The sequence below is a fragment of the Perissodus microlepis genome, chromosome 9 (assembly GCF_051167445.1).
Source record: "Perissodus microlepis isolate ML-2025 ecotype Zambia chromosome 9, ASM5116744v1, whole genome shotgun sequence".
NCBI lineage: Eukaryota > Metazoa > Chordata > Actinopteri > Cichliformes > Cichlidae > Perissodus > Perissodus microlepis.
The window spans coordinates 13,212,558-13,456,350 of NC_140469.1; the positions used below are offsets into that span (position 1 = coordinate 13,212,558).

Here is a 243,793-nt window from a genome sequence, read left to right on the forward strand (position 1 = left end):
TGGGGTACAATGATAGTGGGTCCATTCTTCATCAATGGAAACCTCAAGGCCACTGGATATTTGAAATTGCTACATGATGATGTGTTTCCCTCTTTATGCACTGAAGCTGGCACGTTCCCTGAGTTTTTCCAGCAAGATGGTGCACCACCACATTATGGGTGCATTCCTAGCTGAACAGTTTCCTGGAAAGTGGATTGTTCGTCGTGGGCCAGTTGAATGGCCCCCAAGGTCTCCCGATCTGACCCCCTTAGACTTTTATCTTTGGGGTCATCTGAAGGCAATTGTCTATGGTGTGAAGATACGAGATGTGCAGCACCTGAAACTACGGATACTGGATGCCTGTGCTGGCATTTCTCCTGCGGTGTTGCTATCAGTGTGTGAAGAGTGGGAGAAGAGGGTTGCATTGACAATCCAATGGGCAGCACATTGAACACATTTTATAAGTGGTCAGAAACTTGTAAATAACTCATGAAAGAATAAAGTTACGTTGAAACCAAGCACACCATTGTTTTTCTTGTGACATTACCAATAAGTTTGATGTATCACATGGCCCTCTTCCTATTGAAAAAACAAAAGTTGTATCCAAGATGGCCGATTTCTAAATGGCCCCCATGGTCACCACCCATCTTGAGGAGTTTGCCCCCTCACATATACTAATGTGCCACAAACAGGACTTTAATATCACCAACCATTCCCATGTTATTACGGTGTATCCATATAAATGGCCCACCCTGTAGAACCGGAAGGGTTTTTGCAACCACAGCTATCGCCATCTGGTGGCCTTCAGACACAATGCAGGCTTAAAGCGCTTCCTCATTGGCTTCATTATTCTGACCTGGAATCTACGTCCATGTTTTATACTGTCTGTGGATGTCACTCATTTGTATTCCCTGTAAAGCATTATAGCTGTCACTATTTATTTACCTATCTAGAAGGAAGAAAGTATTCATCATATTTAGATGGAAAGGGTTGAACGGTAAGTTGTAAGCTAAGGTTAGCATGGTTCAGTTGATAGGGACTGACTCACTGATGAACGGCAGTCTTCCAGACATTTAAAGAACATCAGCTGTTTCATATTGAATTTATTTATTTACTGTCTGCATCTGCTGATGAAAAGTCAAACTGAATCATTTTCAGCAATAACATTTATATAATTAACATAATCATCTGGGGCCTGTTTTTGAGGCTTTTAGCATCTTTCCATCAGATTCAGTATCGGTTGTTAAAAAAGTTTTTAAGTATTGTTTTTGAGGTCTTTGTTGTTTTTATTTGGGTTTTTTTTAGTCACGCAATGCTGCAACCTTTACAAATAATTCGTTTACAACAATGTGTGAAAACTATGTGAAATGTGGTGTTTTGCACTTGTCGCATATGTAGTCAGCATTTCTGGAGCGCAGCTGTTGTCAAACAAGGCTCGAGTTGTAAGCAGAATAATGCAGAACTGACATAATTCCGTTTTATTGTGCAAATCTGTCTGCGCATACTTTACCTGGAATAGATTAAAGCTATAAAAAAATTTTTGTGTAAGTAGAAAAAGAACTAAATTCACCATCTGACCTTCACAGACAGCATGATTTTCATTTACACATCCTGTCATGTTTTTTTTTCTCCTTTCTTTCTCACCAAAGGAGAAGCTGCAGTGTACTAATGACAGTATAGCAGAACTGTAATCATGTGTCTGTGCTGATCACTAGATGCCCCTTCTGCTCTGATCTTGATTAGAGATTATACACTTATTAATATCTGCTGTTGCTTGACAAGCCAAGTGTGTATCAACAAAATAAATCACGCAGGGTTTTGAGAGTGAGAAAGAGAGTGGTAGTGTTATAATGAGATAGAAGAGAGGAAATAGAATGAAAAAAAGAGTGGTAGCTAAGGAAAGAAAGAGAAAGACAAAACAAGAGGCAAAAGAAAGAGAGGAGACAGAAAGTAAAGGATAAATTCCCAGGAGACTATGTTAAGTTGTATTGGTGTGTGAGCTTGTCACTAATAGTGTCGCTGCCATGGTTATGAGAGCTGGAAATACTTTGGTGCTAATAGACAGATTATGGAAAGAAACGAAGCATGTCCTGAAATCCTCTTAGCAAGGCTTCACCTTTTTATTTATTTATTTCCTGCCATATTCCTTTCTTTCTTTCTCCCTTTCTCTCTCTACTCTGCTGGCCTTGGCATTGTCTCGCTGAACGTGTTTCATGTTTTGTTGGCGCTTGGCGGGTAGTGTCGTCTCTCTCCCTCATTCTCACTCGATCTTTTTTCTGTCTCGCACATTTTCAAAAGGCACTTTATTTATTGTCCCTGGGGAGCACTACATTATGCATTAACCTGTTCAATTATGCATTCATTTATGCAGCCATTGCCTTATGTAAATGCACTTTATGATTAAACAAATTGTTTCGCTGTTTGGCCGTGTGTTCCCCACGTCGAGTGTTTGCCAGTGACATCATGCAGCAGTAGCAAGAGACTCCATGCTGAAAGTACATATGTGCGAGTCTTGGTCCTTTTTGGCCTGCTATACCGGTGAAGGGGCCTTGGAGATTGCAAAAGCGCCGTATGGGTTTCACAAACTGACACTGAAGTGAAAGTTTCCTCACTGAAGGCCACTAAAAATGCCAATTCCTGCAATAAAGGCATCTGCTGGTCGTGTCGAAACCCGTCTAATCGTAATGTAACACTTGGCCAGACATTCCATATTATATTAAAACCCAAGAAATGAAGTATCGCAATATCTGAAGTTTGCAAGTAGTTACAAAAACGGACCCGCAGCAAGAGCTGTTTAATTTTTTTCTTTGTTTTTTGACTAAGTGAAGAATCTTCCAAATAACTTCATTTGAATTAAAATATTTAACCTTTTAAATATATGCTCACAGAGAGATGAAGAGTCTCTCTGTGAGCAGAGAAACTCTTCTCTGCAGAGGTTTTACCCATATTAGGCTATTTTTCCTTCTCAGTTTACCAAAAAACATCCTGCCTTATTTCCAAAACAAAGATTTAAATGGCATGTACTAATATAAAATGATATAAATGCATTGCTTATCATATTGTTGAAACATTTAGAAAATGTAATGTGAGTGAGTTCTGTGAGAATTCTGTTGCTGCAAGACAAAATAAATAAAGTGTAGGAATTTAATGAAAGCCAACAGAGAAATTCACATTGACCATTGTCGCACAGAATAAGCTTTTAGCGTTCTTTCACACTTGGTACTCACACCATTCTCAAGCACGAACCTTTCACACTATACCAGGACTGATACGGCAGTTTGTGCCATTTCATTAGGCACAAAATTAGTACATCCCCCCGAGTGCAGGATGAGTTATCAACTTTTTAGAAAACAGTTTTTCCGGGAAATGACAGACGCTACTGTCAGATCTGACAAAATGACTTAGTTGGATGGGACATTGGTGTATACAGTAAGCGAAGTATAACATAAGACATAAACCACTTAAGCTTCAAATTACTCTTAATTACTAAAAAACCCATATATCTTCATCTTAAGGTATCAGCGTGTTGTCAGGGTCATCGTAGCTCTGCAAATGCATAAAAACACATCTTGCAGTTCGGTGCCAGAAGTTTTACTTTTCTTGGCTTCATCTTGGTTGAAAAGCAAACAGTGAAATCACCATGCGTACCTCAGCCAGCATAATATTTGTACTTTAACAAGATCAGCTAAGTAGATGTGTGCCATAATGAAAGCGTATACCGCGGCTATATCACTGTGTCAGAAAGCATAGAACCCTGAAACAACAGCTAATTTAAAACAAATACCCTTTCAGTGCTAGCAGAGGCCTTGGAAGTCTCCTGTTGACTAAAGACTACGAGAGTTGCTTCAGACATCTTAATCACTGCTATATATAGCATTACCCCTATCTGACAAGAGAAATGAGCAGCCATTTAAGACAGATGAACTGTGTCTGGATGGTGGGTAGACTTATCTAAGCCACAGCCACACCTTTTGATCTACTCCAGGATCTCCCACTGGTTTCCATCTGATATAGGCTATCTGATTTCCCTCCCGCCATTGAGGAATGAGAAATTTTAGAGGAGAAAAGATGAGTGGAATATGCATTAAGACACCTCGACTATACAGCCGCTCTATTTTTCCGCCTCGCTTTTCCCCTTTTCTCCCCCCCCCTTCATATGCAGCCATTCCTCAATCACGCGGTCGCAACACTGTGACTGTACTCTCTCTATTTCCTCCTTCTCTCCCCCTCTCCCTTCACCTCTATCACTCTCTTACCCTGCCTTCTCCCTCGATGGGTCTCGCTCTCGCTCCTTCTCTCCGTCTCCGCCAGGGTGTGAGTGAGTGATGGAGTTTTAGTGGACCCTGAGAGTGGTCCTGTGGTTTTTCAGTGCCACACATCAGAGGCAGAGCATTAGCCCTCTGCATGCTTCAGGAGTTTAGCTTGGCAGAGAACCAGGCCCTAACTACCTCCTCTGTAGCACTCGCTGCCGCCAGAGCAGTCCAGACAAACTACCTTAACCCCGCTCACAATATACGCGAAATTATGCCAATGTCCCACTGTTTATACTTATATTCATTAACTTTTATAAGGACATATGTGTGTTTTTATTGCATTAATTTTCTGACTATACCCTGACACAGACTGACTTGAAGTAAGTTTTTATTGGCTGTCTTGAAGGGAAAAACGGGTCTCTATCTGCATAATATACAGTAAATCTTCATTATACAAACCTCAGACTGAATGGTTGAAGGAACAAGCGTAATGAAGAGAATATGCACAGCAATGCAAAGTTATAGTCTGGTAATTTTGTGAATTAATAATAAAGCTACCTGGGACTTGTGTCTTAAAGGTAAAAAAAAAAAAGAAAAGAATTATGTGCACTTTATAATAAACTTGGTCCAGGCGGAGATAATCGAGGCAAAGGAAGCATGAGAAGTACAAAGACAGGAAAACGGGTGTATGATTCATATAGCTTTACATATGTATATGCCGGTGTGCAGCATATTATGTGCAAGAGAGTAAAACCTTTTCGAGACGCCTGCAGCCCCCCCTGTGCAGTACTTGAAATTCCACACACAGTAAGCGTAATTAAAAACAGGTGAACATTGGGTAATCTGATTTTAAAACACTGCAGGGTCATGTAGTACATGAGGCTCGGATATGATCAAACATAAACATTCTTTCGTTATTTGCTATATATTACCAAAACTGTTGTATCAAAACTGTGGCTTTGGCACTTTTGGCATTCAGCGGATGTATCTGAAAGCACTCTTGTCATATGGATGATACTGAATCCTATTTAGGGTTTCTCTTCACAGCTTTTGCCTGCGAAGCGAAGAAACATTTATTCCTGCCCTCGGACCCTGGGTCATTAAAACAAACTCTCGGTCGTTACAGAACCAGAAGCAAACAAGTGACTTTTTTTTTTTTTCTTAAATTTTTCTTTTTTTTTTACTACGGCTGATGGTCTGACAGGAATAGAAGGGGCGTCAAGAGTCACCGCAGCAGACAGATCGCTTCAGGCTGTGGCACACACCACCTGAACTGCCTGCGCATGTATGCTTGTGTGTATGTGTATGTGTGTGAGCATGCATGATTTTGTTGTACATGATCTGCAGCCATTAAAGCATACTATCAATCAAAAAACATCATTAAAGTTTGTATTTTAAATAAATGATTTTATTAAAACATAATTACTGAAGCACTGTTGTAATATATGTTATTTCCAGTAAAGGACAGGAGGGTGTGCGCTCGCCACACATCATGGTCCAGCTAATTCTGGGAGATTACATTTGGGTCATTTTGAAACAGCTCTCTTGTGGTAGTTTTGTAGCAGAATAATTTATCAGAACATTTTATGCTGTCCCCCAATTGATTGTGACCAGCACTAAAAGATGCAATACGTAGGCATGCAGTATGCATGAAATTATGCTAATGCATAACACTAGCGTTCATATGCATCTGCATATTGATATATACAGTATCTTTTACCTGATTACATTAAATCTAATAATGTAGGCAAACACCGAGTGATTCAAAATAGACATAAAATACAGAGCACCTGCCTTTTCTTTATTGCACTTTTTAATATAATAAAGTATATATGCGATATATAGTATAAAAGTACCAGACATACACTGGAGCGCTCCAAATTCAATTTCTGCAAATGTCCACATGAGTTAAATGGTTTAAGGTGGAAGTAAATGCAGCCATGTATGCCATATATGCTGAAACACAATATTGTGACTCCTTAAACTTCCAATTGTACTTCACCAAGATTTTGAATATTTCCGCGTGATTCTTTTGTGAATTCTGAATCAAACATGTATCATTACAGGCCATTTTCAAGGGTAGGCTTATAATTTCAGTCGCTTTCAGTATGATTTTTTTTTAATGCTACGAACCCTAATGGTAATTTAAAATTTTGCTTTATACATTGGAGTTAGTCATTTAAACTGATGAATCAGATGTGTTTCGTAATATAACAGAAATTGATTTTTGAATAGTTAGGCCATTTGCCAGAAGAGCGTTGGAGTATCGTATTAAGCTAAAAGCTATAGCTGTAGGTTAATGCTGCTTAACTGGATGTTTAGTTGCACACACAGACATACACATGCACAAGTTGCGAACGTTCAGTTTGCTGGTGACACCTCAGTAGTCACATGCTTGGCCATATATCTATGATAATGGTTGCTATGCTGATGATCAGAGCTATTTACTTTAAATGGGTCATTATCAGTCGAAGACTCTACCGTGTGATGGTGATGATGGCTTTGACAGATATATTGCTAAACGGGAATAGGTGGTGATGATGAGCCACAGAAGTGTGCCACTAGTCTGTGCTTCCATTCGCTCCTTGCGTCTCTCCACTTCATTGTCGCTTCACCTCTTTGTCCTTTAGCTCAATTTTCGAATCACAAGTCAGGAGCAGTCAAGTGCTGCCATTCCGGCGCACAACAGCGTGTCTCGGGACTCTGGAAAAAAAAAAAGATTATAGAAAAGACAATGGAAATGTATTAGTAACACAAAGTCTGCGCTCTGTTTTTATTGAATTATGAAGAATTTATGATAGCAATTTGATCTGGGGTATCACTTTCAGCTAGGCTCTTGTTCTGCATGTTTAAGATATAGTGCAGCGCTTGGATATCTGTCTCTTTGGGGAGTTGGCAAGGAGCAAAGCATGCTGTGTGATGCTCCACTCATCCCAATCACAGTTTTGAGTCTTCAAAGAAAATATGACGACTCAAATTCATATTTGACACGGTAATAATAAAACTACTTAAAACTATAAAGTCTCTCCCAATTCCCCCATTTTCATAAGCCCATGTTTATCTCCCCATTTTAATTAGCAAGTGGCATTAATTTCTGCTTTTGCTTTTATCACCTATAATTTACAAGCACAAGGATGATCGTGTGAAAATTACCGAATTATGGAATACATTCCCTAGGTTAATTAGGTTGTTCTTTTTAATTAGAATGTAATTGTGTGAATTGGTGTCTTTTCAAGGGGAAAGACAGGCCATCAGACAGCACAGGCAGGCCAGACTTTCACCAAGTCTGACACTGTAGGCAACAGTGCCCTCTACGTGTCAACAATGGGACCACATTATTGTGGACTGGCCTTCTCAGTGTTAGAAGGCTGGTTTGTGTGTGAATGTTTGTGTGTCAGGGTGCACATGTGTTTGTGTAACAGGCCTACATGGAAAAAAAATCGTGAAAAATGGTCTGATTCATAATGATTCATGGCTGAGTCATAAATTAAACTGAACACTCATGGAAGAATATCTATTTTCAGGCGTTTATGCTCGGACATACTTGTGATGTTAGGTAACAGATTTTTTTTTCCATCTAAAGCTGATCTTTTGGACTGGCAATCGGTTTTCCATGAAGCATGAATGTGTAGCAGAAGAACCTTTTGAGCTGAGCCACCAGAACTCTCGATTTGGGCGCGTTTCTTTGGGAAAAAATAGGTTGGAATTTAAATATATGAAAGCCACCATAAATGCAACTACTCAAGGGCCTCACGAAAGTGTTTCGTCTGCGCATGTGTGGATGTTATTCTCCTCTTTTGTCTATCTGTACATATACTGCTGTGTATTTGCCTACAGCTTATAAACCAGCGCCTCCAGCTTAATCATTCAGCGCAGTCCCTCGCCCTCCATCACGCCCACAAACAACAAACATAGTGGACCGCAGGTAAACAGCACTATCTCTAGGCCAATCCCTCACATGGGGTAAGGCAATTACAAACTCTGCATGTCACCACACCATGCCACCTACATTGCACACCCACACACACATTTGTGCACGTACCTGAAGACACACCCCCCTGTTTCGAACCACCCTGCACACTTTCTCAGCATTTCATCCCTCTCTCATTCCTTCTCCCGCCCGCTCTGCGTGTCATTCTCTGTCACTCGCCTTGTGCAAAATTGCACCGAGGCGAGCTGCCACAGTATTGAGGAATAGTGTCATATACTGGCAATTTCCTCCCTAGGTGTCAGGCATACTTTACCTTAATATGTCTGCAGCGACTCTTAATAAAACAGTCTTGTCTATATACATATCTCTACCGCAGCCTGGCCTGTGCCACACGGCACACGGCACTCAATAGCATGCTGTTAAATATTTACCTCCGCTGAATGTCAATGGAGGAGGACTAGCTGGAGAGGAGAGGAGACAGAGGAAAGAAATGGAAAAATGTGTCCCCGGTTGGTGTTTTAGCTGTCTGGATCTATTGCATGGAGAAATTCCATATCAGCCAGCAGAATGTTTTAGGATCTTGTGACGCCATATCAGTGTAGTCTGCTTGCTTGAGAAGGGGGGTGGAATAAAAAAATAAAAAATAAAGTAAAAAAAAGGCGACAACTGGAAATTGAAAAATAGTGGGATATTTGCGATTCAGAAAGAAAAGAGGAAGTATTTGGATGCAGAGAAATTTACTGCGCCTATCTGCCTTGCATTCACGATCTTAAAGTCACGCACAACGTGCCAGAACTCTATGTGCTGACAAGCCTTTGACTTAAAAAAAGAACAGTAGGTCCCTTACGGAGAGCCCGGGCAACACTTATCAACGCTAACTAAGACAGCCTATTGTGGTTTTGGATCAAGCCGTGCATTGCGCGATTTCACTGCTAACCCTGCATCTTGCGACAAACTTCATTTTTACACCCCACATATTCACTTCTCACTCATACTCAGTTGCTGAGGGGTAGTTGGGAAAGGGATGGAGAACAAAAACAGACATGTGACATTTGACCTTAATTTTCAAGGTAATGACAGGGATATTGGATGTCACAGAGCGCAGATATGTCTTGGTTTATGGCTTGTCGTAGCTCGACTCTGGCTTCTTTCAAAGTCGTCACATGTGGAGAGCTAAAAATAATGCAATATAGCATGTGCATTGTATTCGGCAAGATAGCACAAGAAGTGCTGGGAATGTGTCCTAGCTTTCAAAGCCAGTGGTAAGCTGAAATAATCCTGCTGCACATGCAGTAGTTGCCCTGAATAATCACTAATACTGTGGCTTATCAATCCACTCAGAGCACGCACCCTCAACGGCTTCACGTGGAAATGAAAAAAAAATGCACTGTCCAACCCCACAAACTTTATCACTTAGCAGTGGCATTCATTTGAGCGAAAGTTAGAAAAGTATCTCCTGGATGTTAACTATGTGGCAGGTGATCCTGATAATAATCATGAGCTTGAAGGAAGGAAAGCTAACATCTCCTTTAAGTGCAGATTTTCCAGCTCAGACTTAGAGTCAGAAATATTCTCTGCGAGGGAAACAGGAAAAAAAAGAGGAAGAAAAACGGCAGCAGGGTTTTTAATGACTTTCTGCACATTAGAATAATCTGTCATTTCAATTAGCGGGATTGTCATCTATGAGATGTCTCCCGCTGCACCCATACATAGACACACCCACGCGCTCACATGCACACACACAGGCATACCACACATACCTATACCTTGAGGTTGTCATCTGTGTACCCCTCATGGGAGAGAAGCAGGGGTGTCAAAGCATCCCCCTCCACTCTGCCGCCACCCATCTCCCTCCCCCAACACCACCACCACCACCGCCGCCGCCATCACCACACACGCAGACACACCACCAACACCGCCACCACCGCAACTACACACACCATCCTTAAAAAACAAAGCAAGGTTTCAAGGGAAATTGCTTGACAGCAGCTTAAAAGCCAGTCAGGAATAACTTATCAGGCAAGGGCTGCCATCGTGCCTCGCGGGGTCATTTCATTACGATTACTTTACCCTCCTTAACTCAAAGAGAGTGAAGAGAGAGAGAATGAGTAAGAGAGAGAAGGGGGGGGTACAGGTGGTAGTGGTGGTGACGGCAGGGAGGGGGTAAACTCTTCAAGAAAGATAGATAGAAAGGAAGCTGAAGTTTCAGGAAGTGCTTAACTTTTACTTTTCTTCTTTTTTTTCTCCACTCTCTGGTTTTAAAACTTGTCTCAGTAATGAGCTTACATCTTTTTCCCCCCCTGCTCCTCAGTATATCATCTGCTGTTTCCTCCCTCCTGCACGTGGGGTGTTTTAAGCCGTAGAAAATGAAAGGTGAACAGTTTAGATATTTCTTTCAGTTGTTTCTGTTTTGGTTTTTTTTTTTTTTTTTTTGAAGGACAACATTTTTGTACAGTGGAACATGTTTCACCCCAGACCTCATTTGCCCAAAGGGCTGTTGCTGCCTTCAATACCGTGTGTGTGTGTGGGGGGGGGGGGTGGGGGGGGGGATTTCAAGCAGAGGAAAATAGCTTGCCCTCATGTCCAGTGGAGTAATTTCATTAAACTTTTTTTGTTTATTCAGGATTACTTGACCCACTTTTAAGCTGTTATTCCTGCTATCTAATTATGTTCTCTAGGTTAAGGAAATAGATATTTCTTTAATTTTTTTTGTTTGTACCTCAAGGCAATTAAGAAGCTTCTAGAGAATAAGACTGCATGGCATGTAGGGATGATGTTATGATTGCTAATTATGCTCTGATGCGGCCCTGAGAAATGCTCTGCATTCTGGCTTTTGTCCGGCCAGCTTTGCCAGGCCCAGATAATATTTATGAAATGTAGACATTCTTGGGGCTAAAGCAGAGTCTTTATAATGGGAGACAGATGGGGTCTGCTTCGGATTAAGAACATCGAGTCCACTATCTGTGGGAACACCTTCTCTCTCCGTATGTGTGCACTTAAATGTGTGTGCATGTTTGCCTCAGTGGGCTTGCATCTGTGCGTATGTGCGCCTAAGTGCTCACTCATGTGTGGATGCGTGCGCGTGTGTAAATGCAATTGTCTTTGACAGCCGCAGCGTAGTTATTTTTTAATGCATTTCTGAGTTATGATAACCATCGTGCATTCTGCCCTTCGAATGGCTTATATATCTGACAGTGGAAATGGGAGTAATTGTACAAAAACGCTTCTCAATAACAACAAAAAATCCCTTACAATTACATAGCTAGAGTTCATTTGGGCCAGAACTTTGTTATTGCCAACAACCAAGGCAATGTTTCGGAGTAAATGTTTCTTCATTCCTGATTCATCAGAAGCAATGAACCTCCAGTACCTCACTGAGAGGAAGAGATATGCAATATGAAGGCAAATTGCAGATAATATTCCCCTGACAAGCAACAATATAGTATATGGTGTATTGTTTACACCACTTGCATGTCATCTTAATGCCATCTGCTGACGCACTACTGATAAATCCAAAGGCACAGAGGTTAGCTCAGCAGGCATGATGTACTGCTGTCTGTTATTTGCACTTATTGAGATTTAACTATGTCAGTGTGACTTCCAGAAAGGGTGAGATCAAGTAATGGCACATTGTTATGTGTGGTGCCATGGCAGAACTATATTATGTTCATTAGATTCCAGAAAACAAGATGAGATTTCAAAATTCACATTAAAGATATGACACCAGGATATAACCTACATGACTGCATATCGCCCATTCTTCATTCCTTCTTTCCTCTTCTTTATCTCCCGTTTTCTGTCCTCCTTTTTTCCTTCTCCCACTCTCTTTCTCGGCTCTCCATCTTATCATTTATCTCTTCTCTCTTTTCTGTTTTCCTCTTCCCCTTCCTCTCTTACTTCTTCTCTATGCTCTCCTTCTTTTAATCTTCCCTCTTTTTATTTCTCCTTCTCAAACATCCTGTGCTGAGAAAAAAAAATGTCATAGTTTTTTGCATATTTGTCACACTTAAATGTTTTGGATCATCAATCAGTTTCTAAAATTAGACAATGATAACCTGAGTAAAATATAGTTACTAAATGATGATTTCATTTATTATGGGGCAAGAAAGAGCTATCCAAACCCTACTGTGGAACAAGTTCTTGATTTCATTTCCACAGCTAGATCCAGGTCTAATTTTTGAATCAGGAAATCACTTCAACAAAACCTGTCTGTCAAAGTGCAGTAGGCTAAACGATCTCAAAAAGCAGCACATCATGCCAAAATTCAAAGAAACAGCTGACAAATAAATTCTTTGACATCTTTGGTATTCCAGCAAAAATGGTGAGAGCCATTATCTACAAATGGAGAAATGTGGCTGGCCTTTGGAAATTACTCCAGGACCACATCAACGACTCATCCAGGAGGTCACAGAACAACATCTAAAGAAGTGCAGGCCTCACCTTACTCAGTTATGGTCAAAGTTCATGATTCAACATTAGAAAAAAGCCTGGCCAAAAATGGCAGCCAACTTGTGACATCCGGCATAAAACGGTATTTCGTAAAAGAACGTCATACCATAAGTCAAACGTGGTGGTGGTGACTGATGGCCTGGGGCTGCTTTGCTGCTTCGGGACCTCGACGACTGATTGATGGAACCATAAATTCTGCTCTCTAACAGAAAATGCTGAAGGAGAACGTCTGGTCATCAGTTTGTGCTCTGAAGCTTAAGATCAAGTGAATTATGCAGCAGGTCAATGATCTAACCACACCAGCAAATCCACCTCTGAAGGGCTCAAAACAACAAAAGGAAGGTTTTGGAGTGGCCTAGTCAAAGTCTGGACTCACATCCTATTGAGATCCTATTACGATGTTTCAGCATGACCAAAACAGGCTGTTCATGTTGGAAAACCAGTGTAGCTGTATTAAAAAACTGTTCTGCAAATAAGAGGGGATCAAAATTCTTCCGCAGTGATGTGAAAGACTCGTCGCCAGTTATTGCAAACACTTCATTGTAGTTCTTGCTGCCAAGACTGGCACAACCAGATATTGGGTTTAGGAAGCGGTTACTTTTTATTTCAAAAATTGGTTTGTATTTGCTCAGGTCGTTTTTGTTTTTTTGATGATAAGAAACAGTTTCTGTCAAAAACTTGTTTAAAACCATGCATGTAAATGATGGTAATTTGGTATCTTATTCAGCAACCACATATATAAGATTCTGTGTTTTTAATCTGTATTTTTTTTCATGCATCTAACGTCTCAGCTGCACACTCTGGTCCTCTGGTCTTTGAGCTAGAAGAGACAGAAAATGGAGTAAAAACTCAGATGATTGCATTACTATTGAACACGGCTCAGATTTAACCAGCAAAACACTGCTTCTATGAAATACATTGGCTGAAATTTATAAAGACACTAAAACTCTACCGAGGCAAAAGAAAGCCGATGTTTTGTTTCAACGGCTTTGAGATTGTTGGGCTTCACTTTTCCTTCTCTACAAGATCCTAAGATATTATGGCATGTTTGGATAAAATACATAAGCTTTTTAAAGTGTCTTCCACTCTGTAAATACTATAATATGTATTTTTGAAGGTGGAAATGTCCCCGCTTTGGTTGCAGAAGAAGCAAGAGAAAGGACGGATGAATCAAGCCCCTTTTGCCACATATTCATACTCATCCTTCACCAAATTGAGCAGATGGAAATTAAGTGAATCTGGTGAGGCCATATTAGTCCCATTTGGGTAAATGTCATTGAAAAGATAGTGAACAGAGCTAAGTCGAATGACGCTTTGAGCCCAGTGAATTAGGCACAGTTAGGGATTAGCCCACAATGGGGGTCAATTGATTAACAGTGTTAAATACAGTGTTAAATGTTGGAGTTTGAATAAAGAGAACAGAGAAGGGAAAAAAGAGGAAGGTTCACATGGAAACTTGGAAGCAGGCTTTTTTTTTTCATTTTTGTTGTTTTTACCTCACAGGTCAGTTTATGCATGATCTTATTTTACCAGTTGATATGGTTTCTTTCCCGTTGAGCTGTGATTCCCTGGAATATCAAACACTTGGATCTCCCTTCTTTTATCCTTTCTTCCCTCTCTCCTCCCAGTCTTTTATTCTTTTCTCCCTCTGCCGTATCTCTTCTGTCATATCCCATCTTTTGTCGTTTGCCTGGTTTCATCCCCCAACAATGGGGGTGAAAATTACATTTCAGCTGGAACGTTTCATGTTGCAAAGCGCCAGCCGGTGTAATCTTTTTTTTGCAGAGGTGAAAACATCAGGCTGCATTTGCTGCACTTCACGTATGTAAATCAGAACGGTGATGCACACCTTCTGAGGCCAGCTAGATGATGCATTTAGACTGCTTAGGGAGACTGATACAATGTAAGCTCTCGGTGTTTGTGTGTGTGAGTATGTGGTTTTGACTGTGCATGAGTGAGTGTGGGTACACGTCTGTGTAGGCCTATGTTTATACCCTTTAGTGACAGCCTCAACATAATCTGAGCTTGCTCTACAGGCATGGTGGGATGATACTTCAAAGTAAGTACCTGCTAACAGACATTAGTCCATGTAAACAGGGCATACTCAACCTAAGCTGGGTGCGCAGTACAACATGCATGTACAAATATTTCTTGTTTGTGCAGTGTCACATTAATGCAATAAGACACTGTTGCGTGGTGTGGGGTTTTTTTTTTCTCTGTGTGTAAAGTTACATTACGCCGTGCTGGACAATTCAGCATGTACACGCGAGTGTGTGAGAGTGAATGTACGGGTGTGCGTGGTATAAACAGGAGCCTGGAATAATTTCTTCTTGAAGCAGAGAAATAAAGAAGGACCGAGCTTTCAGGTGTGTAACAGTTTACCACATTGTACTGCAATGAAAAAAAAACCAAATTTTGTACACCTTTAGATGGGTTCTGCTGGATAATGCAATCTTGTAACTAAAAAGGTCCGGGTAAAAAGACCATATAAAATGAATAAAATTATCAAATTTACACCATGTCTTATCCATCTTGTTTTCAACCATACATACATTTTGTTTCTGGGAGGAAAAATGAAACTACATGAAATATATATACGGGCAGCACCGGGCCACCGTGGCACGGTGGTTAGCTGGTGGTTAACTGTTGCCACAAAGCAAGGTCTTGAGTTCAGTTCCACCATCAGGCCGGGGTCTTTCTGTGTGGAGTTTGCATGTTCTCCCTGTGTTTGTGTGGGTTCTCCCCAGCGTACTCCAGCTTCCTCCCACAGTCCAAAGACATGTAGTCAGTGGGGATAGGTTACTTGATTAATCTAAATTACCCATAGGTGTGAATCTGTGATTGCGAATAGTTGTCTATGTCTCTATGTGTTAGACTGGCGATCTGTCCAGGGTGTACCCTGCCTCTATAACAACTGGGATAGGCTCCAGCAACCCTGGAAAGGATAAGCGGAAGCAAATGGATGGATGAAATATATTACCACTAAATACTCATATTCACTGGGCTCTTTATTAGTTACACTTTGCTAGGTGAGCTCTATTTTCCTTCAGAGCAGCCTTACTTTTTGTGACTTAGATTCAACAAACTGCTGGAAACATTCCTCAGAGATTTTGGTCCATATTGATATCGTAGCATCATTCGGCAGATTTTTCAGCTGTACATCCATGATGCAAATCTCCCATTCAACCACATCCCAAAGGTGCTCTAATGGATTGAGATCTGATGACTTGTTTACACTACATTCTGACCCTACTGTCCAAATGCTGCAGTAGAAATCGGGATTCATCAGACCAGGCAGTCTTCATGGTGTGATCTTCTGCTGCTGGAGCCCATTTGCTTCAAGGTTTAATGTGTTGTGCCTTCAGAAATGCTCTAATGCTAATAGTTTCTATTTTTTGGACCATTCTGTAACTCTTTAGATGGTTGTGTTGGAAAATCCCAGCAGATCAGCAGGTTCTAAAAGACCAGCCCGCCTAGCATCATCAACCACAGCACGTTCAAAGTCACTTAAATCAGATAGGTAGATATAAATAATAAACTGGTGACGCTGGATTAGAAACAAATCAAGACATCTCATCCTTCTGTTATTTATTTGCACTTTTTTGTAAGAGAAAAATTGGATTTAGGGCACAATATGATCCACTGACTTACATTATGTGTTAGGACAGATCACCTCCAAGCCCAGCACCTTTGCCCTGTAGTTCACAATGCTGCTGACAGGATATATATCAAGTGCACTTATCAAACACCATTATCACACCTTCTGATGCATTGATGGTCGTCCAGAACGTGCCCAAACCAGTCAGTCCATCCCTCACAATGTGTTTTTTTCAACTGATAGAAATGAGAGAATAGATGTGAAGAAGGTGTAAAAAAAATCACCCTGGCAGACATCATTGCCACGCCGAGACCTTTTTCTGTGATTTGCCTTTGTGTGACTTCCATCCAACATACTTTTGCACTTTCTCCTTTGAATCCCTCCCCTGTTCTCCTTTTCTGTCACTTCTCGCTTCCTCCCATGTCCCGGCTCGTCCCTTATCACTGCATGTTCAACACAGGCTGAGGGACTCCTCTCCCTTTCTCTGTCCTTGCTCTCTCTTTGCCCTCCTCTTTCCTGCAAAGACAATAAGCAAAGAGGATAACCCCTTACTCTAGAATTAATTATCTGCCCCTTTAATTCTGGGCCACGCTGATTAGCTCTGTATGTAAAATGGAGTCCATATTAACATAATATTTGGCTATCTTCTCTAAGCTGAGGTCCCCTGACCTTTTCCACCTCCTAAGTCTCTCTGTCTCTCTCTCTGTCTCTCTCCCTCATCTTTTACTCTCAGGAGGTCCCTGACAGTCCCAGCCTATGAATGTGATTTGAAGGGGTAAATTAGATTTTGCTTCTCTCTCCCTTTCTCTAACGTTTCCCCTCCCTCCTTCTGTATGTTTATGAAACTAACGACAGTTCATTTCGAGGCCCCCGGTATAATTATGTGTGCTTTTTTTCTCTATCATTGACTGCTCTGATGGCAAGGCTGATATGCTGTGTTAATATAAACGTTTAGCTCAGTTATTATGAGCCCTGAGAGTCATAAAGGACAGCCAACCTGCACGCCGATTGCCTCCCATACAGGATGTCCACCTTCACTCTCTGCTGCTATTCTTCCCTTTATCACTGTCCACTGTCTCTCAGTTTCTATATTTACTGCTATGTTGTGCCTTTTCTAACATTGCCCGTGCCCAGTGTAATGTCTACCTCGCAGAATTGCAGACACCGGAGATTGCTTTCAAATCAACTTTCTTGAATAGCCATGAATGGATGGCACACTTAAGATGGCTGCTGTAAGAATGGTGATAATGTCATTTGTGGAAATGAACATTGGTATGGTGCCTTAGATCAGAAAAGCTGACTTGCCATTGCAATCATGGCAGATTTCTCTTCAAAAAATCCATAACTGGTATTGTTTTCTTTTGCTTCGGTATTATTGGGCTGCAGCCAACAATGTTAATGATAAACTGAAAAATCTGGATGGTTTTTGACTCAAAGTTTGCACCACTTACTCGCAGATTCCAGATTTTTCTTTATTTTTTTTTGCTTCTTTTGGCGTACCAGAAAGATCAGTTTGTTCTGAACTCAAAGTCGGATTTCAAATGTGCAGATTTTTGGTAGTTTTAATCTACATTTCTTTAAGTACACTTTTTGTCAATGGACTAACTGTTTGATTCTTAGTGCTAGCTAAAAACAAAACCTAAACGCCCTTGACAGTTTGGATGGACCGCCCTTTTTTTTGCCACACCTTGTCATGATATTATCTGAAATCCCCAATCAATACAGGGCAACTTAACTAACTAGCCTAGCCAGTATTGCCCATTCCTGGGTCAGTACTTGAATATTGTATACAAGCCTTTTATCAATATGTACAACACCAGCTATATACTAGCCCACTTTTACGATGGCGATTCCAGTTGTTATACCCTAATGTAAAAGTAATTTCACAAAACTTTCTTTGAACAGAACGCTTAAAATGCATTATATCCACTTCCACTAGACTTTATAACCATTTTCAGTGATTTAGAAAAGTTCAGTATAACATTTTAGATGTTTATAATCACACATCTTTAAGAAATATTGCAAGTTCGTGGCAGGAGGGGGTAAGGGAGAGGGAGTAGGTGTCCAAAAGGAACCAGAAATCCAGGGGGACTCATTTATCTCCAGAAACTGAGCAGGTGAGTTCAGAGTAGAGTGTAAGATTTGTGAGACGACATTTACATAAACACTGACTGATTAGAAATACTGGCTGGGTAGAAAACAAGAAAATCCTCATTTTAGACATCTGGTGAATGACAATTAGATGTGAGCGCTTCACAACTGTTGAAAAACTAGTTCCTTATTTCCTTATTTCTATATTTGATCTCACATTCTCCCCATCAGAAACAAGAAAATGTTCATATTCTGTTCCTGAAAATTAAAGAAACGCCTCTAGCAACAAAGATATTTACAGTGGCTTTTCTGATCTGAAGGTCAGGAGTTTGTAAGAATGTTCAACGGGACTTTTTTTGTTGTACTGTACATAGTCACAAATGAGGAGTTCTTAGGCAGCTTACATCAAACTGTGCACATGCAAAAACAAACACACTCGAGGCCTTTCCACCACCACTCAGTCACAGAGAATTAGCAAGCTGTTACAACTTTCACAATCTCGGCTGAGGAAGGTTTTTAATTGCCCAGCAGTGTGTAGGAGAGAATTTGTGTGGCTGCGCTTTCTTCATCCTACTCCTCAGCTCATTAGATATGGTGTGTGTAGTTCCAGCCCTGGGCAGGTAAACAGTCAGAAGGACATTAGCTTCCAATCAGCCTCCACTATATCACCTAGAAGTTTAATTAATTCCAATCCATAGGGCACGCAGTGTATGGAAAGTCTGTAATTCTACGTATGTGTGTGAGCGTGTATGTGCATCTGTGTGTGTCTGTTTCCATTTAGACTTCCTTATAACCCTTTCACGGACACGGTGTCTAAAACTGCTGGAAAGGTCAGCACATAATCACTCTCTTTAGCCTGCCTCACATTTTAATTGACTATCTTTCCCCCTGCTCCCCTTCCCACACACACACACACACACACATACTGTACACACTCCCCTATCATTACAGCCGGTATAGATCCCAGTATGAATTGATGATCTCCTATCTAAAGCCTAATCACTGTGCAGGACCTTAGGGAGACTCAGTGATCCGTTTCCTCTTCTACTACACCACAGGAATCTCACATTCGCATGCTGAGCCTTTTGATGGGTAGAAAATGAGCATTCTACCTGGTTTAATATTGTAGTTCATCACAAGTCCTGTGAAGAATGGAAACGGACATAAAATGGTTCTCTGAGACGGGCATTAACATTGGAGAGATTGGCTGAAGTAAATGATTAACTGTGTAATGCAAGGGGGCAAATTTAGATAGAAAAATCAGGATGATTTGCCTTGTATTGCAGGGTAACCATACGTAATGGTTGCATATAGATGTAAGATGTGTGAGGTAAGATGACAGATCTTGGCTTTGTTAAAGAAGCTGTTTTTTCTTTTTATTAAACACATTGCCACACATGCTGAATGCTCCATGTTTTCTAGAACACCTAGAGGAAGAAAAGCTGTGTCTACTGATGCTAACAGGGATTCTTACTGTACAAGAGCCTATTTAGTACAGCAAGCATCACTGCAGTACAGAACCGAGTGGCTATAGTGTTTAATCATTGGCTTTCATGCTTTAATATTAACAACGGGAAAAAACAATTCGATAAAAAGTAAAGTGGGAAAATAGTCAAAGCAGAAGTCAGTTGAACATTGTGTCATGACTTCTTTTAAAGTTCTGAAAAATCACTTTTAAGACGCACTTAAGCAGAATAGCAGAAATAATTGTGTAATTAGTCTCATTAGGCTAAGACGTCATATTTGTCTCGAGAAAAGAAGGAAAAACCATTCAAATATAAAATACTGCTTTGTAAAGCCGTGTTGCAAAAAGAAAATTTTTTTTCTTTCGTGATCATTTCTACTTTCTTTCTTAAAATAAAGAAAGGCGCAGACAAAATTATGGCGAGCCCCGATAGACCCTGAACAGCAGCTATTCAAGCATCTACATAATGCTCTTTGATGCACCATTTCCTGAAGGAGCAAGAAAGGACCTCTACATACACACACATACACACACACACACACACAAGCTCACGCACACACTCGCAAACAAAGTGGCGATAACACAGGCCTGCTTTTGTCTCAGCCTTTTGGAAGTGGAGAAAAGGGGAGTGTGAAAATGAGTGCGCGAGAGAAAAGAAGCCCAGGATGAGGTGTGTTATTCAGCCTCGCCGCAGGGGGTTAGGACAACTAGGAGACCAGGAGAGTCTGCCCATTGTCTACACATGCCGCACACAAGCACACACACCGGACAGAAAGCAGGCTCTGCCGCAGCAAAACCCAATATGTTGCAACATTTGCCAAAGAAATGTGAAAATGAGTGTAAATTGAGGTTATTTTCTCCACCTCTCCCTCACTACCTCACACTTGTTATCCAGTCACCCTGCAAGAGGGGGGTGGGTCATTCTACACCCCTTTCTATGGCTGAGCGCAGCCACCATATGCAGGTGCTTCCAGAAATGTAAGTAGCAAACAAGGAGCCGAGATTAATTTTTGCTCAACTTCTTCCTAACACAGAGAGTTCTCCATCCGTGTCTAAGATATTGGACGAAACAGCTTGTATGCAGCTCATGATCATCCATGAGGATAATATTGATGGTCACTCTTATCCTCAGTGAGTCTTAACTATATCTACTGAACTCCCAACACCTCCCTTACTTCTTTCTGAGACCCTGCAGCTGCTACTACTAAAGATACACATTATCATGAATCAGAGATCACTGCTCCTTCTTGGAAATTTTAATCATAGGTTAAAATTCAGCTACATTTGCACTGATGATGCAACTTTGAATGTTTGCACATCACGCAATCAAATCTGACTGTGGGAATTCACCTTCAGCACTTGTTCATTTATAAGCATTTGCTGTAGCCCTACATTAAGATCTCCCCCCATGCTGTGGAAGCCAATATATTTCCACTGAATTTGGAAAATGCCTCCAAAGCACTGCTTGTCAGCTCGGTGCTAACTTTAATATGATTATATTAATACGATGTAGTTGGAATAGATTTTTTTAAAAATATTATTGTTTGTGGTAAATCTATTTATTTTTTTCACACTTTTGAATGTTTAACACAAACCTCCCGCAGTGCCATTGTCTCTGCTGTTTAGACACAACACAGCCAAAGTGTTTGTGGCAGCCTTTTATTCCACTATTAACGCAGTCAAGTGAACCCTTTTCTCACAGTAACCTGTCAGATTTTAGACAATGATAGAAATGTTTATTTTGAAAAATTCAAATTGATCTGACCAGGAGTAGGTGCACAATCAATCATGGTTCCCTGCCCTGAACCGCTTTGATATATGACTCGCTTCAGTTTGCTTTTAACTTTTTAGAACAACGTGCAAGACTTGTATCAAGGCTAATAAACATCAACACATATCAGTTAATACAGCATCCCTTCCTGTGCGGGCTGTACAGAAAGAAAAAAATCCCTTTGTGCTCCATCACCACTGAAAATCCTGCTTTGCGCCTCCAAATAGCTTTCTTTTTTGTACATATTGAGTTTGTTTATTGGTCAAAAAGAATATTAAAGTAGCTCATGCGTAGTTGTTTCTGGTACATAAATAGCAGCAGTGTACCTATCTAGGTCTGAGCATACTGAATAATGTATTCGATGTACTGGATTTTTTTTCTGCGTGTCATTAATAGTTATCAGTCTTGATGGTCTTTAAAACATGCCCCGTCAAATTCAACTGTGAAAAACATTGGGAATGTGTACTTTTTTTTGCCAGAGACAGCCTGATCAAGGGAGTCCGCATGAAAGCCTTGATTCTTTATTGATTTCACCTTTTTTTAAGCCTCAGCTCCCCCGAGGGTGAGTTTCAGATTATGAGAGGTTAAAAAAGGCTTCACAAATTGACACACTGATTGCAACCAATCGGATGGAGCTCATTATTAAAATGCCATTCCTAATATTTTGTACACTCCGTGTTTATTAGCACAGCTGAGTTCCTAATTTTAACTGTCTTCACACATACATCATATTAGAAGATGCTCGTTTTTTTTTTTTTTCCTTCACTTGCAATATACCCAGTACAAAGTGGGCACATGCAACACATCTGGTTGCTTTGAAAACAAAAGCTGATAAGGGTTGATAATGATATAGAGAACTACAGTAGAAACTGTCATCATTTGTTCTTTGCATAGCATCTTCCAGTCATGCAAATCAAAACTCCAAACCAGAGGCTCTCCGTTTGTCTCCAACTATTTTTGATCATTCTGCTTTATCAGTTTCAAAGAAAAAATTGCAAAAAAGGAAGAAAAAAATATGTCACAAGAGCTAGACAACTACGACATGTGGGAGAGAAAAGATGGAGCTTCGATAAAGGTATTCATTGTTGTTACGCACCAAACACTCCTGTGTTCTTATTTTGTGCTTTGCTTTTGCTTTTGGCTTCTTTCAGCTGATCCACTGCTTTAAGCAGGTGAATGTGTTTTGTAAATGTTGACTTCTGTCAGGTAAGTTTCTGTCACTCGTGGAGTAAAAGAAAGAACTGTCTTTGAGTTGCAGCTATGCAAGTTCCCTCAAAACAAATCCCTAAATTAATTCATTTTAAATACAGTTATTATCATTATTGTTGAAATGTCTATTATTTTGTGTCTAGTGTCAGCGTTGCTCTCTCAACGCATCAGCGTGGTTAGCTCGTAACGTGTTAGCGCCGTGCATCCCCATGCACGGTGTGATCTGCGTTAACTTGCTAAGGAGATTTGCCATAACCGCTTTAATGCGGTTATTTTTACGAGATTAACACTGACAGCACTAATATTATTATTAAAGTGTACACTTGAACTTAAATACATTTCGCAGTTAAATTACGCTAAAGTATTAGCCGCTAAAGTACTAGCAGCTGCTAGCTAGATTTGCCAGCATAATACTGTTATTTTACAGCGACGTCAGTGTAATGTGTAGACAGAAATATAGCATACAAGCATTGCCATGCAGTACTGTCAGGTTGGAAATTTGGTGTATCTGGCTCTGTTTAGTGTTATTAGTATTATTACAGACAAGAACTCTTGGACAAAACTAGAGGAATGCTGCCGTGTTCAACATTTTATCAATCACCTTGAAGATAAACGATAGCCGACCAGATAAATATCTACAAGAGTCTTGCACATGGTGGCCCTTGTTGGCTAAACTGCTACTGCAAGCCACACAAACACTGGAAATCACATCGCACATTCACAACAATCAAAGGCTAAGCACGCCATACCTAAAAAGTCCATAACAACACACCTAAATTAATCATTTGAACACATTTTCATTCACACATTCCTGTATTTTTTGCACTTGCAGAATTTATAATATTCAGCTGTATTCATAAAGAATGGCATGTAACTGTTTAAAATTGATGCTGATGAGTAGTGAGGACGTGAGGAGAGGAATGTATGTCCAGAGAGAGCTGAGATGGTTAAGAAGAGAAAAAATGAGAAAAAAAAATTTTTTTTTCTTTAATTGTCAGGAATCAAGAGGTGTGTGCGTGCATGTTGATTCATTCACACCTGTGTTGCGTGCTGTATGTTTATGAGCGCTCTGTAATGATAGATTGACAAACTGCTCCCACTGGGCTGCGGCACCTCTGACCCTTGACTTGAAATCTCCAGTCTGGTTTAATGATCCAGTCCTCTCACACCCATCCAGGAATATGTTACCGTGGAAACATAGCCTTTTCCCCCCACTCATAATGCAGGAGAGTTCGCCATCCGTGTCTAATTCAGTCTCAAGCCAAGTCGGTGACCTCTGAAGAGATGTTTGCAGTCTGATCAGTATATCCACAGATGCACTGCTTGTGTCCCAGAAGCTGCTGTCAGGATTTCAGGTTAAATACTACAGTTAATATTGGCGGGAATGATCTATGCAGAGATAATCTCATGCCATCCAGCACAATCCTTCAGAAAACATCTGGATTACATTGTTAAAATAACTCAGATGTACGACATAAATAATTCTCATTACTCCATAAAAGGTTGTTTCCACCTTTCTTGTGAATCAAAGTGGAATTTTCTTTGAATACATCGACTGACTTTGAATATTATGCGATTCTTAAAGTGAGCGTTTCTTTTCTAAGAAGCCTTGCATTCGTATTATTCAAAAATGCTGCTTATGTTTTAGACATTCACATGTAAAACAGTTTTATCATGTTTATCATATAACTATGTGACTTTAAATCTGCACGTTACATGTTGATGGCACCATATAGCAAGCTAATTGTTTGCCAGATAAGGTTTACAGCATATAGTTTATAGATTCTTAATGTCCAGCTATTGGGAAGGAGAAAGAAATGGTTGCTTTTAATCAAGGCAGTATTTGTGTCTGCGAGCTGGGAACCAGCCACATTATCATGTCAAGTTACAAATTAAAATGCCTGGCCGCTAACAGACTGGGGATATAAATGGGCCATCATGGCCATCTAAGTGTTGTAATGACATTTTTTTGCCTGCCAGACAATTAATTCTATCAATCTGCATAACCTTTCCCAAAGCTTGGAAAACAATGGCATTTTTATGGCTTGAAATGAATGGAGTCCAAGTGAAAAGTATGCTTAGGCAATCATTACATTATTTAACAAATGGATTTAATTGGATTTTGATGCCTGGGTGTCTGTTTCTGGAGCGCTGCGGCCAGTGTGCTGACTCCAGCTCTGGCTAATTCAATAGGCTAAATGGAATCAGTGGAAAAACTCTGCAATCATCACTGCATTAGGACACCCATTCCCATCATGTAAACATTGCTTTGAGCTCCTGCCATTTATCTTATGGTCTGTCTGTCTCTGTTTCATCTTTATTTCCACCACTTCTCAAGACATTCTTTCATCCTCCGTTTAATGAAAGTTGAGGTTGAGTTCCGTTTTGGACTCAAGTGAATTCAGAAAAAGCAATTTACCAAAAAGCTGGTACTTCTAGACGCATGAACTGCTTAGCTCCTCACTTTTCATAAATTAGGGGGGGAAGGCTTCCATCAGACAGGGTCTCAGAGGGATTGGGAAGGTGCTAAGCATGTCTGCCTTTAACGGAGGTGAAAAACAGACTAATTCATTAAGCATTGATCACCCCAAATGACAGCAAAGTGCTTCAACATTTAGCGGGCAAATAACTGGCAAATTGGCACACAATTTTTGTACATTTCCAACTCTTTAATGGGTAAAGTATGGAGCAAAAAGGCAATAAAAATGTTAGCAGACAACCCGATGAACCCACACCCAGCCCATTATGTTCACCACTCCTTATGGCTAAATGCCCTTAATGTCTTAAACTGTGGGCAAGGGCTGTCCTAATGATGCATTTTGGTGAGTGTTTCTTACTTTTTGATCAAAATTACATGTTTTATTTGATTCTTTTAAATGCAGTTTGTAACAGGATCCCCATTATGCAGTGGGTGAATGGACCCATTACGAAGGGTTAGGCTTAAAGTACCTGAGTATGTATTTGAGGAAAAGTGCTTAATCTTGGATGGTCTAATATAATTTCTATCAACACTTCACCCTGTTCCGGCCTGTGAGATGAATACTGATATGACCTTATTATTGTATTATCATTGGTTGTGCAGTAGGCCTTTGCAGTCACATACATACTTTAACGTAAAGTCTTATAACAAAAAAATGGAGCATGTAGACGTATCAAATATCAAAATTTGGCAGCGCACACACTGTATCCAGACACGTAAATGGCCACAGATGTAACAAATTCTGCATTTTTAACAGATTCAGCCTTTGGCATGGCTCCATTTGAAAAAACAATTAAAAGAGGCTAGGGCATGTCAGTCAACACAGGAAAGCTGGGAGACGGCACCAAATGTGCGAGAGTGCGCAAGGCTGGAGCAGTGCTGGATGAGCAGAGAGCTGACCTGAGCCCCAGCCAGACTTTATTAATCAAGGCAGGAAACGTGTGCAACCTCTCAAGCTTGACTTTACTCGCTGTCTTCCTGTGCTGTCTGCTTCTCCATCTCAATGCTCTTTTCTGTTTGTGCTGTTGGCCTTTTCCCCCCTCTTCCTCTTTTCTTTCCATACTGGAAATGCCTTCTTTACCATCTGTGTGTCTCTCTATCTCCTGTGCATGTTTTGCAGATAAATTTTGTCTCTTAGAGCATCAGATAGCAGCAAAGGGATTTTGAAACAATACCTCTTCAAGCAGTGACTCCGAAAGGTGGTAATGATTTACAGCATTATACCTGCAGAGACTCAAGAACCCCTGTGTCTCTGTGATTCATCTGTTTCATCTTCTCATTTCATAGCCGCGGATGGATTGATGTCTCGTCCCCATTTCTCCCCTTAAAACTTTGTTGTTTGTGGTGTTGGAGAAGATGCTCTTCTCATTTCCAGTGTTTTGTGGATGTGATTGAATTTTTTTCATTTTCTTTTTGGCTATCTGTGGCTATTTTTTGCGTATAGATGCTGGTTTGTGTAAAGGGCTCATCTGATAGACTTTCAACATAAACCTAGTTCTAGTTACACACAGATTCAGGGTAAAATCCACCAGTGACTGTCATTCCCTGTTCTGTCAATGTGTCAAGCGTACGCGATGGATCTCCTCCGCTGTGTCAAAATGTCAAACCTTTCAAATTAAATTTCAATTTTTTTTTGGAAAGAAGACGAAAGAGGCTGAAGACAAATAAGAGAATGGAATAACAGGGAACCAAATCTAGTGAATAAGGCAACACTTTTGTTGGTGTGGCAAAATAAGTTGCTTGTTTTTAGTGCACCGTTCTCATGTTCTCATATAAACGCCTCGGGATGTAACCGAAGATCTCAGAGTTAAGAGTCGGAGCGGAGTGGAAGGATTCATGGTACAGTAGCTGTAGACCAAACTCTCGTCATCAGTGATGATCATCAAAATTAAGGTTAGGTCATCCTCGGCTTGTTGACAGGCTTCTGCTTCATAGTGCAAATCACAAGTGCTGACTTGGAAGTGATTGTGCAATACACAACACAGGTCTCTATACTGGTTGCATCACATCACACCCTCCAGCACTTGGTTCATGCACAACAGGCAAAGTCTTAGGAACTTTTTCACTCCACCTTGCCAACTAAATTTTAAACACTTTCAAGTGCCAGACCCTTCTCCATCTTTTATTACTTTCATTTCTATTATTCTCCCCTTTGTCTTTGCCTCCTACCTGACAACAGGGTCAGGGGGGAAACAAAAGCACGTCCTTGTTCCCCATTTAACCGAAGCTCATAGAGAACAGCTCCCGATGTATTCTGTAGCCAGTGTACGTTTTACCCTCAAAATTCAAATCAAAATATCAGTTTGTTGTGACTTTAATGTTCAAGATAAATTTAAGTTTCAGCCTTGTTACTTAACACAAGATTCTCAACTATTCCTCAACTTTGTTTAAAAAGAAACCTCATTGTTCACCCAGTGAAAATATACAGAATAAAGGAGAAAATAGTCTTGAAAAGGCGTTTTGTTTGAAATTCTGAGAAATCCAATGCCAGTTGTCAGTGACTATTGCTCTTACCGAATATTGCTGACGTGGTTTGAGGAGTATGCTGTCAAAGGTATATAAAGAAGCAGAAGTAACTGTGAAGTATATTCCACTTGGGGTCTGAACATTCTTATCCAAAATGACGCAAATAAGGCAGAGAAGAATGATTAATGTGATTGCATGAGTGATTGCAGGACTGATTGATGGTTGGCCCCTTTTAATGAAAAAAAAAGTTTGTGACAAATAATGTATTTTTCGTCACAAGGAAAAGAGCAGAACTGTAGCAGAGACTGGGGGGAAAGTACTCAGACAAGTTGGTGCAATATTGACTGTGCCATCTGTGATGTGTGTGACTTCAAAGGTACAATTACTTTGAGCAGTTTTAAGACTGATACCTGCTCATGTTAAGAGGCAGCCTCTCACCTCCGGAGAGCTGCCTGCCAGACGAGAAATAATTCATTTTTAAGAAACTTAGGCAAGGGCAAATTCTGCCGTGCAGCTCTCTTCACATCCATCTTCAAAGAGAACCAAGTTCCTATATGAAACAATAGAATATTTGGCTTCTTATTCATGTCATGGGGCTTTTTTTTTGCCAGTGCAGGGTCCTTTAATTCCTCTATTGTTACTGACAGGCCCTATTGGGAAGGCCTAAGAGGCTTTTTGGACCCCACTGGACACTCTTAAACAGAGACCAATCAGAATGCACAATAACAATTGAACATTCATTCCAGAACTGCAGGGATTTTAGTATCAGGATGATCTCCATCTTTAGAGAGACAATAAAAAGTCCCAAAGACATCCTGGGTGTTTCCACGAGAGGCCATTTTGTTCGCTGCAGCTGTTTCCTCGTTTCTCTTAAATGACAGCTTTGCTGCAGCCATTAACATGCATGCCACTGAAACAAGTATTATAGTTTAATTCCTACCATGAAAAGCTTCCAGAGGCATAAAAATGGAGCGGCGATGCGGAGGATGGTGCAAAGGCAGACAAGCTCCAGAGGCCTCGTTGCTTGTGTGTTGCATTGACTTAATGGCAAATGGATGTCATTGGAATTTCGAGCGAGGCAGCAAGATCTTATCACTCAGATAAATGAATTAATATTTTACACTTCAGCTGAATATTTTTTTCTGTTACAAGAGGGCTAGATTTGGAGGGGGGGGGGGGGGGGGTTCAAGTAAATTAAGAAAAAAAAGAGAGAATGAGACAGAGTAAGAGAGAAATAAGAGCCTGGGATGTGAACTCTCCTAATGTTATTCAGAGGCAGTGAGTCATGTAAGAGAAAAGGATCTTTTCTTGTACCAGTCAAGGACATTATCTTCTCCTGCTAGCAGTTATTAGCATTAGCATTTATATATTCAATGCAATTTTGAGGTCTGGTGATACTCAGAGGGGTCAGGAGAGAAAAACGAAATGAGGGAGGAAGGATAAAAAAGGTCTTTTCTCTGTGCGCAATTGGTGCTAACCAGCACAGAATAACCAATGAGGTAAGACACAAGGACATTTCATGCTGGAATTTAATCTGTGATCAGAACTCAAATTCTCTCCATCAACAGGAGAAAGCCATACCTCGGAACAAAGCAGGAATTATATGGATAATTTCAGTCTGATTGAGAAGTGAATGATTTGATCGCTTAAGATTCTGAGCCAGCGCTTGAATCGCAGACTAGCATATCTATTTGTTGATTTAAACAATGCATTTACATGCATTTATTTTGTAAAAGGTATTAATATTATACATTACATTTAGATGGGTTAAAGCCATCCAAGATCGACTGTCTAGAGATGTGCGATAACATTTGTGGGTCAGATTGCATTCGAAGCAAATGGTTTGAATAATTGAAGATTGGGTGTTAAATTGTGTTTTCTATGAAGGAAAAGTGGGGGAGGAGATCCACTTGATAGACACGCACACACTCACACACACAGCCATGCGTGCACATACACACACAAAGTGGCTCGACGTTCTCATCTAATGGTTTATCCCTGCAGCCCCGGAGGGTCAAAGATCACGAGCTAAAGCACTCAGATGGTTTGACACAGTTAGATGCATCACCTGTTCAGTGTAAAGACAATAAAAGGGATACAAATTGTTTCATACTTTGCTTTTAATAGTGAAAATTGCGCCAAAATTATGGCAAAGCCTAATTCTCAACTCTATAATTGCTTTTAATCATATATAGCTCGAGTTACAATTTCATTATAGATTAGCAAAGAGTGGCGTGTGATTGACAGCTGCAGCCTGTATGTTGCATTTGACAAATAGAAATGCACTTAGTATTCATGTATTCATCAACCAACCACTTTGTTTAATTCTGCAAAAAGCATATATTTGAAGTGTTTTCTTTTTTATTCTAGTTTTTTTGAGAAGGCATCCTATTTCTTAATAAACCTCATGCTGAAAATGTTTTCCACTTGAGCCGTTGTCCAAAGAACCAAGCGTACACTGGATTTTCTTTAACTTGAAAGACAATAGGTGCTCCCACTTCAGCGACACCTCTTCATCTCATGCACCTCTCATCATTTTGAAGGCAGATGGGGCGTAATGCCCATCATTTCCACAGGCGATGTGAATTATAGAATGAAAAGAGGCAGATACAAGCTCCGAAAACAATGTGGGCTTTTTTCCTGCAGAGACAACAGAGCTGAAGAAAGAACGACGGCAGTTCTTCACTTCTGTATGGAGCTGAGATGGAGAGAAAGAGAGCCACGGTCCATGAATCTTTTCTCAACATTCATATTTCATTGTAGCTTTAAATCCCACCTATGAGAAATGTGATCTTTACATAAATTCACCCCCTTTGTGTGTCCACTAAAGTCGTCTAATCTCACATATAATGAGTCTCTTTATACTCGCCATCATTGTGTTTGTTCCAGGAGTAATTTTGGAGGCCCTAAGTGTCACAATTTGCTCCCCCCCCCCCCAATACCACCACCCCCCTCCCCTCCTCACACTAACACACACACACCCACAGCCCACCTTGTCCTAGACAGTCATTGTGCAGTTGTATTAAGTGGTAGGGGGCAGAAGAGGAGGGGATGGGGCACAGTGAGGGGGGTGGTGGTGGTTTGGTGTGTGTGTGGGGGGGGCACATTCTCTTCTGAGGCTGACTTTGAGATTGTTATTATCATTTTCAAAGCATCAAAGCTTTCTCTCTCGCTTTCTCTCACTCTCTCTCCATCCAAGCTTAAAGAGATGAAAGTTTGCCTTTGTTCCATCCCCTGCTACATTACCTCTATGCATTAGGCCTCCTCTTTATCCGTGAAATTACCTTTTAGCTTTCTCATTCAGCGCAGGCAGTCTGCATGCGACGAGATGGCTCGCACTTTTTCACCACATCATATCCCCCCTGCACACCTCTCTCTCTCTCTCTCCTAAAAAGATTGTTGCATTTGCAGTTTGATTTTGTCTACACCTCTCTCTTTCTCTCTCTCCTCCCATTTTGCTGTAGTTCTCTCTGTCTCTCTCCACTTCATATAAGGTCCATCTGTCCCTTCATTATATGGTTAGTGCTGTTCTTTGATCGTTCTATCTCCAAAGCAAACACAGGGGTCTGTGTTGTTCTCCCCATAACGCAGATGGCTGAGAGATGATGGCTGAGATGCTTCTGTTCTCGCTGCTGTTCAGAGAGCCACTTTCCCAGCCTCTTAAAGTGCTCTTTGAAGCTGACAGGGAGCACTCTTAGAGAGAAAAGTTGCTTGATAGTCATGCAAAAACATTTTCATCTCCCCCTTTTTTTGTTATGCATGTTTTTCCCCTTTGATTGAGCTAATCTTTCCATGTCTGCCTGTGTTTTTCTCTATCTATCTATCTATCTATCTATCTATCTATCTATCTATCTATCTATGCAAGATTTTGTTTTACAAAATCTGAAACTCGTCAACCGCATTACAAGCAATGAACGGAAAACCGTGTAAAGCTCAATGTCTGTGCAACCTGTGCCAAGTCAATAGATGTGATAAATGTTCCCCTGTCCATAAAATGCTCATATAGGAGTGGCCGTGTGTTTACTTTGCAAAGCAATACATGAGAGTAAAAGTCCTTTCCACACTCATAAACTCATCTCTGGAGAAGCACTTACCAGCTATTGTTTGGCCGCAAGACAGCATTAATATACAAATGAGCAAAAGTGTATACAGTATAAGGATGAGAGATATACACAGACAGAGATACACACACACACACACACACACATTCTACACAGCTGGAATGACTCTCTGCAGACTAATGTAATTAATAGCTTTTTATCCATGTAGAATTTGAAATGAAGATGTAAATTGTTCGTTTAACATAGCCATAGGACATGGAGGCTTCTGCTGTCAAAGTCAATTACAGACTCAGCATAGTCCCAGACTTTATGAAAACCTAATCAAGATGTGGTCTGTGTGTGTGCATGTGTGCTTGTGTGCATATTAGCATGTCTGGACACAATATGAGACATGGAGCACGAGACTGCACGTGCGTTTGTATGTGTGTACATGTGAGTGTAAGCAGAAAGCCTTATTCTGGGAAATACAGCATCTACAACTCGAATCTGATCAACAGAGGAAAAAGTTCTGTGTTAGTTACTGTATCAAAAGTGGAGTATAGTCTTCATTATTATTATTGTTGTTATTTTACAGATTATTTCAATTGCTTTGGCTCATTTCTCCAATATGTCTTCAGAGTTCTTAGCTCTGAAGGTGCAGTCGTCAAAACAGCTCCTACATTCAGCAAAACACTATGGTTGATGTGCATGGGGCTTTAAAGTTTTTGATCCTCATCTTCTAATTTCCAGTCTTGCCCTACTTTTTTTTCAGCAGCAGTGAATGCCTGCTGTACCAGACTATTATCTTTCTGAGGATAAATAACAGCTATTATGTATGAAAAGTGAAAATTCCTCACATTTTAAGAACGCGAGGTTTTTCCATTCCACTTTGTGAAGCAAAAGCACACTTGTATTTACATTTAATCTGATTTTTTCCCCTATCTCTATATCTAAAGTACAATAAACAGAGAAAGAAAAGTAATGTAAATAGAACGAAACAGAACAAAAGCATGTTGACCATCAATTTAAAGAAGAACATGTCATTTAGAAATAAAGCAGGCCTGCAATGTGCAATATTATACCACAGTGAAAAGGACGAGAAAATATGTTGTGAATGCTTTTGCTGCAGTCCTTGGCCACAGATTCTCATCAGCCTGACATCTAATGCTCTCCCTTGCAATGTATGGGGGGAAAACTGCCCGAGTCATCCTCTCAACTTTTCGGCATCTTCATATATTCTTTTTGTCTGTTCTTGACTACAAAGTGATATATCTGTAGTCTTCTTCCTCTTCTGGCTCTGAACAGGCTCCTGCAGTGTTTCCAAACTGTTGTAACTCTGGTGGTCTTGGCAGATTTTGACATTTAAATTGACTATTTTTCATGCAGCGACTTACACAATGAAACGATTCTAACACACTTTGGAGGATAAAACTATTCAACTGAGACGAGACTATCTGTTTTGATCACAAACACATATAAAACCACAGTATTGCTCAAATTGCAGACAGTTGAGCAGTTTCTCAAATGTGCTGAAGTGTGTGCAAATGCTAACATAACTTTAGCTATCATTAAAAAAAACAGAGCTAAATGGTGTTGCATGGTGTTTTAGCAAAGGGAAGACAAAAAAATTATAGGAAGATTCAGAATGACATGGAGGATGTTTGGGGGAAGCTTATCACCATTCTTTAAATTGCAAATGAGAAAAAATTGCATTTCCACTGCTTTCTTATCAAGAAAACCAACGCAATTGAAAGACTTTTGAAACCTGATCCATCCAAATTCATTTTGGCAGTAAGACCTAAAACATACAGCAAGAGTCATAAACTGCCCTAAACTTTTATAGCCACAATCTCGAGATGATTGTATTTCTTATATTAATGTTATTTATTTTGTCATAAACAGGATATGACAAGTGACAAAAACTACTCTGTGTTTATCAGGGCTGTAATGTGTGTTTTTAACGTGTTTTAATGCTTTGTATCTCGTTCTATTTAATCTGAACAAGCACCTAAAAAAGGCTTTGATCACTGTCGGCCTCTCTCGTTTTTTTTTTTACCACTCTTCATTTTAAAGTTCCGTTTTTAAAACCTTACGATGTAACTACAGCTCAGCCCATGCAGCAGTATATTAATGACTAACCTCGTAATGTGGATGGATTATCTCAGTTGTTCTCCTGACTGAAGTTTGGTCCGTTTACAGCATCCTGCCATGCGATTGCATTTGTCCCAAAACATCGGGAACCCTCACGGTAACTTTTATCGAGTGGAAAAAAAGTTAGCGTTCATCCTCCAGCTTCACTGTGTTTATATTATGCTAACATAGATGTGTAGCTAGCCACCATGTAGCACATCATATATACCGGCTAGCCAAACTTCAGTAACCCTACAAACATCACTGCTGTTTAGTTCCCTGTCTTACTTTATGTCAGAAGTGATAGCAGAGCTATACGTTTTAATTTTTCAGAAATCCCTCAGCCTTAACATGGTATATTATTTAATCTGGAGACTTCCCGCATACCACTAGATGGAGCCCAAGTACCACGAGTGGTACACGTACCACAGTTTGCGAACCAGAACCACTGGTATAAACCACTATGGTACCAGATCTCTAACAGTCGGGACAACCTACCTGTCAAGTCCCTTTTTTATTGTGAAAGTAAAAACTGAAATATAGTTTTTACTCTTTGTGGTATTTTACTTATTATTATTTTTACTTACAAATTATTTAATTTAGATTAATTGATAAGCAGAAAATCTATCATTACAAAACAATTTTTTAAGCAAAAATATCCAAAGCTAGCTTATTAAATATGAATGTTTGCTATTATTATTGTTATTTATTCTTCAACAATAGAAAACTTAATCAATCAACTATTTTGTGATTTTTTTGACCAATGACTGTTTTCCACGGTCATTGTTTTTGACTGTCAAACTAAACCAGCAGTCTGAACATGTAAACTTTGATGGCCGTTTTCTTTTCCAGTCTATACCATCTATGACCACATTTATGACACTGAATCTATAAAAATACGGTAAACTTTAGATGTTTTTATAATCATATTCATTTTTCTGGATGACTATGCAGTGATACTACATTCATTAGTGTATTTCTGTATAATCTACCAAACAGTGCATAACAACAAAACCATTAACATTTCATGTAAGACCTAAGACTCTTTTTAGTTTCTCACCTGCTGATCATCGACTGGAGATCGTTTTTTTTTTATGCACATTTCTGTTTACCCACGCAGTGCTATTTATCACTCAAAAAGTCAAAAACAGTAGTGAAAAATCTTGTCAAACTTTTTAATGCAACTTGTCATGCCAGTGGACGACTGACACAAATTCTGTTGACAGACCTCAAATACCCAAATGAGCAGTCGAGTAAGCCATGTAGGCGGAGGTTTGCTTGTGTGGAAAGTCATTTATAAACGCCAAGGGTAGCCATTCATGCTCAATGATTTAGGACTTTCAAAACACATTTCTAGCTCATTTGAATAATAATGGTCATAAAAAACACTGCCTCGGGCGCAGCAAGCATACATCAAGCAACAACAAATGCCTTCTGAAGTTGTCGAAAGACCCACAAACACGAAAACAATTAGGACACACAACTTAATTCGCAAAGAGTATATTTCCCAGTTACGCCTTGCTCATTTTAATGAGTTTGAAGGCAGGAGTGTCTTGTAGTTCGTGCTGCTGATTAATTTACTGTTGCAGACATACAGTGAAGTCTCAGACAGACCTCCATTAAACTTCAGCATGTTTATGCAGATGTGCACGCTCAGGCCTGCTCGCACAGCACACATACAAAAACATATTGTGCTCTACCTGGTTTCTTAATCGCACTAGGTAGCTGGTGATAAGACACTCAAACACCCACATGCACAGACTCAACACAAAGATGGATCAAACAAACCTACCCACTTCAAACAGATGACCTCGCGATTGCCTTACATCAAAACTGCATGCAATTAAGGCTGAGTAGTGTTCATCAGCCTGGCCTCGCTTTGTCCAGAGGCTTTTCATTGTCCAGCACACTCAGCAGCAAACATCAGCGTGGGGAATCAAAAGATGAGTGCAATTACATTTTACCAGTGTGTGTAAAAAAATAATATATTGACCTTTAACATCTGAATAAAAAGAATTTTTGGATTTCAGAGTACATTCTTGACACGTTAGCAGGCTTACAAAATTTAAATTTGCACTACACAGATTTGAAACATCCTAACAAGATAAGATCAAAGATATAGGTCTATAGGTAAGCATACTAAATAAGTTAAATATTTGTATCTTTTTATTAAATGCCTATAATGCAACCATTACATACAATAATCAAGTATATCTTTGAAGTATTACCACTACTAGAAGGTATGGATTACCTAGACACTGAATTTTTGATAATGCCTTCTCTTGCAGTGCTGCTTATTTTAATGATATAAAAATACACATGATCTTTTTGGACATTTAAGTTTAAAAAACCGATAAAAAAATCGCTAAAGACATGTCAGTGTGTTGTAGGGAAGCGAACCATTATAGCAACAGAAAAAAAGCTCTTCATCTGATCATGTCATGAGGCTTAAAAATGCAGTGGCAACACAGTGGTGCTGAGATTAGCACTGTTGCATAACAGCAAGAAGGTGCAGGGTTTGGCTGGAGCCTGTCTGTGTGGGGTTTGCATGTTCTCTCTTTGCCTGTGTGGGTTCTCTCCAGGTCCTCTGGCTTATTCTCACAGTTCAAAGGGATGCTTGTTAGGTTCTAAATTGGCTGCGATGGGTTTCATGGATGGGCCCTGAATTGGATAAGCAGAAGAAATGTAGGAGCTTAAAACATTTAAGTTACAGCTTTTTTTGCATCTTCGTCTGCAGTAAATGCGATTTAGTCTTCTGTTTGGGAAGTTGTTCAGTTTTTGGTTTGGTACAGTTACACCATCCAATTTCACTTGTTTCACATTTTCTGAGCCCACTTTGTGACATGTAACTATGACACATGAATTTACGCTGGAGATTTTACATGCTGTTCGTCACATGTTTTCCCTAGTCTGGGTCACTCTTTGTTTACCCTTATTGCACTGAGTGATAACCATTGTTAGCCTTGTGATAATGCAATGTAACCGAGAGCATAATATTTACTGATGTAGCCAAGTGAGACTTTTATTGTCAGACAGATACAGAGGTCATGTCTGTTCATTTTAGATGTTTTCAACATTTTTAAGAGAAGTTGTTAACTTATTATCAAAGTTTGGCAAATATGTATATAAGATACATACTATAAATGGAATAATGTATATAAAATAACAATAAAACAGCCTGTCAAACAGTGGTCTAGATACAGTTTCTTTGACAAATGGAAAGCTGCACACTCTGACTGACTTTTCCCTTTCTGCAGCTTGTCATACACAGTCGCCTCACTGATTGGCTTTTATTGTCTTTGTTGAGTGAGAATAGCACATTGTCTGTCTCCACTGGAGACCATATATACGCATCCAGACAGCACATGCTTCCACACATGAAACAACATGCTGAGATACACGTACGCTCTTTAGGCAAAGAGGACAATACCCACTGCAGCCTAGGTGGAAGTGACACAAACAAACGCACACAGCTCACTGACTAAAAAAGTGACTAGCAAACAATGCAAAGTGGAAGCATATTAATATTTAAATAGATCATTTGCAAGATTGGTATAATTAGCAGCTCATATTCATGTATTCACTTCAGGGATATCACATCGAGACATGTCTACTTATTCAAATAAGATGCAACATGTCACAGGGTGCATATATGCAAATGCACATATGCCACTAATTACACATTGCCTGTCACAAAGAGAGAGAGGCTTTCAGCAAAAATGTTCAAAGTTCTCTATGAACTGCTCAACCAGGCTGCTCAGGTCTAATTAAAACATGCATGTCCCCAAGGCCTTATCAAAGCACTGTAGAAATATGTACATCTCAAATAGAGGAGAATTAGCTAAATAAAGGACCTCCCTGGTGCTTTTGTCCTGCTCACATTCCAGGCACTGCGCTAACAAACTTTATTTCTGATTGATACTGATCGTCCACCGCAGGGATTTGAGAATATTTTGACCTGAGGCGGGGGACTTTTATTTTGACATCTTTTCCCCTGGCACCATCCCAGATTTGATACTGTACTTGACACCAGCTGTATTGAAGGCTGTTGTGATGGAGATTGTTATTTTAATGAGGTGGAAATGAGATGTAAACCTTCTAGGAAGTGTTTTCTAATTAACCAAATGATTTGGCCTATGGGGTTGGCTACTGACAAATCATGCATTGTGTACCACACGAGGCTGATAACAGGATTTATTTTAAGGCTTCAAAGAGCCAAAGATTCAAGAAGTGCTTTACTTTTTGCCACAACTTCTGACTGATTCTTGCTATAACGTAATTTTGTGGCTTGATTTGATGAAGAGTAACAGAGAAACATTTATGAAGTAATTAACTGTAAATAATGAAAAACACTGACATTTTCACAGAAAAGCTCTTTTCAACTTTTAGAAAGGTCATGTTATGACATGCAGATTGAAGTGAATAACTTAAAGCTGGCATACTGTAATTCACTGCTGAGCAGGAGAGACAGCCTCATTAATGTTTCCTCTATTGTGCATGCAGTTTGACCAGCAAATGAACATTAATTATTTTTCAAGTTCTGTGCATTAATGTGTATTTCTCCAAAAGAATTTTACGACCAAATAGATAAACAGAATTGCATCTTTCTAAAAAAAATTGATCTGACCACACACAGTACACCTGTGTGTACACACACACACACATATATATACATTCATTCTAACAATGCATCCATTCTGCAGAGCTCAGAGGTGTCCAGAAGCCTGTCTGTGTGAGGAAAATGTATGCAGCTCAAATCAAAGTGATGTTGCGCACAGTAATCTTTCTCTATTAAGGCTGTCACTTTTTGCAATCTTTTTGCAATTGCGGTCTAATATCCTTTACCACTCCACTGCTGGGTTGGTGAGCTTCTGCAAGGCTGCATACACACATGCACTCGCTGTCTCATCACACACTTCCACGGCGTGCGGGTATCCCACTGAAGGAGTCAGTCATGTGTGTCTTTCAGATAGGAGCTGAGAAAGCTCTTGATTAGGACAGGAAGTCATGTGTGTAAAATTTACACTTCTTTACCACCGCCATCTTTCTATACACGGTGAATGTAACGTGTAATGCGAGGCTGTGTGTGTCCGCGTGTGGAGCGCACATCTATAGAAGCCATAATTAACTGACGTAAAAGTAAATAGTAATATAAAATTAATTACACGCTTACAGTGGATTCCTTTGTACCTTTTAAAGCGAGCTCAGTTCTAATTTCGAGGTAAAATAATTAGATCCAGAGCTGTTTGGGAAATGAGACGCCTTGCCTCCTCTATGAAATACAAATTATTTACACTTGGTTTGTTTCTGATGATAAAAATTCAAAATGAAGACTCAACAGTCTTGTGAACTGCCGATAAAGTGACTATTGTCTAATTCCACTGATCTTTCTCAGGTGTGTTTAATTTTTTTCTCTCTCTGTCTCTTTTGATTAAACTCCATTTACTGTGAAAATACTGTAATTTATACTGACAGCTGCACAAAATCCCCTCAATATGCAAGGGTTGACCAGAGTTTACCTCTTTTGAAGCATTCGTGCATTTAAAAAAAATCTATTCATGCATTTTAAACACTAATTTGTAAAAACTGATGTTTTTTTCTTCTTTTTTGGTTTGCGTACCGTTAAAATTGGCTCATCTATGTTTAATTCTGTTGGAAACCTACTACATTTCCCAGAATCCCTCCTGAAAACATCCAGAAAACATACTTAAACTTGTCAGCTGTTTTGGGAGTAGGGAGCAATGAAAATGCCAACCAAGTGAGTAAGCTTTCCCAGGAGAGAGAAAGCGAGGGTCACAATTAATCAAGACACAACTTGTCTTATGACAGCAATATCACATTATGGACTATTGATGCAAGTGTCACAGGAGAAATTGCCATCTCTTGGAATGGAATTTTCCCATACTGCCGAACATAAAATTGGTTAAAATCCTATGCTGCTTGGTTCTCAGAGGCGGAAACAACCATCTAAGAGCCGCAGATATTTTAGATATAGATGCAGTATAGATGAAGTTACCTGACATTTCTTTTTTCTTTCTTTCTTTCTCACTTATTTACTTACTCATTTATTTTAAAGGTTTGCATTTATAGCATGTACCTAACACTGGATTGCTGGGAGGAAACTTTGTGCTGAAGCTCTAACGTAATTAGAAATAAACATGTTAAAAACTTGTTAATTACTACAACTGCTAATGTCAACACTCTGTGTTATATTAAATTCAAATCAATTCAGTTTAATTCAGTTTTAATTCAGCTTTATATTAGAAAGATGCTATAATAATTGAGGGGAAATCTCCAAAAATCACAAGACACCATATAAGCAAGCATTTGGTAACAATAGGAAGGAAAAACTCCCTTTTAACAGGAAGAAACTTGTGGGAAAACCAGGCTCAGGCAGCCATCTGCTGCATCTGGTTGGGGTGAGGGGAGGAAGACATGGCAAAAGAGCCTGTGGAAGAGAGGGGGAGATTAAAAATAACTAATAATTAAATTCAGAGTGGTGTACAAACACATAGTGGGTGAAAAAGGTGGCTGAAGAAGAAACACCCATCCGCCTAGGCCTGTTGCAGGATAACTAAAGGAGGGTTCAGGGTCTGATGTAGCACTAACTATATGCTTCATCAAAAAGGAAAGTTTTAAGCGTAATCTTAAAGGTAAAGATGGTATCTATCTCCTGAACCCAAACTAAGAACTGATTTCATAGAAGAGGGAAAGCTGAAGGCTCTGCCTCACATTCTACTTTTAAATGTCCTACAAACCACAAGTAAACCAGCAGTCTGAGAGCAAAGTGCTCTACTGGGGTGATATAGTACTAGATAAGATGGGGCCTGATTATTCAAGACCTTGAAGACCAAGATTTCTCTAAGCTAATATGTGAGAAACATGGTCTCTTAATATTCAGGCCTGCCACATTAAAACCATTGGTTCTGCAAGGCAGTGCTCTTAGAAGGGCTTCTATTGGTCCCAAAATCATCTCATTTAACTGAAAGCACCTAATGAAAAAGTGGAAAGCAAAATCATATGCTTGTTTTGTCAGAATGAGAATGTGCAGATTCGTTGGCCTGCAAGGTTAAAACATATTTCAGTGATGACATCAAAGAGAGCCATACTCGGCTTTGATTCCATGCCACATTGTGTATAAATAAGGGCAGTATTCCTGCACCTTTATTACTGTTTCATATTACCTCTTATTGTGCAAAACATAGCCCACCTACATGCTACAATTTGCAGTACATTTAGTATTATTGACCAAGGTCCATAGGCCCCTATAATTTAAGATACCAAGCGCAGACTTCTGCTGCGCTTCACTACAGGGTCCCTAATATCCTTTGGATTGAAGGCGCTTTAGTTTCCGCTCCAAGCCCGGGACAACATTAGATGGGTAAAAAGGTAAGAATTTCCTAAATGCATATGGAGTTATCTGAAATCATGGCTCTAGTATTCAGTCCTCTCCCCTCCTCCTCCCTTTTCTCCTCCTTTTTCTCTCTCGCCCCTTCTTTCTCAATTGTGTCCCTTGCCTCTGGCAAATGGGAGTCATTTGTTTGTGTGAACTTCCCATAACCCGCAGTGTGTGAGACACTTATCATTCAGAGTGGGGCTGCTTCGTCCCGAGTTGTAATACCTCTTCTCTTCTCTTCTCTTCTCTTCTCTTCTCTTCTCTTCTCTTCTCTTCTCTTCTCTTCTCTTCTCTTCGCCATGTCTGTCCCATTTGACATTTACCATGGTTCATCATAAACAAGTCTCCATATTTCTCTATTCTTTCATTCCCTTCATAATCCCTGCTGCCTTTTTTCTCCCTCTACAGTACACCCCCTGCACTCTCATTCTCTCTCTCTCTCTCCAATCTCATTTCCTATGTAATCTCAGGCTACAGAGGACCATTTTCATTCCTGCTCTACTCATCTTATCATCCACCCTGTCACCTCCTCTGTCTGCTGTCCTTTTTTATATTCCTTTATTCTAACAAGTCTGCATCTCAGAACCCATCAATAGTCCACCCCTTTTCATTTCCCTAATGTAACCCCACACTTGCACGCACATACACACAGCACTGTGTGGCCCTAACCCTTAATTTCATCACCGTAACCTGTTCCCCCATCATTGCAATGTGGTGGACCCCGCTCCCTACAACTATGTAATTGACTCTGTGTGTGTGTGTGTGTGTGTAGCCAGCAGTGCACTATTTTAAATCTGCGTGTGGATTATCTCTGCAGGTCAAAATGAACAGCAACAAGACAAAGCAGATAACTTAAAGAAGGAAGAAGATGTAAAGGGGTGAACAAAATTGTGAGACAAAACTAAATATGAAGGTGACGAAAGGAGGGTGAGACTGGGAGGGACAGACAAAGAGGAAAAGAGTGATTTTAAGGAGGGAAAGCTGTCACCGAAGGCTAAGGTGAACCCTCACCCTCATGCTTGCTTTAATCCCTCATTTATGTGAACTCAGCTTTGGAAATGAAGCTGTCTCTGTATTTTTCTTCCCTTCACCCATCCTGTGGTATAATCAGAAACCACACATGCATTCAACACATACACACACATATACACAGTTGCAGGACAGAGACACAGAAAATCACTCAGGAGAGGTTTTAAATTCATTCCAGAGTTAGAGGCAGAGATTCATACCACCTCACCTTGTCTCCTAGAGGAGAAATCATCGGATATGTTAGAGACAGAGGGGAATTATGGGTAAATGCACTGGTGAGGAATGATAGTCTGCAATCTCCGGCTGTAATCTCGGATCGCTGACACATACCATTCATTTCAGACTGTACCAATATTCTCCTGCGTGGTCTGGAGCCAAAGTGTGTGACTTTGCAATTTTTTTTAGCCATTTTCCATAAAAAAAAAAAAAATCACAGTTTTAAATCACAAATGCAAAGTTACATTTAAAAAAATAAATAAATAAACGCTGAAAAACACTCTCTTTAAAAATCTTGATTGCTTAACTAATCCTGAAGCTTTGATCTTTAATTAGTTTGGGAAAACCACAGATGAAGAATAAATGGTAAAAAGAAACATGTCAGTGTGTTTCACGCTTTAAAACATTAAATAAAATGACTGATATAGGCACTGTGACATCTTAAATGTTGCAGCTAAATGAAGGTGGCTTGTTGCATTTGTTAATTTGGTTCAGATTTTTTCATTCTTTTATTATTGAAATTATGATTATTTTAATCTTTTATTTGGCTTAGGATGGCAGAAGAAGAAGGAAATATATATACACGCAACCAATAAAATGCAACACGTCCCTGTGGAAACAACAGGACTGTACAGCCATCTAGTGGTCATGACAGAAAAAGGCAGTGTGGATTGTTATTTGATGAACAGATCAGAAAAGGGGGATTAACTTTTTGCAGCCCAGCTCTCAGTACTTATACAACAAATAATAATATTGCAGTTTGAAATCAGTTTTTCTCCAAAGCAAGTTAATTGATGCCCTATCAGCTTAGCCACTCTAGAAGCAATGGCCACTTTAGAACTTCTCAATCTTAAGTGTAAAATTAAAACATGCAAACCTAAGATCCAGCTAAGGAAGACCAAAACATTTCACAGTTGCATCCTTCTTTTGTTCCTCCTTCTGTCTGTCTCCTCATCCCTTTGTTTCACCTTCCTCAGGTGGAGTGAGTATCATACTGGTTTGTAATAGCGTGCTGTCAGTGTGGGCCGCTGTGAGGTGAGGTGTGGGGAGGAGAGCAGTGCGTCTCAGATGAGATATGTGACTGGCATGCTAACACGCAGTTTTATCTGAGCAAAAAGAGAGAGAGACAGGGCCCCCACATCTCCTCACTATAGGCCTTTGATTAAAGCTCCCCAGGTACGCACACATACTCACAATTCCAATAACACACACAGGAGTGTACACACACTCACCCGCTCGGATTCTAAATAAATTGCAGCTGGGAGAACACACACACACACACACCTACTGTATATGCACATACACACGTCTTTCCGTTGCAGGTGGTGTTGTTCTGACCTAAGCCAGGTAGCTTGTCCATTATGGAGTTGATAGGAGGATTTGGCCATGTTGATTCTAGACAACATCATCTCCTGCGCCATAAATAACCTGAATGTTTTCTCTGAGTCACACCACAATATATAGACAATAAGAGCTCTCAGCTTTATCCCTGGGTTGCATCCACTGCACGCAAACAATCGCACATACACATAAACCTCCATAAAATGATTGCATGTGGACGGACGTAAGCAGAATCACAGATTTAAAAGTACAGTTGGCCCCTGCTCAGCTTAGTTTCATTGTAAATTACAGCTTTGCATTCGAGTTTGGCTTCAATGTTTGTCTCAAAAATGTGTTTTCCTCAGATGGACCACGGGGGGAAGCTGGTTTGATTTTAGATGAGCAGCGTCGTCCGGCGCTGTGGTCTCAATAGCTTGCCAATAAAGCTTTGGATACAAACTGTATACCCCTGACCAGTGGAACTATGGGGGAGTGTGATGACTTCCATGAGGGAAGTAATAGACAAGCCACACTCACTATTACTGAATGTGGGTAAACCATATTGAAATATATTTCTGCCAATTTGTCATTATCTGTGTCTATATTGTCTTCCTTTCCAAATATGGAAAAAAAAGTCAATTTTACCTTTTTTCCATTTAGCAAAAAAACCCTATACTGAAATTACTTTTTATGGTTGTGGAAACAGATAAATTGGAAAGGAATCATCTTTTTTTTCCAGACATTTTTTTATTTGTTTTATAAAACACAAAAATGAATGAATGCATAGACATATAATATTTCATATATTACATATACAACAAGTAGTACACCTGGCACGCTGTTGTATTTCACCTCTTGAGAGCTAGAGGGTAGTACTGTGCTACAGCATAATGTACTGAATGGCAAGGTCATTACAGTTAATCCAAATTGACAAATTCATTCACAAGCACTTCTTAAAGATTGTCTTTTAATCAACATATAAATTCAGAAATGTACACATCATCAGTACAAACCAACCAAAATATACAGCTGATTCAAGAAACTGGATGGATTTATATTTTCTGTCATTTTGAATATATACAGCAAGTTAAATATTATCCACATTCCTTTCTGCATTTATCATGAATTTCATTACTGCAACGCTGATCTTTATTATATTAATATATGTATGTATATCAGTCAAATCTCATTGTGTAAGCTATGTGTATTATAACTCAGTATCAAATATTAACCACAAATTTAAATATATATATAATTTTGTTGCATAACTGTCATTTACTTCCTGTGTACATACTGTAGTTTAGAGGTGAGCACAGTTTTAGATGTATTAGGCCCAAAAGAACAGTATTATTTTTGTGATAGACAGCTTTTTTTCCTGAGTATCTTTAATTTTTTTTATATTTATTTTTTTGCAATAGCTTTTTTTCCTATAATGAATAAAAGCAATTTTTGTACATTCACATATTTTCAGATAAGTTATAAACTGTACAGTTTAGTACATTAGGATTGATCTACAGTAGATATATGTTTTATATATATGTATAACCAATCAAGTAAGAAATTTAAGACAAGAAAGAAAGTTAAAAAAAAACAAACATTTTCATTTCACTAAGCAAGGGGGGTGCCTTACTGACTTGAATACCATCAGTCAGTTAATGGTTTTAAGTGACCACATAGATGCACAACTTCCTTCATTAATCCCAGTTTTGCAGCAGAATATTAAACTCTGAGGGCTCAATTTTCTTGAGACTGAACACAGATGGAGGCTCAGACACAAAAGCAGCAACAGGTGAAACAGAAAGCACACAAATTTCAAAATAAAAATCAAGATACATCACCTTAAATAGGCTGTCAGCAGTGCTTATTTAAACAGACCCATTTATGTCTTAAAAGTAAAGTCAGCATTCTAAATATAAAAGAGTCTCTCTGCAAAATACCAGTTTAAAATACTCATCAAACAAAATAAACGGTCTTCAGGTCACTTAGAGATAATTTTGTTAAACAAACGGTCAGACTGAAATTCAGCGAAACCATGAAGAGAGCTCCTGCCGCCACCATCTGGACTTTTTTTTTTCTTCCGGTGTGCTGCAAGCTTTTATCTTCCTTACTCAGCACAGCGAAATTAAAGGCTACTGGACCCCTGCGGGAGTCTATCCCTGATATTTAAAAAAAAATTTGGAAGGCATGCATTTGAGCTTGTTTTAAAATGTTTTCACCAACATGTTTACTTGTTTAACATTCAGGTTGGATGAAAGTCATGTGAGCAAATATTTATGAATATGATTCCAGTGGTCACAATGAAATAATATACAAATGTAATGTGAATATATATAAGTTTAGATAGAGTGTGGACTTTGTATTACACATAATATATATACATATACATATATATATATATATATATATATATATATATATATATATATATATGTGTGTGTGTGTGTGTGTGTGTGTGTGTGTGTGTGCACGTATTTTGATGGAGCTTGGGACTCATCCTGGGGACAGCTGCATTACTCCAGATGATTTCACTGTTAAATCTCTGAGAAATAGCTTTCTAGTGTGATGCTCAGAAAAACAGAGAACATGCCTTTAGTTGACGGATCCTGCTGCCAAGTCTGGAGATTTAAATGAATAATAAAGTTGCTGCTGTGCCATCATCGCAACTTAAATACAATCCCTCTTTCATATCAGTGACTACAGTGGAAGCACACGTATTATTCTTGCTGCGGTGTGATGACTATGGGTAAGACATGGTCTGAGCGTGTTTTAAGGCAAATACAATTTTGTGCTAAAATGAGCACCAATGTTTGACTGTGCCGCCTGATCAGGATACCCAGAGCCTGCGCTGCCAAACACTCTGGTGCCAGGAAATAAGCAAATAAGCATAGACACACACGCAGACACACACAGACAGGGTTGTACCTGAAAAAGACTGCATAAATATTGTGCTTTTCTTTTGTGAGTTTTGCCACTGTAAGAAAATAAAACCTTGAAATGTGGTGCACATAACCGGTTAGGATAGCCAGGAGCTCCAGGAGTCATGGGGTAGGAAAGTCTAACTGTTGACACTGAACAGAGATTTCTGTCATAATTTTCATACCATGCCTGGATAATGAACAGGGGGCAAGGAAACTGATCTGCTCTCAGATTCGTTGACATAATGCAGGAAAGAGTCAGGGGTCTGTCTGTGCAGAAGGTGAAGGGCTCGCTGGAGGACAAACAGGCTGGGGAAAATGTTTGTACATTTCCGGTGCAGGACCCTGCGGGGGCGATGGGATGGGAGTGTCTGGAGAGGCTGCAGGAAAAGAGACAGGGACAAAGCAACATTTGTAGGATTGTGTGATATACATACATATATATTACAGATTTTAATTACTTTGTTGAAGCATAATTTTAAAAAAAAAAATTTGTTTTTGGACACACTCTTTAGATAAGATAAAGTGTGTGTTTGTTTGTGTGTATGTGTGTGTCACGTTTGCTCCAGTGTTACTGAATGCACTTTACATGACTGCATGCATTTTTATTTGTGTGTGTGTTAACTGATAGCATCCAGAAACTTACCTATTTGTGGAGTGTGATTGACAGGCATGGTACTGATGACCAATGTGTGTCCAGTCACAGGGTCCTGGGCCAGCTGGGTGTGTGCTGAATGGTGCAGGTGTGTGGGTTCTGTTGCAAGCCCTTAAAATATAACACAGGTGCAAATAAACTTCAACACACAGTGATGAAGTTGTAACCAGAGTAATTTTGCAGATTTCTTCCTACTTTGTTTCATGCTCTACTTTATGTTCAGGGGTGTGGATAAAGGGGGCACCTGGGGTGCCACTACCTCCCTGAAATTTGATTGCCACTCCTTGTTGCCCCCTTAAAGCTGTGTTGCCATGTCAGATAAATGTATAATTATGTAGTGCTAAATAACATTACATGCAGTGATAAAATTTTGAAAGTTGGACCCCCTCTCATCTACCTCAGTAGTCTGGGCTACTTCCTACCATCCCCTGTAAATGTAGAGACTATGTTATTTATGTATACCACTCAGTAAAAATTAAACATATATACTGTTGTAACCAGACTAACTTTTATTCAGCTTTTACCATATTACAGTTGCAAAGCGGTTAGGTTTTTGAGTGTTTCTACAGGTGAGAGGTCTGTTCACATTAAAATATATTAACTCACTGAATTTTCAGCTAGTTTGTTTGTGTGTGTGTAGATATCCTATTTCCTTTTAAAAAGATGGGCCAACCTGAATGAAACTTTGTACAGACATTGTCACATATACAGTTACTGTGACCAGCGATATGTTTAAAAAATGTTTATAATAAATCCCAGTTCTTTTGATTTTGGTGTATCATGTTCACTTCATCATTCCCCAGAGGATGCCATGTTATGTTCTCCGATATGTGTATGTCGCCCGTACGTGATTTCACGGTCACGAAAATTTGAATCAATGAGAGAGTTCTGTTCGAGTCACCACTGAATACAGATTAAAGAATAAGAAATACGGTCCTTAAATATCACAGCCGTAGAACTTAACAGGTGACATTTCATTCCAGTAAAGCTAAAGAAGCTGTAAGTACTGCAAAAAGTTTTTATGTAAAACTTAATTTTTCATTTTGGTTATGTGGGTGTTATTAATGATTCCTGTATTATATACACAATATTTCTTTAAAATATAAATGAATTACTATGAAGGCAGCAGTTTGAGGTTAAAAGACCAAAGGCAGGATGTGAAACCATGAGGCTACAATTGTGATCTTAAATTATTGTAGAAAAAAATATTTTACACATTTACTATCTCCTAAAGCCCTTTTTTTTTTTTAAATTACAGGTTCCATTTTTGTCTGTTTTTGGTGATTATTACCAGACATACTAACATAACCTGTAAGCCGTCTGTCTTTCTGTTTAAACAAGTTCATATATACATATATGTCTGTGCTATTCATGAGTAAAGCTAAAAAAATTACTTATGATATGAGAAGACACATTGTTTTTTATAGATGTTTATAAGCTATACGGGATCTTTCCTTTTGTCTTTGAGTTTTGCTTGATCATACTCATTGCTAAATATATGTCATCTTAACAGAATTTGAATAGCCTGAGAGTTTTTATTACTGCGTTTTGTGTGTGGTTTCGTTCTACGTTCTGACAAGATGCTGGCAAATGCAACAAATGCAGCTATTTCTGTGCTCTTTCTTTTAAGTCGGGTTGTCATATTATGGAGGGGTTTTTTTAAGCATATATGGTGAAAACTGGAAAACATTTTTGGAGATGACTTTTTAGTTTATGTCTCAAGCTTCAATTGTCTGTCATGGCCCTCCTGAGAATATATTTGATACACTGTAGCTTTAACTTCAGATTTCCCGTATTTATATACATTTAGATGTGTTTGCAGATGTCCCTAGCAGCATCTTATGTACCCGGTTTATTCTATTTCAGCTTAACGTAATATAAATATAAATGCGTATTGTACAAAGTTATTGTGTAAAATCTTTAACTTTTTGCCTCCTGTATATAAACTAGAAAACTTTCGAGCAAGTATTCTTTTCGTTTTCCGCAGTGCTTCATAATTCTGCACTGAGGAATTTCAACAGAGGATTTGGTGGTAGTGCTCAAGGTCAAATGAGTTTTTTCTGCAGATTTACAAGCACAGACATCAGCCAATCTCACCTCCTAGAAGCATTTCATGCAACAGGTTGTCTATCTTGGCCAGGCCGCAAAACTTAATGAACTGGAGCTGTTCGATCATCTGCCAGGTGATGCTCTGCAGGGTGGGCAGCAGGAGTAACAGCTCTCCAAAACGACCCCTGGAGTCATACTGACGATCATTAATGTAGTCTTCCAGACTCATCTGAACCTGTGCGCACGCACAAACACAGAGTCCCTATGTGGTCACATGTTACTGTCATTATAAGCAAAATCCATTTTTCTTTAATTTTGCTGACATATTGAAAGACGATGTGCATAAATTAAAAGAAAAACACATGATGACATTGAGGTTGACATTGACAGGATGGTTGCTTTTGAAATCAAAATCATTTACATGACTGAAAATTAAAAAAAAAAAAAAAGAAGCTAAAAATATCCTAGAAAGACCAGATGTCCCGCAACAATCTAGAAAGGTCAAATGCTTGACCTACCTGCAGTCGCATGGTCTTAATCTTCGAAGGATCCCGCAAAGACTTTGCATCTGCAGAATGGAAGGCAAAGCAAGGAAGGGGGGTTGCGTTAAGGCGGGGAAGGGATATAGGACAGGATTGAGGGACAGGGCAGCACAGGATAAATAAATAAATAAAAATGGAAAGATCATGGATGGAATTGCGGATATGAGTGGAATTGATGGAATGATTATGGTCAAACTTTGGCATGAAGTGCAAAATGAAGGATTTAGTGAAGGGGATAGAAAAGGGAGGGAGTAACAAAACATGGGGGCAGGGATTGTGGTCACACTAGGGTAACGTAAAGAGGCAAGAGAGGGATTGGGACCTAACTTTGAGGGGAAATCTAGCCGGGACATGTTGGGAAAGACGGATATGGGCAGAAAAGGCAATGCAGACAAGATAAAATCGTCTGTTCAAATTGATTGTGATGTCTGTCATCATCTGTGGTTTACTATTTTTACTGGTTCTGGGGTTAAATGCCACTTTTTATTCATTACCTGGGTCAAAAAAGACAATAGCCTTGAGTGCTGCAAACTCGTTGTCATCTATTTGTATTTCCTGGAAGGGCCGCACCAGCTCATCCAGGACTCTGTTGGCTACCCTACAGATCTCTGGTTCAGGACTGTCTCTGTGGATCACACAGCCATTACCTGCAGGCACAGTGAGTAAAGTTAGCGGCAGTGTTGAGATGAAGTAGGTACTGAACATGGGTGTGTATGAGGTGGAGCGCTGTGGTATGTGCTTTTGGAGCCAGGTGGATTTTTGTTTCCTTCAGAGAAACTTGTAGACTCTCTTTTAGGCAGGGCAATGGGCTATATGGGCTGGAAAATAGGTGTGGAGATCTTAAGAAGTATAAAAGTGCCTGATTGTTTGTAGTTGCTTACAGTATGATGTACCGATAATGAATAATGTAATTTACAAGAAAAACTTTTGAAGTCACAGAGAAACAGAAAGCTTTAGTTAATCATTCTAAGTCCACATGACTTCACCACACATAAGGAAGAGACCTTTCTAGTCATTGGTTTCTACCTAAAAGCAGGAAGTCCTTGAATGGCATTGACCTTTTGGCAACCCCAAGCAAGAGGTGTTCACCAGCATGAGCCCGAAGCAAGCTCACCTATGGACAAACACACACAGGTAAACAAAGAACAGAAACAATGAAAAATGCCTCAACAATGCCCTAGTGGTCTGTGTATGCTAATTTAAAATAGCATTTAATCATTACCTTCAAATATTCTGTTTTCAAACCTCGCACACCAACAAGTGCTGAAAATTAGTTTCCAAAACCAGACATGAGATAATAAGTACAGTATTGTACAAATGTCCTGAGTCCACCCTCATTTCTCTATATTTTGGTTCCAAGTGCTTGCTTCTAATTTTTTAAAGTGGTCTTATTCAATAGTTCTCCAGGATGTCTGAAGGGCTTTGTACCTGACTGTTTTCAGAGGAATGTTTATTTGTTTTGTTTCGCTCTGCTTTTTGTTAAGCTATTTCAAACGGACCTATGAATCATTCAAGCATAAAAAAGGATTGTAACTCAAGGGATTAACCAATGTTCTGTCTACACATAACAACTCTGGAAAAGAAACCATTTTAAATTGTATCTTTGAGCACTTTGTTGCTAGCAACCGAAAAAACTCCACAATTTCTTCCCCTTTCCTTAGTTGAATTTATGGCAAATGCCAAAGATAACACAGTTTCACAGGCATAAAATATATATTTTTTTGCACCTGCAAGGGGATTCTCAAAAAGCTGTTACTTGAAAATTTGGCATATCTCAGCAATGTGTGTAAAAACATAGAGAATCTGTACAGGTGGAGGACAAAAGACGATGCGGCAAGCCTAAACAGTATGTGCAGAAGATGAAGAGTAACTGAAGTCACGTTGTTAAGAAATAGGAAAACTCCAGCAAGGACCTCAGCAACTAAAATGTGCATCTGGCTAGGGATGGGTACCGGACCGGAAAGCAGCGCCGAAAAGCAGCGCACATTTCGGTGCTTTATTTCGGTGCTTTTTTTTCCTGAGATGTCATACACTTTGGATTCTAGCCAATCATTTTGCCTTTCCGAGGATAGTAGGCGGGCCCAGGTACGTACGTTCTTTTAGAGCAGAGCTACAGATTAAAAATGCCCAAAGCGAAGCGGTCAAAGTCTGGCTGTACTTCACAGCAAAAGATGCAAACTCAGCAGCCTGCAACATGTGCTTTAAGGTTATATTGTGCAAAGGAGGTAACACCTCGAATCTGATGAAACACCTGGCGACGTATAGCATTTTGTTAAAAGCCGAGAAATGCGCCGTATTTGATAGCTTGCTGAGAGACCTCACACCGTGCACATCTACTGCGGGTGGGTTGCCTGTTATCGGACCCGGATTTAGCAACATCCCCCAAGAACCCGAAGAGTAGAGTCCTGGCCCGTAGCCCTGCCAGTGTAGCAGAAATGATGAGGGATGATGATGGCAGCAGCAGCCGTTCTTCTCTGCGTGAGTAGCTTAATGTTGTTCGTGTGTAAGCTAACCACATTATTGAATTAATGCATGTAAGGTGAACTAGCAAACACCGTGGTAGTTACATGCGGCTGTCTTCTTGTTTGATGGCAGATACTCTCTTCACCCTGGCCAAAAAGGCTAAAATGACCAAAGAAAAAGTGGAAAACAGCTAAACATGAGAGGTTTTTGGACAAAGTTTGTGTTTTTTCCATTGATTAAGCACTGCTTCCAGCCAAGAGTGATACCATAAATCCCCTATAGCTGCAGAAAAGGCTAACATTGTTATCTTTTTACAGCTGAACATGAGAGGTTTTTGGACTAATTTTGTGTTCTCCATTCTTTAAGCACCGGTTCGAGCACCATTTAAGCACCGGCACCGTTTCAAAAGTACCGGTTTGGTACTGGTATTGGATAAAACCTAAACGATACCCATCCCTACATCTGGCCCTTCAGCTGTTCACCAAGCCTTAGTAGAAATAGCCTCAGTGCAAAGGTGGCTGTCAAGAAGCCATGGGCAAGAACTGGACTGTGTCATCAATATATACAAAGGAGATCAGGAGAGAGGCACAGCAGTGAATGTCCACAGAAACCTGTAAATTACGGTGGAGGCTCTCAGCCAGTGGTGCTGTGAATCTTGTCAAACATGGATTGGCCTTGCAAGAGCCTGGACCTTAACATTATTGAAGCAGTGTGACTTAATTGGGACTGAGAACATAACATTCAAAGAATAGCTTTAGAATGGCCTTTAAGACTACCTCAAGAAATGGCAAGAAATTTTAGGTTGAATTGGATATTAAAGGCAGTCATACAAAACTTCAAGTTCCTTAGGATTGTCCAAACTCTGTACAAAGTCTTTCCATGTATGTTTTTAGATGTTACAGTACATTGCTATAGCCATTTGCTATCATATATTAGGAAGTGAGGGGCAGCTCAAGACTTTTGCACAGTACTGTATGCATGACACTCATTACATGCAAAGAAGAAACGTCACAGTCACAGATTGCAAATCAGACAGAACAGCCAGTTACCTGGTCATCCAGTGGAAGTTCTCCAAAAGTAGGAATATATTTGGCCCATTCCACCAACACCAATAACTGCTGTCTCATAGAATCACATATGTCCCCTACAGTGGCTGACTTCTGCTCTGACAAGTCTGCTATTCCAACTGGAGTAGTGCTCTGCCGGAGAAGAGGAATTGAACAGCTTGCAGGTTACAGGTCACTCATGTTACTGATAAAGTTTATCAACTAACATACAAACATAAAAGATATTTAAAATAAGAAATTTATAAAGGGATTATCACCTGGTGGGACAATGATTCTGCTTGGGCCAAAATAGTAATGGTTGGAAGGTCTTGGGAGTCGGAGATACTTCTTCGGGAACTGATCCGATCCCTCTCATTCTGCACAGCTAATATATCACAGCCATAATTATGTTTGTGTGTATGCATGAAAGAGGAAGCAATCTAAAAAAGGGAACAGTGAAGAAGCAACATCTCCAACACTTTACCAGTCAAATAGCCCCCCCCCCCCCCCCTCCCCCCCAAAAAAAGAGTAACAAAGTAACAATAATGAAGCTTTATTCCTGGTTTTCCAGTTTTGAGGCATTAAATTTTAAGTAATTTATGAGTGTTAAGAGATGCCTGCATACACTACGACAGTTAATAATTAGGAAAAATAGCACTACAGACTCTCATCAACAAAAGGAGTCAAACGTTAACCTGATACAATCCAGAACAACATGTTTAAATAACACATGATTAGGGGTTGTAAAACTCTGAGCGAAGGTTATACCCCTCATAAATACAAACACACACTAAGTAAACACCTGTTTTATGGCAGAGCCCATTTCATCCATCTTGAAGCAGTTGTCGGTTTCTCTTACAGAAGTAATTCCTTCTCTCATTTTAATTTTCCACTTTGTCAGTAAACTTCACTAAGAAAGGTACTTCTCCTTCATAGTGTGTATATAATGTACATACAGTGCTGTGAAAAGGGATTGGCCCTCTTCATGATGCCTTATCTTTTTGCATATTTGCCACATTTACATGTTTCAGATGATGGAACCAATTTTAATATTAGACAAAGATAACTCGGGTAAATACTGGTTGACAGTTATCTAAACCCACCTGGCCCTACGTGGAAAAGTAAATGGCCCCTAAACTTAATAACTAGTTGTGCAATGAGTCATTCACATCGCGGTGGAAAAACTTTGGCCCACTTTGGAAAACTATTTTTATTCCATTTCATTTTGAGCATGAACAGCCTCTTTAAGGTCACGCCGAAGCATCTCAGTAGAATTTGAGTCCAGACTTCGACTAGACCACTCCAAACACTTCCGGAGTGTTTTGGATCATTGTTCTGCTGCATAACTTGAGAACACTTAAGCCTGACTGATGACGGATGGTCTTCTTTATGTAAAGAGCAGAATTCATGGTTCCATCAGTTATGGCAAGTCATTCAAGTCCTGAAGTAGCAGAGCAGGACCAGATCGTCATTGCCAAGTCGCTTTCTTATTGTTGAATCATGAACTCTGACCGTAATTAAGGCAAGTGACCTTTCAGCCTACTTCATTTCTCACTTTCTTGATTTATCTGATCTGGCAAATGAATGAAATCATTGTTTAAAAAATGCATTTTGTATTTACTCAGGTTATCTTTGTCTAATATTAAAATTTGTTTGACAATTTTGTGTGACATATATGCAGAAACGTAAAAGCTCAGGAAGACTCTATCTCTATTCTCTGCATGTAGGTGTAACAATTTCACTTCGCGTCTCATTCAAAAGAGGTTTCACTACCTTCTTTTTTCATGCCAGCTCTGAAGCATTTGTTGAGTCTGCAGAAACGACACTGGTTCCTCTTATCTTTATCCACGACGCACTGTCTGCTGAACCTTCAGAACATGCAAAGTTATCAGAGCAAGAAAATTGTGACATATCATTCAACAATAAAGTATGCAACCCTGAAACAAAAAGCAAATTATCACTATTTTTGGCAAATTATCTTAAGGGTGCATGCGTATAAAAGCACATTTGTGATGATATTTATGACAATTGCATGAACTATTTCTTATATTTCCCACATGCATACACACATTATGCATTTCATGCTTGCACAGTGTATCTTTGCAAACTGTACCTGCAGGTATAGACGTGGCTCTTGCGTATCGAGCGTCTGAAGAAGCCTTTGCAGCCATCACAGCTGGAGGCTCCATAGTGTTTCCCTGTGGCTTTATCTCCACAGATTGCACAGTTACTAATGATCCCATCTGGACCAGGCAGGCTTGGCTCTGTCGGCATGCTGTCTGGAGCACCAAAAAAACAAAATAAAACACTCACACAGGTAAATACAAATGCATATGCATCATGCACACGTCATTCTTCCAAAAGTGATTCACTTTGTGCATTTTATGATGATGATGGAGATTTTGACACTTTGGTCCCCAATCTCCAATAACCATGTGGTGATATGAAAGACCATAGCATACAGTTCACATTATTTTCACACATTTCAAGCTATTCAGTGACCCCTAAAGCCCTGTGGGTGGGGGCTTTTTGGATCACGAAAGAGGCCACTCTGATCAGGAAATGATCATAGGATTAAAGGTGATTTTGTAATGACTTTTATCCCCAAAGGAACTCAAAAGTCCCACTCGGTAGGTCAGCAAAATGCCCCTTCACCATTAGACCCACTACATCCTCTGTGGGGTTAGATTTTTTCCTTTAACTTCTCAGTGTAGTGCCTCTGTGGGAGCAATTAAGTTATAAAATGTTTAGTTAATTAGTCACTGTGTGAAGCCTTACTCCAGAAATAAAAAATATCAAAATGTCCCCAAAAAACAAAACAACCCCCCCCCCAATACCTGCTTTTCATTGATGCACGGTGGTCACAGGTGCTCACTGCAAAATCTAGAAAAGGAATTCTTGTGTCCTCAAACCATTTATCACTGAAGGAAACCCATAACACTGCTGATACTTCTCTGGTAAATGTGTTATGCATTGTGTTGGAGGATGTCTGGTATTACCAGACATTGCTGTTAATGACAAAACATGATTGTCATTGTCTTTATTTCTATTTTTATGTCTTTATTGTCATCATCAACATAATCTCTACCATTATCACCAGCATCGTCACTGTAATAGAAACCATCACCGTCATCACTGCCTCCATCTAAGTTGTTCTGTTAAAGTCTACTAAATGGAACCTGCTGTCGATCGAGTAAAAATTCAAGATGCATCGAACACATACATGTTTAAATTTCTACTGCGCACAACTCATTTGGTCTCACACGGACCAGTGCCATTGTAAAATGAGTCAATGAGTGTCTACAGTAAATGTTTGACTAATTTTCCTTCCATGCTGAGGTAACGCCCGTGTATCACAGAGATGTGTGCTTGCTGTCCAGTAAAATATCTTTATGACACATTCCTGCAGTTTCTGCTAAACTGCTTGGTTATCATTCATTTAGTCCCCCTCAAACTTTGACACAGCCCTTTTATTTCCTTCACAGCACACACTTCCATGATGCATACACACATACACACACATACACAGGCAACAACAGGCAAGTGGGATTTACTATACATAATGTTGTCAAGCAAGACACACATACACACTGGCAGTCAGTATTAAAACATCAGTCAGAGTTTCCCAAGCAGTGCACTTGAGCATATCAAACACATCAAACACATTTCCCCTCTTTCTGCAAATAGCAACTCATTTGCGTTCAGCTGCTGTCACTAAACTTCATCAGTGACTGTCTTATTTAACAAACAACCACAACTCCTCATCCAGTACTCTGGCTGATGACCCAATCAGATCATTCTAAAGGCCCTGATAAGTATGTGAGAGAGTGGCCTATCTTTCAATGTATGTCTTTCTGTGTGCTTGACTTGTTTGTGTTTTGGTGTGAATCTGTCTGTATTTGCACACACTTACCTCGTCCTACATAGAGTACCTCTGCATGCTCAAAGCCCAGCGTGTTGTACGAAGGATCCAGGCCTTCACAGTAGTTGGCTATTTCCATATCTAACAGAGTTTTACTCTGAGGAGTAGGAGGATACTTCATTCCTGTTTCAGCCTGGTTTTCTCTCTCTTCTCTTCTCTTCTCTTCTCTTCTCTTCTCTTCTCTTCTCTTCTCTTCTCTTCTCTTCTCTTCTCTTTTCCTACAGTTCTGCCTCTGTTTCATCTATTTCTTTCAGAAATAACAAGGGAGATCCCTGTCATAAAAGACCCATAATCTGATCTGATTGGGTCTTGAACAATAAGGAGGGGAGGAGCTGGGGTTCTTCTCACCTTATTACACTTCACTTATCTACCCTTCTCTCATACACTTATCACAGGGATGAATAGATAGTGATAAAAGAGACATTTCCTTTCCCTCCTCTGTCTTTCATTGCTCTTTTATTTATTTATTTGGAGAACGCTTGCACACTATGTGTACAATTTAGGCGTTTGTTCTTACAGAGAGTAACATGTATGAATGTGCATCTGACGTGTGTGTGTGTGTGTGTGTGTGTGAGTGACTGTGCGTGTCCTTCCCAGGTTTCCTAATCTAATCAATGGTGAAGTAATAGCACCACCACCTCAGCAGATATAATCTATAAGGACACACAGTGAAGTAGAAAACACTGATAACTCCCATTAAGGCATCCACATACATACCATGGGTTCACCCAACCCACTGTTTTTAACTCTTTATTTACTCTTTTTCTACTACAAGTTTCTAAATAATCTGACTGCTACTTTAAACATCACCAACAACACTGCTTTTAATTTCTTCTTCTTTCATAGTGTTTTAGCTCAGTCATCAATGTCTATGGTTTCATATCAGTTAGAATAATTATTTGCAAAAAAACAAAAAAAACAAAACAAAAAAAACAAGATTAGTAAGTACAAATTGACTCTAAAGTGCAAATTGAACAGGTGTTACCCTCCTATTTTGAGTCAGGGATGTTAAAAACATAATATGACCACCTTTGCATGAATCCATCAACATGTGCCTAACCCACCCATTTAAATCAGGGGTTTCATTACACTAACTCTTATTGTGTGGGTTAAAGGTAATCAGCTTGAGGCATTGTGCTGTGAAGGCTGTAAATGATAAGAGGCAGTGTTATAGGAGATTTGATGCCCTAAATCAGCAATGAATGGCCCAGTCAGAGGGGTTCATCATATATGTGCAGGTATGATGTGGTCAGTTTAGGCAACAATATTGCACACATGACAGAAAACGCTATTAGCACTTGGCTGCATGGTAATAACAGATATATTCTATAATATTGGAAGCGTAGGGACTAAGAGACAGAGGCGATAGAGAGAGAGAGCGATGTGATAGAGAGATTATAGAGAGATTACATTTTAACCAGGTAGTAACGTTAGGACTCCTGACTCATCACATTTGTGGAAAGGGAAGATGAAGAATTGCATCCTTGCGGTCACATTTAGTCTGTAGTAGCATTACGGTAGAATCAGAAAGTGTAATATGAGGTTGTAAGTATAAAGGCATGAGGGTAAATGCGGATGCTCCATGTTAGTTTCTAATAAAGGTTCTTGTGTGATTACAGTTTAATAGACAACAAAGAATCGTGCTTTTAGGCTTGTAGATAGAAAGAAAAATCAATGTTCACTCAAAAGTAAAAAAATCTTTAATCCGGAACAGCCTAAACGCTCTAAAAGGCTTTTTTAAAGCTTCACCTTCCACTCTTAAGAGCAAGGACAGAAAGCACAGCAATTGAGGTCTTTATTTCTGTAATGATGAGTGCCTTTGATCTTTCCCCTCTTTTTCATTTTGAATACATAAGAAAGCACTTTCTGATTTGCACTAAGGAAGCTACAACATTTGGAACAGCGAGGGTGATCAGCTGCTCGTGTTGTTTTACAGTAGGTTGTTAATTTTGTTGATCTCTCAGATACATTGAAAGCCTATTCTGCCACCTGGCAAAAAAAGAAAATATAATATAGAAGCAGTTCAGCCTAGACGTAAATTTAAATGTAAAAGATTTTAATGTATGAGAATCACATTCATAGAAACAGTTGTAACACTAAAAAGGTATTGTGGCTTGTTTCAGGACATGTCTGAGAAAGCTTGCATCTGCCTAGCAACCAAAAGCCTTTTGTGGCCATAAAACCCATAGCTAAGAGGCTATATCTGTGTGAACTGGCCATAATACTGTCGCTTCTATTTAGACTAGGTTTTAATAGTCACAGATGACAATCAGCCTCGATTACTGACTCTAGTAAACCCTTACTTCCTGATACTCTGGAAACAGTTAAGTACGCAGTTCAGTAGTATTCACTCCTAAAACTGTACATCTTTAACACAGTATTTGTTTTTTATGTGTTGCAAAAGAGAGGAAGAGAACATACAAGAGACTAGATGCATGAAATAAATAGTTAACTATGGTTTTGCAAATCTCACTCTTCACAGTGAAAAGTTAGTGTTACTGTATATGCAAGCTGAAAAAAAAATGCTAAAAAAATACAAATCAATAATTCAGCTGAAGTGCATCCTGTGGGTTTAGACATTATAGTTAAGTTTAAGTCTAACAGAACAGCAGAACAGTAAAGGGCAGACCGATATGCACAGCCTCAAAAGTCAATCAACAACTCTGGGAATGCCTCAGCAAAACAATCCCATTGCAATCTGGGCTAAAAAATTAACTAAGGGTTGTTTCTTTTTTCTCAATATGTGTATTGCACGTACTTCATGTATTGTCAAGGTTTGTGCAAAAACCAAGTAGTTTTGTTCACACAGGCGTTGCATGTTCTTGTAAATAGTAAAAAAATAAAGAGCAAAACTTCCGCCTCCTTCAGATCAATTCATTATAGAACTGCATTATAGGAATGGAATCGTCCTATTGGACATTAAATGCAGTCGTAGTAGAAGAAAAACACCACATGAACAGATTACCATCTTTCTGCAGATGAAATGGGTTATCGCCCGATCAGCGCAAGCCCATGTTGCAAAGTTAGTATTTCTTATCTGCTTTTTACAAAATGCCTGCAGATACAGAGTACTGGCTACAGGACATAGCAGCAGGTGCCGTTTGTGCGAACAAGGAGTCCAACCATTGCCACCATAATACAGAAACCACGTGATTTAAGGGATCGCATTCACAAACTTCCTTGAAAAACTACCAAAGGTAACCTTCACTCCCGCTACAGCAAAAACAACACTTCTTCTACTCTTCTTAGTCTGATGTGAACCATTTGAATTTCTTAAAAAGTGTACTTAAAAAGAAATGTTTGGCTTACCTGTGTTTCTGTTTCTGTCCGGGATGTGCATTTATCCAGGTGTACCGTTGTTCTCCGACAGCTAGCAGCCCTGAGCCCCTCAGTGTGCCATTGGACTAAGTCACACTGAGCATGGGAAAATGGTAAAGGTGTTCAACCACATTAAAAGGGAAGGTTGGAGAGCTGAGTGGCCTATAATTCAGAAAGCGACACATTGGATGGCGCCACCATAGCCCTGTCATTAGATCGATTTACTAAACAAACTCAAACTAGGGTGGGGATGTTAAACAGTAACCCAGGACCATAAAACTGAAAAGGAAAAGATCACCAGGTGTGAGTCTGTGTGTGTGTGTAGGTGTGTGTGCCCTCTGAGGGCAGAAAGTATGAGATCCAAAAAAGGTTTGAGATAATGTTTCACAAAATAATGGGGGAGACATAACAATTTACAGCATTTATTTCTCTTCTTCACATCAGCTATGTACACAGGATTTAACTGTTAAGTGCAAATACAGTTAAAAAGTATTCACTTCCACTTAGAGTCCTTGTACACAGACTTACAGAAACAATATCCTGGGGTCTCCAATTTCATAGTCTAACATTATAAATTCCAAGTATGAAGCCTGTCTATTATAAGCACAAACCAGCAAATTGCAAGAGCGCCTGCATTAGGAAATAAAATCAAAAGACAGTTTTAAAGTCCTTAAATGTTCTCATGAATAAAAACACGGCTTGCTGTGACACAGTACACATATATAGTAATAACAACAGTAAAAGTTAAAAAAAAAGCACAGCTTGAAAAGTGTGTGTGCGTGTGTGTGTGTGTGTCAGTCAATGGTACAAAAATTGTAAAACTGCAAAAGCATAACTAAGGACATCGTCAGGGGTCTGTCAGTTTTATTTTTTGAAACTCTGTATATATTAAATTATGTTCAAATGTAAAGTAATCTGAAAGACTCTAAGCCAAATAAGCCACTAAGGGAATGTTTTGTCTGACTAAGGTCAATATTTATTGTTAGAAACTGAAAGTTGAACCTAAGCTTATAATCAGAACCAGTGTTTATGTGTCATTCGGAGTTGTCTGCACAGTCTTTTTTTTTTCATGTGCAATTTTTATGATAAAATTTGTTTTTTAATAATTTTTTATGCTATTTCAAACACTTCAAAAGCAATAAGATTAAATTGTTTAAATTTCTGGAACTGTACCAGAACCCTGACAGGCATAAAAAAAAGTGAAGCAAACACAGTACCAGCAGCTTTTAAGCAGCTTTTCCTACAAAGCATATGTTACAGGACCTCCTCCCCAGGAAAGTAAGCATGTCCAAACAGTTAAAAGTGGTTATGCTCAGAAATATTTCATTTGTACCCTCTAATTCTTTTATATTGTTTAAGTAGAACAGTCGAAAAATGTGGTAGGGAATGAAGCAGATGACCATGATTAGCGCAAAGCACAGGCTCTTCAGCTGAGCTCCAAACTCCTGCTGAAAGGTGCATCCCTCCCGATGCTTCTTGTATAAAACCCATAGGACATTGGCCTGGAAGGCTGTCAACACAATGGCAATGACTATAATCAATATGCTTGCCAGGTAGTTCAAAATCAGAACAGATTCTATAGATTTTCCAAACTGGAAGCAACGAGTGCCATTTTTGTTATGGTCTTTGCCATAATTAAAATGGATGATGCAAGGGACAGTGATCAGCACAATAATCCACACCAGAAAACTGATAAGGATCGCATGCATCCTGTGAAAGGACGCCACCTGGCAAGCTTTCTTGTAGAACGTCAACAGACGGGTGATGAGGATAATCACATACAGGACAAAAGACATGTACATGTGGATGTGGATCATGCTGCTGGTTATTTTACACCATTCATAGCCCAACTCCCATTCATGAACTGCGTAATAGTAGATTCTGAAGGGAACCGTTAGCAGGAAGATGAAGTGAGTGAAGATCAGGTTGAGTACGGCAATTGACGTGGTGGAAGTTGTGGTGGATTTCATTATGCGCATCATCAGGGTAAGGCTAATTGTACCACTGATCAGGACCACAGTGTAGATGACCAAGAGGGCTGTGTGGTACTCATCTTTCTCTGAATCTGAGGGTGTGGTCATTGTTGAACTTTGGTTTGGAGATAGTGTGGCCCCATTTAATGTCGAATTCATCCTAAACAGAAGAGGAAATGGAGTAAGAAAGAGTAAGAGACATTAGAACAGGAAGACAGGCAGGTGTGAAGAGTTAGTGGAAATGAAGTGTATCCAAAAATGATTAAAAACGGGTGTTATAAAAAGAGAAAGAAAACACAAGGCTGTATTAAAAAAAAAAAAAAGAATGACTGATTTAAATTATTTTAAGGGCTTGTTTGTCTTCGGGTGATGAAACAAGACTAAAAACATGTGGCTATGTCACACACCAAACATGTTAGTAAGACTAACTAAAAAAGGTATCTCAAGAATTAAGAAATACAGATACTGCGCAACCATTTAACCAATAATGGAACCACTGAAGGACACCATATGGCCCACATTAACCATTAAAGGAGCACCACAACACTGGAAAGAACATGATGAGAAAACACAAAGTCCAAGCCAGAGATACTATCGTTTATCAGTGAACTTACTTGCGCTTCAGTCAGTGAAGAACTGTATGCCGAGTACTCTTCTGTGTGTGCGTGTGTCCTCTGGAGTAGATCACATTATATCCAGCAGCGGTATGTTCACAGTGTCGCGGAGGAAGAGAAAAGCTGAGAAAAAACGGTTTCTGGTTGAGTGCATTTGCGCATATGCCTTTGAATGCGCGCATGTGTGTGAGAGAGAGAGTAAGAGTGGAAGTTTGCCAACGTTCGGTGGAAGTTAAGGTTCTGAAAATGAAGGCTTTGTGAGCCTGCGTGTGAGTGTTGTAAGAAACCACCATCTACTTTGCATACTGTGTCAGAAACAGGAGGTTGCTGTAAACACATGTCAGCACACAGGAACACAGGGCTGCTTACTTCCTCATTTTTCTCTAAATGCACTCTTCACTTTGACATTTAAAGTGAAATATAGACGATAAGAAGTTGCTGTAGCCACTTCGAATAAATTAAGTAATTCAGTAATTTGGGGAATGTAGTGCTTGTGTCCTGTATAAAAAATTGTGTGTGGTTTACCAGATGACCGTAGATAAAGACAGTTAAAAGCACTGTGAAATGATTAGAGTATTTGCAAAAGCAACAGATTAATGCAACATATTAGGCATGCATGTCAAACAAAAAAGTTTATACTTTTTCACTTTAATGTTCTTGCATCTCTTACACCTTAGGAAGATAACAACTTGTTGTCGATTGCAAGAACACAGTTAAGTCCACTAGTATTTGGAGTGTGGCACAGTTTGTTTTTTTTTTCTTTCTAAATTCTGCCTCTGTACACTAACATAGTGGATTTTATATTAAACAATCAAGATGTGATTATAGTGCAGACTTTCAGCTTTTTTCCAGAAAAGTTTAGCCAAAGTATTACATTAATATTTTAGGAATTACAGCCATTTTTATACACAGCGAACCATTTTCAGAAGCTTTAAAAGTATGTGCACACTTGACTGGTAAGTAATTTTGTGGTCAAGTGAGGTCTGCTTTATTCCATCACATGTTAAACAGAAAAATGATCTAGCACTGAAATTTCATTTGGTAGGCATTCACTGGAATTCTTTATATGAGGGTCATCATTAGGATGAAAAAACAAAACAAAAAGATCGGAGAGAAAGTAGAAAAACTTTGGGAGTGGACAAATCAACAGTGCGCTACGTTCTTTAAAATAAGGAATTCTCTGGTGAGCTCAAGATACCAAAAAGGCCTCAAAGATCGAAGACATCGGTTGGAGTGGCTGAGCTGTCTAAGTTAAGAAAAAACTTTCACAAGGGTGAAAACACAAAACAAGCAGAAACTGAAGGTGACTGCAAAATCTCAAGGGAGGGGTGATGGCATGTGGCAATGTCTGGGTGGGGGGGTGGGGGTTCTAGAGTTCAGAACAGTTAATGTTTGTAAAGACTTTATTTTTTTAAACCAGTTATTAAACAAAGCTGAAAGTCTGCACTCACACCCTAACATCACTCTGCTGTAGAGAGGCAGTATTTGGCATCATCCAAATACTTCTGAACCTGGTTACAACTTTGAAACATTTGCTTTTGCACTTGCTAGACAAAGTCATCTACTTGCTTATTCAAAAGAGAAGTTAGTCAGGATGTTGTAATGCTAGCTGTGATGCTGACAGATTTGTTTAGTAACAACAAAGTGCAAAGACAAGTTACAAGTCATATGACATACACAGCACATTGTATATTGTGATTCCAACTAATATCATAGGAATTTATAAGCTTTTGACTTTGCACCACAGTTGCAAAGATGTCAACATAAAAGATCCAATAAACACCACAGTCCACTTTACTAAACAGGAAAACACCTTCGCATCACTCCGACCACAAGCTTAGTGTGCATGCTGCAAACATTTACCTACCAACGCTGCCCAACATCGATGGTTTATTTTATCCTGCGTATAACCGCACTCAGTAAACATAGAATTTGCCCAGTTACACGTTTGCCACAGTTAATACTGGTATATTCTGATTTAGGTTTGCACTTATTTTAAGAACATTTACTTCATCTTTTACTTTTCTAGTTAGCTTTAAGTCCAACTGATGTCTATTTTTGAACAAACGAAGCTCTACTGCACTACTAGTGCATAGAGGGCCAAATATTAAAGTGTTCAATCATTTGTTTTCATTGCAAAAAGAACCCTTGTCCTAAAAACTGTTGCCCCAGCCTTTTTGCACAATCACCCACCAACTTCTGCACCTTCCTGGCCCTGGTTCTGCCAGAGATGTTGACACCACACTCTTCACGGAGAACAGGAAATCCATTAGATGTTAAAGAACCTCTCGTCACTCCTTAAGTAGATTCCCTGTCAGTTTGATTTTTGATTTTGTTTAAATAGGTCATCTTTACTAATATGCACTGTTGCAAAGACAACCAAACGTCTAAAATGATGGAAAAAGTCAACAATTTGCAACTCAAGTTTTCACGCGACAATTAAATTCTCTTAAACACACGTTTGCACTCCAATCCTTCAGTTTTATTGATACACACGTAGTCAAAATAAGTTAAAACATCCCTTTTCACACTAAAGAAACATACATTTTAGGCAGTGTCATGAAGTCTCATGTTACATACTTTCACCAGACCATTTATCGTAGCAGCATGAAATCATGAAAAAGCAGAACAAGCTTTTTGCATGTGTTTCATGAATCAGTTATTATTACTAATGCTTTTCCTCATTTGTTTACATGATTTAACCCTTTCAGAGAAACATGTACAGAGTAAAATATTTAAATGTGACAAGCAACATGTGGCCAAAGTTTTTTCTTACTGAGGTACAGTCCCATTGTATTATGTTGCAAATCAACACCCTCATCGAAAACCCAATTCACAGTCATATTTGCAGCAGCCTATTACAAATTCACAAATGAAACTAAGACTGAGTGCATTTGTACCAAAGAACACAACACAGTACTGTGCAAAGGTCTTAGGCCACTCTGCAAAAAAGGTATCGTATGATTTAGGTTCCTAAGATTATTTTCCATTTTGTCTATAAAAAAATTTAAACAATATCACAAAACATAAAACATATCTGAAATAAGACAGTTAAATAGGTACACTGATAAATATCTTGTTTAAGACACATGGTAACATTTACTAGGGGAAGTGCATCTTGCGTTGCCTCCACAGGACGAGTCTTTGTGAAGTGAGAACATGTGTAACCACACTCAGCAACATGAGAAAGATCGTCATTGACATCACTATCACATAGTGACTAATGCTGCAAAAGACAGAGGAAGCTTAGCATGTTTTCGATGCATTGCAGACACCAAAACAAGAGATTGATAAGACATGGTTTTAAATGCATGTCCAAGTTTCATTACCTTGTGCCAATGTCCAACCAGCTGCCATAGTCCTGCACCATGAAGAAAAAATGCTGAGGAGAGCAAGAGTGAGTTAAAATCTATTTGAGCCTCATGTGCAGTTTGCTTAACAGTGGATGAGAGAAAGTCTTTTATAAAAGATCAACATTAAACCTGCATTACCAGAGCCATCAAGTCAGAGATAACCAGGACGATGAGGAACAAACTGCAAAATAGAAATTAGAGAGATTTAAACATTAAGGAGCACACATTGGTCAGTGCATTTAAACCTTTTCATGCACAATGAAGGAGGAACTAGAAGATACTGGGCCATTTACTATAGTTATTTTAGCTGCCTCAAGGTTTAAGAGTCATGTCTGGCCTGGTCTGTCTAACAAAGCAAACAGAACGTACTTTAACTCTACAGACAGAATCAGATCAGTGATTCAACGTTTCCAACAAATTCAAAGAGTTAATTCAAGAATTAAAAGACTACATTTATAATTTTAGATGAGGAAGCGAAGTGTTACCTCCTTGATGATAGCTGTGTTGCAACTTGGATGGTCTCAAATGTACACATCACTATGATGAATGGAATGATAACCTGGAAGAACAGATGACAATTTAAGGAAATGCAGGATTCTATGAAATGACTCGAAATAAACACATTATTATATAAACTTAGAAGTATGATGCTAAAATTTCTATTACAAATCTGTCTGCCTAAATTCTCCGTACAATAAATGTAAAAAAAGATACAGAAATTAATGGGCTAGGTCTTGGCTGTTAAAACAAATTAACATGAGCGAAAAAAAAAGGCGGGTTAAACCGTATTTAAGCTTACTTCTCAAGCAGAATATGAATAGATCATGACTTGTCATAATGTGCAAGACTGCTTCCCCTTTTGGGGAAGCACAGTACATATCATAAAAAGGAAATGTTTAAGAGTACAGTACCTTCCACATCATCAACCCTCCCATTATGAAAGGGTTGAAAACAGTGAGGAAACAATAAACAGATGCTGGGTCAAAACTAGGCAAAGGGAAACAGAAGTACACAAAGTGACTACAGACCAGACTAGAATCATTAACTTTTCAGAGAAGAAAATGGACCTTGTGTTGTAGAATACACACTAACATACTCTATGTTTGGTGCAAAACATATAGTGCATAGAAAAGAAATTTGTCAGAACTGACTTTTTTTTTCTTATCTCCTTCCTGTATGACACTCTCACACTCACACAAAAATACTATGATGCATATACCTGTTTATGGACGCAATGTTTCCTGTGCCAAAAAATGCTGTTATTATAAAAAATACCTGAAGAAAAGGTGAAGTCAAGGTAATGCCCAATGTGAGAATGAACCAAGTTGACTTTTTTTTTGTCCGATTGTACACTTTAAACATAAAAAACTTTTATATTACATTTTTAATGCTACATCCTATTTGATCAAATCCAGCCTGAACATCACCCACAGACTCTAATGAGCCCAATGCACTTCTGTGCTTCGGCGAACCAACATTGTTGCGACTGCTCTTAACAAGGATACAAAAAAATAGGACCTTCGGATGTCATCCAGCTTCAGCTGTCGAATCTTGGTGATGTCGATGTTTGCAGAGAAATCGATGGTGGATAACTGGAGGAAAAAGAAAAAAACATGCATGTCTGTAAACTAGTGGTGCAACGGATCAAAAATCTCACGGTTCGGATCGGATCACGGTTTTAAGTCAATTTTCGGATCAGCAAAAATAGAAAAAAAAAGACAAAAATTCAACTCGCCATTTACTTATTTAAGTATTTTTTGCCTATTAAAAACATTCAACTGAAGACTTATTCCACACACTTATATAAAAACAAATTAAGGTGCAATATGGACATTATGGACCATGCTGGGCATCCTCTGCACACGGCCATAAACAACCAAGAGGAGTCTGCTCAGTGACAGGTTGCTTCTCCCAAAGTCAAGGACCAGCAGACTTAAAAACTCCTTTGTCCCACACGCCATCAAACTGTTTAACTCCTCGCTGGAGGGGAGAGGGAGGGGAAACGGGGACAAAGGAGGGGCGAACAAGTAAGCTGTAGTGCCTTTTCACTGTGCAATAGTTTTTGTTAATAACCAACGGTGTAATAGACTCACAATACTTGAAATGTGCCGTTCCCTTGTATTCTTATTCCTATTTATTCTATTTATCCCTTTTGTATTCTCTGTGTTTATATATATGGTATATTTCTGCTCACATTCTGCAACTTCTGTGGGTGCTGTGCTACTGGAAACTGAATTTCCCGGAGGAAACCACCCGAGGGATAAATAAAGTTTCATCTAATCTAATGTGATCTATAGGGCAGTGCAGGGCTTTGTATCTACCACTCCGCTGTGATATAACGAGCGGTCACGGTCACGTGGCTTTCCGTTGCCCTGGAGGTCCACCCATTTCTGGTTTGAGCAACAGAAGATGCCTGGGACAGTTCAGCCATAACTTTAAACTTCTCCTGCTCATACATGCTTGGAACGATCTTGTCACACTGAAGTGGACGCGCAACGAGATATCATAGCGTGGCTCAAGCACGTTCATCACAGTTTAAACCTTGTTTCGCACAACGGAATACGGCCTCCCGTCTGCAGCTAAACACCCCATTAGCTTTTGTAATAGCTTTAGCCCAGTCGGATTGGGCAGCAAAGGGCTGCTTAAATGCCGCAAACTCCTCTGCTCCTCCACTTGACAGACTGACCATGCGCACCATACACATACTTTTTTTTTCTTTTTCGAATCTTTGGATCACGTGAGTACCGAACCGTGGAGTGGGATTGGTTCGGATTTCGGATCAACCGTGATCCGTTGCACCTCTACTGTAAACCCAGCCACAATGAGACATGGACTTTAAGACCTGTGTCTTTTCTTTCCTGCAATTTGAATTTTCAGTGTTCTCTCTAAGCTCTGTTCATTCTCATCTCTTTCCCCTCATCCTCAAACTGCTCATAGCAAACAGCCTCTCCCTTAGCCTAGTTCTGCCGGACATCTCTTCCTGTTAAAAGGGGGTTCTTGCTTTCCACGATTACCGAGTGCTTCCTCATGTCAGTTAACTGCTGAGGTTTTCTTTCTGAGATTGTATGGTTTTTACCTTACAATATAAAGCTCTGTGAAGTGGCTGTCGTTGTGAATTGGAGTTATATCAGTAAAACGGAAAATATGACCTTCACAATTAAATACATACATAAATGATAGCTTCCCAAAGCTTTTGGTTTGCAAAAGTTTTCTATTACAAAGGGAAAAACAATGGCTCTACCTCTTGCCTACCAGACATGCCCTGAGCAAGCAAGGCGTCCTGTTCGATGTTAATCCACACAAACATTAACCAGGATAACACAGGGGGGAACAAAGCCTCTGACCTGTGAGGGAGACAAAAATAGAAATATCATTTTACAGCTTTGCTGCGGTGGTGCAACTCTGCACAAGACACAACTAAAGCATCAATGTGTTGTCCTACCCAGTGCTAAGCAGCAGGTAGGTGGAGGTGAGAGACAAGAATATGCTGAGGAGTCGATGAAAAAGTCGTGTTGAGCTCAGCAAAGGAACAAATATAGAAGATGCTGTAGAGAGAAGAGTTGTCAGAGGTTACTTGGGTGTCAGCGATATGATGTTTTAACGTCTTTTGAGGTATAGCTTACGTATGCGATCAATATTTAAAAAGTAAACCATTCTAGATCCTAAGTATCTTGTGGCCACTTGCAACCAACCCACCTAATGTGCTCCAACTTATGATCTGATTAAGAAGGGGTAGGCCCTGTTTCTGTTGCAGGCTGGAGTGTGTGAGGGATGGCACGTATGCACACACAGCAACAAGGAGCATCTGCCGGGTTTGACAGGTAATTAATCAGTATTAGCAAATGCAGTGACACACACAAACACACATATATATGCCCACAGTGACATGTACTGTAGTCACCTGTACGACAAACTGTGGTCTGTCACCGAGGTGCAGCGGTGTCCTCCGTCGAGATGACCAGAGGTAGCAAGCTGAGGTGAAAAGAGCGAGCAGACCTGCACAGGTACTGAGTTGACAAACAGGATGTGTTACTGTACTTTCAAAAACATGGATAGTTTGTACACACAGCTCGTTGTGGAAAGACGGTATTGTGTAGCAGTTTAATCATTCCTCGTTTTCAAATGTACCACTTTCAAATTTCCCGTCTGTTTATATATAGAGAAAGTACCCATTGTGGGACTTTTTAACTTTTAACAGTAAGTCTATTCAGTTTCCTTTAACTGGGGGTGGATGCTCATGGCTCCACAGTTTTTTGGGGTTTTTATATTTGAATATTGTGATGGATATTTGCATCACTAATATGATGCCGATTCCAGTCACATTTTATCTTCCTGATCTGTTCTGCAGATGTTCTAATTTACTGAAACTCACATACCTAACCTGGCATGAATTGGGCTCTCAGTTTTTCCAGTGATAGGATATTGCGGTAAATATTCAGATAAATATATACAAATAAAGGAAGTACTCACACCAGATGTATGTTAGGCTCTCTACCCACAACAGGCATGAGGGGGAAAGCAGCTAGACACAGACAGCCCACAAGCCAGCTCAGTGAGCGTGACTGCACAGAAACAGAGACAAAAAGAAATGCTGCCTACCACTTTGACACATTTACCATTGTGTATCTATATTTAATAATTACCTTTATAATTATCTACTGCTTTAGGCAAGCAGTACCAATAACACTCTAGTTATAGACACATAAGAAGAATTAGAATGGCTAGACTATTATTGGAGAAACAGTGCTTTCCATAACCAAAACAGGGATGGATATTAAAAACAGCTATAACACACATTTTCCTGCTTTTATCCGGCTAATCTGTAAATTACCTTAGCCTTGCCAAAAAGCCCCGACAAGAAGGGCCAGAGAGAGAGAACAGCCAGCCCTACAGTCAGCATGGCGCGATGGAAGAAGCTCACCACCTGGGGGCAGCAAAAATAAACAGCAATGCAGCATCCAGGTTTATTTCTTACAGTTAATGATACACAAGTGAAATTTTGTGCACTTATGCAGAAGGATGCCTTTAACACAGCAGATTTAAAGACACCTACCAGCAGCTCAATCCCAAACGCCACCAGCACAAAATAGCCCAGACATTTCCACAGTGGGAGAGATGGGGCTGTCTGAATCAAATCTCTCAGAGTTCCAGACCTAAAAATAGATCATTGATGGGATTACTTTTTCCTGTCATAAAAGGATGAGATGAAGAATAAAACATCTCTTTATCCCTTTTACATAGGAGAACTATGAATGCATAAAACGCCAGTTCAAAGGATCTAATTAGCACTTCACTCCACCTGAGCCAGATGTGCATACAAGCCTGTGTGAGGCTAATTAGATCCAGTGAAAAGCTGCTGTATTCACTGACTGATGTGATCCTTTTGCGTGTGTTTTAATATCAGGGTTCTGTGACTATAGTAAATATACAAATTATTGTAAATTGACTGAATGCATCTGAACAAACATGTTTTGTACATTTTTTAAATCCAGTTTGCATTATTTTGAATGTGTCTTTTACTTACTCTTTCAGAACAGAATACCACACAGGGATAGGCAGCAGGCAGTAAATATAGTAGGTTATGGGGCTTCTTTGAATAAGCAGGAAGAGTGTGATCACCACTGCCACACACGTGCACAGCCTTGCCAAGTTACGGCCAGGAATCTGGACACAGGAGAAAAATACCAACTTAACAAGACATTCAGGTTGTGCAGACTTGTTTGGGTGGAAGGCATCTTGAGGGATTACAATCTCCTGTATATCCTAACCTGTTTAGTGAGATTAGGATGTCTGTTGAGACTCGCGTGAGTCTTCAGTATGACTAAGACGACATATGAGGTCCAGCCTACAAATCCCAGCACCACACTGCAACCGAGGAAGAATCGGTCGTAGGTGTGGTAGTAAACCAAACCTTCCAGAGAGCGAGATATCAGAGACTGGCACAAAGAGATCTGACAAGAGACAAAACAGGGGGACAAAAACCTAATTTGTTGCTTAAGCGGAAGAAAACATACGATGGAGAAAGTAGCGATAATGTAGAATGCATTTACTGTAGTTCATTTAAATTAGACTTTAGTTTATGAACACAGGTTCAGTAAATGTTTAAATAATTCATCAAAGTATCAAAATAAATCTAGAAATTGGCTTTACATGTATTGTAAAAGTATGATTAGATTTAAAAGCCAAAGACCCCCCCCCCATACTCACAGCATCCTCGTACTTCTCCAGCTGAATGAGTATTCGGGCCTTCTGGGTGAATTCTGCTTGTTTTGACTCAGTCAGGAGTCTGGGAAGAAAGAGGGTGCACGATGGTGCAAAACAGATGAAGTGCGTGAAAGTGTGCAATTTAAATACGGCCATGAATATGTGGTTTGGTTAGTGGACACATTCTTGGCCTTCATGCTGCATAACCTCAGAAGTTAATCTAAATGTCACATTGACTGATTTTTAATGGGTCAGCAAAAGAATTTACTGAGAAAGTGCAAACCCCGTCTCCAGAAACGTTGGGATTTTTTCCAAAATGCAATAAAACCCCCCAAAACTTTATATCTTCAAAGGAACCAGATTAAGCAGGGTAACTGATTGGGTAAAGGTAAATTTAGAAATCACCACAAACTCGGTCTTTGTGGGTTGTGGTTCATCCCTTATTTCCTTAATTCATGAGAGAATTGCTCCAGATTTCTCAGTGCACTATTACAAAAAAATTTCTTCAGACATCTATAGTATGTACCACTATGAAAAGATTAAGAGAATTCAAACCATTTCTCACACTAAGGTCAAGACTGAAACCAGCTTGAGCCCTCAGGCTACACCGCCTTAGAAACAGTCACGCTGCAGTGAAATAAATATATAAATATAAATATAGCCACCGGGGCTCAGAAGTACTTCAGAAAACCACTGTCACTTAACATAGTCCCACATCCACTAATGCAACTTGAAACTGTATTATGATTGAAGGAGGAAGTCATATGTCAGTTGCATAGAGCTCTCTATGTCAGGGTTCACCTCAGAAGGACAGAAAGACTGTGTCATTGTGTGCTATGCACAGATAAATCCACATTTCCGTGTTTTTGGAAAACTGTGCTGAGTTCTCTTTGCCAATGATGAAAACAACTATCCAGATTGCTATCAGCGAAAAATGCAAAAGGATCTGTGATGATACAGAGGAGCATCAGTGACCACAGCAGGGCGAGCTGCATCTGTAGATACCACTGATTGAGGCACAGAGCGCTGCCTGTTAGGATCTATTTCCTACAGACAACATGACCGCAGGTTAAACCAAGTAAAAATGAACAAAATTTCTAACTGGAAAACTACAACACTCAGTTCAAAAAAAATTTTTAAACTGCAATTAAAAGAAACACAACAGTAAATATGTCTCAGTCCCAACTTTTGTTGAGTGTGTTGCACCTGTCAAATTCAAATTTTGGTACATTTACAAAAAACAATTAAGTAGGTCAGGAAAATCTTCCAACATCTTTGTACTTTGGTCACTTGAATATATGTTCACGTGAATTAACATATCACAGATTTGTATTTTTTAACCTCCTAGGACCTGGCATCCACATATGTGGACATCACATTTTGGGTTGTCTAGACAAAAATACTAAATTTTGCTCTACAAGGGCCTGATATCCACTTACGAGGACGTTATACTGCTACTGTTCTATCAAAATTTAAAACAAATGTCTTCATATGTGGATCTAATTTTTCTCAGAAACAAAAATCAGTAAAAAAAAAAAAATAGATTGGTAATTCTTTGTTTTTACATTCATCAGGTCCCAAACAGCCCAAATAGCAAAGAGAAATTAAAAATGCATGCCATGAAAGAGTTTGGAGGTTAAAAACATTTTAGAACATATCCCAACTTTTCTGGAAACGGGATTGATATAAAAACACAGCATTTACGTTACAAATACTTTTGTTTCTGCCAATTAATTCTTTGTAAATGACTCTTTTAATCTATTCTCTTTACACTATCTATGAAGTCACAGTAAACACAACAGGCCACGGTGAAAAGCAAATTCATGTTCTTCTGATTGGATTTTTGTTAGAAAAACACATCAGTTAGTTACTGTACGTACTGGTATGGGGTGAAGAGAAAAGATAAGGTTGTCTCCTTTTTCTGCATCATTTTCATCTACAAATAAACACACACACACACACACACAGTAAAAACACAGCTTTACCATCAGTTTAGATCACAGTGTCATATAGAATAATAAAAGACATGACAGATAGTTGATAAGCATTTTGTTAGCCAAAGCAGATGCTGTTATACCTTGAACTGCTCCAGTACTTGAATAGCATTAGTGTACATGCTCTCAGCCATGAACCGCTCACTGTTGTTGAGGTAGAGAAGAGGTAACACGCCCTGAAAAACAAATACAGACAAAACATGTAACAAAGACTTGAAAAATTATTGAACATTTGCCATTAAATGGCTGATTTTGTCTCTGACTTACAACAGAGTTAACAGGAATAGGCACACCAATGAGGGAAGCCATGAGCGGAGCAATGTCAGCCTGCCAAAAAAACCCCAAACAAACAACGAAGACACACAAATATTACACTTTAATACAACTGATGACAGGAAATTGTTAAAAAGTTTAAATTTCCATGAGCTTTACCTGACTGACGTCGACTCTACGAAGATGCTCCAGTTTCCAGTCTAAAAGAAACAAACCAGGACAATCATTTAGACAAAGTAAAACAGACAAACTGGAGGGTATCGGTTGTAAATTTAAATCTTAAAAAAAAAGTGTTTGAACGTACCTTGTAGGAACCCATCATTGTATGGTTGGGGTTCTGTGACTCCCTTGGCTTTCTGAACCCCAGCTCCCCACGCCACTAAAGGGGTTAGCGTTTCAGAAGGATGGCCCGCACCGTGGGAACCTGGAGACAAACGCACACAAACATGCCAAAATAGAAAACTGTAATAGAAAACTCGCTAGCAGGCAGCAAAACATTTAGATACACAAACAAGTTTACCCCAGTTTGTCATGCCGTGGTCAGAGGTAAACACATAGGCTGTTCTGCCATCATTGTCGAAGAAGTCCTCTATTATAGACACCACTTCAGCTACACCTGCATCTACTAGACCAATATTGTCTAGGTATTCTCTGGAAAAAGACAAAATAGAAGACAAAGATGCAGCTGGATGAGAGAATGCTTATTTGGATGAATTTGTTGACACGACTAAGAACCACTGCACAACTGCCCAAAAGTTAAAAAATAAAAATAAAAAAAAACAGCAGCTGTTAATACAAGGTTAACTACTTACTGCGACATTGGTCTGTGAGCATGTCCATTAGTGTCAATTCCAAGCAGATGCAGGAAGAAGACATTTTTATCCTCCCATAGGCTGGCCTTCAGAGTGGAGTTAGACTGTGCAGACTTAAAGAAGGACTGTTGAAAAATATTAAATAATTTTAGGCATATTCAGGAAATCCATGTGGATCAATTCTGTAAATGAAATTCTGGAATGACTCCAAGTTGGGTTATATTTCACTGCATGACACATGACACACATAATACACATAAAACACAGTCTTTATAAAATGTGTTTTTGTGGGTAAACCTGTAGTTAATATCAATAGATCAATCATAAAATATTTTTTATGCTAATACTTCCACTACATACTTTGACTTGAGTGAACACCCAGCTGTCTAGCTTGGATGCATCTGTGGAGGCAAAGTCCTCCTCCACTGCCGGGTATGTGTGGGTATACACATGGTCCCCACTAGCGCCTGAAATAACCAAAGGAAACATGTTTGCTCAGATATGTGATTTAGTGTTTTTTTCTATTTCTTTTCTATTGTGTAGATTAATGGTTCTGTTTGTGATGCTTGTGTACCTTTGGCAAACATAGGCAGGATATCAGGGCTGCCCCAGCACCAGGTGTGTCTGCTCTCATTAAACACAGAGTCAAATTCTACAGGATTTTCCTTCCAGCCTGAAAACAAGCACATAAATGGTCACAGTAGAATGCCACAGAGAAACACATACAATAGAGAGTAATCTCTCCAAGTCGCTGAGCATTTCTCTTCCTACCATGTAAAAAAAACAAAAAAAAACAAAATCATCATGCACACACCTTTAGCTACTGCACTAACATCCTCATAGAAGCCAGCAATGAGAGCAACGTGACCGGGCCGAGACTCAGTAGGCACACGTGTGTGTGACACACCCCAGGTCCCCTTGTCCTCTATTATACTCCTGAAATATGGAAACAGAAGCACATATGCTTATGCAAACAGGGGGAATGAAAAGACATGCTGTAAAAATGGCATCACCTTACAAGAATAATTAAACAGACCCAAACTCCACATCAAAGTTTATTTCTTTGTATTGGTTTCCTGACCTCAGGTATGGTGTCCTGGATGAGCCATTAGGAAGCAGGGTGAAGAGACTGTCTGCTCTGAGACCATCAGCCACCACTAACACCAGTCTGGAAGCAGGGGGTTCCAGGGGTGTGGAGTGGGGTGTCATGCCATGGACCAGAGGAGAGGTGAAGTAGATATCAAAGATAGAGATGAAGAAGACCACGTGGACTGTCAGCCCAATCACAAAGAAGGTGATCATCCTCATTTTGGGTGCCAAAGCCACACCGAAGAACAACTGAGGGTTTACTTGAGGACAAGCAGGGTAGATTTAATTCGCTTGGAAGTGAAAAGAGGTGACTAGAAGAAGGAAAAATAAAAAAAATTGGAATAGAATGAAGACAACTCACAGCCTGCATTTGCAATCAGGATTAAGAAGTTAAAGCCAATAGAAGGGGCATTAGAAGGTTTCAGAATAATATAGGCTTGTTAAGCCAAAGTATGCGGTCTTAAGAGCAGCTTAATCCTTCGTTCACCATATGCCATTAAGCAACGTTAAAAAAAAAAAGGCTTTAATGTTTATTTCGGAACATTTTAATGGTCCAGCCAACTTACCACTGGTAACAAGAAAGTAACTTAGAAAAACAGGCCATGAAAAGAGTCTTACCTGCATGTAACGTCAGCGGATTTTGATCATAAAAACGGGAATAATGTTCCGTTAAAGAATGAATGAGTGAGTGACCAACCTATCTACTACTACTAGTAGTAGTAGTAGTTCATAGATTCACTTGTTAAACACTGCTTTAGCTTCCATTGTCACTTCGTAGATCGCCAAGAACATGCTCAGAGAACCAGACAGAGCAACCTAAAAAAAGATCAACCTAAAACCAAATGTCTCCCTGTTTAAGAAGATTACTACAAGAAATTCAGGCAGCATGAGCATTCACTTCCTTGTTGTCACTCGTTTTTGACGTTGTGTGTTGACGTAGTGGTTTGTAGCTGCATTGTGGGTAGTGTAGTTTAAATTAAACGATTCACTTCAAGTTTACCTATTACGAAATGTAATAAAAAAATAAACAGCACTTATTTATTTGTTTTGTTTGCAGTGAAGTGCATTTTTAATAGAAATGGTTTGGGCGCGGCTTTTTTTTGACAGCATAGTAGCTAGCAATTGCTATCAGCTGTCAAATGTGCCCTGCCTAGTTTTCCTCTCTACAGCAAATGTACCCAATACTTTTCCAGTATTCCATAAAAGGGGCGGGCTTTGGGAGTAGCGTCTCTTACATTTGACCAATCGTAGCTTCGCATTTCTTCTTCTTCCTCCTCTTCCACCTACCAAACCTTAGCTAACCTAATATCCATTCAGGAAGCAGCGGGTGTGATTAGCTTAGCTAGCTTAGATTGCTAAAAAAAAAAAAAATCTCTTTAGGGCAAAAATGGCGTCGGTGAACCCATTTAATCTCAGTGATTCTGAAGAAGAGGCCGAACGGCGCCCTAACGAAACAGTTGACACAGAGCGGAGTCCGAGTGACGGGGCGCCAGGACCACCGCCAGGCAATCCTTTTTCTCCGCCTGCAGACGCAGAGCCTCCGTCGCTCCTGCTGTCTAGCAACCGGACGAGCCCCAGCGGTGAGGGCATCTCGGCGTCGGCCGCCGCCACCTCCGCTATGGCAGGCAGCGCCGAGACGCGGGTATCTGTAGATGTCATCGCTGCCCAGTTATTGCGGGACCAATACATCCTCACGGCCTTGGAGTTTCACACCGAACTGCTGGAAGCAGGCAGAGAGCTCCCCCGGCTGAGGGATTATTTCTCCAACCCTGGCAACTTCGAACGACAGAGCGGTACTCCACCTGCCAAAGACCAGGTACTCGGACCTGGAGGACCACTGAGTAAGTGTCGTTAGCTGCTCTCTTAGTGCTACATATGTAGCTGTTCGCTAGCTCTGTATTGATGTTGTATAAAACAGTTAGCCCATCAGCTGGCTAACGTTAGCTTTAATCATTGGCTACGAGATCTGTTTGCTGCACCTGCTCTTCAGCTCCAGGGCCGCAGCCAGCTATTGGGTTTTGTGGGTCAGTCGTGAGATGACAGACTAACACAGAGTTGTGACAAGGCATTAAACATTAACTACTCACTGAAAGATAATTACTGGTAGCGTAATAATGCTGGTGACCTGTAGTGATCGCCCAAGTGTAATTTAGCCCTGTAGGAAAACACCCGTCAGAGGTCAATATCGGCTATAGAAAACAAAAGAGAGGAAGGAGAAGAAGCGGGTGCCTGTACGAACAGCTTTTGCCTTTCTCTGAACCACAGCGTTGCTCAAATAGCACATTTGAACGAAGGAGAATTCTACAGTCTTGTAATAATGATAAAACAGGCTTCAGGCTTCCTGAATTAGTTTGAAGCTGTATCATCTGGTCCAGGAGCAAAGTGTCTTGTAAATGCTTGTGTTGCTCTACACAGGTTGCGTCTACCCAGCTAGGGAGATAAAATGCTGTAAATGTTATTATGTAAAATGTGTACATCTGTTGCACCCTAATCCATTTACAAGACTCATTTTCATTAATCACCATGCACCAACACAGCAGTTGAAGAGTCTGGCAGCAAGGACCTTAGGCAGACCTGCTATGCAAATGGTACCCATGGTCACAGCCTCATCCACAAATAAACAGCACCTGCTATAGTAGAAGCAGTAACTAAAGAGTTAAAATCTTGTTAAATAGCAGCAAAAACATTTGTTGTGGCCCCACTTCATACCAGTGAGTCAAGCGAATGTATTTGCACTCAGCATAATGTCTTGACATTAAAGGATTAGCAAATTGGCTACAATGATAGACCATTAGCATTAAAAAATGACCAGATGAAAATATATTGGTCTAACATTTAGAAATGTGTTGACTCAACATTTATTATTGTATTTACTTCATGAATTCATTGTAGACTTCATTAATAGAATTTATAATCTTATAATTCTATAATTTTAGATGTGTGATAGATTAGGAAGCTTATAGGTAGCAAATTGAATTATGTTACACCTACATTCATTGTTCACCACACTAATTTAACAGAAATAAATCTCCCTTCCACTGAAAATGAGGTGTTTTTTTTCTGTTAGTGTGTTTTGGTGAAAACAGATTGTATCTTGAATAGAAAGTGCCATGTCACACCAGTGGGTGTGTTTGTCTACTTGACTATTTGAAATTAGCAGGGGGGGGAGAGAAAAAAGTCTTCTTCCAATATCTATTTGGCAGTGAAACATGCTCTCAAAATCAAGGCTGACTGATTTTATATCACAGTTTTAAGATGTTTTTGTAGGGTGAGTTTGGTCATTCATTCGAGACATTGCCCTCACGAATGAAAGGATTTTTATCAGTGTGCCAGACTGTGAATGGCTATGGCTTTTTGCAGCATGTCATTGAAGCTGCACTGCAAATGTAATTTTGACTTTTTCAAATTATGGAACAAGGCTATTGGCAAGGCATTTGGCAGTTTTCCAGCTGAGGGATTCATATAAATAAATGTTAAAACCAGACACAACTATTTTGTATGCAGTGGCAATGAACATTACCTAAGATCTCAGAAAACTGGAGTATAGTTTTAGGCGTGTGTCTTGGTAGCTGGCCTCAGTCTGGCTTTTCCAGATTGCAAACGGCAGCTAGTCAGATTCCTTGTCTTTTTTTTCAATCTGTTAAACCCAACCTTTATAATTAAATTCTGCCCTTGTATCTATGCCTTAAGGCTACAGCAGTAAACACAAACCACTACAGGGCTCTAGACTAACTTTTTGCCATGGGCGTACCGGTACGCCTAACTTTTTAAAGTTAGGCGTACCGGCACAAAAGTTAGGTGCACACAAATTTTATAATAATTTATATAATATAATGTGTTTTTCTGGATACACTGTGCTTTTTCAGCATTCAAAGATTGATGACACCGTGTCAGAGCACTGGCTATGAATTTCAGAAGGATCAGGCCTTAACTTAACAGAAAAGTTAGCAATAGTTCTTTTCCTATTACAGCTACATCCACTTCTGTCGTGCCTAGGCTGCTCACTAGGGCTGGGTATCATCACTGATTTCTATAATCCATTCGATTCCGGTTTTCAAAGTCCCGATTCGATTCAACTTAGCCTCAGACAGTCAGAAATATTATAATTCTGATCATTTATCAGTACTGACTTCATCAGAATTGTGAACATCACAGCAGATGCCTTTGTGTGAAAGTAACTGAGAATAAAACAGAAAAACATGAAGGAGATTTTCCTGGTCTGGCTTTTTATAGCAGATAACCTTAAAAATATTCTACAATGTTCTGCATATAAAGTTTAAATTTCTTCAGTATTGAACAACAGAAAAAATAGGCTTTCTTGTCCGAGGTCATTTAAGTGAAAAAAAGAAAAGAAAAAGACAGCAGCCGACAGCGCTGTAAACAACTGGTGGGTAATACACGAATGAATAATACAGAAAACAGAGATTGGAGACGGGAAACTGTTCTTGAAGTACAGAGAGAGATAGAGAGAGAGCTAGCTGTGCATGAAGTGTGATTTTAATAGTCGTGGAAGCAAAACAGCAAAATTCATGACGACATTGATCAAATGTGAAGCGCAGTTTGCTGCTTCTTTTGCTGCTGGCTCGGTGAATTTTGGTTGGAGAGAGACAAAACCTGCAGCTCAGAATCAGCGCAAAAAGATGTAATCACAGCGCGGACCGGACGCATCAGAATCGCTAAGCTCCGACAGCGTGTCCGTCTACAGGCCGTCGGGTGAGAAAGCCGAGAAAGACAAAGTTGATTCTGATGCGTCGGTTCCGCTCCGTGTTTACGTCTTTGTGTGGAATCCGTGTACCTGCTCTCATTTGCTGTTTGGTTTTTGTTGAAATGGTTTTGTGAGCTTTGATCTGAGAATCTGGCGTTTCTGGCAAAACACAGTTATATTTAAAAGTCGATTCAGGATTTAATGAATTGATATCGCTTTATTCAAGCTACTCACCTCCCACTTCCACCTGCACTTTCAACTGGACCACGGCCAATCAGAGAGGTCCCGCCCCTTACTATCTCTGATTGGTTTAGTCCACGATAGGGGCATAACGTGTGTCTGTTGTTGACCACAGATTGCAGATTTTTTTTTTTTTTTTTTTTTTTTTTTGCTACCCGAACAGTTGGTCGCACAAGTGCAACCAAATATTTTTTTTTAGTCGCACCACTGAAAAATTTGGTCGCATTTGCGACCAAATTGGTCGCACTCTAGAGCCCTGCACTATAGATGTGTGTCTTTTAGTATCTCCTATTTCCCAAAAGGTTTGGAACACGGTAAGACCGTGAGTTCGAAAGGACCTGACACCTCCCCTGTTGTGCTTGTGACAGGAACATCATAGAGAAGTGGTGTAATCTACAAGCCTGTAGCCTGTAACAATGAGTTGATATGAGGGACAGACTTTGCTGAAGGCCATGTCATTTTTCATCCTAGCATAGCTGATAGTCCAGACCTCATGTGATCTCTGCAATTATCTTTCTTTTCACGTGGGAAGAATTTCTCTGCCACATTGCAACATTAGGATTTACTTAAGTTGCTCTTGTTGCTAAAGAAGGAGGGATACTGTTTGGATGTCTGCTTTCTTTTTCTACATTGACAGAACAGCTTGCTATTTCAACAGCCAATTTCTCGTGTGTGTTTTGTTTGTTTTTGTTTGTTTTGTTGTTGTTTGTTTTTAAACAAATCCCCTTCAGTGGTTTCTGACTTTGTGATCCTTATGATTGTAAACACTATAAATAACATAATGTCTAGTTTATGATGACTTATTGCGTTGAAATAAATTTGGTCCATAGATTCTGATGCCTGTTATCAAGTCTGAAGTTAATGAAAAGATGGATATTGTACCTGCAGCATACAGTCTAGAGAGTGTGATAGTTTCCTTGGATAGGTTTCATCCATATAGTGCTATAAATAATACTTTTTTTTTTTTTTTTTAGATATGTGATACAGGCTAGAATTTAAAACAAAATCTCTCTGATGAAGTAACAAATCTCTCATGAATCTGAAATGTAATTGGTGTGGTGATTGCAAATAAAAAAAAAAACTTGTGACTGTGAATCAGCAGTGAGCATGTGTGTGGATAATGACTGTGTTACAAGCTGCATCTGCAGCTGTTGCTCTAGGGCACATGACACAGCATGCCATCTCCCACCACCTTGCTAATTTGCTGCAATGAATTTTGCAGGATTCTCTCTTCACCTCTTGCTAGACAGGCAACTGTTTATTTGTAATCGTTGAGGAACTTTTGCATTCTTTAAATAGAAGCTTCACATTATCAGTTCTAGATCATTTGTGACCACAATTTATGTGCTGTCCTAGTCTGAAATCTCCAAACTACATTTTCAGTGTGCTGCACTCTAATGTAATCTGTCAATAGGAGTATATTGCTGTACTGTATGAATTCACACAGTAAACATGAACATACATTTGATTTTTGTCTAATACTATGCAAAGCGATTGAAATGATAACATGCTTAGGAATAGAAAATCCTGACTTGACATAGTAATTTTGTACTGGAAACTGTGCCTCAAATGGCTTTATTCTGTTAGTTTGAGTTGACAATATTAAGATACACAGAATCAGTGGTAAAATCTCAATAAGAAATCATCATCATTTATTCACATACATGCATACAGACATACATACACACTGACGTAAATAAAATGATCTACCATCTGCTGCCAGACAAAAAAGGCTTATTTTCTTAAGACCTAAGATATTTGATCTTGTGTAGGTTTGTGTGCTTGTCTGTGATTCACTTATAATTTGTGCTCCACTTTTTCATCCCATATTTATAACCACAGTTTAAATCAGTCTTGCCAAAAACCTTCCCATTAAATTAAAAGTGCCTGTTGGCTTCCTCCTGACCATTCATCAATATCAGCTCCTAGGCCCTGATGTAAACTCGTGTATCTTAGCTTTCAGTTTATATCTTTTAGCGTTTTCTGTTTTGGCAAGTAGAAAGACAATCATCTGTGTGCGCTTATGTGTTGTATAATCAGCTGGAGTTGAATAAAGGGAGGTGGTGACAGACTGAAGTGTCAAATCTGTCAAGGAAATGAAAGGTCAACCAGGCTTGTTTTTTGGGGGGGTTTTTTTTTGCACATCAGACATGTACACAAAGGACATCTGCAAATGCCCCCTCACATTGTCAAATTACTTTTTTGTTTTTTCTTTTGCTCCGTTCATGCACGCACACCTGCAAACTCTATTACTCACTGTTTTGCCAGATGGATTGCAGCTACTAACAACAAATGTCCTCACACATCATCAGGAAGTAAACATGTTTGGAAGCTTTCTATGCAGGAAAATTAGTTTGCCTGACATCAGCTTGGCAGAACAATGACACTTGTGTAGACAGACAATGGAGAAACACTGTCACTATATCATAAAGTTGCATGGTCATGAATTTGAACATGACATAAAATATTGTATACGCTTATATAGACAAACCTTATATGTAACAGAAAAAGAAATATTAGTGAAATACATTACTTGTCTACAAAGGGAAATACGTGCTGTTTTTTTTCCTTTGACATCTAAGTTTTCCTCAGTCTTTTTTTTTTTAAACTCTAGAGGATTTTAACAATCCAAAGTAGTAATATGATCAAAGTGTATAATACAAGTTATAACTTAATGAGTGGAAATGATTTGCTAATTCAGTTAAATTACTCACACGGCTTTTTTTTTTTTTTTTTTAAAACATGTCTTTCAGGCCAACAAGGTCACATATGACTTGACATTGTACTGTATCTTGATATCAGAGAACAAACAGGCCAATCTCACACTTGCATTGCTGTGGAAAGAAAGCCAACACCATTGACTTAGCTATCAGAGCAGCCTAGCCCAGTGAAATATGAGCAAAGAGTGTGCTTATTTATCACCTTTATGTTCCTTCTCTTAGCACCTGCCTACCCTTGTGTATAGTTGGTGGAATTAATAGTTTGGAAGTGGGTTTTACCACACTGAAGCTGACCCTATTATTTCATAGAGAAGAATCTATAGAGCACCATGTTGGCTGCACAGTTAAATTTTTCAACTGTGAGCTCTTGGGGAGTGCAATCATTTAGCTGTATGGTTATGCAGGTGTATACTTGTCTCACTTCTGTCTCTGTGTCTGTGTTTTTGTTCAGATCGAGCAGGCAGCATCAGCACCTTAGACTCTCTGGACTTTGCCCGTTACTCAGATGACGGTAACCGAGAGACAGACGAACGGGTGGCAGGTAAGATGAACCATACGGTCAGGGCTCAAAACAAGAGGCCCAGCTTACACTGGGGATAAAAGATCGGGAGAGTAGACAATGACTGAATGGGAGCGCCGTGGAATATGGCAAAATGAAATCTAAAAGCTGCTTTAATAACAACGATGACCAGTAATAAATAAACTCTGCTTAATAACACAAATGTGTTTCTGTCAGTCCTGCTTTATTAGGGATAAATTAGTCACATTTTTCTCTTTTTAAGTTCATTGATGTCTTTGTGCCTCCTCTCATGAACCGTCACACTGCAAAACCAGTCTGTGGTATTTTTGGTACCAAACATGTATCAGCATTATTTAAAAAGCGCACTCTCCCCTGCCCTCCCCCCTCAATGGCTCATTCGTGACACACAGTCTGATAGTTTTAGCTAAACACATTAACAGCTCCTCCTGACGCCAATGATGTGTCATCACACCATTGGGTTTAAGAACAGGTGTTCATTTACTGGCATATTGCCTTTTTTCAGGTGTTGCGTGGTGAGCATTTTTATGCCGTGGACTAAAGGAAAAAATAAATGAGTAAGCCTTTTATATTTATGTAGAATGCCGAAAGCAAAATGGGATCAGGCAGGCACTATGCATATTAACCAAATCCCCTTCTGGTTTTAATTTTGTAGTTTCACAATCCTCAAGATGAAGACATTAATTTTTAGCCATGAGAAGTCTGCTAGATTATAAGGGTTAAAGCTAGTAACAGTTTTCTGCAGCCATCCACACATTTTAAAAGTAAGTGTGTGTAAGTGTGTGTCCAAAAACTGTGCCTAAGCTGTTAAAGTGGTGGATTATGTTGTGTATTTTTGTTTGTTTGTTTTTTTGTTTTTTTTACATTAAATTTGTTTTCCCTTCCACTGTACATGGATATTAAGGGTGAGAAATAGATTGTAGAGCATGATGGGATGGGGGATGGCATATAGATTGTCCTATGAATATAAATGTCATTTAATTTAAATGTGTATGTTGCATTCTGATGGTAAAGTCTTGGGTAACGCCAGTTAATGCACCAATAATGTAAACACGGGAAACGCTTGCTTCTGGTTTGGGGCTTTTATCAGTTGAGAAAAACGATGACATGAAGTAAGGGCCCAGTTAAAACCATGCAGCAGAGATGTTGGTTCCACCTCACACCTCCAAATTATGCATCATTTTTAAAAATGACTATTCACACACTGCCCTTTCTACCAAATTGCCATGTTTCCCTTCCTCTCTCTTTACTTTTGAAACATCCCCACTCTCATTCTGCTCAACTTGTTCTTCTTGTAAGAGCCCTGCCCCCAGCTGTCTGACTCTGGGTTTTCTGGCTTTCTCCGTTGACGTTGATCAAACCCCAGTAAAATACTGGACAAGTCACTCCATCCAGTCTAGCTTTTTGCTTTTATTTATTTATTTTTCCTTCTCTTCCCGTTATTCAGTTCTTGGTTTTCCATTTTGTTGCGTTTGCATCCTGTGTACTTGATCTGCTAGGAAGGTCTGAATGGTAACTCAGTTTCCTCTGGCAGAAATTTACTATTTTTTAATGCTCAGAAATTGGCTTTGACCTTTATATGGAAATTCAGACTGTTTCCTGAAAATGTTTTTCGGCTTTTTGTTGGTTTTTTTTTTTTAAGCTCTTCTTTATAGCGTGAAACCAACAGCAGGTTTCACGCTATAAAGAAGTGTGAAACCAACAGCAGCCTTAAACCTTAAGTGACACATGTTGGGGAAACAAGAGACAGACCAAATTGCAGATTTTTCAGTGCACAGCTATGCAACATAGTTTTCCTGCTCCATTGCTTATTACTTTTTGCGTGTGTTTTTAATCTAACATGTCTTAAGACCTTGTGTGTTCTTTAAAGAAGAAATCAGTATGAATCTAGCATTTGCCATTTTTACTTATAGATTAAAAATAAACATTTTTCTAAATAATACCTTCTGCTCCTTCTGATAGTATATAAGATGCCAGAAACGGCTTCCTCGTGTTTCTATGATTGGCTTGATCGTGTTATGTTTTTTGTTTTTTGATTTGTTTTGCAAAGTCAAAGTCAAGAAAGACGAGTCTAAATCGGTAACCTAGCAAAGAATGCCAAACTCACGTTTTGTCTGTTAGCTGAAATAGCTTTATGTTGTGGTGTTCATAGTGTGATGGTCTTATCTCTTAAGAACAAAACATTTGAGCATTGGCTGTCCCTTGAGTGGCTTGAATTCAAATGTGTAAATTACTTATTACTTATAAAAACCTGTGTCAGACAGCTCCTAGTTTATCAAGGATACATTTTAGTAGCCTGAATGGATTTGCTTGCCTCAGCTACAATTTAGGTAAATTTGGACTTCCATTTGTTAAGTATTAATGAGAGGAAAACAAGGGCAGGAAATTCTATCATCGAGCTGCGTCTCAATGCAGAAAACACACCTGTCCAAGAAACATCTTGCCAGCTTTACCATAGTCCTCTGCTGCATGCGTTCCTTAGACCCATGATTTGCATGCATCCTTTTTTGTTTTGTTTTTATGACTTTTTAATCTTTTGTGTCATTGTTTGGTTTTTCATACCCATCTGTTTTATTTGTTTGTTCCCTGTCTTTGGTTGGATGCACTTCCTGTGTGTGTTGTCACTTCCTGTCCAGTGCTGGAGTTTGAGCTACGGAAAGCAAAGGAGACCATTCAGGCTCTGCGCGCCAACTTGACTCAGGCAGCAGGTGTGGCGCACTTTTAACTTCTTCTCCACCTGAACCCTTTTTTGTTACAGCTTTCTCTCTTTTTGTCAGAGAATTCCTTTTGGTGAGTGATGCTCAGCATCCTTTCAAATTTATCTCATATATTCTCAATTTCTCAGAGAGCGAAGTGCCCTCTCAGGAGAGAAAAAACTACAAGTCAAGCCCTGAAATTCAGGTGGGGGATTTATAAGCTTTCTAATTTTTCCTTTCTGGTGAAATGAGTGAAGAATGAACGAATGTGTCCCTTTAAACCTTTGTGAGAACATTGCCGTGATCGACCTTGTTCTTCTCTGCCTCAGGAGCCTATCCGCCCACTGGAGAAAAGAGCCTTAAACTTCCTTGTGAATGAGTATTTATTGAAAAATGAATACAAACTCTCATCCATCACCTTCTCTGATGAAAATGATGATCAGGTAAAGGATGGTAAATGCCTAACTGGAGTTAGTCTTTTATTTTTAAAATTAGGTCTGTCTCCTTTTCAACAAAAAAACAAAACATCCTAATTCATAAGAAAGTACTGAAGGTAGTATGAATAATTTAAACTTGTACTTGCACATAATTGTGTAATGCAAAGGAAGAGCCCATGCCTGACACAAATGACAATTACTAAACTGTTTTGTTTTATGTTTCTTCCCAGGACTTTGAGTTGTGGGATGATGTTGGCCTCAACATTCCCAAACCCCCCGACCTGTTGCAGCTCTACAGAAGCTGTGGCACCCCCCTCCCTTCTCCTCGGGACACAGCTGATGTGTCAGTTGGAGTGGATTTTGTCGATCTTCCTGGAAACTGCATTGCCCAAGATCCACTAAAGAAGCCTGACCTTTCACAACAGGTGTGTGTACGCTGAGTTGAACCTGTTTTATTGCTTCGTATTCCTTCTAGTACCAGAGAGATTCATTGAAAAAAGGCTGTGAAACTAAACGCAAAGTGATTTTTCTCTTTCAGTTAAATCTGAAGAAGAAGTTGTGACTTCAGAGCTCTTGCTCTTGAGCTGAATTTGTAATTTGTCTGCATTATGTTTTTTTTCTTCTCTTTAGCAGCAGACAGAAGTCGTGCAAGAGTTGGAGTACCAGATAAGCCTCCTCAATAATGAGAAGCAGAACCTAGCAGAGCAGATAAAGAAACTGCAATGGTGTGTGCTTGAGTGCATGTCTGTGCTCGTATACTATTCTTTTTGAAAAACTCTGAAGTCTTTGATCCTGACAAGGTTTCCAACATTCATAGCTCTTTCACCGCATGTCATTTCAGCAAGAACATTTACCCCTTCTACTGCTGAGCAAAGAGTCAGCAGAAGTATTCATTAAAAAAAAAAAAAAGTCTCAGAAGTTTTCAGTTTCTATAACCGTGACCAAAACTGGCCATGGTGTAAAACCAGATTGGAAATTTCTCCCAAGCACCACAGATGCATGAAATTACAGAGGAAACTTTGGTCCGATGCAAAAGTGGAACTTAATTTTCTTGTCATGTGAAGTCTTTAATTGACACCATCAGGATTCTGACCAATTTTACTGAACAGTTCAAGCACGACTTTGATGGTAGGGGTGAAACAGTCGATTGTCTCGTTCACTTGCTGCTTGATTAAGTATGTAGTATTTTTTGACTTATGTTATGTTACCTCTGCCCCACAGTGAGATTCAAACACTGAAGAGGACCGTTTCCTCCCCGCCTCCGACCACTTTGGACCTGGGCTCTCAGAATACACCTAACACTTCTTCCTCTTCTGCTACCACTGCTTGCTCCGCTGACCCTCTTTCTGTGGTATGTGGTCATTTTGAATATGTAAAGGACAGGCTTATTTAAATGTCTACCAGTCACACAGTTTTCTATAGTAAATTTAAAAAAAAAAAAAGCAAGAAGAAAAGAAAATCATTCAGTCTGTATGACAGTTTCTCTGTAGTTTGTCACAAGCCCAAATATTTGACCCTATAATGCTAACGTCTTGTAGTCTTATCCTCAGCCTCCCATGGATAATGGCAAGTATCTGGACATCCGAGGGGTTTCAGAGCCTGACAATAACGCAGACAACCTCTCTACTCAGAACACATCACAATTCCACCCGCAGACTCACAGCAAGCTGAAGAATAAGCCACCTGTCCAGTTTGATCAGCCAAACAGGTGAGTGAAAATTCAGGCATGAAAAAAACTTGCAAAACAAAGACCCAACTTTCCTAACATTTCCTGTATCAAGGAATGCAAATATGATGCTCAAATGTAAACAAAAAATATAGGGCTTTTTTAATACCTGTGTGACATATGTAAATCCACTAACTGCCTGAGTCTAAAACCTGTAGACATCCCTTGAGATGTCCTGCCAGGCCTTTAGTGCAGCCAAATTCAGTTGCTGATTGTGTATCTTTGTGCTTTCAGTTTTATCTTCAGTAACAGCAGCTTTGCAGCATTTGTCTGAATATGACAGGGTATAGCCCTGTACAGTTCACAATTCATCGTGTTACTGTTATCAACAGTCACATCAATAATTGAAACTACAGGGTGGGCCATTTATATGGATACACAGTAATAACATGGGAATGGTTGGTGATATTAAAGTCCTGTTTGTGGCACATTAGTATACGTGAGGGGGCAAACTCATCAAGATGGGTGGTGACCATGGTGGCCATTTAGAAGTCAGCCATCTTGGATACAACTTTTGTTTTTTCAATAAGAAGAGGGCCATGTGACACATCAAACTTATTGGTAATGTCACAAGAAAAACAATGGTGTGCTTGGTTTCAACGTAACTTTATTCTTTCATGAGTTATTTACAAGTTTCTCACCACTTATAAAATGTGTTCAATGTGCTGCCCATTGTGTGTTGGATTGTCAATGCAACCCTCTTCTCCCACTCTTCACACACTGATAGCAACACCGCAGGAGAAATGCCAGCACAGGCATCCAGTATCCGTAGTTTCAGGTGCTGCACATCTCGTATCTTCACACCATAGACAATTGCCTTCAGATGACCCCAAAGATAAAAGTCTAAGGGGGTCAGATCGGGAGACCTTGGGGGCCATTCAACTGGCCCACGACAACCAATCCACTTTCCAGGAAACTGTTCATCTAGGAATGCTCGGACCTGGCACCCATAATGTGGTGGTGCACCATCTTGCTGGAAAAACTCAGGGAACGTGCCAGCTTCAGTGCATAAAGAGGGAAACACATCATCATGTAGCAATTTCAAATATCCAGTGGCCTTGAGGTTTCCATTGATGAAGAATGGACCCACTATCGTTGTACCCCATATACCACACCAGACCATCACTTTTGTTGTTCCAACAGTCTTGGAGGGATCCATCCAATGTGGGTTAGTGTCAGACCAATAGCGGTGGTTTTGTTTGTTAACTTCACCATTCACATAAAAGTTTGCCTCATCACTGAACAAAATCTTCTGCGTGACCTGAGGGTCCTGTTACAATTTTTGTTTTGCCCATTCTGCAAATTCTGTGCGCCGATCTGGGTCATCCTCGTTGAGATGCTGCAGTAGCTGTAGTTTGTAAGGGAGCCATTTGTGAGTAGCTAATATCCGCTGAATGGATGTTCGACTAGTGCCACTCTCCAGTGACATGCGGCGAGTGCTACGCTGTGGGGTCTTGCTGAATGAAGCTAGGACAGCCACTGATGTTTCTTCATTGGTGACAGTTTTCTTGCGTCCACATTTTGGCAAATCCAACACTGAACCAGTTTCACGAAACTTAGCAAGCAGTTTGCTAACTGTAGCATGGGAGAACGGTGATCTCGTAGGGTGTCTTGCATTGAAATCTGCTGCAATGACCCGGTTACTGCGTTCACCGGATATCAACACATTTTCGATCCGCTCCTCACGTGTTAACCTCTTCGACATGTCAATTGCTGTGAACAAAGAGAAACTTGTAAATAACTCATGAAAGAATAAAGTTACGTTGAAACCAAGCACAAGAGCTGGTCAAACTGGCAGCTATATGTGTTCACGCTGCCTCCGCCATGTTAGACAGATAATGTGGTATGCTTCAGACTGTGAGGTCTCAAAACTTTTCTCACCATTTTGATACAAGATAAACCTGGTTTCATTTGTTCAGATAGGTGCAGGCTCTTTTAGTCTGGCAAAGTCCAATATAGCCATCTGTTCTTCAGAGTGTGCCTTCCTCTAAGCCCTGCATTTGCCTTCATAAAAGGTGTGTCTTGATTGTAGACTTTGACAGTGATAGAACTACTTAAGATTGTTAATTTGGCCACTCCTAAAGTTTTTGCCGTTTGCCTGAGAGGTATGTTTTAGTTTTTCAGCCTAAGGATGGCCTCTTTCATTTACATTGACATCTCTTGGACGTCATTGGAAAGTTCCAGTGAAGTTCCAGCTATCAAATTAGACGCTCAATACTTGGAATCAACTCCAGATATTTTGTCTGCTTAAATTTTAATGGAATAACAAATGAAGAGGCCTCACTGGGCATGAACTGCTCATCAGTCAATTGTCCAGTGACCTGGCGCTTTTGAAAATGGGGGGACTAAACTTAAAAGTGGCTGTAAATTCTAAGCAGTTAATGTAATATCTGTTAAAAGCTGAATAAAAGCTAAAAATTCTGCACTTTTACGGTTAGATTTTTTTGTTTATTTATTTAATTTAAAATGTAAAATTCTCTGTGGGGGTTTGAAGGCCAAAAAGAGAAAAATATATAGTTGTAAAAATTATTAGAACCAACCGTGTCTACTACAGCCACGTTGGCCATTTTTGTGTAGTCACTAAATGTAGCCACTAGATGGAGGTAGTTATTCGTCTTTGTCTAAAACCAGGTATTAGGTTGTGTGGCTGCCCTCTTGAGTAAGAAAGTGTATTGTGCTTTAAACTAGTCATCACTGAAACTGAGCTTTTATTCATTTAATGTTTTTTTTCTTATTTGTGTCCCACCTATGATGTATTATTTTCAATGATATTTTTTGATCTTTCATTATTTTTATCATTTAAATATGTGTTCCCTTAAAAAAACAAAAACAAAATCTGATTTATGTGGTGTTAAAAGAAAAAAGTGAGTGGTGCGTTACTGTTAGTCAGCCACCTTCTATTCTTAGTACTGTGGTAATGTCACGTTACATGGGAGAGTGGCAGCACTAACCTCAGTGGCAGGGTAACCTATTCCAGTCCTCAATCATTCAACGGTCAGGACATTCTCCAGAGCACTTGTGGTGTACAGATTAAGTGTTGCAGACTGTAGTGACTGTTTTTGGTCTTTTGTTTTTTGTGGTGTCTCAGGAAGTTATCTCCGGCCTTCCAGCAAGCCTTGTTGTCCTTCTGCAGAATGTGCTCCGACAGCCGCCTAGGAGCAGAGGTCAGGAGCACACATTTCATATACAGATAAAAAAAAGAAAGAAGTAAATTTAGGAAAAACAGAATATAATGCCCCTCTTGTTCCCAGGTGTCTCGTATAGCAGACAGCGAGGAGAGTGTGATGCTAATGCTGGGTCGCTGTCTCCCTCACATCGTCCCTAATGTTCTTCTTGCTAAACGAGAGGTAAACCTGCTTGTGCTGGTCATCCTGCCCTCTTCTTCTCCTCCCTGTTTCCCCATTCATTGTCACCATCACAGGCTTCTTGTTTTAATAACCAATAGATACACACAGAGCAGCAAGGATGAGAATAGGTTAAAAAAAAAAAGTAGATGGTCATTCACAACTACTAAAGTTTCCTCTAAACTGTGTATTTATAACGTAGAGGGGAAACGACTCTAAACAGCTTAATGTGGTTATTGTCAGTAGTTTTGGTAGTAATGGTGCTAATTTGACACCTTTGCAAACATATTTTTCCATTGGTGATTCATCCACTTCACCATCTGCTGTTATGTGAAACATTTACTGCTTTAAAGGAACATTACCCCTCTTTTTTTCTTTTCTTTTGTGCCTAAGCTGTTCTCACAATATGAATATGAACTGTAGTGTTACACATTGTGCAAAGGCTGTTTTCTTGGCAATAGTGGGATTTGTGTGATTGCTGTTTTTTGAGATAATTAAATCAATGTCTCAAACTTGATGATGCACAAAAGCACCTTTGTCCTTGTGTTGCCTTTTTGTCGTTCCCCAAGAGATACGAATATAGAGTTGGAGACATTTTTACCTGCCAGATCCTGCTGACTTGTGTCTTATCTATTGATTTTTTTAGGGTCACCTTCTTTTGTCATGGCATTTGTTTTTCAGAAGTCCTCATCATTTTTCCTCTGCATTTTTTCCTCTCATATTTGCTGTCCCTTTGCCTTCACGGTTTTTTTCTTCTCTTTTCGTCTCACTCATTCTCTCACTCTCATGCATGCCTCTCTTCTAGAGAATGGTTGCGCATCTTTGCCAGGTGAGTCTTTCACGCACTCATTTGCATGATTCTCACATGTAGATCAGAAAAGTGTAACTAATGCCAATTCCTTCTGCTGCAAAACCGCTGTCACTAAATACATTTTCACACATGCGCTGCAGCCCTGAACTTTTTCTTACCTGAGAGAAATGCATGAGATAACAAATGTCGAACTCAGTTGGATCGGACAATAGCTTCACTTAAGCACAGGTGAAGTGGAATTATTTCCTGTGAGAACAGACAACAGTGGGAAAATATCCTGGCATAACGCTCTTGAAGTTGTTTGAAATCCATGTGTGAAAACAGTATAAGCTCTGATTTTCCATATTTATTATTTTTTGCAAATACAGTCTGCAATCCTGTAACGGTGACAATGAAAAATAGTGTGTACCCAAAAAGTAAGTTGCGTTGCAGTTTTGGGGCCAAATTTATTAACAGAACATGCCAGAGCAAAACACACTCCTTGGGGGTTGCTATCTATTCGTTAAGAGGTATAACGGCAATTTTGTAACTGTAAGGTGTGGCCGTTGTTTAGCTAATATGGCTGTCATTCTCATTAGGAGTGTTCTTTATTTGAAATGCCAGGGGGAGGTTTTTGTCAGAATGAGTGTGTAATTAACACAGGTGAACGGTTTAGAGCTGAGCACAGTGCCATAGCTATGAGTTATAGCTGTTCACGGTGTCCTCGCCCTATATAGAGCAGACCTTAAATGATTTGCACCGTTTCATTTTTATTCATGTTTCTAAACAGAGATTTTTTCATGAAAAAACTAAGAGCACCTGCTCGTCTTTTTCTCAGCAGTGTGCACATCACACAGAGCAATGTAACATTACAAACACTGCTGTGAAAAAGTATTTGCCGCCCTACCTGATTCCTCATTTTTTTTACATATTTGCATCAGTTACACGCAAATGTGGGGGAAAAAAGGCAAAGGTTAAAATATCAATACTACAGTCTAAATATCAGGAGAGCAAATCAACATGCTTTCAGATGTGTGGCTGGTTTGATCATCAAACAAATTTCAATATTAATCAAAGATAACCCAAGTAAATACAAAATGCAGCTTTGTTATTTGTGTGACAAATATGCAAAAATATAAGAAATTAATAAGGGGGCAAATACCTTTTCACTCCACTTTAATTTGGTTTCTTTTATGGTTTTGTTTGATTTTAAATGTGTCCAGTACCGAGTCTGTTACATATCATATTAAAATGTCTCGCTGTCAAAATTACATTTATGTGACTAAGACACATCTGCAGTGTACTAAATTAATGTCTGTCTTTGTGCAAAAGAACAATGACTCCATTTACACACAGCTGGAGTAACTTCAGTAACATGCAAATCTCTCAACGTCTGATCTTATATAACGTTTAGTGTTCTATATGTCCTGCAGGACCCATAAATGTTATGTTTATATAGCAGTCTTGATTAAAGAAGCCCTTCTCTGGATAAATAGGGATAAATAATAGTGTTATTTATCCTGAGAATTGCTGCCTGAACCTCTTAGACCCCACAAAGTCTCAATCAGTATGAGTTGAATTCCCCTTCAGCTGCCTGAGTCTGAATTACCATACTGTTTCTGAAGAGAAAGTACCTAAATCCTGTGTTCATACTGTAATTTCTCTTTTTTTTTTCATTTAGCAGAAAGTAGCAGAATGATCACTCGCTTATCTGATCTGCTTGTTTGTTTGTTTGTTTGTTTGTTTGTTTGTTTGTTTGTTTGTTTGTTTGCTTGTTTTTTGTTTTTGTTTTTCCATTAAATTGGGTTGGTCTCTTATAGAAATGAGCCGCCTACATCTGTTTGTACATCAGCGTGTTGTTAGTAGATCAGCTGCTGTTTCAGCTCCTTACAGCACATTCTTGCAGTTGCAACCTCACACTGATTTGCCCCGTTTAGTAAATCAGGCCCTTAGTCTTAATATGTCATGCTGTACGATATGTCTCTTCAATTCACTGGATCTTGACTCACCTTTGATTTATTAAGCTCATTAGACATGGGCCCAATCAGTCTAATCTCTTTAAGTGTCTAAATGCCAAAGATTTTGAAACTGTTTTGATAATTATCACTTTAGCAACTGTTTGATAAATGGGGTTATGCTCTATTTTTAAATCTGAAAACCCGGAGAAAAAAGGTTTTAAAATCCCAGATCTTGATGATTAGGTGACTTAACGAAATGCAGCCAGCTTTCTTCCTGCAACTGTTTTTGGTTTTAAGTGCTTTTGTTTCCACAAACAAAAGTGTTTTTTTGTTTTGTTTTGTTTTTTGTTTTTTTTACTGAGAAGAGTAGGAAAGGAGATTTGAAAAAACAATAAAACAAAAAATGTTGCATTAAAAGAAATTACTCTTTAAAAGCTGACACCTGCACAGGTGTTCTATAGAATCTGCTTGTGTGCACTTTTTGTCCATGTGTGTCCATGCGTAACATAAGTGCAGCGCATGAAATTTTATACAAGGAACTGAAACTTGATCGGAAACCAAATGGATATACTGAAAGAGGTAAATCTAGTTGGAGTAGTCTTTGGTCGGGCTGCTTTGCATATCACCATGGTTATGAGGTTTTAATCAACCCCCAGGCAGTTATGGAGAACTTAATCTCTTTTAAAAATCAAGATAAACAAACTGAAGGGAGAAAAGGCTGGCAGGAAAAAAAAAATGTAAATGCAGCAGCGCATTAAGACTTCTTGAATAGTTGGACTTTGTACAGTATCCGTTAGATTCACAGACCATGACTGTGTGTGTGTGTGTGTGTGTGTGTGTGTGTGTGTGTGTACACACATACTCACACCCGCACAGATAAAGCTGCCCGTGCTTCCGTATTGCAGGCTTGACCCTTCTAACCACCACGACCCTGGAGACACGCCTTTACTTGTTTGAATGTGAAACCCTCTTAAGAACAAAAGGTGTTTGACTTAAAACGATAGTATGACACACTGAAACACTGCCTGCCACCTGGCTGTATTAGCAGATGCTGTAAATCATTAAACCCTGTGTTTTTCTTAAATTTAAAGGATTGCATTGCAACACTTTTTTTTTTTGTTTTTGTCAAAAACATTATTTTGTAGTAATTTGCTACAGTACTATTTTTATATAGACTTTCCAGGCATCATTAAGGCAAAGACGGTATCTAAAAACTGCAATTATAGACTTCCTGTTTTTAGTGGGTAGATTATCTGTAATCTTTAACGGACCTAGACATGACACAGAAGGTTGATAGTTTTACTGGAACTGTTACTTTGACAGACAATTTCTGGTTACTATTAAATGCAGGTGTTTGAATTCAAAACAGGCCTGTGTCAGTAATTCTGTGTTGGAATATTTCATACCTAAGACATTATGCCTAAACTTTGGCGTGTAATGAAGTCCACTTTTGGCTGATGTAATTTTCAGTAGTTGTGTATCAACCAAAGTTCTGGAATTTTTTTTATTTTGGCCTGATGTTGGTGTTTGGTGATTGTTCGGGGAGCTACTAAAATGATTAGACTTCACATTGTGGTGTGCATGCATACCACGTTAAGGTGCCAAAGAAAAGGTCAGTGCATTTTAAAAAGCCATCTATACCAAGTGATCAGATAATCCAGTTTGTAGATGCTGACAACTTTAAAAACTAGTGGAAAGAGTAATAAGTTACTTTAAATTCTTCTGATGCCTAAACCTAACCACAAAGCGAGAAAAAACAAAACTAAAAAGTCCAGTCATCTTAAAGTATTGAGAAAGCCTTAACATTTAAACCGTGTGTATAATATGTGTAGTTTGTGCAGTAAGGGTATCCTGTGGTGCCTGGCACCAACACGTTGGCACTGGGTCTTCAGTTTCTGTGAATTAGGTGGGGCCTTTTTGGATTGGAATTATTTCAACACGCTGTTCTTCAAACAACTTCTGTGAGGTTTAGAGGCTGGGTCGATGCTTTGATTTGGCCTTGTAGTCCCGGAGACATTCCTGAGCAGTTTATGCAGTTTGGCACACAACTTTATCCTGCTGCCATCAGGAAATGCCTGGAAAAAGAAGTGCAGTGTTGTTCGCGTGTTCACGTCACCTGTTAGTGGTTTAAATGAGTGTGCATCTTCTGGAAACTATGGATGAGTTGGTGTGTAGTATTAAGAGAGATATGTTCATTACTGGTCTTTTTGTTGGAGATAAGATGCATTACAGGTATACCCAATAATGAGTATCTGGGTCAAGAAACTACATAAGGCAGTCTGTCATTGAGAGCTGCTGAGATGTTCCAGCCTGGATGAAAGTTGTAAGCCATCATGTGAGTGGTAAAGCAGACATTGGTCTTTCCATAGCCTCATAGTTAAAATAACCGAAAAGACTGAAAGGAATGGTCACATGGAAGGGAGTTGTTGCTTTCCTTTACTGAATACAGGCTCTTCTACATTGGCCCTTAAATTAAAAGGAGTAGTTGCCCTGAATCTGGCCCCTGGTCCCTGGTCCCTGGCGTCATTCTGTCCACTCTACCTGCCCACAGTGTTTACACAGGACTGGTCAGTTATGAAGGAGATTTCACATCAGAAACATAGGAGTCCAAACTGAAATAGAACAGGGTCAGCGTGGTTTCTGGCTTTTTAGATGTGTGCTGTTTATGAATTCCTCTATTTGCTTTATCAGCCCAGTGCTGTTGACTCTCCAAAATGTGTCCTGTGAAAATGTGTAGCCTTGTAATAGACTGCAGGAGAAGATTATTCAATGTGACTGTTAAAGTTGGCTGAATTTGCTTAATTTGTCATTTTAAGCAGTTTTTTTTTTTTTTTTTTCCTAATGCTGAAATTGACTTCAACTATATTGGACTAGTCATGTAACCACTTAAAATGACCCTTTTGATAGTCAAATGTTATATTTTTGCTTTTCTAAAATATAGCCAACATGGCAGTGACTTCAGAGGGTTGGTCCAGCATTGAACGAGTGACTCATCACAGCCTATCTTTACCCAAGTTTCTCTGTTAGGTCCTTTTGTCCATCCAGCGTTGGGGTTTAGCTTGTTCTTCCAGTACTTGGCAGGAAAACATCATATCTTCCTGGAAAAAAAACAGACTTTGAAAAAAAATATATTTTTAACTTTGTGTGCACTCTCTAATTTTGGTGTGTGTGGCGGGAATGCAGGGCTGACCACAGTTTGGCCATGGAGGCCCTGTATCAAGGGCAGCTGAGTGCTCTCCCCTCTGGCTGGAAGGCCCATGAACTTTGTCTGAACTCTGAAGTAGGAATCATTTATAGGAGGAGAACTAGTGCATTAGGTTTGTGTTTATCTGTCTATATGCCGCCATGTGCATGCACTATTAAGCTTCTACAGTATGTGGCCATAACTTTCTGTGACTCAAAGTCCAAAGAAGAGTAGATATGAAACCAGCAAGGGATTTACCGTAAGCATGTTTGCAGGAGTGTTGAAAAACTGCTGTTGGTTTTTAAGAGTGACCCCCTGTGTATTTTTCTCCTTGTGACTTTCCCATTTTCTGTCTTCATAATAAGACCCCTCTTCCCGGTTGCTGTTCCTGCTACTCCATAGAATTACGGGCCTGCTTGAGTGCTACAAACCATCCTTTCCACCCCTGTGTGTTGTAACCATAACCACACACTTTTTAAAAAATTTATTTGCAGAGTAATCTAAACTGATCCTAGCCTTTTCTGTCTCTGTGTCTTCTTTAATTCAGGAGTTGATTCCACTCATCTTATGTACTGCCTGCCTTCACCCAGAGCCTAAAGAGAGAGACCAGCTTCTCCACATCCTCTTTAACCTAATCAAGCGACCGGATGATGAGCAGAGGTGCTAACACTTTGTGTCAACAGCCTGTGGTTAAAAAAACTCTGCCTGCATCCAGTATTTTCTCAAATGTGTGTTTTTGTCTCCAAAGACAAATGATTTTGACGGGCTGCGTTGCGTTTGCGAGGCATGTGGGGCCCACACGTGTCGAGGCTGAGCTACTCCCTCAGTGCTGGGAACAGGTAGAGTACATGCCTAGAGGGGTTATTAAATATACTCCTACTGAATTTCACAGCTTTGAGATCATATTACTGATTTATAAATGGTCTCTAATTCTGTTTTCTTTTTAAACATCTGAAGTTTATTTGAAATTCATGAATAATGCTAAAGTGATCAGGTGTGTAAATATTTAGATTTAATTAGCATACAGTCTGTTTGCTGAGATTTACTTGGCATTGTGATGTGAACCTTTCTGTAGCACTTGAATTTATAAGACACGTCTCTGTTTTTGTTTTTTAATTTCAGTTCAAAGATGGGAAGTATACGTATTAATGATTTGCGTTTTCTCTGTATTTTTGTTTTGCTTTTTGTTGTTTTCCCACTTTTTCTCTCATAAAAACACTCAAAGGTTAGAAATGCAAACATGTCAGAACTTTCTGATTTGGGAATCTGTTAGCAATACCTCCATAGGCGTCCTTGAGTTAAATGGGTTAGCGGTTTGGTCTTCATTGCCACCTGTGTCACCACATGCAACACATGTGTGATAAACAAAATCTGCTCCCATGACAACGGCCGCTGCCACCAGTTTGGAGTCTGAGAATCTGCGCAGAAAGACAAATAGTGGTTTCCACAGGGTCAGGATGTTGCTGATACTTGAGTTGTTTCCATTCCACGGTGGCTGCACTCCCGTCTGCCTCTCCTTTTCTTTCAATTTCTATTGCTCTTTCTTTAAACACTTCAATTCCTCTAAACTTGTCTTCTCCAGATTAACCACAAATATCCAGAGAGGAGATTGTTGGTGGCAGAGTCCTGTGGAGCCTTAGCACCTTACCTGCCTGTAAGAACACATTATGTATGCAACATATTCAAGTTACAGTATATGATGAATATGGGCCTAAAGTGCAGACTAAGCTTTCATTTGTGAAGCATTAATCTATTGCAATAACTGTTGAGAAATGTTTATACTTTATAGACAAAATCCCGTATTTTCAAGGGCTTAAGTGTAATTGGACACTCCTTATTATTTCTTCATCAATTGAGTGGGCTGTGAGTTAATTCCAGGTATGGCATTTTCATTTGGAAGGGGTTGCGAGGAAAGTAAACTATCAGAAGGGCTCATAATCCAAATGCAACCCACACCCTGGTATAGCTTCCTGCTTCCAGTGGAAGTGGTTTTACTAATTAAATCTGAAGAGCACGGGGATTCACGGTGTGCTCAGACTGAGCCAGGTGCAGCTACGTTGATTGGATGCATGGTGCTTTAAAGAGAAGAAGTATAAGAAGAGGAATGATCCAGAACAAATTTTAAAAGCGACGTGGGAGTTCTTGAAAGCAAAAAATGTCAAATCAGTCGCCTAATGTCAACCCGATCATAAATCTTTTTCCAATTTCCAAACAAGAACAACTGAAAACAGCTGTTTTAAAGACCTGGCAAAGCATCACAATAGAGGAAACCCATTGTTTAGTGATGTTCATCAGTTCCAGACATCAGGCAGTCGTTGCCTACAAAGGATTCTTCTAAATATAGACTGTATAAAAAATGAGTGAAATTTCTTGAGAGTTAATAAATATCTTTGCTCACCCACAATTTGGAAATAATCCATTTAAGCCCATACTCATCATGTACTAAATGTAGAATTATAAAATATGATCTGAATGAATTCTCAGTCTCTTTTTTTCTTTTCTTTTTTTTGCTGTCACTGTTTGTCTCTGTAGAAGGAGATTCGCAGCTCCCTGGTGCTGTCCATGTTGCAACAGATGCTTGCTGAGGATAAGGCGGACATGGTCAGGGAGGCTGTGGTCAAGAGCCTGGGTATAATTATGGGTTACATAGATGACCCAGATAAGTATTCCCAGGTGTGTATCTTTGTAGATGAACATGTATGAGGGTGATTTGTGTTTTAATGATGTCCACAACTGCTATTCTGTATTGTATGTATTACACCAGGATTTTACAACTGCTTTTGTGGGTGAGACTGAGTGTTGCTCTATTGTTTGTCTGTTTTCATTCCAGGGTTTTGAGCTGATGCTGCTGTCTCTTGGAGACCCATCAGAGCGGGTGGTCAATGCGGTCCACCAGGTCTTCATCCCTGCCTTTGCTGCCTGGACCACAGAGCTGGGCACCCTGCACACTGCACTCATTCCTTCTCTACTGGCACGTATAGAGAAACTACATGCAGTAAGTGTCTTTCATTTCAGTCTTGGCATAGTGCAATTTTATATATGCACTGTCTCACTTTCCATAATATGTGCTGCTTCTTTCTCTAGCAAGGAGAACATGGTCTAGATGAACACAAGCTACATGTTTTCCTGTCAGCCCTTCAGTCTCTTATCCCTCCTCTGTTCGCTGTGGTGCTGCAGAATGCACCCTTCACCAGCAGAGTCAAACTCCATGGCGACATACCTGCAATTGAAGGTAGGATGTTTACAAACACACACAGGTCAATTGTAAAAGAAATGCAGAAACCTAAGCAGAAGTAGAGGTTTGTATTTTAGTGTGACTAAAATGCAACTTTCAAACATTTTGTTCATTCATATATATTCTACTGGTGCTAGTGTGGCGTTTAAGCCTTTGACATTTATTATTCAGTTTCTGCCTTGGTCCTCTATCTTTGGATTTGCAGTGACTCGATTTCCCCGGCCAGCTTCTCCCCTCCAAGATGTGGCAACCATCATCGGCAGCAGGGAGATGCTGAGTGCCCTGCTGCAACTCTATGACCACCAGCTGGAGCATGAAGGAACCACTGGATGGGAGAGCCTGCTATGGGTGGTCAACCAGCTGTAAGAAACACACACACACATACACTCAAACCCATGATCACTTCAGTGACTTAAAATAACTCATCATAACCTAAACCAAGGCTTACTATAACCTTAAGCTATCGTGGTAAAATGCAATGACTAATGTTATGAGGATGTGGTTGTTATCCTCAGAGGGAAGAGGGACCTTATAATGTGAGGTTAAACACATTAAAGACATTCTAGATTTCCTCACAACACAAGTGTAATCGGCACATGTCTACTAACATACTTAAAAAAAAAAAAAGATGTATGAAAGAATGCCCATTGTCATTAACAAAGTGGACTCAGACTACTAATTTCTATTTTTTTTTTCCTTTCTTCTGTTTTTTTTAAACAGCCTACCGCAGCTCATAGAGATTGTGGGTCGCATAAATGTGACATCATCAACTTGTGTTCATGAATTTTCTCGCTTTTTCTGGAGATTCTGCCGCACCTTTGGCAAGATCTTCACCAACACTAAGGTAAACCTGTGATAACTGAGTAAACCATGACAGTTTAGTCTTAATAAGCATTCTTAAAGTTTCCTCCAGTTTAGCTCATTTCAACCCACCTTGTTTACCTGAACAGGCACACTTGTTTTTAGAATACTGAATGGTGTTTAGAGTTGAGGCCACTAAAAAATCTATTCTGTCATGTCATATACACAGTGCAACTAGTGTGTACAGTAAATGCCAATATTTATAAGTATTATGCTGGCATTTTATCATTGTGACTTTTGCAGGTTAAACCACAGTTCCAGGAGATTCTCCGACTGTCTGAAGAGAACGTTGGTAAGGGCAGCTTTAGCCTAGACGCAGATGTGCAAGTGTAAGGTTTTCTCAGCTCTCTCAAGAAACTGTTGATAGGTGGAGTTCAGATGCTGACACTGTTGATGTAAACAAGCTATTTGGAGTCTGTTATGGGTGTTTCCATCTCCTTTTTTATAAATTCCAAACATGTTTATATAATTATAAAGAGGTGCTTGGTCTTATGTGGCTGCCAAGTGTTTTAGTTTTGGTATTGTGGCCGCTGATGAAATGTGTTTTGTATTGAGACCCAGGCTGTGTTGAGGTCATCGGGACCTTTTCTGACATTTTTATAAAACCACAACAGTATAACATGCATGGTGAGGCCACAGTGTCACACATATACTCGTGTTAACAAATGCGAAGCCGATACGTTGGGTTGAAAATAACCTCGTCATGTCATATTTGTTTGTGTCTCGGCTCATTTCTAATCTTCTTGATTAACTGAATTTATTGCGTTCATTGTTATGATCGGCTTTTGTTCTCCTGTCAGATGCTTCAGCAGGGAATGGTATTCTCACCAAAGCCACAGTTCCTATTTATGCCACTGGAGTGCTGACATGTTATAACCAGGTAAATTAACAGCTGCTCAGAAGCTAACAATCGTGATCAGACTTTTTGATAGTTTGTAGATTTCTTCAAGATTTAGGTAATCTGAATGATGGAATAAATGATATACTACCATTTTATTAAAAAAAAATAGCTAAGTCTTTATCTTGGTTGGTTTGAGTTTTCCAGGGAGACTATTTTTTGATTAATTAGACAATTTGTGACAGAATCACTTTATTTTACAAATCTGGTCTATGCAATCTAAATATACACGTATTTGCAAGTTGGAACTGGATCCAGCAGCCACAATTTTCAAATACATGTATTTGCAAGTTCAAATACATGTATAAAATTCACTCCTAATGCCTGAGGTTAGCTGTCTGTCTAAGTGCAGTGTTTTGCATCAACTTTTAACACAGTGTCAATGTTCAGAGCGGCCAGACTAAAAAGAGAATAAAATTAACCGCACTCTTATAAATTATATACACGTGTTACAGTGAAATACATGAAATTGTCATAAGTATGCTGTCATCTCTCAAAAGGAGGAGGATCGCAAGCTGTTGGTGGGTTTCCTAGAAGATGTTATGACAACCCTGTCTCTGTCCCATGCACCTCTTGACAGCCTGAAGGCCTCCTTTGTAGAGCTGGGGTAAGCTGAAACACACATGCACATGAATATTTAGTGTGTGCGTGCGTGCGTGCGTGCAAGCACACCCATTTATAAGAATATGGCAGGTTCTTTTTATACAGTTACTCGTTTGTTGTTTTAACTTGACAGTTTGAAAGTTAATGATTACTTAATCGGTTTGTTTTGTGTTTTTTCAGTGCCAACCCAGTGTACCATGAACTGCTGCTAACTGTTCTGTGGTATGGGGTGGTCCACACGTCTGCTCTTGTCCGGTGTACGGCAGCACGGATGTTTGAGGTACAAACACACAAGCACAAAAGGTTTTTTTGGAAAAAAAAACTGTACCACAGTTGAAACATTGCACTAAAACGTATTTTAGTAAAATATAGACCAATGAAGCTGCACAATTATGGATAAAATCCTAATAATTTTTAATGTATTGTAGACATTTTTATTGTGTAGTTATTGTTGTTGTATTGTGTTAAAGAATCTAAGTTAGTAGATAATGATTATCAATACATGTATAGTTTCACTGAGCTAAAAATGGTCAGTTGTGCAGTTATAAACAATATAGACTCAATTTTCACATTTCCATATTTGCTATACATGTGCTAGCTTTGCTTGCTGTTGCTGCTGTTGAACATTTGTTATTAAGCTGTTCTGCCCTTTAAATGTGAGTAAAGACTGTAGCATTTAGCTTATCAGTGCTCTGGTTCCAACCTTATGACTAGACCCTCAGACCTTTGACTGCACACTCATCCCAGTAGTGACAACATAAATATCTGCTACTACCCTGAAAGTACGGCATAGTTGAAGGAGCTGAAGGCCTGTTCCCTTTCAGTGTTGTTGGAAAATATAATTTAATCAGAAATGTTTTTTTGTGAATTTTTTTTTTTTTAAATGTTTTCAGAATTTCAGATCCTGTGGAAACCTAATACTGCTGTTATTTTGTAAAGGGAGACAATACCTTCTCTGTTTTCTTCAGCTGATTGGATCCATATTAAACCAGCCTCCCAAGGCAAAAGTCCTGGCCAAAGCCGTAAGAGACATGAGATCTCGTTTGTCCACACTTTAGGTCAAATACTGGGATGAAAATCTAGGCATAGCATTGGAACCTGGCCTTTGTTGATCTGAACTGGGGGAGGAGGAGTGGTAGGCCGTATTCATTCCCCCCTGTTTTGTGAACGACTCGTTCTTTCCCAGAACACCTCACTGTCACCATTTCATAGTGTGTAGCTGTCCACCATTACCAAAACTGTGGATCAAAAAGTGGCCCTTTACCACAGATGCCAGATCAAATTACTCTCAGCTATTTTATAATCTGGCGTGTGTGGAAAGAGCCCGCTGTTTTATGCTCACTGTATTGTAACAATACTTGTGCAATTTTAGCTATGTTGGCTTTGCCATGTGTGCATACCTGAGATTGCATGTGTGTGCGTGCGTGTGTGAACGAGTGTGTGTGTGTGTACACACTTGCTTGAAACATACAGTGCTGTTCCGTGCCTTGCAGCTATTGTTCTTGTCATTGTATATCACTTTCTTCCTATCTTTTTGTGTTTGTTTTCTTTTCCCTTCCTTCTTTATTTTGCTTTTTTCCCTTTTTTTTTTTTTTTTTTCTCTATTTATTGCCGGTGTTGCTCGCTCTTGTCCCAAATGCCCCGCCCACCTCTGTGACATCACGGCTGGCTCTGTCCAATCCGATCAGCTGCTGGTGAAGGGGGTGAATGAGACGCTGGTAGCTCAGAGAGTGGTGCCGGCTCTCATCACACTGTCTTCTGACCCTGAAATGTAAGTGAAACAACAACAGCAAACTGCGCCGCGTCTCTCTCCCCCTTCTCTTTGCTGCCTGAGAACTATCACATTTGGACCAGTCTTTACCTGCCAGGAGCAAATTCAGCAGAAAATAAGACAGTATGAACATTGAAATAACCTATTTGTCCAATACATTTTCATTCATTCTTCAAATATAATTCACTCATGTGCATTAGTTTAGAGCGGCTCCTGTTTAGGTTTAGGCTGTGCCATGGGGTAATTCTTCAGCATAACCACGGTGAACCCTTTTATGCATGTACACATCATCAGTCTGCATCACTAACTCATGCCAGCTCTCATTGCCTCATCAGTCTACAACTAATAAGTCCTTTGCCAGAAATGTGGTTGCATATTTCCCATGTGTCAACAGCACAATCCCTGCATGCCTGCGTGTAACCTGCCCCACCTCCTCCTCTTCCTCTCTATCCCACTCTGTGAGAGCAGGGCCCCTTCTGATTGACTCCAAATAGTGGTTGGCAATCCTTTTTTTTTTTTTTTTTCTTTTCTTTCTTTCTCTTCCATTTTATATATTCTACCTTTACCTCTTTCTTTCACCTCGCTTTCTTCTTTATACATTTCCCTCCTTCCTGCTGTCTCTGTCCCCTCCCATGGCACCCCTCCCTCTCTCTCATCCTGCTGTGTGGTGGGTTTGCAGTTGATTCTCCGAGGCATGAGTGAAGCATTAGTAGATCGCCGGGCAGCTCCAGCCCTTATAACTCTGTGCAGTGGGCCTGAATTGTGAGTCAATCAACACAGAAAAATCTCTCTGTAAACACTGTCCTTTTGTGGGCTGCATCCTTGCAGTGGTGCGTGTTCATATAAAAAGAAGAAGAAATTTCTTGAATCTGTCTTGCTGAGCTGGCATCAATATGATGCCAGAAGTCTAAGTCTTATTTCGCTAACACAGCAGTTTTTCTAACCACAACAAAATCCATTGAACGAGGAAGTAAGAGCCTGAGTTCGCTGGCCTCTCTTTCTTACCTCCCGTATTCAATAACCACTGATGTCAACCCAGTGACTCACACTGACTAACAACATCTGTGCTTGGATAAATAGTTAAGTCTCCACTCTCTAGTCCAACAGGAAAATGTTTATGCATATTCATTCTGGTAATCTTTAGATTAATTAGCAAACAAATTTGATTCAGCCCTGTGTCACGCTATAAGCTGGTAAACACATAGCACGCTATAAACAACAGCCTGTCTTCTGAGCCATGTCGTGACAATAATTCAAAGGGATTTTTTTGCCATGGATCTATCAAACTCAACACTAATGAAATTTGTGGCATCACTGCTGGAATGCAGCCCCATTCATCTCATGGTTCTCTGTAATGAAATACATTTTTGGGTGCATATGCTTGTCCCCAAATTGTACTGTAAACACAAATTGATTTAACCTTTAATGCATGTTTTTCTTTTTCTTTTTTCTTTGTAGCCTTAAAAAATTGGCTTTGCGTATTTTGCCGTATCTACAATTAGCAGTTTATAAATTAAAAATTAATGTTAAGAGAAATGATGAGAAACGTTCTTTTTTCCTCCAATGATCTCTCAGATGACCTCTGGCTTTTCTAGTCCTACTGACTGTGAAATGATTATTTAACATCACTCTAACGCCCCCCTCCCCATTAACCTTGCTTACTTCCATTCATCACAGTCAGTAATTGAAGTGATTAATGTCAGATATTCTTATTATTGTTTTGTATTTTTGCAGGTAGATATAAATATATATAACTGTACCTTATCTTATAGTCCACTGATTTCTAAATATAGATGTGGGTCAAATAATATTCACAAAGATTTAGCATTTTGGTGCTCTGTAAAGTCAGATGAGCTCCCAGATCTTGGCTAAATTGATCATTACTGCTCAGATGATCACCATTTCAGATGCTCAGTCCAAACACAAACTCTCTATATAGCAGGTCTGTCATTCAAATACTCAAAGCACTGATGGGTCATGCACTTGACACTTTACTTGACACATGTAAATTTCACTGTTTATGGACATGTAATAACTTGAGCATAATGTAGAGCCTGCTCTGGCACTACAGTAACCATCTCAGTCATCATTGTGGTTACCAGTGTGTCATTACACTGTAATCACTATATTTATGCAAAACCTAGAACATGTGTTAGCCACAGTAGTCCTAATTCTTTGACTCGTTGTGGGTTTTAGGGTAAATGCTTGCTTGACACTGGATGTGGCACTGTAATAAAAAAAATGTCCACAAATGAAAATTTTTAAGTCAATTCTGGAATCCGTTAGCTGCACTGTTTAAAAATCCCTTACGTGCCTTTCATCTTATGACATACCCTGAACACACCTCACTTCTTTTAATGTGGTTAACCCAATAATCTGGTGTTTCCCACATTATGAAATGAATCCAAAAACCTTTTTCCAGATAATGCTTGACTCATTCTAATTCTGCCATAATGGCACGCTAATAGAGAGTTAGAATGCCTGAAATAGTGATTAACTGACTATCTATGGTCAAAGCATTTTCTTGCATTCTTGCTGTTTGTAGCTCAGTGAGGATCTCTACTATTCCTGCCTTTGGTACCATAATGGAGACTGTCACTCAAAAAGAGGTGGGGAACTGTCAAAATACACAGTGATGAAATTAATTGTAAGCATTTTTAAAATCATCATCATTCTAAAATGTATAAAAATACTTTTGCTTGCGTGTGTTTAGCTGCTGGAGCGTGTAAAGATGCAGCTGGCGTCATTCCTGGAAGACCCTCAGTACCAAGACCAGCACTCTTTGCACATGGAGATCATCAGGACATTCGGAAGGGTTGGGCCCAACGCAGAGCCACGCTTCAGAGACGAGTGTATGAAAATGACTAACTGTTTAAAAGGGGACTTCATGCTCAAATTTCCAGCTCAATGTGTTTGTTCTTGGACTCGAATTGAGGAGCTTTGCAGGATTTACAGCTTAAGAAAATTCCTGTTTACCTTAAACTGGGCTTGAGTGCAGACTCTCAGCTCATGCTCTGTAACGAGGCATTTTAAGTTTCTTTCCCTTAAAGGCCACACTTCCTTTGAGCCAACTTTTTTCTGGTTGGCTTCCCCTCACAATCAAAATATTTGAACAACTGGTGGATTGAACTTTGTTGTCTGGGATTACCATATAGTGGGTATCCGCTCCTACTGTCATCATTGAGAGCTACGCGTAGGAAAAAGCTTCTGAAACTGACCACTTTGTTCATTTTGCTATCTCACCTATGCCAAACCTTGGCCATGTTTGATATGAGCATGCTCCAAAAAATACCAAAAAATAAGGACATCTCATATTTTTTTAAATATGCTTTTTAATCTCTTCATTGTTTTGTTTAATCCTGCTTTTTCTGTGCTCTAACCATTTGCCCCTTTCTTTGCTATTCTTCTAGTTGTGCTGCCACACCTTCACAAGCTTGCTCTAGCTAACAACAGCCAGAGCGTTGAAAACAAGAGGATTGACATTGCCACTCAGCTGTTTGAGGCCTACAGCGCCCTCTCCTGCTGCTGTATCCTTTTAAAGGTTGTGGTTCACAGTCCATGTAAGCTGGTTAGAAATGGATTTCCATTCTTAAATGAAAAAGCAATTTAACTGTCACGCTTCGTGATAAGACCTAATAGCTTAAAACTAACTTACTCCAAGAGGAAATATGAGTCCACTCGTCCTTTTAATACTCCTGTACTTGTGTGTTTCCAAATGATTTACCAGAAGTCAGTGTCAAGTTTGGTTAGGGTTCAGGGTTAGATGTTGTAACTGTAAGTCAGTAAGAAGACCCTAAGCGTTACCAGTTATTTCCTAGCTATCCTTGTGAGATGTGCTGGTATGTATCAGTGTGGTCTCGGTGCCTCTGTGTATGGTTCACTGTGTGCATTGGCAGGATTTAACTATCATTTGGCAGAAGGAGAAAGGAAAAATAAGCTGCCTCCATTTTGGGGCCAGATGTAATTACAGGGTTGGTTAAGCAGAGGAAAGGATGAGAGAGGGAGAAAGTGCGTGAGTGGAGGGAAAGGACTGAACATCAGCTCCAATCCTTAGGAACAGTTCCCAGGACAGAACTCACGTTTATATCATCTCTGCCGTTTCTGTCATCCCTCTTTTCTCTGATTCTTTTTCCTCTATTTCTCTTTTACTCTTTTTCATCTTTACTGACAACCCAACCCCACCCAGGTCCAACACACACGCACACACACACACACACACACACACACAGATAGACGGCAGCTGTTGAGGTTCATTCCTGTGGATTTTTGTCAGGCTGTGATTTTATAGTGCAGTAGTGTCCAGGAGGTATAGCCCTGACCTCAGAGCCTCTACCTCCCACTGCACTTCTTTCTCCTGTAATCAGTGCGACAAGCTCTGAAAGTGTACATTTCCATCCCTAAAAATAAAGACGTGCTCACCGCTGGTCCCATATAGTTTCACTGGGTTTGATGGGTGGCAGAACACGTGCAGTCCAGGATGAAGGAACATGGAGTAAAGTTTGTGTGAACCTATTTTCATTCTCAGATGGGTGGAGTGTGCCCTGTAGCTATAAAGTAATGAAGTGACTTTCTCATGAATTTTTAATTGTAATTACCATTTATTTCATCAGCAGCAAAATATTTTAAATTGTCCTGAAGTAAACCCCTCCCATCTGGTGATTCCCGGAAACACTGTTATTGCTCAGTAGTATTACTAACTGTCTGACCTTGGAATCACCAGTTCTTTAGTTTACATGTCTATACAAGTAGCAACAAAAACAAGATAGTCTGGGAGGATGAATATTGGGATATAATAACATAGGAGGATTTTTACAATTTACTAAGTGCGTTTTGCAACTTTTTTTTTTTTTTTTTTTTTTTTTTTAAAAAAAAGCAAAAATCTTTCAAATTTGTTTACTGTATTAAGTTTAGAAGTTCAAATTGCATGTATTGTTTTAAGAAATAGATTGCATTTATTGTCTTTTTTTTCCTTTCTTTTCTGTTTACTGTATTTGATCTAATTTAGTAGTTGTGATTTGTGGAGAACCAAGTAGTTTTGAAAGGACTTTAAACTGAACACTTGCATTTGAGTTTCTGATAGCTGCATTACTTCAGTTAAGCCCTTAACTTTCAGTCCAGTCATTTCCGAGGAGGTGATGGTCAACCATTTCCTGCCTGGTCTCAGGTGTCTGCGTGTTGACATGGAGCAACTCTCTCCAGAGCATGAGGTCAGGAGAAAACACAAAGACATGCTTGCACATTCATATAAGCCTGACTTATATATTGATATTGGCATTCATAACAACCAATAAATTAAAATGAAAAAATTAAAGAAGACAGCCTTGAACCATGAATGTAGATGTAGCATAGCTTAGCCATCAGAGGAGTATACAGTGGTCCCTCGCTATAACGCGGTTCACCTTTTGAGGTGTCGCTGTTTCACGGATTTTTTTTTTTTTTTTTTTTTGGTGCAATTTTGCATGCTTTTTTTTTTTAAAGTGTGCATTGTGTTCTGCTTTCTGATTGGCTGTAGGCCATTGTCAATCAATCTTGTGCCGTGTCTCCTGTCCAGTACAGAATGCGTTCAGCTTGTCAAATTTGCATAAATCTTCGATTGCTAGCAGTGTGACTCTGAAGTGCTGTACTATGTTTGTAAGTTTTGTCCAACAAACACAAAAATGCCAATGAAACATTTTGCACCGCCAGAGGCAAGAGAGAAAAGTGTGGAAATGTTCGAGCCTGTCGGAGAAAAGTGTATAAAGTGTGTAATGAGGGGTTTTACAGCCATAAAACATCTATAACAATAAAAATCAAGTTAGCTACTCTGCGAATTTCACCTATCACCTGTTATTTTTAGAATGTAACTACCGCGATAAACGAGGGACCACTGTACTATGAAGGAATTGTAACACCAGCAGGATTTCTTTACATTTGCTTGCTTGTAAAAATCTAAAATCCCAGTGAGAGAGGGTGTATCATGGGGATGGTTATCGACTGTTATGCCGGGCTTTCTGCTTCAGGCTCTGTGTGTGATCACATAAAATTGAGTGCTCCTGTAAGTGCAGCCTAGTCCAGTCAGACAAGTCATCAGATGATGATGATTAAAAAAAAAAAAATTCAAGATTGTTGCATTTTGATTAGATTAGTGGTTCAGAAAGTCCAGTAATCGGGTGGTCTGGCAAAGAGATCGGTAAAATAAACATTTTAATTTGAGTTCTCAGTGCTGCTGTTTATTTTAAATAAGACAGCAGCACATTAGCTCTGAAATTTTAAGTTCATTCATTTAAACATTAAAGGTAAATGTTCTGCAGTTTAACTGCAGTTTAACTCTAGTCCTGTGTTCTAGTAGCTGCAGTTCCAGTAAATTATAAAAACACGTATACATTTTCTTCATTATCAAACATACACATTCCAGCAACAATGTGATGCACAGTTTGTGCTGCTATAATTTGTACGGTGGCAGGGATTAACAGCTTGCACATAGAAAACATATACCCCAGCAGAGAATCTTTCCTACACTCCATGGTCTGTAATGCATGCTGTATATACAAGAATCATTGAAAACATGGTCAACATAAACTCCTGACCAGGTTATGTGTTCAGCAATAGTTACCATGGTGATTTAGCCAGTTAAATAGAGAGCAGCTTTCGTGTTACAGAAAACTTTGACTTCAAGCTCAGCGTTGCTTGGTAAACTATTAATCTTGCTTTTTTGTGATGATCAAACAAGATTGTTTTTAAGATGCATTGTGATGCTGTCTTAGTAAGGACTCGTAATTAACTACATGTAATAAATTTTAAGGAGATCTGAAGCCTGAAAGGAAAGACATATTAGCCTATGTGAAAGATTTACATAAACAAATATTGGTGTCAGTCTTTAAAATTCTATATTGTTTGGGCTCTAAACTCTACACATCATATTCGTGCATGCATACACATGTGTTTGCATGCTTTTATATTCCTTTGGGGTTGCTAATTCAAACATGTGGACCTATCCGATGTGCTGACTGCTTGGGAATAAGTGAACAGCTGAAAGCTGTTTTTATTGATGAGCCACATCCTTTAATATAATCCACATACCTTTGTTGGGTTTTTTTTTTTTTTTTTTGCTACTGATCTGTGATCTTGCACAAATAAGACAAAAAAAGACAGTCTTTCTCAGACACACTCATACACACACCTCTCATATATATTTGTGTCTTGGAATCTCACGCGATCCGTTTCATGTGAACATTTAGCCAAGGTGACTAATGATCAGCTGACTCTTTCATTCATAAGACATCGACTCTTGACTGTAAGCTGTGCATACCAGACTCTAACAGATAAAAAAGGTTTCACGCTGTGAAACATATGAACTCTAAAGGCCTTTATAGGACTAACCCTGCCCAAATAAATACACGAAAATAACAGGAACTAGTTTCAAAAATTTGACAAAATAATTTCTTTTTATTTGCGTCTGTGTTAATTTACTTCACTATTAAATAATTATGTTTCCATTTTGCAAGTTCCTCTGTTTTCTATCAATCTGTTGAATAGAGGCAGTCGTTTCTGTTGTTAGCCTGGCTTTGATTAAGCAAAAGACATGAAAGTTAATCCCATAACACAGCCAGTGAATGACAGCCAAGTCCTTTCAACACTCAAGACACACATAGAGAAATTGAGAAGAAAAGACGCAATAAAAACCAGCATGCCAAAATAAATTGGTTGGGATTGGTTGGGTAAAACACAGTAATGTGAATTAATGTAAAGGTAAAAATCACCTGAACAAAACCAAAACATGGAGAAACGTTTGGGGTTCTTTTTTTTTTTTTTTTTTTTTTAGCTGAATCTGTTTCTTTCATTCGCAGGTGATTCTTAGCTCAATGATCAAAGAGTGTGAAATCAAGGTGGAAAACAGAGCGATGTCAGACCCACAAGGGTAAGGCTCAACACACCCCCATTCACACCGTTACTTTGTTCTGAAAGGAATGTCAAAATATGGGCTTTTATTGCATAAGACTCTGACAAATGAAGACAGAATGAAGTAGCGAAGGATCCTTACCACGTGGCGAGCGTGAAAGACAGAGCCCATATAGTGGGAGTTTTGGGTTTTTCTGTATCCCCCGTTAGGAGTATTTGTAAGTGTCAAAGCCACACGAAAGGAAGATTTTTGATCATGTATATTTGGAGCTCATTAAAAAGAGGGGCGATAAAAAGTGTATGTTTGTGAGCATGTAGATGCAGGAAGTGTGTATAAGTCTGTGCGAGTAGATTGTGTAAAAGTGTGTTCCCCCGAGGTTACAGCCGTTAAAGTCTCTGCGCTCACGCTGAGAGATTTTTCTTACCTTTTCATTTTGTTCTGCCAAGTCTGGCTTCAACTTCTCTCCCCATAACTGGTAACACGGATTGTTACTTTTTAAGGAGATCTGACCTCTGAGAAAAGAGGTTTGGAAAGTTTTGTACATTTTTAAGCCCCATTTAATTTAATTTTACTGTAAAAACCATGTGATTCTGCGCTCAGTGAATTCTTTACCAAAATAATTGTTGAAGTAGGATCGCCTAACATGGATCCAATTCCTTACCACTGAGATTACATATTAGAGTTTCTAACTCAAGTCTATGAAGTTTGATGTGATATTAAATGCTCATGAACTACAGGTGGTACACAAAAGCATGGACTAAAATGGTTCGCAGGTCATAAAGTGCTTTGAGTTGGTGTTATGTTTGTGCTGGTATTGAGCAATGCAGCTCTTTGGCACCAACTTGTTCTCTGTATCATTCTGAGTCCGAACAAACTCAAAAGAGGAACTTGAGGAGCCGTTAGACTGTAAAAAATCAGGAGGGGCTGAATTGGCAAACAGTATTTCCTTTCTAAAGAAGTGGAGTAGAGGGTGATGTGAGCTCAGACAGATTGCAGAGGGATTTTTGGCATAGTTTTGATTTGATTTCGATTTTAATACATTCATATCGAAAATGGCTAAAGTTCACTGATGCGTCATGTCCACGTCCTAACGTTGTCTTTTTTTTCTTTTTTTTTTTTTTTTTTTGCATAGCTCCATGTCAATTGCATCCAGTTTGGTGGGTGAGGATGCCAAGACCAAGTTTCTAAGTAAGATGGGTCAGCTGACTACCTCTGGCGCCATGCTGGCCAACGTCTTCCAGAGAAAAAAGTAATCCCAACACTGACCGATTCATCATCTCGAATAACTGACCAAACGCTGCACTCATTGGGAGCATTTCGTTTTACTGGGAGTAAACAAAAAAAAAAAAGCATATGTTCAGCTTCGAGCAGACGGAAGTCAAGTGTATAGTTGAGTTGATTTCGAGAAATTTTGCTTGAAGTTGTATTGATTTTAAAATCTGTGCAGCAGGACTACTTGTTAAACAGGGATGGTTGATGGTTTTCGCAGTGAAAGCTTCTGAGGTTTTCCTCTGCTCGTATTTTCCTCTCCTCAACTATTAATCACGACAGATGCATCATCAAGGACTAGGATTTGCTTTCATTAGTCAGTGTTAGAATTGTCATGTCACAACAGAAAGAGAGGAGAGACGAGAAGAAACTCTACAGTATCGAGACTAACCCACAGCGATAACGAGGAACTCGTTACCTGGACATTTCCGGACTTGAAAGGTATCACTGAGTTTGTTTTAAGTTTTAGTGCAGTACTTCTTGTATCAGAAGAGCCTCACTCGTTTTTGAGAAGCAGAACTCTGAGCGCAGCCTGCGGGGGTTTCATTTACGATGTTAATGGGCGCCATTTTGGATCAAAAGGTTCGAAAGCAGTCGCATTAATTACACTGAAGGTCTGAACCACCAAAAGGCTGCGCGGATTATTTAGAATGCCTTGTACAGTGTCTCTGTACGGCTCTGAAGTATCGCCTACTTGAAACTATTAAAAAGAAAAGTGTCTTGCCTTTATTTCTTCAGTCTCTGGTTTTTGTTTTGATAGCTTCTATTTTATAACTTATTTATGTCTTAATGAAGAAAAACATACTTTATTCCAACTTCCAAAGAAATTTGCACTCACTTTACTATTACGTTCTTTATTATCTATATTTCTTTTGTTTAATTCAGTCTTACACATGGAGATTATCACTATTGTTAATGATCTTTTTTTTTTATCCATTATGGCAATGTGAAGTTGAAGAGAACACTGATCATAATTATTCCTTCTCTGTCTGTTGCATCTTGTCTCTCAGTGTTGCAGTGTCTCTGATAATTGTACTTTGTTTTTTTCTAACGTGGGGATTTGGTTCTTTTTTTTCTTTGTCGTTCGTTCAATTTGGACATGCTCTAAGAGAAACCGTAAATAAATGTATCATACACTGAACTGAAGAACACGGTACTCATTGTGTATATTTGAAATTCGTGTCTTGGTGTAATAAAAGATGGAGATCAGTTGTGTACTTAAATTTACTTCCGGAAGGTTCATTGAATGCCTGCATGTACCGGGACTTTTTTTTTTGTCCGTCGCAGTGATTAAGGAGCTCAAAGTGTCGGCAGGTGTTAGAAGGCTGTAAAACAAAGTCATTTAACAGGAGAAACGCACACCGCTCCTGCCCGTGTGCTTCAACTTCAAACGTTTCAAGTCTCCTATTGTCTCCTTAGTACAACAAACCAAAGTCCATCTTATGGGACATTCCCAACAACTTAACACCCCCCAAAAAACAGTAATAAAAGCCCAGATCTGCCATCTAGATTACACTATCTCTCAATCCCTGCATGTTTTGGAAAAATGACTTTGTAATGATATGGTCAACTTTGGCCTTAATCTATAAAAGAACACGATTGAACTCAAAGAAGTGTGGACTCTAACTTTCAAATGGGTTTTTGACAGCCCTGACTGGCCTGTAGTGGAGTCCAGTACATTGATTTGTGATTGCAAGATCTTATTTAGCGGTTGAACATAAAGCGAGTTGGCCAACACTCTGATAAAGAGCATTTGCATATTCAAGCTAATATTCAACCACCATCACTGATAACTCGCCAGGTGGATAAATAATTGTTACACACTGTTAAGGCATGGCATCGTGGCTTTGTGGGCGTGCCTGTTGTTCTACGTGTGTGGGTAAGTGCATGCTGTGGTATTTATGATTTGCATTCATAGTGAATAGTGTTGCCCAAACAACTCCTGTATCCAGACAGGTGTAGTCTTACACACAGCCGAGTATTTTCTGTTCATGAAAAATCTCCTGGTATTTGTAGAAATTGTGTCTGAGAGGAGCTCTTACTCACATTAGTGGTGACTCACGGATCACATCTGTTTCCAAAGGCAGATGAAGCGATGTAGATCCAGTCCTAAAACCACTGGAACACGATGGCTTTAGTTTTTAAAACTGACTTCCTTTTTTGCCCGTTGCACTTTTCACCGTTTTCGTGAGACCATGCCTAACCCATGAAGATTCCTCCAAAATCCTGGTTTCAAAACAAGACTGGCTGTTTTGTTCTGTGGAACAAGTATGTGTTACATTAAAGAAAACCTTTCAGTGACTTATGTGAGTTTAAGGATGCATTTTTATTTTTTGTGCCGTCTAAAATAGTTCTGCTCGGTGAACTTTGACTTGTTATAAGTGATGCTAAGCAACGCAGCCCACATGCTTGCAGAACAGTCTGTGCTCTGACCCAGGTCATTAGAAGTATAATGCTTGTAAACCAGCATGGTGTTTGCCTGCAAGCAGAGCTCCATTTTTATACATCAAAACAAGCCACAATGCAAGTGTTTTTGAAGTGGGGGGACTAACAAGGACTTCTGTGATAATAATGTAGTTTTGTTGTCGGGGTCAACTTAATGTGGATGTTTGATGCTTTAAAAGTCAAGTTTAGGCCTTTGATTGCTAAGAGCCCAATCTTAATTGCTACTGTAACAGCTGCAGAGGCCCCACCACAAAACAGCTTCTCTCAGCATGTTTCTTTCTCCATTTTTTTTTTTTTTTTTTTTTTGTTTGTTTGTTTGTAGACAATATGTGCTGTACATTCACATAGATAAATGAGTAATTTATGTTTCTTTTTAAAATTTTCTCAGTCATTTTCCCTCTTCTGGGTATTCTCTCTTTTTCTGTTTACTTCTCTTCTCTCCAGCCTTTGCCCTATTCATCCAAGGCATAAACATTTGATTTAATATTTGCATAACTGTCGTTGTGAGAACACGTTCTTTTTTTTTCTCCAAAACATTTCCTTGCTAGACCTTCCAATGTAGGCTTGAGCTGATCTGCCATGCAAATTCCCAGGAAAATAACAACTCCAGCTTTTTCTCATTCTTTCCTGGGCAAAGACAACTGCTGCAGTGTTTCCTGGAAGCAATCGCTACACTTTTGTTTTTGTAGAGAAGACACCATCATGATTGTTCCAGGACCCACGCTCCAGGAACTATGTTGAGCGCAGCCTACTCATGTGTAGTGATGAATGGCTCCTGCAGGAAGCAAAGTGTACAGAAGTGACCACATGCTTTGACTCCTGCTCCAGTGTATGATATATGAATTCATCTCTGCCATGAGGTCATAGCTCATCCTGTCTGACCAATGATGTGGGAAGTGTCATCTGACAACCTACAGTACTGTGCAAAACTAGATTTTATTTCCAAGGAGACAGACTTTTGTTTAAAGTGGCATTGAGCAATAGTTCTTCTGGCTTTAGAATTCTCTGCTTTTTATTTTTTATTTATTTATTTATTTTTTTCCGCATTTTCAGTCGAGTCTTTTTATCTGACCATTTCAGAGGAATGTTTTTCTTTTCTCAACTTTGTTAAGCTACTTGAGACTGACCTATGAATCATTTGAGCCTAAAAAAGTGCTAACTCTAGATATAACAAAAAACTTAGCAAAGATCCAATTTTAAGATGCATCTTTAGGCACTTTGTTACTAGCAGTCTGTCACAAAAAACACACTATTTGTGTTCTTTAGACAGAAAGACGCAGCTTGACAACCACAAAACAATATTTTTGCACCAATAAGGTGTTTTTCCCCAAACATGATTCCCCAAAATGATGAAACTGGAGAAGTGGAGATCATAAGAAGTAGTAGCAGGGCAGCAGATGAACAGTATCTGAAAATCATTTTATTAAGAAATAGGAAAAATATCCTGCGAAAACCAAATACAGGACCTGAGAGATGCATCTGGCCCAAAATTGAATCAGTCATGGTCTTAGTGAAAGGGTAAATGACAATAAGCGTTTTTTTCATGAAGAGAAAAAGTGGGGGGGAAAAGGCTGAAATGTGACAAAATATAAAAGAACTGGACTGGAAAGCTAAAGCAGATCTTATGGAGTGATGAACTCAAACTTTAAACATCTGGTTGAAATAAAGTGTCTTCAGCCATCTGTAAAGCACGGTGGAGGCTCTGTTATGATTTTGGGCTGCCTTTCATTTGGTGCTGTTAGGGATCTTGTCAAAACTGATGGACTTGAGTACAGAAAAGTACTGTCACATTTTTATCCACCATGCTAAACCATGTGGAAGACATCCATTTGGCAATAGCTTCATATTTCTGCATGATGGTGGTCACAGACATCCTGCCAATGCAGTTAAAGTGCAGTTAAAGCATACCTCAGAGAAAAACACACAATAGTGTCATGGATCATTGAAGCAGCAGAAAAAGAAACAAAAGGCAGCCAACATACAAAGAAGAGCTCTGAATGTCCTTCATGAAGCCTGGAGAACTAATCCTGAAGATTGCCTAAAGACGTCAGAAGAAGGCTTGTCTATGAGAGTTCAGGCTGTGTTGAAGAATAAAGCTGGTCATACCAAATATTGACTTTCGAGCTCGTTAGACTTCTACAAACTCTGTTTTTGCCGACACTGAATGTAGATTTAGGTTTGCACATGTTTAAATCTATCCACCTGAGAAATAAGGGGTGGTTCATAGTCGGGCGCACTAAATGTCACACACATAATTTCTCCGGCTTGATCGGGAGGGCTGCGATGGAGGCGTGGAACCGTTCTTTGCGTATGGACGTGGGAGGAGTCCACTCTCGGTAAGTCACTCATTTTTTACAAGCTGTTGCATTGCAGCTCCCTTCACTACGCGTGGGTGAAAAGCAGAAGGAAGATGAGAGGAGAGGGCATATGGGAACTGAAGCTGTCTAATCGGGAATGAAGGCGCGATGTCCTGTGAGATGTTTGGAGGTTCAACCACATTTACGCACTCAAGAAGAATTGATTTGCAGTGAGGACCTTTAAAGAGTCCGCGGATCGGATCTTTGTTTATTGGCTAATAAAGAAAAGTTTGCCTCAGAAGTCGTCTTTGTAAATCAGTAGAGATGAGATTAAACTTTTCTACAAGCTGGATTTTCCGCGGCTGGATTACGTGTGTCCTTGTCACCTTTTACGCACAGGTAAAACGCGTTTTCCCCACTATTAATGATAAACATTTACCCCATTAATTAGCTAAGAGGTTGATATCAAATGAGTTGACGGTCACCTTTGAAGCCTGTAGGTCTCTTGTTTACTGCTTCCCTTGGGTTATCGGGTCCCTTTAAATGAGAAAGTTAATGCAAAAGTGCTGAGATTAACAGTTGTTCAGTTATTTTAGGCAAAAGATTTGTAACAGTAAACCCGAGTATGTGTCAACACACCAGGATTTGCATGAGCTGGTCAGATGAGGGACGAGGGAAATTTGGGGAACAGTGTTTTTTTTACGCACAGACACTGACTAGAAACAGCTGTATTTGGGCCGAAGCCACTTCTCCCCTGCTCTGACCACAGAAAAGCCGCTGGCAACTGGACGTTCTTCTCCCTCCACCAAGTATTCTTTCCACGTCCAAGTTGCTTATCAGGAACCTCATTGGGTCAGCCAGAGGCGAGGTTTAAAAAGGTGGTGCAGGGGCCACAGCAGGATCTCTATTTTGCATATCGCGACCAACTTTTACAAACATTTTTTTTTTTGTGGTTTCCTTTTTTATCGTAGTTCGTAATATACCTAAGAAGCACATACTAAGAAAAACCCTATTAAGTAGATTTACAGAGATGAAAAATGACCTAATGTCGCAGCTGATGCACTGCCACAGTTAATTTGAAGGGGAGAGTGAATATAGTCGATGGCATGTTGTTGTCCACGCCGTTGTTTAGTCCAACCAGCTAACGCTGTCCAGGTGGAGAAGTTTATGAGATGTGGTTGAAGTGGTGGGACTGTTGGGCACCAGTGATCTATCATTGCTTGTGTGCCTGCATTACCGTAAGCCAGCATTGGCATAACTTTGACTGGAACGCACGCTCTTCTTTCCTGAGGTGTGTTGCAAGCGAAAATGCTTGTGGGGGGCATTTTACTTGTCGATGCAGTGATCCAGGGAGGCAATTGCGCAAAAGAAATATATAGTTGTTCCTTTCCCCCAAAAAGTCTATGAAATAAGTCAAAGTTTTACCAGCAGCAGTGGCAATAGAAAGCAAACACGTGATACAGACAGTTGTCTGGATAGGAGGGATGGAATATTTTTCAACTACGTTTTAAGGTGACATTGCAAACCCTTGGCTTTGGTTTGTTCTCACCATGGTCTTGCCATTACTGACTCACACTATTCCCAAAGAATTCCCCTTCTTTTTCTTGGTTTGCAACCACTTCATCCAATACATTCCGAGTTCATTTCAAACTGTCTTTGTGACATTGAGCAATGCACAATTGCTTCAAGATGTTCCGAGCTTAAAAGTCAATATATCATGAAGAACTGTGCTTTGTTGGGTTTATTGCTCGCCTGCCCACAAACAAGGCTCCTGAACTTTTTATTTGCCAGATTTTCAAGTCAGTCATGCATTCATCCCTACTTGTATGCACTCGTGTTGTCCTGTTATCTATTAGCAACATCTTGCTGCCTCTTCCCTGACTTTTTTCATTTAATATTTGACCAATAATTAGTTACCTCTTCAAGTTCCATCCATCCATCAAGTACCAGATCAGATTTATGACTACCTCCGGTTTAAAAAGCAGTGCACTGCCTATGAGCTCTGGATCAGGTTTCATTAAAGCAATTAGCACATATTCTTTTAACTTTTTGCAGCACCTGCTCTTCCTTGATTTTTGGGTTGTGTTTCTATCATATGCATTTTTTTTTTCTATTCACACATCATTGACTGTCACCAATTTCCACCAATTTAACAGCCGTTCTTTGTGGGGGGGGTTTCTTCTGTTACTTGTAAATGAATTTTTAAGACAACTTAGTCCCTTCTTTTTTCTGTTCTGAAGAGTTATAATCAAAGGTATGAGATATCAGGTCTTGATTTATGCAGGTGGCATTTAGGGGATTTGCTTTTATGGCTGTTAAGAAAAAAACTAATCACAGGTGCAAACATTATACAAAGATCCAGTTGTTGTGCAATATGCTTTTACAGCATCTTATCGTGAACCAGTAAAACCCCTAGAGGCCTATGAGGTGCAGTGTGCTTCTCTTGGCTTTGAGCCTGTTGCTGCTGTGGCCGTTATGCAAATTCGCTTGTCCGCTGAAAGCTTATGGAATGCGCTCTGCATTTGATAAGGTCACACACGGCGGTGAATGTTTCTGTAAGTTAAACAAAACAGCTCGGAAACCAGTTAGGGGGCAGTTGTGACATGTCGCTGAAGGCCTGGAACTCTTAACACCTCTTTGTTCTTAAGCTTCACCAAGTCCTGCCCGCTCTGTCCATCCATATGCTTTCCACTTCCCTACATCTTCTTTTTCAAGCAATTCTATATTTATACTTCATATCTGAGTACATGCAGCACATCAAGTTAGCTCTGAGGTCGGATGTGCTATGTTTACCATTATGTTAACCTATAATCATATAGGGTGGGTCACTTGTTTTTCTTTTGCATCCATTATATATTTAGTGAATCAAAACACATTGTTTCACGTAACTCAGACCCAATGTTTAGATGTGGCGGTAACAAAAACACAATTCCCGGCATTCCTTTGGCTTCCTGTGCGCTCTGGTCCCACTGTGCATATTAAAAGCCATATCTACCTATCTATCTATACAAAGACTCAAGCCTTTTAATAGCATGGGAATCTTTCCTACTTCTGTCACTTCTGTCTCCTGCAGCATATGGTGTCCATTAGTGCTGCGGTCTGAGCTATGAGCACTGTGTATGATTATCCCTCTGGTTAGATTATATAACAAAGATTGGCTGATGTGTGAGTCTTGAGTGGAGGTAATTAAAAGCTTGAGAGTGTTCATGCAGCGCTGTCGTGGTCTGAAGTTGGAAAGACTGACACAGTCTAATCAGAGGTGTGAGAAAGAAGACAGGGGAGGATGAGAAGGGTGTGAAAACAGTGTAGAGTCCAGTATTGTATATTTGAACTGCTGGGGTAAGCTCAGGGATTTTTCCATTAAAAATCAAATGAACAAAAAGAAATTGTGAATATGCTTCCCAAAGGAAAACTTCGGGGAAGCTTTTCTGAACCTCTGCAACACCAGCAATTCAATTACAGTACAAATTACAGTATTTAGTAGTAAGGAAGATGAAGCTTAGACTGAATGACAAAATGATGGCGGTCAATTCAAGGTCGGAGTCAAGGCAGGCCTATAGGTTGTATTTTTCTACATTTATATATAGACACTGTGGTTTTGGCATCATTTCTGTTATAACAGCCAAACTGTCTAATTCAGCAGTGTGGCCAGGACTTCTCCGGCCCTTAATTTAGAGCGGCTGGAAGGTCAGTACAGTAAGTAACCTTTTCAATAAAGCGTTTATTGTTTGTGAAGAGATGCAAAGATGTTTCATAGTTTGTTTCCATGCTTTCAGGAACGAGAGCTGTGTTTAGCTGCGTGACAGCAGGTAACTTTGCATAGTGGTTTTTTAGAACAGAAGGCCTTTAGAAATCTAGTGTAACAACTGCACAAGATTTGTTATTTTTTTATTTTACAGCACAGCACTGATGGCTGGGAGAATATTTGCAAGTGATTAATTATTCAAAGTCAGCCAGAATGGATATTATATAATTCCTGTTACTTCCCTGTTGTGTACTTGTGGACTTTGTTTTTTCTGGTCTGGAGGCTTCAGTGCTGCGCTCAGGTGTTCTGAGAGCATGGAAAGAATTTCTGGGCACGTCTTGAAAATGTTTTTACCATCCTGGTCCTGACTCAAACATTATACCTCTTACTAACTGTTACAAACTTATCTTTTGTCTTCATTAATTACAGAACGCAGATTCCAGATCTCAATGTAAAGAAACACAATACCTAAAAGACTCCAAATGCTGCAACAAGTGTCAACCAGGTAACGCACACACACACACACACACAGATAGTGGATGCATATCTGGTTTCCTCTGTGGAGTCAGCATAAAGTAAAAATAGCTTTCCATTCACAAATATTCTAAAGTAAAAGAGGAAGGATGTTTAAAAGCAGATATTTTTTGGCTTAAAGTGGCACAGACATGTGCATGTGTTTCCACAAATGCGTGGATACACACACACACACAGACACACACACACACACACACACTTAAACTTCTAAATATATCAACTGCTTAAAAAGAAGAACAGAGCTCCAGTTTTATCAGTTTCTCTTTTGTTTTCTTCTATTTAATTAGGCTTTTCTGTGTTATTGTAATTATGTATGCTGGGTTCTTAAATCCTCTGCCTAACACCCATTGTCTTTTCTTTTTGCCACTAGGCTATTATGTGTTTAAAGACTGCACTGATACCGCTCAGACTATATGTCGTAAATGCAGTCACGGAGAATATCAACCCAGCTTGAATAATGCCTATCGCTGTCTTAAGCAGAAGTTTTGTGATCCGAGTGAGTACCTTCATTTATTTATCAATTCCATACATTTAAATCCATTTTTCACTTCTTACTTGTGACAAATACCATTCATTTCAATTCTAAAAAATTAATTCATTAATTATAAAACGTTTTGCTTATTAATTTGGCAATCTCTGGTTACTTGAATGACAAAGATCAAACAACCTTTCCAAACATACTCTACAGTCACAGCTACACCATAAAAGAATACTCTCCAGTCAACAGTATTTAATTTTATACTCATGTTTTTAATGTTTTAGTTTCTCTTTTGCAACCCCTTTCCCAAAAAATCATGAAGCTGTGTAAACATTAACGAAGTGCAGACCATTTGCCACCATCCCATTTCTAAAAAGTTGAGATTGAAACTGTTTACTGCCACGTTGGATCGCCTCGTCTTTCTAAAACTCCCCATATGTCTTTGGGGACTCGGGGAACATATTGGTGAAAAAAATCTGAACGTTTTTGCTAAATTCATTCTCAATAAAGTTTTAAGCTGTTCAGCAGTTAAGGTCTTTGTTTGCCTCATTTAATAATGGGTCAGATATTTTCAGTAGGTCAGATTTTTTCCCCCCATGTCGTTTGGTATTGTCCTGCTGAAATAATGAAGGCCTTCCTCCAAAAAGGGCTAAAACTTTTATCATTCAACTTTAATATGGCCTTTGTAGATATCACCCTCTCCTGTGTTTACTGACAGTGATGTTTGGAAGTGCTTCTGAGCCCATCCACTGACTCCTTTGTTTGTTTTTTTACAAGCTTGTGTACAGACATCTCCTTGCCCTCCTCTCCAAATGTTTTTTGAAACACAATAAATACATTTTCCACATTATCCATACTTTATTTGTGTGCTATTTTCAATCAAATAAATGATTTTCACTTCAGTTTTTTGTTTACTCTTTACACAACACCTCCATATTCATACAAAAGGGGTTGTGGTAGCCAAGAATGCTCGGATCTTCTTAACATGGAATTATTTTTCCTTTGTATTGAACTGTGGAGTGGGAATTTGCATTTAACACACTTACTCATTCACTTCATTTGTACCTTTGTCTTTTTCTTTTAAATCTACAGGTTTGGGTTTTATGAGAAATAATGAAAACTCGATAGAAGAGGAGCCATGTCGCTGTGTTGAAGGCTTCCAGTGTTACCCCATCAACTGTGAGTACTGTGAGAAGATACCCACCTGCCGACCCGGACAGGGACTTGAGACAAAGCATGGTGAGAAAGTCCACAACACAGAACATCCCCCATTTATAACAAGTCCCTAGAAACAAGTTGTAAATCCGAGATTATGATTTGTGTTGTTAATTATAGATCAGAGGAAGGTGTGTGAGCCGTGTCCAAAAGGATTCTTCTCTGATAAGGACGATGACGAACCGTGCAAACCGTGGACAAAGTAAGCGCTTACACGCACGTGCACACACATGTTTTTAGCCTGGAATCTTTTGACATATTGTGAAGGGAAACTGCAGTTGGGCAGCCGTACCTACCGGCAGCCAACAGTGGTTGTGAGTAATATATTCACCACTTCCTCTGGAACCCTGGCTGGAGCAGACATCAGCTTCCACTGCCAGCCAGACCTGACAGATCATCGGCGATGATGATGACGGTGGAGAGAGAAAGAATTTTGTTTTCCTGTCTATCCATCTGCCTTTCTGGTGTTATCTTTGCAGAACTGCGAGTTGAGCACGTTGGTAGGAAAATGTGGAGTAGAAGGGAGAACTAAAAAAACAAAAAAACTAACTACATTCTCATTGTCTAAATATTCCTCTTCTTCTTCCTCTTTCCCAGTTGCAAGGCTGATGGCAGCAAGGAGATCAAGCAAGGCAGTGCTGAAGCCGATGCAGGGTGTGGACCACGTGAGTTTGGAAAGACACGGACATATACAATGTCATATTTTTCCATATGACAAAATCGTTTCTGTTAATTAGAGGCTTAAATGTGACTCTAAATGTGGAGAGGGAAAAAACTGTAGACTAAAAGCAAGCTCAATAATTTTCTGTCTTACAGGTGACCCGGTCATTCCTATGTCCTTCTGGGTGATGGTTTCAGTCCTGTCAATCATTATCATTCTGTGTCCCCTCATTCTGCTTCTCTTCTGCTACAAGGACAAAATGAAGTTACTCTCTGGTAGGTCGAAATCCTCTATGAAACTTTCTCTTCTGCCTGTACGACTGCTTTAACATACATGTAGACGTTGGCACAAAAACGTGAACTTTCATAAATACTGTCATTTTTTTCCTGCATTTTTTTTCAGTACTTACATCTTGTTGTTTCATTTCTCAGTAAATCTGCGATCCTGTGTCCAGAATCTGAAGAGGACCCGGATACAACAGGTAAGGTGGAATTTCTGTTAGAATAAAAAACCTCAAATAAAACTGAATACATATAGAAACTAAACTTGTTGCAAGCTGTTTCATCTACTTTTTCTATTGTTTGTGACAATTTTTTTTCCATTGAAGCAAAGAGCCTGTATATATCTAACATCATCTTACGTGAATACTTGCAATAATTTACAACTCTTCTTTTATCGTTTTCTTCACTCTAGGAGACACTGGCTCCTCTTTACCACAGCGGAGCAGGAGGAGGAATAGGAGGAGGTTCTGGTGCCTCAAAATGCACGCCATGTGAGGTGACCAAACTTATCGACCAAGCACCCTCCAGCCCCACTGACAACCCCTCGTGCACCTTGCCCATCTCTGTTCCTGATGTAAAGGTCTCTCTGCCCTTCATAAAAGAGATGACAGAGGAAGGAGGGACTGAGAGGAAAACGCCAACGGAGGATCAGAGCAAAAGATCTGGAGAACCAGAAGAGGTGTCAGAAGAAGAAGAGGTCGTAAGCGTGTCCCGGCTTTTGACAGGTTCTTGCGTGTGTGTCATTCCTGTCCACGAGCCCTTGGAAGTAGGGGAGAATGAGGACTGTAGCCAGGCTGTCAGCCCTGGAACACCGGGATCGTGCTCATGTGGAGGGCTAGATGGAGAGAGGGATGGAGGTGGAAGTGGGAAAGAGGCTAAAGATGGAAATCTCAAGAAAGTGTCCACGAGTCAGTCAGGTGTCGCACCGCTTGTTTCTCTTTCTCCTCCTCTCCTCCACACCTCCACCACCGTCCAGTCAACCAGTCCGCTTCCTGAACTCTACCTGCCATTGTCCCAGATGTCGCCGGAGTTCAAATTTCACCTGAAAGAGAGATCGCCAACAAAATGGGAGGGGTTGTACAGACTGATGAGCACAGACTCCACATCAACAGAACACAGTACAACCTCTGCGATGACCTCGGTCACCCCCTTGTTGCCATCCCCATCTGTTGGAGAGCTCTACATGGACAAGCCCCCTGAGGCCACAGCCCCAGAGCAAGACCAGGGAGTTCCCTGTGGGGACAGCAGAGACAACAAGCTCTCATCACAGGAGTCAGAATTGGAGTGCTCACCGGAGAGCCTTCAGAGTCAGCTGGCTGATCCAAATCTTACCTCAGGTACATGAAATGTCAAAAACTGATCATATAAGAAGCCCCAAAAAATGTTAATGATAAGGAAAAAAAGAAGTGATAAGGTACTAGCTCCAAACTAGTGGGGGAGGTAAAATATTAAGTAATAATAGTAACTTAATAGTAATCAAGTGTTGACAGGACAGAATTATGGCTTTTAAAATTAATGTACACTTTTGTCTATTATATTATATTATATTATATTTTAATTATATTATATTATATTATATACTTTTTTTTCCTAAGCAGTGAGTCGCACAGTCACAAGTCTATTTTTACTCCTCTTGGGGTAATGAAAAGCTGATTTGGAGCTGGCTATTTCCTGGCTATTTTTTGCTGTGACCGCTCAGCAGCGTCAATAAAAACTAAAAGCACAGTGGTTGTGCGTTATGGGGATAATGGCTCATTACAAAGGTTGCAGGACCACAGTTGTGTTTGCCAGGTGGATTTCTGTGTTCGCTGTTTGTGTAGGCAGTCGCCATTGTGTTGACACAGGGTCATACCCATACATGATTGGATACACCACATAGCAGTGTTCTCTTTCCACAGCATAGGTGGGACTAGCCACCAAGAATAACAGAATGAAATTTAGATTGGTTTTAATGGAAAGTTTTACAGTCACGGGGTTGAGCATGCATTGTTCTCACACAGACCTTATGGTCGTGCCAAAGAGAAAAATCTACGGGAAACATTTATTCTCTGTGCCTCGAGCTCCTAGTGGTTATGGTTAGATTATAAAAGCAGTAATATCTGAGCAGTCTGATAGAGACGGTGGTCAGCTCGAGCTCAAACGTTAATAGACAGAGGATTGGTCTCAGCGTAAAATTATGGCGTTTGTGTGATTGTTTCCAAGAAATAGCTTTTATTAAAGCCAGTATTGATAATCTGAGCCTGGATTTTGGCGGGGCCACACAGGGAGCAGGAAAAAGATATGTGTGTGTGTGTGTGTGTGTGTGTTTGATGTGCTAGTGAGCCACCAGAACCGCACTCGAAACAAACACTGCTCTTTGTGTATGTGTGCACCAGTGTCGAGTATGCCATCTACAGTACAAAACTCCTGTTTACCCAGAGTTCCATAGGGTTGCGCAAAGTGACCGCAGCTTTAATTGAACCAAGATGTGCTCAGCTTGAGTAATGCTTTTATAACCTCGCAAACCCAACAAAAACACACACACACCAACTTGTGAAGCCTTTTTTTTTTACTCTCACTGATGACTGGTTACTTTAATTACACATTTGCTGGCTTGAAGTGAACACAGTTTCCCATCATGCAGTAATGAAAATTGTTACAAGGACTTCCCGCCTATACTATTTAAAGGTTAGGCAAGGTTCAGAGGTTTCCCTTGTCTCACCCACAGTAGCCGTCCCAGTGCACATTAGTTTTATTTATTAGCTACTGACCGGCTCAGGGCAATTTTGGGGCTGCCTTTGTTGAGCGTCAGCTCAATAGGGCTAATGACCCACATTTAGTCTGACAATCAAAGACTTAATCTGGCACCTATCCATGAAAAATTGGCAGATTCTGATAGAGAATATGCACAAGTCAGTTTTACCCCTGTCAGAGCAGTTTTTGGGTATCCAAAAAGATCAACGTGGAACTGAGAGAGGATAAACAGAAGACCCAAGCAGATTCCTCAGAGCATTGTTTTCAGAGCTGTGGTGAAATGGCATATTTTCAAGCTTGCCTTCTCAGACTGGTATTCCGGGAAATGCCATTGGATACGGAAACAGAGACACACACGTTTTGAGAGTCTGTGGTAGCATTTGCCTTTGGCTGCATGTGCTTTTGAGCGCATACGTGTATGTGTAGGTGTGAAAATGCCTGTTAGTGCATTTTCTTACATTTACTGTATGTGTGTGTGCGTGTGCATATGTGTGAACAGATGGAACATAAGCTGTGAGTCATGGAGGTTTGGCCTCTTCTGTCGCCTGGAAAGTCAGACAGGAGGCTGGAGAAAATAGGAACCAGAGGTTTGATGCGGTGTAATGCGATTTACAAAACAAAACTGTTTATTTCCTATTTCACCTGCTGGTTTAACTCTGTAGGTGAACAATATACAGGCACTGGCACAAAGGGTATTGATGCAAGTTTGTGTTTGGCAGGAAAGCAACTGTAGGATGGAGATTAGACACTGAGATGTTCGTGGATGGAGCGGCACATTTAAAAAAAAAAAAAAAATTGTTCAGTTGAATCCTTAAAACCCCAAAACCTGTGACAAATTGCTTCTCTTTAGTGGTCTTGAGTTTCACTTAGTTAGAAGTGCTGGATACTGACGGAGCTATGTCGAGAAGGATATGATATGGCGGTCTCTGTAGCCATTGCCTTTTTGTGGTCATCCTGCAAAGTCATTACACCCACTGTCCATTTGTCACATGAGGTTAGCCAACAGTTAGTCCCTTCTTCACTTGTGTCATGAAATAGGGCTCTGGAAGCCTGTTTGTACAGGAAAAATGAAAGTCCTACACAACCCTACAATTATAGCAACACATCTTGTTGAATTTCACAATAGGCTGTTATTGCATCGGCATTTTCTATACCAGTTTGGGGATACAGTGTTTATGATTTTCACGTGAAACTAAAGATTTTCTCAGACATCGTCTATAAATAGCCTCCTAACCATTTACGCCTCCTCTGTGTTACTTTTCTATTTAGGTCAGGTGTCTGGGAACCACAACACCACCTTCATCTCCAGCGGTCAAGTGATGAACTTTAGCGGTGACGTCATTGTTGTCTGCGTCAGCCAGACGTCTCACGGCAGCGACGAGGTGGAGCGGGATGATGGCTTCGGCAACCCTGTCCAGGAAGAAGCCACTGAGACTGCTCCATTTTTTCAGAGCAGCTTGAGATCACAAGGGGACTACATTTCCCACTGTACTTTGCAAGATGAGACACTGCCAGTCCAGGAAGCGATGGAGGAGCAATCACTGGGAAAGTGAAAAGCGGCCAGTGGCTTTGCTTTATGTTTTATGTCACTTCAGAGATCATCGCCATAGTCCGGGTGCCTATGTTATGTTTTGATTACACCAATCAGCCACAACATTAAAACTGCTGTCAGCTGAAATGAATCATGTTGATTATATTGTTACAATGCAATGTTCTGCTGGGAAATCTTGGGTCCTCTTCCATTGACTCATACCACCCACCTAAACATCGTTAAAGATCAGTCACATCCCTCCATGGCAACAGCATCCCCTGGCAACAGAATTCTCTCCAACAGGACAGAGTGTCCTGTCACAACAGAAAAACTGCTTGACAACTTGGCATAACACATGGCAGTCCAATCAAACATCTGCTGAGTTAGCAAGAACAAGCCTGATCTGCAGAGGCTTCATTCCACAACGCACAGGACCCAAAGGACCCACTGGCCAGACACCACAGGACACCCTCAGTGGGCTCATGTGCATGCACAGCAGAGGTTTTTTTTTTTTTTTTGGCAGAATGGTGGGTTTAGTGTTATGGCTAAGAGGTGTACATCAAATAAGTTATTGTAATAATGAAAAACAAATGTGTCTTGTCATGTCTGTTTTCGAGATTAAAAACAAGGAAAGGATAGTGTAAAGTCATTTTAAAGTGATCAGTCAGATAACTGGGAAATCAGTCTTTTGGGAATCTGACTCTGTGTCTCCACAGTTGTCTTACTAATGAACCATCTATAACCTGGCCTATTTCAGACATTAGTCACTGAATCTTGCCACGGGAATCTATTCCCAGAAAAAAAAAAGAAGAAAAGCTGCAGGCCTTTTCAGATGGAAACTCCCTCCATTCCAAACAGTGATGGGGAATTTTGTTGTGAAATGGATGTGGAAGTAGAGTTCATACTGCAGGTGCATAATATTTTTATCGTTGCATGGAACTTACAGCTTGGTCTCGATACAAAGAAGTTACAAAATATTTAATGTCCCACACATTTCTATTGATTACTTGCTTTAGGTAACATCTGTAAGCTCTTAGTTTTTAACTTTTGTAAGTCTGGATGATTTTGATACTTGCGTAACGGAATATCCACTGTGTGGAACATACGTTTTAGTTGTTGTATCATAGAACTTTGAATATGCAAGCCACAATAAGATCTGGCTGGACAGAATTTTAAACATATCAATGAGTGAATTCTTCTTTCTTGCCTGCAGGATCTGTTTATTTTTTTAAGAGACACGTCCAGTTTTGGTACGATGCTTGTTTAGCTTGTTTGTAGACTTTATTTTCTCCCTACTGCAACACAAGTGCAGTTTTTGTCTTCGAAACAAAATGCTATGCATTTGATAAGCTATTCTATTAGTGATTTCTTTTATTCGATTTTAATGCCCAGGCCTCAATGAAGAAAAGTCAGATGTTTGTTAATAATAATGGTTTTGTTTAAAAAAAAAAAAAAAAAAAAGATTTTACGAGGCAGATTGTTTGTGTGTATTTCAGAAGTTTCAGATGTGATCAGTGCTTGTATATATTTCATCTGTTTCTCAAAGACGAATGAATATGCTGTCAATTGATTTATTGTGTGGATTTTGTGAAGTCGAGTGGTGCCATTAACAGCGAAGCGCACACAGGAGTTTCAATGAACTGTTAATTTATAGCCCTGCCATATGTATGCAGCTTTGCAAAAAACAAACAAACAAAAAATGTACATATAAATCAAATCTATTGCAATGAATTACTGAAAGACTATTTTGATCGAAATTAAATATGTTTTGCATCTAATTTTTTTCACGGATGGCTGCCATCCTGCATTCTGTGGTTACTCTTGGTCAACTTTCCTATTTTAGGGGGGGGGGAAGATTGACAAAACACAACCAAGGCTTCATTTATCTCCACAAGATGATCTATAATCTTTGTGAAGCAATGCTAATTACACATGTGGCAAGGCCTCTGTGCCTTTGTCCCTGTGTTGACAGACAGGCAGCCTTTCATCAGGCCCGGGGATGGCAAGCAGCTGTGAGGAGAAACTAATCTAGCAGTCAGACCAGCTAGCGTCACAGAGAGACCACATGAGAGGAACTGGCAGCACTCATTTGGGCCTGGTTTGGGTCAGCAGGAGTATGTTTATATATGTGTGTATGTGTGTGTGCATGTGTGTAAGAGTGCGTTTTGTCTCAGCTTATTTTATGGTTGTTTGTGAAAACAGGAAGTTATGACTAGCTTTCACATGGTTTACATGAGAACTGGCTGGCTGGCCAACACAGAGCCCGACTGCACATTTAAATGATTTCAGCTTTTTATTTTCTTTTCATGTATGAGAGAACAGCCTTTCATTTGACTTATATGTAGGGTAGCAACCACCTTGTGTTGCTATAGTGTGCCTCCTAGTGGTAAGTGCAGGTTAAGATGATAAACAAGACAACAAATCATGGATAAATGTTCATGTTTACAGTTTCAGCAACACAGGAAACGAGATGCATCTGTTTGTTGCATTTGTATAGGCATTTCTAAACAGACATACAGACATATTATTGTGTACCACCTTTTTTATTTGATTACAATTTTAAAAGAGGAATCGAGATCACTGGAAAAGAGGAAAAAGGCTCTTGAGAAAGGGTTTGTCTTTCATACTGGAGCACTTTCGAGGCCTGAGAAAAAGCCCAATCAGCTGTTGGTTTAATAACCTGACAGTCGGTGTAACCAGGTGACAGCGCAGACCTGCGGAAAGCACCAGAAAATCCACAGTGCTGATGTGCTGAAATTACAGTCATCTCACCTGTGGAAGCAAGTTTTGGATTCCAGCTGCAGACTTGCAAAAGATCATTACAGCACTGACAGCAGATGGAGTTTCTAGTTTCTTCAAAGATAATAATTTTGCTTTTGAGAGGATGTAAATATGATGAACTGCTTTGAATGGAAGCAGCAGATGGTAGCTGATAAATACACAATGAATGAATGAAACTGTGTGGGACTTTTACATTTTTATACATAAGAATCTTTTTAATGAGTGTCTTATAAATTTAATTGAAAAATGTGTTACATCTAAGACACAGTAATAATAGACAGTAATAATAATAATAATTCTAATGCAGAAAATGAAAATTTTCAGAGAAAAGGTAAATACAGCTACATACAGTCATGTGAAAAAATCAGATAAATACAACCGCAAAGAACTACAAATATGAGCATACGCTGTGTCAACAAAAACTAAGGCAAAATGCAGAAATAGTGTGTGAAACGCTAAACACACCCCTTTAATGCTTCCATAGGAATTAAGAGTGTAAGTAGCAGCCAGGTGATGCTGATCAAGTGCTTGTAATTAATACATCAGCATCACACAGTAAGTGCGAGCAACTCTAAAAGCAGGGCTTTTGGCTGTTTGTTTGTGTGGAAGCACAATGCCAAGGCGGAAAGATATTAAGAATGATTAAAAGAGGCTGTCTATCAGTCTGGAAAGGGTTATAAGGCCATCACTGAGCACAGTGAGCTAGATTGGCAACTGCAAAACATTCTAGACAGTTGCTGATCTTGCTGAGAGCAAACGCACTCAGATCGGGCCATTATTGTTCAAAAGGAAAGTATGACTTTTTTGGAAGGGTTGCAGGACAAACGTTCTTTTCTCTAAAAAGAACAAAGCAGAACAGCTTAGGTTGGCACGGCTGCATCTGAACAAACCACAAAACTTCTGAAACAATGTCCTTTGGCCAGATGAAACCAAAGTAGAGTGTTTGGCCTTAATCCACAATGCCACATTTCTTGAAAACTAAACACAGCATATCAGCACAAATGCCTCATACCAAGCGTTAAGCATGGTGGTGGAGGAGCGATTATTTGGCCTTGTTTTGCACCCACAGGACCTCGGCATCCTGCTGGGGTTGTGATGAGTCTGTTTTCTGTGTCTGTCACAGGGATAACACAGAGAGAGGCGGAAAACCGTTCACACTCACAATCCCACCTACGGCCAGTTTAGAATCACCAATTAAACTAACCCCATTCATGTCTTTGGACGGTGAATGCAAACTGCACTGAGTCCTGCCTGGATTCGAACCCCGGATGTTGTTGCTGTGAGGGGATAGTGCTAGTTCTCGTTAAATAGCCTTATATTAAGACATGCTAAGGACCGGGGATTTTTAGAATTCTTAGAATTGACAAGGGTTTAGCCTACTTTCCTTTTACAGTAAATAAAGATTCAGTGTCTTAAATCTAGTTTGCTGAGTCAGTTCAAATACTTAGTTTGGTACGCATTATTGAGCTGAAACCTCTCAAACAAATACTTCTCTGTTTCTTTGATTCTTTCAAATATTGCATCACCAATCATATGACGCTTATCTTGGATACATTTTGAAATTCCACCTTAATTGATTAGCACCAGTGATGAGTTCCAACAGAGGGGTATTTCTTTCTGACAACAGCTTACCATTTAAAAGGCGGTCATGTTTGCTTTCTCTCTCAGTCCTGTGCCTCCACATCTCTGGGACTTTTCAACATCAGCGAAAACTATTTTTGGGTAGGGATATCGCAGTTTTATTTTACTTTGGAAATGCAAGCAATCAGGTAAGATTTTGTACATCATTACCAGAAAGGGGGGAAAAAGTCTGATGGTAGCTTTTCATTCATCCATCTGAGATAAAGGCTTTATGTGTCTCACTCCACAGGTCTCTCTTCATTCCCACATGGTCTTCAGATACACGTCTAGATGGGAAGACAGCTATAGTGACGGGGGGCAACACTGGAATAGGAAAAGAGACAGTTAAAGACCTGGCTAGGAGAGGCAAGCAAACAGCGCTGCACATGTAAAGACAGCAAATGCAATGATGAGTAACAAATTTCTTTACAACTGTTGTCATATTCTTTCTCGTCTGCGTGACTCAGTGTACTTGTGAACTTGTGCACTTGAAGCTTCCCGCTCCCGCAAATATAATAAATACAATCAGGTGACTCAAACATAAAGTGTCGAATTTGATGATAACGCATAATTCTAATGAACTCATGTATCAGTACTGGTTAATCAAAGGCAGGCAGAGGGATTAAGTTCAGAGCATACTGCCTTGACACAAAGACTGCCAAACTGGCCCAGACATATGTGTTGAAATCATGCTATCTTGTTCAAATGTCAAACATGCATGTACACGCAAACAAGAGGAATTAATCTCCCGTAGGCGCCCGGGTGATCTTGGCGTGCAGAGACATGGCGAAGGGAGAGAAAGCTGCTTGCGACATCGTGAGGGAGGTGAAGGGAGCGAAGGTTGTCACCAGGCAACTGGATCTGGCTGACACCAAATCAATATGCCAGTTTGCCGAGAATATCTACAACAGTGGGTGGCACACGCAACACACACGCGGACTTCAGAGTAGTGCGTGCATTCTTTTTTCCTTCTAAATACTGTGATGGTGGTAACAATTATCCTGTTTTCACAGCTGAGAAAGCTCTTCACTATCTGATCAACAATGCAGGCGTGGCTGTGTGTCCTTCTGCCAGGACAGTGGATGGAATTGAGATGCAGTTTGGAGTCAATCACTTGGGTAGGAGGAAAAAACACACAAGGTTTAGTTAATGACAAACATGTTAGATTGAAACAGACTTTAGCAAAAGAGCAGATGAGCTGTCAGTCAGCTCCTGTTGTTACTGCTAAATATGTGATCAGTGATCAGTGGTGGCTTAAAACTCCTCGCTGTTTTCTCTCCTACCACCCATTTAGGTCATTTCTTCTTGACTTTTCTGCTGCTGGACTTGCTGAAGCACTCGGCCCCATCTCGGGTCATCAACCTGTCATCAGCAGCTCACTTCTTTGGCAAGATCCATTTTGATGATCTGAAAGGGGAGAAGGATTACCATCACTTCAGGGCCTACGCACAGAGCAAGCTGGCTAATGTCCTATTCACCAGAGAGCTGGCCAAAAGGACAGAGGGTAGGGACGCAGAGACTGAAATATTATCTAGTCATTATGTGTCGTCTTTTGCCTGTCTGCCTCGCCTTCCTTATGCAAGGAGAAAATGGATCTCATCTCAACAGTGTGAGAGTCCCATGCTTCAACCACAACCGCTCTGGGCGACATCAGAGCACAGGGAAATAAGTTGTGTTAAAGACTTAATTGTTGCCCAGCAAATCACTCCTCATTCACTAATAATGCTGTCATTTCTTCCCAGATATGAGTCAAGGCTTTCTGTAACCTTTTTTTTTCCTAAATCAAGTGAAACTATATATTCTGGATGTTTTACTTTCCTGATGTGTCCACTCATATGTGACTACAAGCTGTTATCAAGGATCTGCTTCATTTCAGGTTGGATAAATAATATTTTATACCAATCCCTCCAGTTCTAGGTATCACGGCCTACTCAGTTGACCCCGGCTTGGTGAACACTGACATCTTAAGGTATATAAGGCGCCCTCTTCTGGATATAGTCAAGAACTTCGGGTTTCTGATCAAGACCCCAGCAGAGGGAGCCTACACCACCATCTACTGTACCGTCACTCCTGAGAATCAGCTGGTCACTGGAGGATACTACAGGTCAGCGTGAAACACAAAAGAAGTTGCCTGTGACGCAACTAAATCTACGACCAGTCTCAGCTTCTATGAAGCTATATGATTTATAAACGATGGAATATAAACTGGAATATTTTCCTTAAAAGACATAAACTTGACCACTGAGCAAACTATTTACAATTACAGACAAAAACTTGCTTAATCGCTATAAAACAGGTGTGATTAAAGAATCATGATATCATTCATCGATATCATCCGAATAATTCTTAATACACGAATTAATGGGTAATTACTAAAGATCTATGAGTCATTCTGTATAAGTGATTCGTTAGATAATAAATATTTTATAATATGCACCTTTCTTAGAAAGAACAGCGTTATCTGTTTTTCAGTCTCCAAATCGCTCAGCACGACCGGAAAATACTGTATCTCCACCCATGGCTATAACTCACATTTGATACATTTTAAACCGAGTCTGTTGATGGTGAAGCAGCCCTGAAGCAATGAGTAACTACCTGAAGTAACAAAAAAGAATAAATTAGAAATGTAATGATCAATGAAGAAAGTGTGGAGTTTGATTAATTTACACGTAATAATGCACCAAATATTACCTTACAGTTATCCAATTGTGTCTCTATTTTATCTACTATCTTCTAACTATCAGCTGGTTACATTTTAATTATCACATGTTTTAGTGCACTTTAAGTTACAGCGATGGAAATGTATAGCTCACTTAAACGATGTAGTTATGTATTGTCCATTCACCCCTTTCTCTACAGTAACTGCTCCAGAGCAGAGAGCTCCAATGCCGGCCAGGATGACGGCACAGCCCTGAAGCTGTGGGCTGTGAGCTGCCACCTGTTGGGCATCCGCTGGAGATAAACTTCACATTTGATGTGAAGGCTAAGACAAATGTAACCGCTTCCAATAAAGAAACATTCCTGATATAGCACTGTGTGTCCTTGTGTGTCAGTTTGTGAGTGAAAAAAACAAAACAGACTTCCCATTTTTACTAGACTATTACATCATTAGGATTTTAGCACCGGCATGCTGCTACATAAAGAAGTGAGGCATGTTTTAACTTTGGCTTTTCCACGTTCTCGGTGGTATCACACACCGCAGTGGTGAATTATCACACTCTCGCCTCAGCTAACCCCATAACTCGAGTCTCTCCGACAGCAGGAGGCGGCAGGAGAGCCGGCTGCTCCCACAGCCTGTAACTTGTGAATCAATTATGCGTCAGCCCGCCCCTGATTGGCCCCGGCACCTATACGCAAAAGAAAACGAGGAGAGGTGGCTGACAGATGAAAAGCACGGAACCCGCTGATAAAGTGTTGTGGCGGAGAAAGGAGCTGTATTGTCGCAGAGGTCCTAAGGTGGAAACCTGTTGCTCTTTGAGGAAGAATGTACTGCAGGTAGGAGAAAAATACATAAAATAGAGCCTGCAGAAACCGTTAAAGGTTAGGTAGCTGGCTCTAATAATACCAGCAGTGTGAGATATTTGAAGATTATCCACTGTGTCACCAGATTTTGCAGAGTGATTTGCGTCGCACCCCGTGGTTTTATTGATGTTTTTATGCTAATTTTGAAAACGGAAAAAAGAGCTTTGAGCATGAATCTGTTTAAACGACTTGCGCAATTATTCTGGAAACCAACTGATGTAATATACTCTGTTACAGATGCAGTATGTGTAACTCTGATGTTGAATAGTTAGTATGAGAGCATGTGCTGATTTATAGACTCTTTTGTGTCCAAATAAAGATCAGATCTGTAAAACTTTGAGAAAAAATATATAATCAATGCTTTTACTTGCCTCTTGTTCAGGGGTGTGTGCTGTAACCACTGGTCTTCTGAGGAGAGGTTAGATGGGAAAACAGTGGTCATCACTGGAGCCAACACTGGTATAGGCAAAGAAACTGCCAAAGACCTGGCAAGAAGAGGTACTGTGCCCAGCTGCGGGTCTTTCTCCATCTGCCTCTATCTATCAGGTTTTCAGACTTGTGCCTGCCTCTTTAATTTACACTAACTGGCAGGCTGTGACTTATAGTGCATATCCCACCCTGTCCTCGTGATTTAAGCACTAAGAACACTTATGTGTTGGGCTAGGTCCAACTTGCTTGGCATACCTAAGTCTATCATGAATCTGAATGAAAATATAGATAAAAATTTGTGGGGTTTTTTGTTTTGTTTTGTTTTGTTTTTTAACATATTTTTTTAAATGAGCATCTTGGTTAATGTTTCAACGATTCCAGACGACTGACAGAAATTGAAGACAGATGAGGCGTCGCAGGGACAGAGGGAGCATTGTGAGGGTCCCCTGCAGGGCCAGACATGAAACAAAGACAGTGCATCTAGCAGTCGTGCACACACATGCACACACACACACATGCACACAGAGTGAGTAATATGAAAGCTGGTTCTGCATACAAGACTCAATTTGTTCAGCCATCTGGATCATGGCGGACACAGCATGCCACATACACCTTCCTCAGTTTAAGAACAACCAACATGTAATTTTTTTTTTAAATTTACACTGGCACCAGTATAAAATAACCCATAGTAATAATAATAAAACTAGATTCCCTGCCTTAAAACAAAGTAGAAGGAGGCACAGCATCATCTTTCAGTAAATTGGATTATGCAACAATGTGATGACAACATGATTGGATTTGAAAAGATTGATAACGAGAAGCGATTCCTTCAGGCACTGCATCTCAACATTGTCAATCGTTTGTTATGATTTTGATCTAAATGTATTTTATTATTATTATTATCATTTACTAATTTATTTTACTTTTTGGTCCACGTAATGAGTTGTCAAAGGAAGCTGTCCATGTGAAATTTAATGTTTGTGAAGTGAAATCAGGAAAGGCTGTTACAATTACATATCATACTGAGTGTGAATAATCAGTCTATGATCAAAACTGACTCAAGCCATTTTTTTCTTTTTATTACATACTCAGATGATTTGCGCATGTGAAAAAAAATCATCTGCTGAAAGATCTTGGACGTGACTCCCACTGTTTGTTTACTATTTTATTTAATTGTGTGAACTCGGCATCCCTGTTGATGTGGGAATAATTTGGTCCTCGGGATGGAAACAAAGAACAGCAATAGGATGGAGACGCTATATTACAACTAGTTAATGGCTTCCATCTTCTGTAATTACTGGGCGCAGCAGCTATTTTGCATATGTGTGAGTGTGTGAAAATGACTGAGTTTGCAGGAGAGCGTGTGTGTATGTGTGTGTGCATATTTGTGCCTGCATATGGGTGAAAGAAAGGGTGGGTGCATGTGTCCTCAAACCCCCCCTTCTGTGCTCATTAAGAAGAATGCATGGTAATTTGTGTCAGAAGCGAATGAGAACGACACAATCGAGAGGGTCTTGTGTTTGTTCAAGTGGAGCAGTTGGCTAAATGAGATGCTGAGTGAGAGCTTAGAACAGCGGTCCCCAACCCCCGGGCCTCGGACCGGTACCGGTCCGTGAGTCGTTTGGTACCGGGCCGCGAGAGTTGAGGCTCAGGTGTGAAATGTATAGTTTTCAGGGGTTTTATCGGGTTTCAGCGTTATTTTGTTATCGTTTTTGTCGTTTACTCCGTTTTCCTTGGTCTTTTCATGTGTGTTATGAATAAATCTTCTTTTTTTCGGTACCGGTACTAGTTTTATTTTGTCGTATTTATCCGCAACACCTTAAAAGCCGGTCCATGAAAATATTGTCGGGCATAAACCGGTCCGTGGCGCAAAAAAGGTTGGAGACCGCTGTATTAGGGTAGTACAATACAACTGCTGTGAAAATGGCTGTTATGGGGTGTATAAAAATCATTTGCTGCCAAAAACAGGATGTGAGCTCAGAGTGAAATTTCACACTTTCAAGAATATTATGGGGGTCAAGTCTTTCCTAATGAAACTTGGGGTGATTTAAGGTCCCTGTACTCACCTAAACTGATACTCTTTGAGGAAATCGATGTGTAGTGAGGGACTGTATTATATTATACTATTTGTCAGTAGCTCGTGCTCTGCGGATCTTACTTTTTAGGTGCACGCATCATCATGGCATGCAGAGACCTCGAGAGGGCGGAGGAGGCACGGACGGACATTTTGGAAGACACAGGAAATGAGAACGTGGTCATCAGGAAACTTGATCTGTCTGACACCAAGTCCATCAGGGCCTTTGCTGAAGTTGTTAACAAAGGTATATGCTTTTTTTTAAATCCACTTTTCCTTTCAAGAGCATACTTGTATGCCTCTTAAGGAGTAATGGACTCTTCAAGCAAACAGGGCTCACTAATTGCAGGGCTGATGTATAAATCCCTGTTTGTTCAGCCCCTCCACCGCCACTGCTGCAGATAATTAGAGGCATACTGTAAAAGCATTTGAATTTAAAACCAGCCGTTTTATCAGATATGAAGTGTATTCGGTACATATGAAATTTTATACCCAATCTTTATCAGTTTGTGTAGTTTTTTTGTTTTTTTCTCCAGAGGAAAAACAAGTGAATATCCTGATAAACAACGCAGGCATTATGATGTGTCCCTATTCCAACACAGTTGATGGGTTTGAAATGCAGCTAGGTGTCAATCACTTGGGTAAGTTACTCTCAGTTTTGTATTGTTCTGTCTGCATTTTTACGCCTCTTTTTTGTTTTGAAATTAAGGCTCGTGTTTCATATTTAGAAGCACTCATTAAATATGTTTACACAGTTTGCTTGGCTACAACTTTTTCTGACTGCTTAGATTTGTCAGTTTACTTTAACGTGAACAGCTGACAGTCATATTGTGCCTCTGACTGATTTTATGCTAAGTTTGCCTGGTGACAGGCGTATTTTCATAGTGAAAAAGGTCATTTTAAATATGGCATTAATAACACATCTCACCAAGCTAGGACAATGAACTAGAGTTGCTGCTGCCGGTGTTTCCCCCTTTATTGGACCATGGATTCTTCCTAGGTGATGTTTTCCTCCATGTTATTTTTGTCTCAGGCTGACTGAGCGGGAACACTCTGTGCTCCAGCATGGTCTCCCACACACATATGCAAACACACAGACATGTACAAATATCCAGAAATAAACCTGTGCACTTTGGCACATTCTTTATGTGTTCACATGCTCTTTTAAACAGTGATATTGTTACGCAAAATGGGAATTAATGAAAAAATAGTAAAGAAAAATGCTCTTATTAAGATCAAGAAGAGTCCCTCAACGTTTTGCAAACAAAAAAAGAAAAAGAAAACTTCTTGGCATGCATTGTATTGGGTGACACACTGTTTACCACATCAGCAGGAATAATATCCTGTGATAATGTAAACTTTCTGACTTCTAACGAAGCAGAAAGCTCACAGCAAGGAAGAAGGAGTAGGAAAAAAGCACGAGATTTGCTTGAGATTGCGACTCCTGCGGTTGTAGAGTGCCATGTAAATTGAAAGCATGAGGGTGTTGGGTTTGGTCGTCTAAATGGAGTCAGATTTTAGATTGTTCTCAGTCAGGTGGCTGGCTTTTTTTTATAAACTCCACAGGAAGAGCTACTTTATGTTGCATATGAGAAACAACCACACAAATTCCAGCAACAGGTATACAAGAAGCACAGCTAGTCACTGATATGATTGGTACAGTTTCCTTATGTGTCTTTTTTGCAAAATAGTAAAATTAATTATATTTATTAAAAGGGTTATTATACATACACTACACATTAATTCCTGGGTTTGCTTTGTTAATAAATTAAGAAGAAAAGGTGTTCTAATTGTTTTCATCAGGTCACGTCCTGCTGACTTACTTACTCTTGGACTTCATCAAGCGTTCTGCTCCGGCCCGTATCGTCGTGGTGGCATCAGTGGCCCATACCTGGACTGGGCTTCGACTGGATGATATCAACAGTGAGAAGAGTTACGATGCCATGAAGGCCTACGGACAGAGCAAACTGGCTAACGTCCTCTTTGCACGCTCACTCGCAAAAAGGTTGCAAGGTGAGCTTTTAGAAAATGAATATCCAAATGTGCATCATGAGGAATGAAGGCTATAACACATGGGTATCTGGCAGCCATGATATGGCCACAGAAATGTGTAAAAGTGGAGCATGTGCAGACATCGTGTAGGCGGGTTTTGCTGAGAGACTCAGAGTCATGGAATCTGACTAATGGGATGAAGTTGTGCTGTTGAGTCAAGGAAGTAGATTTTTTTTTTTTACATTTTTACATAACAACAGTCTGGCAGCAACAAGCTTAAACTTTCTATTAACGTCACCCTGAATAACTTGCAGAAATACTTGCCTATGTCAGTACCTGTCTGCCTTCGTACCTACCCATCTGCCAACAGTTACATTTGAGTCCCACTTCCACTTGAATGCTCTCTTTAATCCTCCAGGAGTAGAGCTCAGTCCATTAACTCAGAAATAAACTGAAGGTGTTTTAACAAAGGCTAACTTGTCTGTTGTTTTTTTCATTAAAAAGAAAAAACTATATTCACTGTAGGGACTGGTTGAAAAAAAAAAGAAATGTTACAAACCTCGCTTAAAATCCCAACATGCACATATAAATAGCAGGTGACAATTGTTAGCACATGTTATTTGGCAGCATTTGTATGTGCTTGCATTTGTGTTGCAGGTACAGGGGTGAGCGTCTTCTCTCTGCACCCAGGGGTGGTTCAGTCTGACCTGTGGAGGCACCAGCACCAATGTATCCAAGTGGCGGTGAAGATCTTCAAGGTTTTCACCAAGACCACAGTGGAGGGAGCGCAGACTACCATTTACTGTGCTGCAGAGCCAGGTCTAGAGAGCCTGAGTGGAGGGTACTTCAGGTACACAGACCCAGTATTTCAGTTAACAGCAAGAGCTTTTAGAGTGCTGGTGTTACCGTGCCCAGTGTTTCTACCTAGTGATAAAGAAAAAGTTACACTTGATGTAATGTTTTTTCCCCATTTTTTATAAGTTACATAAATGCAGTGCAAAAATTCTCATTTTCTGTTTCTTTGTGTGTGCAGTGACTGCGCCCCTGCAAGGTGCTCAAGAACCGCCTCTGATGATGACTTGGCGCAGAAACTGTGGGAAGTCAGCTGTAACATGCTCGGCATCACCTGGCAGTGAATGGGATTAAAACACCTGTGCAGTGAAGACACTGTGTGTGAAAACATCATACTTTAAACAGCACTGCTAAGCACTTTTATACATGTATTGATGTTACTGTTTTAAAAAAAAGTAACAGGATTGCTCCAAAGACCATTTTATTTTGTAAATGATCTAAAAAAGCTGTACATTGTATGTTTTGGTGGGGAAAAGTGTTATTAAAAAGTGCATGATGCTTATTTCTGTGAGGGCATATCTTGTTCATTCCAGTCTTGAACAGCGAGATAGAGCAAAGTGTGGATCTGGTTCTGATCAGTAAAACTCAGATCATTATAAATGCTTGCAGTTCTACCTTTCCTCCTAACAGTAGAAAGAACTATTTACAGCATGGACACATATGGTTGTAAGTGTCAGCATGTAAGAGTAACAACTACATTGCAAAATTTTGCTCGTTTGTAACCTATAGACACGTTATGTGATGTGACGTGTGCTTTGACACTATGACACTGAGATGAGTACACGAAGTATAATGAAGAAAAGAAAGAAAAGTCATTACAAAAGCAAACGCCAGAATGCTGTTTAGAAACCACATCTTAATCTACATCACATGAGGGAGGATTTAGTGCCTAAGGAATGTGGAATAAGATAAGCCCATGACCAGTAATCTGTCTGAACAATGTGTGCATTCTGATTTAGATATACAGTCTCTGAAAAAAAAAAGATCTAGAACCCCTGATTGTAATTTTATGGATTTAAATATATGATAAATTTAGGGGCCCTACATTCCTTTGTAACTATTTAGTTTTCTTATTTATTTTAATTGTGAAAATGACTAAACCATTGCCAGTTTGCTGTCTGCTAGAGTGTTTCATCTTTATTAAAGGGGATAAACTCGTTTTCCTATACCTAATTCTAGTCCTCGACTAAAGACTTGTTTATTATCTTGATTGTTTTTCATTTTTCAGTCTGCTATTAATGCGTTTCTGGGATGATGGCTGCAAATGTTTGCTTGCCCAAATATGTCAATAAAGCACAACTTCGATGGGATATATGATCTTACAGTATCACACCAATCCTCTTCATAGCCAGCTCCATTACATTCATGGATCTTCTTTGAGGTCTTCCTCTCTTCCTTCTGCCTGTCAACTCCAGAAAGTGTAATCGTTAAGAACACCTCCCCGCCTGCAGGGGGCGGTGCAGAGAATGATAACAGCGCATAGAATACAATACGCATGCGCTCCTAAAGTCTACGTCAGCTCTTTCTGTACAAGGGGGTGATCTGTGTCGTAGCTACGTGGCTCTCACTTCTCTGACTTTCTTACTAAACATCACGTAGGAAATAGGTAAGGTAACGGCCGCTTTTAAATACACATGTGTATTTTTCATCAGATAAATGTAGCCAACTATAGTTGGGTTGGAACCTTTTGATTTTATTTTACATGTCGAGGTTTATTGCCAACATAACGCTACGTCGCCATAATAGTTAGCATGTCTTAGGATAACGTTAGCTAAGGTCGAGTTTTAATTAAATTAACGTAACATAACTGACTTAAAATCAGCTTCGTATACTTGTTTTTATCGTACTTTTTGTTTATTTCTTAGAAAATGAGAATATGTACAGTATATTTATAATGACAAAGTTGTTAAAGCTCGGCCAGCTTAAGTCAACGTCAGCACTGAAACCAGTCCCAGCTTTAATGTTGACTTGTGTTGTTTCTATCTTCAGACTAAGCACCATGGATCAGGTTATGCAGTTTGTTGAGCCCGGCCGGCAGTTCGTGAAAGACTCCATCAGGCTCGTTAAGAGGTGCACAAAACCCGACAGAAAAGGTGGGTGTTGTTTCTTTTTATTTATATCGGCTAGCCTTTGTTTGCTGAAAACGAATATATAAATTTGAACCAATTGACTAGCAAATTCCGGATCCAAAGAGCTCAATTATTATGATCTTTTTCTTTAATAGAGACATTGTATTATTTCCAGTATTTTTAACAATGATTATTTTTGCCCTCACCCAGAATTTCAGAAGATTGCAATGGCCACAGCGATTGGGTTTGCCATCATGGGATTCATTGGTTTCTTTGTCAAGCTCATTCACATCCCCATCAACAACATCATTGTGTAAGTAAACAATTTATGATAAACAGCATCAGGCAGACTGTCTTCGAACAACTTTTAGATAACATCGTTTAAAACGTGCTCTAATCTGGCTCACTGATAATGTGGGGGGTTAGGGTGTTCCTCTGTATTCCTCTCAATCTGAGTAGGGCTGGTCATTCAAAATTGAAGTCAGTGATGACTCTACAGACAAAGAGGGTAACTTACTGATCCAGACCCACTTCTCGTTGTTATCTAAGTTCATCCCCAATTTTACTCAGTACAATATATATGTATTTTTATTTAAAAACTCCTGTAATGTCTTAATTTTATATTGAAAAAATACTGCACTTTGATCCAGAATTTCTGCCATCACCCTTGAATCTTGTGAATCACTATGGCTCTACCATTAATTGTTACAGTCATGTTATAGCTGCTACTAATACTATATTTCAACAGACAAATTTAACATGATTGCATCTTTTATTTAAGTCTCTGATCAAGTTTCTCTTGTATATAAATTTCATTAAGTGGATGATAAAATGACACAAACTCTTCCAGTGATTAGTCATTTTTATTACACAAAACACAGGATTTAAAAAGTCACACCGGTACCGTTGGCAATTGTTTGTGTACAGTAGAAGACCGCATAATAATACGGCTTAGGCTGTTATAAAAAGTGAGAATATGTGGAAAAAAAAATGTGCATTCGTGTTGTCCAACTTAACATCCCCTTCTCTGTTTTTCCTTCTAGTGGCGGTTAGGTCCTGATCAATCAGACTTCATCTCGTGGAGACAGGAGATGGTGGTGCAGTGTTAACAGCTGGTGTGATTGGGGGGGGAGGGGGGATTGTCGGGATGGCATTTTTACATTCTGTGCTCAACATTTATATGTCACTGTGTAAATAAAAATAATTGGAAATCTGATATGTCCCGTCTACTCTATCAACACAGCACCTTTTTACAGTAGCTTGGTTTTTACCTTCTGTAAATCTGCCATCAAAAGGCACTTTTAATTAGGCGTTCTCAATTCGATTTAATCAATAGATATTGCTAACAGCCACAGAAGGCAGGCCCATCGTCTTGACCTCAAAGGCACACGCAGGATGCTGCTATGCATAGTGGATATCTGGACACGTAGGCACTAATGTGCAGATATTAAAACAGAATTGTTCATTTTGAATTTAACACTACAGTGTAGAAGCTCAAGGTAGGAATAGAGTTTAACTGTATAGTGCCACTTCACGTTACCATCAGAGTAGTAATTTGGCATTCATGACTATTGTGGTTTGAGTATGTTATTCAAAACACAGTGGTCACCATGGTTACGGCAAAGAAATTAGCTTTTCAGCATTAGATTTTTCATTTATATCTGAGCGAACAAAAATTAAAAAGCCTGTTCAAATGTAAGTGTAAAACCTGAGATTTTTTTCCTGTAGCTGATCTGGAGAAACTAGGTCACAATTCCACATTTTTCACTTCCATTAAGAAGGATTTCTCTTCTTTGTCATTCCCCGTTTTTATCGATGCCCATGCTCCAAAGAAGAGGCTGGTCTGTGGTCACGGTTACGGCCTTCCTGGGCTTTCCGGGGTCAGTGGGCTCATAAGTGTTGGAGGTGCTTACTAGCTTGCCAAACTGCAGGACCTCATTATCTGGACAGAGGAGACAGAAATATAACAATTACACACAATACTAATGGCAGACCAAGTGACACCACACTTAATGCTCTTTGGCTGTTCATTATATTGTTGCATGCCAGAGTGTTTTTTTTTCTTTTTGAGAAGTGGTCTGGATCAACATGGTCTTGGATAACAATTGTGAGGCAGGGTGGTCCACATGACTTTGGATTGTATAAAGCCGTGTGAGGCCACACGTGGTTTTACAGCCAAATCCACAAAGGGTCTTGAATATTCCTACTTTGTGATTACTGAAGTAATCACAGTCATTACAGTTATGTCCTCATTTTAATTGCCAGTAGCAGGGAAGGTAACCACTAGGGTATACAAGTCACATACCACATTTTCTTTTGTTTTGTGATTTTATACACAACAAGCCTTCAGTACTTTCCCAAAAACTACAAATGATTTGACTAAAGCAGTTGTCCAACAGTGTCCTCAAGTGGTCAAACTAGAAAACTCAGTAGTATCCATGCTGAGTATATCCACTGTAAGACAAATTTTGCCATCTGCTGGTCCTTTATTGGGAACTTATTTAGCCTTTTGCTGTAGAGAACTAAATTCATTTTAGCCTCCTTACACCGACTCCCACTAAGCTTTAGACCTGATCTTAAGAACAAAGGAGGGTATGAAGAGGACTGGTGCAAAACCAATCACATTGTTAAGAACATAATACAGCTTTTAACATCTTTATATTTTGCTTTAAAATAATACATACAGTAATTTACTGAAACATGACAAACATAGATGGAAATACAATACATAAGGCAATAACAGAGTGTTTAATTCTGTCAAGCTTCAAAGTCACCATCTGCTAGGACCACCTTTCTTGCTTTGTTTACGTAGTCTTTAGGAATAGTTCTCCAGGCTTCTTAAATGGCATTGGAAGCTCTTCCTTGGATGTTGGCTGACTTTTGTTTATTTTTCTGTGGAGATGATCCCACAGTGCTTCAAACATTTTGCGGCCTGGGCTCTGAGGAGGCCATTTAATCAGTGATAGCGGTCCACTGTGTTTTTCTCTCCAGGTTGGTTCGGGATTGTCATTTTTTCAACATTATTATGCTGAAAAATGAAGCAGATACTTTTCAAATGGTACTGAATGGTGTGTTAACTCCATCAGTTTTAACAAGATCTCCAACACCACTGTATGAAATGCAGCACCAAACCATGACAATGCTGCCTCTGTGTTTTACTGATGGCCGTAAACACTCACTGTTCACCTCTCTCGTGACGACCTCCACATGCTGCCAATGATTTGAGCCAAACAAATCATCAAATTTGGACCTGTTGCCATGATTTTCAGTCCAATTCTTGTGTAATTTGGCATACCTCAGCCTTCTCTCTGTGTTTCAATTAATTAAGAATGGCTTCTTGACAGCCACCCTTCCACTGAGACCATGTCTAATGATGTTTTCGACAAACAGTAGAAGGTCCTGATGGGTCTTTCAGGTCCTGTGTCAGATCTTTGCTGGATAATTTCCTGTGTGAAAAGTATGAAACCACGACAAAAAAAAGTAACATCCAGTGAGCAATAGTTTTGCTGAAGAAAATGTCTTGTTGATGAAAGGTCAAAGGAGAATGGTCAGACTGGTTGGAGCTGACAGATGGGCTGAGGTAACTCAGATAACAAATCTTTATGACTATTGTGAGCACAAAAAGGATCTCAGAGTTCACAAACATCCAACCTCGAAGCGGGTGAGCTGCAACAGCGGGAGCGCACATAAATAGAAATATGGAGCGGCAGCTGGCACAAGCTCACAAGAAACCGAAGAACAGAAAAACACAGCCTGCAGAGTGACGCAGATGGTAGGGTCAGAAATTCACATCAGCACCAAAGTGCCCTGTGTCAACAGTCCAGGCTGGTGGTGGAGCTGTAATGGTGTGGGAATGTTTTCATGGCAACACCAGTCAATCAAGGATTAAATTCCACACCACTGCAGCTGGCTAAGTGCAGTCTATCCCTTTACACCCACAATTTACAACCTATTGTCTAATGGCTACTTTCAGGATGATAATGCTCCGTATCCTAAAGCAAATGGCCACAGAGGCTAACATCTGGATCCAACATCAAACATCTGGAACGTGGAAGAGTGGATGATTTGCACGATTAAAGTGCAGCTACAAAAAAAATAAGAAATAAAACATTCTGCAGACATTAACTGATGCAATAATGTTAACGTTTTGTAGAAGCTGCACAGCAAAGGGCGGTCCTGCTCAGTATGTAGCATGGTGCTCCTAATAAAGTGTTCAAAGAGCACATGCTTCCCCCCAGAGCTTGCAACAGCAAAAAGCTGTTTTGTACACAGGTGGGTAGAGCCGAGTACTACATCTTTATATGTAAAATCTTAACAGAATATAGTTAATAATGTATGAAATCAAGTGTGCAGTCATGCAAAGCAAAGAACAAAAACATCGTACGTCATTAACTTTTAAAAAAAATATGTGCGTGTCGTGTTTCTTACATAAACAGAATATAGTTAGTTTTAATAAACCGAATCATATTTCAAAAGCATAACTTTAGCAAAAGTCTAAATTAATCATTAGGCTGCAAGTCTCTGAATATTTTAAGGGACATTTTTCCTCCAGCCTCGGTAAATTGGGTGCCAGGACAACTACTATGCATCATTAGTGCAAAAATATCTTATATAATCTGGGCTTTTTCTTTTTCTTTTTTTGAGGCTTTTTGCATTTTGATACGTCTTTAATGGTCGACACTTAGACGTGCATATTTGGAATCTTATAAATGTGAAGTAGCTTTATATTTTATGTGTATATATATACACGCACACGCACGCATTAGTCATACTACTATTGCACAGTAGTAACCTCAAAGCACCACCTTGCATTGCCTTGGCACACATGTGAAGATGCAAAATGTGAATAGCATTAGATATTAAGAATTTTATAAATATGCAAAAATGGTTTTGGTGCAATCACATCACACAAGGGTAAAAAAAAAAAGAACACAAAAGAACAAAGCCAGCAGAGAATGAAGCAAATCATTTGTTCACAGGCGCCTGCACGCACATCAAACAGGGACAAAGAAAAATCCTATTCTGCTTCAAAGACTGCCAAACAAGCATGGTATTAGAGCAGCTTGACTCAGAATAAGGGTGGTGGGGAAATGAGTTGTATGTGAAGTTGCGTTACTTAATAATTGAGCGAGCACAGAGTCAGGCTCGCTATACCCTGGGTGTACGAGAACAATGTCTGACTGCGTTTAAGTGCCGGCTTTAAGGTTTCTCTCTGTAGGATAATGTGTTTCCACCATGTTCTTAGCAACTGGGAAAAGAGGGTGAAGTCAAGGCAGATACTATCGGATTATGAGTTCTGGACTCTCTTAAAAACGTGAAATCAAAAGGCTTTAAAAATACTTTTCTCACATTCTTATTAATGCGCATGAGGGGGGTTACTGCCACGGGAGGAACAGTTCTCTTACTTTACATTTCAGATTTCTCTAACTATCTTGTTTATTTATTACATTATGTACAAGAATATGGAATGTTTACATCTAAATGTTTGAGGCCTCAAGGCTTTGAGTAAATTTTGGAGCAGGGTTACAAAAAGTGTGCACTAAATCAGTGAAACAAGATTCATACCAGTGTACCGGTAATGTGATGTGACAATAAAAGTGATTTGATTTGAACTTTGATAAATCGTAATGGCCTGAGGCATTGCTAAAAATAGCCTTAACCCAACAGGGTTCCAAGGCCAATTATCATAATTATCAATCATCATCCAAATGCAATGATCATAAAACACCTACCTCTGCATACTGCCATTAAACTACAGTCACTGTGAAGCCTTTTTCTGTTGTAAATAGAAGTGGGAGCTGTTCTTAAAAGTACCACTAGAGGCAGCAGAGCACCACAAGAATTAGGAGTCATTACCAAACAGGATGTCAGAGTGGCACCTGCATCTACTGACACACATTATCTCTGTTTGTCTCTCCAACACACATCCATTTACAGACCTACACCCACACACACTTACTTACAGACACACTTATGCTCATGTGAACTTCACTGAGCATAAAAGGCATTAACAGCGCTGTGACAGTAAATGAATACGGGGGTTACTCCCCAAGAGGGAACAGTTTTCTTGGGATGTTTTTATAAAATATTTGAAATTTGAATTTGTTTATTACATAATGTAAAAAAAAGGGCAAGTTTTTAGGGGCTCTATGGCTTTCTCTAAAACTTTGGCGTAAGGCTGCAAAAAAATGTGCACTACATCTATGAAATATGCCAACACTTTGATAAATAAAAATGACATGAGGCACTGCTCAAAAACAGGCTTCCAAAGCTTTACAAATATGCAATTATCACAATATTTCTACCTCAGCGCACTGCCATTAGACTACAGTCAATGTGAAGTGTTTTTCTGGGGGAAATAATCGTGGAAGTAATTAAGAAAAGTACCACCAGAGGCACCAGAGCACCACACGAGGAAGAATTAGGAGTTATTACCAACAGGATGTCAGAGTGGCACCTACATCTACTGACACACATTATCTATGTTTGTGTCTCCTACACACATCCATTCACAGACCTACACACATACACACACTTACAGATACTCTTATGCGCGTGCAAACTTTACTGAGCACAAAAAGCTTTCAGATGGCTTCATTAGTAATCCCCTCCTCAAAGCTGATACCGATCAATAACGGCCCCCTTTGCAGAGGGGACCGAAATGAGCGTTGCATCCTCCAGTGATAACAATGGAGATGTTTGCTGCCTGTAATTGCATTTCCAGCGCCACAGCTGAAAGGACCCGTCAGCTGTAAGTAGACCGTATTTACACAACAAATTGCCTTAGAGAGAGGCTGGGCGAGAGGAGAGGAGAGATTCCCAGACGTTTCTGGGGCCATTTTTGTGTTTGGGGGCCATTTTTGAGAGCGATAGAGGGAGTGAGAGGAGAGACTGTTGCTGGTTTATATATTTTTTTCTTCTCTGTAGTCTTTTCTATAAAACAGGCTTATAAATGGTAAAATGTGGAAACGAATTACGTTTGATGCAAACTAACCACAGACAGCGCAGTGGTCAAGGTTACCGCCCTCTATCTAAAGCTGAAATTTATGTAAAAACTAAAAGATTATAGTCAAATTTGAGTCTTTTTACTGCAGGTGCAGCGCTTGTTAGAAATCATTTTTAATTTTCAGTCATTGTGAGCAGGAAAGAAAACACTTCATCATCATTTTGAACAACGGAGATGCTGATCAGTGTGAGGGTGAGTCTTATCATTAATGATTGTGTTTATTCATGATCATTTTGCTAATCGCTCATGATAAAGAGCAGAATTTGTCACTGGCAGAAAAAATGGAACGCATTACGTATAAATGCATTTAGCGATGCACGGGTGTCCCCTTTTTAACATGAAATGTCAGCGTGAGGCAAATTAAAGTCATTCTCTCGGGGGGGTAGATCCTCCACTCCCTCAGAACAGTGTGCTATCAAATTTCATCGCGCTTCACGGCGCGAGAGAAAGTCATTTTGTATAAATTATGTTTACCCGATACTGAGCTGTCCAAATTACTAAAATGAGGACAATGTATGACCGCGTTTCACACAATGCTGCAGCTCACTCACCACACTGAGAACAGCATCATACAATATGTCATTGCATTTGACTGTGAAGATGCTTTACCTGTTTAAGGTGAAACCAAAGAGATAGATACATTAATATAAGCTTTTTAGAAAATATCTGCTATGACCACCTTTATTCTTCAACACAGGTTGAACCGTAGTATTGAAGCTTTCTTGTAGTTTCTTTAATTAGTCCTCAAGAATATTTCTCAAGGCTTCTTAAAGGAAATTCAAAGCTTTTCTTTGGATGTTAGCTGCCTTTTGTTCTGATCTCTGTCAAGATATTGAGGTTCAGGCTCTATGGAAGCAAATCCATGACATGATAATGTTCCCCTGATTTTTTCTATCCAGGTATACTTTTATTTCATTGGTAGTGTGTTTAGGATCATTGCCGTGCTGAAAAATGAAGCTGTTGTCAGTCACTCTTCAGATGGGCCTGCATGGTTGATTAAAAAAATCGGAGGGTACTTTTTTGGGTTCGTGACCCCAGCAATTTGGATTAGATCTCCAACACCACTGGATGAAATTGAGCTGAAAAACCATGACAGAGCCCCCACCATGTTTTAGAAATAGCTGTAGACAAAGTTGTACCTCCTCTCCAGACCTCATAATGGAGGTACACAATTGACGGATGGATTGGATTTACATTTGGATTGATGTGTCTTGAGGTCAAAGTCACTGGAACTCATCTGAGATTTTTAGCAGATGGTAAGAATCTGAAAGTCCTAGGTGACTTCCTTCTTCAGTTATTGCATTACCAAGATTTTCAGAAAATTTGACCTCTGACCTTGACCTTGATTTTGAGGTCACTGAGACTCAAACTCATTTGAGATTTTCAGTAGATACAACCTATGGCATGAATTTCAAAATTCTACACTGCCTCATTCTCGAGTTATCAAGTTCAAATTTGGGTGTCCATCCTGCCAGCCTGCCCGGCAGGGTGATGGCAACACCCCATCAGGCTTTTATGGCTGAGGGGTAAAAATTGCAAGAGGCTCCTTGGAAAAAAAGTTAAATATTTTTGCACAGTAACTAAAGTCTGGAGATCGTTGAGGCAAAGAGAAGAAGAAAGCTGTATCTTACTCAAACAGAATACAAGAAAATCCGGATTTGTATTTTCTCTATTTTATTTTCTCGGAGAGAACAACTTTTCAGGTTTACTGGAAGAAAACCATTCAGATGCAAAACTACACAAGAGCTTCTCAGAGTTTTGTTTGTACAGCTGATTCAAATCCTTTGGAGTGTGAGCAGTGATCACTCTGCATGAAAGAGCGGAAAAAAAAAAAATCAGAAAACTAAAAAAGTGCAAGTCATTTCAGTTTTGCCAGTGGTAGCAAGCTCACGCCATCAATAAGACAGGATTTCAAAAATCACTCACATGAAAAACGTGACTGCATTGGGTTTAGGCACCGCACATTACATCAAGCCTTGATTTCATTGCAGCGCTGCCGTTCGTTCTATCCACCTGAAAATTCTCCTTACATTTAAGGTTATTTATTGGCCGTGACATGAGCAAATATGTGCACTAGCACTCTTAGCACCATCTGCTGTGCAATGATAGCCGCTTCTATTAAATGCTGCTGGGTTTTAAGAGTGTGAGGTGACAAACACTGTTATGGCTTCAGTTGACCTTCAGATAAGAAAACTCATCTCCGCTGAGAATGTATAAGCAATCAGTCGACAGAAAAAAACCCACGGAAAGCAGAGCAAATTATATATTTTGTTATTAGAATGTGATTGTGGGGGATAAGTCACTGGCTATGTGTTTTGCCTGATGGAGAAGTTGAGCAGATGAATTAATAGGGCCGATGCGTTTGTGTAAATTAATATGCTGCCATGAATAGTTGAGCATAAGCATTTCCATATTGCGTATGAGCGTACCTGTGTGTTTGTCTACACAGTGGGGTGTAGCTAATGGATATTTGGTCTAAAATATGTGAAAAGTGAGCCTCTTTACTCCCCTGCCTCCTTTGCTAGTCTGCAGCTCCACTGGGGGTACTAGCAGCAGTTCAGATCGGGCTGCTCTTCATTTCTGCCCCTGTGTGTGATGTGCAGAGCGTCAGAAATCTACAGATCCATAAATAAAACCATAAAACAGCAGTTTTCCCTCCTGCTGCCACACTGTGCTGCTGCTACAGAATACATACACGTTTCATTTCCTCTGTCTAGCGCTGGGTGAGCCGCAGTGGATGAGAGGGGGAAGAAATACAAGGGAAGGGAATAAGTTTGAAGTGGATAGGGAAGTAGAAGGGCAAAGAGAGGAGACGCCATTATGTAGGAAGGTGTAGCACTGTAAGAGAGGAAAGAGAACATGTGTCGGAAATGCATACGAATAAAAAAGAAACACGGAAAGATAAAGGGAGACCAGATGAATTTCTTTAGACTGAATCCCTGAAAGCGAGACAAAAGCACATGGCGAGTACAAGCAGAACAACACAGACAGCGATGGGAGGAAAAAAAAAAGATAAAAGAATAGAAGAAGGTCAGGGTGCATGTTTGCATCTTGAGAAACAAAAGGAAAAGGAACAATGTTACAGTAAAGATGTTTGCCTCTGGTGGGGACACTGGGTTAGACCTTGCTGAACCAAGTTTGTCAGACATATCTATCCGTTCGGCTACAAGATAAAGTACATTGCTTTGCCCTTCTTTGAAAACAATCCTTCCCAGTATTTAGAATGCTTCCTGAATACTGATCTCCGGCTACACAAAATGCCAAAGGCTTAAGCTGCATGACTTCATCTTAGCCAGTCAAGCAAAACTTTAAAGACAGTCCTGTCAACATACTATCCGTAGATTTATTGTTTCTGAATTCATATCAAAATATCCCCCTCCTGCTGTTTCACACATTTTATCAGGGAACCAAATGCCTTCCTGCTTTTTTTATTTTCGTTTAATAACGTTGCTGAATGTTTTTGACGAGTCTGAGCCAGACACCGCATTTCAAATCCTCACTTAAAACCTCGACACAACAAAAATCCCCGCTGCTTTTATCAATGGAGTATTAGTGAAGTCTGTTTTCCTCTCTTCAGGCAAACTGTGCAGCAGGAAGGCTGTGTAAGTCTGTCCTCAACACCAATGTCTCATGTAAATCAAAAGTCATTGTTGAAAAGTCCCCATAAAGTGCTGAAGGTATGATTAATTATGCTCACACGGAACCGAATCCATGGCAGCGGATATTAATTAGTCTACATGCAACTCATTCTGCATGTCTAAATGGTCAAAATACTATTTTTCATGTTCACAGTGTAACAACAAAAAATATGGGGCATGTAGTGAAATCCTTATTAAAACTGTCTCATTTGCATTCCAATGTGTTTTTGAAGGCGTACATTTCATAAACAGCATGCTCTCATTAACAGTGAGGGCAAGCTTTCTAATCTTGCCCAAAGTTTACTTTTAATTAAGTTTTCTCAATTGCTCGAGCTCTCCGAGAGACTTTGCCACTGAACTCCATCTGTGTTCATGTGTTTGTTTTTTATCAAACTCACCACCTGTCTGTCTTGAACGTGTGTTCATGTGTCTCGTGTTATGAGTTTAAGTGTGCGCATACAGGTGCCGGTGCTTTGAAATGTGGGTTTTGTCCCTGTGATTTAAGAAACATGAATTGGCCAGTCATTTGAAGGTTTTTTACCTATTCTGGTGACCTTTTAAATCAAATGTGTTATTGTAAAGGTTTATCTGTGTAATACTTCCTTCAAATCAGGGCTCAGAAACTAGTGGGAGGAAGAGAGAAAGAGATCCACGGCGGTTTTGTTGAGGGGTGAGGTTTGTGTAAACCCATCTCAAATTTACTTTTCTATTTTATGGGAGACAAATTACTGATCAATGCAAATTTTAAATAGCACCATTACCTGCTATGTGCTCGATTAAGATTTCTAATCTAACCATGTTTGGTCTGCTTCCATCATGACTACAGATCGATGTGCTTCAAAAAGGTATGAGAAGTTATTGTTTTCCTTCCCAGAATTTACTGCTACTCCCAGAGCTCACACTGAACTGGGAAACTGGGATATGATGCTCCCTGTTTCTGGAAGAAAATTTACTTGACTATTAAGGACCTGATCTTATTTAATTAATTCAAAGCTATTTTAATAAGTCAACATATTTACACGTTTTAAGTCATTCATGGATTTTTAATGACATGTACACTGGATGTAAATCTCAATAACATCTTGATGCATGCTCAATCTTCCAGGTAAGGCAATCCCAAAAAGTGGATTCTGTTCAACTGGATTTAGAGTTTTCAGTGGGAGAAACGTTTTGTCACTCATCCAAATGACTTTTCTGGATGAGTGACAAAATGTTTCTCCCACTGAAAACACGACATCCATATGAGCAGAATCCCCTTTTAAATCTCAATAAATCTTTTTTTTTTATATCCATAAGAGGTTAAAACATCGAGCACAAGTTGGGTCTCATTAGGTGATCACTGAGTGTAAGTTTCACTAAAATCAGACTGATAATTTCGGAGGAGCAGCTATTCCTGTGAACAGTGGATGGAAGCATGGACAACGCATCCCTCACCATGGCACAAACTCATCAGTCCTTTGACCAGCTGAGCTAACAAGTCACAGTGCATTTAATCATAGCAAATGATAGCTATATACTGTAAATACATCACGCGAAGTCCTATTTACAGTATATACACTGCATGTAATACTATGGTATACAATACACATAGTCATGGTACAATCTCAGATGAACAACACATATTACACTTTTTCATTATTTGTTTACTAAAAATTAGGCTAAAATGGAGAACCAGTATGTGGGGAAAAAAGTACATCCTCACTCCTTTCACTGGAATTAAGAGGATAGGCAGCAGCCAGGAACTGCTAATCAAATGCATTTGACTAAAAGCAGACATTTTGGTAGTTCACATCCTCGTGTTTTAACACTAACGTTGAGAAGCAAAGACATCAGCTTATGAAGAAAAAGAAGGACATCTTATGAATAGAAATATATATAAAAACATCTTATGTCCCGATAGGTAAAAGCTTTAAATTAATAGCAGGTGTATTTTGTTTTTACTATGACTGTAAATAAATACTGTGACATTGAGCATTTTCTGAAATCTAATTTGACAAAAGCTCCTTTAAATAAAATGAATACAGATAAAACTATTTAGCTATGACTGTCATTTAAAAACCAGTACCTGTGCGGAAGATGAGATTATCAATGCTCCTTTACTAATGCGAAGATCATGAGATAAGATAAAAGACCAAAAGAGTCTGTGCAGGGATGCACTTCAAACTTCGTATTTATGGATGTGCCAACATGTGGGTGCTGAACTACTCTACCCCTGGAACCTGAATGGGCTGAACGTGCTATCCTATTATATCGGTAGAGACAGGTACACTAACAAAAAAGGAAAACAAGAGGGGTACCTCTTTTTTTGGTCTGAAATATGTGAAATTTCACCTCTTTTGGTGCTTTCGTTTAAACCAAAACAGGTAAAATTGTTTCAGAATTGCTTATGCACAGAGATGCAAAAGTACTAACTACTGCCCCACCATGCCATTTTAAGAATACAGTATCTTCTTCCCTTTAATACACATAACTACAGTGATAGTGGGTTTGTGTGCCCACAGATGTGACATTTAGAACTTTAAAGACCTTGAAGAACCAGCATAATGTATGAGATAAATCTTATAAAGTATTATACATCTCAATATTATAAGAATCAAATTCAATTCTAGTAAATTTTCTGCCACAACAGAGATTTTATATTGATTTAATACCCAGCTCTGGTATGCTGTGTGTGCATGCATGAGCTGATGAGGAGTTCTAAAGAAGTAGTATGGTGGAGTACGAGGAGCTTATTTGCATATCAACTTGAATGGAAACCTTACAGTAAAAAGCCATCTCAGCCAGTCTGTCATCATTGGGCTGACAGCTATTGTTTATTGTCCATGAAAGTTTCTCTCACTTTCGCTCGCCTGCATAACACAAACACACACACACACACACATATATATATATTTACATACCCAAAGATAAAAAGAAGTCCAGTGTGCAGGGAAACACAACCAGTAGCACAATAAGGTGTGCTCACAAGCACAAGCATGCCTCCTAATACAAAACACAAGCATAGAAAAGACACATTCATATCCACCCACCCACCCACACACTACGCAGGGAAGAGTTGGTTTGTGGATGACAGCTATTCAAATTTGCTGTTCATTATGATCCAAGCTAAGCCAAAAACATCATGACCAAGCAGGTTTTAACACACACAATCACACCGTGCCAAAAGCCATAACTCAGACCGTGTTGCTGCGGCATGAAAGCTTTTTAATATTAAGCTGTCAGATGGGAGAGGGCTGAGTCACAAAGAAATGACTAAGGAGGTTTTCTGCACACCAGTACATAACATGCATATTCAGAAACACGCATACATACAGTATAACAGTAAGTCAGTCATAGATTCAGACCCATTGACCTTCGTAACTATAATTATCTGTGGAGGATTTACTCATTTTTTTGTGTGATTTAAAGGAGGTTAAAAAGTCACCTTTGGTGGAGTTTCATCTACAGGCAGTAACCTTTGACCTCTCGATTTGCTTGTAAAGAAGCATAATAGATGGCAACCAGTGAGAAGCATAATGGGAAATGCTTCAAAACAAAGCATAAACCCAGAGGCACGACTGTATAGAACTTTGTCAAAACCACAGCAGCATTTCTGACAAACTTCTACACTGTATTTCAAAAACTGTGTGCATGTATTTAGACAAAGAGCTTGTTTATTTCCAGTTCTGAACACTACACCGCTCCAAACCAAACCTTAAACTTTTGCTTTAAAATTGTATATAAATGCCATTTCTATTAGAAAGTCTTAAATGATAGAAATCTGTTAGTTCTATTAGATATTTATGGTTTGTATTGATTACTGTCTACATAAAAGAGTAGTAGTAGTACACTCTGTTTGCCAGGTGATCACATGGGTAACACAGAGATGCAGATGAAAGTCAGAATTAAGCTTGATATTGCCATATCCGTAGATAGTTGCCTGACTTAGTATTATTTCGATATAAAACATCATACCTTAACGTCACAAAAAAAACAAACGTGTCCCCTGGTGGCAATCCCCAGGCGAGAGGAGCTTTATTTACTTATATGCCAAAGATCATATGACTGTAGTGACTTCAAAAATCTCATTTTTACTTTAAATATACACAGGCCCAAAAAGCTGTGGAAGACAGCTCTTCTCAAAGACGCAATCTTAAGCTAAAGGCAACAGATTTAATGTGTCACACATTAAAACCGTGTGCGTTATTTAAAGAGACTTGGTCGTCTTCTCACATCTACACAGTTTTTATCCTAAATTTTGTTCACAGTTCATAAGTCTGTTTCGGATGGGTATTTTAGTAAATGAATGCATGAAAATTTAATCATTTTAATGGCCGCCAAGGAAAGGTCAAAGTAGCCTTCATATCTTATGATTAATGTAAATGCACTGAACAAAAGCAATATCCGAAAAGCAAAGGTAAAGTAGAAAATGAAAAATTAAGCCAATACGTAACCTTTTCAGATCTTCTGGGTTTTAAAATATTTAAGAATTTTAGTACATCTCATCAATAAATAGTTATTGTGCAAATTGCGTTCTTATATCCATGCTTTTCAGTCACTGCATTATTAAGGCAAACAACCCTTATATAAAACCCATTATTTCTCCATAAGGTTTTTCACTAAAGTGCAGTCACAGCATGCTAGCTCAGCTTCCCTCATATGGCAGGGTAATGTCAACTTGCAACTTTGAAACACAAATATATATATCTTCCTCTAGTATAGTTTTAAAAACTAACACAGTGCATAAACACACATCAGCTGGCTTTAGCTACATTAAGGTGTTGGTGGGTTAATTACACACAAGTTCATTATGCATTTAAAAATGTTATTTTGCAAGATTTAGCTTTAGTGTTCGACAAAACATTAAAAGCACTGGACTAATATTGTGTTAGGTCTTGTCAGGCCAGTAGAACACTTCTGGAGTAAAGTTGGTGTCTGGCACCAGATGGTTGCTTTGTGTTTTGTGGGTTGTGTTTTTGAGCCACTATAGTACACTCACATCGTATGAGATCTGGGGAAAATGGATGTTGAATCAATGCCTTGGGCTTTGTGTCACTGAGCCATTCCAAACTGTCCTGCTGAGGGAGGCAGCTACCATCAGTGCTCTGTTGTGTTTACAGTGGGGTGACGTAGGTGAGTGCTATTTGTACCAGCCACATGACATGCCATGATCGAAAGTTTCCCAGAAGAACATTTTGTTGTAATGGAACGATCAATCAGTGATACTTGTCAGTGGCATTAATGTTGAGGCTCATCAGTGTATATTTGCATATTTTGACAGGAGGATAATGTGTCATTATTTGAACACAAATGATATTTTCTGCATATTTAAAGCACCTGCACAGCCTGTCGACCAGGTGTCCACATGATGCGCAGGCCGCAAAGAGAACAAAGGAAGCAACAAAAGTACTTGTATTGCCTTGATTTTTGTGTATTTGACAAACTTTTTTCCAATGATAACTAAACAGGGTTGAGAAATGTGGAAAACAAAGCAGGCTATTAACATCCCAACAATAGTACTCAATGACTTCAGTATGCAATATCAGTATGTGTATGAGGCTTGGCAAGCTGAATATGCTTCCAGCTCTGCAAGGTTTAATGCCAAACACTGCTAAAGATTATAATCAGTGTAAATAAATCCACAGAGTGCAAAGCATACACCAAATAACTGTGGGAATTAATATGTTTCAACATTTGTACAAACACACACACACACACACACACACACACACACACGCACAGTGTGATCTCCAGGTTGCTGTGCTTGAGCAGAGGATGGCGGTGGTTTTCGTTCGGTAACTGCTATCCCGCTTTCTTAGCTGTGGAGCCTCAATGACACCCCTCTATGTCAAATAAATGTTACAGCAGTTATTTGCTATGGGCGTTCCAATGCCACTCATTTTCAGTAGGGTAGAGCAAGGGCAAAGGAATGCACTGCAGCAAAGAAAATAAGCAAGAAATGTAGAATGTGCGGCTACTTAATGCAAACAAATTGGTGGGAGCTTAAAGTATTACTGCAGGCAACATCATCAACAATCAGAGGTTGGCCAGCAAGAAGTTGGTCTGTATTTATGTGTCTGGGCATGACCAATAAAGAGTGCAAAGCACTCACCCTTATTTTGCATAATCGCTGGTATCAGCAACCCAGCTTGAGGTTTGCAAAGGATATAAGAAAAAATGGTCTCCACTCTATGTATGCTGTTCCTTATGTGAGAAATATTTAAGCCTGTAACAAAGTGCAACATATTGCAAGACTTAGTAATGCATTATTAACTGAAAATAAATCATCATAAGAAAACTTTAAAAACTGCAACTATTACTCATAGTCACTTATTTTCAGGGGCTCATATGGCATTGGTTCCATTTAAGAAATCATAATCATTTCATTTTTAACACTCTGTTGAGAATCATTTGTCATATAGGCAATAGCCGCCTAAAATCTGGGACCCATGGGTATCACCCTTCTGATACTTTTTAGTTGCAGCTGCTGCTGTCTTCAGTAGATGGATGCTCATAGGTCTGCCTTCAGTTTTCTATTCAGGAAGTGAAATGCTTTCTTAATTAGATTGATACTTGGTCATATTCCACAGCTTGACCAGTGGAAACTCCTGGGCTGTGTTCACACAGTGCTTTGGATCATGTGTACTGTGAAGTGCTGTCCACTCACCATGTACCAAATCTTTGGTCGAACAGATACATTTAGCTCAATAAATATTTGGACAGAGACAACTTTTTTCTAGTTTTGGTTCTGTACGTTACCACAATGAATTTTAAACGAAACAAGTCAGATGTAGTTGAAGTGCAAATTTTAGTTCAATGGGTTGAACAAAAAGACTGCATAAAGATGTGAGGAATGAAAGAATTTTTTTAAACACAATACCTTTATGCTGGCTTTTGTAGCAAAGTCCTAAGCCTTTCTATTCTTGAGGCTTATGAGTGGTTTGCACCTTGCAGTGAACCCTCTGTATTTATTTTCATGCAGTCTTCTCTTTATGGTAGACTTTGATGCGCCTACCTCCTGGAGAGTGTTGTTCACTTGGTTGGTTGCTGTAAAGAGGTTTCTCTTCACCATGGAAATTATTCTGCAATCATGCACCACTGTTGTCTTCCATGGATATCCACGTCTTTTTGCATTCCTGACTTCAACAGTGCTTTCTTTCTTTCTCATGATGTACCAAACTGTAGACTTTGCCACTCCTAATGTCATAGCAATTTCTCGCATGGTTTTTTTCAGTTTTTGCAGCTTAAGGATGGCTTGTTTCACCTGCATGGAGAACTCATTTGACCACATGTTGCCTGTTCACAGCAAAATCATGTGTATGTGTGTGTTTGTGTTCACCAGGAATGATAGTTTTAGCTGATATCTTGATAGTCAACCCTCTCGTTCAAATATAGTGACTGCTGGTGCCAAAAAAATCACGATGGCAATTCCCTCCCAAGAAGCAAACCAGTGGCTGACATCACACTGAATTCAGACACTTTTTATACAAAGTGGAGCAAAATATTTAAAAAGCTTTATGTTTCAGGTTTCACACATTTCAACCTCTCATTAGAGCTAAACAATTCTGTATGTATATATGATGCTGCAAAATGCTGCACTATGCCTTTGAAACAAGCGTAACTTATACTTAGGTTCATTTTTAAGTCTCAACGGCACTGAGCAATGTGTACGTCAAGGGCCCCAATCCACCTCATCTACAGTAATAAATCTTAAGACTGCATTTTGTGCAGGTGGAAAAAAAACATATGACATTAAAAACAAGCATCAGGACAGCTTCCACAGATGGTTGCTAAAGTATTTGGTCCATGAAGGAACAGATGTACTGCTTGACATTTAGAAGTAGGACAATTTGGACAAACAAAATTAGACACGGCGTAAAAGCTTGCAGAACAGCAGCAGATCAGAAGAGTTAAAACGAGCAAGGGGAGTAGAGCACATTCAAAGAAAACCTTCAACTTCCTGTTGGGGTCCAATAATAGCAAAAACACTACAGTGAAGAAGATGAAGAAGTAGAATTAGCATATTCAAACTGCTGGCCTGTCTGAACTATGATTTGCATATTTTCTCAGCAGGAAAGTAGTCATCAGTAGAAGAGAGGAAAATGTCTCACTTCCCACCTCCAGGTTAAAATTATTGCATACTATCAGCAGAAGGCTACAAAGCAGCAAAGCTTTAGCCCTTAAGCGTGTACAGGCATATGAGGAAATGGCTGCCATAGTAAGTGTAGGCAGAAAAGGAAAGCAATCATTTCATTTGTATCAGTTGTTTCAAATGTCTTATTTCCAAGAAGGTGGACACTTGGGACATTCCCAAAAAAAGACTTAAATTATGAACTGAAATTATTGTATCTCATAAAATGTGTTTGTAAAAGAGATTTAGGATTTTCTTTTGATAATTATCACTGCACTGCTGAACACAATCTAAGCGACATCAGGGCTAATATTGTTGTTAATGTTGTTCATAACATAGCTGGAAAAGTCAATACTAGGACATGCCAACAATTACAGTTATCTTGGATGAAGAGTTCTAATTATATTCTCAAATGATCAGGCATCTGCTTTGATTATTTCCTTGCATCTTTATATCCTCTCTGTATCCTTTGTGTTGTTGTCTGGATTGCCTGAAGAATTGTAAGCCCGGGGGCAGATTGCAATAAAGACTGCTGCTGCACATTCTGCACAAAAGGAATCACTTCATGTGACAAACGGGTTGCTTAATTTGGAAAGGTTGCCGTGTGTATGACAAAAATGTCATCCAGGACAACACAAAAGTACAAACGTAAGTTAGGCAGGGGCTGTGACCGTGTAGAGACGTACACATTTGGTGATACAGTTTACTCAGAAGCTTGTCAAAAGTCCAACAAGAAAACTGGTAAATAACAGTTGGTGATTTAACATAAATAACTGGGAGGAATAAATACACAGGCGGGTTATTCACCATATTGCCAAGCATCTGCTGTGATGAAATGTCCTGAAGAAAAGAACACAATTCTGCTGTGCAAGCTTACTCTAGTGCACAATCTGCGATATCTTTTGTAATCTGATATCAAATAACTGAAACAATAAAAGAAGATGCACAAAATGGATCGGAGCAAAAAAATAAGAAAAAATGGCAAGAGCACTTTTTCTTTGCAAATTAACAACAAACAAATTTTAAAACATCGGGATGCTGGGAAAATGTAAATAAATACAAATCTCACAAACCCAGATTTTATTCACAGGAGAACGTCAAAAATGTATCAAATGTTAAAACTGAGACATTTTACTATTCCATAATTTTTTGGCAGCAACACATCTCAAAATTGAGGCAAGGGGAAGAAACGGCTGAAAAGGTAGTGGTAATAAACAGCTGGAGGTAATATTTTGTAATTAATTAGCTTAGCTGGCATCAGGTCAGTAACACGACTGGGTATAAAAAGCTTTTCAGAAGTAAAGATGGGCACAGGTTCACCAATCTGCAAAAAACTGCATCTACAAATTGTGGGACAATTCCAGAGTAACGTTCCTCAATAAAAAATTGCAAGGACTTTAAATATCTCATCCTCTACAGTACATAATATCATCACTCAGGAGATTCTGGAGAAATCTCTGTGTGCAAGGAACAAGACTAAAAATCAGTGTTGGATGTCTCTAATCTTCAGGATGTCTCAATTAAATAGTTCATTATAACATTCATAAATGCAGGTTGAAGCTCTTTTATGCAAAAAAGAAGCCATATGTGAACATGATCCAGAAACACAGCTGTCTTCTCGTGGCCAAAGCTCATTTCAAATGCACCGAGGGAAAGCGGAAAGATGTTGTGTGGTCAGATGAATCAAAGTTTTAAATTCTTTTTGGTAAATGCAGACGTGGAATCGTCTGAACTTTAGAGGAGAGGAAACATCCATCATGTTATCTGCACTCAGTTCAAAAGCCTGCATCTCTGATGGTATGGGGGTTGCATTAGTGCCTGTAGAATTGGCTGAAAAGGCACCATCAATGCTGAAAGCTTTAGAGCAACACATGCTCTCATCCACCTTTTCAGGAAAGTCCTTGCATATTTCAGCGAGGCAATGTTCAACCACATACTGCAGCACTACAAACACGTGGCTTTAAAGCTGAAGAGCCCGGGTGCTGAAATGGCCTGCCTGCAGTTCAGACCTATTCACAACTGTAAACCTTCAATACATCAGGAGACTAAAAACCTTGTTAGAACACCTGGGACTATTGTGAAGCTAGAATCCTAGAAAAGAATTGTACAACATGGCACAACATTCCTCTCCCAAAACTCCCAATATTAATCTCCTCAGTTACAAGAGGAGATGATTTTGGACTGCGATTAAAAGAAGAGGGGCTGCTAGATAAACACTATAATGCACTGCTACCATCAAATTCAAAATGAGCTAATATTTTTGTTAATATGCTGCATTTTCTCAGTTTAATCATTGCAAATCATTGCATTCTGTTTTTAAATTACATTTCACACACCGTCCCAACAGTTTTGGAAGTGGAGTTGAAAATGTGTGTGTGTGTACGTATGAGTGGCTGCACAGTTGCAAGCTCCTGTTAAGCTTCCCTACAGTTTCCATAATCTGACATTTTCTGCTGCATCAGCGTCCTAAAACATCAAACGAATGAGATGTTTGACAGGTCTCCTTCTCTTCCTCTCATATGTCATCTCCTCATTGCCTTTTTTCCATCCTGCCTTTGCTTCTTTCCCAAAATTTCTCTTTCATCTCTTTGCATTTCTTCTGACTCAGCCACTCTTACTCTACCATAACCCTCTTTGTCTCTCTTCCTACCACAGCCTCTTCACATTTCCCCTCAGCAGATCATTCTGATAGCTGCACTTTTATGAATGAAAATAAGCACAGGCATAATCTATGTTAATGGAGCCTTAACTTGATTATTAGACACAATGTGTCATAATCATTTAACATAAATTTAACAGCAAGAGAGTTTTGAGCATGCTCAACTACTGCCATTAGATTCAGGTTGGATGCATTTCAACACCATCAGAAGATTTATAAGAATTCTTTTTGTGCTCGACCTCCATGAGTGTTGGTGCCAGTGCCAGTAAGCTGTTTTAGCAGCACATGGTGGCACAACACCTTACTAAGAGTTTTGCAGTATAATTTTGTTGTTTTTTCACTCATCCCTTGGCTGTATGCAAACCCACCAGACAGAAGTACAGTAAATCCTTATTTCTTTCCCCTCATCTTCAAATATACAATACCATTTCATCTCCTGAGAGGCTTGTAATGTAAAACATATGCAAGGAGTATTTTTCTAAACACTGAACAAATAAAGCAAACAGCCAGAGTCGGACAAATGTAGCAGTGAGAACAGCATTTCTACAGAAGATGAGCAGACAAGCAAGAGTGGAAGAAAGACACAAACCACAACAGGGCTGTTTCTGACCAAATATGTTTATGTTTATATATATTTCTAAAAAAATGTATTTTTAATCTGTGGAAATAGTCAGTGTAAAATACATAACCTTTATTACTGCAATACCTTTACCCATGTAATTTTTCTCAGCACTGTAAACACCTTCCATAAAGAAACTCACTAAGCACCATAAAGTTGGATATATAGGTACATGGACAATTACGCAGTTTTCATAATTTTACCTTGTAAACCACTGCAGCATATTTTAAACCAAAAAATAAAATGTGAATTTGTTGAAGTATTACATTAACTGTTGCAATCACTTTTATGCATTGCAACAGTGATTCAAAAAAAGTTTTGCAACTTATTAAGAAGTCATTTTATTCATTTTTAGTCAAAAATGGTCCTATTTCCTCCTTCAAAGTGCTGAACTTGAATTTGTTCACTGGAACTTTCAATATGAGGTCTGAAGAAAGTGAAGGAGGTCATCATTAGATTGAAAAAACAAAATAAACCTATCAGAGAGAAACGTAGTTAAAGGCAGGGAATGCACTGACCAGCTCAGCAACACCAAAAGGCCTGAAAGACCACAGACAGCAATCAAAGCAGTTAACTACAGAATTCCTTCCTTGATTAAGAAAATCGCTTTTCAAAACTAGCCAGTTACAGAAATTAATTTTAAGATTAAATCAAGACCGGTCAATCATCTGATTTCAACCCAGCCAAACCTTCTTTTAGGTTACTAAAGGTCAAAACTGTGGACAGAGACCAGCAAACAAGCAGCAGCTGGAGGCAGCTGCAGTAAAGGCCTTAGACCTAGTATGAAAAAACCTCTGATATGTTAGTTTGTCTAAATATCTTTGAATCAATAAAAATGGGAGACTTTTAATAAAATTGCTGTAATTCCTAAACAATTACAATGCATATATCAAACCCCTTAAATTCAGGCCAAACCCCCTGGACTTCAATTATATCTCGATGGTGTACAGAGACAATAGTGTGTCAAATATTTGTTGACCTAAGTGTTTATGTATATGTATACATCAATAATAGCTTCCCCTTTATGAGGTGATAAAAATCACATTTAACTAAAAATACATGTCATAATAAAAAGATGTTTTCGTTCCACGTTTTTGCCCGGCTAGATGAACACGCACAGGAATCCTGTCTATCACATCAGACTCTATGGGTGCGTTGTATAACTGTGTCGGTGCATGTGACATATGAACATGAATTTTAAAAATCATTCAGGAGAAACGATATCATTACAGAATATTGCCTCTAGCCATCATCTAAATCCCACAACCCATCTTAATGTACACACATAAGCACGAATACAAGCTCCTATGCGTGATGCACAGACACAGCCAGCAATACGACAGCATATTTGCGCACACACACTGATGGTATTTACTGACAGTTTCCCTGGGGGGATTTTAGAGTTGATGATTGAAAATTAATGTAACATACAGAAGGTGATGAGGAGCTCAGCTGTCAGAGTATCTAGTAATGAGGGGAAATAGATAGTAGGAGTGTGAGAGGGACTGAAAAGAGGAGAATGAGAGCAAGCTGGAAGGTGAAGGGGAAGAAAGTAGCGAATAGGTAAACGAGAGCCAATATGCACTACAACAGCTAAGAATGTTAAGTAGACTATTGTTAGACATACCAGTCATCTCATCTATCTCTCGTTTCCATTCATATTTTATATATTCATGCAAAAGTACACAACATACACAAATTAATTTAATTCATTATAAAATTGTACACTTGGCCCTATATTGTTAGATTTAGTACACTGCAGTCACTTGATTATTTAGCAGCCAAAACCCTCCTTTAGTATCATTCTCTGAGCCACAGAAATCTGAAGGCTTTTTCCTCTGCCTTAGTGATATTGCAGATAGTTGTTTCACCTTTCTCCTTTTCCCCTCCTTGTGCAACAGGCTCAGAGAAACTTTATGGAAAGCTTGTGCATTCAAACTCTTTCTATTGAAATTCTAGTTGATGGGACTAAAAGTTTATATCACAACAGTGGCAAAAGACATTAACTGCCTCAGAGGACACAGTTAATCTTCTGCCATTCCACACTTCAAAAGCTACACTATGAAAAGCTGAATGAATGGACATGTATAAAATTTATACAGTAAGCTCAAACTGAGCATTTTTACTCTTCCGTGCTGACCACAGTCATGGCTGAAATTATTATATTTTCAGGTTCCCTCCATTCCAATCTTGTGAACATGATATCTCAGTAACGGCTGAAAAAATGGGAATTTTATCAAATTTCTCAAAAAAACAAGAGTCCTCTTAAACTCAAGATAGAAATGATGGGAATTTGGTCATAGAGACTGTGATGGCTGCACTTACAGCCACACAGTGGTAATACCCACCATGTTAGTGTAGAGGCTTATAAGTAACATTGCATTCACATTTCTTTCTTTAAATATAGGAATTTATTTACAGGACAATAAATAACTGGTTTTGGTTTAGAGTTAATTCACATATCCACATAAAATAAGTGCGCACATTTTAGTTTACACTGTTATGTATGATTAATTTTTTGTTTTCTGAGTTACCTTAGTTGCAGCTGTTCCAGTCCCTTGATTAAGGAGCCAAGAGGTGGAAAAGGGGCGGAGCGAGCTTTAAAGGAAGACTACAAATTGGTTCATGCCATAACTCAGGACCATGGGGGGGGAATTGGAGTTCATTATGTTTGGTTTAGTTAGGTTTTGTGTGTTTTACCCCTTCTCCTGTTTTTGTGGGCTGATCAGCCACTATTTAAGTTTCCCCTTTGTCTCATTAAGTTAGGTCAGTTTGTTTGAGTTATCAGTTGTGTTGTCAACTTTGAGTAGAGTTTGTTATTTTGACCTCTTTTATGGGCCCAAGATTTTGATTCTTTTTGCACGAGTTAACCAATTATGTTTTTTGGGTTAAATAAAAAATCATTTTTTTGGACTTTAACCTGTGCCTAAGTTTCCTTCACTGCTCGGTCCATCACAAGTGGTGTCAGGAGTGGGATCAGCAGTTGAAGGCACAGGATTTTTTTTTCTCATTTTTTTCCCCTCTTCACTTATCAAGCCATGCACAGAATGGGAAGGAGTGGCAGAGGAGCAAAAGGAGATTGTCAAAACCAGCCAGTTGGAGTGGTAGAGCAAGTAGAAGGAGGAGAGGAAAATGGAGCCTCTGGAGGGGTGGATAGTACTGAGAGCCAAGGTAAGGAGCCGACAATGTCAGAACTGATTTCCATCCTTCATTCTCATATGGGTCAGCAGGAGGCCCAGGAAGCAAGAAGAAGGGAGGAGTTTACCCGCCAGGAACAGCGCTTTAGAGCACTACAACATCATCTTCAGCTGTTGCAGGTAGAAGTGCAAGCTCGTACCTCCCCGGTCCCTGAGCCTCAAATGGAGGAACCTGAGCAACCAGAGGTAGAGTCCTTTGAAGAGGAGGATCCTCCCTGTGCTGGCTCCAGTAATAAGCAAATACATCCTCAATCAGGTCAGTCTCGCTTTTATGAACCCAGGCTGGAAAAATTGACAGAGGAGGATGATATTGAACATTTTTTAACAACATTTGAACGCATGGCCGTAGTTTGCCGGTGGCAAAAAATGGACTGGGTTTTTCATCTGATTCCTTTACTCACTGGCAAAGCAAGAGGTGCGTATGTTCATATGGATATGGATGACTCTCTAGACTATGACAAAGTTAAAGCAGCTATTCTTCAAAAATATGACATTAATCCTGAGACATATAGGGCATACAACTGCAAAGTGGTAATACTAGTTTTAAGTTCTCAGACATCTATATGAAAAGTCTGCCTTATTGATTGATAATACTTTATTCATCCCGAGGGAAATTGGGTTAAGGCTGCTAGCCGTGCCAGCGCCATCTTATCCTTCAGCGTATATATGATATGATCAGTGTAAAAATATTCTATTTTAAATATGCGGAAAATCAATTCAATGTACAAAATAGAGCAGGGCGATATGACCAAAAATATTTATCACGATATACATTTGAAAATTTGCGATAACTATATAACTGACGATATAATTGACACTAGACAAAATACTTCACAACTCCACAACTTTATTAGTGCAAAAAAAATAAAAAAAACATCAATGTATTTTCACTTAAACAAGCAGCTGTGTTTTTTTTTTTTTTTTTTTTATGTGCATTAAAGTTATATAAAAATTTAACAGTACAAATGCAAATTTCTTGCTGACAGTTTAACCAAAAGGCATTTCCAGTGGAAACTGGCCGACATATCCTGAGCACAACCATGTATAATATCCACAAAACTTAAAAAGAGGTTATACACACACAATATGGTAATATTATGTTGAAGCACAGTACGTATCACTCCGCGAGGCTCCTGCCTACGATAGCCGTAATGCTCCAACAATCCATCAAGCGGTGCGGCTTCGTAGCTTAGCAAAGTCGTACTAAAACATTTGACAGATTTTCGAGCGCTGTGTACGACATAAAATCGTTTCGAGGTCAGTAAACACAACCAGAATTCATACATAAGGCACACGGGATCATAAGGGGCACTGTCGATTTTCAGAAAAATCAAAGGATTGATTTAAAGTGTGCTGTATTTTCCAAAAAACACGGTAATAACGACGGCCCGCTAGCATGCGCTACCAAAAGTAGTGCTTTGTTGTGTTTCTGAGGGACGAAAGCTAAACCAGCTCCACACCACTGAAGCTGCAGCATTTTTACAAACCACTTCTGGTTCATCCGTTTCATTCAACGATCCGCTTTCGCTCTTCTCATTCTCCGTCGCCGCCGGCACGCTTTTCCCGCCATGTGCGTATGAAAACAAAGGCACCGCGCATGCGCATTTTAAAATTCTATCGCGATATTTCATTTTCTTGTCGTTGCCCAACATTATACCGGTATTACCGTGAACGGTATGATATGGCCCAGCCCTAGTACAAAATGTCAAATTATAGCAAGAAATTACATAAAATGAAAGTGGGCCACCAGCACTACCCATGCCACGAAGCTCCCTGTGTGCACTTTTCTGCTGATGTTAATGTCAGAGGACGTTTTTATGGAGTATGTGTCTCAACAGTGCCATTGGTATGTAATGTTTCCACTTTGCAATAGTAGATGCTGGATCCTGGAGTACCTGGAGGGAAAAAAATTCCACAAACTGACTTGCTGGAACATGGATCCTATTACAGTAAGACCAATTCTTTTACAAATGTTTGTAAAAGGCAGACTTGCATGGCTAGGTGCAAGATTTTAAATGCTTGCGGCAATGAGACTTTTTGTCCATATAGCGTATGTTTTCTCAATGGAACTTACTCCGTATGATAGTTTGAAGTCTGCAGACAAGCACCTCATCAACATTTACTAACCACTACTTTTTACTTTCCTTTAAAATGCCTAAATAAGTGTGGGTAAGCTGATAAGCTTTAGGTTGATCACTGATTATCTGCAAACTGCCTGCAGAAATCTCAAAACACAATGCTTCTGCATGACCTTCAGAAGCTGACTTTGCTGCCATCAGTATCTCCCTCCTGCTTGTACCATGGGGCACTGACCCATGTGCTCCTAAGTTCCACTGTGGACAGTCTGGTGTCAGCTGACCTTTGTATCTTAAAGGGTCAGCTGAGGAAAACAACAGAAGTACAGCTTCTTTCTTAACCCTGTCTGGTATCTACTCATGTATTTTCTTGGTGTTTCAAGATATCTGCCCCCCAATTATATGAGGTTGCACATGTACTGTGTCTTATCTGACATCAGAACAATACCAATTATTGATAAACTAGCATGCGATCGTATTAATGTGGGCCAAGGGTATTTCGGCTCAATCCGTTCCTTGCCATGGAGTACAATAACCAGAAATATGTTTGCCGAATAATTGGATGGTTATTCAAATGTTTCTCTCTACAACATAACATTAATAACAATTGGATTCTTTAAAGAAACAGAAAAAATAACCCCTGGATGCAAAGGAAAAAAAAGAGTCTCTTTTGGGCCAGCAAAGCTGCAGTGGCTGACAGCCTAAAACTCTGTCTTTATTGAATGATCATATATTTTTCATCATAGAAATGCTTTGAACCAAAGTGTGGAGTATCATTTCAATGGACTTCTAAAGAGTCATAGTATCACCAGAGGCTGGCAATGTGGTGGCTTGGACTTCCCCAAGCAAGTTGCAATGAAAATTGTGCACAAATTTATACAGAAAATACAAACACACAAACTGAAAGAAAAGGGGTAATAAGACTCACTGTTGCCAGTGTTAAGAAGCAGCATTTAGCTATATGTGATAGCTTAGCTGCAATCACATTTCCATACAGCAGTTATTCAAGTAGCACAAGTCCTCTACACTATGAGCTTCATTCACCCATTCAAACATATTCATACGAGCACTCTGCCAAAATGCTTTCTATCTAACATTAACACTCCAATGAACACATCAGGAGCGACTTGGGGTTCAGTATCTTGCCCAAAGATACTTGGGCATGCAGACTGGAGCTGCAAGGGACCGAATCACAAAACTTCCAATCAGTAGATGGCCTGTTCTAGCTTCTGAGCCACAGCCACCCAGAAAAGAACAAGCATACATCCCCAATGTCATCAAAGATCAAGATCCCTGATCTAAGCCTGAAAAAGATATCCACGCTTAATCACATCCACTAAAAAGCACCAACATTTTTACTAACCAAGAGTAAATACAGTCTCTACTGCAAAGAGTGTTTATTTCTTTACAAAACAGTTTGAACTACTTTTTCCAAGTAGCTTTAGATAACCAAAGCAGACATCTCCCTAGAGTAGCTTTGCTGAAGTTCAGCATCTTCAAGTGAAGTAATTGGAAGGTTCCAAAGCTATGATTTCAAAGTAGCTTCCCCAACGCTGACTGTTGCTATATGAAAACTCATACATGCAAAAGGAAAACATGTGAGGACGGGGAAAAAATTCATAATTTTTTGTTTCATATTCAGGTCCTTCCTTCCGACCCCACAGGGAAATCATTACTTCTATCCTTCTAAATATGCATGTTGTTAATTATGCATCTTGTTATCACTGGCTAATCTGCATACTCTCATGTTTAAAGTCCCTCTCATTACCATTCAGAAGGCCATCTCACAGGTGTGCTGAGTAAATATACAACACACAGTAGCTGATTAAAAAAAACCCACACGCACACACATGCACACACGTGCAAACAAACAACAAGTTTACACACGGTCCGCATTCACGCTCGCATATTCAAACACAGGGACATTTTAAAACAAGTGGAGACACATGCGCCTGCTCACTCGAGTGTATAGACTCCCAGAAACATACACATGGACACGGAAACAACGAGAGTGGACATCAACCGAGTTGCAGACATATTACGCAACCCCGCTGACAGAAGGTTCAGGTTTCCCTCCTACGGGTGGCTGTTTGTTCTGTGCCAACTCATTAAGTACACAGCTGGCCAAAAGAGTTGGAGTGGGGTAAGACCACATGGGTCCTCAGATGAGTGTCTGATTGGATTTCAACAAAATATTTAAGAATATAAAAGGCTCTCTGTCACATATTAGAACATATGTGTAACACTTAAAAGTAGTTAAAACTGCAGCTTGATTTGACTGAAGCAAATTAAGCATCTGTACTTCATAGTGTGTATGATGAAAAGTGCCTTATATGGAAGTCATGGGGATGGTTTTGTAGCGAATTGGCTCTATATAAACACAACTGCACTTAACATTTCAAACTTCAAATTAAATTTAAATTCTCTGCAAGCAATAAATAAATTAAGTTTGTATTCTCATTTAATAATAAAACACATTATACAAATATACTGTAGATTGTACAGAGCCCTAAAAGTTTGGCAGCAATTATAATAATAATCATCAAAATAATAATAAAAAAAATAGACAAGGGACTCACTCAGGTTCCATTTGAGCCCAGTGGTGAGTGTCTGGCAGGGTCCACCTACTGGAATCAGGCTGCACCAGTCCCCCTCCAGACCTGTATTCACCTCCAGTCTGTGGCTGCCCTGATGGCACACAGCATTAGTGTGAACATGAATTAGTGTCTATGTGACTCTGTGTGTGTGTGTGTGTGTGTGTGTGTGTGTGTGTGTGTGCGTGTGAAAAATCACTGAGACAAACAAACATGAAAGCGGAAATTACATTTGGAGAAAGACTTCTTAAAGATTTTGAGCCCCAACAGAGAAACTTCTTCACCAAGGCTCATTAAAATAAATTATTGCTCTTGTCAAAGCTGTAACCAATTGTTGGTTCTTACTCTAGAGGAAAGAAAAAAGAGAGACCTAGCCATTTTGAATTATAATCTTCTTTACTTTGCATTGCAGGGGGGCACGACATTTTTGTTAATCACACCTATAACTGTACTCACAAGCAACTTTAAAGTCAAAAATAATTACAGAGTTATAGATACCTCACTTGAAGCAAGAAAAAAAGGTTCTTTCTGCTGTAATGTGTCTTAATGCCTTTGAAAGCAGAGAATCTAATGTACATTTTCTATTTCCTAATTGTGTCTAAAAGATGGATAAAGAAATTTTTCTGAGCCACGGTGACATTTCATGTAGCGCTTTACAAAGCCAACGAACATAAACAAAATTCTGAAATGTCACAGTATCCCTTTGAAAAACTCGGGCTGGGTGACAAAAAAAGCAAGGGAGTCGCACAGTGTAGGTGCAAGCTAGTTTCCAACTTTTCAGGCTAAATAATGACTTTGGTCTCAGTGCACTGGTTATATTAAAGACAAAGACAAAGTTTGTCACATCCACGGTGTACATCAAATATAAAAAGAAATACCCTAGTTTCATTCTAGCACACATATACATATTTGATAAACAATTCTGTGGCTGCAGGAAAGTATAACAAGCCTCAGAGTGAGCAATTACGTGCCAACAACGCGATACGTTTCGGGGCTACCGTTGCCGTGTACGTTGAATTCACCATCCACTCGTAACACTTGAGTTGGTATGTTTAATGCCAACACAAAAAGTGTTGACAGCTACAGCTTGCACCAGTCATCTAAAAGATAGAAGTATCACGCAGGCAAAGACAGCATGATATTCAATTAAGAGTTTGAAATCCTTCTTTTGACGTGTTTCAAGTTTTCTTTGCTTGGCTTCCTGGAGTTGCAGAGCCAGAGGGAAGGAATGATGGGGAAATTCTGAGCTTTGGAGCTTTTGGTGTTTAGGAAACAACCCCGAGGATGTTTTCTATACTTAAACACAGTATCTTTGTGTAAACGTGTCAAAGTGACACAGTAAATAAATCAAAGCAAGGCAAACGCATGTGCACTTGCACATGAACACGCACACACATATAGAGGAGAGGCTTGATGTAGAATAAGAATGTAGCCCTTTCTGTTTGTGAAGATACAAACAGACACCATGGAGTCAAACTCTGTCAGGGGGCAAGCTTAATTTAAGTTAAGTTACTTGTGACTTAACTACTACGTAAGGGCATTCTTATATTGTTCTATATGTCCTTCCTGTGTAATACCACGTTCTTATTCCAATGTATTAAATATATATAATTAACACTCAACAAAAGCATGTAAAACCCATGTAGGTACAACGCTTGTATTGTTTACTCAGTCTGAATTGTGTGGTATTGATTGAGCTTACTTTTTACCAGCCTGGTGTAATTTTCACATAATTCAATAAAGATAAACACAGTGGTCGGCCGTGTATAATGGTACTGTAATTTTGCATGGTGCTTTTTTAAATCAGATGGTGCATATTTTCTGATGCTGCTTGAATTTAATGAAAAGAAAGAGAAGCTTTCCACACAGTACAAAGAAACTGACATTCTGTACAAACTCCAAGATAGATTTTTTGACCAAAATACTTACTAATTTGTTTTCTAATTCCGACCAACATCTCTGCTTCAAATAAAATAATTTTTATTTTTTGGTATAACAACATGGCCTTTTTTTTTTTTTTTTACTTTAGACTTTACTTGCTGGTACCAGGTTGGATCCCCTTACACCTTCAGAACAGCCTTAATTCTTCAAGGAATATATTCAACAACATGCTGGAAACACTAGTCAGAGATTTTGGTCTATATTGACATGACAGCATCACACAGCAGCTTCAGATTTGTGAGCTGCACATCCATATGAATCTGCAATTCCGCCACATCCAAAAGTGACTGCAGAAGCCATTTGAGTGTCATCGTCATGTTCAAGAAACCAGTTTGAGATGATTTGACAATGTGGTCTGTTACCCTGCTGGAAGCAGCCATCAGATCATGGCTATCTTGTGGTCACCAGTGCGAACCTTCAGTAGAAGGTAGGATGGATCCATGCGTCCATGTTCTTTATGCCACATCACAGAAGAAAAAAAAACTTCATTGTAGTCAATGTGTTTCACATCATCTATTGTTCACTTTCGGTGAGTCTACGCCTCAGTTTTCTATTCTTACCTAACAGCAGTGGCACCCGGTATGTTCTTCTGCTGCTGTAGACCATCTGCTTCAATGTTCAACATGCTGCATGTTTAGAAATCATCTTCTGTATTCAGTACTTTGGTTGAAACAAGTGGTTATTTACGATACTGCTGCCTTCCTATCAGCTTAAAGCAGCGTGGCCATTCTGCTCTGACCTCATCAACAAGACATTCATCTAGAGAACTGCTGTTGTGTTGGTTGTGTGGGAAAATCCCAGTAGATCAACAGTCTCTGAAATACTTAAATCACCTTTCTTTCCCTTTCTAATGCTTGGCTTGAATTTCAGCAGGTTGTCCTGACCATGTCTGCATCCTTAAATGCATGGAGTTCCTGCCATGCCATTTGCTAATCAGATATATGCGTTAAATGAGGAGTTGAGCAGGTAGACTTAAGAAAGCGGCTGGTGAGTACATCTAATGACTGGGTAAAGTCATCAATTAAAATAATTTACTATTTTAAGTATTACTCACTTGTGTCTGCACATTAGCTCTGAGATTTAACAGCTGATTGACAGATATTAGATGCCTGTTTTCTTTGCAGTCTCCCACCTCCCACTTGTTAGCTACTCTACAGATGTATAAGGTCAGGAAATTACAAAACTGTTGAAGCAGAAGGAAAATGCTCATGAGGGAAAATTAGTAATAAGAATACTATTAGATTTATTTAAGGACCTTTCTTACCCTCCCTTCATTACTTCAATGAACATTTGAAGCCATTTTCTGTCTCATATTTATTAAACTAAATTATTAATATCTGTACAGAACTTGCTCTGGCACAGAAGGTAGACAAGGTACCTCAGGTATCACACTTTATCATTTAAATCAGCTACTGCACTGACAAGTTTCACTCCTTGAAAGGGCATCAGGTAAACAGGCCTGTAGTTCTGACCTCGAGTGTGTGTGCTAGAAGCTAGAATGATTTATAGCATGAATTTGGCTGACACAGTGTTGTGCATTGAATGTCCCACAACACAGAGAGCCAGATTTCTCAAGCATCTTCATAGGCTGGGATGCTAATTTGAGTAAATGTGGCTCTGGATGGTCCTCCAACTGAGATTCAATAAAGCAGATACTAAGAGAAAAACAAATAAAGCAGACGCAGTCAATGTAACTTTCCTCTTTCTTTTTTTTTAAAGATCGAAACTGAGTAAATTTAGCTCTACATTGGGACCTAGACTGATTAAAACATCCTCTTAGTGTTTAGGGACACAGAATCAAAAGCTTGTAAGCAGCCCTCACAGTGTCCCTATCCATAACTTAATAAAAGACACCATAATTATGCGACACCCTGAGCCAGCTATAGAAACCAGATGACTTGTGCACATTTCCCAAAGACAGCATAATAAAACTTTGACACTTCATTTGGGAGACAAAAAGTAAAACAAACAGACACAACCCTGATTAAATCAGTTCATCCCTGAGTCACAGATATACACTGATTTAATCAAGACGAAGAGGCATGCCTCATACATTTTATACAGTGTGCATGTTTAATGGGATACTGCAGTTATGAGCAGCTTGAATGGTATGTGCTGGCTCTGGTGGCATAATCCCCAAATTTGTGAAACAGAAAAAAATGTAATTTAGTTCTGGTCATCATTTGTTTTTGGTGTGTAGCTTGCATACAAAACGTGAACCCCGTATGTGCTGATTGTGCCAAACGCTGAAACGAAGCACTTAACGAACCTGCGATTGCACGAAATATGTGTGGTGAGGATATTTGGCAAAAGTTGTAAACACTTCAATTACAGATGTAACTTGAACAAATAGCACTGGGCTTTTCGAAGGTTGCGTTCACCTTCATGTACAGGCGTCTGCGTTCATCAGTCGCTGGCGAATTGGAGCTGCGTTGACAAACGAGCTTAATTTACCTTCACTGAAGTAAGATTAATTGGAGGTGTCGAGGTATGAAGCAGCAAATGACAACACGCCTTTGGAATAATGACAAGAAGTAGGGAGAGTGTGTATGAGAGAGAGGTTTACTTAAGGTGTTACAAGGTGTCATCAGGAAGTGAGTGACTGTTAGTTGTTTGTCCCGAGGACCTCTCAAATAAACAACACTGGGGACTACGGAGAGAGTGGGGGAGGGGGTTAACACATGTCCCAAATGGCGGTCATTCAGCCTACTTGTAAACTCAATCATGTGAGAAGAGCATGAGAAAGTGGTTAGCATTGAGGGAAAACAATTTAGGAGCATCAAAAGAGATTCGCTCACTCTCATTCACAACAGCAAATTGGGGCACCATAAGAGCAGAGAAGTGTGTGTGTGTGTGTGTGTGTGTGCGCGCACGTATGTGTGTTCTCTTGAAGTGATTACTTAACAAAGAAACAAAGTGTTCAACACTTCAATCAAGGTGGAAGCAGACCAAGGAAAAGAACATTTTTGAGAAAGAACAGAAAATGAAGGGCTGGGCGAGGGGTGATTAGAAGAACTGGGAGACATTGTGCTCCCCTGCTGGCATAGTGTGGGTAAAATACTAGAGGTCTCCTTGTGTGTGTAGTGTTTAAAATGCAGCTTAAGAAAAGCTAGAGTGAGAAGAAATGCAAAAAAAAGAAATGCAAAAAAAAAAGAAAAACAAAAGAAAAAAATAGAAAAAGTGGAGGGGAAATTTTACATTTTACATTAGCATGTGGATGCTAAGGGCAAGTAGCTGGACCGGTAACTTTATTTACCTACAATACCTAAACGAATTGTGGGTGTTTTGTGTGTTTGTATATACTCACAGGTCTGAGTAGATATGCCAAGCTTTTACCCTGTATGATCAACAGTGGGAGTTGTGTCATTGACAGAGCGTGGTAGAGGGTTTCCACAGATGCCATGGCCTGGTCAAATCTGCCCGCCAGACCACCCAGTGTCACTATTGTATCCACCTGGAAGAGCGACGAGAGGTTAAGAAAACTCTGAAAAATGTTAGTGTTTGATAAAGCAGTCTGTGGCATGATGTTAGTGTTTGCTTTGCTTCAATTAACATGCCATCAGCAAAATGACAGATGTAGCTGTAGAAAACAAAATATGATTAAAAACAACTACAGTGCATGCATTTTGATCAAAATAAATCACACTTCCTGACTGACGCTATGTGATTTGGGGAAAAGATATGAATCATGAAAATATTATGAAATTTAGGGGTTTGTAAATGGAGGACTTGTACAAATGATCATGTTAGTTAGAATGACTGTAATTTGTCTGCTAACCAACACATTTCAAAGAACTTCTTAGTAAAATGAGTAATACCCAGCTATTTTCAAGAATGAACTATGGGAACAAGAAAGAAAACTGGAAGGACTCGTCTTCCCTCTGGTTCTACACCATTTCCCAACAAATGCCATTAAATTTGTCAAGCAGTATACGTTAAGTCAAAGAAACAAAAGAAGGGCATTTGGAGAGCAAAACACTTTAACAAGGCCAGTGCCCTATCTTGGCTTTATATAATTCTACTGATAGACAGACACACAAACAATAAAGAGAACAACAAGGCTTTCACCTTGGCAGAGAAACAAACACCAAGGAAAATAAAATGGAGAACAGATTAAAAAAAACAACTGAGCTGCACTATCTGTGTAGAAATGTGAAGAATTAAACCAAAGGTAGACAAAATTATTATCAAGAACTTGTTCAAAGCAAATAAATTGCTATTTCCTGGAACTTCAAAGTAACTTCAAAAAAGGTTTTTCTTAACTTTGGGGCAGGACTTTGCTATAGAACAATGTATACGGCTCTGAGCAGCTATATCCTCATACAAAGTCTCCAAGCAGTCAAGCACCAGTGCTGCCAGCCTTAACATCAGACAGAGTCTAAGGGGCAAAGGTGCTGTCACATCCTGACTGACCGTCACACCAACATGAAAAATGTTCCAATGAACCATCAATCATACACTCTTTGATGTTTGCACTTCAGCCACATACAGCATAGAAATACTAGGTAATACGAGCTATTACTATTTTCATTTTTCACCACCAGCGGATAGCTTGGGCTGCAGAACATTTGTGACATCCAAAACCAAATAATGTAAAGGCTATTTCTCTGTTTAACAATTTCTGACTTTAAGAATTTACAGTGAAGTGAAAAGAAAACTTTTCAACACCTTCAAACAAGCAAACACTTCGCACCTTTAGCCTTAACAAGGTACATTAAGCACATTTGTTTAACAAGAGAAAAAAAAAAATATATATATATACAGTTGCATAACTGTCCACCAGTGTCAGGCAAAGTCATGTTGAAATATTTGGCCACTTTTCCATACAAAATATGTTCAGCTTCAAGATGATTAATGGTTGCCTTAAATGTAGGGCTGGGTATCGTCACTGATTTCTAGAATCGATTCGATCCACGATTTGATTCAATCCGATTCTATTCAGTCAGAAATATTATAATTCTGATCACGTATCAGTGCATTTCCATATTTTTATTTCTATAAAAAGAAAGCTGAGACTTTCGAGACTTTATCAAAGGTGTAAGCATCACAGCAGATGCCTTTGTGTCAAAGTAACTGAGGATAAAATACAGAAAAACATGAAGGCAACTTTCTTGGCCTGGGATTTTATAAAAAATATTCTGCAGTAGATCAAAAACGAAAGAAAACCATTAATCAACATATGAACATTATGCTGCTGAAGTGAAGCAGAGCAAAGTTACAGCGGTTTTATTAGAGACACAGCTAAGCGTTTTGCAATTTTGCATAATTTTAAAAAGTTTAAATTTGTTCAGTAGCCTATTGAACAGCAGAAATGAGGCTTTCTTTTCGGAAGCAAGTAAAAGGAAAAAACACAGCGGTCGACAGCGCTGTAAACAACTTGTGTGTAATAAGCAAGCGAATAATGCAGAAAACAGATTTTTAGACGGGAAACTGTTCTTGAAGTACAGAGAGAGAGACAGCTAGCTCTGCATGAAATGTGATTTTATCGTGGTGGAAGCAAAACAGCAAAAGTAAGAGGGAATTCATGACGATGTTTATGTGAAGCGAATTTTGGATCTTCTTTTGCTGCTGGTTCAGTCAATATTGTTTGGAGAGAGATAAAACCTGCAGCTTCAGAATAAGCACAAAAAGGGCATAAACACGAAGCGCTGACCCGCTGAAACATTAGAATCAGCGAGCTGTCGGCTTTCAGCTTCAGCTGTCCCTTATATTCCCTGCAATATTTATTTTAAATTCAAATTCGGGCTTTAACTAGGCTGTTCCATAACCCTTCTTTCTTTTTTTCTTTTCAAACTATTCCTTAGCGGATATGAAAGTGTGCTTAGAATCATTATCCTATCCACTTCTTGTTCAACTTCAGCATGGAGACAGATGGCCTATTATCTTCAAGTAGTTTTGGATATGAAGCAGAATTCATAGATGATCAAAGACCAGTCCCTGAGGCGGTGAAACAAGCCCAAACTACAGCATTTCCACCACCATGTGTTCCAACTGCCATGAAATTATCCTAAAAGGCTGCCTTTGGTTTGTGCCCAAGTATCAACTGCCATTATAGCTTGGATTCATCTATCCACAGGTTATTATTTCAAAGGGCCTGCTCTTTGGCTTTGTTTTAATTTCCTAACTATTTTATTTTTTCTAATATAATTTTCATAAATGCAGGTTAATTTTTTTATAGTCTTTTCCCAGTTGCAGAAACACGCACATTTGAGACCAACTTTGCAGGAATTAATGTACCTGCGGATCCTGTGATACATTTTTCATGTTCTTCTTGCATCAGAAAGTTTGCTCCTGGGCTGAAGTTGCTAAAGCAACTAATGCTGCACAAATTGGGACATTTGAAATCTATGCTGCTTTTAGATGATATTCCTCAAAGTGGAATGCTTAATTTCCCAGGCTCCATACATACATAACCATTTTTTCTGAAGGCCTTGTATAAGTGTGCATCTGTGTCAAGCAGTAAAGCTGGGCAGGGAGTGCAGGAGATCTGAGAGAGTGAAGTGGTTACTTAAGTTGAGAAAAACTTGAAACAATTTTGTATATATTCTTATACATTTTTGTACACCACCAAAATGGATTTTAAATTAAACATAACAGGCCAACATGCACACTTTCAGCTTTAGCCTAAAGTGTTTACAAAAGTATAACATTAACTGTTTAAGAATCACAACCATTTTTATACAGTCATAATCACTCATTTTCAGAAGCTCAAAAGTAATCGGACAACTGACTGGCAAACAGTTTCATATACACGTGAGGTCTGTTCCCTTAATAACAAATTAAGCAGATAAAAGATCTGGAGCTGATTCTAAGTGTTGAATATGCATATGGAAGCAGTTTGCTGGAACTTTCAATATGAAGTCCAAAGATATATTGATGTAATTAAAGGTCATCATTAGCTTGAAAAACCTAAATAAACCCATCAGAGATATAGCAAACACATGATTTGGCCACAACAATGGCCAAATCAACAATCTGTTACATTCTTAGGAAAAAAGAAATGCAATGGTCATCTCAGCAGCACCAAGAGGTTTGAAAGACCAAGGGAGACAACTAAAGCAAATGATAACAATTAAACCAGGTCACTTATTTTTCCTGATGATACAACTATTGATAGAACTAGCAGACTTTTGATAGAAATCTCTGATCAGATGGATAATGACCCAAAGCATACTGCAAAAGCAACCCAAGAGTTGCTCAAAGAAAAGAAACTAGATTGACTGACTTAGCCATTGAAGATCTGACAAATGTTCCACCCAATGCAGCATGCTTTTCAATTATAAAATACACAACTGAATGCAACAAAGACACACAAACAAGTAACAAATGAAGGTAGCTGCAGTAAAGGCCAAGCAGAACATACGTCTTTAAAATTGGGGTAGTATGTATAAAATTAAAGCCGAGAGTCATAACTTCCAATGACATCTTTGGTTTTTTTTTTGTTAAATCCACTGTGGTAGCGTACAGAAGCACAGCTACTAAAAATGTGCATTTGTGTAAATACTGTAGATACGATTATAGACTTATTTTTTATATGTGCGCGTAGGGCTGTTCGATATAACGACATATATCGGATGACGATATAAAAACGTCTATCGTTTCATTTTACGCTATCGTTTGTTTCGTGGTGTCGCAAAATAAACTGTTTACGGCAATATTTTTTCATTGTTTTGATGGTCACTGTAGTGGCTATATTAATTTCTTGAAGTTCACTCTTTCTCTTATATTTAATATAACCACACTACGGACGGACAAGCGCCTGTTTTTATGCGTTGTCGTTAGCAACAATGATGGTAAAACCATCGCGTGTCCGCTTGTTTATTTTCCACATAAATCTTTCACAATAAAGCTCAAGATGGATACACACACACACACACACACACACACACACACACACACACACACACACACACACACACACACACTCATCCCCCCTCCCCCTCCAAACGCCTTCGACGCTTATTCCCCTCCGATGGATCAAGGAGACCAGCGCTTATGCTGCAGGGGTGGATGCACTGTCTACACTGGCTGTCTCTCACCCTTTACCCATCTCTGTTGCTTGTCATGTGTTTCTTTGGTGCATTAAGAGTTTTTTCATGTGCTATGTGCAGAGATGTTTTTTTTCTGTTCTCAAACTGATCTGCCTGTTGGAGCTCAGTCTGGGGGGAGTTATTTTTTTCTCCTTATCTTTCCTCATCTTGTGCATTTTCCATGTTATACCCCTCTGACCTGTCTTCCCCATGTGATGTTTGTGTAATGTATGTATGGTTGGAAGGGTAAGATGGCGCTGGCACGGCTGGCAGCCTTAACCCAATTTCCCTTGGGATGAATAAAGTATGATCAATCAATCAACCAATCAATCAATTAATCAATCAATCAAGATCCTGTTGAGACTTTTCAAAATAAACTGAATCACGTGAAAGAGTATGCAGAGTATTTACGGATGAGAAGCAAGAAAGAGCCGTCAGGTGCTAAAAAATAAACCTTATACTCAAACGTTAGAACAGGCTTTTCCCCGCAGCTCGCTGTGTAATAAATACTCACAAAGAAAACGGCGACCGTTACAACTTATGTCTAAAAATGTATAGTTTCATGCATCGGTTAAAACACTCGACTCCAGCTACATGACACGCAGCTGGAAACACTTCACACAAGTCGAGCTGCCCGAGATTCACAGAATTTACAGAAAATGTTACATTTTTGTGATTTATATCGTTATTGGGACGATAGATGTTTTATATCGGGATATGAGATTTTGGTCATATCGCACAGCCCTATGTGCGTGCATGCTTTGCCCATTTGTAATTACACTGCAGAAAACTACTGCAGTGTGCCTTTGTCAGCCAAAAAGCCCTTTTTTATTACCTTGTTTACTTGACAACAGTGCACTATTACTTCAGTGTATTCAATGTTCTTCATCACTTAAAGGAACTAAGCCATAACTTGTGCTTTAGTTCATAACAGGAGCACAAATTGCCAAACCAAATATGTCATAACTGACTTTCTCCCTCAGGAGTTGCAGTTAAAACAAAACAAAGTGCTGAGATTGAGGTTATTTCAACATCTGGCAGACGCCCCCACATGCAGAGACATCACCTAACTGTTAACAACACTTGGTAAACAAACTCCACTCTTAACATGATACAGATATTGTTACTCTGTGATTTTTCTTTGTGTTAACATATCGCAAGAATGAAACTGCTGAGCAAGTTAGCTTTTAGCAACCGTTACTCAAACCAGAGTCAAAAAAGGGCTGTTTTTATCTACATACCAATAGCCTACACATTTAATGTTTTATAGCACTACGCCCGTGTCAACCTGTGTGTCAAAGTGGATCATCTACACTCAATGACCAAGGTATACCTTGCTAGTACCGGGTTAGGCCCGCTTTTGCCTGTAGAACTGCCTTAATTCAGAGTTTTAGAATGGTACCTGCTGTTGTAGCTGATTTCCTTCAAAGTTAGATGTGTTTTGCATGTGTTTCTGCATATCTTTTAGAAAGTGGTTATTTGAGTTACTGTTGCCTTAATATCAACTTCTAGCAGTCTGGATATTCTCTTCTGACCTCTGGCATCAATAAGGCATTTTCACTCAGAGAACTGCTGCTCACTGGATATTTTCTCTCTTTCACACTATTCTCTGCAAAATCCCAGTAGATCAGCAGTTTATATGAAATACGCAGACCAGCCTGTTTCCTCCCCATTCTGATGCTCGGTTTCAACTTCAGCAACTTCAGTCTTTACCTAAATGCATAGAGTTTCTGCAATGTGTAATTAGGTGTATCTGACAAGGTGGCCAAAGAGCACGTGTGTTTTTGAACAACAGTGGAAGTCTGCAGGACAAAGTAAGGGGATTTGGAGATGTGAGACAATCTGTCATTACCACCTGTCACTTTTAGTGCAAATTATTATTCAATAATGAATCCACAGAACACTTATGTATTTTCTTATTTAAGTGTGACCTCTTACCTGCAACAGTAAAGCCCCAAATTCATCTGTGATGTCCTCCATACCCGTGTTATAGCTTAGTAAGAACACATGCCTTTATAATTGTTATGTACAAGAGTGCTCTGACAAAATCAGGGTTAGTTCTAAATTCTTGACACTGTGACAAAAATACAGGACACGAAATCTTAAAAAAATAACAAATACTGAAAAAAGAATGCAGAACAATGAGAAGAGGATGAAAAAAACAAAACATAACACTGTATTGTGTTTCAATGTCCAATGACACACCAGCTTGCTCAATCTTCGCTTTCCATCATCACTTCTGTTGTGGCAGCTACGCATATCAAAGACTACACAACTGTATGAATTTTTATTTGTTCATATTTCATGTTTGTTTACTAAAAACAAACCAGTAAGCGGAGCAAGGAAACTCTCATGGCTCAATGAAGAAAACTTCACAAGCTGATTTTATACATTTGGTCACTTCTCTTTACTGGTTGGCTAGGAGACGAGGAGTAAGCAAAAAAAGAAACAAACACAAAAAAACCCCACTTCCATTTATTAAGGATAACAACCAAAGAAAGACTAAAGAAAGTAAAAATGGGGGATTGAGAAGAAATGAGCTAACTAAACAGAGCTGTGAGAGGATAAACAGACCAGCAGACCTATCAGACTTTGGGACACACATACACATGTGCGCTTCTTAGAGAGGAAAACACATGTAAACAGCAATTGAATTCACACACAGAAGAACTAGCTGCCCACAAACACATTCACAGAGATACACACTTTTCAAAGCACTAACACACAAACATAACTACACATATATAAATATATATATATGTATGTAAACAAACACTAATCTACCCAGCATAATCCCATGGTAACATTTTTTTAGGGAGGATTTCAACCAACACAATATGAGATCAATTGAGTGCTAAGCTGTATGGAGGAAAAACATACGGGGGCTGATAGGGCGACTCTTCAAAGCCCAAACATCACAATGCCCAGTAATCTGCATATGTTATTACTTCATCTACATATATAATTCATTTAAATGAAAATCAGTGAATCTGAAAACAAAAGAATACGTATAAAACTATCATAAAAAAGTATTTTATATAACCCATGCCTATTCTAAGTGCTGAAAAGAACAAAAGGTCAAGTAAGAGTTATAGTGGGTAAAGAAAGATGGAAAAGCCTTGGGAAACAAACAGAAAAAGTCATCACCAGCAACTCTTACAGAGAGCCAAAAACTGATTGCCAGGCTCCTATCTCTTGCAGGCAAACAGACGGACAAACAGTGTGTGCCGGTTCAAAGGCAGATTACATATTAGCTGGGGGAGAAAAAAAAGAGCCCACGGAAAGGAAGGACAAAAGTATAGCTCCTCTTAAAGCCTGGCAGTGAGCAACAGAGTAAAAATGTGGCAACATGTGAATATGAGATGAATGGGTTTCTGTAGCTTAGCAATGTGAAGTGATTGGGATGCTAGTGTGTGATTGGAGCAACACTTATTATGCTGTTAAAAATTCTAGTAAAAGGACAAAAAGAAACAGAGAAAGGTCGAGAGGAAGGCAGAGTCAAAAGATAATGTTCTAGGACAGTGCTCATCTTAACAATCATCATTATTAGCATTTTTAAATTAAAAACTGTGCTGTTTACTAAATTACTAACATTATGGACATTCTGTTGGCATTTTGGGAGTCAGGCTGGAAACTGAATGAATCTCTGGATCGTGTTATTGTCTGCGTGTCTGGCTCTGCAGCAGCAAACTGGGCATGAGGCGCTGAGCAGCCTGTTTAGCTCATTTCAGAGTAGTGCATATCAGCTTGTTGGGAAATCTTTTTACACTTTGAAAAAGATCACAACAAAAGTGAAGTATTTCATATTTTAAGACAGCCAAATCTCACTTTGCATTTTCTGTGTAGGTGTAATGCTATTCCAATGATATTTTTCAGCAGCTATTTCTTCAGGGGACGTTGAGTGAGCATGGATGGTCTTTTCAGGCAAAGAGATTGTTTCATATCCATACACCCACACGCATTCACTACAGGGATTTGCCACAAGAAAACCGACAGTAAAACACTACTGACCTCTGAGCACCTGATCTTAAGTACCTGAAGACTGAATGCCTTACTTAAGGGCACAAAACTGAGGGAGACGTGAGCTTTGCTTATTTCTTTTACCCGGTGCTACATCTGCAGCCAGTTACTGTCATAAAAACTGTGATAAAGTGAAATAAAAAAAACAATTGTTTCTGAAAGTGATATGTAGATGAAATGTGACTTTAGTAAAGCAATATGGACTAAAGCATAGGCATTATGCTCATATGAACATTTTTAGCACAGGGGTACCTATCAAGCCCAATTATCGCCAAATAATCACCAAATAATACTATAGTTTGCTAATCTGATCACTGCAAACAACAGATTAGGATTTTATGCCCGTAATACTGCCCAATACATCTGCCCAACACGGACTTTGACCTTGGCATTAGGGGTATTTAGATAAGCTTTTGCCACCTGCATCCAGGACTTTATGCTGTCTTATAGGACTGGAGTTTAACAGTCATTTTGATAAATTCAGAAGAAAGTGTTTTCCAAAATGTCAAAGAATTCCTTTAAAATATAAACCATAAATATCAGAAGTAAGTCAGAACCATATATGAGCTGTGTGGCATTTACCTGTAGCTGTCGCTTCTGAATCTCCTCCACCATGATTGCAAGACATTTGGTGTAGTCCGTAAGATCCTGGTCAGCTGTTTCTATCAGCTTGCACCCCTACACACACACACAAATATCAATATATTAAAAAAAATCATAAAAAAAACAAGCAGGCAACAAAACACAATCCAACAGATGTACATAAACATAGATAGTGTAACAAATACCTAAGATAAGGGATAGGTGGATAAGAGAAAAACTGAAAGCGATAGGGAGATGGAGAGAGGTATAAATCAGTGTTTTACTGTTGTCTGGCTGTCTTTGGCTTGTGTTGCTGAATAATGTAGAGGTTCCAGTCAGTGGCCCTAAACTACAACAACCATGCTCCGGCTTACTTTCCTTCTGTCTCTTTCTCTCTCTCCACAGTGTCACTTTCCTCCAAAACACAGCGACTTTGCTACTTCACTGACACACACACACACACGCACACACACACGCACACACACGCAGTCATATCACAAACTTGTTCGCTGTGCTCTGTTTGATCCCATCCATCCTCCCTCTCCTCCCCTCCCCTCCTCTTCCACCAACCCCCCACCCCCCATCTCTCCCTCCCTCCCTTGCTGATGCTTTTCTGTTTTCTCCCTTCCATTTATGCAGAATTATTCACCGTTTGCAAGAAATCTCTGAAGGAACGGCTCGCATTTTCTCATATTTCTGCTTCAAAGGCATTACCATAACAGACTGCTTTTCTCTCACCCCCCCTTAAAAAAAAGGCATTTCTCTCTTTATTTTTTCAGACAACCTGTGTGATTTTTGTGAAAAGGGTCTAATATTACAGATAGCTACAGAGAGAGCTGGGGAAATCGTGAGAAGAGAAAAAAGGAGAGAGAAACAGCTGAAGGCATCAAATAATCTGTGATGGGTGCCTAATCATGTGTGTGTTGTGTGTACGTGTGATGATACCGAATCTGCATTTCAAACTGTAAACAGTGTGCATCAGTAGCATCTGATCAAAGTGACACAGCACAAAGATCGCACAGGCACTGTATTTTGTTTTCTCTAAGGTGTGGGTGTGTGTATGCATGTCTGACTTGCCCTGTATTAATTATTTATTGAACAGCGCTTGTGGGTTGACATTTTGCTTGCTATAAACAATGGAAAGTCCCCTTCATGAAATCATTTGCATTTTATTTTTATGACCTTGAATAGTTGAATCTAAATATGCCTACATGTACAAATTTCTTGCACAGTGAGGTACACAGGGAGTAAAGGCTACAACGAAGAATGTCAAAGGGGGACTCTGGAGAAGCACTGTCTTGTACCTGGACCGTGTTATGTTAAATCTGCAAACTTAGTCACCTACAAAAAATGCAGATTGCTTTGTCCATTTCCAATATCCTCATCCAAAGTTTAATCTTTATGTGTAGCTAACCCTTTTCAAATTTTATTTTTGTGCATTTATCCAGTTTCTAGTAGTTTTGTATGGATTTTTTTATCATTAGTATTATAATATTTCATGATCACTGATTAATGAAGACTTTTCAAAATATAGTGTTGATTTTTAGCAATGATTAATTTGAAAAAGTGAAGAAGATGCTCCTCCATCTAAGAATCCATCCTCTTAACTGTTAAGGCCTCAGTTAGGACTGATTGGCTGCCTTGCAATCACCGGTTACTTGAGTGTTCCCCTGAATGGTTGTGAGTGGTTGCTGGTAGTTGCAGTGAAATCACTTGATAAGCCCCACACATCCAGGCTCAAAGGCCAGTCAGTGACCCGGGTAACCACCGGTTGCTAGGGAAAAATGTATATTACCTGACTGGATGGTGAGTAAGTTGTTTGCTGTCACTACGTGGAATTAATAACAAAGAGGTGTACGGTGCAGCACTAAAAACCTCCCTGTGATTGTTTAGGTCTGTAACAGATTGCCACAGCTGCACAGCTGTAGCCTGTTGGAAAGATGCCGATGTGTCTGCAAACATTTGGCAACTATTCGCTAGGTGGTTGTGAAACTGTGAAGACTGCAAACTGGTAGTTTAGATTGTTTTTCTTACTGCTGAAACCAACATGTTTCGAAAGATCTAATATTTACTCTGAAGGTAAACGGGCTCTATTTCACGTTTGTGTTGCATTTCTTCGAGTTTCACTATTGCTCAGTGCTAAGTTTTTAAGTATTTGCAGACAAGTTGGCATTTTCCATGCAGACTATGGCTAACCGTGGCATTGTGCTAGCGACCCAAACAAATACAAGCACCCTATTTGCAACTGATTTCAACTAGCAACAGTCGACAATCTCCAAGAGTCACTTTCCAAGCATTCAGGGAATACACATTTTTCCCATGAGACAGGACATTGCTGAAATCATTCTCCAAGCTTGTGTGACCCAAGCGTTATCAAATTCAGGGTCGTGAAGGGACTGGAGACTATCGCTACTGAGACTGGGCAAGAGGTGTGGAACACCTACTGGTTAATTTTGAAAACATTTGTGTGGGATGTGATGTATGACTCCGAAAAAATTTAGTAAATGCGAGTGTGTGAGATTCAACCCAAAGATAAATTTGTATTTATAAATGCTAAGAGGCAAGTGCTCATAGAAATGATTACATTTTCCTTCAAATATAGGTCACCTGTGTCGTGCACACCTATATCATCACAGAGAGTAGACTTTCAGCTGTGCACTAAGCCAGGAGGTTGATCCTCTCTTTAGCCCAGGGGGCACAAGCAGAATTCTAAATTTTGACTTGCCAGGTGACAGGATGGTTTTCCACTTTGCCTCAGTTTATCTGATGCAGGCACGAACTGTGTTCAGTGAAAATTGGCTTTGAAGCTGTTCCTGAACCCTATCGGATATTTTCACTACAGAATCACGTCTGTCACATCTAATGCCAGGCCCAAAAGCGCAGCCATTCAGTGACCTCGTCTCCTGCATGATCTCAAGATTCTCTGAATCGATTACTATCATGTACTTAAGCTGAGGATCTTCACAGCCTATGTAATTTTGCATTACTCTTGAAAAATGATTTTGTTTCTCTTTTTCTTACTCTTAAGAACATTCGTTTTTTTCACAGAGTGATAAATTTCTTTCTATTTTCACTTCTACAAGCCTGTTTTCAGAAGTGACAGATACAATGCTTAAAATACAGAATAAACTGCTGAATGTCTCTCTGTGTGTTAGTGGCTGGGTGTGGTGATTTGAGTGGTCAGTAAGAAGAAAAATGCATTTAACATTTACCATATACAAATTACCTTACTAGGCTTTTTAGACAAACCAGCTGCTCCAGATGTTGAACTATGCTACCCTTTGTTTCTTGGACTAATCCACTATAATTTCTAAGCAACTACCTTTTTTTGTTTGTACATCCAGATGCTACAGCATGTGTTATGGACTCTCCCTACAATCCTACTGCTTCTGTATGAACACCTGTAGGTATAAGAGTGTGTGCAAGTTTTGTTCCACTTACCTTGTCTGCATAGAAAGCTTTGACCTCTGCTGTAATGGAATCAAAATCCCCACTGATATAGTCGGGGAGAAAGCTGGATATAAGGACAGAAAGATGGGGGTTAGTGAAAAAGACAGCGGGTTAAGATTGCAAGAAAGACAGAGCCAAGAAGTGAGAGTTAGAGATGGAAAAGAGAAAGGACACTGGGGCATGTGTCAGCTCTTTGATCTGTGCAGCGAGGGAGAAGAGTGACGCCGCCGGGACAGACAAAGAGACATGGAAACTGACAGGGTGAATCTCTGTGTCACCGAGCCTGGCCCTGTCACACACACACACGGCTGACAGAAGATATACATAGATTGATGGGAAAGTACACCCAAACAAACGTGGCAGAATACAGAAGCAAAAGTTCATGTTGATACTGTGATAGTTAGGTGCATAAATGCAAACGCATCAACAACAGATTGGATGCAAACTACTCATTAGTCACGTCTAATAAATAGATCACTGAGTTGGTGTCCTTCTCACGCGCGCAAGCAAACAGAGCATCATGTACATGGTGTTCAGATCTTGAAATATTCCAGCACACGGAATGAGTAGATTCTCCATTAGAACTGTGCATCAGTTTTAATAAACAGAGGTCACAGTGTGATTGGATGTTTTGACGCATAGGATCAAGTAAAGACTATGTTGCTCTGAACTGACATCAGTTATATTTTAGAAATGTATGTGGACTAATGATAGGAATCTGACAGAGCACACAAATAAATTGCACGATAGTTGCTTTCAACTAAACTTCCCTTGCAAATCATTTAAGTCTAGTTGAGTTAAATCTTTAAAGGAAAGTATCAACAAAAAAACCACTGAATGAATGAATTGAACCATAAGTTAAGCTTCGTTTTAAAATTTTTCAATTAAGCTTGAAGAATAATCACTTCAACTTCCAACTTGTATTAATGCTGACAGCTTATTATTCTGCATTTATTATGCATGAAACAAATGTAAAATGAATGAAAATAAACCTGAGCTACTTTTGCCAATTTTATTCTTGAAAGTTTATGGTTTGGTTAAAGAAGAGCACTTTCTATATAGCCACTTATAAATGTGGATACATGTCAAAAATGCACAAACAGGCACAATAACTCTAAACTAACAGGATGCAGAAATAGCATGTTGATGCATGCAATTAAAATGATTAGTGCAAATAAAACTGGTCAGGAGTTTTGGGGAAATACGAGTGTGCTCAAAGTAAACTTTTATATGTATTTCATTCATACGAACTGAACTGTTTTCTGTGGCAACCTGCAATCCCCAGAGTGTAGGAATTAACAACCAGCCACTACTGAATAGAAGATTCCTGCCGGAGAGTAACAGATAGCTCTCTGTTTATTCATTTGTGTGTATGTGTGTGTTTATGTGTATCGAGCAAAACCACGCAGGGATGCAGTGGCTGCTATCTAGAGGCATAAACAGGTCTGACATTACGATTTCATGGTTGGTTGGGTAGCGTGTTGGAGCGATGTTCCAGTTGGTTGAAGAAAGAGATACATAAGGATTATTCCCTCCCTCCTCAGGATTCCCATTTGCACCAACAAGATACAGGAAGACAAACACAGGAAATGTTTGCAATCTGCTGCCACATACATGTGCGCGTGCGCACGCGCACACACACACACACACACACACACACACACACAGGTTTAAAGACAAACAAGCACAATTCCAACTGAATAAGACAAAAAAATGTGATCAAGGAACAAATTTTTCATCTTGAGATAAACACACAAAATATGCATAAATAGCAGCAAATATGCAGGTACACACAACCAAAGGCTATTTCGCCTCCTTCTTATTATACAGAACGCCACAATTGCATCTTCATTCAGAAATAACCTTCATGTGACAGATGGAATGAGCTGTGACACTGGGTCTGATCAGAGCTTTACACAAACGCATACACACACACATGCACACACAACCACACGCACATTCCTTTGTGACCTGTGTGCATGACACCACCGGCGGAGAGTAATTGACCAGCCAAGATTCTAAATTCTGTATTTGTGTCCGTGCGCATGAGGGTAAATGCTGTTTGCGTGTTTGTGTGTCTGCATGTTGTGCGCCTGACAGTCTTCACTTCCACATTAATGTTAACTGACACTTTAATTTGGAGGGGAAATAGAGCATTTTACCACCAGTTTGTCTGAGCACCGAGTGGCAGGACTGGCTGTGTGACCTTTGCCTGTGTTTGTGTGCGTGTCTTTGTATGTGTGTGTGTGTGTGTGTATCTCTTTGTCTGTCAGGCAGCTTGTGCGTCCCTCTCTCTCTGCATCATCTGCCTGTTTTTTTTATCAAGTTCTCACATAATGCTCTTCTCTTTTATGGTCTCTTCAAATCATCTCACACTTTTGCACTGCAGTTCTAACTTTTCCACATAATTAAAGCGACTCTTCAATCTAAACACTGTCCTTAGAATCAACATCTAAGGACAGAAGAAACACCTTTTTGGATAGATGTGTTATATTTTCCACCTTTCTGTTTCTGTCTTTGTTTTCTTCAAACTGGGTCTCACTGCTTCCATATGACCACTTAATTACAACCAAATGTTGTATATGTTCTTTTATTTTCTTGTAGCTTTCACCCTCTCGTGAATCACAACATGATAAACACTCTTCTCCCTTTTTCAGGTCCTTTTCATCACTTGAGGAGATGTGGCTCTGATTACTCCTCTCATCCATCGCATCTCCCAATCAGAGTAGAAGAGATGATGAAGAGGTGGAGGAATTGCTTTGGATGACATCATTACATGCCGTATACAAACAACCAAAACGGTATGACATGCATAGCACTAGATAGACTCACAAGAGCTGATGTGAACAGTACACTCTCTTACACACACACACACACACGCATACAAATGTGGACACATGACAAAAAACATTTGACAACAAATCACATGACATTTTTTGGTCAAGTGTTAAAATGGAACATCAAAAATGACTCTTTGCTTAGAAGATGGGAGGGACAGATAGTGGACGATATAGGGACGGTGCTATTAGCTGCTTTTAAATATGACAACAGGTTTTTTTTGTATTGTTTTAATTACCTTAACCGGACTGCTGAAAGGCTATTTTTACTATGATATGGTATAATATTTGTTAAGATGCACTGCCTTATGGTGACAGAAAAGCAACAACCTAGGAAGGCAAGGTATACAGAAGAGCATCTCTGAACACATGTTAAACCTTGAAGCAGATGGGCGATAGCAGCAGAAGACCACACCAGGTGCCACGCCTGTCAGCTAAAAGCTAGCAGGAGGGGCACCTTACAGTTTGCATGAGCTCGAAACTGGAAAATAGAAGATCATAAAAACGTTGCCTGATCTGATTAGACTGTTTCTGTTGCAACATTTGGATTGCTGGGTCAGAATTTGATGTGAACAACATAAAGCATGGATCCATCCTGCCTTGTACCAATGGCTCAGGGTGCTGGTGGTATAATGGCGTGGTGGAAAATTTTCTTGGCACACTTGGGCCCCTTAGTATCAACTGAACATAGCTGAGCATCTTTTAAATACCACAACCTACCTATAAATACATTTGTTACGTCCCCACATATAGGCTAGGCGATGAGGGTGGGGGACAGTAACAGTTGGATCCGGGTGAAATGAAAAGAACGCCAGGCAGAGGTATTTAACACAAAATAAATCTTTATTATAATCAAATACCTCAATAATCATATAGATGGTAACAACAAAAAGAGACAGCACCGCTGCTTTAATGATAAATCAGACAGGTCAACCCAAAGAGATAGTGACCACTTCAACAAAGAAAACAACTATAAGGCTTCAACAGAAAAAGACAGCAGCGCTGCTAGTAACAATACCAAGGCAGGCCAAACAAACTAATGGAGGCCGCCGTCACTTATGGGAAACCACCGCTCAGTTAAGCACTACTCACAAAGAGCCACACACAGTGGGGCTGGTCACACGCAGCAGGCCGTTTCCATACCTAAACCAGTATCACACACTGACCAGCACAGAGGAAATCCACCAGAAGCCTCTCCCACCTCCACACTGCTCTTCTCCAGCTTATATCACCTCTGAGGGTAATTGGTGGTAAACGAGGGCAGATGAGCAGCAGGTGTGTCCTAAAGGAGAAGGCAGGGGCAGAGAGAGACAAGGGGAGGGGCAAGAAAGAAGGAGGAGGAGAGGGAGAAGACAACACCACGCCCACACACTCCCACAGCCTCACAGGATGTAACATTCCCCCCACCCTATATTCACACTATCCAAAACACAGAATAAACTCATCACTATACACTGCGTGAGAGTGCATCAGCCACCAGATTGTCAGCCCCTTTCTTGTGCTGGATAACCAGATCATAATCCTGCACCAGCAATGCCCAGCGCATTAGTCGCTGGTTGTGGTTGTACATGCGTTGGAGGAAAGTAAGGGGATTGTGATCTGTATACACCGTTACTGGAAAGGAGCTAGAGCCCACATACACAGTGAAGTGCTGCAAGGCCATCAGCATCGCTAGAGCTTCTTTCTCTATGGTGGAATAGTTTAGCTGATGGCGCTTGAACTTTACAGAGTAGTAGCAGACTGGGTGACACACACCCTCTGCGTCGTCCTGCAACAGCACTGCACCAGCTCCGGTGGCACTGGCGTCGACTTCCAGTTTGAAAGGCTGAGAGAAGTTGGGGGCGGCCAGAACTGGGGCGCTGCAAAGGAGGGATTTTGCAGACTCGAATGCATGCTGGCATTCCCCTGACCACTCAAAAGGGATTTTGGGGCTACATAGCTTTGTCAAAGGGGCCACAACTACCGCAAAGTTCTTGCAAAAACAGCGATAGTATCCAGTCATGCCCAGGAACCGCTTTAACTCCCGCCTAGTGGCTGGGGCCGGGTAGCTGAGGATAGCCTCGACTTTTGCCTCTACCGGGCGAACCTGCCCGAAACCCACCTGTTTTCCCAGGTACGTGACTGTCGCTTTGGCAAACTCGCACTTAGCGAGATTTAGAGTTAACGAGGCGTCAGCCAACCGCTGAAACACTGATTGTAGGATGGCCACATGCTCTTCCCATGTGGCCGTGTATATCACTACATCATCCAAGTACACATTACACCGAGGTACATCTCCCAACACCAGCTGCATCAAACGCTGAAATGTGGCCGGAGCGTTTTTCATGCCAAACGCCATCACGGTGTACTGCATGAAATGGTCAGGTGTGACAAATGCAGAAATGTCGGAGGCTCTGGGGGTCAAAGGCACCTGCCAATACCCTTTAAGAAGGTCCAGTTTGGAAATAAATGTGGCAGGACCTATATTATCAATGCAATCCTCCATACGAGGAAGTGGAAAAGAATCGGAGACAGTCACTGCATTTACCTTTCGGTAGTCTGTGCAGAAACGTGGGGTGCACACTCCCACAGCCTCACAGGATGTAACAACATTATACTACCTACAATAGTACTGATGCTGACTACGTTCATCCCTTTATGACCACATCTTTTGATGGCTGCTTCCGGCAGGATAATGCACCATGTCACAAAGTTTAAATCATCATAAACTAGTTTCTTGTGTATATACCTAAGTGCATAAACAAAGATGGGTTAATGTGAAGATATAAATTATTAGTTAGTAAAGACCAGTTGCATAATTCATCTTTATGTGGTCGATAACTATCTGGTTTCATAATGGGTAGTTATGCAAGCACAGGCCTTAAAAAAACCCAATCAGTGTTAATAGAGTTCTTATTATCCCACTGCAGCAAAGACTCTAATTATCAAAACCTCAAAGCACATGAGTGTGATCTTACTTGCATGTTGGTGTACATGTGTGTCTAACACGTCTATGCATGTCTATATCGACACACCGCAAACCCTCCTGTCTCGACGTGGCATGATGCTGAAAGCATACATGTGTACATCTGTATAATTAGATTTCTTCATGTGATTCAATTGTGTCCGATCCCAAAGTTAACAAGTTAAATATCTGCAGGCTTCTAATAACCACATACCTGTCATACCCAAACCACATCTTCTAGGTTTATTAACTCTCTGTATTACTCTTAGGGCTACTAGCTGTACTATAAAAAAGGACAGTTGTCATTTTAATTATCCTTAATTGCTACAATTCTAATACAATAAACTTAACAAAATGTAGCACACCGCATTATGTAGAAACAGAAGTGCAAAGCTATCATATTAAAAGGCAAAGCCCAGTTCCCTGTGCTCATCAACTCGACTCAGCATGTCAATTTCCAACACAGAGCAATAAAGACTGGGGAGGATTTTCAATCAGTCTGTAATAGACAAACTCCATCAGGAGTGTAGCAGAATCGCAGGTGAAGACAGAGCCAGCTTTGCGTTACAAGTTATACGTAGTCCTGCTAAATAAATTGCTGGCATTTGACCCTGATTTGGTCACAGAATACCTGAAACTCAACTAAACAGTTTCCAAATGTATGAATACAACCTACATTAAAAAAAACAGAAAAGGGACTATATAATATCAACATATTTGTCTTTTAAATCCTTTCTGATCACATCTGTATTAGAATTCAACCAACATGTGGTTCTGTCTACATCACACATGCAGGTACTTTCCTGTCAGGCACACATAAAGAATAAAAATCGCGAGGCATCAGTGGAATGTAGAATATATGAAAATGAGAGAAATAAAAAGAGAGGCTGTCAAAGATATCTATCCAACACTCAGGCTTATAAAAAAGTACTTCTGCTTTTGACAACTTCATTTGCTGAGGCAGACAGCATTAACTTCAACAAACCAAAATGAATAGACCTTGATATGGTGACATAACTACGCTATAAAATTCACTTTTACATACAGACTAGTCAAACAGAGACACAATAACACAAGCATATGTCCTCATATTTTATTAACATCACATACACCACTAGCTTCAAATGTTATAAACTGCTTGTGTTCAATTACCTCCATCCACATTTAGCCATACTCCTCAAGCTGTTCATCCAGCTCTTGACATCATCCTGTCTCACAGTGTTAGATTTGATGCAGACATTATAAACAAAATCAATTTATTTGAAAGAGGCAATTTATTTATTTATAATTTATTATTATGCAAGAAAACCGAGACGTGTCAGACCTGATGGAAAGGCAAAAAACCCATGAATGCTCTTCTTGTAAAAGTTTATTTATATGAAGTCAGATGCTTAATAGTTATTGTTAGTGCCCAAAGACAATTAACAATATCATTAACAATATTATAGTACACAATATCATAATGCAGGATGATATAACTAAAGCCTCAAATATTATAATTATTGTGATCGATATTTTAATTGCACAATCCCAATTCCAAACTGGAGGGAAAAATATTATCTCATTTTGAATTTGATGGCTGCAGCACATCTGTGGAAGGCTGGAAAAGTAAGTGGTACTAAAAAGAAACGGCTGGAGGGACACTTTGAACATTTAGCATCTAATTAGATTAATTGGCAACAGGTGAGTAACATTACTGGGTATAAAAAGAGCATTTTAGAGAGGCAGAGCTTCTCCGAAAGAAAAATTGCAGGAAAAAATAAAAATTGTTGGTCACTGTAAAATTGTGAAGTGAATATTTCATCTACAGTACAGAATTAAAAGAATCTGGAGAAATCTCTGTGCAGTGGACAAGGCCAATAATCAATAGGATAATAATATAAAAAACAGGCATAGTTATGTCCTGGAAATAACTGCATGGGCTCAGAAGTCATTGTCTGTGAATCACTGTTTGCCATGACATCTACAAGTGTAGCCTAAAGTTCTAGCTTCACTTGGAGAAAGCTCATGTAAAATGGACTGAGGCAAAGCAGAAACTGTTCTGTGATCAGATTAATAAAAATTTGATTTTTTTCTTTTGGAAAACTGCGTCCACCAGATTAAAGAGGAGAGGGACCATCAGGTTTTTTACAATATCAGTCCTCAGTTAAAAAAGCATGCATCTCTGATGGTATCTGGGTGCATTACTGCCTATGAAATTGGCACCATCAATGCTGAAAGGTACATATAGCAACAAATACCAGATGACATGTTTTTTGAGGCAAATTCTTGCCTGACAAAACTTTCAGAATACGCAAATAACCAAACATATGACCACATACATAGATACCTGTGTCTATTACAATAGCATGGCTTCATAGTAGAAAATGACCTTTTTTCCTGTTTTTCCGCCTTTGCTTTACATTGAGTTTTTTCCACTGTACTGTGAATAAAATACAGGTTTATGAGATTTGCAAATCATTGCATTCTGTTTTTATTCACATACACACTGTCCTGACTTTTTGGGAATTGGGATTGTAACTCATTACAGCTGTCTACACAGCACTGCCTTATAACTAAGTGCAGTGTTTCCTTATATATATATGAATATATATTCCTTATACATAGTATGTATATATTTAACTAGCCATAGTTTTCAGGGTTTTCCCTTAGGTAATAGAACCTGGTACCAGGTACTTTTTCAGTACCTACTTGCCCAGTGTTCCAAGCAGGTACTAAAATGTGACGTTGTCAGACTGCACGCCACCAATTGGCTGGTCAGTAGGGTTACTCGATGAGTCATGAGAGCGTCTCGTTTATGAAATTCAGAATTGCCATTTTTCAACCAGAGACATAGCACCAGGTATTGCGTTGCCTTGACATCTACCTTTGTTGTAGGGTTTGTTTTACATACTAATTACATCACGGGACGACAGTAAACCCTGTGAAGTCGTGGTGATCCATGGCGAGTTGATCCAATTAGGTACTAATACAAAAGGTTCTTTTGATTTAAGCAGAGCAGGGCTGAGCGCATAGCAGTAATCCACAACTTGTTGTTACAATAAACAAGATTATTTACATTCTCAGGAGTGGACTCCAACAGACTAAGAGACTTGGAGAGTATAATCCCAACCTAAGGTGGAGCAAGATAGAGGACAACTTAAAAACGTAACATGGACAGAGTAAAAAGCACGTATGCATAAACAACACTATCAGGAATATTTAGGAGATCTAAGCATGCTGCACTTAAATATGTAAAAGGAGAATTGGAGATGCAATACCAAGAAAAGAACAAACAGCTGACCCAAATTTCTAAGAAATTAGCAGTTGGTTAAATAGTATGATTCAGGGCGTGCACATCAGAAAGAAATGTTTTTAGGTTTGAAAACAGAGTTAGAGGAATATATAAACTCAATAATGCATGATATCAGAATATTTCTATGTCTTACATAAGCTCAGAGTGAACACTTTAAAATAAGATTGAAAAAAAAAATATATATATATATATAGATGCATGCTTCATGGAGAAATCAAAAATATGCACCGTTTGCCTTCTCTCACCGAGTAGAATCATTGTCGTTTGACTCATCATGAGAGGCAGAGAGCCTTAGCCTGAAGCACCCCGTCCTCTCTACATCCCTAATGTCTACCATTAAGCCTGTTTTGACAGAAGATTACGTGGCGCCTTTCTTTTAACTGTAGGAGGCCGTCCACCCACTCTGCTCTTGTGGCAGTGCAGAAGAATGTGAAGGTTGACCAGAAACATTATTCTCATTATTCTTTGATGGAAATCATAGTCACAGCCACTTATGTGGAAAAAAACCTGCAAAGTCTCACTTCACTTTTTATGGTTTGACATCGTCCACATTTTGAAGAAGGCATTAATAAAATCGCATTGCTGGAAAATTTCAATTTTGAATGTCTCTTGTCTTCACTGGCAAACAAAGCAGAAAATATGGTCAAACTGAAGAACAAGAAAATCCATGAAAACCCCATTCTGCAACTCAAAGATTTACCCCCAACATCCCACCACCAGACACTAATTATGGCCAAAAGGATACTCACAATTATTTTAATCAATATTGAGATCACTACTATTTCTCACAACCTTACCTTGATTTTAGTGACAAAACTGTTTTTAATGGACTGTCATTTGAACACTGCTTTCACATCCATGTTGTTCTACATTCTTATTACAGCAAAATAAAATTGGTCCTCCAAATTCACCTAAATTCAGTGCATCTCTAAAAAATAAAGAAAAATAAAAATTGCTTGTTCTACATTCCCGTTTATTAAGTCCCTCTCTTAGAAGCAAAATAGAAAGTGTTTCACTTCGTACCTGCATAATGGATGTGAAGAAAAAATCCAGAGAAAAGTATTCAACATGTGTGAGATCCGTTTTTCCTTCCATGTGATGTTTTTGCATACTGTACAGTGGAGGTATTGCCAGTTAGAGTAAATCATTGCGTGAGGGGATAACATATCTTTGGTTGATCACTAAATCGGAAGTATTTGCTTTGAGAAAAAAGCTCTTCACCTTCTGCTGTTACAGACATTTGAATCGATGATTGTTGTATGCCCGACCGTGAAATGCATAAGTGGAAGAGGATGGATTGATGAATGGATGGATTTGTCTTGTGATGTAGTGTTACTCATCCAGGAAACATCAAGCAGCATAGTTACAGTGCACAGTTTTGACTGGCACATGCAGGCACATCATCGGGCATAGTTTTAGGGTTGCTTTTGCTTTGCATTTTAATTGGCTCAGCAGGCATTTTTTAATATTACTTAATAATGTTCATTTAATTGTAGGAAAACAAAATTATGATCAAGATTCAAATTCGACTGTGCAGTCCTACTCCTATCGTTCTTCACTATGGGGGCACGAGTATGAATGTGCCCCCGTAGTGACGCAGTGCAATTTTTCTGGATTACTTGCATGAATTTGAAGGGATTAATCATTTTATGAGTCTGCTGATCTCCAAGTGAGAGTTTATAACACTGAACTAACAGCTTTTTTATTTTTGAGTACAATTTGCTCTGTATGTAAATGAATATTAAAAAAGAAAAGAAATTCTATAACGTGTTTACACATAATTCAGGGAAAGCTCAACGTGCACTCCCACATTACTATAGACGAGCATGCCCACTGTATGTACTACATCTTTATCTTCAACTTCTCTTTGTTTTCAATACATTTCTTCTGCTTTTCTCTTCCTATTTATCTCCCTCATACCTCACACTGCTGAATTATATTTGATTCATGGGAAAGTTGCTGCTCTTGTCTGTGTTCCAACACCGTTATGCTCTCATAAAATTTGGCTTTGATTGATTACCTGCATTTCTCGATCCCTTCCTCCTTTTCTATCCCTCTCTGTAGTCCATTAGTTATGGTAATGTTGGGTTAAATACATCTTAACTTGCTGGTGATTGATTTACACTTCCACACCCATAAGCATCCCCTCCCTTTCTTCCCTCCTTTCCCGCACTCTTCCAGCAGTGTAATGCATAATTTTTGAGGACAGATGCTGTTAGTGTTGGGAGCACTCAGGCTAAAAGGCGGGCATAGCTGACAGCTCCACTGTACAGCCTGCTGACAGAGCTCGAGCTGAGGGGTCAGATGATGAATCTGCTGTGTCACACAACTACATAGAACTAAGTGCAATGCTTCTGCCATCAAGACTCACATGGCGTATGTGACAGACACACAACATAGATCTATATCTATATATCTATATATATAGCTTGCTTTATTTCTAAAGCAGAGCAAAGAACACACAAAAGACAGTCTTACTAGCTTATTAGAAATGATAGTTGCTGTTTGAGCATTGTCATAATATATGGTAAAATGCAATGCAGTCAACCTGCAGCATGCAGGTCTTTACCTCACCATGTTTATAGTATTGATCAGTTGAAATTGTCTTGCTCAAAACACTTTGTTATAACACTGAACTAAAATGGCAGTTTTGTTGTTTCATATTTGCAGCAGTCATTTGTAACTATCATTTTTTAGCTATTACTGTGGCTGGAAAATAACATTTTATTGGTTTTCTGCTTACATTCGTCCTGATCATGCAACAGTGCACTGGCCATAAATCAACATTTTTAATCAATCCAATTATACTTTTACTCTTCTTTTATTTCACTCATATTTTTCTTGTTCTTAGTCTGTTTTGCAGAGTTACAGATAATACAGGTAAGCTGTTATTTTTGAAAAAATTGCTAGAATTTATAACACTACACACAGCCACTTTATTAGGTACACCTGTTCAGTTACTCATTAACGCAAATACGCAAACAACCAAACACATGTCGATATGGTCAAGTGATTCTGAACATGTATTTTAGAAAGTGCTGATTCACACATATTTTACTGCACATATCTCTGGAATGGTCTGAAAAAGAAAAAAATAATAATATAAATATGTTACCTAGATATCAACTTAAAGTAGGGACCACTTGTCACAAGATATGCAGAAGACCATCTATGAATGCACAACACAGCTAACAATGAAGGAGATGGGCTGCAGCAGCAGAAGACCTCACCTGGTATGCTTCCTGTCAGCTAAGAACAGGAAACGGAGGCTAAAACTTGTATGGGTTCACCAAAAAAGATAAACAGAACATTGAAAAAACATCTCCTGGTCTCATGAGTCTCAATTTCTGATGAAACATTCAGTTCTGAAAGCAAAAAGTAATCCAACCTGGTACTAATAACGTGTAACTAATAAGGTGGCTGAAAAGTGTACAATTCATGACCTCATGCTTTAACTCTAACTAGCTTGCTTTTACCAAACTGACATATTTGATCGAACAAAAGTAAATAAAGATAAATAAATAATATGCCCAGCATAACTACATGCTTTCAGGCAATAATATTTTAGCTTGAAAATTAAAAAAAAAAAAATGATTGATGTATTTTCTCTTTTTAAGGACTAATATAAGTTTTTCTTGTGAGGAAGTTAATGGGCCTCAAAGACATTAAAGAGATGTCTACAACTTCAAAGTTTGTTACATTGAAAGAAGAGAAAGAACATGCACGTCGACAGACAAACACACACAACATCCCATTCACACCCTGACAAAACACAGGCTCGTGCTCACATGCTGGGTGTTAATGTGAAAGCCTGAACACTTCAGGGACCCAGTGATCCCCAGATCCATCTCTGACCTGACAGCAGTCCTCCATTAGCCTCACACGCACACAAATGCCGCAACAGAATGCACTCCTAAAATACTCTGTCAGAAACACACATGTGGCAGACATGCAGGATACATCTGAGCAGGAGAGCAGGCGTAGAGTCATGCACAGACGAAACCAGACACACAGCTGCTGAACCCAAAGAATAGCACTTGGAGAAAAATATCTAAACAAGGTGCTATTCCTTTGTGTAATTAAAATTCTCCAAATCATACAAGTAAGCACAAAAACAAAGGCACTTTAGAGAAAGCACATATTAACTAATGCAAATGTGACACGAGGTCGCCTCACCTGTCGCGATCCCCAGCTGTGATGTTATGAAGGTGATTAGCAGCTCCATCAGCACATGCCCTCAAGAGAGCTATAGAAAGAAAGATGCATATTTATCCAGTTTGTTTGAAATAAATGGTGCATATTTCTACAATTTCCTCTAAAGGTGCAACAAGATTCTCTTCAAACCTTTACAAACACACATGTGTTGATCAAGTCTCTTATGGATCAGTAACCTGGATACAGTCACTTCAGGATTTCTTGAGTCAATTTTTATTTTACCATATACCATAACTTTAATTTTTTTCCATATGCCTCATTACCATAATTAAGAAATGTGCCATTATGAGTGCGAAAAATAAAATAATTAAGGAGCTTGTATATTTAGATACGCTATCATTAGGAACCAGCTCACACGTGACATCTTTCCACTGTCACTTCTAATAAATGTAATTCACACTCGCTCTTTTTATCCCCGAAAAGTTTCCTTTCAAAACGTGTCAAGTGTTGTGGGTTTTTTTTCAAAAAACACATTTATACAAAAAGGGACTTATATAACATTAACAATGTGTTATTTTTAACAAAGTACTTTGAACGCCAACATCAGCATTCCCAAGGTTTTTTGATAAATGGATTTACTTCAATCATTGCAGAAATGTACAAAGTTTGAATAAGGTCCAAATTATTTAGAAAGAAACCACTTTCTCCCAATGAAAACATTACAAGCAGCGCGTTCCACAGTGCCAGCAAAGCATTATGGTTAAAGCTATTTGGCCCTTTAAAAGGGAAAGGCAGTGAAAGAGCACTTATCTTTTTAGCTTTAAGTAACACTCAAATGATGGGATTATTTGCCATTCTTAAAATATTATTCAAGTTGCACTAAATTAGATGCAAACCATTTGCAAATGTATGCTCTCTCTCTCTCTCTCTCTGCTTCTATTCTATTCAAATTTAACACGCAACCTATTTTTTAAGAGCCCTTTTCTGTTTAGGGCTGCCGTGTTCACACAAGGGAAAACTTCAAAGGATCAGCCAAAGTTTTACTTTCACCTTGTTTAAAACTAACTAAAGCCTGCACCACAGAGACGGGCAACACTCGTGCATTTTTATGTCTCTAAAGCTTTCTTTTCAAGAACTGTGTCCATTCCCCCAACCCAGTACTTTTCATACGCTTGATATAACTCTGTGTTGTGTTTGGAACACGGAACCCCCCAAAGTTTACTTCAGATTTAATGTGAACTTAGAAAAGAAGACATTAGTCTAAATAAAGTGGTATTTAGCGTTTGAATATTACTTTGCATTCCTAGGTGTTTCATTATTAACTAAATAATGCTGAAAAGATGTTTGGCTGTGGTATAAAAAAAAAGGAAAAAAACTCACACTCCTGGGGAAAGACGAACTGATTTTCACACATCATACATGCACATACTGAGTGAACTGTGACAAGAAATACAACAGATGTGCAACAGTGTCAACTTGAAATAGGTGCTAAAACCGACTTCCATTACTTTTATATACGGCACAACTTTTAACACATCAGCAGCACCGTGGCCTCTAAAAATACGTGAACAATGTAACAATGTACATCACACCTACATACTGTAAATCACATTTAAACGTATGCTAAATTGGACGCAATTAGCGAGATAAAAGGAGAAGAATGATTATTCTCACATTCTGAGTCTAACTCTCCTCACCCTTAGCTCTTTAAAAGCGACAACGCAGATGCATTTGCACTGATGTAAATAAGACGCTTATACAGAAGGTACTGCTTTTATTCATAACCTCCACCACCTGCTGCCGATGTTTCACATCAAGAAATGATTGGAATGTAAATGACTCATTATCTCTGACAGAGAGCAAAGGCTGAGAAACTTTTCAAATGACAACTCCTTGAAAAACAGAAACTTTCCTTTAAGACCGGTGACAGACTGTAAAGCTATCAGTCATTATCTGTGTATAAGTGTCTGCACACACACACAGACACTGAATAATTTTCAGACTTCACACAAATTTGAGAACAGTAACTTCTGTCTGTCAGTTGTTTTTTTTGCAGCTCTGTCTATATTGCGCTCCATTTAAGCGTACAAACACATGTGGTTACAATAAATCTAAAAGCCTTACCAACAAAATGATGTATTGTCATTTGTAGCAATGATTATTACATGCAATAGCATGGCTATATTTATTTTACTTGTAGTGATCTGGTAATCTCGACACATTCTTTCTAAGTTGTAAGAAAAAGAGCTGCCAGTCCGTCACTCAGTAACACTTTAGAGCCGGAGACTTCTCCTAGACAATACTTGTTTAGATGTGCAGTACTTCCAGTACTGTCTAAAAGTCCATTTTAACTTTACATGACTTTAAAATGCAAATAGAAAATTTTATAAAAGATTGTTTTTACAGTACAACCTCCTGCCTGACTTAAAATAAGGACAGTTTACAGCGATGAGTTAAAAAAAAAAGCAATCTCATAAAATAATAATAATTGAGCAGTTGTGTAACAGCACAAAACCAAAAGCTATGTATTTGTTAAGCAAGCAAGAAACTACCTGTTCTTAACAAGTGTTAGCATGACTCTGCTCAATAGGCGACCAATTAATTTGTTATATTTACAGTTTATTTCGAGTAAATGGGTTAAGAAATAACATTTTGCTGCAAATACAATGATTTCTTGGTGAATGATCATCTTGCAAGAGGTGTTTGCAGACACACAGACAGTGATTTGGTGTATTATAGTGAGAATGTTTGCATGTTAAATGTCAACTGATGTAGAGGCCTGAAATATATTCCTCCATAGCTTTGCCAGTGGTCAGAAAATTGCTTGAGGAGCATTTATTTGGTCAGACAGTCAGCTGACATGAGCCTGATAATCCCCATTTAAAGACATTTTATACATGATACGGTGTGGCCATGCTGAAGTAAACTGAATTAGCGTCAGCCCTTAGGACCAGGTTGGACCAAATGCCTGTGACTCACTGGCTAATTTTCTATGGTTGTATTTTTTTCCCTCTAAATTGTCACTGTGAAGGCCTTTGCTTCATTTCTACATGTCAAATACTCAGAAAGTGAGTTCTCCTGTTTTAACATTGCTATTCTTGACACAAATCCTTTAGAGTCAGAAATGTGCATACAACAGATTTCTCAATGTCCCATTTGTCTTCATCACAGTAAATGGCTCAAGTGGGTAAACCGAACTTGAGAAAGATTATCTCTCCATCTGTACTCTATCCGCAGGCAGTAAAATCTAATTACTGTTATTCTGTTGTTTGAAGAAGACCACAAATACAACAATTAACTCATCTTCTCCTTCACATCAGGGCATTTGAGCCTAACAAGCTCATTCACATACATACAAACACAGCGGCATAAAGGTTTTGGGAACCCAGAATTTATGTCACTGTTAAACTGATGTCCAAAAGGCATGATGTTAAATATTAAATATTACTTTTTACATTATTATTTTTATTTTGTATAATTTCAAAGGAAAGAGTGAAGGAGTGCTATGCTAAAGTTCAAGCTTTCATAACTTTTATCAAGGTCTCAGACCTTTATTACTCTGTTAAGGCTATGGCTTAACAGAGTGTCCTTTTACCTTGTTCAAAAGCTAAAAGGACATAGGATGCAAATTTCACAGTTATACATAGTGCTTAGACCTTGTCCTATCAATCAGCAGTCATGGGTTCCTCTAAGCAGCTGCCTAGCATTCTGAAAATAATTGATGCCCATAGAGAACAGACGAAAAATGGTTTTGGGGTAGCCACTTGCTCATTTAATAATACAGTTAAGAAATAGAAATTAACAAGTATGTGGAGGTCATGCTAAGATCTATAAGAGAACTTTCCAAGAAAATTGTTCACAGGATAAGCAGAATGGCAAATCACTTATTTCTCCAAAAGAGGCCTTGAAGAAGATTTTGAAGCCTCTGTAGTGGTGGTGTAACAACCCTAATGTATCTTGGAAACAGGGTCTGTGGACTGATAAAGTTATAACAGTTTTGTTTTTTCTGTATTTTTGAAGCAGAAACACATTTGGATTTTAAGAAAAGGCTAAAGAAGTTTGGTGGAAGCATATGGATAAATTGTCTAATAAGCTTGGAAAGAAAAGCGTCTGGACTTGTTTAAGTTGCTTGAAGACGTTTCACCTCTCATCTGAGAAGCTTCTTCAGTTCTAAGGTCAAATGGTGGAGAGTCCCAGATTTAAACCCAGTGGGAGTTTCCCCCCAAAGAGGGACAAAAGGACCCCCTGATGATCCTCTAATCGCCTGAGCCAAGATGTGAAAATGGGTGTGGGTCCCAATCAGCCAGGGTTTCGGGTGAGCTCATTGTGAAACCTGGCCCCACCTTATCATGCTACATAGGGAATGACAATGACAGACGCAACAACATTGTCATCCCCTATGTAGCCGGTGTATCAGAAAAACTCAGGAGAGTTTTCTCCAAGCACGACATCCCAGTGTACTTCAGACCCAGCAACACACTCAGACAGAAACTGGTTCATCCCAAAGACAAAACTCCAAAACACAAACTTAACAAAGTGGTGTATGCTGTGTAGTGCAGCGAGGAATGCCCAGACCTCTACATTGGAGAGACCAAACAGCCACTTCACAAGCGCATGGCACAACACAGAAGAGCCACCTCCACAGAACAAGACTCAGCTGTCCATCTGCATCTGGAGGACAAAGGTCACTCTTTCGAGGATGCCAATGTTCACATTTTGGACAGAGAGGACAGATGGTTTGAAAGAGGAGTGAAAGAAGCCATTTATGTCCACTGTGAGCGACCATCTTTGAACAGAGGCGGTGGTTTACGACACCAACTTTCTGCCATCTATAATCCAGTTTTGAGTTCCCTCCCCAGACGCCTTAACACCCACTCACATCCTGGGCCATCTAACCTCAGGAAATCACATGATAGGGTGGGGCCAGGTTTCACAATGAGCTCACCCGAAACCCTGGCTGATTGTGACCCACACCCATTTTCATACCTCGGCTCATGTGATTAGGTAGAGGATCATCAGGGGGTCCTTTGTCCCTCTTTGGGGGGAAACTCCCACTGGGTTTAAATCTGGGACTCTCCACCATTTGACCTTAGAACTGAAGCTTCTTGGATGAGAGGTGAAACGTCTTCAAGCAACTTAAACAAGTCCAGACGCTTTTCTTTCCAAGCTCCTTAGACTACGATGACTGAGAACCTTCACAGACATATGGATAAATTAATCATCCCTTGAGCTTGTGTTTAGTCCAGTCAGTGGCACAGGAAAGAGTTCATTGGCAGAGCGAAGAATGGATTCAATCAAAATCAGCAAATTTTGTAATCAAACTTCATATTGTCTAAAAATGCTGAAAGAAGGATGAAGAGGATGGCTTCTATAACAGGAAAATCATCCTCTAAAGCCCACCAATCGACTATCTAAAGTAGGGCGACTCTTTAGGTAAGACATGACTGAAAGTCTGTGGATAGACATCCAAAAAGCAGGGCATCCGGGGAACAAGCATGACACACAACTAGAAGCCTTTTGTAGTGTATAATAATAGAAAATCCTTCAAAAAGGAATCAAAAGACTCTTATCTCTCTACAAAAAGTGCTTACAAGCTTACCAAAAAGGAAGTTATTGTATACTCGCAATGTGCTGTGAAAAAACGTTTGCTTTAAGGTTTTTTTGGGGGGGGGGATTCTTTGTATTTTTTATTATTTCAAACTGTGAAAGCCAGAAATGATAAAAAAAAAAATATGGAGAAAAAAAATAAGAACAATTAAAATATTAAAGAATTCCATTTGGAAATCAGGCCACCTTTGACTCGCTCAGACTCACAGTAAGAAAAATGCTGGGGACCCAAACGTCTGGATGCCACTGTAGATCTCTCATCATTCCTGATGGCAATATGATGTGAGCTGAGTGGGGACAGCAGAAGAAATGAAGAGGAGATGACCTTGTAAATAAACTACTGACTCTAATCCCTCCCTGCAGGCTTCCAAGACATTCTGACTTGTCATTCACTCTGCACTTCCACACACACGTAACTAAACCTGTAATTTTACCAGGTTTTTGACAAACTGTGATGCTGCTTTAGGTATGATGTGGAAACACCCACATACGCTCATGTGTGACTGTGCTATAAATGTATATTTATATATTGTTATATTGTACATACAGCAAGCCTGTATTGATGGGTTTTTGCTAGGAAGATTAATACCTGTCAGGTTGGGGCTTTAGCTCTGTACAGGAGAGGGCAAACGGTCACGACGAGTGGTGAAAAGATTATTATCCTTATTATGATGCCTCGACACCCTCACTTCATCTATCATACCACCTCCCCCCTCCATATTTCACCCTGTCCTCAGATCCACTACGCACCCCACACCTTTCCTCAAATATGATTGATTCCCTGCACAACCATCTCATTTTCTATAACTCAACTCTGATACTTCTTACACTACTCTAGCCTTCCCTTTATTACTCTAGGTGGTAAATCTTTTTATGCCCATCCGTCTTTGAAAGTCTTGTTGGAATATTTGGAGCTCCAACCTTGCTAATGGCTTCTCTCTTTGAATTCTCCACATACCTATTAGCTCCATCTGATGTGTTCAGAAATGCTTCTTACTGGCAAGGCTGATATTCCTGATGGGTGATGTTTGCAACCTTCAACTTTAGCAAGCTGCTCAATGTCATCAAATGATTGATTGATGCACTTGTAGCCAACTCAGGTCAGTTTTGTTTTGCAGACAGGGTCACCTTCACTGAATCACCTTGATTTGCTAAACTGCTTATTTGTGCTGCTGTTCAATGAGCAAGTGAGGGATCTCAAAGCAAGTAAATGCGTGACTGAGTGAATGAGTGAGCGGGTGACTGATGATGAGTGAAAGGTTGGGTTGGTGAGATAAGCAGGTTGATCTCACTTCACAACATTACACTTGGCACCAGTAAATGAGTTTCCCCTTTGATCAGCTTTGCGCTCTTGTAGCCTCCATCGCCGCTGTGCTCCCTGCTGCTCTACCTCTCCCACAGGTAATGAGCGGTGGGGGGGCAGGGGCACCAGATCAGAGGACCTGAAAGTGTGTGCATGTTTGTGAGATACTCCAGATGTTTGTGTATGTAAGGGTGGAGACTTGGCTATGATGCCTCCAGGTGAACAACCATTTGGAGAGTGGCTCACACTCAGACACGCTCATGCACACGCAGGCATCTGCTTAGCCAAAAACAAAATTAAAAATGCATCGCACATCAAGCATGGGATGATAAACTTGCCACAACTGTGTTTAACATCGAACCATGAGAGATCTGAGAAGCGCCACTCACACACAATCATCATCTTGTCAAAACTTCTTGAAGTCCCAGTGTGCACTGCTGCCAAGACCAAAACTGATCAAAACTCTTTTTGTGTTCAAGAGAGCCTCACAATTTGACATCAAAACCACAGCATTGGTTTTGGCACTTCAGAAAGCACCCTAAATCACTTTTTTCATCAAAGTAACACTGTCTTAGCACAACCAAATGCACAAATCATCGCATGACACAATCAAGCCGCATCATGTTTTCAGCTGCTGCCAAATAGTGCATTTGCTCTGTTTGATGATTTTTATGATTCTTGCGTCCGTCATACAGCAGAGAATTGAACGTGATAACTAACAAAATTGTCACCTTGCAGCTGTGTGCCCCACCAGGTGAGGCTGCAGTTTAAACACATGTAAGTCAGTCTAATGACTTACATAGTCAAGACCCTGAACCTACCTATTAGATGGACACCAAAGATTAGTGTCAGCATGCTCTCCTAGGTTACAGGAAAACAGAGTGCAGTGAAGATGCGGTCATTGCTATACTATTTAATCCCTCTATTTGTGTTACATTTTCCAGTAATTAAAAAACTCTGGCCATCAAAATGTAACCAGAAGTGTGAAGAAAATTCTCTCAAGACATTCAACAGATTAATGAAAATTTAATGGGATAGACAGCTTTTTGGGTATATATGCACTCATATGTATATTTTTTCTTTATACAATTATATAGAACTATAGACATATACAAATATTGTTTCTAATGTTGTTTTGTTATGCATTTACCTAATCACCTTATCTTCTCCCTCAAGACCCCCCCCCCCCCAAAAAAAAAGAAACAAAAAGAAAAGAAAAGCAATCTTCATCATGTTGGGTAGCAGGCAGGTTTTGGTGTGAAATCTCATCAGGAAGATTGGTTTGTCTTGTGTTATTAAACACTTCACTGGTTCTCTTATGCAAAAGCAAAAATCAAGCGAACAACATATTTCTTACTATACAGCTGCTGTGCGATGGATAAAGCGGAGGTGCCTCTTTTTTGCTAAGTTGATAAGAATATCAAAGCCGCGTCCATTAAAATTCCACCTGAAGTGGTTTCAATCACACGTTTACCTTCAAAGTTATTTTGTTTACTAACCTTCCTCCATGACTGCGTAAGTTTGCTAATTACATTATTTCATATATTAGCGTACAGTTTTATTGTATTTTCAGGTGATCATCAAAACTGAGGGAAAACCAGTGATCCAGCTCAAATAAATGAGAATTCTAAAGTTATTCTAGTTCAGAGTGGTGCTGTTTTTGATCAGTGATTAAAAAGAAAAATAAATAAACAAAGATATAGGATGTAGGTTATCATGACACTGCCTGGTTTATATATTTAATACATCACAGTCAGCTAGCATAACTCTATGCATCAATGCATCTAATAAACAACACCTTAGGGAGTCTGAAGCTCTACTTTTGTTCAAAAATCTATTTTTAATCTATTTTTAATCTTTTAACAACTAGTCTTACACACACATTTTCTGAGTTTCTTTTTGTTTTATACTCTGATAAAGTGACTCAGACTATTCATGGAGTCCTTGCATGTCCCCTAGTTACCACAAGGAAGTGGCTGGAATCTAAGAGATTTCCTTGGTCCATAAACTACCAGCAAACTTGTGACCAGCAGGTTGCTGATGTGAAAGTGACTGAGCACAATTCTACTCATCTTCAACAACAACGATCAAAATGCCCTCGGCCATAACTGCTTTTCTGAGTGTGCTAAAGTAGAGCCATTCAGTGAGCTTGTACTGTGCAACTACTCTGTGTTTGAATGGGATTGTACAGCCCATTCTGCATTAAATTTTCTGCCCTTTTCACAGAAGTTTGAGTTATTTGCAAACATTATATGTGTGAGCAAGATTTTCACAGGAGTGAGAAAACCTTTAGGGTGATATACAATGGCAGTTCCCTAAATGAATGGCCTTTTAGAATTTCACATTTGACAATGCTCTGTACTCATACTAACATCTTGTCATTGATGAAAAACACCACAGGATTCACATACTCACATTGCAGGCCTAGTGATAGACTGGCGACCAGTCCAGGGTGTACCTGCCTTTCACCCATTTCTTTGTAATTTAGAGTCTGGACTGTACAGACAAATAACCAGACCTTACTTGCCTTTTAATAAGCATATATATCCTACAGGGTAAGGCTCTGACTTTGTGTGTACGCATGCACCAAGCAACGCTTCAGAGTATCTAGCCTACTTGGAATCTCCAAGTGGTGTCCTGGTCTTTGGTTATGAGTATATAATTGAGAAATACTTATTTATTCCTCTGCTGACTTTGCATGTTTGCTCACTTCCAAAGACACAATCTCTAATTTTTATTGTAGTTTAATTTTAATGGAGACATATGGAATATCAATTGAGAATCCAGGGGAAAAAATACATTACATATAAGTTATAAATTGATTTTTTTATGAAAAAAGCATTTTATCCCCAAGAAAAACAAGACTTAGTACTTGGTGGAAAAGCCTTTGTTGGCAAACAGATATGAGATGTTTCTTGCAGTTGGTCACTGTCTCAATCTCACGATGGATTTAGGCCCACTCCTCTTTGCAGAATTTCTCTAAATCTTTTAGGTTTCTTGGCTGCTGCTTGGCAATTTGAAGTTCCTGGTATCTCCACAGGTTTTCTATAGGACTGATGTCTCGAGACTGGCTAGGCCACTCTATGATCTAATTGCACTTCTTCTTTAGTCACTCCTTTGTTGGCTTCGCAACAAAGGAATTGCTTTTGGGTCATTGTTAAGCTTGATTTAGACTTCTAAGGGAAATTTACATCCAGACTTGCATAGTAACGAGAAACTCCTGCCATCCCTACACTGCAATCTTCCACCCCATTCAAGACAAGGTATCCGTTGACCTGACATGTAGTTACATTTTATCGCAGGTGCACTTCAGGTTACGTAGAAGGTTGCAGCATACAGTTAAAATGGGATTCCGGTTATGCTGTAAATTACAACATTCATTTTCTGGCTGAGAAAAAGACGTTTTTATCCATTGGTCACTCGATCCAATTAAGCCAAAAGCCCAAATGCATAGTGTTTCCTCCTCCATGCTTGACTTTGGGGATGGTGCTCTTTGGGTCATGCTTGGCATTTCTAGTGCTCCAAAGGCTTCTTGAGCAGGGGGGACTTGCAGGCACTGTAAGTTTCAATCCATTAGCATAGTGTATCATCAGTAATGTTCTTGGTGACTCTGGTCCCAACTGCTTTCAGGTCATTAACAAGCTTGGCCTATGTAGTTTTGGGCTGATCCACCACTGTTCTGAAGGCAGGACTGTGATGCAGTTTTCTGCCTCGCCACTAGAGGGCGCGGACGTTTTGTGAGTAATGTTTGACTGGGATGAAAAATGGTGTTCATGGAGGCAGTGTTGCCAACTTAGCGACTTTGTCGCTATATTTAGCGAGTTTTCAGAGCCCCTTAGCGACTTTTTTTCTAAAAAGCGACTAGCGACAAATCTGGTGACTTTTTCTGGTGTTACTGGAGACTTATTTATGACGACTTTTTGACGTGAAAGCGCGTATCGCTTTCACTCTCAACAAGCAGCAGTGCTGCCGTCGGCACCTCACCCGTGCCAAAGCACTCACGGGCGGAGGATAGTCCTCCCCCAGCTGCTATCAGGGCAGGAGATGTTCACCCATGCTTCCAAACTGCAAATGAATCAATTATGAGCAAAGCCGCTGCTCCGCACTGACTGTAACGCAGTCAGTTCTTCTTTTACTGTTATGCTGTTTTGTGGATCACAAGGTTTATAACTACTTATAAACACACACACAAATTAACTCCACCAGAGTGCCAATCTCGGGTCACTTTTGCCAGTCCAGGCCCGGATAAATGAGCAGGGTTGGAATTGTGACATTAAAAAATAATAATTGCTAAAAGAAATTTAATTTGTAGTTCTAAATAAATTCTAAATTCGTTTAAGACGTTTTTTACTCACTCTGTCTCTTCCACGATGTTATTTCTCTCTCCAACAATGTAGATTACAATTACATTAGCATGACCAATTATGCAAATTAGGCGATGACGTCATTTAGCGACTTCTAGCGACTTTTAGGACAGCCAATAGCGATTTTCCTTACTGAGGAGTTGGCAACACTGCATGGAGGCGGTGTGAATCACAAGTTATGCTCGGGAGCAGTGGGTTCATTGAGAGTGTGCGTCCATAAGACTGGTGAGTTACAGGATATTTCTTTTGTAAGAAGGATAGCCTGTATGTTTTATTGCTCTGGACATCCTCTGTTTGTACATTTTCTACAAGCTAAGTTATCACTAAGCTAAGCTACGCTAAGTTCGCCTAGGCCAAACTGAGTTCGGTTTGAGTTGGTGATTTGTTATGTGTATTTGCCTTCCTTAGTTGGCATCATAAGTGAGTGGGGCACAAGAGTTAAGTGATGGAAAGATGTTTATTTTCTTTGTTGCCAAATATGGTTCAGACTATAAGTAAAGGCCGCCAGCTTAGTAGTAGGGCCTATAAGACAAGTATGTGGCTGTAATATGTTATATGGTGATTATTGTTGTCTATAATTTGATTGTAATTTGTGTTCTGTTTTTCCATTCTGTTTGTAGAACCACACACACACACACATACCCACACCCACGCTAAATCTGCCATTAAAGAGCTGAACGATCATCCCCTGTCCTCGTTATTTTCTGGAGGGTCATAGTGGCACTTGAACTGTGCACACCCTGCGATCACCACCATAGAACTGAACCTCATATCAGAAATCATCATAACAACCACCTTTCTCTTAAATCAACCTCACTTGATCAACCCTCATGCAAGATCCTGCATGGAGCGCCAGACAAAAATCCATGCCAGAATCCAAGGCATTATCAAGCCAGCCACCAAATGTGAGGGCTCCACCAGACCAAGCTAGACACCTTCACAAGGTTAGGCAGGTGTTGTGGCTGATGTGCATATGTTCTTGTTTGATCACAGGTATTTAAGAAAATGACAGCCATTGTAGTACTTAGCGATAGTGAGCATAATAGTCTTCAGCTCAACTAAGTTTTGCGCTAAAGTCTGTATTGCTTTTCTGCTCTCAAGTTACCCTCTGTGTGTCTGAAGAGCACAGCCCCACTCTCATGCAAACAGACAGTGACAAAGAGAGGAGAGAACAGAACAGAAAAGCAGTCAGACACAAATCAACACTCACAACTGGGTTACAAGTGACATCCCTTGCCTGTATCCGTGCTCCTTACTATCAGACATAATTACTGCCAGAAATTCCATTACTGAAATTAACAATAGTTTAATTTATTTTTGAATAATTTACCGTCCACCAGTTCATTCATAATGGAAATGCCCTTTTTTAAAAAATAAATTTTGTTTTGATTGTAATAACTGTTTAACTAATTCAGCTAAAGAAGTAATCAAAAAAATAAATAAAATGGTACCAATGCAGAAAGCAGAAAGGAAAAGGAAAAGGCAGAGAGTGGGGAAGGAGCACTTTAAGTGACATGGCAGAGTGAAGGTTACACAGACTAGAGAGCACAGTATGACAAAAAACAACTGGGGAATACATGTTCGGTGCAAATCAATGCAAATGTGATATAAGTGCTGTAAAAGGGGCTTGTCTGTTGTCTGATCTATATTTGTGATGTGTGAGAAATGTACCTTTACTCCAGAGGATGTGTAGGTGGTCCTTATCCAGCGGCTGGTTCAGTATGATCAGACAGATCCTCTGTTTGCCTGAAAGGAACAGACACAAGGAAAAGGGGAAATATGTAAATAATAAACAATCAGATAGAAAACACAGACGACTGATGGAGCATAATCAGTAACACGTAGCAAAATGGCAACGCTAGAACATGTCATTACTTGCATGTTCAAATTAATACCTTTAAATCCAGACTGGAGACTGTTTGTGGCATGGAATATATTTAAAAAAAAGAATAAAAAAGAAAGCAGCAATAACAAGGTTATTATAAGGCTCCACACAGGAAAGAAGAAAATAAGAGAGAAGATTAAAAAATGAATTCATTTCAAGCAAGTCTTGGTTTATTGAGAAATCAAAATTAGTTCCCACTCGATCCAATTAAGCTGCAAAGGGTTTGTTTGCAACAGCAGAAGATAACAAAACCTAACACCACTATGGACAGTGTGCATCCAGCTCAGACAGTGATTTCCCTTGATTATACTGCCTTTAATCTCTTTAATCAGGGTCACAATCAATGTCTGGATACCTACCATTTGTTAAAGAAAAATAAAGAAAATCAGTACCCACACTTGCACGCATTTCATTTTTTGCCATTTAAAATCTTTAACCTTAGTTACATATCATACATGAAAACAAAGCTAAACCTTTTCTGTCATCCTCATCTCTCTTTCTTATCAGTGTACCTCTACGTTTCTTTGTCAAAGTCTCTCTCATGGTGCTGCTTTTCATAAACCCATTTCTTCCCTGAAGCTCCCATCAATCTCGCTTTTAGCTTTTCTTTGCTCTGCTGCTAATGCAGATCCCCTGACTAATACTTTAGAATTGTCATTTATCTATCTGCAGGAAATGGGAAAAAATGGAAACATTCATTGACAAAGTAAAAACAGAGCTGCTAGAAAAGCTTTAATGGACCAAAGACTAAAGCACAACCTTTCTTCCCCTCACCATCGCACTTTTCATGCTCATTTATCTTTTGCTCTCATGTCTGCCCTTATAAATGCTTTCCCATCAATGTTTAAGGCTTTCTTTTATAACAAAGCCAAAATGCTATCTGCAACTTGAAACACCACCTTGTGATTACTCTCTCCTAAAGCAAATTTTTGTAAATTCCATAACTGCGAAACAAGAAATATCCAGTAAAGCCTGTATCCCTCCCAGTTTCCCCAGTATGGAGGAAAAAATGCAAAAGCATAGAAAGAAAAAAATATATATACACACTTCAGGTTTCATCATCAATTTCTCACAGCAAAATGTGCATCACCTGGGAAAAAAAGCTCTTTTTTGGGGGGGGATTTTGGACCCTCAGGTGTAAAAAGTGCATTTAGGCTTGGCTGAGAAAGTGTGGAGAAATAAAATGTCCTTTGGGTTTGTGACTTTGTTGCAGCAGTGGGCTTGATGTTGTTAAAAAGTTCACATCACTAGAAGGTCATTTCCAATCCAAAAGCCAAACCCCAGCCGGCTATGGTAAAAAGTCGAGGAAAGGAAGAGAGGATAAAGAGGCGACACAAAGGAGGGGGGAAAGAGAGGACGATGCACGGGCGGGGGTAGGTGAGGTGGAGAAAGAGGAGGAGAAGATTTGTCAGTCTTGTCTCTTAATTGGCTGAAGGTGTACAGAGAACAAAAGGCAAACTCAACCAGCCGTGACTTTTCAGATAACCCTTCGACACACAAACACTCACCTTCCCACCCCACCCCCCACACACAAACAGACACACACAAGAGGAGGCGCGTGGCCTTTCCTGCACTCCGTTTCAAAGAAATGTCACCTTGGGATTCTCTTAAGAGTGCCAGACAGCATAAATACTACAAACACGCGTGCACACGCGCGCACACACGCGCACACACGTACACACACGTACAGAGTATCCAAAACACATAAGCTAGCACAAAGATATTCCAGAAATAAGTATTTATAATTAAAATGATGAACTTTAAAAGGCTAACTGTGCACACTAGGGATTTTAAAATGCAGACATCCAGGGGCTGTTCTTATATCCTCCTCAGAGTCTAGATAAGCATTTCCTCCAAGAGATTAAACTAAGGAAGCCATATAAATATATTCTAAAAGTGTATCGCTATACTGTGCACTTGGGTAAAAAAAACTTTCACCTTTAATAGCAAGTGACAAATTTATCCACAAAATTATAACACCGGGGGTGTATGTGATTTGGTTGCTTCTGCATCATTCTGCGGATTATTTGCACACCCAGAGAAATCTCTAGCCTAAATCTTGGATTTGTACAGTGAGCAAATGCAACATTGCAGCCTGTAACGCTTATCTAACATGCTTGAGTAAACATTTGTTTCAATGAATGCTTCAAAACTGCTGATAGCTTCCTGACATGAGTGAGTGTCTCTTGACTGATGTCGGTCTCCGTGCGTTACTGATTTTCAAGCTGTACACAAATAGAAAATCAACAGTAGTTCCGTCTTCCTGCATTGCACAAATAATGCACGTGTGTGAGAATGTCAAGTATATACAAACATACCCTGTGCACACAAGCATGCAGCAAAAGTACGCCTCTGCAGTTGAACAAGATGATTGTAGTGCTTTAGACAACAATAAATGAGATGTGACTCAAATGTGCTTTAATGTAATAAATATTTTGATCAAATATGCTAGATAATTCATTGGAGACCATCACAAGTTGAAAGAGTGCCTTCAAATTATTTATTTCGTATGTCAATGGCAAAACTACAAACTGGGTCAGTTTAATGGAGAGAAACAGTGAGTACGTGCTGAAAGGCAGAAAGCTGCGAATATGCACTCATTGCCCACTATATTAGCTTCTTAACATGAATATCGAATCAGCTAATCAAGTCAGGCATTCAAGATGACCTGCTGAAGTTCAAACTGAACATCAGAATGAAGAAGAAAGGTGACTGAAGGGAGTTTAGACAGTAGAAGTTCAGAAAAACACTGCCTGGTCTGGGTCTGATGAGACGCCTGATCACTCCTTAGTATCAAGCGAACATTGTTTAAACACCACAGACGCGTATTGTTGCCGACCAAGTCCATCCCTTAATAACCAGTGTATACCGATCTTCTGATGGATGCTTCCAACAGGATAAGACATCCTGTCACAAAACTCAACTCTACTCAAATGGCCTCCACAATCATCAGATCTCAGTCGAATAGAGCACCGAAGGGATGTAGTGGAACGGGAGATTGACATCATGGATGACAAATCTGAAAAATTAAAGCATTTCTGAATCCAAAAGGGGGTCCAATCTGGTACTAGGGAGGTGTACCTAATGAAGTGGCTTGTGAGTGCACAGCTCTTTATCATAAGACACTTTTAAAACAACTTCTGTAAATATCATAATTGTTGTTTTCAGTCATACTCAAGTCAATTAAAGTTAACTTACTAATTACTTTAGCTCAATTGAGTACAAGCTTGAGATTGTGATTATATTTTATGATCTGATTTAAATCCCTATATTTAGCTCACTCTCAATATAACTGAGAGACAAACTATAAGCATGCAGCTTAATCGTAACATTAGCATTAATAAATGCTCAGCCTAGAGCCAACACAGTAACTGATGAACAGAGGCAAGCAAACAAGTTTTTTTGTTGTTGTTGCTGCTTTATTCAATTAATATCGGCCTATTTATAGCAAACTGTAGCTTTGTTAAACTGTAAATTAAGTTCCCATTTTCAGTTAAACCTTCGTTGTCTTCTGTTTCTTACTTTATTGCTAAGAATTTCACGTTTATACAAAATAAAGCCAGTAGCGCTTTTTTGAAAACAGTTCTTGACATCCCAGCTTGTTTTTCTTAGTCCACGTTCTTGTTTGGTGATGCATTTTTTACATTCCACTCTATGAACTGTGAGGCATACACAAGAAGAGAGACCAGCAGTATAGCTATCCAAACAGTAGCAGGTTTAAGTAGTGGTTATAAAAAAATGACAACAAGAATGCAACAAATGCCACAGAGCACCAAGACTGATTAAAAGGATGATTTTTCTAGGACTCAGACCTCAGATTCATCTATATCTTATCAGTAAAACTACACACAGTGTGTACCTGTGATAGTTAGATGCAGAATCCAGAAAGGATGAGAAAAGCCAGACCTCAGACAGTGCTCAGCAAACCGTGGATTTAACATTTTATCATATCTTTCATATCTTTCTGTGGAAGAATAATATTTCTAACCTGGGTCAAAACTCCACCACAATTTTAATTTTCATAAAATGTATTAACTCACCACCAATGACCCGAAATATACTCTTCTACTCCATTATGTTATACATTTCTTTATAAAGTAATCGGTGGTTCACTGAAACAGATGCAGCAAACATTTATTGAAACACAGTATATAAGGTGAATACAACTCAAACTAACTTGAAAGTTGATATTTGGCATGATGACTTTTATTCTTCAAAACAGCCTGAACTCTCTTAGGCAAGCTTTCTTCTTTAAGTAGTCTTCGTGAATCTTTCTCCAGGCTTCTTGAAGGTCGTTTCAAAAGGCTTTTATTCTGCTCTGTCAAGGTGATCCCACACTGCTCCAATAATTTTGAGGTCCCATCTTCTACATAACATATTTTCCATTGGGTATTGTATGTTATCTGACTGTACATCCCTATTTCCATCAGTTTCGACAAGATCTTCAACACTACTGACTGAAATGCAGCTCAAACCATGACAGAGCCATGACAATTCTTAATTTTGGCTTTCAGTTGTTCAGTTTCCTTAAACTTTTTAAGAGCAAACCGCACACCATGCTGTAATATGCCAAGTTTATGTTTAATAGCTTTTTGGAATTCACCTTGTTAAGGCAAAAATATTATTTTATGTCTGTCAAACTGAGTTATCTTTGGCATTTTTCATGGATTGAACTAAACAAATGGAAACAAATGTGTGTGTTATGTGTAGACACAACACTGATTCATCCTTTAGGCAGGTAACAAAAAAAAATGGCTGGCTCCTTGGATGCAAAACATGAAGAAATGAGGGGAACCCTCGAGACTTTTGCACAGTACCGAACTTTTGCAAAGCTTCTTTTCCATTTCTGTTCATGTGGTCAGTAAGGTGGATTATTCTACTTTGTGTTCCTGGTTAGGTCAAAGCACGGTATTAACAGTGGAATTCACAGAAGAGCTGTTGCAGCTGACTGCATTAGATTTTAGCTAATAAAATGAGTACAGTTGTCAGGAATTACATGGAACTAATAAATGTAACTCGAGCCTGAGGAAAGTACAAGTGTCTGCTGTCTGTTCTACAGGCCAAACTGTTGTACGATCCCGTTGACCTTTACAGGTCTGGTAATAACCTGCCCTTCGGCTCACATCAGCTTTCCTTCCTCGAAGCTCATACCACCAGAGAGCTCACATAAACCTTGACCTGAGAGCAGTGGCTAAAGGCAGATATAACCAGCTTCCTTCTCAGGTCTGTAGGGCAGCCAGCCATCTGGAGAGTTTCTTTTTTAGGAGCATCACTGGGTACAGAATATGTCAGATTATCGTTAGGGTAATGAATTCTATTGTAACGTGTTAGCTTGCCTTTGGAAATGAGATAATAAATGTGCTATGTACTGAACTTAGACACATTTAATATGGATCTAAAATGTTTTGTTGGAACAAGGAGAATTTATGTGATGTCAGGCATTTCATTCAGATGCAAGAAAGATTATTAGATTTTAGAAAGATCAAACTTAATTAAACCACCCCTTTAAAGAAAAAACATCAAAAACCCCTTTCAGCAAAAGAGAAGGGAAGGCATGTCTCATACATATGTACACTGTTGTCATGAAGGTGCAAGTGATTTGTTTTTGAGTTCTAATTCCCCAAAGACCGTGTGTCGGAGTGAGTGGGAGAAGCAGAGGGAGGAAGACAAGTGTGACAGTGATGCGAGTAAGCGTGAATTTTGATCAGATGCATTGAGATCGTCTGTGTGTGGGTGGGTGCCCCACACAAGAGTATAGTTTGTGTATGACAAAACAACAACAACAACTGAAAAAAAGAAGACATATGCATCTGTGCATGAACCTTCAGATTTGATTGATTGTGTGCATGTGTTTTTCTGGTGAGGGAATGTGAGTTTGAAAGGCAGTACCTGAGGGCAGCAGGCAGTCCAAAGGTGTCATCTTTTCATCCATGGCTAGGATCCACAGCAGCCTGTCTTCAATCAGTCGACTCACTTAGACTTGAGGAGAACAGGGCATATGTTGCTGCTATTCTTCCTTTTGTCCGTCTGTTTTCTACTTTTATTCTTTGCTTGTAAGCCGACAAAGAAAGAAAGTCATTTAAATGTCTACCTCTGACCGGGCTTGTACTGAACTATTAATTCTCCCTAAAACAAGCAAACTGATTAAAAATACAAACATCCACATGGAAGCTATGCAACTTCAAGGTTTACACGCATGTTTCAAGACACAATACCGACACAACAGGGTTGCAACTAATAATTATTTTTCTTTGCTAATATATCTGTCTTCTTTGACTGATGGGTCATGTGGATTTGGCTGAAAATGTAAAAACCCAATGTCAAAATTTTCAGCAAATTTGCCTCAGTCTTCTTGTTTATGTCAATAATCTTCTGGTTTAACAACAATGACAAACTGATGTGATGATTTTTTTTTTAATTTACTTGCTGATTAAATTAATCAATGAATCAAACACAATACCTGTGAAAAATATAACACCATCTGTATACTAAAGAGGAACTAAAGTTAAAAATGGAGCCCAGGTAGTTAATGATTGACTAATCTGTTAACAGAAATCTTAACACTCAACCTTTTTTCTCAAATGTGTGGCTCTTGCATATCTGATGTGACAGCAAACTGAATATCTTTTGGGCAGGTTGGAATGTTTGAAGGTCATAATATATGACAGATTCATTAAAGGAAAATTAAAAGCTGTGACTCTGTAAACGGTACAACCCTGTAGATAACCAGGGCATATAAAAGCCCAAAAAGGCTAAATATTCCTAAAACCTCACGAACCAGCTGATGACAGCACTAAAACAAATATATACTTCACCTGAATCTGTTCACCTTCCAGCTTTAGCAACCAAAGCAGAGCAAACTACGAAAAAAACCTAAGTGCAGCAGGGTTTAATGATCATTATAGTACTCTGAACTCAGCTGAACCATTAACAGCTAGCCCTCGACAACGATCAGACCTTCCCCTCACGGTGGACTCTCAAAGATATAGTGCAGGCAGTTTTTTATTTTCTCTTTCTAAAATGGATTTGTTGTTTAATAGTGGGCAGTTTTCCTGTCTTTCTCCCTCATTTCTCTCTCTCTTTAATACTCCATACACACTCTGGACTCAATGAAAGTACATTGCATCGTCTCGTTACCTCTTTAATACTAACCGACAAAGAAAATTAGCTCTTGTCACATATTAACACAGCCCTTATCTTAAGTGCTCGACCTAAAGATCGTTCATTCATTTCCACAAGCATTTCTCCCACTTCACGTGCAACACGTGACGAAGAGAAGTCCTCCCGTCACAGACACAACAATCCGACTTCAACAAAAGCGACACATAAACACTCTGACTTCACACTGTGAAGCTATCAGTGCTTTACTTTGAAAGAAATCCTTTATACACTCACAGACTTAAGCCGCTTCCGCCATTGATGGAGTAAACAGTCAACGAGAGGGAAGGATGCGTGCAGAGAGGGGAATGAACAGCGGCTCGTGTTTGTTATGGTGACCCCTAGAGGCCAAGCGTGGAAATGGCGCTTCTTTGTGCTCTCAAATGGGAATTCCCAGGTAGTCCCAGGGTTTCTTAAGGAAACCTGAACAATTATAAATAATTTAACTTGACAGTTTGATTTATATCTTTTTTCATTTTTTTTGACTATATAAGAGGAAATAACTGCTGTTCTCTCTCCTTTAAGTTTACCTGCACTATCCATGCTATAAGGGCAGCGAAAAGATGTCAAATTTAATAACTACGCAACAAAACAGCTGTGTTTTTCATTAAAGATGGCAAAACAAATCACATTCAAAAGCTTGCTGTGCTGTCATATTGTGTTTACATGTGGCGTTATATGTAAAATTTAAAAATGTTAAAATCTCGGGGACCCCTGAAGCAAATCTGCACTATTGTCAACGACCCGTGCTTTAGTTTAATGAAGCATTAATAGTCTGACATTTACATGCTTCATTGATTTAGCAGGTGTGGTCCTGCTTTAAGAAAGTACAGCAAGGTGGTGGTTTAACCCGTATCCCAGTGTCTTTATCATGCTGCCATTCAAAGGTAGACATGAATGATTTTGAAAATTTGAAACATTTACATCAGTTCTCATGTCTTTATGAGATGTATAGCAAGATATGATAAAACATTTCTGTTTTTTCGGTTGTTTTTTTGGCTGTTAAGGTTTCTTAGACATGTAGATTTATTGGTTTAGTGGTGAGGTAGGTCAGGGTAATTGAAATAATGCTTCAACATTAATTTATAGCACCCAGTTACACCCACACCCTATCACTTAGCTTTCCCTCTGCTGTTCTCGTAGACAGGGGCACCAAATCTCACACTTGCTGTACAAAAAAAATGCACAAGCAAAACACAGAAAGGTAAACACACAAAACAAGCACACATACACGCACGAATGCGAGCAATAGACTGATCGTGTATGCCTCAGATATCTCCAGACAGCAGTAGAAGCACTGTAAAGTGAGCAACCGAATCTTTCTCAAGGTGAAGCCACTCCAGAGGCTCGTTAAAACAAACGTTGTCTCATCAATCAGCAGTTGTTCTGTCTCCCTGACACGCCGCACATCCAATGTACACACTCGCAGTTTTGCACAAACATGTATGTGTAAGTCACACGCACGTGCACACATGTGCTACGGGAAGTCATTCATTCTGTGGGCATGCATTATAAATGCATCTATGAATAAATTCCTGGCTCAGTGCATTCTTCATTGGAAAGGATTTCTTTTACAAGCCTACACCCACTGAATGTTTGATCAGATTTCTCTTTCACAGTGCATCCATCCAACCAATCCGCCTCGTTCTTGGACATCAGTCTTTCCAATATTTACTACTATTTCCCTTCCTTTCTCGTTTAGCATTTTTTTTTCCTGTTTAAACTTTTTTTTTGACCCTACACTTCCCCCTCTGAAACACTTTTACTGCTTAGAATTCCCTGATATTTTTTTTTAAGCTTGACTATTTGTAGGTAGTAACAAAAAGTGGGTCAGTGGTGAACTAGATAAAGATGACAATGCGGCCACTTTCTCATGAGCAGTTGAGGTGCGCGGCTATAATGAAACGGGTGATTGATGGACGCTGAATATTTAACAGCTGACGCTACACTGACAACTTTTCTGTCAGTCATTAGAAACTCAGCATGTCACCAACCCGGCACTCTTAGCTCAGGTTGTAAAGAAGGCATGGATTGCATTCTTTAAAGTTTATTTCAAAGTTGACTGCCAATCTCAGGACTTCCAGTGATTGCAAATAAATCTGTTTTTTTCTGGATTTGGAAGAAACGTTTAATGCAATGGCCTCCTTTGTATTGTACATATTGTAAATATTGAGAAGCTCCACCTGCATTGTAAGAAAATTCATGAAACATTTTTAAATGAGCAAACACTCCAGTCAGTGACTACAGTTTAAAATGACATACTTAAACAGCACAAAGAAAATTAGCTCCATCTATAATTTATACAACAGAAATATGAACAGATCTATTCTTCTGAGTACCCTCATCATTTTATCTCTTGGTTTCCTTGTACTTCTTGTTTCATATACAATATTTAATAAGATTTTTAATCTAGACTTCAACCAGTCCATTCTGTAAACCTCAATTTCTTCTTTTTGAAGCATTCCTTGGTAAATGTGCCAGTGCTTGTAGGATCATTATTCTGCTGAAAAGGTCTCCTTCCAGCTCAGCATCAGCTCTTGGACAGATGGCCTCACATTATCTTCAGACACTTTTTGATACAATGAAAAATTCATTATTGAGCCAATGACAGCAAGCTGCCCAGTCCCCGAGGCAGTAATGCAACCCTGAAACATAAAATTTCCACCACCATGCTTAACAGTTGCTGTAAGCTATATTTGGCTTGCAACACACTTTTCTATTGTTAGTGTGGCTAAACACACTGTTTAGAGCACATTATTCCAAAGACCCTGCTTTTGTTCATTAGCAAACTAACTGCATTCCCCAGTAGTTTAATGGCTACAGCTGCACAACTGACCTAAAGATCCTGTAATGAAAATTTGGGTTTCTTGGAGAATTATGTTGCGTCTGACAGGAAGCTCTTTGAGTTAATTTGCTGGGACAGCCATTCTTTGGCTAATTGGCATTTGCTTAAAATTGAGAGCTCTTTTAGATCTTTTTTTTTTATTGTAGAAAAATATCTTTTGAAATCTCTTACTTGTCCCAGAGGGTTATTTAGCTCTTGGCATGATGGCAACCAATTTTCAATACTTAAGAGAATGACTTAAGTAAGACAGATTTCACATGCAGCTCCCGACCGATGTCCCTGCTATTCTGAGATTTTATACATCAAAACATCACTCAAAAATAATAATAACCCAGTCCTTCACAGATCTTGAAGTTAGGTTAATACAATCACAGATTAACTATATTGCTTGTTTGAATGTGTTTAGGAGGAAAGACAGATCTTAGAGAAGCGATTGTTACTCTCCATCAGTCTGGGGAGGGTTATAAGACTATTTCCACACATTTGAAGTTCATCATTCTATAGTAGGAAAGATTATTCGCAAATGGAAAACATTCAAGACAGTTGCTAATCTTCTCAGGAGTGGATGCCCCAGCACATTCACACCAAAGTCAGACTTTTCTCTGAGCAATGCTCAGAGAATTAGTAAAAAAAAAAACCAAGAGCTACATTTCACTCTCTAAAGGCCTCAGTTAGCGTGTTAAATGTTAAAGTTCATGACAGTAAAATTAGGAAAAGACTGAACAAGTATGGTGTTTTTGGGACTGTTGCCAAGAAGCCTCTTCGCTCTAAAGGAAGATGGCAAATTTGCATCTGAACAAACCACAAGACTTGTGGAGCAATGTCTTTTGGACAAATATAGTGGAGATGTTTGGATGTAATGCACAGTCCCACACTTAGAGACCAAAAACTTCATATCAGCATAAACACCATGTGCCAAGTGTCAAGCAGGCTGGTGGAGGGCTGATTATCTGAACATGTTTTGTAGCCACAGGACCTGGGATCTTTATAGTGATTGAGTCAACAATGAACTCCTCTGAGTATCATTATTATCAAATGTGAGGACATCTTATTTATTTACTTAAATTACATGAATGATTTCTGAATGAATTTAGCAAAATGTTACACCATTTCTGGGGAGGGGTAGGAAACAGGAGAAGGATGCAGATTAAGTAATCTGTAGTTTTCTATATGTTGACATGTGACATCACAGAGTCCTTTAGCTGTAGATGAAGATATAACTGATTCATTTACAGCATGAAGCTCACAGCTGGCACATCATGTAACCTCAAAAAAAACACACCTTTTCTAAGAATCCCTGTGATTTTCTTTCTGCTACTTTGCAAGGCAGGCGAATATCAAAATCTTGCGTCACATGCATTTTAATCATCACGTTTTTGTTTTTTTTACAAGATATTGGTTTTCTTCCAACTATCCGGCAAAGAGCGCTGTTGACAGTTTCTCACCTGCAAAACCGAGCGAGGCAACGTTTGGTTGTAAAACGCCCGTGATGGCTGCCGAAGCAGAAACGAGCATGCTCTGTCATTCTTCTCTCAAATTATTACCTGCTTTCAGATATTATGGTGAGGAACTGCTGTGGACTTTCTGATTTCATTTTCTCCTCGAGGTCACATCATGCTGAAGAGACTGTGTTTGTCTTTAGTTCAATTTAATATCTCTTATCAGTGGATATATGGGTCATAATAATGCCCCTTTGCCCCTCGGCAGAAAACACCTGTTATTCTAGCAGATAATAAAACTGAAAAGGAGAGACACTGACTGACATGCAAATCCAGACTCTCTCCCCCTCGCAGGCACTCTCTCTTCCTTTAATATTCTCTATCATTACCTTTACTTCTTTCTGTCATTTTTCTTTCGCTTGTTCTTTTTTCTTCAGTAATATGCTTTCTCTTTGTCTCTCTTTTATTCCTTTTTATCTGTCTTAACCTCATATCCCAGCTGCCTTTTTCCTTTGCCGGCTCTCTTTTGTCTCTTCCTTTGCTTTCAGCTTTACTTCACTTCATTGTGCCTATCTGCTCCTTTTCTGTCTTGCTGTGGGTTTTTGTACTCGTGCAACATTTTACTTCACCTATAATGATTTCTTTTTTATGGCAGATAACAACTCAAACAAGAAAGTTCAGGTTACTCAAGGGATATTACAGCTTTGCTCAGTTTGGGGTCAACTCCTCACATACTGGCTACTGTTGATGAAGTTGTAGGAGAAATGTGCATCTGAATTAGGGCTAAGTAGGCCATATTTCATCTTTATCTGCCAATTATGATGACCCATTTTTTTTGTTAGAAATGAACAAGATAGGAGAGTGATGCAGGACAGACTTTTTTTTTCCACTTGTGCCTATTGTGGAATCTGATGCCATGGTCAACAAAGGTGAAAAAAACAACACAGTTCACTGCATCTCTCTTGGATGATTTACTCTCCTAAAGCTAATAAATATCCCCTAGTGGAAAAAGACTGAGTCTAAATTACTTGAGGTACACCCGAGCTCTGAGGAATGGGTCACTGAGAACAAGGAGGGAATATTACTGGTGACTGGCTGCTCTTACATGGGCTGGGTGGGTATTATCGACTACTTGGCAGCTTCTTCCCTCTGGCATCACCTTGCTGTACTTAATCCCACAGAGGCTTCCTCTCATATATCCAGGGGAGGACTTTTTTCCCCCTTTTTTGTCACAATATCATTGCCTAAGGGCTGGTGTCTCTCACCTGCCTGTTCAGAAGCAGCACGGATAAAGACCAAGCATGAGGTGGCATCATTCCAGCAGCTATAAACTCATATGTTTTGAGCAAGCCAATATGTGTGCTCTTAGTGAGTACTGGGACTGACGTCTGAGTGTGGACATTTTTTTTTTTCCACATGTAAAGCCAAAAATGACCGCCCTGAGTTATTAATAACTCATGCCTCTGATTCTACACATCTGCCCTGAGGGGCTGGTACCCACTGAGGTATACATTAGCTCGTGGTGTAATATGTACAGTGAGGTTTAAAGAGGAAAAGGGCAGTAGAAGTCTATCATCTGAAAAATTTATATTTTCACTTATACAGACTGAGACAGACTTCTGCAAAGGTCGGTATCACAGTCAGAGCACATCATCTGTCGCCTAAGGGTTAGAAAACAAACCAAAAACAGAGATGGTCACGTTAGGACTGACCTCCCAGAAACTTCTGGAGGTGCTCACAGGGGAGCTTCTGAAGGCTTTGCCAGGTGCTGTGAGAAATGATGCAGATGGTGCCTGGCGATGCCACGGGGGAGGAGATTTCTGAACTCCCTGCAGTGCAAATACTAGTTGAAACTGGGGTTTGGCACAGGGTAATGGAGGCAAACTCTGAGTGTATGGGTTATTTTAGACAGATGCAGAGGACAGGGTTTCTCCACAGCATGTGTTAGGGTCGTGAAGGCACATTGGTCTTGATGAAAAGTTCATAGCATAACCTGTATTTGCAACAAACACCTTTTAATACTGTGTCAAAATTGCTACACATACAAAATATCTAATATTGACATTTCTTTATTATTTTCCCTAACTGAAAGTAAAGTTAATGTTTGTCAATATGTCATAAGTTAAACACCTTGCATGGACCACCAGTGGCAGGAGGGCACCAGCTCTCCTTCGGAGGTCAAAAAACCTGCACACGGCTGTAATTTCAGAAAATAGCTGAAAAGTGTTGCACAGTTTAACTGTGTAGCTTGACTGCCTACAGATTACATGTATTTGTACTTGCTCAGTGCTTAGTGTGATAGGCTGGAGGTAAACTTTGTAGGCGTCATCAGGCACATGTACTGTGTTCTCCATGTAAAAAGACCAAAGTCTTCTATTGAATTTTCTGTTGCTAGGCCAAGTTGCCCCCTTGGGTGATGCACACGATAAGGATGAGTGTTTAGGTCTAGGGCTGTGCTCAAAGAGATGGTCTCAGCTTGCCTAAGGGTGAAGATATATTTTTTACACTTAAAATTTTACTGTCACAGGGAGAATACTTTTGCAGGTTGTGAAATGAATTCATGTATAATATATACCGAGACAAGGTCCAACATTTCTACATTTCATTGCCAGTGCTGCTTCCTCTAACATTGTGGATTTGTGGCATTTTCTGTGTGTGTGTTTGCATTTTGGTTGATTAATCTGGTTAAACTGTTTTATCCCTCCTTGTGATTTACATTTGTACAGGCATTTTTGAGTTGATGCAAAGTGTACTCGTTTCATTGTCTTCTTGCTGTATATTTCACCAAAAGCTTCCACCCATATCACTTTCCCTCACACACTCTATTTATCTTATTTCCGTAGTGCTTTCTCTTTTCCCCTTCCTACTTCATTCTTTCTCTAAAGCACAATTGATCTTTCTCTCTCTTGCCTGCCCAGTCTCTTGGGTTCTGTGTTGTCTAAACACACAGACCAACTGAAAATCTGACAATGAATCAATCAGTTTAATGAATGAACTGTCCTCGTCTCTCTGTTGCCATTCTTCTGAAGGACTATTTGCACAACCCTTCTTGCTCTGGCATTGTCCTTCTTAATTTTCAACCCTCTCTTTGAACAGATCCAAAAATACCTCAGACAAATGCAATTTTTAAGGAGAAAAGACCACCTGTCCTTGAGCACATTTCTCACCAACACTAACCTCCACAAGTGGTACGAAAATATTGAAGTAGGTCTACAGTATTTTTTTTTTACTGCTAATGCCCACTTACCTTATGGGTTCAGTAAGTGAAGGTAGAAAATTAGGCCATCAAGAGCAGTCGGCAACCACCGGTCTCTAGGGAAAAAATCGTGCATTTTCTGACTGTTTGCCAAGTGGTTGCTTAAGAATATTGCCAGTGAAACTGGTCACAAAAAGATATACATTTCTGGACTGAAAACCTCGTGATTGCTTTGGTTGCTAGTCGATTGCTACAGCTACTTGTAGTCTGTATGAAAGATGTTTACTTGTTTGCAGTCTTTTGCCAGCTACTCTGCTAGCAGTGGGAAAGGAGATTGTTTTCTTTCAAAGTAAAAGTTACATTCTTCAAAATGTGTGTTGACCAGACACAATTTTACTTTGAACACGGCCATTCTCCACAGTCTTTTCAAAGAAGTCAGCATCTTTCATGCAAATTATGTGTGGCCATGGCAACCTGCTAGTTGCAATCATCAGCAATCATAGGACATGTTTTTTGGTGCACTGGCAAATGGATGAAGTCAGGCAGGAATCTCTATGAACAATATTTGCAGATGACACTGTGATCTGTATTGAGAGTAGGGAGAAGGTAACAGAAACCCTGGAGAGTTGGAGGGAGGAAAGAAGAAAGTCAGTAGAAGCAAGAAAGATTACATGTGAGTGAATTAGAGGGGGCAAGTGGAAAGATGAAGATGCGAGGAGCAGAGGTAATGAAGGTGGATGAGTTCAAAAACCTTGGGCCGCCTATCCAAAGCAATGATCAGTGCACAAATGAGTGGATGGAGACAAGTGTCGGGTGATTTCCAACAGAAGGATAGCAGCAAGAGTGAAAAGGAAGGTATACAGCATGGTCGCAAGACCTGCTGTAATTTATAATTTGAAGACAGTGGTAGTGACAAATTGACAGGAGGCTGAGCTGGAGGTGGCAGAGTTGAAGAATCTAAGGTTTTCTTTGGGAGTGCCGGAAGGGACAGGATTTGAAATGTGTATATTAGACGGACAGGTTGAGCGGTTTGGAGACAAAGTCAGAGAGGCAGGGATGAAACAGTTTGGACATGTGCAGAAAAGGGTTAGCGGATATACTAGAAAAAGGATGCTAAAGATGGAGCTGCCATGCAGGAAGAAAAGAAGAAGACCACATTGTTTGTTTTTCATGTACAAACACTTCCATCCATCTAAGCAGGATCAAATGTATAAAGCTATTTAAAGATTTGTGTGAATTCTGATGATCTATTAGTTATTAGAGGATGTTAAGCAGTTCTTTACTGCATTATACTCGGGAGCTCTAGTATGGTCATGTAAAACAAATGAGAAATACAAAATGCAAACTATAAGCCCAGACTTCAGATGGAGATCATGTCTAAAAGTGTGAGAAAGATCCACTTTAGAAATCCTCAGTGATTTCACTGGAAAGCACTGAGTGTACCACAGCAAGGTATCGAGGAAGACTATGGGAAACTATACAGTTTGTGTCCCCGTAGGAGGGTGCATTTGTGGGATGGTGAACATACACATAAAGGTTATACCCTGACATTAGAGATTGTTGCTGACAGCACAAACTCAGCTGGAGGTTAGATGACAACATTTGAAGTGAATGCCAACGGAGTCAACAAAGTTTGTGAAATTCTGAGGACATTTAACCAACTGATTGATCTCTAGGGACACTAGTTTTCCTTTTTTCATTTACACAGTCACAAAATGCATCTGCAATACAACCTCATGGCAGTTTGTTAAATATTCGTAAAGTTAAATCTAGTTGTGTTCATGGACACGAACTGTAGGGCTTCTAGTTTGAGTCACAGAGTCCACCCTAGGAGGAGGAGGAGGTGGCAGCGATGCAAGCCCGGTTCATTGCTGGACCATTATTTTTACACACTGACTGATGTTTTCTTGTCACTGACTGTCTGGTTAAATTTAGCCATCAACATTATTTGGTTATTAGCAACAATTGACTTCATCAACAACACATGGTTTGGCCCATCTTTGACGGCTCTATTTCCCCGGCGGCCTGGAAAAGGAAAAAAAGTTTTTACTTTCAAAGCCATGAAATTACTCACTGTTGCCTGTCTGCTTATGACTATTGAACTAAATTTGTCATCTTAGTCAAACCTTGAGTGATGGATAATTACCATGGAGTGTATCGCTTTGGCATCTTCATTATCAAGTATTCAAATAATCAAATAAAACTGTGACAACAAACCTCCCGACACCATGCTTCTGTCCTCCAGGGAGGATGAGTTTCTTATTTTTCTTAACTTTTCTGCCCTCTTTCATGGGTGAAGGGAGCATAAAAGATCATTATTTCTTTCCTGTCACACTGAGTGAAGCACTATAATCTCAGGAGAGGCTGCTTTTTTGTTATTTGTATGCGTTTGTATTAATGCTCTGTGGGAAATTCATAAGTATTTGAGAGAGAGAGAAAAAAAAAACACTTACATGTTGCTTCCCTTTCAGATCTTATAACATAGTCGCTGTAGATGTACAATAAAATCACTAAAAAGACAAAAGAAAGAGAGGACTAAAGAAATGTAGACCTCATGTGAAAGCGAGACACATAAAATAAAACGCTGATCTATCAACTTTTTGTCTCAGTTTACTGAGATGTTGCGTTCTTCACTCTCATATTGGTATCTATTCTGGGTTGGATCTGGGTTACACTGTTCTTATTAGCAGGGTTCCCAAAGCAAGATGCTTTTCTGTGGCATAATGGAACCATTTGATTTCCCTAAAACCAAATCCTCAGTCACAGTTGCGCACCAGGAAACCTTAAGTAAAAGTTAATTAAAAGATTTTCCAACAGTTCCAGGTCTGGATTACATTTCAGAACACGGGATAGACAGATCTCTGAGTCTGTTAGCTGAAACTCTGAAAATCCTACTTTTTCAAGGCTTTATTACCTGATAGAAGGTTTTCACAGTGTGTGAAACTTTGCTCTGCTGCATACTCACACTCATTCCACCCAGTCATACAAGAGGGTGTTAAGTATACACACAGAACAGACTTTTACTATTCGAACCTGAGTGGAACAGATGAGGATCAAGTACCTTGCCCAAGGAGACTCTTTAAATGACACCTTTTTCAAGGTAGAATAAAGAAATGCTTCTCCTCTTCCCTTTCCAGATTTTCACAGCTTGTTCAGGGATTCGAACGGGTAATCTTGTGGTCCTGAGCTCAGGTCTCTAATCTTTTGGTTAGTGCTGCCTGAATTTATGTGGAGAAAGTGTCAGGGTAAAAGAGCGGGGACCTGAGAAATCCTCTTGCCATCCCAGCAAGGAAGAACTTGTGACAGAACAGCAATGGAATAACTTCTCATCATAAAATATGTCCTCCAGCTATGGCTTAAATCTTCAATTGGTATGTGGACACACAGCTTCAGCTCCAAACTCGGCAAAGTATAATTTGAAGACTTTCTAGTTTAAGTGTAGGAGGTGCCTGTGATTACGTTGGTTTGAATCTCAGCTTCTATGGAGCCTTAAATCGAATTTACCTACACCCCACCTCTTGCTGGTAAAATATTATACTAGTGGTATGTTGGATGTGGCTTTTGCTGCAAACTAAATATACTGTCAGAGAGAGAAAAAAGTGTTTTGAGCCTAAATTTAAAGAGTTTAAGATGCAGGCAATGAACATTTGTCTTTTCGGAAAAAAAGTACGTCTGCAATGTCTATGGTATTTATGATAAAGCAAAAAAAAAAAAAGTATTTATTTCACCGTCATGCACTCATTAAATAACTGCGTGCCTCTTTTTGGTGATGTGCATATACTCTAGAGAAAGCATTTGTGCAAGCTGGAAGATGCACAGAGCCACATACTGAAATTTTTAATCTGCCGTTGTTTGAAAAGGATATAAAGGTTATTTCTTCCTCTACTCAATAAGACCCTCTGGCTTAAATCGGGACTCTTGATGACATCATTACAGAGAGCAAAGGATTACTTGGGTTTATTCAGTGTGTTCACCTCAGCAGTGCTTTGTCAGCATCGGTAGGGGAGGCAATTCAGATTTGCTTTTTAGTTGGCTGTGCTGGTTCGAGGTCCACGCTTAACCTGGTAATAACAGGTATTTACAGGGTAAAGCTCAAAGGAAATAACACGCAAGGAATTTTATTGGATTTGTTGATATCCAAGGTTTTTAAAAAAAGATCTGGTTTGAAAAGCTCGGGGGAGTAAATTTGAAAACTAGCAATATTCAGACTAATCAGCTTTTTTCAGACAAGCATCGGGGCAGTTTAAAGAGTCAAGCATAGAACAGATGGTAGAAAAGATGCAGAAAAGACGCAAGAGCCTTGATTCAGGGCACAACCAAGATACTTGAAGTGATGTTGTTTTGCTTGTCCTGAACTTTACACTGAAGTTCAGAGCTAAAATTGGAATTTTCTTTTAGTTTAATTCATGTTTTTGTAGCAGATAAGAGGGGAAAAATAGAGATTAAGAAAAGATAGAAGAATGGGAGGAAGGAACGGGAGGAGAGAAGAAAAAAGATTTCTTTTGTCAGATACAGAGTGGAATACATTATCCCTCAAGAGCTGCTGTTGGGGCTAGATTTAACCTACAAGCAATCTTCCTGGAGAGTGTCTGCATTCTGTGTGTGTGTGGTATGCTGCTCTGCAGTCTCTTGGGGCAAGCCTTTCATCCCTCAGAACAACATACCACACACAGTCTCTGCTCTCGGTCTTTCGCTTCTCTCTTGTATGCTTTCTATCTCACAAATGCAAAAACTCACACATACACCCTCATTCACTCGGCTGCCTTCCAACTTCTCATATTACACTTACACATATTCTCACGTTCTCTCTTAAAGACAGTACATCTTGTGGAATAAGACCTTAGGGCTCACATATTATTTTCTGATCTTATAATATGAACTGCCTTCTTTCAGTTCCTACATTAGAAGGGACGTCACTGGACAGATGTTTTGTAAAACAGTTAAAAAAAACATTTAAAAAAACTTATTTAGACTAATCAGCCTTTGCAGATGTTGGTACTATGTAATTTTGCTGGCTTTTACGCCTAAAGTTGTCTAATAGCATTTGGAAATCTTTGGGGGAGTCAGTTTTAAAACTTTAACAGGAACTTTTTTCCATGTGTAAAAGAGCGGTGACAGTTGTGTCACAGCATGATTACATGTGCTTATCGGTGTCTTGTTGGAGCTGAAAACATAGTAATACTGGGATGAATTCTGACACTGTAACACAGTGGTGATATCTGGGCACTTTCTGTGAGAATCAATAGAAACTGAAGCACCAAACATGATAAGACTATCATTTTAGGACCATGATTCCCCCTGTCAGTAAGCATTTTCCCAAGAGGCTTCCAACTAAAGCTTGGTCCAAGTCAAATAAGACACATAAATCTTACCTATTTTTCAGCCCATCTTGACATCTTTTTTCTACTGTACATAAAGGAAATGTAATACCTATGGATTTTTTGTTAATGTTGCTGAACCCCATATTCAGCTATTGATTTTTCACCTGCATTTTGCTTTTTGCCCTTGTTAGTATAATGTTGCAGTCCTTTCTTAGAGAGAAATATATGGCTGCTACGAACAGCTGCTTTGTTGTCCACTGTGGAATTCTAAGGACACTCAGGATTTATACATTTAATTTAAATTTTTTTTGGACTTACTATTGGAATATGTCAAAAGTGTTTTTCTTTTCTTCCTATTTGCTCTCAGGTTGTGAAAATAAATTGAAAAACTGGCATTTTTAGTCAAATGTAATGCCATGCTGCATTACAGTTACTTGTTTCAGCATCCTTTCAGTACGTATTTCATGACTTCACTCTGAAGGTGTTTAGAACAACATCACACACTCTCACACACGCACATACACACACCAGATCACACAGGATTTTCTTTCCTGTAGTGCAACAGATGCCGTCGAATGTCTGCTATATGATATTAATTAGAAAAACAATGATGCGAGAAAGCGTTTGAGCGGATGGCTGCTTGGTTTTCAGACTCATGGCATAGCTGGTGATTGACTGATTTGCAGGTGGGAAGCTTCGTTGGCTGGCAGATCGTCTTGATTGACAGGCTTGCCTGCATTGCTGACCGACTGACTGCTGAGGCGATGTGCCAGCAGCAAAAGAATTACAATGGCCTCTACTGGGAGAAAAATCAATAGCTATGGAGAGGTGTGAATAAAAGGTAGGTTTTAAAGTATTATAACAGGTATGGATTGGTTTTTTTCTCTTTCTTCTCTTGAGTCATGTTACACTTACAAGAATAATTAAACATAAAAACGATGAGAGCGATAATGAAAAGATCTTCCTGAAAAGAGGCACCATGACAAGGTAGTGAAGCAATGTCAAAGAGAAGGACTTAGCAGGGATCAGACACAAAACTATGAGCTTAGGCACTCAAAGCTATGATGCTACCACTGTGCCATCTAAGGTACTCTTTAGCCCGGAGGCTAGTAGTCAGTTTTCGGGGGTTGCATCAGCAGTCTGTATCAGACATAACAAAAATAGAGTCATTTATATGGATTCAGAAGGAATTCAGAGCTAGTGAGTGTGGCGTGGGTGTGGTCTCTGGCCAGCTGCAGAGGAGGGGTGACGCAGTGAGCTCCCGGGGCGGCGCAGGGGCGGGGTGAACAGGTGTGCTGGGATCTGACAGTGATTGTGTCTCTTTATATGTTGGCAGTGACAGTCGGAGGAGGAGGGCGGACGTGACAGCAGAGAGAGAGCTGGAGTGTCTGTGTCCCAGTAAATCACAGTGTTAAATAAAAGTTCTGCTGTCGTCAAATTCGCTCCGGCTTATGTTTCTTGGGTCCAACGTTACAGTGAGATTACCTGACCTGCTGTAATTTTGAGGGCAACTGCTCTTGTTTTTCAATTTCTAGTTCACTTTGTGTAAACGTAACATCTGATTAATATTTTCATAAACAAGTTTTAATCACACGGATGCATATCCATGTTTGTTTGTGGGAGAAAGAAATGTCACTTTAACCAATTTATTAGTTAATGTTGTATTGAAAGGGCAGATATCAGATGATATCTTGTTAAATATTAAAATCTTCCTTCTAGCATGCCTGTGCAGGGTTTCAGGGTGATATGGTTTGATCTGTCAGTCACCTGCACCGTTAGCTATACAGCCCTGTTCACTTTAATGATAAAGAATATATTTTAGAACTACTATTAAACTTGATATGTGGCTGTAATGTGCTTAAAAACATCACCTCTTTTTTGTTTTTGTTTTATTTGGTTATTCTTAGAGAAAAGCTCCTTTCCCCCCCACAAATATGAGAAGAATTTGCCAGTGCTTTGGATTAGATGGTACTGAGACTGAGATGCCTGTGCCAGCATTAATGAAGTAGAGGTAGATTTTTTTCTTCCAACAGTCTTTTGGAATAAAAAGAATGACGGGAGTCAGCCAGCAGGTGTAAAAAGAATAACTGAACATGCCAATGGGATACACAGGTTTGGACAACCTGCGCTGGTTAAATCATTGTTTAGTTTGAAGGCTGGCTAGCTGTTAGAAAGACGTGCATCTGAAATGTCAGAAAGAAGAAGTCATTTGATGATCAACTGTGAGAACTCAAAAAAATCTGTTCTTCTCCTGACCCGGATGCCAAGAGCCACAAACTTTGCACAGGCGGTTGTAAAAAGTTCAAGAGAAAATACATTTATCTATTTTTGAAAAGGGAAATGAACAATGTAGGAGGTTTTTCAGG

The 243,793-nt window shown here is 39.4% G+C and overlaps 9 protein-coding genes across 20 annotated transcripts; 5 read left to right on the forward strand and 4 right to left on the reverse strand.

Annotated features, from left to right (window-relative positions):
- Nucleotides 1–46,269: 46,269 nt before the first annotated feature.
- On the reverse strand, nt 46,270–57,659 carry hnf4g (hepatocyte nuclear factor 4, gamma). Its single transcript, XM_084939089.1, has 11 exons — nt 57,406–57,659; nt 55,606–55,771; nt 55,266–55,360; nt 53,771–53,877; nt 53,496–53,645; nt 51,010–51,097; nt 50,478–50,630; nt 49,960–50,009; nt 49,490–49,676; nt 47,384–47,503; nt 46,270–47,117 (listed from the first exon to the last, which is right to left on the reverse strand). The coding sequence occupies exons 1-11, from the start codon at nt 57,653–57,655 to the stop codon at nt 46,996–46,998; spliced, it is 1,488 nt and encodes a 495-aa protein (XP_084795215.1). The 5' UTR covers nt 57,656–57,659; the 3' UTR covers nt 46,270–46,995.
- A 3,479-nt stretch (nt 57,660–61,138) lies between these two features.
- gpr141 (G protein-coupled receptor 141) lies at nt 61,139–63,916 on the reverse strand. The gene is made up of 2 exons (XM_084939090.1): nt 63,320–63,916; nt 61,139–62,865 (listed from the first exon to the last, which is right to left on the reverse strand). Exon 2 carries the CDS (start codon nt 62,862–62,864, stop codon nt 61,959–61,961), a length of 906 nt encoding a protein of 301 aa, XP_084795216.1. The 5' UTR covers nt 62,865; nt 63,320–63,916; the 3' UTR covers nt 61,139–61,958.
- A 1,863-nt stretch (nt 63,917–65,779) lies between these two features.
- Nucleotides 65,780–78,362, reverse strand: pign (phosphatidylinositol glycan anchor biosynthesis, class N). 2 transcript variants are annotated; one of them, XM_084939099.1, is made up of 29 exons: nt 78,280–78,362; nt 77,037–77,355; nt 76,770–76,891; nt 76,530–76,628; nt 76,316–76,422; nt 75,956–76,080; nt 75,664–75,794; nt 75,448–75,567; nt 75,303–75,343; nt 75,138–75,197; nt 74,954–75,046; nt 74,757–74,812; nt 72,880–72,958; nt 72,441–72,623; nt 72,197–72,336; nt 71,726–71,825; nt 71,504–71,596; nt 71,143–71,234; nt 70,574–70,679; nt 70,369–70,477; nt 70,115–70,217; nt 69,914–70,016; nt 68,178–68,264; nt 67,892–67,947; nt 67,584–67,659; nt 67,158–67,231; nt 66,811–66,853; nt 66,649–66,701; nt 65,780–66,545 (listed from the first exon to the last, which is right to left on the reverse strand). In XM_084939099.1, exons 2-29 carry the CDS (start codon nt 77,261–77,263, stop codon nt 66,422–66,424), a joined length of 2,802 nt encoding a protein of 933 aa, XP_084795225.1. In that variant the 5' UTR covers nt 77,264–77,355; nt 78,280–78,362; the 3' UTR covers nt 65,780–66,421. The 2 variants fall into 2 exon arrangements, with proteins under 2 accessions (XP_084795225.1, XP_084795224.1); XM_084939098.1 differs by lacking the exon at nt 78,280–78,362 and adding an exon at nt 77,663–78,233.
- Nucleotides 78,363–78,431: 69 nt separating this feature from the next.
- Nucleotides 78,432–117,107, forward strand: relch (RAB11 binding and LisH domain, coiled-coil and HEAT repeat containing). Of its 7 annotated transcripts, none has more exons than XM_084939091.1 (31): nt 78,432–78,885; nt 85,161–85,250; nt 87,884–87,955; nt 88,093–88,148; nt 88,273–88,386; nt 88,611–88,805; nt 89,011–89,105; nt 89,602–89,731; nt 89,931–90,088; nt 93,195–93,270; nt 93,358–93,453; nt 94,256–94,279; nt 99,930–100,042; nt 100,131–100,221; nt 100,965–101,036; nt 101,915–102,055; nt 102,213–102,377; nt 102,467–102,614; nt 102,823–102,979; nt 103,338–103,461; nt 103,722–103,770; nt 104,279–104,358; nt 104,877–104,983; nt 105,160–105,259; nt 106,668–106,750; nt 109,296–109,359; nt 109,464–109,602; nt 110,161–110,277; nt 111,869–111,957; nt 114,577–114,647; nt 115,762–117,107. In XM_084939091.1, the coding sequence occupies exons 1-31, from the start codon at nt 78,432–78,434 to the stop codon at nt 115,880–115,882; spliced, it is 3,591 nt and encodes a 1,196-aa protein (XP_084795217.1). In that variant the 3' UTR covers nt 115,883–117,107. The 7 variants fall into 7 exon arrangements, with proteins under 7 accessions (XP_084795217.1, XP_084795218.1, XP_084795219.1 ...); XM_084939092.1 differs by lacking the exon at nt 106,668–106,750 and adding an exon at nt 107,430–107,512; XM_084939093.1 differs by having other exon boundaries at nt 89,014–89,105.
- A 112-nt stretch (nt 117,108–117,219) lies between these two features.
- On the forward strand, nt 117,220–133,596 carry tnfrsf11a (tumor necrosis factor receptor superfamily, member 11a, NFKB activator). The gene is made up of 10 exons (XM_084939100.1): nt 117,220–121,039; nt 124,815–124,890; nt 125,290–125,415; nt 126,490–126,636; nt 126,733–126,814; nt 127,210–127,277; nt 127,429–127,548; nt 127,705–127,754; nt 127,967–128,891; nt 131,557–133,596. The coding sequence occupies exons 1-10, from the start codon at nt 120,965–120,967 to the stop codon at nt 131,838–131,840; spliced, it is 1,953 nt and encodes a 650-aa protein (XP_084795226.1). The 5' UTR covers nt 117,220–120,964; the 3' UTR covers nt 131,841–133,596.
- Nucleotides 133,597–133,699: 103 nt separating this feature from the next.
- On the forward strand, nt 133,700–139,348 carry LOC146380185 (retinol dehydrogenase 12). The gene is made up of 7 exons (XM_084939103.1): nt 133,700–133,954; nt 136,470–136,585; nt 136,974–137,129; nt 137,233–137,337; nt 137,514–137,723; nt 138,131–138,323; nt 139,079–139,348. Exons 1-7 carry the CDS (start codon nt 133,884–133,886, stop codon nt 139,179–139,181), a joined length of 954 nt encoding a protein of 317 aa, XP_084795229.1. The 5' UTR covers nt 133,700–133,883; the 3' UTR covers nt 139,182–139,348.
- A 231-nt stretch (nt 139,349–139,579) lies between these two features.
- Nucleotides 139,580–146,398, forward strand: LOC146380186 (retinol dehydrogenase 12). 2 transcript variants are annotated; one of them, XM_084939101.1, is made up of 7 exons: nt 139,580–139,714; nt 140,124–140,239; nt 142,336–142,491; nt 142,760–142,885; nt 144,048–144,257; nt 144,894–145,086; nt 145,270–146,398. In XM_084939101.1, the coding sequence occupies exons 1-7, from the start codon at nt 139,704–139,706 to the stop codon at nt 145,370–145,372; spliced, it is 915 nt and encodes a 304-aa protein (XP_084795227.1). In that variant the 5' UTR covers nt 139,580–139,703; the 3' UTR covers nt 145,373–146,398. The 2 variants fall into 2 exon arrangements, with proteins under 2 accessions (XP_084795227.1, XP_084795228.1); XM_084939102.1 differs by having other exon boundaries at nt 139,584–139,714; nt 142,781–142,885.
- Nucleotides 146,399–146,578: 180 nt separating this feature from the next.
- Nucleotides 146,579–148,373, forward strand: sec61g (SEC61 translocon subunit gamma). Of its 2 annotated transcripts, XM_084939106.1 has the most exons (4): nt 146,579–146,694; nt 147,078–147,181; nt 147,368–147,470; nt 148,201–148,373. In XM_084939106.1, the coding sequence occupies exons 2-4, from the start codon at nt 147,088–147,090 to the stop codon at nt 148,208–148,210; spliced, it is 207 nt and encodes a 68-aa protein (XP_084795232.1). In that variant the 5' UTR covers nt 146,579–146,694; nt 147,078–147,087; the 3' UTR covers nt 148,211–148,373. The 2 variants fall into 2 exon arrangements, with proteins under 2 accessions (XP_084795232.1, XP_084795234.1); XM_084939108.1 differs by lacking the exon at nt 148,201–148,373 and having other exon boundaries at nt 147,368–147,474.
- On the reverse strand, nt 148,002–228,955 carry tpk1 (thiamin pyrophosphokinase 1). 3 transcript variants are annotated; one of them, XM_084939104.1, is made up of 9 exons: nt 228,864–228,955; nt 227,358–227,518; nt 221,255–221,329; nt 208,331–208,400; nt 195,070–195,142; nt 191,629–191,724; nt 182,304–182,450; nt 177,041–177,149; nt 148,002–149,099 (listed from the first exon to the last, which is right to left on the reverse strand). In XM_084939104.1, exons 2-9 carry the CDS (start codon nt 227,398–227,400, stop codon nt 148,954–148,956), a joined length of 759 nt encoding a protein of 252 aa, XP_084795230.1. In that variant the 5' UTR covers nt 227,401–227,518; nt 228,864–228,955; the 3' UTR covers nt 148,002–148,953. The 3 variants fall into 3 exon arrangements, 2 of the variants coding, with proteins under 2 accessions (XP_084795230.1, XP_084795231.1); XM_084939105.1 differs by lacking the exon at nt 228,864–228,955 and adding an exon at nt 228,621–228,842; XR_014801276.1 differs by lacking the exons at nt 148,002–149,099; nt 177,041–177,149; nt 182,304–182,450; ... (2 more) ...; nt 227,358–227,518; nt 228,864–228,955 and having other exon boundaries at nt 191,681–191,724; nt 195,070–208,321.
- Between the last annotated feature and the right edge of the window lie 14,838 nt (nt 228,956–243,793).

Excerpts from the sequence above, each read along its gene's own strand:
- hnf4g (XM_084939089.1), bottom strand. The coding sequence starts at position 57,655 with ATGAAACAGAGGCAGAACTGTAGGAAAAGAGAAGAGAAGAGAAGAGAA. Across the intron at positions 55,361-55,605 it reads AGCCACGTCTATACCTGCAG|GTTCAGCAGACAGTGCGTCG; the intron begins GTACAGTTTGCA and ends CATGTTCTGAAG. Across the intron at positions 47,118-47,383 it reads CAATCACACTCCACAAATAG|CCTCTCCAGACACTCCCATC; the intron begins GTAAGTTTCTGG and ends CTTTTCCTGCAG.
- gpr141 (XM_084939090.1), bottom strand. The coding sequence starts at position 62,864 with ATGAATTCGACATTAAATGGGGCCACACTATCTCCAAACCAAAGTTCA.
- pign (XM_084939099.1), bottom strand. The coding sequence starts at position 77,263 with ATGAGGATGATCACCTTCTTTGTGATTGGGCTGACAGTCCACGTGGTC. Across the intron at positions 71,826-72,196 it reads TGGTATTCTGTTCTGAAAGA|GTCTGGAACTCTGAGAGATT; the intron begins GTAAGTAAAAGA and ends ATCTATTTTTAG. Across the intron at positions 70,478-70,573 it reads GACCACAGTTTGTCGTACAG|ATGCTCCTTGTTGCTGTGTG; the intron begins GTGACTACAGTA and ends CAAACCCGGCAG.
- relch (XM_084939091.1), top strand. The coding sequence starts at position 78,432 with ATGGCGTCGGTGAACCCATTTAATCTCAGTGATTCTGAAGAAGAGGCC. Across the intron at positions 109,360-109,463 it reads AGACTGTCACTCAAAAAGAG|CTGCTGGAGCGTGTAAAGAT; the intron begins GTGGGGAACTGT and ends GCGTGTGTTTAG. Across the intron at positions 114,648-115,761 it reads GCGATGTCAGACCCACAAGG|CTCCATGTCAATTGCATCCA; the intron begins GTAAGGCTCAAC and ends TTTTTTGCATAG.
- tnfrsf11a (XM_084939100.1), top strand. The coding sequence starts at position 120,965 with ATGAGATTAAACTTTTCTACAAGCTGGATTTTCCGCGGCTGGATTACG. Across the intron at positions 124,891-125,289 it reads CTGCAACAAGTGTCAACCAG|GCTATTATGTGTTTAAAGAC; the intron begins GTAACGCACACA and ends TTTTGCCACTAG. Across the intron at positions 125,416-126,489 it reads GCAGAAGTTTTGTGATCCGA|GTTTGGGTTTTATGAGAAAT; the intron begins GTGAGTACCTTC and ends TTAAATCTACAG.
- LOC146380185 (XM_084939103.1), top strand. The coding sequence starts at position 133,884 with ATGAGAGGAACTGGCAGCACTCATTTGGGCCTGGTTTGGGTCAGCAGG. Across the intron at positions 133,955-136,469 it reads ATGTTTATATATGTGTGTAT|GTCTCTCTTCATTCCCACAT; the intron begins GTGTGTGTGCAT and ends CTCACTCCACAG. Across the intron at positions 138,324-139,078 it reads GTCACTGGAGGATACTACAG|TAACTGCTCCAGAGCAGAGA; the intron begins GTCAGCGTGAAA and ends CTTTCTCTACAG.
- LOC146380186 (XM_084939101.1), top strand. Across the intron at positions 140,240-142,335 it reads CAAAGACCTGGCAAGAAGAG|GTGCACGCATCATCATGGCA; the intron begins GTACTGTGCCCA and ends CTTACTTTTTAG. Across the intron at positions 144,258-144,893 it reads ACTCGCAAAAAGGTTGCAAG|GTACAGGGGTGAGCGTCTTC; the intron begins GTGAGCTTTTAG and ends TTTGTGTTGCAG.
- sec61g (XM_084939106.1), top strand. The coding sequence starts at position 147,088 with ATGGATCAGGTTATGCAGTTTGTTGAGCCCGGCCGGCAGTTCGTGAAA. Across the intron at positions 147,182-147,367 it reads CACAAAACCCGACAGAAAAG|AATTTCAGAAGATTGCAATG; the intron begins GTGGGTGTTGTT and ends GCCCTCACCCAG.
- tpk1 (XM_084939104.1), bottom strand. The coding sequence starts at position 227,400 with ATGGATGAAAAGATGACACCTTTGGACTGCCTGCTGCCCTCAG. Across the intron at positions 208,401-221,254 it reads ACACATCCTCTGGAGTAAAG|CTCTCTTGAGGGCATGTGCT; the intron begins GTACATTTCTCA and ends TTCTTTCTATAG. Across the intron at positions 191,725-195,069 it reads AAGCTTTCTATGCAGACAAG|GGGTGCAAGCTGATAGAAAC; the intron begins GTAAGTGGAACA and ends GTGTGTGTGTAG.